The sequence below is a fragment of the Microtus pennsylvanicus genome, chromosome 13 (genome assembly GCF_037038515.1).
Source record: "Microtus pennsylvanicus isolate mMicPen1 chromosome 13, mMicPen1.hap1, whole genome shotgun sequence".
Lineage (NCBI taxonomy): Eukaryota > Metazoa > Chordata > Mammalia > Rodentia > Cricetidae > Microtus > Microtus pennsylvanicus.
Genome location: NC_134591.1, coordinates 64,072,865 through 64,308,004, shown reverse-complemented (window position 1 = coordinate 64,308,004; position 235,140 = coordinate 64,072,865). Strand labels below are relative to the sequence as shown.

General features: G+C 45.7%; 5 protein-coding genes across 8 annotated transcripts; 3 read left to right on the top strand and 2 right to left on the bottom strand.

Annotated features, from left to right (window-relative positions):
* Nucleotides 1-36,637: 36,637 nt before the first annotated feature.
* Themis2 (thymocyte selection associated family member 2) lies at nucleotides 36,638-52,353 on the top strand. Of its 2 annotated transcripts, XM_075946271.1 has the most exons (6): nucleotides 36,638-36,765; nucleotides 40,239-40,379; nucleotides 44,483-44,893; nucleotides 48,060-49,144; nucleotides 51,310-51,451; nucleotides 51,799-52,353. In XM_075946271.1, exons 1-6 carry the CDS (start codon nucleotides 36,666-36,668, stop codon nucleotides 51,903-51,905), a joined length of 1,986 nt encoding a protein of 661 aa, XP_075802386.1. In that variant the 5' UTR covers nucleotides 36,638-36,665; the 3' UTR covers nucleotides 51,906-52,353. The 2 variants fall into 2 exon arrangements, with proteins under 2 accessions (XP_075802386.1, XP_075802387.1); XM_075946272.1 differs by lacking the exon at nucleotides 51,310-51,451.
* Nucleotides 52,354-55,013: 2,660 nt separating this feature from the next.
* Nucleotides 55,014-69,363, bottom strand: Rpa2 (replication protein A2). 2 transcript variants are annotated; one of them, XM_075946277.1, is made up of 9 exons: nucleotides 69,204-69,363; nucleotides 68,919-69,028; nucleotides 66,593-66,694; nucleotides 63,716-63,829; nucleotides 62,200-62,274; nucleotides 60,061-60,177; nucleotides 57,386-57,493; nucleotides 56,970-57,064; nucleotides 55,014-55,426 (listed from the first exon to the last, which is right to left on the bottom strand). In XM_075946277.1, exons 1-9 carry the CDS (start codon nucleotides 69,211-69,213, stop codon nucleotides 55,342-55,344), a joined length of 816 nt encoding a protein of 271 aa, XP_075802392.1. In that variant the 5' UTR covers nucleotides 69,214-69,363; the 3' UTR covers nucleotides 55,014-55,341. The 2 variants fall into 2 exon arrangements, with proteins under 2 accessions (XP_075802392.1, XP_075802393.1); XM_075946278.1 differs by having other exon boundaries at nucleotides 68,919-69,025; nucleotides 69,204-69,362.
* An 8,342-nt stretch (nucleotides 69,364-77,705) lies between these two features.
* Smpdl3b (sphingomyelin phosphodiesterase acid like 3B) lies at nucleotides 77,706-98,170 on the top strand. Its single transcript, XM_075946142.1, has 8 exons — nucleotides 77,706-77,915; nucleotides 84,768-84,981; nucleotides 87,397-87,494; nucleotides 91,398-91,541; nucleotides 92,380-92,552; nucleotides 93,978-94,158; nucleotides 94,245-94,378; nucleotides 97,599-98,170. The coding sequence occupies exons 1-8, from the start codon at nucleotides 77,855-77,857 to the stop codon at nucleotides 97,962-97,964; spliced, it is 1,371 nt and encodes a 456-aa protein (XP_075802257.1). The 5' UTR covers nucleotides 77,706-77,854; the 3' UTR covers nucleotides 97,965-98,170.
* Nucleotides 98,171-98,527: 357 nt separating this feature from the next.
* Nucleotides 98,528-106,153, top strand: Xkr8 (XK related 8). Its single transcript, XM_075946703.1, has 3 exons — nucleotides 98,528-98,939; nucleotides 100,427-100,623; nucleotides 102,924-106,153. Exons 1-3 carry the CDS (start codon nucleotides 98,647-98,649, stop codon nucleotides 103,631-103,633), a joined length of 1,200 nt encoding a protein of 399 aa, XP_075802818.1. The 5' UTR covers nucleotides 98,528-98,646; the 3' UTR covers nucleotides 103,634-106,153.
* A 678-nt stretch (nucleotides 106,154-106,831) lies between these two features.
* On the bottom strand, nucleotides 106,832-193,560 carry Eya3 (EYA transcriptional coactivator and phosphatase 3). 2 transcript variants are annotated; one of them, XM_075946700.1, is made up of 18 exons: nucleotides 193,390-193,560; nucleotides 175,493-175,589; nucleotides 171,487-171,530; nucleotides 165,742-165,821; nucleotides 163,663-163,729; nucleotides 160,471-160,607; nucleotides 149,938-150,075; nucleotides 139,563-139,648; nucleotides 137,725-137,908; nucleotides 137,114-137,250; nucleotides 131,040-131,123; nucleotides 127,939-128,028; nucleotides 123,833-123,891; nucleotides 120,698-120,855; nucleotides 118,576-118,690; nucleotides 116,650-116,771; nucleotides 112,339-112,439; nucleotides 106,832-110,245 (listed from the first exon to the last, which is right to left on the bottom strand). In XM_075946700.1, exons 2-18 carry the CDS (start codon nucleotides 175,523-175,525, stop codon nucleotides 110,165-110,167), a joined length of 1,716 nt encoding a protein of 571 aa, XP_075802815.1. In that variant the 5' UTR covers nucleotides 175,526-175,589; nucleotides 193,390-193,560; the 3' UTR covers nucleotides 106,832-110,164. The 2 variants fall into 2 exon arrangements, with proteins under 2 accessions (XP_075802815.1, XP_075802816.1); XM_075946701.1 differs by lacking the exon at nucleotides 149,938-150,075 and having other exon boundaries at nucleotides 193,390-193,499.
* Nucleotides 193,561-235,140: the final 41,580 nt, after the last annotated feature.

Here is a 235,140-nt window from a genome sequence, read left to right as displayed (position 1 = left end):
CCTTCCTGCGTGCTGTGGGGCTTTCTCTCCTAAGGAGAGTTGGGCTCAGATATAAGCTGTCTGTGAAATTCCAAGCACAGGTTTACATGGCTACCTGGACAAGGGACATGAAGGGATGGATGAATCTAAGTTGTCTGTCGTCGCTCCTTTATGCCTGCTGGTGTCTCAGTTTCTCCTTTTTTGAAGTTTTAAAATGTCCAGTAGAGGCAAGTGGTAGCATACACCTTTAATCCTAGAACTCAGGAGGCAGAAGCTGCGGGGATTCTAGAGTTCGAGGCCTGGTCTATAGAGCAAGGACTACATGGAGAAACCCACTCTGTCTCAAAAGACAGAAGCAACAAAATAAGGGGTGTCTCGGTAAAGTGCATGGCACATAAGTACATGAGCCTGGGTTCAAGTCCCTAGCACCCCAAGAACCACACTTCATGGCATAGGTATATAATCCCTAACTTGGGGACAGGGATGTGGGGGCCAGAGACAGACAGATCCCCAGATTCATTAGCTAGCCAGTCTAGCCAAATCCAAAACTTCGAGGGTTAGTGAGAGACTGCCTCAGGGAACTGACTCAAGGTCAACACTATGGGCACACATCCCCAGGGAAACACACACAGGGGTGCACACACCCACAGGGAAACACACAGGGTGCACACATCCCCAGGGAAACACAAACGGGTGCACACACCCACAGGAAAACACACATAGGGGTGCACACGCCCACAGGGATACACACACGGGTGCACACACCCACAGGGATACACACACGGGTGCACACACCCACAGGGGTGCACACACGGGTGCACACACCCACAGGGATACACACACGGGTGCACACACCCACAGGGATACACACACGGGTGCACACACCCACAGGGATACACACAGGGTGCACACACCCACAGGGATACACACACACGGGTGCAGGGTGCACACACCCACAGGGATACACACACGGGTGCACACACCCACAGGGATACACACACGGGTGCACACACCCACAGGGAATCACACATAGGGTGCACACACCCACAGGGATACACACACGGGTGCACACACCCACAGGGATACACACACGGGTGCACACACCCACAGGGATACACACACAGGGGTGCACACACCCACAGGGATACACACACGGGTGCACACACCCACAGGGATACACACACGGGTGCACACACCCACAGGGATACACACAGGGGTGCACACACTCACAGGGATACACACACAGGGGTGCACACATCCACAGGGAATCACACAGGGGTGCACACATCCACAGGGATACACACACAGGGTGCACACATCCACAGGGAATCACACATAGGGTGCACACACACACAGGGATACACACACAGGGGTGCACACACCCACAGGGATACACACACAGGCGTGCACACACCCACAGGGATACACACACGGGTGCACCCATCCCACAGGGAAACACACACAGGGGTGCACACACCCACAGGGATACACACACAGGGGTGCACACACTCACAGGGATACACACACAGGGGTGCACACACCCACAGGGATACACACACAGGGGTGCACACACTCACAGGGATACACACACAGGGTGCACACACCCACAGGGATACACACACAGGGGTGCACACACCCACAGGGAAACACACAGGGTGCACACACCCACAGGGATACACACACAGGGGTGCACACACTCACAGGGATACACACACAGGGGTGCACACACCCACAGGGATACACACAGGGGTGCACACACTCACAGGGATACACACACAGGGGTGCACACACTCACAGGGATACACACACAGGGGTGCACACACTCACAGGGATACACACACAGGGGTGCACACACTCACAGGGATACACACACAGGGGTGCACACACTCACAGGGATACACACACGGGTGCACACACCCACAGGGATACACACAGGGGTGCACACACTCACAGGGATACACACACAGGGGTGCACACATCCACAGGGATACACACAGGGTGCACACACCCACAGGGATACACACACAGGGGTGCACACATCCACAGGGAATCACACATAGGGTGCACACACCCACAGGGATACACACACAGGGGTGCATACACCCACAGGGATACACACACAGGGGTGCACACATCCACAGGGAATCACACATAGGGTGCACACACTCACAGGGATACACACACAGGGGTGCACACATCCACAGGGAATCACACATAGGGTGCACACACCCACAGGGATACACACACAGGGGTGCACACACTCACAGGGATACACACACAGGGTGCACACATCCCACAGGGAAACACACAGGGTGCACACACCCACAGGGATACACACACAGGGTGCACACATCCCACAGGGAAACACACAGGGTGCACACACCCACAGGGATACACACACAGGGTGCACACATCCCACAGGGAAACACACAGGGTGCACACACCCACAGGGAAACACACAGGGTGCACACACCCACAGGGATACACACACACGGGTGCACACACCCACAGGGGTGCACACACCCACAGGGATACACACACGGGTGCACACACCCACAGGGAAACACACACAGGGGTGCACACACCCACAGGGAAACACACAGGGTGCACACACCCACAGGGAAACACACAGGGGTGCACACACCCACAGGGAATCACACAGGGGTGCACACATCCACAGGGATACACACAGGGGTGCACACACCCACAGGGATACACACACGGGTGCACACATCCCACAGGGAAACACACACAGGGTGCACACACCCACAGGGATACACACACGGGTGCACACACCCACAGGGATACACACACGGTGCACACACTCACAGGGATACACACAGGGGTGCACATATCCACAGGGATACACACAGGGGTGCACACACCCACAGGGATACACACACGGGTGCACACACCCACAGGGATACACACACGGGTGCACACACCCACAGGGATACACACACAGGGTGCACACACCCACAGGGATACACACACAGGGGTGCACACACCCACAGGGATACACACACAGGGGTGCACACACCCACAGGGATACACACACGGGTGCACACACCCACAGGGATACACACACAGGGGTGCACACACCCACAGGGATACACACACAGGGGTGCACACACCCACAGGGATACACACACGGGTGCACACACCCACAGGGATACACACACGGGTGCACACACCCACAGGGATACACACAGGGGTGCACACACTCACAGGGATACACACACAGGGGTGCACACATCCACAGGGAATCACACAGGGGTGCACACATCCACAGGGATACACACACAGGGTGCACACATCCACAGGGAATCACACATAGGGTGCACACACCCACAGGGATACACACACAGGTGCACACACCCACAGGGATACACACACGGGTGCACACACCCACAGGGATACACACACGGGTGCACACACCCACAGGGATACACACACGGGTGCACACACCCACAGGGATACACACACGGGTGCACACACCCACAGGGATACACACACGGGTGCACACACCCACAGGGATACACACACGGGTGCACACACCCACAGGGATACACACACGGGTGCACACACCCACAGGGATACACACACGGGTGCACACACCCACAGGGATACACACAGGGGTGCACACACCCACAGGGATACACACACGGGTGCACACACCCACAGGGATACACACAGGGTGCACACACCCACAGGGATACACACACACGGGTGCAGGGTGCACACACCCACAGGGATACACACACGGGTGCACACACCCACAGGGATACACACAGGGGTGCACACACCCACAGGGATACACACACGGGTGCACACACCCACAGGGATACACACACGGGTGCACACACCCACAGGGAAACACACGGGTGCAGGGTGCACACATCCACAGGAATACACACATAGGGTGTACACATCCACAAAAGGTACTGAAATGTACTGAACAAAGCAGTTGTGTGTAATGGTTCATGCCTGTGATTCCAGTACTTGAGAAGTGTAGGCAGGAGGATCATGAGTTCCAGGCTACTGTCAGCTTCATCCTGAGCCTAGCCTGGGATAGGTGAGACCTTGAAAGAAACGGCTACACTGCTGCACTGTATACATGGGAGGACATGAGGTCAGTGCGCCCTCATCAAGAAAGACCTAGGTGGTCAGAGTGCCTTGTGAGATGGGGTGGAGGTGACACCCAGAAGGGGTGGACCAAGGTTTTCCAGGTGGAGAAATCACTGAGAAAGCCATCAAACAAGAAACTTGTTGGGGGGGGGGGGGGCTGGAGAGATGGCTCAGCGGTTAAGAGCATTGCCTGCTCTTCCAAAGGTCTTGAGTTCAATTCCCAGCAACCACATGGGGGCTCACAACCATCTGTAATGAGGTCTGGTGCCCTCTTCTGGCCTGCAGGCATATACACAAACAGAATATTGTATGCATAATAAGTAAATAAATAAATTTAAAAAAAAAAAGAAACTTGTTGGGGAAAAGATTTCATACACACACACACACTTAAAAAATTCACCTGTAAATGGTTGTTCTGTATGATAGAGGAGGATTTCAAGTTTCAGGCCAACCTGGGCTACACAGCAAGACTTCCTTAAAAACAAAACAGACGGTGGTGCCACACACCTTTAATCCCAGCCCTTGGGAGACAGGCCGTGAATCTGAGTTTGAGTTCAAGGTGCAGCCTGATCTACAGAATGAATTCAAGAACAGCCAGGGCTGCCCAGAGAAACCCTGTCTAAGACAAAAGACCCTGGAGATGGCTCAGTGGGTAAAGGCACTTCCTTCCAAGCCTAGTGTGTGAGTTCATCCCAAAAGCCACTGCACACAGTTGTCCTCCGGCCTCCAGATGCATACTGAGCTAAAAGCATTCGGCACACATGGACACATGTGTGCACACACAAATACAAACACATTAAGGCCAGACCTGGGAGGCAGAACTCTTTAAAAACTCAAGGCCAGCCTGGTCTACAGATTATGCTCTAGGTCCCCCGAAGCTAGTGAGATCCAGTCTCAAATTTTTTAATTCATATTTTGGAAAATCCAGAAAAAGATGTACACGTATCTCCTCACCCAGGAGAGTATCCTTGGGGAGAGTTGAGGTGGGGCCTGACCAGAGCTAGAGTAGCACCCTGGGAACAGGTGAGACTGGCCCTGGCCTCTGCGAGTTTCCCAAGTAGGGGACAGGCAGATACATGTTCTAGATCTCCCCATGTCTGTCTGTCTAGAAAATGTAGGCAGAAATCCAAATTTTGAGATTATTTCAAATTCTATCTGGCAAAGGGGGAGGAGACAAAGTAGAGAGAATTGTGAAACCTTCCAAAGAGGGTGACATTTGCTGTCATCAAGAAGTGGAGGAAGGGCCACTTCACTCTGCAGAAACAGTGATAGGGTGCAGCGGATGTGGCCTGTATCACAGGACACATGCCTGGCCAGGGTCCTGAAGGAGCTCTGCCGGGAAGGGATGCAGTACCTGCTTTCACCACCAGGAGGGGCCCTATGTTCACCCTTGGAACTGTTCTGCGAGCAAAGAGGTTCCTCCATGGGGGGGTGGGCAGGGACGTAGGGACAAAGGGGACTCATTGTTGCACACCCTGCCGAGCACGTTCTTGGCTTAGGAGGAGGAGAAGGATGGCAACGGGTCCACTTTCCAGATGGAAACCACGAGGCTTAGTGCACACAGACCGAGGAGGTATCACAACACAGGGCAGTTCCTGGCTGCTACCACCCTCTCCCTGTTCCCAGGACAGGAGGCAGACTCAGAATTTTGTTCCCTTCCAAATTTCTAAAAAAGATTAGAGTTGAGCAGAAGGAGGGAGAACATGAGCATGGAAGTCAGGACCACGAGAGGTGCACCTACCACTGAGACAGTGGGGCTGATCTATTGGGAGCTCACCAAGGCCAGCTGGACTGTGACTGAAAAAGCATGGGATAAAACCGGACTCTCTGAACATGGCGGACAATGAGGGCTGATGAGAAGCCAAGGACAATGGCACGGGGTTTTGATCCTACTTCATGTTCTTGCTTTGTGGGAGCCTAGCCAGTTTGGATGTTCACCTTCCTAGACCTGGATGGAGGGGGGAGGACCTTGGACTTTCCACAGGGCAGGGAACCCTGACTGCTCTTCGGACTGGAGAGGGAGGGGGAGAGGAGAGGGGGGAGGGGGAGAGGAGCAGGAGGAGAGGGAAGGAAATGGGAGGCTGGGAGGAGGCAGAAAATTTTTTTTCAATTAAAAAAAATAAAAATAAAAAAAGATTAGAGTTTTAATTATGAGTATAGTGGAGGAATGAAGCACGATTAATAAAAACTCAGAGACAGAAACATTGGAGTTCAACCTGAAGGTCAGAAAAGCAAAACGGGGGGGGGGGGGGGGGGGGGTTGGAGAGATGGCTCAGCAGTTAAGAGCGCTGGCTGCTCTTTCAGAAGTCCTGAGTTCCCAGCAACCACATGGTGGCTCACAACCATCTATAATGAGATCTGGTGCCTTCTTCTGGCCTGCAGGGATACATATGGGCAGAACACTGTATATACAATAAATAAATCTAAAAATAAAATAAAATAATTAGCCGGGCGGTGGTGGCACACGCCTTTAATCCCAGCACTTGGGAGGCAGAGGCAGGCGGATCTCTGTGATTTTGAGACCAGCCTGGTCTACAAGAGCTAGTTCCAGGACAGGCTCCAAAACCACAGAGAAACCCTGTCTCGAAAAACCAAAAAAAAAAAAATAAATAAAAAAATAAAAATAAAAAAATTATTTAAAAAAAAGAAAAGCAAAACAGCCAGCCCCTGGCTCTTACCTCTACCCCAATTCGAAATGATGATTCTGCCTCCAGGAATCTCAGAATGAGGGATCTCAGATGACGCTATCTCCTCCCGTTTTATAATCCTCTTTAGTTCTGGGATTAAAGGGGCACACCACCGCCTGGTTTCTATGGCAAACTAGTGTGGCTACTGGGATTAAAGGTGTGTGTCATTGTTGCCTGGTTTTAAGACTGGCCAGTGTGGCTGTTTTACTTTTCTAATTTTCAGGCAAGCTTTATTAAAATACAAATGAAAAGGCGCTGCACCTGAGTGCAGTACCGGCAGAGTCCAGAAGAGGGCCATCGAGTCCTTGGAGCTGGAGTTGTGAGCTGACCTAAAGTGAACCTTGGGAACCACACACATCCTTCAGAAGAGCGGAAGTGCTCTTAATGGCTGAACCATCTCTCCAGCCCCTTTTCTGATTCTTTCCCTTATCCATTGCCTGTCCCTGTCTCCATCTCTGGGCCTTTTGGTGGTAGATGAAGCTTCAAGTACTGAATCCGCACTTAGGCCAGGCATGGGTTGGGGTTGTCTTTCTCTGGGGACAAGGCTACTGACAGGAGGGCCGGTGAGACCTGAGAAATGGCCTTCAGAAGAAGCTCTCGCCGTTTCCTCACCACACCCTCCCCTGCTGCAGCTCTGTGGAGCCTGTCCCCACCCCTGTCTCCGTTGACATCTGGTCATGTCCTGCACGCTGCCTCTCTTCTGGTCACACTCACGAGCGGCATTGCTGTCCTTGGGAGCCTGGAAATGTAGGTCAGTTGCCAGAGAGGTTGTCTAGTAGCTACGAAGCTCCATTTCCCGACATCACATAAAGTGGGAATGGCAGCATGCACCTTTAATGCTAGCCTTTGGGGGGTGAGGGTAGGAGTTCAAAGCCATCCTGGGCTATAAAACATGTTCAAGGCCAGCCTGGGCTACATGAAACCCTGTCTCAAAAAAAAAAATCAGGGGGGATGGGCAGTGGTGGCACATGCTTTAAATCCCTCAGGAGGCAGAGGCAGGAGGATCACTAAGTTTGAGGACAGCCTGGTCTACAGGGTGAGTTCTGGGACAGCCAGAGCTACACAGAGAAACCCTGTCTTGAGAAACAAACAAACCATCAAGGGACAGTATTATTCTGACAGGGTAGGAAAACAAAGCAGTGCTGCCTCAGTTCCTGCCCGCTCCTCTGCCCCACTGTGCCCTCCTGGGCTTTTCTCCATTCCCTAGGGCATCTGCTCTAGTCCCACTGTGACCTCAGTGGGTCACGGTCGGGTCTCTGCTGAGAGTGCTCTGAAGGTGACTTCTCCTGTCACCTCCCTGTCTCCTGCTTCTCCCTCCCATTCACCCTCCTGTGTTACCTGGATCCAGCTAACCCTCCAACACTCAAAGCCAAGCTCCTTCCCGTGCCCTGTGGCTATGTCAAGGTGGCCCTTGACTTCCTGACTCCAAGAGTCATAGAGAGAAGCAGCCCCCGTCTCCAGGGACCAGCATGAGATGTCTCCAACTGAAGAGAAACCATTTGGCAGTGTAACAGGCCCCAGACCTTAGTAGGCCCTGAGACCTTAGCACAACCGGCTCCATGATGGAAGTGCCATCCAAGCTGCAAACTCAACACGTAGACAGCACCACCTGCCGAAAGTGAAAACAAAGACCTAATCCACCAGACTCATAGTTCTGGGAACGTCTCTAAATGTACTAACCTTGGCTTTTGTAGCTCTGCTTCTGGCTAGCTGTTCTTGTTAACTGAAGGATGTCAATCCAGGACATGGTTTTTGTGCTCAGAGCCACACTGGAATCCTGACCACCCAGTGCAGTCGGCAGCCAGCTAATAAACACTTTCTTTCTTGTTTTGTTTTCTGAGACAGCTGTCCTGGGACTTGCTATGTAGATCAGGCTGGCATCCAACTCATGGAGATCCACCTGCCTCTGCCTCCCATGTGCTGGGGGTTAAAGGCATACGCCCACACTCTTTCTACTGATTTAAGCCCATGTTCAAGCATTCGTCTCTGGTGAATACCCCACAACTAGCCTGGTTGTGAAGATGGCTTCCTTGGAGAAAGACTGTCACTCATGACTGGGGTTTGTTATTTCTTTGGTAGTTTTATTGTATTGCCTAAACTGGCTTCAAACACCTGGTTTCAAATGACCTCTCCCCGGTCTCCTAAATAAGTGGGATTCCAGGCATGCTGCTGTCTCCAGCTGAGGCTGGGACGGAAAGGGCAGTTAGAGATTGTCTAGGCACAAGTGGGAAAAGTGCCCATGAGCTTATGGCCCAGGGAAGCAAGAAACTATCCCGGAATTCATAACATGTGCCTTGAGCTAGGAAGTGGCCTAGTGGGTAAAGTGCTTACGGTACAGGCACAAGGACCTGAGTTCAAATCCCCAGCGCCCATGCCAAAATCCAGGGGTGGTAACACACAGTTATGGTCCCAATACCTAGTGATGTAGACAGGTAGATCTTGGGGCTCAGCTCAAACAGCAAGGCCTAGTTCAGGGAGAAACTGTGTCAAAACCTCAGAAGAGGGCTGGAGAGATGATTCAGCAGTCAAGAGATCTGAATTTGATTTTCATCATTCATACCAGGCAGCTCACAACTGCCTATGACTACATCTCAGGGGATCTGACACTTCCGGCCTCTGCAGCCATAGACACACACACACACACACACACACACACACACACACACACACACACAATCTTAAAAGAAAAGAGGAAAGCATAGAAGCCCTTCAAAGAGGCTGAAGAGGACGTTCTGGAAGAAGGCAAGAAATGAGGCTGAAACGCTGCCGCGGGTCAGGCCCAGGTTCCATGAAACCTTATTTCAGGGGCCCAGAATTAAGCCCGGGGCCATCAGGAGCCATGAATAATTGAACAAATCCAGAGCTGTATTTTAAGAAGCCATGCTGGGTGGGAAACTGGAGATCAGATCAGCAGCCTGTTACCCTGTGGCAGGAACGTGGCATGTCAGTACAGGGCGGAGGAGAGTCCAGGGCATGCGGGCCAGACACTGTTCAGAGCTGACATGGGGTCACTGGTCCAGACACTGTGTTCAGAGGTGACATGGGGTCACTGGTCCAGACACTGTTCAGAGCTGACATGGGGTCACTGGTCCAGACACTGTTCAGAGGTGACATGGGGTCACTGATCCAGACACTGTTCAGAGGTGACATGGGGTCACTGGTCCAGACACTGTTCAGAGCTGACATGGGGTCACTGGTCCAGACACTGTGTTCAGAGGTGACATGGGGTCACTGGTCCAGACACTGTGTTCAGAGGTGACATGGGGTCACTGGTCCAGACACTGTTCAGAGCTGACATGGGGTCACTGGTCCAGACACTGTGTTCAGAGGTACCATTCACTTAGAGGAGAGTACCTAAGGAGCACCCTGTAGAGAGGGTGCTGAGATTGAGGTGCATAGACCTGGAGCCCAATGTCAGGCTGGAGACACAGGCTTGAAGATGGGCACAGAGAAGCTAAAACTAAGGGAGAGGTGGGTCCTGACTGGGATAAAGTGAAGTCACAGCCAGAGGCTCAGGGTTCAGGGACAAGGAGAGTCTTTGTCCCCCAGCCCACCCTCACCCCTCCATCACATGACCGACTCCCCACTATGCCCCAATTGCATCTCTGCTCTCTGGCTGTGTGGGTCCCAGGCTCAAGCCACTCCCTGTTCCCAGGCTCACTTGTCTCCTGGAATATCTCTGTCCCGGGCTTCTTAAGAGAGCCAAAAGTGGGTGGAGGCCCAGAGCAGATGGTGACCACTCCGGAAATCCAGGTCCTCTGGATGATTCAGACCCTGTTACTCTTTTTTTTTTTTAAATTTTTATATATTAAGTATATAATAGTGTTCTGTCTGCATATATACCTACTCGCCAGAAGGGGGCACTAGATCTCATTACAGATGGTTGTGAGCCACCATGTGGTTGCTGGGAATTGAACTCAGGACCTCAGGAAGAGCAGTCAGTGCTCTTAACCTCTAAGCCATCTCTCCAGCCCCAGACCCTGTTACTCTTTGATAGCACAGAAGTGGACCAGCAATGAATAGTCACCAATGGGAGTCCAAGACACTGGTCACCATCACATGCTCACATCAGGGTTGTAGAGAGAGGCACCGTGGATAGGCAAAGCAGGCAGAGGTGTCTGTCACAACAGCCCCAAGCGTCCCGCCCTCAGACCAAGGCAGCCTGGACAGGAGCTGAGCCCCTAACTCAGACCCAGGGCTTCCCCCGTCCCCAATGCCTCTCCCATCTGCCCCACCCCCAAGCTGACCACTTTCCCAGGCTCCATCCTGCCTCTCTCTGCCTGCCGAGCCACTGTCCTCACAGGACCAAAGTCTGTTTAAATTTTCATGTGCTTCCCACAGTCTCTCATTCAAGTCAAAATGGGGCTCACCCCCCAAACTTATTATTTTTAATATTTATTTATTATGTATACAATATTCTGCAGGCCAGAAGAGGGCACCAGACCTCGTTACAGATGGTTGTGAGCCACCATGTGGTTGCCGGGAATTGAACTCAGGACCTCTGAAAGAGCAGGCAATGCTCTTAACCTCTGAGCCATCTCTCCAGCCCCCACCAAACTTCTTAAGACAAAGACCACACTCTGCCTCCCACTGGCTGCCCCTGCACCCTCTGCTGCTGTCCTGCTGCTTCCTCTAACCAGCCTTCTCTGGTCCTCAGGCTGCAGCGGAAAAGCCCTGAGTGACCTTCCACACTGAAACTGTCTTGCCTCTTGTGACAACTGTTTCCCCGGGAACTACACTTTGGGTACTAAACAAGACCTGCCAGGGGTGGAGGGATTCTCTTTCTCCTTTCCCCTCTGTTGGTCCTTAGGTCCTACATCATCAACGGGCAGCTGTGAACTACCCTTCCTCCCAGCCAGAAAGAGCAGCCAGAGTCCAGCTTGATAGTGTATAACACACTGACAACATGACCGCTCTTTGGTAGGTTTAAGGGAAAGGATTTTATTATAGTTATGAGATAGAGAACAGACAGAGGCATCTGGAAGAGTCCAGAGCAGAGAGAGAAAGAAATAGACTGGCTGGGTGGTTGGTGGCACACACCTTTAATCCCCAGCACTTCTTGGGCAGAGGCAAGAGGATCTCTGTGAGTTTGAGGCCAGCCTGTTCTACAGAGTGAGTTCCAGGACAGCCAAGGTTACACAGAGAAACTCTGTCTCAAAAAAACAAAAAAAAAAAAAAAAAGAAAGAAAGAAAAGGAAAGAAAGAGGGAGGCAGGGAAAGAAGGAAGAAAGGGAGAAAAAAGAAAGGAGGAAAGGAAGAAAGAAAGAGACTGAACGTGGCCAACAGACTGCCCTGGCCAGGGCTCTGCGACGGCGGGGAGAATAGCATAGAGAATAGAGAAAATAGTGGGAGAAGCCAGAGCAGGCACAGAGTGGGTGCACACAGGAGAAGAGCAGGGCTATAATGAATAGCTGGGGAGAGAAGCCTGTGAGCTGCAAGGTGAGGGGAGAGTGTTAATGCCAATGATGGAAGAAGAAAAACCACTAGCCCAAACCATCATGGCCAAATTAATTACAGCAAGCAATTAAAGCAAATTTCTTTCATGTGCATGGGCTGCCTCCCCCTAAGGCGGGATTTGAGAGGTCAGCCTTCAACATGAGGAAGACAAGGTTTTTATAGCTCAGGGGTAGGGGGTTTCCAAATTGGTGATTTGGCAGATAAAACAGGAGGAGTTACAGGAGCAGAACATAAACATAACGTGTTAATCGTAACGATCTTCTTAAACAAAGGCATAATTGCAATGTGTTCAGAACAAGGTAGCCATAGCAACAAGTAGTCTTAGCAACCTTTTGAGATAATGAAAGACCCCCAAGGTGGGCTGCCTTTCAGTCTGGGGAGACCCTCCCAAGGAACAGCGAGGCCACTCATACGGCTGCAACAGCAAGAGGTTTATTGAGTTAACACAGGTACCTGCGGGCAACAAGTCTTTCGGAGGACTTGCGCGCCTTCAGGTTGGAACAGTGGGTTTTTTATAGGGTAGGGAAGCAGAAGCGTGGGAACAGAAGCGAGATGCATAGTTACAGGGTTCTGATTGGGCAATTCAAACAAGGCTCGGGTTCAAACTGAGTACAATTTCGTGGTTTCCAAGAAATCAGATATACATGCTATTCTGGCCTATCTAGGGTGTCATTCTTCCTTTGGACCCCAAGTCCCCTGCTGACAGTCCGGATGGTTGACCAGAGATATCTTGCCTTGCTCAGCGTCCCTGCCCCTAAGCTGACCACAGCCCTTATCTCTAAGTTAAACTCCCCTGTCCTAGCTTTTAATTATATTGCTCAAAAATTCAAGCCTTGTAAAATAGCGTTATTGCTGCTGTTAACTTAATGCTGCTAGGTAGGAGTCTTTCATCCCCCCATTTCTTTTTGTGAATTTGAATAAAATCATTTATTCAACTAGCGGGCATTCTTAACATGTTCTGGATCATATTGTTTAAGCTGATGATATTGCTGAGTGAGGACCAAGGTTTGGATAGCTGAAAGTCTGTCTTTTATAAATTGTACCAGGCGGTTTATAAACCATCCTTTAAACTATCCTTGTTGAGAAGATAGTAGAACACCTCTAGGGTGTGCAGAATAGCTCTTGGCAAAATTGTCTGAATGAGGCTTGAAAGTAACTATATGGTAGACATTGTGAACCACTGTAGACCCGAGAATAGCACCCAACACTGTGGCAATAATAGTCTATTGACTACAAAGAGCTTAACTCAGCCCTAAGAAACACATGCCTTTTCATAAGAGACAAGTTCAGTATTATGAAGACAAATCTCTTTTACTGTAGACACCGGGAGTGTTGATCCTCAACTCCAGAGAATGTGCCGGAGAGGTCAGTTTTGGTCCAGCTGGCACCACATGGCATTTACGGGTTTCCATTGCATCCTGTAGCATCAGCTTTATCCAAATGTACAGGGTTGTGTCCATTGTGAGAACTTTAACAAACAATGAGAGAAAATGCAATACAGGATGACAAATGTTTAAAACAAAACAAAAAGCCCTAAAGCCAGAGGACAGCCAATGAGGACATAAATACCCAGGCTTTAGAAAAACAAAACCTGTCAAGAGGTAAGGAGGCTTTAGGTGTGTTTGCTTATCTCTGCAGTTATCTGCACAAAACGGTCTGATCTGGAAAAGTCTTAAACAGTACAAAATAATTCCTGTCAATCTGTCCCAGACATACAGAGGAGGAAGAGAACAGAATTGCCTTTTGCTTCTGCTGTGTGATATTGTGCTTTAAAAGACATTAAAAAATGAGCAGAGCCCTGTGGGTTTCTGACTTTAGGAAAGAAGAGCCTTAAAGATGATGTAAGCCCATGTGCCTGCCCTGTGTAAGCCTTGAGCTCAGGATTCCATCATCAAGGTCAGCCATTCTCAGCAAATACATGAGCGGCAGCTAACTAGCCAGGCAGCAGAACTAGTAGCAACGATGCCGGGGTGTTTTGAACCCAGAACAGGACAGGAGGGAGGGAGGTCTGTCCAGTCATTTTGCTGGTCTCCAGGGCCAATTATGTCAATTTGTTTTTTTAGAATTTTATTTATCCTATCTATTTGACCTGAGCTTTGGGATTGGTAAGCTTAATTTCCAATTGATCCCCAATATCTTGGCCACACCATAACTTACCTGGGCAACAAAGGCAGGTTTATTATGGGACATGATTATCTTGGGCATCCCCAACCTTAGGATGATCTTTTTTTATGATCTTTTTAGCCATCATATTGGGTGTCTCAATCTTGGTCAATGTATGATGGCTATCTTCTTTGGCAAATGTGTGGCCTCCTGGAGGCTCAAAATTTCTGCAAATGTATATTGCTTTGTGTATACAGGTGAGGGTAAAAGCATACCTGCTGTTAGTATAGACGTTTCCTCTGCCATCTGTAGAGCTTGTATCAAAGCCATAAGTTCAGCGTTCTGGTCGGGCCGCCATCTCTGAAGGGAGGCTACTGGCCTAGATCATTTGCTTCCTGTCCACCAATGCTGCCCCCGCCTTCCGCTTACCTTCAGTCTTGTGTGCCTGCTCAGCTTGGACCGCCAGCCTTGTGCCCCAGGCAAGCTTCGCCCTCATTTTCGGCTCTGCCTGGCACAGCTTAGTCTGCCATTTTGCCATTCACCTGTCCTTTATGCAGATGCTGGCAGGATCCATAGTCCATCGACGTCAGCCCAGCACAGGAGCAGTAGTCTGTCACAGGAGGGCATCTGTGGTAGCATTGTGACTACTGTATCGCGGTCTGACATGGGTGAGGGGAGCAAGACTGTAGAGTGAGCAGTCAGGGCTCATGCAGGCTTTAGAGCAAGCACAGCATCAAGGCAGTTGCTAGGAGGTGAGGATTTCTTCAGCGGTGAAGGCAGGGAGAGGTGGTCATCCCGGTGAGGAGGGCGTGGTAGAGGCAGAGGCAGACAAGCAGCCTGTATCTCCTGCAGAACTGAAAACAGCATCGAAAGCAAAAGTCCCTCGTTTGGTCAACAAAAGGCGTTGGTCATACATTCAGAAGTGACCAGGGAGGAATGAGTCATTTATTTGTCTTTTTCCCAAATTTATAGTTCGTAAGGTGTCCAGTTCGTATTCTTTACTCAGTTCCAGTGTCCCTCTTCATTTGTCTTTGATCTTCTGTTGCCCAGGCTCGCTCCTTATCTGTCTGAGTCCTGTCTCTCTTTTTCTCTCTCTCTCTTTTTTTTTTTTGCTTCCCGCCTCTCTCTCTCTCTCGCTTTTTTTCTTTCTCTGTCCCTTGTTTAACATTTTTTTTTTTAAAAATCTTTACTAAGTATAATCTTTTAACCCATCTATTTGCTGTATCTTTTTTATATCTGATGTTGCCTGTCCTATGTAGGCCATGACTACTGCTGTCTGCTGACCTTCAGAGGTTGGGTAAAAATGTTTGTAAACTTCTATTAATCATTTAAAGAACACAGATTTTAACTGGCCCCTGGAGAACCTCTCTTATCTTGGCCGAATTAGTGGGGTGCCTTGCAGCCCCCCCCCTGAGATTTGCCATGAGCCCAACATTTTGACTGTCAGTTTCTCCCTTTAAGAATTAATTAGACATTATCATGTAGAAGAATGAAAATAGATCCATATTTATCTCTATGCACAAAACTGAAATCCAAACAAATTAAAGACCTTAACATAAGGGCAACAATATAAATAGAATTTTGAACATAGCCTCAGTAGCGTAGACATTAAAGGAAACAATCAGTAATTGAAATCTCCAGAACTGAGAAGCTTTTTGTATAACAAAGGATATAATTAACAGAACATAATATCAGCCTGTAGAATAGGAAAGGTGTCTTTATCAATTATGTTAAAACCATATAAGGAATTTAGAAGCTTAATCCTCATAAAAATAAATATTTCAGTACAATTACGTCATAGACCAAAACTGTAAATTCTCAAAAAATGAACTTGAAATGACTGAAAGATATTTAAAATTTGCTTAAATATAACATCCTTAATCATCAGGGAAATGCAAATTAAACAATTCTGAGATTTTATCTTATTCCTGTAAAACTGACCAGGATTAAAAATATCATTTGACAATTTATGCTTACAGCTACTTTGAACATTAGCATGGTGGATTTTCAGAATTAGATAACATATTACCTTAAAAACTTAGCGACATCCTTTTTATTATTATAGACAGAATCTGAAAACAACCTAAAATGTACCTTTTTATATTAATAATGAATGAGAATCGTTGCCATGTTTTTTTTTAAATATTTATAAACATTATAAAGAGTCAAAAGGGCCATTTTATCTCTACCTCATCATTCAGTAACACCCCCTTGCAATTGTGGTGGGGTGAGAGGCTTTAGCAGATCTTTGCCATGTGGCCATGTGGGCGGGGTCCCCTCCTTATCACAAGCATTGTGAGCAGACAAGTGTTAAATTTAGATCTAAACATGGGCTGGCTTAGAAGCTCAGCTGGGCTGTTCATATGACCCTGGCCCTGTGCCAGGCCTGAATTTATTTTCATCTGGACACACTGCATAGTAAGAAATATAAAAACCAACAATCTGTAGTTTTTTATAAGCATATTATTTTAAAGTGACTTAATTTAATTTTTTCAATTTTTAAACCAGAGGCTTTTACCTGGATGCAGCACATGATGACTGGTATAGAGTATCCCCAGAAGACAGATGTTATCAGAGCTGGTAGGCCCTTTTAATGTCAGCTTACTCCATTACCTGCCACTCCTAAATCCATATTCATCATTTACCAACAGCCACAGGGATATTTACTTGCAATCTCTTGCCCCACTGCCAAAACGGAAAGGTCCAGGTTCTTTAGGGGACCTTTTGCTTTTTAACAGGGTATCCAATCCCAGAGAAATAGCCTACTGCAGGTTCCCAGGCTTACTGGGTCCTGTGGGGAGGAATTAGCACCAGCTTGGACCCAACTGGCTGGCATGTGTCTCCACAGGAGGCCTTAGTTCCGTGACCCTGGCGTTAGCACCAGCTATTTCCCCTGGGCAAGGGCCATAGATCTTTGGCACAAGGTTTTATATGGCATTTGCAGATGGGGGCTGTCATTTAGTCTCTAGCACCTTATTTTCCAGGGAAAACAAGCCTTCTCCATAGGGAACCCCACTGGGGATCCTCCCAGGACCTGGCTTCAGCCTCAGCTCCGTCCACAGTGAGCTCCTAGTTATATAGCACAAGCTTCCCATACCCCACCTCAGTACTCACAGCAATCTAACAGCTTTTCTCTGAATGGGATTCCAGAGGCCCCAGGAGGCATTCCCTCCAGGGAACTCATCAGGTCAGGTTTGGTGGGCCACCTGGAAGCCTCAACTCAGTTCAAGCGTCTCTGCATTGGCGCCCTTGGTAACAGCTAAGGCGGCTGCTGCTGGGCCGGGGAGGGGACTCACCTGCAGATGTGGGGGCCACAGCTGCCCCCTTCCCTGACTCGGGCCAGGGTTGCTGCCATGCCCCGCCCTGCATCCTGCTGAGAAGTTTGCTCAGAGCTGGAGCTGGTTGCCCCTCCTAGGCCTGGCTCCAGGCTGTGCTGCAGGAGATAACAGCCCTGCTCCCTCCCCCCTCGCAACTGCAAGCAGGGCAGTTCAGCAGCACAGCCTAGGGAAGTGAAGGAGGGGCAGGCTGTCAGCGTTCCTTTTGGATTTTCATAGAGTTAGGGTCAAAGAGATGGTTACTTACTGCCCCATGGTACCAGATTTAGACTCGAGTACAAACAGATATACAAAACAAAGAACATATTAAGCACAAAAATACACAGACAATACAGGTGCGCTGGCGCGGTTTTGGCGTGATGCCAAAAGCAAAATTTCAGATGGAGACAGCGAGAGTCCGGATCTCTCGTCTCCCAGAAGAATCACATACCCTTCAGACAGCGGGGGTGCCCCGAACAGTCCTATTTTGGTAGGATTCACAGAATACGGACGGGCCACAAATTTGGCCCCAGACACTCTGGGACGTCTCCCAGAGCTGCAGCCGGGAGTACAAGCTCGTCAGCTTCTCCGCGAATCTGCCAGATACTGATTCTAGCTAGCTAACTAGTACAGATACAGATACAGATACGGTCGCATGCGCATACACAGAAACACAGAAGCACAGATATTCACAGAGAACGATCGCTGGCCAGCTTACCTCCCGATGTGGTGGGTCGATGATCCCTGGGCAGGGGTCTCCACTTCCCGGCCAATGCACCAAAATGAAAGACCCCCAAGGTGGGCTGCCTTTCAGTCTGGGGAGACCCTCCCAAGGAACAGCGAGGCCACTCATACGGCTGCAACAGCAAGAGGTTTATTGAGTTAACACAGGTACCTGCGGGCAACAAGTCTTTCGGAGGACTTGCGCGCCTTCAGGTTGGAACAGTGGGTTTTTTATAGGGTAGGGAAGCAGAAGCGTGGGAACAGAAGCGAGATGCATAGTTACAGGGTTCTGATTGGGCAATTCAAACAAGGCTCGGGTTCAAACTGAGTACAATTTCGTGGTTTCCAAGAAATCAGATATACATGCTATTCTGGCCTATCTAGGGTGTCATTCTTCCTTTGGACCCCAAGTCCCCTGCTGACAGTCCGGATGGTTGACCAGAGATATCTTGCCTTGCTCAGCGTCCCTGCCCCTAAGCTGACCACAGCCCTTATCTCTAAGTTAAACTCCCCTGTCCTAGCTTTTAATTATATTGCTCAAAAATTCAAGCCTTGTAAAATAGCGTTATTGCTGCTGTTAACTTAATGCTGCTAGGTAGGGGTCTTTCAATAAAAGTAGGATTGCGAGATGGGTATAACAACTTTTGAAATAGACATGGTTGCTGTTCTCTGAGCCAGACAGTACAGAGCCATTTGTAGTTCAGGTGGGACATAGTGCGATCCTTGAGAAGCAAAGGTTTAATCATAAACAGGAACGAGCCTGTTTTGTTTTTACTATTAGATGGCCTTTAAACCTAAACCGGAGGCGGGCTGTGTATCATTTTTCCCCTTGTCTTTTGTGTCCCTGTCAAATCTTTGATAGGGTCTTAGCATTCTTTATCTGAGGGGCAGAGGTGGACAAAGGTCACAGTTCATCAAAAGATGCATGGCCTGTTTATAAATTATGCCCATTTGATTAGCATGGAAAAATTTAAGGCCATATAATCTCATTACACCAATAGCTACTATAGGTAGCCAGCCATTTGTCCCCTTTACCAGGGCATTTCCTTCGGATCTAATAGCCCAGCTCTTCTTGCTGAGAACAAGGAAATGCCATATTCTCCTCTGTAACTGCTTCCTGCTAACTTAGGATGCTGTTGTCAGGACCCAGGGGGGGCTGGAATATTAGCCAAAGGCCAGGAGGAGATTAGGGCAATCAGAAGCATCCAGATTGCTGACCCAGCTGAAGAGACGGGGAGCAATTACACTGACTGGACTGATGGACATCAGCTTCCAGCAAGTCCAGGGCTTTCCCGCTCTGTGGGACTATCTGGGGGCTGGCATGGTATAAATGTCACGTTTGTAGTTCACAGCTGATTTCTGGGCAGTGACTACTGTTGTGCCCGTGTCACAGGACCCTAAAGCAAGACCACCGCAGAGCTGGCATCCGATGCAAACACTGGGGTTTATTGGTTACAAATTGGACTAAATCCAACACATCTCTGGAGCAGGTGGGGAAAATGGCCCCAAGGCTTCAGGGTGAGGGGATTTTAAAGGCAAAAACCACAAATCAGGATGGCACAAAGCCTTGGTATTTCGGGATTGGGTAAAAGTATACAACTTTTGAATTTGTTGGTTGGGGTATAGAGGAATTTCGAAACAGCCGTTAATCAGATACCTTACAAGGACATTTGAAGCAAGCAGCTATAAACAGATGTTGTATGGACACCCTGGTGACGTTGTTTTAACCAGGGCTGGCACAGTTTCTTGGGAATTTTATGACTTTGCTGGGCTTCATCCACCCCCTTAGTAGGTCCTGTCTAAAATGGAGTTCTTTATCAAACTGGAGTTTGTCCTGTTCCTTCATCTACCAGTCAAGCGGAACTCTGCCAAGAAAGGTATTGACCAGGGTCAGAAGTTAAAGGACTTAAAGGAAACTTATATCTGGAGCTTCCCCCTCAGGATTAGGCAATGGCAGGGAAGCTTAGGCTGTTGATTGGCAGGGGTTCTTATCTAGAGTTCCTTTGACCTGTGAGAGATGAATTCAAGTCTTACGATTTTTTCAGTTCCCTGAGGTTTATATTATCATTTTTTGTAATCTGCACTGAAATCTATACTGCAGAAAAAGCAGTGAACAGGTGTCTGTCAAACAGCTGGAGCGGGCTCATGCCTCTGAGTTGGAGCAAGAGCTGTTGTGGCTTTGGTTACAAACATGAACATTTCTTTCTGTCCAGAGGACCGGATATGGAGATTGGATGGGGATGTTCTGTCCAGAGGACTGGCCATGTAGATTGGATGGGGATGTTCTGTCCAGAGGACTGGATATGGAGATTGGATGGGGATGTTCTGTCCAGAGGACTGGACATGTAGATTGGATGGGGATGTTCTGTCCAGAGGACTGGATATGGAGATTGGATGGGGATGTTCTGTCCAGAGGACTGGACATGTAGATTGGATGGGGATGTTCTGTCTAGAGGACTGGATATGGAGATTGGATGGGGATGTTCTGTCCAGAGGACTGGATATGGAGATTGGATGGGGATGTTCTGTCCAGAGGACTGGATATGGAGATTGGATGGGGATGTTCTGTCCAGAGGACTGGATATGGAGATTGGATGGGGATGTTCTGTCCAGAGGACTGGATATGGAGATTGGATGGGGATGTTCTGTCCAGAGGACTGGACATGTAGATTGGATGGAGATGTTCTGTCCAGAGGACTGAATATGGAGATTGGATGGGGATGTTCTGTCCAGAGGACTGGATATGGAGATTGGATGGGGATGTTCTGTCCAGAGGACTGAATATGGAGATTGGATGGGGATGTTCTGTCCAGAGGACTGGATATGGAGATTGGATGGGGATGTTCTGTCCAGAGGACTGGATATGGAGATTGGATGGGGATGTTCTGTCCAGAGGACTGGATATGGAGATTGGATGGGGATGTTCTGTCCAGAGGACTGGATATGGAGATTGGATAGGGATGTTCTGTCCAGAGGACTAGACATGTAGATTGGATGGGGATGTTCTGTCCAGAGGACTGAATATGGAGATTGGATGGGGATGTTCTGTGCATGATGAGAAGCATCTTTAAGTCTATACTTAGAATAAAGACAAGCAAAGGAAATTGCAAAGCTTGAACTTGTGACTGGGACTAGTCAAGGCTTTACCAGCATGGCAGGACTTCATTGATTAATGCTAAAACTTTGGGCCGGGCAGTGGTGGTGCACGCTTTTTATCCCGGCACTCGGGAGGCAGAGGCAGGCCGATCTCTGTGAGTCTGAGGCCAACCTGGTCTACAGAGTGAGTTCTAGGACATCCAAGGCTACACAGAGAAACCCTGTCTCAAGAAACCAAAAACACAACAAAAATTTAAACTTTTGAAATCTTAGTATAGCAATAGCATAGAGAAAGTATTTATATATCTTAAACATTTTTCAGATTTCCATAACTTATTTAGACGTTTATGTCATCAGATGTTTGTAATTAAAATTATCTTTAGATGTTTGTAATTTATATGAACTTTACACTTTTTGTCCAGTTATTTATCATTAGACATTCATAGGGGACTGGAGAGATGACTCAGCCATTAAGGGCACTGACTGCTCTTCCCAAGTTCCTGAGTTCAATTCCCAGCAGCCACATGGTGGCTCACAACCATCTGTAATGAGGTCTGGTGCCCTCCTCTGGCCAGCAGGCATTCACACAGAGTATTGTATACATAATAAATAAATAAATAAATACATAAATAAATAAATAAATATTTTTAAAAAAAACAAAAGAAAAGTAGACATACATAAATGGTTGCTTACTGACAGCAGACTTTGGCTGTCACACTGGACAACATGAAATCTTCAGTTGCTGCACAGGACAGCACAGGCCTTTGCCTGCCAGACCGGAATGTCCTAGGAGATTTTCCTGCGGAGGAAGAACTTGGAAAAACGGACCCAGTGTGACTAGCAGAGCAGGGCAGTCATCCCCATAGTGTCCACCGTGTGGCAGGCCTGGCAGCAGGCGAGGCATGGGCAACTTTGGCCAGGGCTAGCATTGCCATCATTCAGGTGCCGTTGTCTGTGTCCCACCATCTTCGGAGACCTTATGGTGGCTGCTAGGAGCTGGCGTTAATTTCTATCATGGGGAGCTTTTCCCTTTATATACTTTATATAGCCATATTCATCAGATCTCTGAAAAGTTTTGAGGTCCATTTATTAAGTTTACCTGATTTTATTTTATTTTTTTAAAAGATTTATTTATTTATTATATGCACAGTGTTCTGTCCCTATGTATGGCTGCAGGCCAGAAGAGGGCACCAGACCTCATTACAGATGCTTGTGAGCCACCATGTGGCTGCTGGGAATTGAACTCAGGACCTTTGGAAGAGCAGTCAGTGCCCTTAACCGCTGAGCCATCTTTCTAGGCCAAGCTTACCTGATTTTAAATAAACTACTTGGGGTTTTTTGGTTTGTTTTTTTTTTTTTCAAGACAGGGTTTCTCTGTGACTTCACAGCCTGTCCTGGAACTAGCTCCTGTAAACCAGGCTGGTCTCGAACTCACAGAGATCCACCTGCCTCTGCCTCCTCCCGAGTGCTGCGATTAAAGGTGTGTGCCACCATTGCTCGGCATAGTCTAACTTTTTTTAGCTGCTCCGCCTTGCTCTTTTCCCCCTGACAAAGTCAGGTGGATCTCCTGACGGGACAGAAGCTTTCAAGCTCCAGAGCCAGTCTTTCAACACAGCAGAACATCACAAATATTTCCACATTACCCATACCCAACAGACATTTGAGTTTCTTCTAAACTGAATCCAGTGACCAGGAGGAAATTTGGACCCTTCACTATCAAACTAGCCATGGTGGGCAGCAGGGGCAGATTTGGGCCTGGAGGGTACAAAGCCTCCCAAGGTGGCATGCTGAGGAGGGGGCTGTCCACATCGCCCCAGCCTGGCGGAGTGGAAGTGGTGGCAGCTAGGGCTTGTCCAGCTCCTAAGTCCACCTGTAACTAGAGAAGATTAATTGGGGTGCAGGAACACATACAAGGAAAGAAGATAGCAAAAACGAACCCAAAAGTCAGAACGCAGCACAACATACCAGAGACTAAGACATTGAAAATGAAACCAAAGGAACATTTGGGGTCATTCAGAGGTTCACCAGTTTGACCAAAGAAGGTTTCTTTTTTTTTTTTTTTTTTTTTTTTTGCTTTTTTTTCCCTAACAAATAAGAGCAGGAGAGTGCCTTTAATCCCAGCACACTAGGAAGTGAGAGGGTTAGGATGCCAGCATGGACTTCACAATGTGTAACAGGTATTTTTGATACTGATACTGAGGGAACCTGGAGGCCAGCATAGGCTCTGATATGCTAATAGGTACCACCGGGTAGCCATATGTCCTTCTGCCAGAGGTAAGGGAAATGAGTCCTTTTGGTAGACGGGAATCACTTTCATAAGTTCCTGAGGAATGCTGGCTTTTATCTAACTGCCAGAAATTGTCCCACAGCCCAGGTTGAGCTCACTAGACTGCCTTTTGGAGTTTGGGGAATTGGAGCTTCCTTTGGCGATAACAGGAGGCCTTTCACCTGCGCCATCCACACGGTCTCATGATCCCAGTGACCCAGGACGTGCTGAAGGACAAACAGACAAACTAAGGTTGGTTTCGACAAAACTTAAGCCCTTGGAGGAAGTAAGAGTAGTCAGGAAATAGAGAAGAGTTGCGGGAAAGGGGAACTTGGCCAGGGGCTTTCGTACACCCAGGCGCATCTAGGACCTGCTGAATCCTGTGTGGCCTCTTCCAGGTTATCATATCCTGTCAAGCAGGATTTCTAAGGATTAAAATGAGCTGCTAAGGGAAGGTTCAAATGTGTGTGGTCCTCAGGCCTAAGCTGATTGGGACAGACCCTCCTGTGAGGAAGAGAGGACATCTGAGCTGGATTCTGGTACTGGGTGTTGTCTAAAGTGCTCTCCCCAAAACCTCAAAATGACACTCCCACTGGCATGACTGTCTGGATCAGCTCAGGGTAGACGATGGCTACTGTCAAAAGACAAATCTTACATCAGCCATTCTTCAACGTCTGTCTGTCCGAAAAAACCACCACTTCCTCTGTCTTCCCCTAACTCGGGCAAATGGGGAACACACCTACTAGTGCCTACCTGTAACATATCGAAGTTCCCACGCTAGCCTCCTGGCTCTTGTGGCCTGCAAATCTCCCCTATTCTATTCTAACTTCCAGGCGGTTCCTCTGCACACGCTCTCCCATCTCAGCCTGTCTCCTTTCAGCTGGCAAGGGTTTCCATACCTTTTTTCTTTTTTGCTCCTCTCTCTGCCCCTGGCAGCTCTGAATTTCCCACTCATGGAATGGCCTCCTTTGGGGGGTTTTGCTGCACCTTCGCAGATACTGGGAGTTCCTAAAGGACAGAAAGAAAGGGGCCCTTGATTTTCAGCTTCAGTCCTTTTTGTTTGCTGCTGGGGAAACTGAGGCTGAGAGGAAACAGCAGTCGTTCCTAACCCTAAGCATTACTTGGAACCCAGTTTGGTCCCCTGGGAAAGGGTTGGGTGTTGTGGGATGTCCTTCTGTATGCTATGAGTATGTGTTGCTTTTATTGGTTAATAAATAAAGCTGCTTGGGCCTATGGCAGGGCAGAATATAGCTAGGCAGGAAATCCAAGCAGAGATACAGGTGAAGAGGGGCAGGGCCTGGGGAGAAGCACCGGAGCAGCAAGATGAACTAGAGAACAGATAACGTCATGAAGTCACATGGTGATACACAGATGATTAGAAATGGGTTAATTAAATGTAAGAGCTAGCCAGCAATAAGCCTGAGACTGTTGTGCCCAGATTACGACCCCCAGAGAGAGAGAGAGAGAGAGACCACCAGTGAGGCCCAGACTGTAATAAGCAAGGTTTAATCAGCATAATACAAACATGTTTGGAACTCATCTCCATTCCCGTTGCTTTTTTAAGGCATAACTATAAAGAGAATCTTTGAGGCTGCTTTGGCGCGGGTGCAAGGACTTTTGCTCCCTCCCATTCTGTTAAGTTAGCTTTTTCCTTGTTCTTAGAGCAAAGGCCACTGTTCTTTTTTTAAAAAACATTTATTTATTTATTATGTATACAATATTCTGTCTGCGTGTATGCCTGCAGGCCAGAAGAGGGCACCAGCTCTCATTACAGATGGTTGTGAGCCACCATATGGTTGCTGGGAATTGAACTCAGGACCTTTGGAAGAACAGGCAATGCTCTTAACCACTGAGCCATCTCTCCAGCCCCAACACCACTGTTTTTTGAGTTAGGCCATCTTTATCAGCCTGTACCAGGTCAATGGCTGGGCTGAACTAAGTGACCTTGTGCTTGGGATCTCCTGGGTGGGAGAGGGGAAGGCCACTATCTTCCTGGGAAAACATTCTGCTAGGAAATTTCTTCTCGCCCCTTTGAGAATAAGGGATGAGAGTTCCACAGAGACACCGGCCAAACAATTATAATTATATAACAGTTATGCCTCTGTATGATTATTTGATAAGCAGCTGTGGGTACCAGTGGGACAGGACAGAGAAAAGTCTCCAACTATAGTTGGGTGGAGACAGGACAGGCACTCGGGCTCTAGATGCCCCAAGTAACATCACTTTGCCCTCAAGAGAGTCACACTCAAGCCTCAGGGGACAGAGTGGTGTAGGATGTAGGAGTGACAGATCTTACATTCCAGAATCTTCTCCCCAGTACTCAGAAAACACCTGGCTCTGCAGGTCTAAGAGTAAAGCAAAGAGTCCAGGCCTCAGGAGCTTGCAGAAGAGTGGGAAGCTAAGCTACAGCTGACTGAGGAGACCCTGGGAGAGGGGTCATACTGCACATGGCCGAGAAGGGGTGCGTGCTGGTGGAAGGCAGACTGCGATGCTTAAATCAGGACCGAAAGGATGGAAAAGGTGACCAGTTAGGGCTGGTGTAAATTCCCGCGAGCAAATGTCCCATGGGGGGGAAAACAGGACACCTAGACTGCCTGGAGATCTTCTTTCCAGAAGAGCTGGGAGGGCATTTCCTTTTCCTTTGCTTTTCCAAAATCCTCCCACCCCACCCCCGCCTCTGAGTGAGAGCAAGAAATAGGAACTTCATATTCTAATTAAGGAGACTTTTTTTTTTCAGATGTTATCTCACTCTGATGCACAGGCTGGCCTCAAGTTTCTAGACTTGGGACTGGAGCCATGAGTCAATGTTAAGACCCTATACTGTTCTTGCAGAGGATCTAAGTTTGGTTCCCAGCATCTAAATCAAGCAGCCTGCAATTACAGATGAAAAAAAAACAAAACCCTTTGGCTTCTGTGAGCCCCTGTACCTACATGCACATACCCAAATACACACACACACACACACACACACTAAACAATGTTGCTGATTTGGTTGGTTGGTTGTTTTGTTTTGAGTTGGGATCTCTCTACATAACTCTGACTGTCCTGGAACTTGTTATGTAGCCTAACCTGGCTTCAAATTGGTGAAGAGATCCACCTGCCTCTGCCTCCTGAGTGCTGGGACGAAAGGTTTTTGCCACAATGCCAAGCTGATAACATAAATCAAAGAAAAAAATTGAATTCAAGCAATCTTTGCAAGCACTCGGACCATAGGTACATACCCAGCAAGGAAGCTATTTCTATAAAAAGAGGGGCTTTTTGTTGTTGTTGTTCGTTTGTTTTTTTGAGACAGGGTTTCTCTGTATAGCTTTGGAGTCTGTCCTGGAACTCACTCTGTAGCCCAGGCAACAAAGTCAGAGATCCACCTGCCTCTGCCTCCCGAATGCTGAGATTAAAGGTATGTGCCACCACCGCCTGTCCTAAAAAAAATTTAAGGACTGGAGAGATGGTTCAGTGGGTAAGAGCATTGGTTACTCTTTCAGAGGTCCTGGGTTCGATTTAAAGCATCTACATCATGGCTTACAACCACCTGTAACTCGGGTCCCACGGGATTTTCTGGAGTCCTTGGGCACCGGGCACACACGAGGTACACACATTTATATACACAGAAACTTTCTGATATTTATTTTGTGCATGTGTGCACACGGGTAACACAACCATGCGTGCGGAAGAGAAATTGCAGGAATCTGCACCCTCCTTTTTCTGTGTAGGACCCAGGAATCAAACTCAGGTTGGCAAACCTTATCGACTAAGCTGTCTTGTCAGCCCAAGGAGAGTGCGCATGGAATATTTTGTTTGGGTATAGGGTGACGTTCAATAAGTAAGCCATTTATAGATGTAAGTATGGGGATAACAATGAGGAAAGAGCAATCCAGGGGATAGCCAGAGGGGAGGGAACCAGAAGCCCATACACAGGAGGAGGCTTGTGGTTGACTCTTTAGTGGTCCTGGTCTCCAGGCTCCATCTCCAACCAGCTGGGGTTTGTTGGTGGAGAGGCAGCCGTGTCTGTGGAGGACACCGATCCCGCACTGTAGCTGTCCGGGAGCTGACACTGATCCCAGCATCCTCTGAAGTTCTTTGGAGGGTTGTTGAGACACAGAAGTTAACTGATGCCTAGAAGGTCTCAGTGCCGCTGTTTCAGTTCTAAAACATTGTCTGGAGTGGCAAGAAGATTCATGAGTGGGGTGGCCCAGTGGCCCGTTAGTCCCCATTTAGAGGTCACCCGAACTGCTTTTAGGTGTTTAGTGGTGTTGATCACTCAGCAACTGTTTCAAGGCTGACAGAAGGGCAGAGGGGAGAGCGGACTACCTCAGAAGACATTCCAACCAAGGGACCAAGACCAAACTTAACAGTTGGCAAAGATCCAGGACATAAGTCAGAAGGGAACAACTGTACAACTTTGTGGGGGAACATTACCTGACAAAGTTACATGAAGATCTTTACATCAAGATTAACATTAGTCAATATAACATACAGTATCAAGTTAGCATGAGGTTAAATGTAGCTGTGAGTCACCATATGCTAGGAGCCAAACCTGGGGCCTCTGCAAAAAGCAAAAGCGCTCTTAACTGAAGGATCATCTCTTCAACAACTTCCGCCCATTAAAAACAAAACAAAACAAAAAAACCCTGAACATGATAATGCACACCTTTAATCCCGGCACTCGGGAGGCAGAGGCAGGCAGATCTGAGTTCGAGAACAGCCTGTTTTGCAGAGCAAGTTCCAGGACAGCCAGGGCTACACAGAGAAACTCTGTCTTGAAAAAAAACACCCCCCCCCCAAAACACAACCATATGTAACTCCTGTCCCAGGATCCAACACCCTCTTTTGGCCTCCAAAGGTACTGCAAGCACATGGTGCACAAACAACACACAGGCAAAAGACCCATATACATAAAATAAAGGTGAAAAGAGATTTTACAAAAGTGTGTGTATGTATGTACACATATCAGGTAGCTACAGAGACCAGAAGAAGGCATCAGAACCCCGGGGCTGGAATTTTGAGCAGTTGTGAACCACCCATCATGATTGCTGGGAACTGAACTCAAGTCCTCAGCAAAGCAGACAGTCAATCACTTTTCACCACTTAGTGCTCTTAACCACGAAGCCCCGCGGGTCACATCTTTTCTTCTTTCTTTTCTTTTCTTTTTTTTTGTTTTGTTTTGGTTTTTTTGTTTTTTGAGGCTCTGTTTCACTATGTAACCCTAGCTGGCTAGCCTGGAACCGGCCGTGTGTAGACGAGGTGGTGTAGACAGGGTTGCCTTCAGTTTCTGTCTCCTGAGTGCTGAGATTAAAGATATGACCACCATACCAGGCCTTCCCCAGACTTTTATATAGTTTTATTAAATACTTTTAGGTTGCAAAAATAAGTAAATAAATAAATAGCATGGTAAAATATGCAGAACAAAATTTACAAATTTTTTTTTTCAGAGCTGAAGAGTAAACTCAGGGCTTCAAAACATCCCAGCTAAGCTATTCCCTGCAACAGGGAAGAACAAAACTATTTATATTCATGCAATACATCTCTAGAACTTTCTGGTCTTGCGCAACTGAAATTCTTCCTCATTGAGCAGGGCTCCACCTCATTGCAGCCTCAGCCTCTGCCTATCTTAATCCTGCCATCTGTTTCCGTGCCTCAGACCACGGGAGGTTCCACATGAGTGGAATCCCACGCTAGTTATCTGTGGCTACAGCCCATGTCCCCCTTTTAACAGATTTGATTCCCCCCCCCACTTTATGTAAAGTTTATATTTTGTAATTGGCTCATCCACCATCACGTGACTCCTCCCTCTGGCTACTGTGAATGGGGTGTACAAAGCAACTCTTTCGGTTCTTTTGTTTTAGATTTATTTATTCGATTATTTTTGTGCACGTATGTTTTGTTTTTTATGGTTTTTTTTTGCCTGTATGTTTGTGTTGTACTCTATGTAACTGTACCATAATATGTGCCTGGTACCGGATGAGGACATCAGATCTAGAACAGGAGTTGGCTGGGAATCACCATTTGGGTGCTGGGATCTGAAACCAGGTTCTCTGAGGGATGTCTAAACTTCCTCCATTTTACAAGTGGGGTCTACGTTTCACTTTCACAAACAAAGGGCTATTAATCAACAACACCCCTGACAACCAGGTCAAGGGAGAGAGCAGAGGCAAGGCCTGAGTCAGCCCCATGCTCTCTCAAAGCAATGACTGAAAAAGGACAGTTCTCGTCACCCCCTGGAACAGGTCCGGACTTGCCCAAGTATGCCCAAATATGGAAAAACAAAAATTAAAAATGTGTTAATGTAACTGCTGCCTGTTTAACCAGCCATGCTAGAATTGGTACCACCGTTCCTCCAACTCCCTAGCTATGCTTAAAAGTGACCCCGCATGCTGGGATAAATGCTCTTTGTCTTTGCCTCCTATCTGAGTCTGGGGTCTTCCCACAGCAATTCTCAGACCCTTACACTCTGCAAGAGCAGCAGATGCTCCTCCATCACTGAGCCACCTCTACTGGTCCCTGTTCTCAATTCTTTTGGGCATCTACTCAGAGGGAATCGCTGAGTCAATTCTTCATTGTTATCTGTTTCTGTGGTTTTTCCCAGGCACGGTTTCTCTGTGTAGCCCTGGTTGTCCTGGAACTCACTTTGTAGACCAGGCTGGCCTCTAACTCACAGAGATCCGCCTGCCTCTGCCTCCTGAGTGCTAGGATTAAAGGCGTGCACCACCACTGCCCGGCCGTTGTTGTTTTAAATTGGGTTTTACTCTGCAGCCCAGACTGTCTTGAGCAAACCCACCTTCCCCAGCCTTCAGGAGGCTGAGATTAAAGGTGTGTGCTGCCACTGGCCCCCTCGGGAGGTATCTTTACAAACAAATAGCAATCTTTATTTACTATGACGGCATGTGGAGGTCAGAAGACAACTTCGTAGAGTTCATTCTCGCCTTCCGCCTTATGTGGGCTCCAGGTGCTGTACCCAGGTTTCCAGGCTTGCCTAATAACAAGAATTTTTCTCACGGAATCCTCTTTTCAACTTCAAAAGTTGTTATTTACTTGATTATTTATTTATTTATTTTGTTTTTTTGAGACAGGGTTTCTCTGTAGCTTTGGAGCCTGTCCTAGAACTCACTCTGTAGACCAGGCTGGCCTTAAACTCACAGAGATCCACCTGTTTCTGCCTCCCAAGTACTGGGGTTAAAGGTTTATACCACCACCACCGGACCTTATTTTTTTATTTAATCTCTGCTAAGGGGACAAGAGCCTGTTGTGCCCAGATTACGACCCCTAGAGAAAGACCACCAGAGAGGCCCAGACTGTAATAAGAAAGGATTAATCAGCATAATACAAACATGTTTGAAACCCATCTCTGACCCCGTTGTAGTGAGGTAGAGAGAGGAATTGTATCTCCTCTGTGGGGTAAGCTTTTAAAGGCATAATTATAAAGAGAATACTTGAAGCTGCTTTGGCACGGGTGCAAGGACTTCTGCTCCCTCTCATTTTGCTAAGTCAGCTTTTTTTCTTGTTCCTGAGTTAGGCCACCTTCAACAGCCTGCACCAAGCGGCTGGGTGGGCTGAGCTAAGTGACCTTGTGCTCGGAATCTCCGTGGTGGGAGAGGGGAAGGCCACTATCTTCCTGGGAAAACATTCTGCTAGGAAATTTCTTCTCGCCCCTTTGAGAATAAGGGGTAAGGGTTCCACAAGCCACAGCTGCCTCCCTGAACCTCAGAAATGACAGGAAGGTTTTGGGTTGGTAGAGAAATGAAATTTGACCCCTTTCCCTGAATGAGGCCCCTGTCGGGTACTGGCAGCCTGCGGGGGTGCAGTCTCTTCCTGACAGAAGCATCTGCCACAGCGAGCAGGGTTGTGGCTTCATCCTGTTCCAGTCAGGGGCTGACAGGTGCCAGGGGGCCTCTGGACGGGTGAGGGTACAGAGCTCTGGGCTCCATCTAGGTACCACCAAAACAGGGAAGGAAAAGAAAATCCCTCTGCACTCTCACCCACTTTCTCAGACCCAGAGGAGTCAGAGTTTCGCTTTGAGTTCCAGTTCTGTACCCCTTCCCCCTCCCCCGCCCCCAGTCCTGAGGAGTTCCTGCCTGGCCCTCTCAGCTCAAATACCCAACTGGTATTTACCATCATTACGGTGGCTGATTAACAAAAGGACATTTTGCAAAAGAGCAGAGTTTCTTCAGATAGCAGGGAAACGTGAAGACTGAGGAGAGTCAGGGATTGTCCTAGGGCGGCGATGGGAAAGGCGGTTGGTGGGCAGGGAGTGGTCCATCATGGCCACCGTTCACCCGCAATAGTGTTCTTTATGCTTCCAAAAGGATTCATTTCTAAATCACGCATATGTGTATGAGTCTGTGTGTGTGTGTGTGCGTGCATATGTGTACCTGCACACGAGTGTATTGGTCAGAAGAGAGTGTCAGGCATGGGTGCTGGGGACAGAAATCGCTTCCTCTGTCCAAGAGCGTATACACACACTTAACTGCTGAGCCGTCTCTCCAGCCCCTAATCATGGTGGGTTTTTTTTTTTTTTTTTTTTTTTGGTTTTTCGAGACAGGGTTTCTCTGTGGTTTTGGAGCCTGTCCTGGAACTAGCTCTTGTAGACCAGGCTGGTCTCGAACTCACAGAGATCCGCCTGCCTCTGCCTCCCAAGTGCTGGGATTAAAGGCGTGCGCCACCACCGCCCGGCCTCATGGTGTTTTTTTTTTAAAGGGACGAAAAGCAAGTAGACTGGATGGTGACTAACCTGCAGCTTTTGTTCTTTCTTTTTGGAGTCCTGGAGAGCAGACTCAAGATCTCATTCATGCTAAGCGAGCATTCCATCTCCGAACCACGTGTCCCAGCTTTGCTGCCACGTGTGAGACTCTGGGTTGGTTTGTTTGTTCTTGTTTTTTGTTTGTTTGTTTTTCATTTCCTTTTTCGAGACAGGATTTCTCTGGGTTGCTTTGGTGCTGTCCTGGAACTAGCTCTTGTAGACCAGGCTGGCCTCGAACTCACAGAGATCTGCCTGGCTCTGCCTCCCGAGTACTGGGTTTAAAGGTGTCCGCTACCACCACCGGGCCCAAACTCTGGGTTTATTTCCAAGAACCTCAGAAAGAACTTTGTGTTTGTTTTGAGAGACAGTGTCTTAGCCTGGCAGTGGTGGCATAAGACGTTATTTATTTTATTTATTTATTTTTATTTTATTTTTTCAAGACAGGGTTTCTCTGTGTAACAGCCCTAGCTGTCCTGGAACTAGCTCTTGTAGACCAGGCTGGTCTCGAACTCACAGAGATCCGCCTGCCTTTGCCTCCCGAGTGCTGGGATTAAAGGAGTGTGCCACCACTCCTGGTAGCACAAAACATTAATTCCAGCATTTGGAGATTAAAACATATTTCATGTGCATTGCTGTTTTGTCTGCAAAGTTGATGCCAGATCTCCTGGGACTGGAGTTACAGATAGTTGTGAGCTGCCAGGTAGGTACTGGGAATTGAGCCCGGTTCCTCTGGAAGGGCAGCCAGTGCTCTTAACCGCTGAGCCATCTCTCCAGCTCTCCAAGAATTCTTTTTTTTTTAATATTTATTTACTTATTATGTATACAATATTCCGTCTGCATGTATGCCTGCAGGCCAGAAGAGGGCACCAGACCTCATTACAGATGGTTGTGAGCCACCATGTGGATGCTGGGAATTGAACTCAGGACCTTTGGAAAAGCAGGCAGTGCTCTTACCACTGAGCCATCTCTCCAGCCCCCCAAGAAGAATTCTTTAAACCTAGAAATCTCTCATTCTTGGGGCTTTCTCTCACTTCTCTTTCTCGTTTTTCTGTGGTGATTACTAACAAAGCCTGCTTCTGCTTTTGTATAAACAGTGGGAGGGAGCGCTGGAGAGATGGCTCAGTGGTTAAGAGCACTTGCTGTTCTTACAGAGGACCCAGGTTGGGTTCTTAGCTCCTACATGGTGGCTCACAATTGCCTGTGACTCCAGTTCCAGGGGATCTGACACCCTCTTCTGACCTCTGTGGGCACCAGACATACACCTGGCACAAGTCACACATGATGGCAAAGCACATAAAATAAAATAAGTAAATCTAAATAGAATTTATTTTTATTTAATGTGCATAGGTGCATGTATGTCTGAACCCCTGGAACTAGAATTACTGACAGGTGTGAGCTGCCATGTGGGTGCTTGGACCTGAACCTGGGTCCTCTGGAAGAGAAGTTAGGGCTTTTAACCACTGGGCCATCATTCTAGCCCATGAATTTTTTTAAAAGTAAAGCTGAATGTGGTAGTTACATACCTGTAATACTATCACTTGGAAGACTGAGGCAGGAGATCGTGGCTCATCATGGTTCAGAACAGCCTGAGCTACAAACTCCATCTCAAAAATAATAAAACAAAATACAAAATGATAAAAAAAGAAATAAAAAATAAAAAGAATCTAAAAACAGAAGAGGCAGGAAAAGCCTCCAGGAGTCCCGTGGTTCTCAGTGTCGCCATCCTCTAAAGCCTCGCTCAACCTGCAGGAGCCTCCCTCCCTCTGCCTCTGTGACCTCCTCCCCTCCTCTCTCCTGTCCTCTTCTCCTCCTTCCCTCCCCTTCACTCTCTCCTCCCCCCTCTTCTTTTCTCTTTCCCCTCTCCTCCCCTGCTCTCCTCCTGTTCCCCTACCTTTTTTTCCTCCTCTCTTCTCCTCTCTTCCTCTCCTCTCCTCCTGTCCCCCTCCCTTCCCTCCTTCCTCTCTTCTCTTCCCTCATCCCCTCCCTTGTCTCCTCTCCCCACACTCCTCTCATCTTCCCATTCCTCCCACCTCTCCTCCTCGACCCTTCCTCCATCCTTTTCTGATGATTCCCCTCCCCCCGCCGTGTCCCATGATCCTTGTTGAGTGGCTGTTCACAGTATCTATCTGTTAATATGAAAAGATCCAAGCCATTATGGAAAACACTTAAGATTCAGTAGCTAGCCTCTCACCGCCAGGGTTCCCAGAAGCTGTACGAGCTCTTCTATTTCTCCATTTGCACATTTTCAACCACAGGGAAGTCTGTTCCCATCCCATCTTATTTCCTAAAACAGGAGGCGGGTGTTAGGAGAAATTGTGTCTTGTTTTGTTTTTGACATAGGGTCTCGTGTTGTCTGTCTATACCGGCTTTGAGCTTTGTAACCCAGGATGACCTGCGCTCCTGTCCTCCCAAGTGCTGAGGCTATGGGTGTCCTAGGGAGGTAGGTTTCAGCTCTGTATCACTAGAAGGGTCCAGGCAGAGGACTGCAGGGTATCCGGGGTGGGCAGGGCTATATATCTTCTTCCTCAGACCCAAGCGTAAGAGTGTATCCCTCCTGCGACACCACAAACTACACGAGGAGCTGCGGCACCCTGTTTGGACTTGGCGTACGGTGGGGGAGAGATCTGGGCACATCACAGCTGGGCACGTGGGACAGTTTTTATCCATTCAACATCTTCCTGGCTTGAAGCAGTGGTACATGCCTGTTATCCCAGAACCTGGGAGGAGGAGGCAGCAAGAGCGGCAGGTGCTCAGAGGAGCCATCCTTGGGTACACAGTGAGCTCAAGGTCAGCCTGGGCTACATGAAATCTGCCTAACAACCCAAAACAAGGTAGAGGATGCAGCTCACTTGGTAAACTCCTTGTCTCAAAGGCAAGCAGCCTGGGCTTCGAGCCTTAGTACCCAATAAAGTGAGCGTGGTGACCACACACACTGGGATATAGAGGCAGGAAGAGCCGAAGTTCAGGTCATCCTCAGTTACAGAGTAAGTTTGAGTACAGTTTGTGCTACGGGAGACACACCCACACATACATGCACATAGCACAGCACACACACACACCACGCCGCACCCACATATACTACACAGACACCACACCACACACAGACACACACACACATGCACATACACCACACACACACCCCATACACCCCCACACTCACACTATATCACACAAACATTACACAAACACACATCATACCACATACATGCACACACCATACATAGGCACATACCACACACACACGGACATACCACATACATACCACACACTACACCCACACACCATAGCACACACATATACCACACACACTCACACCACACCACACGCGCGCGCACACACACACATATACACACCTAAGTCTTCTGTGTATCAAATGATCAAGTCTTGAATTTAGACATGCACCATGAGACCAAAGTAGGGCTTGTCCTGGGTGATTTTTTTGTCAACTTGACCCAAGCTAGAGTTACCTAGACCCCTTACTTGAGGACACATCATCAGATTGCCTGTTTGTGGTGCATTGTTTGGACTTATGATTGATGTGGGTGGGTCCAGGCTTTAGGGTGGGGGTAGTGGGGACCCCGGGCATAAGAAAGCAAGTTGAGCTGGTGTTGGCGCTCACCTTTAATCTAGGCGCTCTGGAGACAGAGGCAGGTAAGTTCTGCTCTGTGAGTTCAGGGCCAGCCTGGTCTACAGAGTGAGTTCCAGGACAGCCAAAACCACACAGAGAAACCCTGTCTCAAAAAGAGAGGGGGACGGAGGGAGAGAGGAAAGAGAGAGCGAGCTGAGGAAGCCATTAGGAGCAAGCAGGCCAGTAAATTGTGTTCCTTTATGGTCTCTGTATCAATCTCAGCCTCTGGCCAGGAGTTGCAGCTCCTGATGGAGTGTGATCCCAGAACTGTAGGCTGAAATCATCCCTTTCCTCCCCAAGTTGCTTTTGGTCATGGTGTTTTATCACAACAGTAGAAACTTTAACTAAGAAAGGATTCAATTTTAGGCTTGAGGAGCAACGTCAAGGGGATTAAGCCCTTACCTAAGGCTTCCCAGGGCGTTAGTGAACACAGCTGGGCGACTACCAAGGCTTGCGGGGCGGGGCCTCAGGGGCGGGGCCTATGCTGGGCGTGGCTTCCTTGCTCTCCACTGCCGAGCTGCGGTCTCGTCGGAGCGCTAGCCCTACGACCATGGAGCCGGTGCCGGTGCCGCTGCAGGACTTCGCGAGTAGCCTGGACCCCGCCTCCCTTCCGCGCGTGCTGCGGGTCTGCTCCGGAGTCTACTTTGAGGGTAAACGGGCCCTGGGGGGAAGCAGCCAGGCATGGTGGATCATGTCTGTAATCCCAACACTGAGGAGCTGAGGCAGGAGGATTGGCACGAGTTCGAGACTACTGGCCTATCTAGTGAGTTCCAGGTCAATCTGATACAGAGTGAGACCCTGAGGAAGTTGGGGTTTGAATTCTGACGCTGCCTCTTGCCCAAGCTTTGTGAGTTCACACTAAAAAACAATCTCCCTGCACCTCGGTTTTTGTCCCATGGGTGAGGTAGCGCAGCAACTGGGTGGCAGCGAGACAAGGACAACCTGAACAACCTAGGAAATTCTGTCTCAAGAACAATTATAACAATAGATAGATAAATAAGTAAATAGAGATCACTGATCCACTATGCTAGACTGCTGAACTTGCTTTTTTAATTTTTAACTTTTTTTTTTTTTGAGAGAGGGAGGGAGAGGAGATTTTCTGTCATAGCCCAAGCTGGCCTCAAACTTGCAGTGATCCTTTTGCCTCTGAATGCAATTGCCATACCTGACTTGCTGTTGTCCTTTTTCTTCTCTCTCCTTATCCTCCTCCCCCCTTTTCTCATCTTTTTTCCCTTTCTGCAGGGATCAGCTCTGTGCTCTGAGCTCCAACCACTGAGATACATCCCAGTTCCTATAAGCACCAGATCAGCCCTCCCAGTGGGCTCTGTGCTCCTAGCCTTCTGTCTCCCTGGCCCTCTGCCCACTAGATGGTCAGATCATTTTATCTCTCATCTTGAATGGTCCTTCCTCCAGGAAGCCTTCCTGCTTTGCCTTGCTCACCTGCTTCTTGCCCACAACTTTCCTGGTTCACAGCAGAGAAGAGCCGGGCACGTCAGGGACACAGTCACCAGTTATGGCTCAAAACAGCAAGTGGCTGGGGACTGACCACTTGGGTAGTGGGAGGAGGAGAAGGGATGCCCTGGACAGAGACTTGCTTGGCTGTTCTGTGGGGGGAGGAACCGTAGCCCTCAGTGAAAAGAGGGAGACAGAGCAGAGAGTGGGGGGAGATGCCGGGATGCAGGTAGAACAAGCCTCTCCAGAGTGAGGGGACCTGGGTCTGCCACAGCAGCTTCCAGCAAAGTGTTCTGATGGCCAAGCGGATTCTAGACTTCACAGTGGGTCCCTCGGGTCCCCTGGAATCTGATGGGTCCTGGAGCAGTCGTCTGGGGTCTGTTTGTCCTTTCCCCAGCCCGGAACGTCCTCCCAGCCTCCCTTGCTCACCTCTGACACAATACTTGAGTTTCCTCATTTGGTCTGCCCTGGGAAGTGGTGGCAAGTGACACAAGTTGAGGGGATGTGACTGGGGACTTGTCACAGGTCATGGGTACATAAACAAGATTACGTGGACGGCAGATGGTCGCAGGGCAGGGCAGGGCAGGGCAGTGTGGTGGAGGAGCCGACCATGTGGTTAGGAATTCCAGATTTGGAGGGAAATACCTGGACTTAACACCCCAGGTTCTACCTCCTGCTGCCCTTCCCTCCCAATTCCATGTTCCCGAGATGTTGGACATGGAACCCAGTTGTATAGCCTAGACGGTATCTAGCACAGGCTAACGGTCTTCGTCCTTGTTCTGGTTTAAGACACGCTCTTCCTGTGTAACTCAGACTTCTCCTGCTTAAGTTTCCTGAATGGTGTGGTTACAGATGGATTTCGTCACAGCCGACCTTGGGAACTTGTTTTCACATTTATTTATGAATTTGTTGTGTGTAGGGAGCATGTGCATGCCATGGTTTCCGTGTAAAGGTCAGAGGACAACTTTCGGGAGTCAATTCTCTTCCACCATGTGGGACTTGGGGATGAAAGTCTTTTCCTGCCAATCTCTTGCTGGCCCCTTTTTGATATTTTTGAGCGAGGGTTTCCTGTACCCCATGCTGGCCTAGAACTCCCTATCTAGCCAAGTTCTTGGTCTTCCTCTTTACCGATCATTTGGAGGAGCTGACACCCCTTCTCTGAGCTGTCATTTTTAGGAAAGAGAAACTGCTCTCTCACTATTTATGTAGCTGAGGGAAATTGCTGGCCCCTGTTCCCCTAAAGGCAGTCATGCATCTCCAGGGCAGTGAAGCATTAGCAGCAGTTTGTGCAGCAGCAAGTATATATAACTCCGCAGCTAATGCAGGGCCAGGTATATATAGTGTCCTCTGCCGGAAGGTCCACGCCCTGACGTTGTGACAGCTGTGGGTGTTTTGCTGAGGGCGTTTTGGTGAGGTTCGCACCAGCTCCTCACGGCCACGTGAGCAGCCCTGCTAGGGCTATCCTGGGAGAAGGGCTGTCTTGTGGCCTCAAGGCCTTGGCTCCCGCAGTTTCCCATCGCCTGCCAGCCGGATGGGGACCTTGCACACGCTGCACTGTGAGCTCTTTTGGGTGTATCTTCCATCCTCCAGTGTTCTCCAGGGCGTTAACCCTTTGCATCAGGCAAGTGGGCTGCTGAACTTGGAGGTGGTGCTCAGAACCTTAGCCTCCTCATTTTCCTCTAAGAGGAACTCACTGGGCTGGTGAGCTGGCTAGTGTGTGTGGGTGGGTGGTCACTGCCAGCCCTTCCAGCCTGAATTCAATCTGCAGCTCTCGCATGGTGGAAAGAGAGAACTGGCTCCCAAGAGTGGCCCTGATGTCTACACCCATGCTGTGGAATGTACTCAAGATGAACGTGACTGAAACAAACCAAAAAGTTAAAAGCAGTTCATTTGGACTGGGGACATGGCTCAGTTGGTAGGGTGCTCACCTACCGTGCGTGAGCCCCTCGATTTGATTCCTAGTGCTGCGAAGAACTTGGCATGGTGGTACACCACCTGTCCTTCAAATACTCGGGAGGCAGAGGCAGGAGGGTCAGAAGTTCCACGTCGTCCTTGATATAGAGAGTTCCAGGCAAACGTAATAAGTGAATAAATAATTAAACCAAGCAAGCATGTAACTCACTCATCTGAAGTCGAAAGCGGGGTGCTGGAAGAATGAGGTACCCACCTGGCCCTCTGTATCTACCTAGGGCATCCCTACCCAGAGCCTGATTTTGTAACTGTCAAGGGGAGTTGGGGTTCACAGGGTTGTTTACTGCTTCATTGGTAGAACACACCCCCAGGGGCTGCAGTGATGTTGAAAACGGACCAGCGCTGATCACACTCACGTTAGGAGGCTTGAATTGGGAGAAAGGGCGGGCACCATGAGGGCTGCCTCCCATGGCCAGTGTAGACGGGGTAAGCTGTCTGAGGATGGCCGGCTGAGCCAGATGCCTTTTAGCAGGGAAAGACGAGGAAAAAAACTGAGACTGCAGCTGGGGGTTGAGTACTTACATATGCATGGAACCCCGGGTTCAGTCCCCAGAACTTTGAAAGAGAGAGAGAGAGAGAGAGAGAGAGAGAGAGAGAGAGAGAGAGAGAGAGAGACTCAAGGCAGCAGGGACAACCAAGCAGAGTTTAAGGAACAGGTCACACACCACCAGAAACATAAACCAAGTCTGTGTCTCCACAGGTTCCGTCTATGAGCTTTCTGGGAATGAGTGTTGTCTCTCCACAGGGGACCTGATCAAGGTCACCCATGTCCACCTCCAGAACGTGGTCTGTGAAAACTCAGAGACGGGTCAGGCCTTGGAGCTCAACCCCAACTTCTCAGGTAAGGCGTGCACCTCTACCTCCCCACCTGCCCTGGCATCCACTAGGCCTCTCTCTCTTCAGCCACTTGTGGGTGGGTTTGCCACACCCAGCATTTCCGCCCCTCTGGCTTTGCATAGCAGAGTGGCGTGTCTGTTGTTCCATAGCTGCAAGGCTAGGGGCGCGTTCAGGGGCATCCTTGAGGATGCCCTGCCCCTGGCACGGCCCTGCCCTCTTCTCATCCACGTTTGGTCTCTGTTTGCTCACATGTTTTCATCAGATATTGACCGACACCTATGTGTGCCAGGTCCTCTGGGGAGCTGGGTGTGTGGACTCAGGATGAGCTAGGCCCTTCTGGGGTGGCAGGGAGAGAGGGTAAGGGTCCATGAAGCAGGCACCAACATGGGTGGGGTGGGGGCTGGCCTCCAAGGTCTGCAGATCCAGGAGCAAGAGGTGGTCCCCAGATAAGGGAGTGTGGCATTCGGTGCCTAAGAAATCCCAAGGGAAACAGGTGTGGCGGCACAGGCCTGGATTCTAGCACAGGGGAGGCAGAGGCTGCCCAGCAGGAAATCGAGGCCAACCTTAGCTACGTATCGAGTCAGTGTAGGATGCATGAGACGCGGTACATGAAGTCCTGGGTCCTATCCCAGCACTATGTAAACCAGCTGTGGTGTGGTGGCACATGCCTGTAATCCCAGAATTTAGACAGCGGAAGCAGGAGGAGCAGAAGGAGGTCTCATGCCTGGGAGACGATCAGCAGCTGACGCTTGCTGCCAAACCTGGTGATTCGAGTTCAATTCCCAGAACCTGCCTGGTAGGAGGAGAGAGTGACTCCTACAAGGAGGCCTCATCGGACCTCCACGCTGTGCACGCACATGCATGCATACATATACTAGGTATATGTGATTTCTTTCTTTCTTTCTTTTTTTTTTTTGGTTTTTTCGAGACAGGGTTTCTCTGTGGTTTTGGAGCCTGTCCTGGAACTAGCTCTTGTAGACCAGGCTGGTCTTGAACTCACAGAGATCTGCCTGCCTCTGCCTCCCAAGTGCTGGGATTAAAGGTGTGCGCCACCACCGCCAGGCTAAAGATTTATTTATTATGTATACAGTGTTCAGCCTCCATGCCTGCAGGCCAGAAGAGGGCACAAGATGGTTGTGAGCCACCATGTGGTTGCTGGGAATTGAACTCAGGACCTTTGGAAGAGCAGTCAGTGCTCTTAACTTCTGAGCCATCTCTCCAGCTACGTGTGATTTCTTTATTTCATTTTTTTTTTTTGAGACAAAGTCTCACTGCATAACCTTGGTTGGCCTAGAACTCCCATGTAGATCAGACTGACCTCAAAGTCATAGTGATCTACCTCCCTTTGCCTCCTGAGTGTTGGGACTAAAGGCTTAAATATACCCTTTAAAAAAAAAAAGATTTATTTATTTATTTTGTATACAACATTCTGCCTCCATGTATGCCCACACGCCAGAGGAGGGCACCAGATCTCATTACAGATGGTTGTGAGCCACAGTGTAGTTGCTGGGAATTGAACTCAGAACCTCTGGAAAAGCAGCCAGTGCTCTTAACCTCTGAGTCGTCTCTCCAGCCCCAAATGTACCCTTTTTTGATTTTTATTTTTTAAAGTAAAGATCTCTTTGAATTTCAAGGCCAGCCTGAGATCCATGAGACCTTCCCTCAAAAGCAAGCAAGCCAGCCAAGCAAGTGGAAAAAGTAACTCCCAAGGGGTTCATTATTATGGAACAGGAGGTGTGCTGTCTGTGGCTGGGAGCAGCCTGGGTGGAAACCACGATGCCACCGGCCTCAGCTTCCTTCTCTTATTATGAGCCCTTGGACTTGATGTGGGGAGGTCACACGTGTATATATAGAGTAGAGGAGGGGCTGGCACTGAGCAGGTGCATCCTGAAGGCACACAGGCACCTACCCACACACACACACACACACACACACACACACACACACACACACGCTTACAGCGGTGGCAGGACGTGAGCAGAAGTGGATCCTCTGGGTTGGACTGACTGACACACTTTCTCTTGTGAAAGTGATGAGGAGCCTGGGGCTTCGCAGAGATTCAAATGATGACTAGCCTGTGGTTTGAGGGCTCTTTCTTTCTTTCTTTCTTTCTTTCTCTCTCTCTCTCTCTCTCTCTCTCTCTCTCTCTCTTTCTTTCTTTCTTCTTTCTCTCTTTCATTCTTTCTTCCTTTCCTTTCCCTTTCTTTCTATTTTATTTTATTTTACTTTACTTTTTGAGACAGGGTCTCTCTGTGTGGCCCTGACCGTCCTGGAACTCACTCTGTAGACCAGGCTGCCTCTGCCTCTCTCTCCTGAGTGCTGGGATTAAAGGGGTGTGCCACTCCTGGCAAGGACTCTGTTTTTCTACAGATTTCCTTGAACTCTCAAATACCTGCAACTAGATCTAAGAACTCTGCACACATACACACGCAGGTTCATCACCCACAGACAGATGCACATACAGGCCCATGCCTACACACACACACACACACACACACACACATTCATCCATGGGTGTGTAGACGTGTGTTTTGAGATGCTTTGGCAGTAGATTGTGGGAGTGGCACCCTTTTCCAGCTACCAATCCCCTAGAGAACTTTTGCTCACAGAACCACTTAGGGATCAGTGACCAAAGTCAGGGGCCTTAATTTCAGTACCATGCTGTGGTCTAACCCATGGCTTGCATCCAAAGTCCACCAGCCGCTCTGTGGATGCCACTGGCAGTAATCCCTCCATCCTGAGTGTAAACTCAGGTAACAGCCATGTTCTGCTTTCTTGTCCAGTTCATTTCAGCCTGGAATATGTCCTTAGGCTTTGTCTTCATATGAGTATTGTGTGTGTGTGTGTGTGTGTGTGTGTGTGTGTGTGTGAGAGAGAGAGAGAGAGAGAGAGAGAGAGAGAGAGAAAGAGAGAGAGCGAGCCTCTCTGTAGTCTTGGCTGTCCTGGAACTCACTCTGTAGACCAGGCTGGCCTTGAACTCACAGAGATCCACCTGCCTCTGCCTCCCAAGTGCTGGGATTAAAGGTGTGTGCCACCACACTAGGCCATATGGCAATTTTTTTTTTGAGACAGGGTCTCACTATGTCATCCTAGTTATTGGCTATGTAGACCAGGCTGGTCTTGAACTCATAGAGATCCACCGGCTTCTACCTCCTGAGAACAGGCATTAAAGGCATGCTTTAAGAATCCAGGCCAAGCCGGGCAGTGGTGGCGCACGCCTTTAATTCCAGCACTTGGGAGGCAGAGGCAGGCGGATCTCTGTGAGTTCGAGACCAGCCTGGTCTACAAGAGCTAGTTCCAGGACAGGCTCCAAAACCACAGAGAAACCCTGTCTCGAAAAACCAAAAAAAAAAAAAGAAAAAAGAAAAAAAAAGAATCCAGGCCAACACATATTTTTAGCAATGGGGTTTAGCTCAGGGCCTCTCACATGCTAAGCAAGCACTCGGTCATGGAACTACATCCGTGTCCAAGACCAGTATTTCTGTAGAATGTCATTCAGTCCAGACTCCGTGATATTTTCTTGATTAGATTTGAGTGGTGAGGTTGCGACAGAAAACAACTGTTCCCAGAAGTCGGGTGATGTACCAGCCTGGTAGCAGGATGTCTGGGGACCGCAGGAGTGGTAGGTGGTCCTGGCAGACTACCTGAGGGGTGGGTGTCAGAGAGCACCTGAACCAGTAGCTCTTGGGGCTCCAGTTTGGGAGAAAGACAATGGTGATGCCTCGGGATGGGGAGACAGACCACATGTGTGGGCTTGCAGCTACAGGGGAGGTGTCTGGAGGGAAAAGGGATAGGTTGGCCAAGTTGTAGACAGAGAGAGGTCAGAAAAGTGGGAGAGCAAGGGAGGTGTGTGTGTGTGTGTGTGTGTGTGTGTGTGTGTGTGTGTGTGTATGCCCTTACTCTCTTCTGTGTCTCTCGTGACATCGGTGCGTCATTCCTGTTCCTGATTATCTGTTCACACACTGTCCTCCAGCCTCCATCCGCAGACCTTTGGTCTAGATGTCCAGATGCAGCCCCAGGAGGGATGCTGGCTGGGTTGCCTGCAGAGCCTACCCCAGCCATGGCCTGCCCACCCCCCATTCTTCCCCTCTCTGCTGACTCCTGTAGGCCTCTTCAGTACACTCAGCAGCCTGCAGAGCTACAGGACCCTGGAGGAGCTCATCTCTGCCGTGCCCCAGAGCCCCATACAGTGGCCCATTCACTTCAAGTCAACTGAAAGAATTGTCACGGAGGCCGGGGTGATGCCTGTGGACCAACCCTTCAGGCTTGAGGCTGTGGAAGTGCACCATGGGACCCGCTATGCATGCTGTGTCCAGGACTCAACGACCCAGGAGGTCATCCTCTATCTGCCCCTTTCCCAGAAGGGACCCTTCTGCAGATGCAAGCCTGGTGCCCCACAAACCCTGCTCCAAATCCTGCAGGACCCAGCTATGAAGGACCTCATGTTTACCTGCCCCAGCCTACCCTGGCGATCTGTGATCCTGAGGCCCCAGTATATGTTGCAAGCCGTGATGCACAGTGAGTTCCCTGGGCAGTGGGGAGTGGAATGGCGGGGAGCTGCACAGTGCAAACTCCGTGCACAGTCTGGGGGCTCCAGCTGGCTCATCCAGTGTCTGCCATGTCACAGAACACAGATGCCCAACGAGACGGGAAATGTGGTAGAAGAAGAGACAGGGAAATAGGATAAGCACACCCAAGGTCCCACATGCTTTACAGGGTTGGCCAAGGTTAGCTTCCACACAAGCTAGGGCTGTGGAGATGCTGTCTCAAAACTGAAAAACGAAACAACTGATTAATTAAAAGGGGGCAGCAAGGTAGCTCAGTGTATAAAAGAATTTGCTGTGAAAATTTGTCCTCTGACCTCCATGTTTCCTTAAGCACACACACACGCACACACACGCACGCACACGCATGCACACACTCACACCCACGCACACACACACGCACGCACGCACACGCACGCACACACTCACACACACGCGCACACACACACGTGCACACACACGCACACGCACACACACTCACACACACGCACACACACGCACGCACACACACTCACACACGCACACACACGCACGCACACATGCACGCACACACACGCACACACACGCACGCACACGTGCACGCACACACACTCACACACACGCACGAACGCACACACTCACACACGCGCGCACACACTCACACACACGCACACATGCACGCACACGCACGCACACACTCACACACACGCGCGCGCACACGCGTGCACACACGCGCGCACACACATGCACGCGCACACACTCACACATGCACGCACACACACACGCACGCACGCACACACACGTGCACACACACGTACACATGCACACACATGCACGCACACACTCACACACACGCACACACACACGCACACACGCGCGCACACATGCACGCGCACACACACGCACACACGCGCGCACACATGCACGCGCACACTCGCACGCACACGCACGCACACACTCACACACACACACGCACGCGCACACACGCACGCACACACACTCACACACACGCACGCGCACACACGCATGCACACGCACACTCACACACGCACACACACACGCACACACACACACCAATAATAAAATGATCTGTTCTCTAGAGAGCACGAGTGGGGTAGGGAGATGTCTCGGCAATTAAAGATGCTCTGCCACCATCAAGTGCCAGTTCCATCCCTGGGACTGGCATGGTGGAAGGAGAGACCTGACTTCCGCAAGTTGTCCTTTGATCTCTACACTCACACCGTGGCATGAACGCATACATATGCAGGTGTACAGACAGACAGACACACACACATAAATAAGTGAATAAAAAACAAAATCAAAGAGTTTTTTTTAAAAATAGTAAAATCAATAAAGGAGAAAGGGGCCAGGCAGTGGCGGCGCGGGCTTTTAATCCTAGTAATCAGGAGGTGGAGGCAGGCAGAGCTCGTTTACAGACTGAGTTCCAGGACAGCCAGGGTTACACAGAGAAACCCTGTCTCAAATAAATAAAAAATAAGCAAACAAACAAACATAAAAGAGGCGGCCGGGGCCTGGTTCGCTGTGGAGTTCGCGAGCACTTGAGCTCCAGCGCTGCCAAACATGAGTGAAACGAAAGAATTGTTTTTAATGTTTTGATCACTTTTACTGATTGTTTTAGTGTTTTAATCACTTTTTGGTTTGTTTTGTTTTTTGTTTTTCGAGACAGGGTTTCTCTGTGTTGCTTTGGTGCCTGTCCTGGAACTAGCTCTTGTAGACTAGGCTGATCTGGAACTCACAGAGATCCACCTACCTCTGCCTCCCGAGTGCTGGGATTAAAGCCACCACTGCCTGACCCAAAAATAATTTTTTTCTGCCCAAAAAGATTTTTTTTTTTTTTTTTAGTTTTTTGAGACAGGGTTTCTCTGTAGCTTTGGAGCCTGTCCTGGCACTAGCTCTTGTAGACCAGGCTGGCCTACAAGAGCTAGTGCCAGGTTAACCAACTTTTTTTTTTTTTTTTTTGGTGAGAGAGTGTGATGTACCCCAGGCTAGTCTCCAACTCCTAATCCTCCTGCCTCTACCTCCCAGGTCAAGTGCTAGAGCATATGAATGTGATCATTCCTGTTTTCTTTTTGTTTTGTTTGTTGGTTTTTTAAAAATACTTTTGAAAATTAGTTATCCTCTTTTTAGAGACGCATACCCATGGCATGGCAAAGTAGATTTTGTTCTGCTTGTGGAGAAGAAACGGAAAAGGAAATGCCCTCCCAGCTCCCCTTGAAAAGGCAAACTCGAGGAGATCTGTGTGCCCTGTTTTCCTAGCACAGGGATTTTCTCTGCTGGAGTTACAGCACCCCTAGCCCGGTCACCTTCTTCATCCTCAGAGTTTCAGCTGAAGCATCGCACGCTGACTCCCCTGACAAACATAGCACACCCTATGCTACCCTTCTGCAATATTATGACCTCCTCAGTTAGCACGTCATGGCCTTGACCCCTGGCCATCCTGCTTCCGTCTCCCTGCTCTGGGGTTGTAGTGGGCACCATCACACCCGGTTAATGTGTTTTCTTTTGATTTTTATAAGGAGTTTTCCAGAATCATTGATTCTGTGTGTATGGGTGTTTTGGCTGCATGCATGTCTGTGCACCACGTGCGTGCAGTGCCCGTGGCGGTCAGAAAAGAGCATCAGCTCCACCTGGACCTGGAGTTATCCTGTCGGGCGGCTCACAACCTCCTGTAACTCCAGCCCCTGCAGGACCCAACTGCCCTGCTGGCTTCTGCCGTTGCCTGCACCCGCATGCATATGCCTACATACCGTCAAAAGTCATAAAAACAAATAAACAATTTAAAAATTAAAATTAAGAAATAAAAAGAAGGGCTGGAGAGATGGCTCAGTGGTTAAGAGCATTGCCTGCTCTTCCAAAGGTTCTGAGTTCAATTCCCAGCAACCACAACCATCTGTAATGAGGTCTGGTGCCCTCTTCCGGCCTGCAGACATACACACAGAATATTGTATACATAATAAATAAATAAATAAATAAATATTAAAAAAAAAGAAATAAAAAGAAGTTGAAAAGAGACTATCCCGAAAAAAAAAAACCTAGTATAGTAGGAAAATGATTGAGATGAAACAGGACTCAAAGCTGGGGTGGAAGCCAGCACGGGGTGCTATGCTGCACCCCTGAACCGCCTGCCCTTCTCCCCACAGTGCGCCGCACCATCGTCAAGATCCCATCCACCCTGGAGGTGGAGGTGGAGGATGTCACCGCCTCCTCCCAGAACATCCACTTCATCAAGCCGCTGCTGCTGAGCGAGGTCCTGGCCCAAGGAGGCCCCTATCCTATGTCCACAGAGATCCTGGAGGTTCCTGAGGGCCCACCCATCTTCCTCAGTCCGTGGGTGGGCTCCCTACGCAAAGGCCAGAGGCTCTGCATCTATGGGCCGGCCTCACCAGCCTGGCAGGTTGTGGCCTCAAGCAAGAGCCGAAAGATTCCCAGATACTTTATTCTCTCCGGGGCCTACCAGGGCAAGCTGAGGCGGAGGCCAAGGGAATTCCCCACGGCCTATGACATTTTGGGGGCTCTCCAGCCAGGCCGACCCCTCCGGGTGGTGGCCACAAAAGACTGTGATGGGAACGAAGAAGAGAATCCCGAATTTTCTTTCGTGGCTGTGGGCGATCGCCTGGAGGTGCTGAGGCAAGGCCAGGTCTGTGGGACCCAGGGCCAGGACATAGATGTCTTGATATGCCAGCGACTGAGTGAGGAAGTCGGGGAGGAAGAGGAGGACTTGGAGGAAGAGGAGGAGATCGAGGACAAAGAACAGATTCTGCTCCCCCTCTACCTCTCTGGTGGCTTCGTGGAGGAGGTGAATGATGGGCGGCGTTACAGCCTAGCCGATCTCACCGCCCAGTTCTCCTTGCCCTGTGAGGTCAAGGTGGTGGCCAAGGACTCTAGGCACCCCACTGACCCTCTGGTCTCCTTCCCGGGTCTGCGGCTGGAGGAGAAGCTCACAGAACCCTTTTTGGTGGTAGGCCTGGACTCCCAGCCAGAAATGTGCTTTGAAATCCCTCCCCGGTGGCTGGACCTGACCGTGGCGGAGGTTGAGGGGCAGCCAGGCCAGGTGGCTAGGCCACTCTCTGTCACTAGGGTGGAGGAACTATCAGAAGCCTTCTACTACAATCTCCGGAAGCTTCCAGCCTCGAAGAGCCAAGCTCCCCCGCCCAGGCCCCCAAAGAGCAAGTGTGTGAGTGAGCGGAAGCAGAGTGTACAGAGCTGCCAGGGGGACGACGTGACGGTATGCACAGATCCTAACGGGGGTGGGGGGGGCGTGGGAGGGGCCCCAGAGGGGCCCCCTGTGGTGCTCACCCTGGGTCCCTTCCTTGCTTTCTGCCTGCCATGATTCTCTTTCAACTGTACTGAACTTGCAGCTCATCAAGTTCTATTCTTTGTACCAATTATTCCCAGTCAGGCCTCATAATCCTGGAGTTGGTCTTATCATCAGTATTTTATCATTGCAAAAATGAGGATTGAGACTCTGACATGCCCCCAAGGTTGGACATTCTGGCCCTAAGTTCCTGGTCCTTTGCCTGTCACCTTGCGCCACTCCCAAGTGGAGGATCATCTTTTTTTTTTTTTCAGTAGCTCTTAGGATGGCTCCTGTCCTTGCTTGTTTTCTGTGGCTGTGATCAAACATCTGAACCAAAAGTAGCTTAGAGGGGTAAGGTTTTAGTTCACAATTCTAGGCGATAGCCTTTCACTGCAGGGACGTCACAGAGTCGGGCTTGAGACAGCTGGCCATACTGTGTCCAGTCAAGAGGGAAAGAATCCGATGCATGCGTACGGCCTGCTCGCTTTCTTGCTGACTTTCTTTACTTTCATACAGTTTAGAGTCCAGCATAGGGAATGGTGTCACCCACCGTGGGCTCTGTTGTCTAACCCTGGTGGGTAGTCAAGAAAATCCCCCATAGAGCATACCCACGGGCCAACGTGATCTAGATAATTCCTCATCAAGACTCTCTTCCCAGGTAATTCTAGGTTGTGTCAAATTAGCAACTAAAACTAACCAGCATAGATCCTAAATCTTTCTCTCATTGCCTGATGGTCACAGTGTTGAAACCTTCAGTGGTTTCACATGGCACCAGGGTCCTTCATGAATTGATTCCAGTCTGGAAATCAGTCTGGCTGGCCTTCCTGGGCCACTCTTCCACCATCACTTCGTACTCCCAACTCCAACCACAGAAGAAGGGCTCTGGGTTGACCATGGGTCTAGTTTGGGCCACAGAGTTGAGGTGACCCAAACTAGACCTATACTAGCCCCATGGCCATCATCATTGCTCCTCCTTCAGGCTTGGGGAGAGCTGGCTCCGTTCTCTTTGTCACCTTCCTGCTGTGTCCATAGCTTGGAGACATGTCATTTTCCAGCCCACTGTACTGTAGTCTCTCTGCCTAAAGAGAGCTGGGCAGGGTAAGGGGGCAGAGAGCAGAAGTTCCGTATCTCCAAGGCTGGTAGGCACTGCTGAATGAGCCTAGGGGAGTCAAAGATGGAAGAGTGGGGACGCAGGCTCACGCTACCCCTCTGAGCATCTTTCTTAGTGGTAAACCCAAGAAGACTTCCCCCACAAGCCCTTGTGGTAACCATTTCCTGTTTGCCTATAGCATATTTACTTGGTAGCTGACTCCACCTATTCTCACAGTACCCCTCCCCTGCACACCCCCTCAACACTCTCTTTACAGCTGAGATAACAGGCAAGCCACCCGAGCTCATAGAGCCAGGAGGATGACAGGGCTGGGTTTGAACCGGCCCTGACTGCTCTGCCTGAGTGACCTATCCAACGCATGCTTTGTGAACTCAACAAGCATACTGTTTTGAGACCTCGGGAGGCATGAATTTATTATCATGTAGTCACGTGGCGGTGGAAGTTAAAAAGATAAGTCCTGAGGATTCTCACGAGGGGATCCTGTCCATGAGAAGCCAGGCTCAGCAAAGCAGGGCCAGTGGCCAGAGCCCGTGGCACTGTCAGGAAACTCCATCTCATGGGCTTGACTGCTGATTCTTTTTTTTTTTTTTTTAGTTTTTCGAGACAGGGTTTCTCTGTAGCTTTGGAGCCTGTCCTGGCACTAGCTCTTGTAGACCAGACTGGCCTCGAACTCACAGACACCCGCCTGCCTCTGCCTCCTGAGTGCTGGGATTAAAGGCGTGCGCCACCACCGCCCAGCTAAAGTTTTTTTTTGTTTTGTTTTGTTTTTCAAGACAGGGTTTCTCTGTAGCTTTGCTGCCTGTCCTGGAACTAGCTCTTGTAGACCAGGCTGGCCTCGAACTCCCAGAGATCTGCCTGCCTCTGCCTCCCGAGTGCTGGGATTAAAGGCGTGCACCACCACTGCCCGGCCTTGACTGCTGATTCTTGGACCCTTTCTGATTTCTTGTTTTTTGGATTGTTTTTGTCTTGTTTTCCTGCTCAGTCTCAAGTTATAGGATCCTACCCACAGTCTGAACCCAAGGCAAAGACCTTGAAAGACCTTCCCAAGGACAAGTCAAATCTGTACAGCAAGATTCCTGTCCACAAGAAAGACCTTAAGTCCAAAACCCAAACAAAGAATTCAGGTGAGTCCTTTGGCCCATCAAGCCCCTCTCCCGCCTCTGCTGGCTCTGCCAGGGGACCCTATTGTGGTCCTAGTTTGAGAGTCAAGCTTGTATGGAGTGGCTCAGGTGGGAAGGCCTCTGGTCTTTCTTCCTAGACTCCAAACCCTAGCAATGAAATGAGTCCCGTCCCAGATAGTGTCCTCCTATGACAAACAGGGACGCAAAATGACTGCAGGGTTCAAGGAAAATGAACGGTGGTGTCTGGGCTGTAGAGTTAGGCCAAGCCCTTTCCTGAGGAAGCTGAAGAGGGGAAGGAACCTGCCTAAAGACAAAGATTCTGCATAACCCAGACTTTTTTTCTTCTTCAGCGCTGGGCATGAAACCCAAATCCCCGAGCACGCTTGGCAAATATCCTATCATGTCACCTCCCCTGCCTGACCCAGATATGGATGACCACGACTATGAAGAAATTTGAGCTCTTTCAGAAAGTCATCGAAGTGCTGGGGCAGCCACACTTCCCAGCTGCTGCTGCACAGGAAGTTGGGATACCAGCTAACTCTTGGGAGACCCGCGGCAGTCTTCAGGGACTCAGGGATTAGAAATGGGACAGACACTATTTCCACCTTGCTGTGGAATAATCCTTCTGTACACCCTAAATATGCATTGCTCTCATTGATTAATAAAACGCTGATTGGCCAGTAGCCAGGCAGAAAGTATAGGTGGGGCAACTAAACTAAGGATGATAGGAGAAGGGCAGAGTCAGGTGTCACCAGCCAGACACAGAGGGAGCAGATCAAAGTCCCATGCTAATGAAGGTACTGCCATATGGCAGAGTGTAAATAAGGAATATGGGTTAACTTAAAATGTAAGAGCTAGTTAGTAATAAGCCTGAGCTATTGGCCAAGCATTTATAATTCATATAAGCTTCTTTTTTTTAAAAAAAAAAAAGATTTATTTATTTATTTTGTATACAACATTTTGCTTCCAAGTATACCCACACACCAGAAAAGGGCACCAGATCTCATTACAGATGGTTGTGAGCCATCATATGGTTGCTGGGAATTGAACTCACGACCTCTGGAAGAGCAGTCAGTGCTCTTAACCACTGAGCCATCTCTCCAGCCCCCTTCATATAAGCTTCTGTGTGCTTCTTTGGGACTGGGCAGTTGGGACAGGAAACGTCCAATTACATGATCACCATTGAGTTCCAGATTCCTGCCTCTGCCTGGTCCCAGAGGTTGCAAGTTCTCAGTCTTAGAGTTTTGGTGTTCAGAGAAGCCATTTAAGTTCTGTTCACTCCTGTGCTCAACAGTTGTTCCACAACTAGGCTCAGAGAAGAACCAAAAGCCACCAGCTTCAGCACTGCCTGCCTTCTGGTAAAGGGAACTCAAGTCTTCATTGCCCCCCCCAGTGTTTGCCACCTCCTTTGTCTGCTGTGCCACATCTGCGTCCACTCTGTGCCTGGGGACAGACAATATTCTCATGTTTGTAGATTCCAGCTCATGATCAGCACATGGTAAAGGGGCTTGTTCAAATAAACGTGAGAATTTGCTTCCAAGAACAAAATCTTAGGTAGAACTTAAGTTATCAAAATCTGTTAGTGGAACTAAGTTACTTTTCAAAGATAGAGGGACCAGAGAGATGGCTCAGTGAAGTTTCTCCCAACTACATTGTTTTTTTTAATTTATTATATATACAATATTCTGCCTACATGTATCCCTGTGGGCCAGAAGAGGGCACCAGATCTCATTACAGATGGTAGCCACCATGTGAATGCTGGGAATTGAACTCAGGACCTCTGGAAGAGCAAGTACTCTTAACCTCTGAGCCATCTCACCAGCCCCATTAACTGCACTAAAATGAAACCATTAATCCACATAAAATACTAATTCTTACATTGGCCTTTCTCTAGTTAAGCTTAATAAAGTGTTATTTTTCATGACGCCCCATTTCCCACCTGCAGTTCTAAAATTTTTCCTGAGAGGTTGAACAACTAGGTAACACTGGTAGTTTCTAAGAGCATGGGCCATATTGGCGTTCCAATGTACTGAATACCTTGGACTCCCAGACACAAGCTCTTCTATCTATACAGCAAAGCACAACATTCTGGAGGCTGGAATTCCACAGCACTCTCCTGCCTGTGCTCTGCCTCAGACTCCCAGTGTTTAGCAATCATGTGATCACTGAGAGCCATCAAATGACCAGGAGTCAGGGCAGTCCACTGCAAGCCTCCTGATGCTCATCTCTCCTACTGCTGGCACCTAATCAAGTTTGGGATCTAATAAACACACTGACGTGTGTATGCACGCACACATGTGCACACAAGCAAATGCAGGTGCCAGAGGCATTGGATCCCGTAGAACTGGAATTAAGACAGTTGTGAGCTGCCTGACATAGGCACTTGGAACTGAACTCAGGCCCCCATGGAAAAACAGCAGGTGCTCTTTATCCCTGAGCCTTCTCTCTGTCTTCCTAACCCATCCTCTTTGAGGTCAGTTTTCACTATGTAGTCCTGGCTGCCTAGGACCTGGTATGTAGACCAAACTGGCCTCAGAACTCAAGAGACTCATCTGCCTCCTGAAACAAGCCATTCAATTGCTAAGTTGTCATTTGAATTCTATGGAAAGACCCACCCTGGTAAACAAAGAAATTGGAACTATGTGAAAGTATCCTAACATACACCCCACACTGGAACATTGTTTTGATTTTTCTTGTTCTGCTTAGCTGGCCCTTACCTCCAGGCGTGGCTCTCCAGAGGGAAGCACCATCTAACAAACAGCCAGAGTAAGAGCTATCAACAACCAGGGTAAGAGCTCATTTAGCAGTGCTCCACATTATGAACTCTATCCCCAGTTAGTTCCATCCATGATATCATTTACCTTTGACCTCTGTGAGCTCAGTCTCTCCTACAAGAAGAGCTTTCGTGAAGTCTTACAGCAGCTAACTCAGTACACGACCACACACTGTCAGCACCAACTTTAGGGGTCCCATTCTTCAGTGCTGCTATGGGCTGAGCCAGCCTTGTGGATAGCAGGCAAGTGTTCCACTACTGTCAGCTATAACTCTAGCCCAAGGCCTATTCACAGTCCTTCATGGCAAGGCCACATACTTTGCCCATCTACAAGAAACCCCTGAGAAAATAAGCCTGGCGATCTGTGTTGGATCCCTGATACACAGCGGAAGATGACTGACTCTGTACGCTGTAGGAAGAGAAAACAAACTCCAGCAAGTTGTCCTGACTCCCACAGTAAGTCAATGTGAAAAACCAGCAACATCTCAAAAGCTATTACAATCAAACTGTTTTATTAAACATATGGACATTTATATTACAAACAATGCAGTGACATCTCTTCCTCTCTGCCCTCTGGTGAGGCCGCCTCGCTAGAACCTCATGCTCACTTAAAACTACTTTCAGCTGTGGGCTCTTAAGACAAGGGGAAGGAAAGTGCAATTTTGAAAGTAACACGATAGACCCAAAGCGGGAAGCAAAAATAGGCAGAAGGTAGTGGGTTCTTTTTATAGCCTTTGGCCCTAGCATCATTCATCACCTCAACAGGAAGCCTTTCAAGAACAGAAGCTCCCAAGCATGACGTAGTTCTGCCCCGCTCTCTGGGTTGTCTTTCTCTTTCAATCCCGCCCATCCAGCCTGGAGTCCTGACTAGCTTACCTGGAATTTCTGTTAAGAAATCCCACCCTGGTTTACTTCCTTCTCAACTGTCTATCTCCTTTTGAACCTCTAAACATCAAACAACAAAACAGAACAGCAGTAAGTTTCATGAGGACATCAGATGAGACCTTCTCTATGAAACTTCTGTCCTAGAAGCCACTGGCCAAAACTGCAGAGCTGGAGACAACAGATGATAGAAAAACAGGTCCAGCTGGAAGTAGTTCAGGTACCCAAAGAGCTCCAGTTACTCTGCGTCTGTAGATTTAAAGTGATCATCATCCACAGTAGAATAAATGTGTCCCTCGTTGCATAGAAAATCCACTGCTTGCCTAGAAGGAAAAAAAAAGGGAGCCCCCACATTAAAACCAGCGCCTTTTGAATATAGCTCAACAAGCAAACTGTAGAGGCATTTCATTTGTATTTTAATAAATAAAGCTTGCCTGAGGATCAGAAAAGTAAAACAGCCACACTGGCCAGGCAATGACACACACCCTTAATCCCAGCAGTCACATTAGCTTGCTGTAAAAAACCAGCAGTAGTGGTACACGCTCTTAATCCTAGCTCTAGAGAATCTCAGTTTGAGATTCCTGGAGGCAAGATCGCCATCTTCCGACTGACATTGAGGTAAGAGACAGTGGCTGGTTGTTTTGCTTTTCTGGTCTTCATGTGTTCCCAATATCTGTCTCTTGAGTTTTTATTACTCCTGCTTCAGAAAACATCACTTGTTTTTGCATTTCTTATCTTAATTAAGAATTATTAATTTTGTTCAGGAAGTCTTTTACAGAGAAGTCAATTAAACCCCAGGACTGAGATTATCCATGCAGACAAGGGCTACCAGGACTGCCTCAGATCCTGGTCTCAAGTTTTTAGCCCACACAAGAACCAGAAGCCATATTCAGCCTGCACATGAAATCCCTATTGTACACAGGGTCTTAAGGCTCCCTTCCCTGGATTCAGACCCAGAATCCCATACTGAAATGCTTTTTGCTCTGCCTGTGGGCAGCAGCAGAGAAGCAGGAAAGGAAGAGTACTCAGAAGAGTGTGAGTCCTCCAAATCCTCAGGTCCTCACAGACAGTAACATTTACTCAGTGATCCTGGACCCCATCACCAGTGCTGAGACGGTCACTATCTATCACTTTACTACAGCTCAGGGATGGGAAACTGACCTGGGCATTTCTTTTCTATCCAGACCTACCACCACACCTCACCCCCAAGACAGGGTTTCTCTGTGTAATAAACATTTCTGGCTGTCCTGGAATTTGGTCTGTAGATCAGGTTAGCCTCAAACTCACAGAGATCCACTTTCCCATGCCTCCTGAGTGCTGAGATTAAAGGCACGTACTAGCAAAGCCTATAATTATTAAATGGGCTTTTGTTTTGTTTTGAGACAGGGCCTCTTTAAGCAATCATGGTTGTCCTGGAACTTGCTTATATAGACCAGGTTGGCCTTGAACTCAAGACACGTGAGTACCATCTACTTAGATAGTTCATCTCAGTTCACTGCAGTGGAATCAGGCGTCTGGTGCCTACATAGAAATCAGGTCAAAGGTGTAAGGACTGCCAAATGCCTTCCAATCAGAACAAATCAACAGGCAGTGAACAGCGCCACCTGCGAGTCCTTCTGAAACCTCTGCACAGCTGGTCAACTTCCCTCAACAGGCTGCAGTTGACAACTTTCCTTTTCTTTTCCTGTGTGTCTCACAGAGTCTAGGTTGGCTCTGAACTCCTGATCCTCCCGCTTCTACCCTTCAAGTGCAGAGACACAGGTGAGCACCACCAATCTTTTTTTACATTGACTTCTCATTATCAGGGAACTGTCAACAGAGACAGTTACAACTCTGGACCTCTAGGTCATGGACAATAATACTTACTTGATTGAGGCTACAGGCATGTGCTGGAGCTGATTTCTGAGATCCTGAAAATTCAATCCTTCTGGTCTTGGGCAAGCCTTGATTAAATTCAGTACCTAACAGTTCAAATAAAGACTTTAGCAACTGCTCTGGATCAGTTTATTCAAGTTAACCCGAGTCCCTAGATAAGCAAAAGGAGGGGCTAGAGGGATAGCGCAGGAGGAGCACTTGTAGAGAACCTGGGTTTGAAGCCTCCACTAGTATCAGGCCATGTGGAGACAGACAGACAGACACACACACACACACACACACACACACACACACACACACACACGCATTAAGAGGGGTTGGTATGAAATAGGCACCAGGATAATTTAGATCATTTAGGAAGTAACAAAATATAGGTCTATGTTTTACATGAGAAACAGGCATCTTACCTGGTTTTGGACCACAGTGAGGCCATTTGCTGGCATGAAGTTATTCCCACTGAAGTTTCCTGGCTCACCCATTCCTGAGTTGCTGATAGATGGTCTCCCAGCTGAGACCTGAATTAAGAACAAGTTTAGAACATTAGAAAAGGCACCAAGTAAAATCTACTTCAAATAACTTGCTAATAAACAGCAAGAAACAATTTAATCAGTTTTCCTAGCAACTGTTTATATGGGCTGTAACACGGAAAACGCAGAGATGAAAGTCTTGAAGCACATATCCCCTCTCTCCTGAAAAGGATACTTCCGGTTTTGTGATTTCTTTTTTTCTAAATATTTATTTATTTGTTATGTATACAAATGTTCTGTCTGTGTGTATTCCTGCTGACCAGAAGAGAGCACCAGACCTTATTACAGATGGTTGTGAGCCACCATATGGTTGCTGGGAATTAAACTCAGGACCTTTGGAAGAACAGGCAATGCTCTTAACCACTGAGCCATCTCTCCAGCCCCATGGCTTTGTGATTTCATGCTCAAGCTATAATGATTTCACTGGGAACCACTCAAGCAAGCATTTATTATGAAACACCATGGGGAGACAAAAGAACACAGGCTTGCCTGCAGGTGCAGATCCCTGCCAGAGGCCTTGCCTAATGTGAAGAAGGTTGTAGTTTCAATTTGCAACACCATGAAGAAAAAGGGCAGTTGCTCCATCCTCTTTTTAGTAACTCCTTTCTCTGCCTACCACTACCGGGATTATCTCAAATACTCCTCTGAATGGAATCCTACCAAAGTCAGCAATGACGTCTCAATCAGCGGCTCAAGTCCTTCAGTCTTCACCCTGACCTCTCAGTAGCAGCAGTGCTGACCACTCCCTTCAAACCAGGCTTCTCACTCCGACTGTGCCTTCCCATACCATTCACTTGTCCTGTCTCCACAGGCTAACAAGTTCCCCTCAGGATTCCACCCCAGACCCCTTTCTGGGCCACAAATCTTCACTACCGGTAGCCACCTAGGTTATCAGAGATTTATGGATTAAATTCTTTCCTTCCTCTCTAAGGCCGCTTGTCATTATAATTCACCTCAAGCAGCAGCCCATTAGCAGAACTAATCCATCTTTGAGTCTCCAGTCTTTCACTTTGCATAACTATTAATTTCTACCATCAGATAGACCCCTCACCTCAGCCTCACCCTTTGAACTCTAATCAATCCTCCCATCACTACAACCCACACACCCCTCTAATCATGTCCTTCTTACTTGGAAACTTGAAGTGGTTCTTTCTGCCTATAAAATGATATAAAACACTCAGACCAAGAATGCGGGACTTAACAGCTAGTAAGCAGTCAAAAGCTGTACTTTCCCAGCTGTTTCTCCCCCAGTCTACACAGCACGCACTCACCTCTCACTCATTTGAGATCCACCTGCATCAACTTCTCATGTGCTAGGATGACAGGCCCGTGTCTGTCACCATGCTGTGCTACACTGCACTGACCAAGCCACGTTAGTCATCTGCTTCCTTCTTGACGTTAGCGTGTGTATCTGGAGGCCATAGGACACCTTGACCGCCATTCCTCACTTTTGAGTAGGGTCTCTCACTGACTAGAACTTGACAAGTAGGCTAGGCTGGTTGGCCATTAAGCTCCCAGACACCCTCCTGTTTTTGCCCCTCAGCATTGGGATTACAAGCACATGCCACATGTCCTGCTTAAACAGTCAAACTTTAAAATAAAAAACTATGTGTGTATATGTGTGCATGTGGTGTATATACGCATGCATGCCACGACACGTATGTGGAACGCAGAGAACAGTTCTCTCCTTTGATCATGTGGGGTGCAGGGATCAAACTCAAGATTGTTAGGTTGGCCATTTGCCTTTACCCACCAAGCCATTTCATTAGTCCATGTTTTGCTCTTCCCCTACAGTTCTTGGGATCAAATTCATGTCCTTAAGCACCATAACCAAGAGACAACTAGCCAATCACTTGGCTTCAGCTTTCGACCCATCCCCAACTATAATAGCAACTGCTTTTCCCAATACTCGTCCCTTCATCTTCGCAGTGCCTGATGAACGGTACACTCTGTAAGTGTTCTATCTACTGTACTGAATGTCAGGGGCAAATCTATCCTGTAAGGTTTAAAGCATTAGCAGATTCCCCTGTCAACAAACGATCATTAAATGTCCACTGTTGAGGTGCTTTTATAATGTACAGCCTAGAAGCAAAATGCTGTCTGGCTTGGGAATTTTCACTCAGCCTTCTTGGTACTGGATGAGAAAGAACACGAAACTCTGAAGAACACTCATTAGTGTTTTAGACTTAAAAAATAAAATAGGCAAAGCTCAGGAAGAAAATGTCCTAAGGACCTAAGAAATGTTTTTTTGTTTCCTTTTTGGGGGTTGTGGTGGTGGTGATGGTTGTGGTATTTCAATATTCTAAATGTCAACAAAATAAAAGCCAGAACAGAATAGCCATCCATGGGACTGGAGAAAAGGCTTTTCCAGAGAACCTGATTGTCAGGTGGCACACAATTGCTTACAACTCTACTTCTAGGGGATCCCACGTTCTCTTCTGGCCTCTGAAGGTACCCTCACACAACACATACGTTTACATAAGCACATGTAAATAAATACAAATCTTAAAAGTTTGCTTTCCCAGAAAAGGGAAAAAGTTGATTGCAGCTCTTACCTGGTTGTTAGATTTGCTGAGCATCATATGTGCATTGACCACCTCCAGAATATGTGCAGTGAACTCATTCATGTCTTCCAGGGGTATGATCTTAAAGGCTACCAGGCTCTTTTTGTTCTATTAAAGAGGAAATGCAAACAAAAGACAAAAATAGTCAAGTAACTTTTTGGGCAAGCCACTGGCTTTTTCCTTGATTATATTTGAAAAACTGAAAGTTGTGGCAAAACGTCTGTTAATACTCTTTAAAAAAAAAAAACTGTGTAGGGGGCTGGAGAGATGGCTCAGTGGTTAAGAGCATTGCCTGCTCTTCCAAAGGTCATTAGTTCAATTCCCAACGACCACATGGTGGCTCACAACCATCTGTAATGAGAGCTGGCGCCCTCTTTTGGTGTGTCAGCATATGTGGAGGCAGAATGTTGTATACATAATAAATCTTTTTTTTTTGGGGGGGGGGGGTTTCGAGACAGGGTTTCTCTGTGGCTTTGGAGCCTGTCCTGGAACTAGCTCTGTAGACTAGGCTGGTCTCGAACTCACAGAGATCCGCCTGCCTCTGCCTCCCGAGTGCTGGGATTAAAGGCGTGAGCCACCATCGCCCGGCTTTTTTTTTTAAAAAAAACCTGTGTATGGGAATGTGAGTACATGGACCACTCACTCTCACTGTATGTGAAAGAGGTCAGAAGACAGACTTGAGTATTGGTCTTTATCTCCCACCTCAAGACAGAGGTTGTTTGGGCTGGAGAGATTGCTCAGTGGTTAAGAGCATTGCCTGCTCTTCCAAAGGTCCTGAGTTCAATTCCCAACAACCACATGGTGGCCCACAACCATCTGTAATGAGGTCTGATGCCCTCTTCTGGCCTGCAGGCATACACACAGATAGAATATTGTATACATAACAAATAAATAAATACTAAACAAACAAACAAACAAACAAAATCCTGACTATATCCACCTGACTAGGCAGCCCCACAGCTTCTAGGGATTCTCCCGCCTCCCAACTCCCATGGGTGCACTACAGAGGCTCCTGTTATACACCTGGCTTTTACACAGCTCCTGATGGTTTTAATCAAGAACTCAGGTCCCTCATACTTTTCCCTTTTCTTTTTGAGACAAGATTTTTTTTTTTTTTTACTATGTAGCCTTGGCTGGCCCAGAACTAATAGATTCCCAGATTCCCCCCACCCCTTTTCAACAGGGTCTCACTATGTAGTCCTGAGAGTTTGGAACTCACTATGTAGACCAGGGTGGCCTCAAACTCAGAAATTTATCTGCCCCTGCCCGGGTGTTGGGATAATGGTATGTGCCACCATGTGTGCCTTCAATGTCTGTTTTAAGGATAATTACTTATTCTCCTAATGAAGACATAAATTCACATATGCGTCATACAAATTTTTTTTTTCCGAGACAGAGTTTCTCTGTGTTTAACAGTCCTGGCTGTCCTGGAACTCACTCTGTAGAACATGCTGGCCTTGAACTCAGAGACCTGACTGACTGCCTCTGCCTCCTGAGTGCTGGGATTAAAGACTGTGTTACCACCACCTGGCAGTAAAGTTTTTTTTTGGTTTTTCGAGACAGGGTTTCTCTGTGGTTTTGGAGCCTGTCCTGGAACTAGCTTTTGTAGACCAGGCTGGCCTCGAACTCACAAAGATCCTCCTGCCTCTGCCTCCCGAGTGCTGGGATTAAAGGCGTGCGCCACCACCGCCCGGCTTAAAGTTTTTTTTTTTTGAGGTCTTACTATTAACACCGGAACTTACTATCTAGGACCAGGATGGCCTTGAATCTGCTTGCCTCTACTTTCCAAGTGCTGGGGTTTAAGGGTCTGTGCCACAGTGCCCTGCTTCATGAAAACATCTTAAACCCCATTTTTTAAAATCTAAAGATGGGTATATTCGTGTATATCACTACAGACATTTACATGTCACAGCTCACATGTGGAAATTAGAAGACAACCTTGAGTGTTGGTCTAGCCTTCTACCTTAGACAGGCTCTATTCTGTCAAGCCAGCCTGTCTGTGAGCTTTCCACGAACTGCCTCCCCCCCCCCCAAGTCTTGTGACTCTGGCTTTGCTTTGGTTATAAGGATGTAAACTCAGGTCTTCATCTAAGTCATACCCCAGCCTCCAAAGCTACCATTTGACTTTACCTGGAAAGACCTGAGGTGGCCAGCCACTTTCACGTATGTTTCTGGAGGAACCACAGTGTTTTCACCACTGGCATCCTAACAGATAAAAATATAAACATATGATTATTGTTTTAAAATTACTTTTAATTTTTTGTTTTGTTTTGCAACAGAGTTTCTCTATAGCTTTGGAGCCTGTCCTGGAACTTGCTCTGTAGACCAGACTGGCCTCAAACTCAGATATGAGCCTGTCTATGCCTCCCGAGTGCTAGGAAAAAGATGTGCACCTCTGTCGCATGGCTACTTTTAATTTTTTAATAGGGCCTCATGTAACACAGACTTGTCTTCAAACTTAATACATAACCAAGGATGACTTTCAACTTCTAATCTTGTCTCTATCTTTCAATGTTCTCAACTGCTGAGTCATTACACTTACCTGATCAATACACTTCAACTAGACCTTAGTACACATCTTTGTTCCCTTAATGTAAATCCCTGGAAGTGGATTTGTAGGTCAACCCTTCCCCCCACCTTTTTGGTTTTTCGAGACAAAGAGTTTCTTTGTGTAGCCACAGCTGTCCTAAACTTGCACTGTAGAATCAGCCTGGCCTTGAACTCAGAGTCCATGTCGCTGCCTCCCAAGTGTTGGAATTAGAGGCTTGTATCACCATTCCCAGCAAGTTTTTTTTTTAATTTATTTATTATGTATACAGTGCTCTACCCGCGTGCCCGAAGAGGGTACCATATCTCATTACAGGTAATTGCGAGCCACCATGTGGGTGCTGGGAATTGAACTCAGACCCTCTGGAAAAGCATCCACTGCTCTTAACCTCCGCGCCATCTTTCCAGACAACCTCCTCCCCCTTAACTGAAGATTTCAGTACAGGGTGAGCTTTGGTAAAGTACACCAGTTTATACTCCTATTATCACAATTATACCGTAGCCATTTCCTTGCTAGAAAAAATGGCCAGTCAACAAATGATTATTTTCTACATGTCACAGACACTAGGCCAGGGCTACCCTCACCCAGATTAGAAACTGCCACTCATTTCCAATCTTACTAAGTCTGACCTGGATCATTATCTGTTTTTATCTGGTCTTTTATTATATATGGCCTGTGTATCTTTCTTTGCTCATTTTCCCAAGGTGTAGCTACTTGTTTTAGTCTGCAGAGCTCTTTACTAAACTGTTTCAATAGTCCCAGCATGCTTCCCATTCATCTAAACAGTATTTATTGAGGGCCCACTGTGTGACAGGCACCGTTCTAGGTGTCGGGGACAGTGATAACCAAGAGAAATTTTTTTCTCAGAGAATTTACTTTCTACTGTCTTCTGTCACTTGCCTTTAAATCTTTCACAGTATTTTAGGTGGTTTTAAATTTTTATGGTTAAATCTATTAAGTTCTCATTTTTGGGATTTTTTTTTTACCTTCAGTGTCTTGCTAATGTATTCTCACACTAAGAAAATCCTTCAAAAGGTTAAACTGAAAGAGCTGTAAGACCCAAAGTCTCAGGACCACTCAGCCCGAGAGAAGACTCACATCCGTGTCCACCCACTGGCGGACATCCATGGGCGCGGCAGTCATGTCATCTATTTTGTAAACTATATTGGTGGGAGCCTTCTCTGCGTTTCTGATTATTCCCACAATCGTGACCTAGATTAGAAAAAGAAAACAAACAGGTTTGATTGTCCTGGAAGCCAAAGCAAGATGTACATATAAATACAATTAGGAAAAAAAAAATTTTTGGAGATAGTCTCACTATGCAGCCCTGAACTTGTTTGAAGGGCCTGGCTGGCCTCACATTTGTGGCAAATGTCCTGCCTGCTCTTGAGTGCTAAGTTTACAGATGTGAGGCACCATGCCCAGTACAAAAGTTTACTCATTTTTATTTATTTACCTAAGAGTGAGCAAGGCTTTTATAGAATATTATTCTATTTGCATATCCTGTAGAACATTTATTTAATTAAACAAAGATGTAGTGCATTATCTCACGTTGCATTTATTTAGCTCTTGTGAAATTGTGTTACACCTGATCGGCCTAATAGAGCTGAACAGTCAACAGCAAGGCAGGAGAAAGGATAGGCAGGGCTGGCAGGCAGAGAATAGATAGGAGGAGAAATTTGGGAAGAAAAGGTCAAGGGGTAGGAAAGAAGGCCAGCCACCCAGCTACACAGCCAGACATAGAATAAGAAGGAAAGAAAAGATATATAAAAATAATAAAAGGTAAAAACCCAAAGGCAAAAGATAGACAGGCTAATATAAAAAAAGCTGGCTGAGGACCACGCAGAGATAGCTCAGGGGTTAAGAGCTGCTTCTCTTCCAGAGGTCCTGAGTTCACAACCATCTGCAATAAGTTCTAGCACCCTCTTCTGATATACATGCAAAGAAAATAAATAAATACATCTTTAAAAAAATAAATGGGTGGGGGAGAGGCTGCATTAAGTGTGGTAATTCATGTCTTTAATCCCAGCACTAGGGAAGTTGGAGGCCAGCCTGGTCTACAAAGTTGAGTTCCAGGACAGCCAGGGCTGTTACACAGATGAAACCCTGTCTCAAAAAAGCAAAAAATACTTTTTAGAAAAAATATAGTTTTTACTATTGGGTTACGTGCGACATGATACAGATGTCAGAGGATGTTTTTCCAATGCAGGATCTGAAGACTGACTGAGGTCATCAGACCGCAAAGAACCCAAGCACTTTTAATCAGAGCATGTCACTGGCTATATACTTTTAAATTTAGCAAGTGTTGTTTCTTTTTCTTTCTGTTGCTGTTGTTGGTTTTTTGAGACAAGTTTCTCTGTGTAACAGCTCTTGCTGTCCTGGAACTCACCTTGTAGACCAGGCTGGCCTCCAACTCAGAGATCCCCCTGCCTCTGCATCCTGAGTTCTGCGACTAAAGGTGTGCACCACCCCCAACTCTTCTTTTTCCTTGTGTGAATGCACGGGAATGTGGTGCACGTACGAGTGAGTGGACAGCTGTGCAGTGATTGCGACTGCACGGGAATGTGGTGCATGTACAAGTGAGCAGACAGCTGTGCAGTGATTGCGACTGCACGGGAATGTGGTGCATGTACAAGTGAGCGGACAGCTGTGCAGTGATTGTGAATGCACGGGAATGTGGTGCATGTACAAGTGAGCGGACAGCTGTGCAGTGATTGTGAATGCACGGGAGTGTGGTGCACGTACAAGTGAGCGGACAGCTGTGCAGTGATTGCGACTGCACGGGAGTGTGGTGCATGTACAAGTGAGCGGACAGCTGTGCAGTGATTGCGACTGCACGGGAGTGTGGTGCATGTACAAGTGAGCGGACAGCTGTGCAGTGATTGCGACTGCACGGGAGTGTGGTGCATGTACAAGTGAGCGGACAGCTGTGCAGTGATTGCGACTGCACGGGAGTGTGGTGCATGTACAAGTGAGCGGACAGCTGTGCAGTGATTGCAACTGCACGGGAGTGTGGTGCATGTACAAGTGAGCGGACAGCTGTGCAGTGATTGTGAATGCACGGGAGTGTGGTGCATGTACAAGTGAGCGGACAGCTGTGCAGTGATTGTGAATGCACGGGAGTGTGGTGCACGTACAAGTGAGCAGACAGCTGTGCAGTGATTGTGAATGCACGGGAGTGTGGTGCATGTACAAGTGAGCGGACAGCTGTGCAGTGATTGTGAATGCACGGGAGTGTGGTGCATGTACAAGTGAGCGGACAGCTGTGCAGTGATTGTGAATGCACGGGAGTGTGGTGCATGTACAAGTGAGCGGACAGCTGTGCAGTGATTGTGAATGCACGGGAGTGTGGTGCATGTACAAGTGAGCGGACAGCTGTGCAGTGATTGTGAATGCACGGGAGTGTGGTGCATGTACAAGTGAGCGGACAGCTGTGCAGTGATTGTGAATGCACGGGAGTGTGGTGCATGTACAAGTGAGCGGACAGCTGTGCAGTGATTGTGAATGCACGGGAGTGTGGTGCACGTACAAGTGAGCGGACAGCTGTGCAGTGATTGTGAATGCACGGGAGTGTGGTGCACGTACAAGTGAGCGGACAGCTGTGCAGTGATTGTGAATGCACGGGAGTGTGGTGCATGTACAAGTGAGCGGACAGCTGTGCAGTGATTGTGAATGCACGGGAGTGTGGTGCACGTACAAGTGAGCGGACAGCTGTGCAGTGACTGCCAAGGCTGAGTGTTTAGGTCTAGCACTGCTGGTTCTCTTCCCCAGAGACAGGCCTCTTACTGAACCTGGAGCCAGCATGTCCCAGGGAGCCTCGTTTCTGACCCCACAGTTCTATAGCGAGAGGCACAAGAGTAATAGCATGGCTTTCTACACGGATACTGGGATGTGATCTCTGGTCCTCATGCTGGGACATCTTTCCAACCCCTTACTTCTCAACACTAAGTGTTTCTTCCACACAATGTAAAATACCTGTGAAATCTCCACATTCCCAATCTTGAACACTTCATCAGTCAGGGTAGCGGAAAGCAGCTGAGATATGGTACAGGGCACAATGTGCTGGACCCGGGCTCTCTGAAAAGGAGAAACGTACGTAAAGTCAGCCTTGGTGATAACAACGTTCAGTTAATATTTGCTAAGTGCCAAGCACTTTGAGTATACAACACTGAGTTTCCAAAACTAAAGTCTCCTTACCTCAGGGATCAAGATGAAAACATTAACAAATACTGCATTTGATTCCCCTGCCTCTGAAGTGCTAAGATTCAAAGTATGTGCCACTTTTAAATCAAACCCATTCTGATCTGACGCCAGAACTCCAGGTGTAGAGATGTTTGTATACTATGGGCTCACAAAGAAAAGGTCAGACTAGAGGCAGGCAAGGATAGCCTGCCTTCAGAACAAACTTTTAAGAGTTCAAGGCCAGTCTGGTCTACAGAGTGAGTTCCAGGCCACAGAGAGAAACCTTGTGGGGGTGGGGGTGGGGGCAGAAAAAGCACATCCCAGATATAGCAAGCTGTTCAGGGCATCACCGAGGTGACAGAGTTTTGTGAAAAGGCCCGAGAAATGACAAACAGAAATAGAACTTAGGAGATGCTCTAGGTTCCCTGATAAAACAGATGGCAGTCTCTGTAGAAACAGGGTGAGTTTATCCATGCTGGCCATCTTTCAAGGAAAGAGCACAGAGGGAGCAAAAGAGCATTTAATGAAGACACTCAAATCACCTCGTGGAGCAGGCTACCAGCGATGCAACATTTTTTGAGATAGGGTTTCTGTGTAGACCAGGCTGGCCTCAAACTCAAGAGCTCCACCTGCCTCTGCCTCCCAAGTTCTGAGATTAAAGAAAGGTGTACACGCAATGATGTAACTGTCATTCTGCCCACCACTGGTGTGAAGCGGCCTGAGTGGTATCACATGCCTACACTTCCAATCACTTGGACGGTGTTTGCCCACATGTGTCCATACACGTGCATGTCGAATGTCTTGAGGAGGCTAAAACAATGTCAAAATCAAACCCAGGTTCCCTGGAAGAGCAGCCAGTGCTCTTAATCGCTGAATTATCTTTCCAGCCCCTCCAAAATAATAAATAAGTAAAAACGCAAGCAAGTAAGTATAAATGTAAGATTCATCCCAGTGGTGTAGCATTTTTCTAATACGGCCAGAAGGAAGACAGAGACATGGAAGGAGGGAGAGGACCTGGAGATGCGGCTCAGGCAGTAGCGTGCTCTAGCATGCACGAAGCCCCGAGAATCCACAGAACTACAGCGGTGTATGTCTATAATCTCAATACTTGGGAAGAACAGGCAGGCTATCAGCTACCCAGAGAGTACAAAGCCAGTTTGGACTGCAGAAGAAATACGTAAGCAAATTTAAAAAATAATAATGAATGGTTGAGCATAATGGCATACACCTGTAATCCCAGCACTCAGGAAACAGAGGTCACAGGATCGCCACATATTCATGGTCCATACAGGACGTTCCAGGCCACCCACCGCTAGTTAGTGAAAACTTGTCTCAAAAAAAGCAATCACAAATGACGTGTTTTCAACCGAACATCACTTCTAACTTAGCAAAAGCATTAATGTAATAACAAACCTCATTCTGACACATTACAGAATGAAATGCCCTTTTGGGATCCCAAACAAACAAACAAACAAAAGTTTGCTGGCAATTTCAAGCAACAGAAACATAAAGACTGGATGTTTCCCAGGCACCTGGGAAGTTGAGGCAGAAGGGCAGGAAGATCACCCCAGCCCTGTAGGTTCAAAGCCAGTCCGGGCAGAAGTTACACCCCCACCTCAAAACTAAAATTAAAAAAAAGGAAAAGACCAGTCACTTCAGTTAAAGGGCAAATAGTTAGAACGAGCCTGGTGGCACCCGCCCTTGATCTCAGCACCAGAATCAGAGGCAGGGGGATCTGTGAGTTCCAGGACAGCCAGAGCATCACTGTGAGCCTGCCTCAAAACAACTCCCCAAACTCTCGGTCTCATACAAGGCATACGTACAAGGCAGGAAAGCACAACAGATTAAAGACCTCTTGTTCTTCCTGTTAGCGAGCAACAGGAAAGAACCCAAAAGCTGTCGTGAACATAGCGGACTCTTGCCAAACGGGGATTTGGTGGCCCCAACCGTGACCCCTGGGTGGACGACAGGGACATTTAGCTGCCAAAGCGTCCTCCCGAGTGGCAGGGCCGGGCAGACAAGTGCGAGCCCGCCAATCCGCCCCGACAGAAGCCCGTCCATCCCCGAGACCGGGAGGAAGCGAAGGACCACGGGGCGGCCTCTCCACCTCTCCACCTACCGACTTCTTCTCGGCCTGCGACGCCGTGGGCGAGCCGAAGCCGCCGGGGGACTGCGTGTAGCCGCCCGCTCCGCCATAGCTGGAGCCGCCGAAGCTGTCGAAGCCGCCTGCTAGCGAACGACAGTCATTAGCATCGGCGCGGCGAGCCGCCGCCTCCCTCCCGCCGCGTCCCCCGCCGAGGCCACGACAATCGCTTTCCCCGACCCCCGAGAGCCCCCACCCCCGGGTCTCTCGCCGCGGTCCTGCCCCCCCACCACGCGTGGCTCCCCGCACGCCCGCCATTACTATTCCACATCCTGGTGGCGGTTTTCCCGAGAAGGAGGACCAAGACACTCCGGTCGGGGGACTCGGCGACCACCGGACTGTCCGCCGCTCCGGCGTGGCGGCGTTGTGTCTACTCTACACTGGCGCCACAAACTCCTTCCCGCGAAGAGCGAGCCAATCAGCGCTCAAGACACAATCTCGTTTCAGCCAATCAGGACTCACGACTCTTCCGCCTTTTCCGGTATCAGGGCCATGCTTCAGGAAAAAACTCACTGCCCCGAAAAAGGACGGAAGCCTGAGCGGCCATCTTTCCTGAGGGCAATACCGATAGGACAGTATTTCAAGACGCCAACCAATCAAACACTACTTCCGGGGTGTATAAAAACTGTCTTGTCAAGTGCGCGCGGCTTACGTCACTTCCTATGTTCTCTAACCTCGTATTCCCGCCAAAGTGCCAGTTTCCAGGCGAAGCTGAGTTTTAGATGCCGCCGACCTCGGCGCTCCGTTGTGACACGCCATTTGCACACCTCCGAGACTCGCAGTACCAGCCTCCCAGGACCTCCTGGACTTGCTTATTTTCTATAAAATATGAAATTCGCCAGGTGCAGCGATTTCATCTCAGCACTCAGAAAGTTGGCGCGAGAGGATCGCTATGGGTTCGAGTCCAGCCTGTTCTGCGTAGTGAACTCCAGGATAGGCAGGGCTACATAGTGAAACCCTAGGCCGGGCAGTGGTGGCACACACCTTTAATCCCAGCACTCAGGAGGAAGAGGCAAGTGGATCTCAGTGAGTTTGGGGCCAGCCTGGTCTACAGAATGAGTTCCAGGACAGTCAGGACTGTCCTACAGCGAAACCCTTTTTTGAAAAAACAATCAATAAACAAATAAAATGAAACCTTTATTGTAGAACCACATGATCATCTCCATTGAGCCTGTAAGAAACTTCATGGAGGCCAGCAAGATTAAGCAAGTATTATTTTCTGTTATACAGGGCTATCTCCCTAAAGAGGAGTTTGAGGACGTAGCATTGAACGCAGGAGAAGGTGAGGTTTATATAGCCCCCAAAACTGCAAGAGTAGGGAGTTTTCAGAGGAATTTTGGTTATGTGGGAACTTGGCTGAACATTCCCAAATTATTTGGCAGAACAACTTATCAGGATATAGGGTATGGACCACATCAAATTCCAGAAAATGGGTCAAGACATGGTAAAATTTAAGTTTTACAGAAGCCAGGAATGTATTTATTTTGACTGTGTAATAAGATAGCTTCTAATGTTAAAATGGAGTCTGTCTGGTCCCTCACAACTTCCAAAAGTTATCCTCTGCGTGCTCACATGCACATACATAGCCATACAGAAGTGTGTTTTAAAAGCTGGGTGGCAGTGGTGCACTCGGGAGGCAGAGGCAGGCGGATCTCTGAGTGAGTTCCAGGACAGTCAGGGTTATACAGAGAAACCCTATCTTGAAAGAAAAAAAAAAACCCGAAAGAAATCTTGTGGCTGTTTAGATATGCCTGAGTTGGGATCTTGGTGGATCAGGTGAGAACCATGGTGGGTGACAGAATAGGCCATGCAAAGAGAGCTTGAGTGTGGTGTTTATTTGAAATAAAGGGGCCGGGCGATGGTGGCACACGCCTTTAATCCCAGCACTTGGGAGGCAGAGGCAGGCGGATCTCTGTGAGTTCGAGACCAGCCTGGTCTACAGAGTGAGTTCCAGGACAGGCTCCAAAGCCACAGAGAAACCCTGTCTCGAAAAACCAAAAAAAAAAAAAAAAAAAAAAGAAAGAAATAAAGGGAATGGGAAGGGAAGAGAAAATGGGAGGGACAGACAGAGAGGAGAGAGAGAGAGAGAAGCTGAGACCTGCTTGCTGTGATGGGAAGAGAGAGATCTGGATTGGGCAGAGTTTGTCTCTTAAAGTGACCTTTGCACCTTTGTACAAATTAGGATCTGCTTGCCATACACACAGGGTGACTATGCCCAAGTCCCCAAGGAGTGCCAGGATACTAACAGTGGCCACATATTTTTTAAAAAGATGTATTTATTTATTGTGCATACAGTGTTCTGCTTGCATGTATGCCTGCAGGCCAGAAGAGGGCACCAGATCTCATTACAGATGGTTGTGGGCCACCATGTGGTTACTGGGAATTGAACTCAGACCTTTGGAAGATCAGGCAATGCTCTTAACGGCTGAGCCATCTCTCTCCAGCCCCCCCCCAGCAGCTTCTTTATTAACCAATGGTAATAAAACATTCATAGCAGACAGAGGGGAATCCCACATCACCCTTTGTGGGTATATGCATGAGTTCAGGTGTCTTCAGAATCATATGAGGTCCTGGGATCGATCCCCCTATAGTGACAGTTTGTGTTTTAATAAATAAAGCTTGTCTGAAGATCAGAGTGCAGAGCTAAGCCACTGGAGGCCAGGGAGTGGTGGCACACACCTTTAATCCAAGGACTCAAGGCCACCCTGGGCTAAACAAGGTGAGATTGAATCTGACTAAAAAGAAAAATAGAACTCACACAAAGGTGCTCCTGAGAGACCCAGGCCCCAGAAAATCCCTGATCCGTAGCCCCCACACAGACACCAAATGGCTACACTCCAAGCCCCAACCCAGGAAAAGAAACACAACCTGAAAATGGGACCAAAGCCAGAGGAAGAGACCCTTTGTCCCCAAATCTAGAGTAGGAGAAAATCCCCCAAACCCTAAAACTGGAAGAACAGCCAACACTCTCAATTGTGGGGCCATTCCTGCCATCTCCCTAACAATCATTTTATGACCTTTTCACTTCTGTGCTCCAAGATCTTTTGTGTCTCTTCCCCGTGACCTAGAGGAAAAGTTCAAGATCCTGAGAGCAGCAGCCCAACCAGTTACAATTTTATATGCGGCCCTCTGAGTCTCCCTCCTTCTCGCCCTACACTAACAGCTGTTCCTTATTGGTAAATGAGCGAGTGGCTGTGGAGCTTCCTGCATGAGCGCAGAAGGGTGTTAGCTTGCCTGGGCCAGATATCAGCTCTTATAGATCCTCTCTCAGCGACTTCATTCCTCACCTTCTTGGACTAAGTTCTCGGTGGACTTGAACCCTAGATCTACCACAATTGCAGGCTGGACTCCCAGAGTGCCAAAGATCACTGGCACTAGAGGGCTGCCTTGTATCCACTCCCACAAGGACGTTGCCACCAAGTGTTCGCTGTCTACCTGTAAAGTTTCTGCGGCTGCAAAGAAGGGTGGGAAATGACCCTGGAGAGTGCTTGACCCTTAGCTGATGCTGATGCTTTCTTTCTTGGGACAGGCTCATGCCCTAGCAGAAGCCAGTCTGTCCCTTTGCCTTGGACTCCCCGATGCTGGGATCATAGGCACAAGCCGCTGTATCTGACTTCTTGTCAGTTTACCCAAAGCATGCTTTTTTTTCTCTGTAGAGTGACAGGGGTTGTGAAAATTACAATTGCTAAGAGTCACACACATACCTGGGGGTCATTTGAAGAGGGGTGGGTGCTAAAAAAAAAGGGGGGAAACGGCAGCAAGAGCTTGGTCCTCAAAGCAAAGCTGACACACAGCTCCCTCCAGAAGGACTTCATCAATGAAAGGGCCCAAGGCTGTGATGCTGGGACATGGGATGCAGAGCGCTAGACAGAAACAACACGATATCTGGAAATCTAAGCACGCTGCGACCTTAAGGAAGGGCAGGCTTCCTGAAGCGAAGAATGAGAATAAATCGGGCGGGTGGTGGTGCGTGACTTTAATCCCAGTACTCAAGAAGCAGAGGTAGGTGAAGCTCTGTGAGTTCAAGGCCAGCCTGGTCTACAGAGTGAGTTCCAGGGTAGCCAGAGCTACACAAAGAAACCCTGTCTCAGAAAAAACAAGGAAAAAACAAAGACTGAGGATGAAAGAGAGAGAGACTGGGGGCAGAGGAGGCTCTTCAGACCAAACCCCTAAAAGCTCTCAGACTGATCCCCAGAACAAAAGAAAGGTCTGATTTTTAAAAACCTCTTAGGGGTGCCGGGATGTTTCATATCAGTTAGTTCAGAATAGCTCATGTGACAGGGGGCATGGAGGAGAGCCGTGAAGTCACAGCATGGACTGTTTCCTAACTCTCTGTCTCAAAGAGGGCTGCCTGGAGGTGTGGCCTGGCTTGGCTATGGGACCAGGCCTAAAGGTACAGGCCAGTCTTCTAACCCAAGGCTGTTTCATACTTAAGAAAGCAATGTCCAAACCACTTGGATTTTTTTATCCACTTACCTTTCTGGTCAGCCCAGCATGGACAAAAACATAGCTGGTTCCAGTCCAGGAAAAACCATTACCACTGAGGTGGGGCAGAAACCCTGCGCCTACAGCCATTCTGAGCCCTTCCTGTGTCTGTCTGGGATGATGACACCCTTTCCTTATTCACATAAAACCTTAGGGAAGGGGGGCTGGAGTGATGGTCAATACTCCTTGGTCCCTGGTCCCATGGTCACCTTCTGCACTGGCCTCAGCATCCGTAGACACCTTCTATCACTTCCGATGCAAAGGGCAGTCACGTTGCTTGACTGTGGTCAGGTCAACAGCCCTCAGTCCGGGTCAGTCTCTGAGCTCTGCTCCTCCTTTCCTCCCCTGGCGGAAAATTCAGACTTGGTAGTTATTCTGATACCAGCTTCCTCTGGGTGACTCAGGGTTCTGAACGGGCACAGAACTTAACCCTGCTGGTACTCTGCTCACAGGACAGGTTTGTACCATCCCGAGGGACAAAGGTCGTTTTCCTCTGTCCTTTCTTTATTGCATGTGCAGTGCTAAGGATGGTACCCAGGGCCTTGTGCAAGTTAGGCAAGCAATCTGAGCTACATTCTGTGCCTTGCTTTGACCCGAGCTCCTATAGCCCAGGATGGCTTCAAACTCTCTATGTTGAAGAAACTAGCCTTGAATAGCCTTGAACTCCCCAGGGGGCTGTTAGTTTTTTCTATCTACCTATTGGTCTATCTAATATTATAAATATATATGATCAATAAATATAATAAATAAATATGGTTTTGTTGTGTTTGTGTGTGTGCGTGTGTGTGTGTGTGTGTGTGTGTGTGTGTGTTTGAGACAGAGTTTCTCTTCATAGCCCTGACTATTCTAGAACTCACTCTGTAAACCAGGCTGGCCTCGAACTCATAGAGATCCTTCTGCCTGTAGTGATATTTTGTTTGTGTTTTAACAAATAAAGCTTGCCTGAAGATCAGAGTGCAGAGCTAAGCCACTAAAGGCCAGGCAGTGGTGACTCACACCTTTAATCCTCGTACTTGGGAGTCCCATGCCCAGGGCCTGCTGAAGGTACCCCCCCCTCTAAGTTTCTCTCCTTTTAGTGTGCTAGCCACCATGTCAGGCTCATCATCCAGTATTTTCTGAACCCAGGTAACTGTCCAAGGGCTCACAGTTTAAAGAGTGTGCTACCACCTGGAGAAAACCTGGACTTTTCGGAAGAGGCCAAGTGAGAGCTTTGCCCTTATCCAGAGGTCGGATCAGCACCTTTGCTCTGTGAGGACCCAGCAAACAAAGCGCCATCTTGTACAGAAGACAACAGACACATGAGTATTAGAAGCACAGCCTAGAGTAAGCACTGGAGAAACCAGAATTGTTAAACACGTGGGGCTGCTTCCTTCAAAGGAGAAAAGAAGGATGCCTGGTCACCTGGGATGCTGGGGTGAGGGAGGTTGCTATTCTATTGGGAGTCAGCCTCCACCTGGATGTCCCCCAAACCCCAAGAATTGTTTAGGCTCTAATTCCAGGCTTTGTCTCTCAGTGAATAGAACTCATCCTTATGAATGAGACCCCGTGCACTTTGTCCTCTATCAGTAGACCCCGTCCGTCCTTATGAGCATCCTTATGCTCATTAGAAATCCTTCCTCTTGGGCTGGAGAGATGGCTCAGAGGTTAAGAGCACTGATTGCTCTTCCAGAGGTCCTGAGTTCAATTCCCAGCAACCACATGGTGGCTCACAGGCATCTATAATGAGATCTGGTGCCCTCTTCTGAAATGCAAGCATACACGGAAGGAATGTTGTATACATAATAAATAAATAAATCTTAAAAAAAAAAAAAAAAGAAATCCTTCCTCTCTAGGTCCTGGCCCTGAGCATTGCTCCCCAGTAAATAGAACTCATTCTTTTCCTTGTTTGTTTTTTAAGACAGGGTTTCTCTATGTAGTCCTGGGTGTCCTGGAACTCACTCTGTAGACCAGGCTGGCCTCGAACTCACAGAGATCCACCTGCCTCTGCCTCCCAGTGCTGGTATTAACAATGTGCGCGCATGCGCCACCACCGCCTGGTAAAACTCATTCTTATGATAAGGTCTCAGGTACTTTGCTATAGTGGTATTTTGCAAGGGAATTTTGATGTAGCCATCTCTGAAGCTTTATTATGAGAATTATCATATGGACACTTTCCCCACCTAAGTTTTGCTGTGTTGAAGTGTGTGAGAAAATTAATCCACGGGATCAGACTCTCTGGAAGTTTTGATCGAGTCTGACTGACTAAGTCTGTACTGAGTTTTCGTTCTTACTACTACCTCACCCTCCCCCTGGCGAGCAGTGGTTTGTGGTTTGTTTCCCTGCAGGCCGTGATACCTGCAGGGACCCCACAACTCGCGAGCACCTTGACTTTAGCCTTCCTAGCTTCTAGGACTGTGAGCCCATACATTTCTGTTCTTTACAAGCTGCCCAGTCTCAGGGCTTCTGGTTTAGCAACAGAAAGTGAATGAAGACAGCACTTCTGCCTCAGACTCTGCCTTTCTCACCGTATTCATTGTTCTGAGATGCAGACTGCACTGCCTTTTTTTTCCTTAAAGACTTATTTTTATTTATTAATGTGTATGAATGTTTTTCCTTCTTGTGTGGGTGTGCACTGTGTGTGTGTTTGGTACCTTCGGAGGCCAGAGAGGGCACTGGATGCCCTGGAGCTGGAGTTAGAGCCAGTTGTGAGCCTCCATGTGGTTGACAGGAACCAAACCCAAGTCCTCTGCAAAAGCAGCCAGTGGTCTTAACTGCCAAGCCTTGTCTCTAGCCCCAGTTTTGCCTGATTCTCTTCTCTCTCAGCTCAAACATCTGAGCACAGCCTGGCTCTGCCTGCTTTCCCAGCCTCAGGCCCCAAGTCTGTTAGATCCCCAGTCACCACAGCTCCCTTGCAATACCACCTCCTCGGCACACATTGCTCCTCCCCCTCACTAACACCCCTCCCCAATACCACCTCCTCGGCACACGTTGCTCCTCCCCCTCACTAACACCCCTCCCCAATACCACCTCCTCGGCACACGTTGCTCCTCCCCCTCACTAACACCCCTCCCCAATACCACCTCCTCGGCACACGTTGCTCCTCCCCCTCACTAACACCCCTCCCCAATACCACCTCCTCGGCACACGTTGCTCCTCCCCCTCACTAACACCCCTCCCCAATACCACCTCCTCGGCACACATTGCTCCTCCCCCTCACTAACACCCCTCCCCAATACCACCTCCTCGGCACACATTGCTCCTCCCCCTCACTAACACCCCTCCCCAATACCACCTCCTCGGCACACATTGCTCCTCCCCCTCACTAACACCCCTCCCCACGCATGCCCACAACCTGTTTTCTCCTTTGCTCACCGCGATCAAGCTGCTTGACTGTGGCGGTGTGACTGTGAGGCTGTGGGACCAAGAGTTTGAGTTGCTTGAGTGGGCGAGGGTCTTGGTTTCATCCTGGTGCAAAGAACACGAACAACAAAACAAAAGAGCAATAAATAAACCACAAAAAGGACAAAACCCAAACCACCACTAATGACAAGGAAAAATAATCAAAACAAAACAGAAAACCCAAAGAGGGTTAAGCTTCTGTTGTCACTTCCCAGAAGCCTCTCATCCTCTTCCCTGAGTCACATCCTTCCTCTCGCTTCTCAGGTCACCTCACTCCCGTGGTCCAGCCCTCAGCCTCCTAAGGGCAGGTGCAGGGGACAATACCATCCCCCCGTTGCCCAATTTCTGGTAGTTCCCAGCTCCTGGTATGACCAATGAAGAGCTCTAAGTGTTGTTGGCTATAAAGTCAGACTGGCCTCAGAGTCATCAGCAGCCGTGGTTGGCCTTGACCTGCTAACCCTCCAGCCATCAAGTGTGCTGGGACCATAGGCGAGCACTACCACATTCCGCTTAAGTTTAGGTTCTCGTATTCACGTTTCTCCAGCTAGCATTTAAAGTCCTCCGGCAGCGAAAGTCAGCCAATGAATTCATTCGTGTTGCTGTTCTTCAAGGAGAGGACAATGAGTCAGGGCAGACGGGACTTGCCATGTCTTTTCTGGAGATTAAGGAGGCTACCTGAATGGAAATGCTTCCAATTCTACCAGATAATTTTAAGAGCAAATCGAAAATATCGTATCATTTTGCCCCCAGTACTTCTGTATTTCTCTCCAAAAGCCGGGAGACTCAAACGGAGCATCTTGCAACATAGATGTGGTTTCCACAGAGACGTATCGGCCCTCCCTCCAGGCCTAACTGGTACATCTCTCCTCCAATCAAGCTCCCGCCCTGCTGGGCAAACGAGGAAAAGCAAGAGCAGTCAGCCGCCTGGGATAACTTGGAACACAGGTAACAGCCAGACGGGAAGTTGTGCTCAGACACGTGGCTGGCCGCGAGTTGTTGGGAGCCTGCGGCGCGGACGCACCTGGAGCTGTAGTGGACCGGTCTGGAGGATGGCGCTTCTCCCGTGGCTGATACTCCTGGCCTCCTGGGGAGTAGCAGGGGCTGAACTAGGTAGGCTACGGGGAAAACCTGCTCTTTGTTTCCTACTAGGAACTGGGGGTGGGGTGTGGGCTGCTGGGAATGGCTCAGAGAACAAGGCCAAAAAATGGTAAGGCAGCTTAGAGGTTAAAATGAAGAGACTTAGACAGCCGTCAAGGTTATCGTGTGCTGTTAGCTCAGCTGGTAGATAAGAGTTCAAGGGCAGTCTAGGTTACTTGAAACACTGTTTCCAAGAGAGGAGAAAAGAAAAGAAAAAAAAAAATGCTCCTTGAGCCGTCGGACTTTAACCGGAGCAGCAGCCTGTCAGGGGCAGGATAGTGACACCGACTTTGCCATTGGGGTGCTGACTTGGCTTAGGGTCTTTATGAGAGCCAGCCACTGAGAGGAAGCAGGTGGCTGGAAAGACTTAACTCCATCAGGACACTTCAGGTTAGAGGCTCCGGTGTAGCTCTGTGGTACAGTGATTGTCTGAATGACTAGGCGGTGCGGGCCATCCCTGGGATTCAGAGACACAAACGAAAACATTGGCTAAGGGCTGCTGAGATGGCTCAGCGGGCAGAGGTGCTTGCCAGCAAGACTGACAAACGGAGTTCAGTTCCCCAGACCCACATGGCTGGAGGAGAGGACCCTATTCCCAAAAGTTGTCTTCTGACCTCCGCACAAGTATAGCAGTGTGCGCCAGCCCAATAGATAAGCATAAATAAAACATAAAAAATGAAAACACTGGCGGAAAGTCGGTCTCTGAACCCTGGGTGAATGTAGGGACCAGGAAGAAGACAGAAAAGGAAATTCAGGTCTTCGAGGAATAAACAGTCCCTCAGCTGGGAAGAAGCAACAGCCAGGGAGAAAGCCCAGCGTGAGCGAGAACAATGCGTGCACACAGTATTCCAGGGTGACCCTGAAGGCTTCTGTTTTGTCTTGTTTTGAGGTGGGGTCTCACTGTGTCTCCCTAGCTGACCTGGAACTTGCCAGGTAGATCAGCCTGGCTTTGGACTTTATACTCCAAAGAGATTCACCTGCCTCTGTCTCGTGAGTGCTGGGATTAAAGCGTGTGCCGCCATGCCAGCTGAGAGTTCCGCTCGTTGCGTTACCGCTGGGAAACGGAGGCAGGCTGAGTGGAAAGCAGTGCCAGTCTGTGCTGAAGAGATGCAGTGGCTTTATGTGCATGGGTGTTGCTCGCATGCATGCCTGTGCACCACACGTGTGCCTCCCCGCTACCACCACCGTGTGGAGGCCAGAAGAGGGCATCAGATGAGCAACCCTGTCGGGGTTTGGAGTTACACCAGGGTCCTCTGTGAGAGCAACCAGGGTTCTTAACCACCGAGCCATCTCTCCAGTCCCTGGACACATGGTTTTTGTTTTGGTTGGCATAATACTTTCCCAACAACTTAGCTTGTGACGTGTTTTTATCCCCATTTTACACAGAAAAAAAACAACGTCAGAGAAGTGACTACCCCAAGGTCACATGGCTAGTGAGTTTGGACACAAACCCAGGCTGTCCAGCTGTGTTTGATCTGTCTGTCTGTCTATCTATCTATCTATCTATCTATCTATCTATCTATCTATCTATCATCTATCTATCTATCTAATTTGAGACAGGGTTTCTCTATAACTTTGTAGGCTGATCTGGAACTTGCTCTGTAGATCAGGCTGGCCTCCAACTCATAGAGATCTGCCTGCCTCTGCCTCCCAAGCGCTAGGATTAAAGGTGTGTGCCACCCCCACCTGGCCCTGTGTTCTATTTATAATGTGAAGCTCTGCAGAAATAGCCCACTAAGGGGAAAAGGGCTAAAGTTTTGGCATCTGTCTCCAGCAGGACTACATGGCTTCTCTCTGACTCTACCTCCTTTCTTCCAGCATTCTGTTTAGTTTTCTTCGCCTAACTCTGTTCCCCTATAGTTCTGCTATAGGCCCAAAACAGTTTCTTTATTAACCAATGGTATTCATGGCATACAGAGGGAAATCCAACATCACCTTCCTTTTTCTTTTCTTTTTTTTTTAAAAAATATTTATTTATTTATTAAGTATACAGTATTCTGTCTGCGTGTATTCCTGCAGGCCAGAAGAGGGCACCAGATCTCATTACAGATGGTTGTGAGCCACCATGTGGTTGCTGGGAATTGAACTCAGGACCTCTGGAAGAGCAGTCAGTGCTCTTAACCTCTGAGCCATCTCTCAGCCCCCCTCCCTTTTTCTTTTAAATAAAAAGGAAGGTTTCAACTTTAACATAATAAAATTACATATAACAGTTATCAAGCAAGAATTAGTTATATCTATTTATCTTTTATCGTAACTAAGGAAAATTATATTATTACTGTATATTCTTCAACTCCATCAAAGACTTATTACCTAAGTAAACAGGAATTGCATTGTAAGCAACTTCCAAAACTCTAGACTTGACAGAGACATCTCGCTGCCTGGACAATCTCCCAAAGTTCTTCTGTACCATTGGGGCATCCATCTTTAGCCTACAGGCCCATAGTATTCCAGCAGACTTTTCCATGAAGCAGGAAATTTCAAAGACAGTTCCGCCTATATTGGCAGTTTGTGAGTCACTTCCTTCTGTGTCCTGCATAATGTCTAGCCGACTCTTTCATGAACCAGGAACCCCGAAGGATTGTCTCACCTTTAGGCAAGTTTAGCAGTCATTTCTCTGCGGGTCCTGCATGTCCAGTTCACCCAATATACCATCAAACAGTCCAGGCAAGAGCAGTTTCTTGCCAAATGGCTAACCAACTCCATAAGGAGCCTCTTAGATGCCCATCTTCCTCTTAAAGTAATTGGTACTGCCAGGAGCAGATGTGTCTCACTGTCATGAAAAGTCCTAAATTCTTTTTTTTAAATATTTATTTATTTATTTATTATGTATTCAGTGTTCTGCCTGCAGGCCGGAAGAGGGCACCAGATCTCATCATGGATGGTTGTGAGCCACCATATGGTTACTGGGAATTGAACTCAGGACCTCTGGAAGAGCAGGCAGAGCTCTTAACCACTGAGCCATCTTTCCAGCCCAAGTCCTAAATTCTTAAACAATTAAATGCCTTATTCTGAAGGTCTCTGAAAGATTTGAGGAATAGTTATCTAATTAAATTACATATCTAGAAAACCTAACTAACATGCCTACAAGCTTGACTATTACAGATGATTATCTATTAACCTATATTTTTAATTATACATTACATTTTTAAGTGAGATGCACACACAATACCTTAACCAAGATCAGAAATACATATACATAGTATAACAAAATTGACCTTAAATTTGGAACAATAAGCCAAGATCCATACCAATGTAAATTATTCATATCTATAGCATATCCCTCTTTGTATGTGAGCAAACATTTATAAAGAATATTTGGAGCCGGGCGGGTGGTGGCGCACGCCTTTAATCCCAGCACTCGGGAGGCAGAGGCAGGCGGATCTCTGTGAGTTCGAGACCAGCCTGGTCTACAGAGCAAGTTCCAGGACTGGCTCCAAAACCAGAGAAACCCTGTCTCGAAAAACCAAAAAAAAAAAAAAAAAATTGCTTCACCCAATAAACAGCAGGAAGAAGTTTGGAGAAAACCACTCCCATATTCCCAAATATTCTTTTTTTTTTTTTTTTTTTACCTACTCCTGGCTGGGCTTTGCAGGAGAGAACTTTCCTCTGCACCCCTTCTCTCTGGGCATCCTCATTCTTGCTTTACGAGTAAGGAAACTGAGGCTCAGTTAAGGACGTTTCTAGTCCAAGTCACCACTGCCTGTATGGATGAGTCTGGCTTCATAAACAACCCCCCCCCCCCCAATTCCAAATGTCTCTAATCCCCTTTCAAAAACAACCTCCTGCTTCGAGCCGGAAAATCTGAGTCCTGAGTCTTGCCTTTGGAAACCTGTGTGACCACGAGCCTCTTTCATGACCTTAACGTGGGGTCATAGTAGAGGGGAGGTTAGGTGGCAAAGAGAAATGGCTCCGTGGTTAAGAGCACTTGCTGCTCTTGCAGAAGACCTGGGTTTCTTACCCAGCACCCATATAGCAGCTCACAACCACTTGTAACTCCAGTTCCAGGGGATTTGGCTCCCTCTTCTGGTCTCGATGGGTTCCTGCATGCATGTGGTAGACGAAATCATGCAAGCACATGCAAAGAAAAGACTAAAGTGTAAGCTTACAGTTCTTCAATGTGAGAGCCTTGCCTGAGCATGGTAAAGTGCTAGACAAGCTGACCGGGAGCCAGTGAGATGGCTCAGAGGGCAAATGCTGTCACTGTCAAGCCCGATGACCTGAGGGGAGTCTGGGCCTCACGCAGTAAAAAGGAGAGTCCTGATATCTGCAAGTTGTCCTGTGGCCTGTCCATACCCTCTGTCATGTACATGTGCACATGCACATAGACACGTAAATAAGGGCAGATGAGATGACTCAGTGGGTTAAAAGGCATTTGCCTCTGAGTCTGAGGGCCAGAGGTCGATCCCTGAGATCCACATACTGAAAGGAGACTCTTGAAAGTTGACCTTTGACCCCTACCCATGCACTGTGGCATGTGCACACATGCGCACACACGTAAACAAAATAAATAAGTAATTGAGATAATTTTATTAAAGAAATAGATATTAAGTTTGGCTGGTTATTGCACCTTGTATAATCCTAACCCTTGAGTGCTCAGGCAGGGGGATCAAGATGGTGATGACAGCTGGGTGTGGTGGTGCACACCTTTAGTCTCAGCACTCGGGAGGCAGAGGCAGGCAGGCGGATATCCATGAGTTTGAGGCCAGCCAGGTCTACAGAGTGAGTTTCAGGACAGCTAGGGCTACATATAGAAACGCTGTCTCGAGACATCCACCTCCCATCCCACCCCCACCAAAATAAAGCATCCTTCCTTGAAGCACTTCGTGGTGACACAGACCTGCTGTATCAGCTGCTTGGGAGGCTGAATGGGAGGCTCACCTGAACTCAAGGAGTCTGAGGTCATTCTGAGAACCATAGTAGAGTTTTCGCAAAACAAGGCAGCGGGGGAAGGCTAGGGGAATGGCTGAGCAGTAGAGCACTTGCCTGGCGTGCGCTAGGCCCTGAGTTTGATTCCCAGCCACACACACATATACCACACCCTACTCGGAAATGCTAGGAAGGCTGGGCACAGTTTCATTTTTACTAGAATCTGACAACTGGCCTCGCCTCGTCACCAGCCAGAACTTTGTGGTCTGAAGAAATACCCACTGTGGCCGATATCAGAGAGACCAGCTGGCCGGTGCCTGTGGTTGATTGAGAAAGCCCCTCCTTGAGCCAGGACAGTAGCTTCTGCTGGGATCTTTAGGGACATCAGACAGAAGTTCAGCTTGTTGCACAAGACTGGAGACCGGTGCCTGAAACATGGCCACAGGCGTGAGCCAGCAGATGCTTGGGAAGCTCGCTAGCTCGTCCACCTGCTGACTAGAATGGGGGGCGTAATTCCTTTACTCTGGCTTGGGGTTTTGTTTCTGCAGGAATAATCTCAAATCTATTAGGGGTTGAAATCTGTGTGGAAAGGTCAAATCCCTTCTCCCAGTACAAACGAAGACTCCATTTGGGTAAGGCAATTAAAATTCAGGCATATACTATCAATCAAGACACCCATCTCAAACAGACACCAGGTTCCCTAGACTCTAGAGAGTCTGAGACATAGGACTCCTTGCCAGTGGCCACATGGTCTCAGGCCTGTTGACCTCTGAACCTTTGCTTTCTTATCAAGAAAGTGGAGAAGAGGAATCCAAACTTCCCAGAGCTGTGGGCAGGGCAGCTCTACATGGGAGCAGTAGTGATTTGCTTTATCAGTCATTTATACCTTGGCATAAACAAATTTCAGGTCCTTTCCCCCAAATCAAGTATAGGTCAAGAGAGGGAGTCAAGCTCTCAAGAGTGCCGGGGAGGAAAAGTTTAGGAATGAGAGTCTGGGGCTGTTTTGGTGTCCTGTTCATGTCCTGGTCCCACCCTCGGCCGGGCTTCCTGTGGCTAATGTTGTTGACAGTTAGTTCTGAGTTTGAGGAAGCGGAGGAGGAAATAGCACGGTGGAGGGTGAGGCAATCCCTGGGGTTTCTCTTTTATCTCAGCCAGAAACACAGGATTGAGCGCTGGGGCTGGACCTACTTCCGATATGCTGTCGCCGAGAGCTGGGTGTGCAGCGCACACCTGTAGCCCTAGCCCCTGGGAGGCTGACACAGGCTGATTGTGGGTTCAAAGCCGGTCCTGCCTTAGAGAGAGAAACTGGTCATGGCAGCTCCGTGCTTCACCTCACCTGCTTCTTCTATTTCCTTTCTCTGATTACACCAACTTCCCTTGGTTTGGAGCAAAATCCAGGCAACCACTTCGACAAGCACGCTACGGGGCAGTGTGTGCTGATGCCCAAATCCGCACCATGGCGTGCCTGCCCATGTGAGGAGCTCCGGCCGACTTAACCCTCTCTGCCGCCGCTCCAATCCTCTCTCATGTCCACACTCCCCAGGGTTTGCTAGCTCTCCCAACTCATTTGCATGTCAGCCTTCTCCCCCGGGTCAGATGCCAGGGTCCAGATCTATGATTCAGCTTGCCCAAGGCCTCGCAGCTCCTAGGTGGGTCCGGAGCCTGAATGTTTATCCCACTGTCCTCCCCTCTGCTTGTCGGCTGCCACCCGCTCAGCACCGGAGGGTCACGTGGCCCCAGCCCTTGCGCAGCTGCTCTGGGTCCAGGGAACGGGAATGGTAGAACCTCACTAGAAGGTCACCGACGGGCCAGAGGATGAACCTGTTCTCTGCCCTGGGCAGAGTGGGGCTCTGGAACTCTCCCGAAATCTGGTGTCCCGAGGAGCCTATGTTTCACCTCGCGGCTTCTTTCTCATCCAGCCTGGGCAGGAGCACTGAGGGAGGTTCTCTTTTCCCACAGGGAGGTTCTGGCACATATCTGACTTGCATTTGGACCCCAACTACAATGCATCCAAAGACCCCCTCCAGGTGTGCCCCTCAGCTGGCTCCCAGCCTGTGCCAAACGCCGGCCCCTGGGGTGACTACCTCTGTGATTCTCCTTGGGTCCTTGTCAACTCTTCCATCTACGCCATGAAGGAGATAGAGCCAAAGCCAGACTTCATTTTCTGGACGGGGTAAGAGCAGTCGCATGTCACATGTAAGCCGGGCCCTCAGCCTCCTTTGTCCTTTCAACTCCTCATCTCGGCTGAACCTCCAGGACTCAGAGAGCTTGGTTGATCAGCCTGTCACGTGTTCAGTCCTGGGGGAGACACCAGGGAACTGAGACTGCAGAGCCAGGAACCAGAGAGAGGGCCACCTGCGGGGGTGTGGGAACTACACAAGGCACCTGACCCAACATGGCAGGATGGAGAAGGACTTCCTACAGGAAGTGGTGCTCCCTCTGCCAGTCTCAGTGGAGTGGACACTTCTTCTTTTTTAATTTTCGAGACAGGGTTTCTCCGTAGATGTTTTTGGTTCTGGTCCTGGAACTAGCTCTTGTATACGAGGCTGGCCTCGAACTCACAGAGATCCGCCTGCCTCTGCCTCCTGAGTGCTGGGATTAAAGGCATGCACCACCACCGCCTGCCTGTACACTTCTTGAAGTGGAATGAAATCCATAATATATATTTTTAAGATTTATTATGTATATAATGTTTCTCCTGCATTTGCACCTCCATGCCAGAAGAGGGCACCAGACTTCATTACAGATGGTTGTGAGCCACCGTGTGGTTGCTCAGAATTGAACTCGGGAGCTTTGGAAGAGCAACCAATGCTCTTAGCCTCTGAATCATCTCTCCAGCCCAAAATCCATAATATTCTTGACTGTCCCTCACTATGATGTGGGGGTGCCCACCCCATGGACCCTGTGCAGGGGCAGAGGAAGGACACTTAAGGAATGCGGCAGTGTCGCAGGAGGGCCTGGACAAGCCTCTGTTACTTGGGCCCCAGAATCGATAAACTCCTTCCAGGAGTCGTGCTGCGGGATGCAGGCTCTGATACTTGTGAGGAGAGGCCCTTAAAAACTGTCTGGGATTGAAGAGATGGCTCAGTGATTAAAGAGCACAGGCTGAGCCGGGCGATAGTGGCCCACGCCTTTAATCCCAGCACTCGGGAGGCAGAGGCAGGCGGATCTCTGTGAGTTCGAGACCAGCCTGGTCTACAGAGCTAGTTCCAGGACAAGCTCCAAAGCCACAGAGAAACCCTGTCTCGAAAAACCAAAAAATAAAAATAAAAAAATAATAAAGAGCACTGGCTGCTCTTCCAGAGGACCCAGGTTCAATTCCCAGCACCTGTTGTGCCCAGATTACGACCCCCAGAGAGAGACCACCAGAGAGGCCCAGACTGTAATAGGCAAGGTTTAATCAGCACAATACAAACATGTTTGGAACTCATCTCCATCCCCATTACAAGGTAGAGAGGAGTTGTATCTCCTCTGCGGGGTAAGCTTTTTTTTTTTCTTTTTTTTAATTTATTTATTTATTAAAGATTTCTGTCTCTTCCCCACCACCGCCTCCCATTTCCCTCCCCCTCCCCCAATTAAGTCTCCCCCCAGCCCGAAAAGCAATCAGGGTTCCCTGTCCTGTGGGAAGTCCAAGGAACCCCCACCTCCATCCAGGTCTAGTAAGTTGAGCATCCAACCTGCCTAGGCTCCCACAAAGCCAGTGCGTGCAGTAGGATCAGAAACCCATTGCCATTGTTCTTGAGTTCTCAGTAGTCCTCATTGTCTGCTATGTTCAGAGAGTCCGGTTTTATCCCAGGCTTTTCCAGGTGGGGTAAGCTTTTAAAGGCATAACTACAAAGAGAATCTTTGAAGATGCTTTAGCACAGGTACAAGGACTTTCGCTCCCTCCCATTCTGCTAAGTCAGCTCTTTCCTTGTTCTTAGAGCAAGGCCACTGTTCCTGAGTTAGGCCATCTTTATCAGCCTGTCCCAGGTGACTGGCTGGGCTGAGCTAAGTGACCTTGTGCTCGGAATCTCCTGGGTGGGAGAGGGGAAGGCCACTATCTTCCTGGGAAAACATTCTGCTAGGAAATTTCTTCTCGCCCCTTTGAGAATAAAGGGTGAGGTTCCCACACACCCACATGGGAGCTCACAACTGTCTGGTAACCCCAGTTCCAGGGGATCTGACTCCGTCACCAATGCACATACAGTAAAGTTAAATAAAATATTTAAAAAAAACCCTGCAACACTCTGAAACACAGTCCCTCTGGGAGAGACCCTGGGAAATCCATGATCCTTCCCCAGGTACAACATTTTCCTAGAAGCCTCTCGGAGCTTACAGAGCTGAATGGCATCGGATGGGATGACTTCCGGGGTTCTTTATGGCTCTTCAGTTAGAAACGCATCTCTGAGACAGCTGTAGTTTCTTGGAAGAGAACGTGTAGAAAGCAGACGTTTTTATTTTATGTGTGTGTGACTACGATTAGTTCCTGCTGTTATTGATTCTTCTGTCCTGTTCGACTGCGTTCCAGCTTGCCTCTCCTTGGTCATGTGGGGACAGGGCGCACGGCTCTTCCTTTCTGTCTCACTGTCTCACTGGTGTTTTACAGGGATGACACGCCGCACGTCCCCAATGAGCAGCTAGGGGAGGCAGCTGTGGTGGATATTGTGGAACGCCTGACCAACCTCATCAGGGAGGTCTTTCCAGGTAGGACTCACTGTTTGGTCGTCAGTGTCCCCTGATCCCCCAGTGGCTCTGGCATGGGACACAGCAGCAGGAGCTGGAATCCAGACCTTCAAAACAGAGGCCACATTCCAGGTTTCAGTTGCTCGACAGCAGCCATTTCTCACCTTCCACACAGCCTTCCCAGTCACTGGCCTGCGGAGACACAGGTGGCTACTAAAATAGTTGCCGGCCACTGCTCCATCTTGCACCCTTCTCTGTCTGATGCCAGACTCACAGCTGCCAGTGTCCACAGTTACATACAAGCCTCCCTGGGCAAGCTCACGCGGGCTCACACGTGGCCTTTGTATCCTGCCCTGATGCTAGCGTTGGCATCAGGTGTCTGGGGACCGTCTGACTCTCAGGCGTCTGGGAGATGCTGCTTGCTCAGTGCTTCCTAAACCCGTCAAGCCAGGCAGAGTAGACAGGGAGAGAGCAACCTGGAGGGACAGGAGAGGAAAAGGGCCTGAGTGTCTCACCTATTGGCCCTTGCAGATGGTTTTAAATGGTTCTGGGGGCTGAGTCAGGTCCACAGGCTGCCAACTGGGAGCCTGAGAAAGTGCCTACCAGTGTCTACCCCTGTCTCCTTCTGCTCCTTCTTTTTTTTTTAATATTTATTTATTTATTTATTACGTATACAATATTCTTTCTGCGTGTATGCCTAAAGGCCAGAAGAGGGCACCAGACCTCATCACAGATGGTTGTGAGCCACCATGTGGTTGCTGGGAATTGAACTCAGGACCTCTGGAAGAGCAGGCAATGCTCTTAACCGCTGAGCCATCTCTCCAGCCCTCCTTCTGCTCCTTCTAAAGGTCATATTCAGTCCCCCTATCCGCATACAGAATCATGATAAACTAAACAACAGCTGTATACATCAGCTGTATATACATCACGTGCTAAGTACTGGGACCCGCTCTAAGGTCTCGGCAGGCTTTAGCGCGTGCGCTGTCATGCCAAGCACAGACCGGAGCTGTTACCACTTAGTTCTCCTAATGAGCAATGCGAGTCTTGGCATCAAGTCAGCTGGTCAAGGTCACGAGGCAAGTGTGGGCCCCATCTGAGCACTGCTCTTCCTCCCCAGTCTCCTCCCTGGACATAAACCAAAGTTTGCAGGGACACCTGGCTCTGCCCAGCTTATCTAACCCAGCCCAGCATGTTCCATGACGATAGGCTTGTTCATCTTTCAGCAGAGGTCGCTACTTAGAGTCCAAATGGGCTATCTGCCCCACCCCCAGCTCTGGGTATTACTACCCCCAATGCAGTTAGGGATTGATACCTCGGAAGTCACTTTCTAGTGCGGGATTCAGGCTCACACCCAATCCTGAGCCTCTCTCCTCTGGTCCACACAGAATAAAAGGGAATAATGGGTAAGAAAGCAATTTACTGGGGCTGGGTGATAAAACACTCAGACATAAAGACTCCAGTCTGTTCGGATCCCTTACACAGACATTAAAGCTGGGGTCAGCCGCATACGCTGGGGTCAGCACTTGGGGGACAGAGAGACAGAGCCAGAGCGTGGGGGCTTGCCGGTTAGCCCCTATAGCCACGAGGGCCCTGAGAAAGTTAAAAAATAAGGCAGAGAAACGACTGGGAAGGAATTCCACTGTCCACCCTAGGCGTCCATCAACACCCACATGGGCGGGTGCACCCACACACACGCGTGTACACGCAAACACCACGTACACACAAAAACAAAACCAGGAAACTCTTCATTGACCATGATTTAACACACGTGTAAAAACTACAGATTTTGTAGTCTGTGTCCCATTTGTTACAGCCGCCAATGTTGAAGATACCGCTGGCTGTAAGGGGAATTGTTTAATATATGGCTATGAAAAAAAAGCCAAAGGTGCTGCCCGATAAAGATGGACATGGTGCTTTCTCACAGCCATGGGAGGAAGACACGCCTCATTTTGAGAGATGCTAAAATGAGACCATACGGGAAGATGTGAGAGAGAATTAAAATACGGGCCAAGCAGAACAGGCCTCATTCTGGAGGTGGGAGCTGCATCACAGAGAGTTCCAAAGAATTCACTGCAAAGGAGCCGGGGCCAGGAATGTATATGGTCAGTGGTGGAGTGGCTTCCTGCCAAGCATGGGCCCTGCAGAAGGAAGCAGAAGGGGTCAGGTGGGGGTGGAGAGAAGGAAGGGCTCACCTGGGGTGGTTTGCTTCTGTAGTTTGATTCCCCTTGAGTTTTCTACCTTCACGTTGCACATCAGGCTTGCCTCTCTCACGGAGAGAGGTTGAGAACGTAGGCATACAAGGCAAGACCAGGAAAACAGCAACAAAACAGGCCCCACATTTTCCTCTTCCGTAAGCCCCACGAACTCACCCAGCACCTGGTTTCTTCCTGTGAAAAGGGGAAGTCATGACGCCTGTCCCACGGGTTTGTTTGAGGATGAGATAAGATAGTCTGGTCATTCACGCTGTCGACAAACAGATAATTACGAGGAAAGTGGGAACGTTCAGTGAATAAACAATATTTATTCACGCACCTTCAGGCAGCCTTCACTTATAGGGGACCTAGCCCCCTGTAGCTGTGAGCAGCGTAAGCGATTCTTTCCTTTCCTGTCGGCACATGACAGGGGGTTATGTTTTCTCTCAGGTGGGTCTGCCTCCTTCTGAGGTACTGGGACCAAACCTAGGGTCCCTTGCTTGTTAGGTGAGACAGGTGCTCTACCAAGGACTATTGCCCTAGCCCGTTTTGAAGCCAGGCCTTGCTAAGTTCAGCAGGTTGGCCTTGAACTTGTCTGTAGTCAGGAGGACTTGAATTTGCAGTCCTCTCACCTCAGCCTCCTGAGTAGCTGCAATTATAAACTTCTGCCACCAAGTTCAGTTTAAATGGGGTCTTGTTTGAGACAGGGTCTCTCTGTAGCCCTGACTGTCCTGGAACTCACTCTTTAGACCAGGCTGGCCTCGAACTCATAGAGATTTGTCTGCCTCTGCCTCCCGAGTGCTGGGATTAAAGGTGTGTATCACCATGCCTGGCTTTTTCCAAGATTTTGTTGTTGTTCCCTGTTGAATGTGTATGAAGCGCCTACTGCATGCCTGACACGGAGACTAACTGAAAGCAGACTCGAATCGAGCTTGAGGATCTAAGCAGGTCTGTAATTCTAGCGCTCAGGTGGAGGCAGGAGGATCCAGAGTTGGAGGTCAGCCTGGATGTCACAGTGAGAATGTGTCTCAGGGAAAGAAAAACAAAGCAAAGCAAAACAAAACAAAACAAAAAAACCTCAAGGCACCACTACCACCTCTAACAACATAAAACTCAATCATGAGGCCGTTTATAAAGAGGCAGCCTGCTGGACTCCCCTAAACATCTTAGCCTCATCCACAGGCCCCCCGAAGGAGGGCTTTCCCCATACCCGCCCCTAGCCTTTCTTACCCCTCCCACAGCAGGCAGCCACAGCAGACCTAATTATTCCCTCTCTACTGTACTGCGCACTGCTTCTGGATCTGAGGACCTGGGTCCAGCTCCAGGCTGGCTTGTGGCAAGTGTGCCATGGAATATTTGTTGTGGATGAGTGAAAATTCTAAGGAAGGCCTCTTGAGGTGAGCCACACCTCCTGCCAGAATAAGATGATCTGTAGTTGACAAGAACACAGGAACTGGTCACCACGAGGAATTGCTTCTCCCCTCTACCCGCCGAGGGACCTCCTCTCTGAGCAGGGTATTCCCTGCTAGGAAACAGGACCAGGCGGCTCACAACTCTTCCTTCCGGTCCTCAGTGAAGCTCAGCCAGATGCTATCTCGCGTGGTTTTCTGCCTATCTTTGTTCCCCCTCATCTGTGTTATCTCTCTTCCCCTTTGGCTTTGAGGGCCGGTGGCTGCTGCGGAGGGCTGACCGCTCTTGCATCTTTTCTTAATGGTTCTTCTTTTTCTCTCAGATACCAAAGTCTATGCCGCTCTGGGAAATCATGACTTTCACCCTAAAAATCAGTTCCCAGCCGAGAGCAACAGCATCTACAATCAGGTGGCGGAACTGTGGAGACCTTGGTTTAACAATGAATCCTTCGCTGTCTTCAAGGAGGGTACAAATAGTACTTGTTACCATATGGGCACAAACTATGTCAGGCGGGGTCTGCTCCAATTTCCTTTTCACAACAAGCCCTGAAATAGGTGCAGATTTTTGTCCCCATTTTACAGAGGAAGAGACTGAGACAGAGGTCACACAGCTTGGTAAGGGAGTTGAGAACAGGATCCAGGGCAGATTCCAGGGCCCAGAGCTACTAATCAGAGCAGCAAAGAAGATCGTGAGCCAGCAAGTGCTAGGCACTATCCTCAGTACCCTGCTGGAGCCTCCTAGCAACGCTGGGACAGCTCTGGGAACTTTATTTAGCTTGGGCTTACTTGAACCTGGGACCTACAGGTCTGTGGGGGCCTGGCTCCTTCTCTGGCAAGGCTGTTCTGGTCTCACAATAGTGCCGTGTTGAGCAGTGACTCTGGACACTGTCTACTGGGTATCATCTCCAATGTGACCATCAAGTGTGTCTCTGAGCATTGACAGATGTTCCTCGGGGCCACACCACTCCATTGAGATTGTCAGCCCAAATGTCTGTGACCCTGCTTTCTTCTCTTACCTTGGTCTCCTTCCGCTGGGACTCCTCATTGGCCAAACCCTATCTGGATAGACTACGCCTCATGGTGGGCCCATTATCCAGACGAGGCATACTGAGAGTGCAGACAGGGGCGGAGTGGCTTTGCCAAGATGCACAGCTAATGAATGGTAGAGCCAGGATTAGAACTCAGCTCCAGAATCTTTCATCTCACCCCTAGATGCCTCTCCTATGGGAAGGGATGGTGCAAGGGAAAGAGGTCAGAAAGTGAGGTGCCCCCCGCCTCAGGCTCTCCCTGGCTGTGACATCCTAGGTGCCTTCTATTCTGAGAAGTTGCCGGGTCCCAGCAGGGCAGGGCGAGTTGTAGTCCTCAACACCAATCTGTACTACAGCAGCAACGAGCAGACAGCCGGCATGGCCGACCCCAGCCGGCAATTCCAGTGGCTGGGAGATGTGCTGAGCAATGCGTCCCGGGACGGGGAGATGGTAAGCGCTCCTGCTTCTTCCTGTGCCCTCCCACCGGGCCTCCCAGAGGGTCCTGTAATCAGCCTAGCCCAGAGGAGGCTTCTTCCAACCACAGCAGCCTTGTGAGTTGAGGACCTGAAACCCCACTGCACGTGAAGACACTTAGGGCCTCAAGGAGCCGTGACGGTCTCATCACACAACAAGCGATGGAGCCAAGCCTAGAACCTCAGGCTCCTTGCTCCGAGTTCAGATGCCTTTCCATCGCTGCCACGCACACAGTAGTGCACACCGTATACCCGAGGAGGTGCCCGGATGTTAGGTGCGTCCATCTCATCTGCTGAGCCAGCAGTTACTCAGGGGCTGGCGCAGCGGCTCGTGTCTGGGTCGAAGCATCGCCCAGCACACCCCAGGTGGACTTCGTGGCTGCTGTTGATGAGAGCTCATCATGCCAGCCGCAGGCAACAGCTTTGTGCTTTAGATGGACCCTTCCTTTAATCTCATAGCAACTCCATGTCTTAGTCAGGGTTTACTGTTGCTGCAACGGAACACCGTGACGGAAGAGCAAGTTTGGGAGGAAAGGGTTTATTTGGCTTAAACTTCCACATTGTAGTCCATCACTGAAGGAAGCCAGGACAGGAACTCACACAGGATAGGATCCTGGAGCTGATGCAGAGGCCATGGCTGGGAGCTGCTTACTGACTTGTTTCCCCTGGCTTGCTGAGCCTGAGTTCTCACAGAACCCAGGACCCCCATATCCAGGGATGACACCACCCCCATGGGCTGGGCCCTCCCCATTAATAACTAAATGAGAAAATGCCTGACAGCTGGATCTCGTGGGGGCTTTTCCTCAGCTGAGGCTCCTTCCTCTCTGATGACTATAGCTTGTATCAAGTTGACATAAAGCCAGCCAGTTCACTCCCCGAGGTGAGTACTCTTCTAAATGAGGAACTTGAAGCTCGGGGAGATGACATTTGGTTGGTGGCCAAGCTGCAGTTTGACGCCAAAGCTCATTCACACACATTACCTTTTTAAGACAGTTCAGGTTCTCACTCTGTAGACCAGGCTGGCCTTGAACTCCCAGAGATCCGCTGCCTCTGCTTCTGAGTGTAGGGGTTAGATTAAAGGCACATGCCACCACTCCTAACTAAAGACATGTTCTGAATTCTACTTCATTCTGCATTTCTGTACTGGTAATCAAGTGCCCAGGTGACTTGGGGAACATCAAACACAAATGCACGTGACCACATAGTGTTCTCACACAGCCAGGGAGGCTCACCCCCAGTTCTGAGATGACAAGAGCACCCATCGAAGGACCAGGAAGGGTTTGTGGAAGAGGTGCTTTGGGGTTCCATTCAGAGGGAGGTCCACCTACCCTCGAGGACATGGGTGGGTTCCCGAAGGTGGAACGGAGAGAGCATCTCTGATCCCAGTATCTCTTCCTTGCAGGTCTACATTATTGGCCATGTGCCCCCAGGGTTCTTCGAGAAGACCCAGGACAAGGCCTGGTTCCGAGAGATCTTCAACGAGGAGTACCTGAGGGTGGTCCAGAAGCACCACCGTGTCATAGCGGGGCAGTTCTTCGGACACCACCATACCGACAGCTTCCGAATGTTCTATGATGATGCAGGTACTCACCCCGTCTCGAGTGAAGTGGCCCCTTGCCACCTTCCTCTTCCCAGAGTCCCTTTCAGCCTGTTGTCTTTTTCCCCGAAGGTGCCCCCATAAGCGTCATGTTCCTCACGCCTGGGGTCACACCGTGGAAGACCACATTACCTGGAGTGGTCAACGGAGCCAACAATCCGGGCATCCGTGTTTTTGAGTATGATCGAGTCACACTGAAGCTGCAGGTTAGGAGCGTGGGTCTGCTGGGGCCAGGGGTGGGCACCTGAGTGTGTCACCGCCTTTCCTAACCCTTAGCTAACCCTTCTGCTACCTACTCACCGCTGAACCTTGGAAGGGAACGCTGGTTAAACTTTGGAGCCACCTACTCAGGTCAATTCTTCCCCCAAGTCTTTGTACCGCATCACTGTCCCCCCTACCTCCTGCCACACTCGGGAGGGATTCGTCTTCCTAAAGTACTGACTTCATATTGCCTCTCTGCTACTTACAGATCTTAAGTTAAAATAGCCTTTCTTTAGGCTGGTATGGAAGACTTTCCACAGTCTGGGCTCAAGCCCATTGCCCCTGACCTTACACCAACTAGGACCCAGCCCCTAACACCATGAGTACTTCTTTCCCTTCTAAGATGTGCTGGAATTGTTGAATTGACAAAGAAATACTACTTCATTTGTTTAGCAAAATGTTCTAAACACCTGCCGCATGCCAGGCCCTGTTCAAAGCTTGGGATACAAACACAACAACAGAGTAACTGCTCTCCTTCGCCAAAATCCCTACAGGAGGACCACAGTAAACAAATAAATACAATTAAACATGGGTGGCAGGAAAGGCAGGGCGGTAGCTGGGTCTGCTCGCACAGGACTGTAATCTCAGGCACTTGGGAGGCTGGGGCACAGGACTGAAATTTAAAGCCAGCCTGGACTACATAGTGAGTTCAAGACCAGACAATAACATAGCAAGAAGACCTTGTCTCCAAAGGGGGGTAGGGAAGGGGAGAATGGCCACAGCTCAGTGGCAAAGTGCTTGCTTAAGGTGGAGGAGACAGTAGGCTTGGCTTCCAACTCTGAAGAAAGAAAGAGGGCGGGAGGGATGGAGATGGGAGGGAGGGTAAAGGGGCTGATAATTTTGGAGCGAGTGGGCTGACTGTGTTACAGAGATGGGACAAGGGGAGTAAGAAGGCTTTTGAGTTCTGTGTAAACTGAGGAAGCTGGCTGGGTTTGTAAAGAAGGTGGAGGGAACAGCAAGGCAAACGCCCTGGGGTGGAAAGGGACTTGGTGTTTTAGGGGAAGACCATGGAGAGTGACCCTGAGAGTACAAGGGGAAAGTGGAAAGCACCGGGCCACATCCAGGTTATGGGGAGCACTCTGGATTTACAGAGCTGGGGACAGAAGTGTGAACTGCTCTGATTCACCATTTCCAGAATCACTCTGTCTGCTGGACAAAGAGCAGACTGCTGTGACCAAGACACAGGCACAGTAAGGAAGTAAAAACACCAGCTGCCAGAGGGCGGTGGTGGCGCACACCTTTAATGCCAGCATTTGGGAGGCAGAGGCCAACAAATCTCTGTGAGTTCGAGGCCAGCATGGTCTACAGAGTGAGTTCCCGGACTGCCAGAGATACATAGAGAAACCCCGGCTCTAAAAACCATAAAACAAAATAAAAACCAACCAACCAAACACCAGCTGCCTGAGGGTGGTGCCTAGCTCAGGGTGCTGAAAAGTATCTGATCCTGCAGGCATTTCAGAGGCTGAGGAGCCAGGATTTGCTGACAGATACTTGATGCAATCTTTCTTTCTTCTTTTTATTATAATCATTTATTTGATGTGCTTTGGTGTTTTTCCTGCATGTCTGTCTGTGCGAGGCTGTCAGATTCCCTGGAACTGGAATTACAAACAGTTGTGAGCTGCTGTGGGTACTGGGAATTGAACCCCAGTCCTCTGGAAGAGCAGTCCCTGCTCTTAACTCCTGAGCCACCTCTCCAGCCCTGATACAATCTTTCTGCCTCAGTCTTCTTCTGAGTGCAGGGATTATAGCTGTGAGCCTCCATACCCTGACCTGTTAAGTGAGTGTGTGCACACATGTGCACTAAGATATAAACTCAATTCCTCATAGTTGTGCAGAAAGTGGCCTTGGGAGTTGGAGGGATGGCTCAGTGGTTAACAGTATGTGCTCGAGTTTGGCTCCCGGCACCCACGTCAGCCAGCTCACAACTGCCTCTTGCTCCAGTCTCAGAGACTCTGATACCGTCCTCTGGCCTCTGTGGGTACCTGCATGCATGTGTGTATGCTCTACACCACTGCCCAGTGTTTACCTCTCAAAATTAAAACTAAAATAAAATTTAAAAAACACTTAAGCACTAAGCCATCTCCCCTGCTCTGTTCTAAGAACTGAAAAAAAATTTATGTGTGTGTGTGTGTGTGTGTGTGTGTGTGTGAGAGAGAGAGAGAGAGAGAGAGAGAGAGAGAGAGAGAGAGAGAGACTTATCAGAGTTAATTCTTGCTTTTCTCCATGTGGATTCTGGGGATCCATTTCGTTGGCCCTAGGCCCGAGGATTCCTGTTGTCCGCATGGCCACTCCATTGCTTTCTCTGTACAGTGGCAGTCACAGTTCAGAGAGGACTTAGTATAATAACGTCACGTACCTGGCACACTCAGTTCCTGCCCATTACCTGTCTGTAATAACCAGACATTTCACGGGGAAGTGTGTTCCGGTTCTGAAGGCACTGCCGAGTCCTAGAGAGTCTAGTTTGGATGTGAAATCCCTATCAGCCGCAGGTCTCTAACCTCTGTCAGCCAGGCACACCCCACCTGCTGCCGCCACCATGGCTGCTCCCCTTCATTCTGTAAAGATTTGCCGAGCATCAGAGCTTCTGTGAGTATCTGTGCCTGCCAGTTTGGCAGGACAGGAAACATAGGCATAGGGAGGTAAGCAATCTGGGTTCTAATCCCACCCCTGCCACTGAACACTTGTATGCGCTGAGAAAAAGTTGCTTTTGCAAGACTGTGCTCGCTATACAACGTCATGGTTTCAGAGTGCTTTACTCCATCCTGGGAGGGAAGGCCTGTGGCTTGAATCAGGGACTCCTCATTGCCACTGAGCAGGAAGCAGAGGTGGCTCCAGACCCAGATTCAAAGGCATGCTTCTGCCGTCTAGACTCTACTTCCTAAAATTCTACAGCTACCCACAATAGCACTTCCAGTTGGAGAACAAACATTCAAAATGAGCCTGTGGTGTATGCTTCTGGTTCAAACCATAACAACCTCTTCAGAATAGGGGTGTAGGTGTAATTACCTCACAGAACCAAGCACAGGTCTGCCGGGCACACCTGGCTGAGAGCTCAGTAACAAACAGCAGCTGGTATGATGGCTCTGAAGAGCCTGGGGACAGGCTGGGTTATGGGTAGGAGGGAACAACTAGTCATTACTGACATACCCTGTGTCTCTAATCCAGGACATGGTGACCTACTTCTTGAACCTGAGTCAGGCGAATACACAAGGGACCCCACGCTGGGAGCTGGAATACCGCCTGACAGAGGCCTACCAGGTGCAGGATGCAGGCACCGACTCCATGCATACGGCTCTGACCCGCATCGCCAGTGACCAGCACATGCTGCAACGTTATTACATCTATAACTCCGTCAGCTATGACCATTCGACCTGTGGGGACATCTGCCGCGCCGAGCATGTGTGTGCCATGCAGCAGGTGGCATTCCACACTTATGCTACCTGCTTGCATGGCCTTGGCTCGAAGCTGGTGCCCAGTTTCCTGCTCATGCTGACTCTGCTGCCAAGCCTGTCCATATTGATGGTGCCTTGACTGTAGGCACTGCCAACCTACCCTCTTACTGGGTTCACCTTTCTCCCGGTAAAATTGGGCAGCGTCACCCCACGGAGGGATGAACGTCTCTCCTGTCCGCGGAGAGTAAACTAGAATGGGACATTTGGATTCACCGGAGAGGTCCCAAAGAACCACGTTTCACTCAATTTTCACATTTTATCCACAAAACATGCTCGTGGTACATGTCTTTGTGCGTTACTTCCTTTAATACATATGTATCAACTTCCATGCATTTGATGGCTGCAGTAAAATGAGTCACCAGGAACCTGGAGATCCTGTGCTCTAGACATAGTCCCTGATCAAGGGCTGCCCTGGGTGCCCACGTGGTCTGCAGAACCCCTAGGTACTTTTTAAAAAGTTTTCTGGTTTGGTTTCGCAACAGTGCAACCGTGAGGGATAGCAGCTGTGGTCGGGGCTCTAGGCTCTAATCTTGCGGCCATTCCCGCCTCCTTGAACGGCAAACGCAAAATCTAAGTCAGCAGAAGCCGGGCTCAGGACAGGATGGGCTGGGGGCGGGGTCTGGGCGTCTCGCTCCTCCCCGGGCAGGGCGAGAGGGGGAAGTCCCGCCCCTCGGCACCGCCTCCCGACTGCCCCGCCCCCTTCCTGCCGGACGACAGGGGGCTGGAAGGCAGGCCAGCGGTTGCAGGCTAGCTTGAGGGCCATGTCTGTCTCGCTGCGCTCCCCTCTGTTCTTGGACGTGGTCGTGGGCGTGGTGGGCACCCTGTCTTTCCTGCTGGACGTGGCCGCCGACCTGTGGGCCGTCGTCCAGTACGTGCTCGGTGGCCGTTACCTGTGGGCCGCGCTGGTAGTGGTGCTGCTGTGCCTCGCCTCTGTGCTGCTGCAGCTCTTCAGCTGGGTCTGGCTGACCACCGACCCCACCGAGTTGCACAAGTCGCTGCCCTCGCGTCGTTTCCTGACTCTGCTGCATGTGCTGCAGCTCGGCTTTCTGTACAGGTGAGTGCCCTGGCCCGTCGAGGAGAGGAACGTGGGTTGACAGCCGTCAGAGCCAAGTCTAGTGAGAAAGTCTCTGCAATAATGTGGGGCCGAAGGGAAGAGTGTTTCTTAATTTTTATTAGTTTAATTTTAATTTAGTTTGTTTATTTATTTTCGAGGCAGGGTTGCTCTGCGTAGCTCTGGTTGTCCTGGAACTCGCGTTGTAGACCAGGCTGGCTTCAAACTCAGATCTACCTGCCTTTAAAGACGCGGACCACCTTGTGTGACTTTTTTATATTTTTATTGTGACTAGGCCCTTGAGTGATCACTGACCTCACTGGTCTCAGTTTACTCGGTGTCTAGCTGGGTTGGCAATAGTTGCTACTGGTGTTCTGAGCAGAATAAAGGCACATGTCCATAAATTGTCCTGGCACAATTCGTGCCTTTCCTGGGCAGCAGTTCCAACTTCCAGGACAGTGCCCCCTTTCCCTTCTTTCTTAATTTTGTCCTTTTCTGTGAACATTTGCCTCCCCATCAGGGAATGAAGAAGGCAGAGATGGGTCCTGCCTTACTCATTGTGTCCCTGGAGCAAGCCAGGGCTGGACACAGAAAATATGTGTGGACTGTGTGGTTTTTTCCCCAGGCTCAGCCAGAAGTGACAAGTGAGGACAGTTCCTGGCACAGTGCTGGCCTGGTGACTTTTTTTAAAAAAAATATTTATTTATTTATTCATTTATTATGTATACAATATTCTGTCTGTGTGTATGCCTGCAGGCCAGAAGAGGGCAGACCTCATTCCAGATGGTTGTGGGCCACCATGTGGTTGGTGGGAATTGAACTCAGGACCTTTGGAAGAGCAGGCAATGCTCTTAACCACTGAGCCATCTCTCCAGTCCGTGACTTTTTTTTGAAATCATGAATAAGCCCTTGGGTGAGACGGGAGAAAGTAAAGTCAAGGAGTCAGGGTCACGCCATGGAAGGCAGGGCTTCATGGTGTGGTGTGGGTTGGGTTGGGTGACTGGATGCAGAATCTGTGGTGGAATTAATTCCCCTCAGATCTTTGCAAAGCTGCATTCGGCTTCCAGCAGTGGGTGGGGGCTTTGAATGTTCGCGATTTGCCCGAGGGAGTACAAGTACAGCGCGGATGGGTGTGAAGGACAGGCCAGAGAGGGCATCCGATCCCCTGGAGCTGGAGTTAGAGGTGCACCACCTCGTGCAATGCCTTCTCAGGCCCCTTGCTTGCTTTTCAATCCCATTTCCCATCTCTAAGACAGGGCCTTGGTGAACTGGGTTAAACTCGGGACCACGCCTGACCAGCAAGCATGGCAGTTGTATGTCCCCAACTTAAAGGATGAGGAAACAGGTTAGGTGGCTCGCCTGAGGTTCCATAGCAGTTAAGTGACAAGCTAGGATTGAAGCCCACCTCCATGCACTCAGTGGTCGGAAATGGAGGGACTTCCAGAACACTGACCTGACCCGCTGGGCATCTATGTGTGTGTTCTGCCTAGGTGCCTGCACGGGCTGCAGCAGGGGCTGTCCTTGTTGCAGCAGGAGCTGCCAACCGAGAGTGACATAGCCTATACAGACTTCCTGACCCTGGATATCAGCATGCTGCGGCTCTTTGAGAGTTTCTTGGAGGCGACACCACAGCTCACATTGGTGCTGGCTATTGTGCTCAAGAGTGGCCAAGCTGAATACTACCAGTGTGAGTGCTGGGCCAGTGAGAACCCCTTTGGTGCCCCTCAGTGTTAGCAGTGTCCTCGCTCTTAGTGGACAGAAGGAAAGCAGGGAGACGGAGCCTTAGCTAGTAGATTCCGATCTAAAGTCATTCAAGCTGCATGGAGTTAGAAAAGTGACTCATACTCATATCAGTTTATCCTCATCTGAGCATCGGGCATAACAAATGAAACTACCTTGTGGAGTAATGAGCAGATTAAATGTGGGGGATGCATATGGAGCCCAGGGCCTCGCACATCAAATGTGTGCATAATGTTTGTGTGTGTTTGCAGGTGCATGTGTGTATATGCAGAAAGCAGAGGTCAGTGTCAGGTGTATTTTGCAATTGCTCTCCATCTTTTATTTTTGAGACAGGCTCTCACTATATAGACCAGGCTAGCCTCAAACTCACAGAATTCCCCTGCTTTTGCCTGCCCAGTGATGTACTTTTTATTACTTTGATGATAATAAATAAAATATATAGGTTACCTGACACATAATGATAGGTTTGTTAGGTAATGGACATTTTATTGAGCACTACTTCAACCTGCATGGGTTAGGGAGTGACCTAACTGGCAACCGGAATAAAGAAACAGGCACCTAAAAACGCTGAGCTCGGGTGGGCCTCGGGCTCTGAAGCAGCGGCACAGCGCACCTGAAGTTTCGGTGCACACTGATTCTAGCTAAAGGCCAGCTGCTTTTTAATGTGTGTTCTGAGACTGGGCTCTTTGCTGTTCCCATGGGCCTGAGGCATGGGGGTATGTGACATGGTCCACTCAGGACCTCACCTGCTCCCCACAGAGAACCTTCAGACACTTAAGTTGGTTTTTTGTCTGTCAATGAGGTGGGGACACAGCAGTGAACAAGATACACAGAGCCTCCACCCAGCCTGTAAAACAAATAGTTACACTAGGTGTACTGAGTGACCGCAAGAGTCAGGTGGCAGAGACTCACAGGGCCCCATAAACCCTCAGAGACATCTGGAAAGTGAGGAGCCTTGGGAGAGACTGCTTCAAGACCAAGCAATGCTCTATCTCACACCGGATTGAGAGCCCAGGGCTCCCCCTTCTGTTCCCCATCCATGCATACCTCAAGGTTCTCCGCAGCAGCTCCCCGAGGAAGCCGCCTCGTCATCACTCCCATGGCACCTGGGAGAACCCCTCGCTTAAGAGTGGTGCCTGCCGACAGGTGCTCCTTTTCAGCACTTGGTAGGTACTTGGCATTTCCTTGAGGTCAGAGCCAGGCGGAGATGGTCTACACTGTAGGTTGAGCATGAGGAGAGAGGCTTTTCTCAACTTTTGATTGAGCAAACATTTATTATGTGCCATGTACTGGGCCACCAGGGGAACCCAAGTGAACCAAATCAGCTTTCTACCTTCCAGGAGCTCAAAGATAGAAAACAGGCTGGGCGGTGGTGGCACACGCCTTTAATGCCAGCACTCAGGAGGCAGACGCAGGCGGATCTCTGAATCCCAGGCCAGCCTGGTCTACAGAGTGAGTTCTAGGATTACTAGTACTACCCAGAGAAACTCTTTGTCTCGAAAACAAAACAGGCCATTGCTATGTTAATGGGGTGGGTGGAATATTACAGGGACCTCTGGCTGCAAAATGGGGTCTAGAAGGGCAACCCCAGAAGTTATTCAAGCTGGGATTTGCAGGGTGAGTAGCCTGGGTAGGCAAGAGATGGGACTAGCTACAGATTTGATACCAGGTAACAGGTGAGTTCTGGACACACAGGAGGCTCTCAGTAAACTTCTGTTGAGTGAGGACGCACAGGGCATGCCTGTGCCACTCCCTCCTTGGAGGCCCTGCTGCTTCCAGTCCAGGGTAGGCATGTCAGAGGTGGGATAGGACCCCTATCCTAAACTAGATCTTGGAAAGTCAGGATAACAGGCCAAGCTGTACCTGGAGGAGAGTAAGGAATGGTGGGGAGGTAGGCCATTGCTCCCAGTCCTGAGGACAGCTGCAGAAGGCCTATTGAGATCTGTCTACTTCTGACACGGAGAAAGGGGTGTGTGTGTGGGGGGCTGGAACCTAGATGAGGCTTAGGGTGAAGGCACAGGAGTGCCAAATACCAAGTGGAGTCTACGTCACACATCTCCCATCCTTTATGCTACCAGGGTAGCATTTGAAAGCAGTCCTCACTCTTCGGTTGGAACGCCAACTGTCTCCTGAATAACTTGGGGCTTCTAGGACCAACTTCAGGGTTTCTGCCAGAGTTCCTGTGAGCCTTGGGGTTGCCAGGCAGGCTGCACTCAAGGCTGACTTGTTTCTTCTTGTTCTTGGTAGGGTTTGGCATCGGATCATCCTTCCTGGGCATCTCGTGGGCACTCGTGGACTACCACCGATCCCTGCGTACTTGCCTTCCCTCTAAGTCTCGCCTGGGCTGGAGCTCCTCTGCCTTCTACTTCCTGTGGAACCTGCTGCTGCTGTGTCCCCGAATCTTCGCTGTCGCCCTCTTCTCAGCTCTCTTCCCCCAATATCTGGCCCTGCATTTCTTCAGTTTGTGGCTGGTGCTGTTGTTCTGGGTCTGGCTTCAAGGCACACAATTTATGCCAAACCCCAAGTTTGAGTGGCTGTACCGGGTGACGGTGGCAATCATCCTTTATTTCTCCTGGTTCAATGTGGCTGGGGGCCGCACCCGAGGCCGGTCCGTCATCCACTTGTTATTCATCCTCAGTGACAGTATTCTGCTGGTCAGCACCTGGGTGACGCACAGCACCCTGCTGCCCAGCGGGACCTTCTTGCCAATGTGGTTGATTATAGGAGGAGCCTGCTTCCTTCTGGGACTGGCTTTGCGTCTGATCTACTACCTCTGGCTGCACCCTAGCTGCAACTGGAAGCCTGACCACGTGGATGGGGCCCTAAGTCTCCTTCCTAGGAAGCAGCCTAAGCTGCTTTATAACAGACGGGCCACTCAGTTAGCACAGAACTTTTTCACCAAGATCAAAGAGGAGATTTCTCTGGCAGAGGCTGGAGACGTGGAAGGAGCCCTTTGAGGTAGGGTCTGACTCAGCCAGTGAGGAAGATGTGGAGAGCTGGGCCTTGGAAGGGCCAAAGGCCAATCATATACAAGCTGTTTTCTCTTCCTTACCAACCATGAGCTGCTGTCACTAAAGCCTCACGTTGCCATTCTTACCTCTCAGGTGACTGGTGGAGGTATCCTGTCTCCTGGGTTCCCTGGCCTGCTCTAGGAGGTCCTGGGGTTCTGGGGATGTTCTCAAGAAGTCTTCCCTACCCCCACCCCATCCACTCACGTCAATCAACAAATGTTGAGAGCACTTTATTTTCCGGGAGCATCATTCTGACTTTTGAACTGGCTGCCTCCCTACCTTCTTTCCCTACCCACTTGAACAAATGTGATTTCAAAGACCAGAGGCCAGTGACGACCCTGCCAGCCCCTCCAGTGTTGTGATGCAGCAGTCTCTACTCTGGCTCTTGGGCCACCTTTAAAGCAAGTGCCTCATGGACCTGTGGTCTAGGCCATGCACAACCCGCTGAGTATTTTACCTCCTACCTCAGTCTGTGAAAGGAAGAGAAGATGTGCGCATGTGTTTAACAGTATTATTAAAACCGTGTAATATTTCCCAAACCAGTATGTACCATTAAATACAGTCTGTCAGCCTTTCTATTACGGACAGGTGGCAGGGGTCTGGAACCCTTTAAAACTGGTACAAACTCCTGGAATAGAGATATGGGCTGACTTAGTTATAACTTTGTAATGAATATCTAAATTGTTCCAGTATAATAAAAACTCGAGAAGCAGAAATTGAGATAAAGACCTGATAAACCCAAGGACAGTGGAGAGTCAACTGGCTGACCCTCTCTCCACGTTTTCCCCAAATTGCCTCCCTGGAAATCCTCTCTTCCTGTCCTCTCTAGCAGATCTCTTCAGTCCTTGAAGAACTCTATGGCAAATCCCAGTAGCCAATCACTGACTCCATCCTTTGATTTGAGGTGGCCTTATTGGCACAGTGGAAGGGTTATACCAACAATTCTCCTGCAACATTTCCCATTTCAGTTGGTAGAGCATGGGACTCTTAATCCTGGGGCTGTGGGTTCGAGCCCCATGCTGGATGGCAAATTGTAACTAGCCTTTCTCTGTCCCACCAGTTAGCTTCCAAATAATGACAGACTTATTATGAAAGCTTGGCTTTAGCTTGGGTTTGTCCCATTAGCTCTTATAACTTAACCTTGTGGCCTTTTACCTTTCATTCTATATGCCTGACTCTCTCCATGCCTTGTCGGCACGTCAGGTACCTAGATGCATCTCCTGTTTCCTCTCTCTCTGCCTGGAAGTCCCGCCTAGACCTCCTATCTAGCTATTGGCCATTCAGCTCTTTATTAAACCAGTCAAGCAGTGTATCTTCAGTGTACAAATACCCCACAATGTGACTGCATTTTGCTTCCTAAGATGCAGTAGCTGGTGAGCCTGGTGAGCTCATCTGGCAGGCAGCAGAACTCACATTTTGGCAGACAGTGCGTTCTCCTGGGAGCTCTGCTACTGGGCCTGAAGAGTAGCATCTTTAGACTAGGAGGTGAGTTTGAGGGGCTGGGTGCAAGGTGAAGTGACACATCTTAGGGTGTGGATGACGGTTCTGGGGAGATGGAGCGTTCTGTTCTGGTTCCAGGGCTGGGACCCAAGATCTAGTGTGATCGAAACTCACTCTGGGTAGTACACAACGGCCTGGAACTCTGGTTCCAGGAGATCCAACATCCTCCTTTGGCCTTTGCACATGCATATTCAGGCATACACTCAAAAAAATTTTAAAAATTGAAAAAAGGAAGTGCAAGTTATTACACTGGCCTTGTTTTTAGTCAGTCTATCCTACCGAGATGACCTTGAACACATCCTTCTGCTTCAGCTTCCCAACTGCTAGGATTACAGGTGTACACTACCACACACAAAGCTCTTTATTCTGAAAGAATTTAAAATTACATCAGCGGCATTACATGTAATTAGAAAGTATCCTTAAGCCAGGTGGTGGCGCATATCTTTAAGCCTAGCATTCGGGAGGCAGAGGCAGGAGGATCTCTGTGAGTCTGTGGCCAGACTGGTCTAGAGGGAGTTCTTGGTCATTTGAGACAAGGTTCCACGTGTAGATTAGGCTAGCCCAAAGCTTCTGGGAAGTCTGTGGTCTGGTGAGACGGGGACTAGGACAAAGGTGCCAGAGGTGGAAGAGAAGGTTCTGGTTCCAGTGCTGGGACTCAAGATAGAACACCATACCCGACCAATAACTTTTTTAAAAAAATAATTTGCTTTTATTTCATGTGCATGTATGTCTGTGTGAGGGTTTCAAATCCTCTGAAGCTGGAGTTACAGGCAATTAGGAGCTGCTATGTGGGTGCCAGAAACTGAACCTGGGTCCTCTGGAAGAGCTGATAGTGCACGTAACTGCTAAGCCATCTCTCCAGCCCCCGACCAAGAACTTTTAAACAAGAAACGTGTTTAAAAAAAAAACATCTTAAGATTTACATGTCCCAGGACAGCCAGGGCTACACAAAGAAACCCTGTCTTGAAAAACCAAAAAGAACAAAGAAAAATGAAAAAAGTTTACATGTCACGGAGGGTTTGTGCGAGAAGTGTTTTGTTAGGAGGAGATGGAGATGTTTGCTCTTGGGATTTGGGGGGCAGTCAACACTTGGACCTGTGTTTTTCACCGAGCAAGGCACAGACAACAGCTAACAGACCACTAGCCAGGGTATGAGATGTCGTCATGCTCCTGAGGAAATTCACCTCTGGTCTGACGCTTCTGATCCTCAAAATGATAAACGAATCCTATTCACGTCACTGTTATACAGTAACGGTCACTCTGACCAGTGTGAAGGACTGGAGAAAAACTGGCTGCTATGACATATGATCAGGCCAGTTAAAGGGTTCGTATGAGTTTGTTTTACTGGTTTGCAGCTTATGCTAGGCACAGACGGACTTCTCTTTAGTAAAGCTCAGCATACTTGACAGGTCATAAAATCTACTTCATTTCCACATCTTAAAAAGCAGTGCATTCTAGAAACAATTGAAATAAAAACAATTCCTTGTTTTCCAACGTATACCAAACGATCACTTTTTGTGTGTATGAAATTGATGACCCAGTTATTGAAAGGCTGACATCTTTCTTAATGAAGCCCTGGTTAGGACCCTGCATGGCTCAGCAACTGGACTAACCGTATTTAAAAAGACAAATGAGAAAACTGAATAGAAAATAAAAATTTTATTTTTTTCAAGTTTATAAGATAGTTCCCATTACATATAACATTATGATCAAGGACTCTATAGCCACAAATGCCCGCAGTCACATAAATATATCCAACCCAACCGATGCCTTTTCTTGCTAAAGAGGCATCTCAAGTCCAGAGGGAGAGTGGTGATCCAAGTAGAAACGGTCCTTAATGGGATGGCTCCGCTCAGTGTGCTAGGAGGACTCAGGGTAGAGGGAGGACAGGTGGCCTGTGGACAGGGCTGAGACACAAGCAGACTTTTGCCTCTTGTGGATAAGATATTTGACCTCAGAATTCCAACTTGGCATCTACAATAAGTCTGTCTGGATAGTTCTAGCTTCTTGAAGATGCCTCTGCTACACCCTGGAGAGGAATGAAGGAGGGCCCAAGCTTGCCACCTGGGAGATAGGCCCCCCGCCCATGCTTTGCCTGGTGCTCTTGTCAACTGTGACTCCTACTCAAAGTAGTGTCTGGAAGTGCCACATGCTTGCAACTGCAATGTCAATCAGACTCTAGTTGGAGCTGCAAAGGCTGAATTTGTGTGAATCGCAAACAAGCTGTGCCAAGTCTCTTGGGATGCTAGATCTGACACCCAACTTGTACAGAAGACAGAACACCCCCAAATTAAAAGCCCAAAATAGGCACCTAAATTCTGGAGCAGGGATCCACTCTCCCGGACATCACCAGCTGTCCCAGGGGCACTGGACAGGGTGATGCTAAGGCACAGTCAGTTTTACATTCGAAAGTCACCTCATATCCCAGGACACTCCTAGAATCAGCCCACACCATGAGATGTCTACACTAACCCTTCAGAACACTGAATCCAGCAGGGAAGGATGCACCAGCGATTGCTCAGGGCGCTCTGTCCAGTAAAGACGGCCTCTTTTTAATGAAACAACCCAGTTTCTTGCAGCTCCAAGTTCCAACAGCTTTTGATTTTTAAAAGAAACTTTATTTTCTGAGTGTTTTCTTGCATGTATATAAGTGCTTGGTGCCAGAAGAGGGCATTAGTCCTCTGGAACTACAGTTACAGATGTTGTGAGCAGCCCTGTGGGCGCTCACACCTTGACCTCTGTACCAGCAGCTAGTGTTATTAACTAGCAAGCCGTCTTTCTAGTACCAACAGTTCCTAATGCTGCCAGCTCATTTTCCTACCCAAGCCTTTGTGGGAGGGAGGGAAAGTCAATGCCAAGGGCAGCAATACACCAATACACCCCTGCTTCCTGTCTGCCCTGACAGAGTGGTCGCTGCCAGAGCAGAGGCTCCTCAGCTCAGTATCTCCTTGCTTCTCTTGGCCAAGTCCAAATTCTTTTTGTAAAGAGAGCTAAATTGGGCAGGCAGGGCAAGATGAAAAGGGATTCCATGTTACATTCTAAGAATGGAGAGTTTCCCTTTAAGTGTTCATGGTATGACCTGTGTGCAGAAGGCTGTGCGTCACCACTTGACAGTCTTAAAAGCCTGAAGTCAACAGGTGGCCTTTGTCCAGGACAAGAAACTACACTGGCAACGAGGGACGGGGTTGAGGCTTCAAAGTAAAACTTATCCTCGAGTTTTCTATGATGAACCATGAAAAAAGGCCGGGCAGTGTTGGGATGGTGGTGCTCAATGTAGCCTAGGAAAGTCAGGCTTAGATGCCACCTCTTTGCTCCCACCCCCATCTCAAAACAAAGCCAAATGAGTGACTAAAATGGAACACCAACCTCACTTCCTGTCTGAGCCCCTTCCTCAACTGCTGCTCTCAGAAGTACTGGCTAACAGTTCTGCAGATTGGTGTGCCAGCCTTTCTGCTGCTGTCTGGTAGCCTCTGTGCTGCAGCGTTTCTGGGGACAGTGACTGTAGCAGTGGTTGGTCAAGGACCTCCTGAGGACCAGAGTAGCACATTTCCTCACCTCTAGGGAAGTTTACCCCAATTAAGGACCTCATATTGGTCCTCAAGGGACAGTGCCTTCAAACAAAACAAAACAACAACAATAACAACAAAGCCAAAAAACAAAACCCAGCTGGACTTGAAGGCTGGGACTATGCCCAGGTTCTCCTCCAAAGCATCTGGGGCAGTCTGACAGGGCCCTTGCAACTAGTTCAGGGTTCCATTTTCAGGCATTTAAGTCAAGAAAGTATTTCTGGCCTGATTTCCCCCTTCATCATGGCATCTGAGAAACGGAGTGTTTCATGGGAAATTGGGTTTTGGTTCTAACAATCTGCTCTCTATTCCCAGACACAGATCTGGGCAAATATAAGTTTGGACAACTGCACGTAAGTGCAGGGCAAAGGAAGCAGGTGTAGCCTGCTCTCAAGACTTTTTGGCGGGGGCTGGCCAGAGCTGCATGGAGAGAAGTGGATTTGAGAGAGAGCAGGGAGTGTGAACCCAACATCTGATGACTGAGCTGGGAACAGGAGCTGCTCTGCAGAAGGAGCACTAGGAAGACTCCTACCTCAGGAGCCAAGGATGAAATTCCTAAGGACCCCGAGCCCCTTCTCTCCAATTTGGAGGGTGAGCCTCCTGGGACGCAGTCTAAATTATGAGCTAAAGGTGTAGATTTATTGTTTATGGGAAGGAGTTTCCAGGGTTGTGACTTTTGGTTACAGATGAAGGACTGGTAAGGAGACAGAGGCTTACAAGATGGGAGACGCCAAAGTCTAAAGTTAGTAAGTGACCAGGGCCCTAAGACAGTGAGGAGCCTCCTGGAAAGCAGAGTCCTGGGCCACTAAAGGGTGCTGCTGACACAGAGAGGTATTTCAGACATTTCCATTACCACTGTCACGGAAACTTTACACACCGCTTTCTTCATGGGGGGGAGGAGTGCTTCAGAGACCAGACCCTCAGCTACAAAAGTAACATACCCATTCACTGGGAGAGGACTTCTACATCTAAGATTATAGGAGATGTTCTCATGGGACACATTTTCCGTCAGCATGATGAGGAGGAGCTCCCAGTCTGTCCATGCACCAAAGGTGCAACTGTGCCCCAAGAATTGCCTTTTCTCGTTCTTCTTTCTTGAATGAAACAGAACTAAAGCATAGTAGCGGCATCAAGTCTGCTGTTCCAGCCAGCCACCTCCTGCTGGACTATGGACGGGGCCGCGGCTTGCTCTTAGCAAAAACTGCAGTTGGTTCTGATTGTGTTCTCGCCAGCATTCCATGGAGAGAGAGAAAGAGCACAAGAGAAGGGGAAGGGGCGCGGAGACACAGACAGACAGACAGACAGACAGACAGACTGACAGACAGGAGAGAAGGGTCTCAGAGGGCTCTGGCCTGACTCCTGTTGGAGGTAAAAGAAGCTCACAAGGAAGGAAGGCTCTACGTTCCAGTTCTCAGAGGAAGTCAAGCTCTAAAGCCTGGTGCAGGGACACCAGGTCTCCATGGTTTGTGATCCTCCAGAAGGGCATGTTGTGCTGGAAGAGAAGAAGGAAGGCTAATTAGCCCAACTTCTGGAACCCAACTTACACCCTCTCCTCCACAGATGTCTCCTTGAGGCTCTTGGAAACCATGTATCCTTTTGTCAGAACTTTGTACAGGACACAGAAATATGAGGAGTTTGTAAAAGATTTCAATGCTACCTATGCTTTTACAAGAAATACCTGTCCTAGCTTTTAAGGTTTTCAGGATCAAATAAAATGGTGAAAAGAAATTAGTATTTCTGAATGTAGTATCGAATGCCTGTGATCCTAGCACTTGGGAGGCCGAGGCAGGAGGATTACAAGATTGATGCCATGGACTGGAGGGATGGCTCAGCAGTTAAGAGCACTGGCTGCTCTTCCAGAGGACCCAGGTTCAATTTCCAGCACCAACATGGCAGCTCACAATTGTTTATAACTCCAGTTCCAGGGGATGACACCCTCACACCAATGCAAATAAAACGAAAGGAAAAAAAAAAGGTTGAGGCCAGTCTGAGCAACACAGCAGATCCTGTTACTACTAAAAAGCTGGGAAAGAAGCTGGTGGTCAGTTTCCTGTAAGCTTTTGCTCTAACAGACTCAAATTCTACCCATGTCCAAGATGCAGGATGTTATGGCACCAGAATTGTACTAAGAAGACCATATCCTTTTCTGGAAGGATTATTCCAGTGCAGAAAACCATGTTTGCTGAAGTGGAAGTGGTTCACTTCCTCTGACCATCCTTTTTGGCTGCTCAACTATCAGGTTGTTAGCAGACAGCAGAGGAAGAGAACAGCAGAACTAGATGGTGGCGTTTTGTCCAATGGAAAGAAGGACACTGACAGCTGGGATGGCCCCATGGGTAGCTGGCTTGGGAATCAGTTCCTTCTTCCTTTGGGTATGTTCATACAAGGACTAGTTTTCTTCCAGAAAGGCTGGCAGAAAGATTCCTGACAGAAAGCAAGATAAGCTGCATAAAGGACTCAGACTTTTTTGGTTTTTCAGGACAGAGTTTCTCTGTTTAACTCTGGCTATCCTGGAACATGTTCTGTAGACCAGGCTGGCCTTGAACTCACAGAGATCTGCCTGCCTCTGCCTCCTGAATGCTGGGATTAAAGGCGAACAACACCACTTGGCACACTTAGACATTTTTAATCAATATATTCTGTTTTTTTTTCTCAGTGCTGAGGACTGGCTAGTAGGACTTTTACACCCTGGACTCCTGGAGAATGTATTTCTTAGTAGATTGCAGACCTTAGCTTAGGGTGACCTCTGTGACTGCTCAAGCACTTCTCTTCCCTACTACTTCTCCAGACTGAGAAGCCACTCAGACTGAGAAGTTTTTCCCAAAGGGAGACTGAGCAGTACTGGAGAATCAAAGCTTCGATGGTTAACATGGAAAAGCTCTATCAAGCTCTATGACTTGCTCTATCATGATAACATGAAATAACGATGCCAACTGACTGTCAATCACATAGTTCACTAAAGTTGCTGTGATTTCTATGAACTGGGTGAAGAAAATCAAGGCAGTCCTAGTTGGTAAGCCATGGTTCTAAATCTAAAAAAGAAAAGAAAGGCCAAGGAGAGAACTTTCATAACCCTTAGAGACGGTTGAGTGGCAGGGAGGAAAGGACAGAGGAGGACTTAACAAATTATAGGAAAAACTCTACCTTGCAAAAAATGACCTTTTTCTTAAAGAAAAACGATGAAGGACAATATATACTACTAATACACAATAGTTGTAAAGATTTTTCAGTTTTACCATTTTTCTACCCTACCCCTTTTTTGACAGTCTCATGCATCCCGTGAACTATGTAGCCAAGGGTGCCCTTTCAACCTCCTGCTTACACCTCACACGTGCTGGGACTGCAGGCAAGCTCCATCCTGGCTATAGAGCGCTGAGGACTGAATCTGGGCTCCGTGCGGCTGGGCAGCAGCCTGCCAAGTTAGATACATCCTCAGCCTTTACCTAGAGTCCCACCGCAACACACGTGCTTCACACCTCTCACTTCCTCCAGATGTGGGGATTCCAGATGTGCGCCTCTGTACAGCTTTCCTGACTGCTTCATAACAACCACATGGCTCAGTTTTTATTTTCTTTCTACAGTTACCTGTTTGGCTGCGATTTCTTCATCTCGTCCATCTCCAATCACTACATATGTGACTTTCTTCCCAAACCTAGACACAATTCTCTCAAAGCAGCTCTCCTTACCTGTAGGAAAAACACATTTCCTATTAGAACAGTCTTCCCTAGCTTTCTCAATACCGAAGGTAAGGACTGCTGCTCCACTCACCTGCCATGCTAGCAGCCTGTGCAGACTATTCGGGTTAGGAGCAGAGCCAGAGCTTCAGGAGCCCCTCTGCCCAAACAAAGTGAAAGCGTGCCATTACCAAAACAACTCACTCTAACCTTCACAGCAACTATCTAGAAACAGGACAAGGAGCCTAGGATGAACAAGCTGTAACCACCTCCACCTCTCTTGTGTATTTCCCATACTTTCGAGCTTACAAAGCACCCACCTCTCACTGAACTGCCATTCCCAGCTTTACAGACCATCATAGGTTTAGCGTCTCACCAGATCACATGCCGGCAGCTAGACTTAGCTTGGTCTCGACTCCAAATTCAGGCTGTGGCCATGGTCTACGGCAACTGCTCTTTTTAGAACTCCATGATTTTTTCTCTCCCCTGAGACAGGGTTTCTCTGTGTAACAACTTTAGCTGTCCTGAAACTCACTCTGTAGATCAGGCTGGCCCTGAACTCAGAGACCTGCCTGCTTCTTCCTCCCAAGTCCTGGCATTGAAAGTGTGTGCCACTACTGCCCAGCTTCCATATTTTTTTATTGATTAAATTTGTTCTTAGAGAATTTCACATGTGTATAATAATGTGTTCTGATTACTCTCAGCCCTGCCTGTCATCTCCTTCCCACCTCTGTGAGGCCCCCTTTCAAAGTCCCTTTCCCACATTCATGTCTTTTTTTAAAAAAAAATTTATTTATTTATTATGTATGCAATATTCTGTCTGTGTGTATGCCTGCAGGCCAGAAGAGGGCACCAGACTCCATTACAGATGGTTGTGAGCCACCACATGGTTGCTAGGAATTGAACTCAGGACCTTTGGAAGAGCAGACAATGCTCTTAACCTCTGAGCCATCTCACCAGGGTTTGTGACCAAGAGCTGAGAGCTATCCACTGGTAGGCTTCTTTATTCTGCTCCATTAACCTCATTTTTAATTCTCGTCAGATCCAGTGACCTAAGACTCTTCCGAAAGACCCTGGAATGCCACCTGCAGGAAAGTAGTCATGACACCTGTAAATATGACACTCCTAGCCAAGCGGCAGCCCAGTGATGTCCTGGTGCAGACACTGGTCTGCTGTGGCTCCCAGTTTCTTCCTTAAGAGACAAGGCTTTTTGGGTATATGTGGTATTTGGTGCTTACTTCACTGTGGCAGTCCTGCCTGACTCTCCTCTGCAGATGCAGTTGTTGCTGAACGAATGCTTTTGACTGACATTAACTTACCATAAGACTCCGAGAGCCACTATACTGAGCCCAATTCGGATTAACTATTAGATAATCCAACTAATATTCAAATAATTAAACTAATCCTTTCTATTTTGGGTATGTATCTTTATGTGTCTGACAGACATGCACATGGAAATCTGAGGTAGACCTCAATTGTCATTCCTTAGGAGCTATAAACACCTTGTTCTATGAGACAGGGTCTCTCACTAGGACCTGAGGCTCACTGCTTAGATTCCTCTGGCTGACCAGTCAGCCCCAAGGATCCTCCTGTCTCTGCCTCCCCATTGCTTGGATCACAAGTGTCTGTCATCATATCCATTACATGTGGGCGGGACAAATTTGGGTTTTCAGGCTTATGTGGCAAGTACTTTACCAAATGAGCTCTCCTAGCCCAAAACTTTTATTTTTCTCTTTTCTTGTTTTATGATGCTGGCGACCAAACCTAGGGGTGAATGCTAGGCAATCATTCTGTCAATTAACTACAACCCCAGGCCTGAATTCTTTTTTAAGTTACCATACAAAGTGATGGGTTTCATTATGTCATTTTCATATATGTTATAAATAAATTAATATTTATTCACATGTGTACAGGTGATTGCAGAAATCAGAGGAGCTGAGCTGGAGTGACAGGCAGTTGTGAACCACTTGACACAGAAGCTGGGAACTGAATTCAGTGAAACAATATTAATTGCTGAGCCATCAAATCCCCACTTGCTGCTTCCTTTTGTCTCCCAAACAGTCTCTCTTCTGTTCTCAGCATCCCATTGAACCCCTGTCTCTGCCTCTCTTAGGATCTTTTCCTTCCTTTCATGGCCCCTTTCTGAACACTCTTCTCCCCTACCCTGCCTTAAACCTAAATTCCATTTAGGGGAGAAAGTAGATGATGCACCTTTTTTTTTTTCTTTTTTCACTTTGTAGACTGGGCTGGCCTTGAACTCACGGAGAACCACCTGCTTCTGCCTCCCGGGTATGTCTTTCTAAATCTGGCATATATAATTTCCAGTTACAAATATCATATTTCATTTTTCTATATGCCCAGTCAGAATTATTATGCTCAAAGTGTTAAAAAGTTAACTGTTTAATTCCATGATAGCCTTTCTAACAAGCCAGTATCTAAGAGTGATCTGCTTATGAAAAAAAAAAAAAAAACATTGGTTCAGATTTCAGACATTTTCCTAAGATCAAGCAAAAGGACCATGTCATGTTTAGGAAGAAGGATGAAGAAATTCCCAATGTCTTGACATGCTCTGATCAAGGAGGAAATAGCCTCTGGCATGCCTCTATCACAAGCTGGGAATAGGAGGGCTTATCAGCAGGTGAGGTGGAGGAGGATGCACAGCAAGAACCTACTCTAACGGATCACAGAGCATGGATGGGAGCTCTTCAGCTATAACAGATGGGAGATCTTCTGTTCTGGAGGATGTGGTCAACCAAGTCGTTGGAGAATATCAGTCAGTGTGGAGCACAGCTTGTAACCAAAAACTTCAATAGGTGAGGCAGAAGGATCGCTGTGAATTGGAAGCAACCTGAGCTAGAGAACCTAATTCCAAAACAACAAAACAAGGTCCCTAAGCTCACTTCTGGCATTTTCAGAAATGATCGTGAGAATTCAATATCCAAGGTTACTGAGTGACTACATAGAAAATCATAATTTTAGCTGGGCATGGTGGCACATATTCTAGTCCCAGCTCTGGGGAGGCTGAGGATAATCAGAACCTTCCGCATCATCCTTGATTACACAGTCTGTTTGAGGCCAGCCTGGGCTACATGGGAACCCTATCTTAAAAAATATACAAAAAGGAAAACCCTAATTTTGAAATCACTTTTTCCAGAGAAATTGGAAAAAAACCTTCCTATTCTTGTTCCCATTTCACAGTTCTGTCAAGAAAAGCCTTGGGCTCCTCGCTGTGTTTACCATGGCACCAGATCACACTACAGCTTCCAACATTAGCTTTGGAGAATTATGATTAAGGAAAATCACCAAATAAGCTCCCTAATGTCAGAGAGAATAAAGCCCTTCCCTTAGTTGGATTAGCCTGTGGGCAGTAGGCCTTAGTGCAATGATCACCACAGAAAATGCAGCTCTTGGGTGTGGAGGCTTCCAGGGAAGGTCTGCTGCATGGGAAAGCAGAAACAGAGGCAAAGGTGAAGGGAGCCATTGTCTGTTTCCTCAATGCCCAAAGCTCTTGTCAATGGAATACATAACTTACAGGAGAAAGGGTTGGTGAATAAAACCCAAATGACTACAGAACTCCACTGCCAAACTAAGTTTTCTCAATTCTTATTTAAAAACTTAAAAAAATTAGATTTTTTCATTTTATGCATGTTTTGCCTGTATGCATGTATATGTATCATGTGTGTACTTGCTGCCCTCAGAGGCCAGAAGAGGAGTTCTGGGTGGTTGTGAGCTGTCATGTGGGTGCTGGATAATGAATTCAGGTCCTCTGCAAGAACAAGTGCTCTTAAATGCTGAGCCATAGTTCCAGCTAAAACATTTTTATTCATCAGTTGTATGTGAGTGTACACCTATGTTCCATGGTATGAAGGTGGAGACCACCGAACAACTATGGAGTTCTCTCCTTCTACCACCTGGTCCTAAGGACTGAGCCCAGGCCATCAGACTTGGCAGCAGATTCTAACCTAGTCAGGTAGCGGGTCTCAATAACAGATTTTCAGCCAGAATAAAAAAAATAAATAAACAAACGAAGAAAGAAATGTTGTGGAAGAAAGGAGCTTACTAGTTCGGTTCTATTTTCCTGAGCGAACATGGTACCTGCTAAGCTTCAAGCCTCTTATGGAAGACTGCTGGATGGCAAACAACATTTGTACTGTGTAGCAGAACTGGCAGGAACAGCGGCCCCAGGGGAAGTTTCCGAGAGGCCAACGGGAGAATGACATACCGATTTTGGTAGCACTGTAGATGTTTTCAATAGGGAATATTTCTCCTAGTCCATACAGAAGAACTTTGGCCAGGGCTGGAACCAGCTGTGTGGTAGTGATCAGAACATTCACACAGTTCTTCCTAGGAGGAAGAAGGAGGAAAAGAAAATGGTGAAACTGAAGCAACCTAAGAACAAGAATTCAAATGGGTCAGCTCTTCAGGGCCTGACTGAAAAGGAACCTCAAAGAGCTGAACATTGCTGGTCAATGCATTGTCAATGTTATATTACTCTTCTTTTTTCCCCCCCCGAGAGAGGGTTTCTCTGTATAGCACTGGCTGTCCTGGAACTCACTCTGTAGATAAGGCTGGCCTCGAACTCAGAGATCGGCCTGCCTCTGCCTTCTGTGTGCTGTGTTACCACGCCCAACTCAATTATCACCCTTATTCAGATTTTATTTTCTAGACTAAAGAGCAGAGGGGCCAGTGAGATGGCGTGATGCTAGGAATTAAACCTGGGTCCTCTGCTAGAGCAGTAAATGCTCCTGCACTGAGCCTCTCCACCCTCATTCCCCAGCTCTGGCCACTGCTTTCACTGCATTTGTTAGCTATCAGCACCAAGTCGTCTTGTTCTGGATACCACACTCTAGAGACAAGTGCACGGAGGACAGCTTTCACTTGTGGTCTTTTCAGTGGAAATGAACTCATAAGACACTATTCACATTCTCTCTGCTTGTCACTCAGCAAGACACAAAGATTCCCTAGGTCTTTACCTCCCATGGATTTCTATCCTCAGTGTGGTTTTTTTTTTTTTTTGGTCCCCCAAATTATAGACATGAGGAAGAGAGGAGCAAAAGGATACTGGTACATGCTATGGCTGCATTTATTTTCCATCCTAGGCTTCAAAGTAAAATCTCCTTAATCACCTGCATGTCTGCATGTATATCTGCATGCCAGAAGAGGGAGCCAGATCTCATTGTAGATGGTTGTGAGCCACCATGCAGTTGCTGGGAATTGAACTCAGGAAGAGGTCTTAATCTCTTCAGTGCTTACCTTCATTTTTTTTTTTAAAGTTACATTTATTGTGTATGTAGAACTAACACCATTAGACTTGGTAGCAAGCACATGTTTACCCCTTAATAAATCCTTTTTTTTTCCAAGACAGGGTTTCTTTGTAGCTGTCCTGGAACTCGCTCTGCAGACCAGGCTGGCCTCTAACTCACAGAGATCCTCCTGCCTCTGCCTCCCAAGTGCTGGGATTAAAGGTGTGCACTGCTGCAACCACCACTCATTCCCTTAATCTTCTTATTGCATTATTTCTCCTCCTTTTTGTTCTCGAGACAGTCTCAAGAAGCCCAGACTGCCCTCAAACTATATAGCTAAGGATGGCCTTGAACTAAGTCCTGATCCTCCAGCCTACACCTCACAAGACCTGGAGTCACAGGCGTGCATCACTATGCCTGTACAGAGACCTTTTCATTGAAATTCTGCTGTCTTCTTTTGTTTTCCCCAAGACAAGGTTTTTGTATTTTTTTTTAATTTATTTACTTATTATGTATACAATATTCTGTCTGCGTGTATGCCTGCAGGCAAGAAGAGGGCACCAGACCTTATTATAGATGGCTGTGAGCCACCATGTGGTTGCTGGGAATTGAACTCAGGACCTTTGGAAGAGCAGGCAATACTCTTAAGCACTGAGCCATCTCTCCAGCCCAAGACAAGGTTTTTTTGTGTAGCCTTAGCTGTCCTGAACTCGCTGGCCCGAAACTCAAAGATCAGCCTCTGCCTTCTGCATGCTAGGATTAAAGGAGTGCATCACCATTGCCAGCTCATTTGAGCCTTCTAATCCATGATCCTAAATTCCATTTTAGGGGATGGCCTAGCTTGGACAAGTGATAGGAAGCAGTGTGTCCTTGAGAGGTGAAGATGAAAGGAAACATTTCTTTACCTAGACTGGATGAGAAGCAAGGACTTTAGCGCAGTCCCTAACCAGGAGTCCGTCAGAACTTCGATCTCTGCTCTCAGTCTCTGCAGTGCTTCCTTCCTCTGCGGGCTGAGGAGGCCTTCAGAGAAAAGCAGACACATTTGTTATCTGACAACATAAACTTGCTATGACAGTCAATTTGATAGTCAGCATGACGGGATTTGGAATTGCCATGGAAACAAATCTCTGGTCATATGTGTGAGGGATCATCAGAATTAGGCTACTGAGGTAGGAAGACCCACACCCTAAATGTAAATGGGCCGGGGTCCTGAACTGAACACAAAGGAGAAAGCAGCTGAGCACAAGTATTCTTCGCTCTGTTTCCTGACTGTGGACTTGATGGCCAGCTGCCCTCTCCTACTGCCACTGTGACACAAAATAAAGCCTTCTTTCTAAGCCGTGCTTATCCGCTGCTGTGCAACAGACCAGGAGCCAATATACTTGCTATACAAAGAAGCAACTCCCATGAGCCCCTGAGGTCATACAGTCCCCATGGTTTAGAAAACTTTGAGAATGGTACTACTCCAATGTGACTCCTCACCAAATTGTTTTCTTCCCTATGGGCACACCATAACAGGACATAAGCGTCATAGTGAGGTGTTGTACAAGCTTCCCTGCACAGGAACATGCCAGGGTGAAGAACCAATCCCCTGCAGGATATTTACAGCTGAAACAGCTACAGTTGACAGCAGACAACACATTGCTCTAGGACACTAGATTAACTGGGCATAAAACATAACAGATCTCATATAGGAACCCACTGTCAGACACTCTGGGTTACAAAATTTTTTTTAAAATATTTATTTATTTATTACATACACAATATTCTGTATGCCTGCAGGCCAGAAGAGAGCACCAGACCCCACTACAGATGGTTGTGAGCCACCATGTGGTTGCTGGGAATTGAACTCAGGACCTTTGGAAGAGCAGGCAATGCTCTTAACCACTGAGCCATCTCTCCAGCCCTGAGTTACAAAATTTAAAGAGCAAGTGTGACTCAGAACTATAAAAAGTCCTGCATTATAGGGAGATATTACTTTTTTTTTTTTTTAAGGCAGTCTCAGTATGTAACCCCGGCTAGCCTGGAACTTACTATGTAGACCAGACGGGCCTTGAACTCAGAGATCCACATGCCTCAGCCTCCCTAGTGCTGGCATTAAATGTATGTGACACATGTCTGGCTGGTACCACTTTTTAAATGTTCTCCCAAGCAGGTTCAGGTGTGCTGTATCATTTTCTCCAGGAACTGAGGTCTAGTCAGTAGGCAGGAAAGGATCAGACACTTAGGCTTGGGGGAGGGGAGGATCTGAAAAAAGAAATTAGGTTCCTGAGAGCTAGAAGCCCATGATTTTGTCTCTTTGCTATCAGAAGGCTGTCACAGGATGATCCAACTCAACTTCAAAGCCCCATCTCTGCTTTCAGCCACAGACTGTGACATGGCAGAATGTTCTCCTGTGGAATCCACACAAATCCTAAACTTCATGCAGCACTGTGTGCAGTCTTTTTTGAGGGTGAGGGCTCATAGTTTTAACTATTTTCTTATAAGAGCACATCGCTAGTAAATGAACGACAAAATTGGAAAGTGCATTGACCTCAAGTCAGAGAATGTGGCCAGCCTACTAATTTGCTCTATATGACTGTGTTATGCTATGCTTGCCCCTATGATGGATGCTAATTTGTCAAATGTCAATTGTCAAATGAGGTATTTAGAGTAGATTTCTATAGTGAAATTTCTGTGCCCCTGGAGTGCTAGGATTAAAGGCATGTGCCACCACTGCCTGGCTCCATTCTTTTTTTAAAAAATTTTAATATTTTTTTCTTGAAAGAAGATTTCTCTGTGTAATAGCCCTGGCTGTCCTTGTAGATCTGTATGGATCTACCTGCCTCTGCCTCTTGAGTGCTGGGATTAAAGGTGTGCACCACCATTGCCTGGCTTGTGTTTTTTGTTGTTGTTGCTTAAAATACAGAATTAACATGACATAAATTCCTAAGAATTAATTAAGTTGCAAGGTGGATTAAGGGCACTCTCAGAAAGGAATGCAGGAAACCATTAAGAAACAGATTCAGACTGGCTGTCCACACTTACCACCCACGTTGCTTTTATGTTTGTCATAGATCTCTCTCACTTTTCGATAGCGGAAGGCCAGCTTCCTCATCCAGTCTACACCTCCCTGAACGCCCACAGACGAACCGTGACCACTGCCTCCTGAACCACTGAATCCATCCGTTGAGAAACTATAGTTGCTGCAGAGAGAGGGGTGATATGAAAATTAAAATCCATACCTACGGGGCATGAGGTTAAATGTTACCTGAGATTCTGTGCCCTGTTCCTTGTGTCTAATAAGCAAAGCTAATACTTTAAAACTCTTCTCATGGATATTGGTTCTGTTGGTGTTGTTTTTATTTTTTGAGGAAAAGCTTCATGTAGCCTATACTAGTTTCAAGTTCTATAAGTAGCTAGGTAGCTGAGGCTGGACTCACACTCCTGATCCTCCTGTCTCTCCCTTCCAAGGGCTACAACACCAGTGTGCCCCACCATGCATGTCCAGTCTCTCCTGACCTTCTCAGGATAAAATGATGGTGACCACTGAGAGGAAAGTAACCTAAGCACCAGCGCCCCACAGAGGCTCACTGTTTTCATTAGTAACAGAATACTATACAGTGGGAAAAAAGCAGAATATACGGCTATGTAAATATAATTACAGCTCTGTGAAAAGGAGAAACAGAACCGGCCGTAGTGGCTCACATCTAATTCCAGCGTGTGGGAGACTGAATCTGGAGGAGCATAAATTAAGGTCAGACGGGCTGCATAACAAGTTCTGAGCAGCATAGGCTAGATTTTTTCAAAAAACCCAGCATGTCAACAGGACTCAATACATTAAATAAAGCTGCCAAGAAGCCAAGACATGGTGGCACGTTGTACCATACCAGGCTTTTTCTTTTTGGTCACCAACCAGCTCCTAAATCATGACACAGAGGCTTATTAGTTTTGAATCTCAGCCTAGCTCGGGCACGTTTCTGGTGGGTTTAAACTTGACCTGTTTCTCTTCATCTCCTTTCTTCCTCCCTCCTGCACATCTTACTCCCTCTGTTTCCCGTCTCTGGCTAGACCACCTAGGCGTCTCCCTCACTTCTCCTCCTCCTTCTCTTGTTCTTCCTCATCCTTTTTCTGAGCCTAGATTTCTCCTCTTATTTATTCTCTTTGCCTCCTAGCCCTGCCTATCCTTCACCCGCCTAGCTACTGGTCATCCAGTTTATTAGACGAATCAGGTGCTGTAGGCAAGGCGAAACAAAAATGCAACACATCTTTTCTTAATTAAACAAAGGTAACACACCTTTACACAGCTGAAGTAATATTCTGTAGCATAAACAAATGTAACATATCTTTTTAAAAATTTTTTTATATTTATTTATTATGTACACAATAGTCTGTCTGTGTGTATGCCTGAAGGCCAGAAGAGGGCGCCAGACCTCTTTACAGATGGTTGTGAGCTACCATGTGGTTGCCGGGAATTGAACTCAGGACATTTGGAAGAGCAGGCAATGCTCTTAACCTCTAAGCCATCTCTCCAGCCCACAAATGTAACATATCTTTACCTAGTTAAAATAACATTCTACAAGCCGGGCAGTGGTGGCGCACGCCTTTAATCCCAGCACTCGGGAGGCAGAGGCAGGCGAATCTCTGTGAGTTCAAGACCAGCCTGGTCTACAAGAGCTAGTTCCAGGACAGGCTCCAAAACCACAGAGAAACCCTGTCTCGAAAAACCAAAAAAAAAAAAAAACCAAAAGCCAACCAAACAAACAAACAAAAAAAAACAAAAATAACATTCTACAACAGCACATGCCTTTAATCCCAGCAAGAGGCAGTTGGATCTCAGTTCTAGGACAGCCTGGTTTATAGAGCAAGTTCCAGGACAACCAGGGCTATATAGAAAAATCGTCTCAAAAAATTACTAAAAAAACAAATAAAGCTGCTAAGACATAAAATAGGAAATTGGATCATTCACACATAAAAGAAAACAAACAATAATATATAAGCAAACAAGCTATAAACAGCTTGACAGGAGGCTTCCAAGAGACAAAATCTCAGCCATTAAGGCACGACACATGAGCAGCTGCTGTCTGCGAGAGAGGGGTTTCCTCTTTAGTACTACATGGACAGGTGTGTCTAGCTCTGTTGTGCCATTAGGAAATTATAGATGAGCCAGGTGTGGTAGTACACACTTTAAGTCCCAGCACTCAGCAGGTAAAGGCAGGCAGATCTCTGAGTTCGAGGCCAACCTGGTTTATAGAGTAAGTTCCAGGACAGTCAAGACTACACAAAGAAACCCTGTCTTGAAAAACTAACAAACACCAAACATAGATAAAATGCTTAATTTTAGGGAAGACACAGGAAAGAACATTTTACCTATGAAAAGGGATAAAACATTAAAACAAATTAACATGAAAAGATAGGATAGTCTTTTCTTCTCAAGTCTTTAAATGTTTGGGTGTCTTTTAGACAAGATCACCGGGTCAAGGCCACTGGAATGGCTCAGTGAGTAAATGTGCTTTCCACACAACCATGGCGACTGGATTCAGTAAAGGTAGGAGAAACTGAGTGCACAGTTATTTTCCGACCTCCACAAGCAAGTGTGTGTGCACGCATCTGTACATGCAATGACAAGAAATAATATGTATTTTTAAAAGGATCAGTGGGTCAGAAGAAAGAGTAACCAACAGAGGAATGAGGAGACTGAGTTGCCAATGGGACGGCCCTGGTTTAATTTTCACAAGAATACGACAGTTGACTATTATTCGTAGGGTTATTCCTGACACCATCAAAGCTCCACGATTACGGGGTAAAGTTCCTGATGCTTAAGTGCAACTACGACCGTCTAGTCTAGAAGCATGCTTTCTCTGACGGAGAATCTGTGTGAAGGGAGACCAGCATACTCTTCACTCTGAGATGCCGGCTCAGCATCCAGTGTCACTACCTGAGATTTCTTGGGGTCATCACTGAGGCCTCTCTAAAGGTGCCTGCACCCGCTCCCCTCACAGATCAGCACCACTCCACTTCCTGCCCTGCTCCCATCCCTTCTCTACCGCTGCCTCAGCACATGTCAGGGTCAGTTACATTGGCCTTGGACAGCAAGTGTTCTCATCTTTCTCTTCCTCTGCACTCAGTGTTGTGCACATACTGGGTGTACTGATGTTCAAGGCATCACCGTGTTTACCACACCTCAAATCCTGGCCATTGTCATCAGAAGCCACATCTTCCACATGCACCTGGTCACACTCCTGTTAAAAGACAAAACGCACTGTTTCACTCCAGGGAAGAGAAGTGCTATCACTACCATGTAAAGGACCACATTCAATGGCAGAAGGATGAAATACTTTGTAATCTCTCTGGCACATGGCCCTCTCCATTGTCCAAGTACTCTAATACCTGATAAACAGCAGACAGTCTTTATGAAACCTTCTTGACCAGTTCTGTCACTCAGTTCTGCTCTAAACAGTTCATTTCCTCACACTGCCCAGTGTCTCTGCCTCTATGATCTTGATTAGATTGTAAATTCTACAAGATACGCTGTATGACTCAGAACTTATATCTCCTTTACATCATTTAAGATTCACTTTGTTATTTTATTTTGAGACAGAGTTTCTCTGTGTAGCCATGGCTGTCCTGAAACTCATTCTGTAGACCTGGCTGGCCTTGAACTTACAGAGATCTGCCTGTCTCTGCCTCTCAAGTGCTAGGATTAAAAGTGTGTGCTACCACTGCCCGGTTGATTTACTTTATTTTTTTATTTTTGTGTATGTGTGTCTGTAGATGTGTATATGTGCAAACTAGAAAGAAAGGCAAGAAGGGGAATCAGATTTCCTAGGTCTAGAATTATAGGTAGTTGTGAGGCACTTGGCCTGTGTCCTGGAACTCGCTCTGTAGACCAAGCTGGCCTCAATCTCAGAGATCTGTCTGCCTCAACCACCCAAATGCTGAGATTAAAGATTTGCACATCACTGCCTGGATTGTATACAATTAATTTTTGTAGATGAAACAGATGTTGAAGTACGGCATCATAAGAGAACTGGCTGCTCTTCCAGAGGTCCTGAGTTCAATTTCCAGCAACCAGGTGGTGTCTTACATCCACCTGTAATGGGATCTGATGCCCTCTCCTGGTCTGCAAGTGTACATGCAGAAAGAGCATATTAAATACACAAATCTTAAAAACAAAAACAGAATAGTTGGAACAGAAATGCCTACCTAAATATATGCATAAGCACAGGCCATCTAAGTCAATGCTAGATCTGGAGCTTGTATTCTAAAGGAAGGGGAAATGATTTTCTCAGGATCAGACAACTGGTGAGTGGTAGAAAGAGACTAGAAGGAGTGGAATTTTCCGTCAAGCTCAAACGTACCAACTGCCTCAACTGGCAGCTGATGTGTTCCCTGACACTCCTAGGGCACCGGCATCAGACTCCTGGGGAAGACTTTTAAAAGTGCGTATTCTTGGGTGCATGGCAGACCTACTCCAACTTCTGGAATTGAAGTCCTAAAATCTCCAATTTTAAGACACTACTTATGGGACTCTTATGCCCCTAAAGCTGAGAACTACTGACCCAGGGGCAGAAACACATTCAGGTCAAATTCTTCCAGAACTTTCGGTCCTGAGTGCTCAATGTCTAGAAAATCAGTACAATTTGGGAATAATTATTTGCACACAGTAGGTTTCCAACTAATGCTCACTGATTAGAAAGTATGCTGTCTCAATTTGTCAACAAGTGAGTTGAGGGCAGGTTTAAAGGATTGTAGAGCTGAGGTAAAACCACTGCTGTTAGAGCCACGGGAATCTGATTTGCTGCAGAACTAGTCTGCATTTAAACCACTGCTGTTAGAGCCACAGGAATCTGATTTGCTGCAGAACTAGTCTGCATTTTTAAACCACTGCTGTTAGAGCCACGGGAACCTGATTTGCTGCAGAACTAGTCTGCATTTAAAGAGCAGGGCCTACTGTGTATTTATAACATGTTCTTTACTTCAAAACTACTACTTTTAGAAGTGAGGTGGTACATACACACTGCAGAGTGTGAAGACATGGAGTACAAACAGCTTTTCCCTCCCCACCTGTCCTGTGCCCCCACAACCCGCTCCTCTGGCCGGAACATACGTGACTAGTTTCTCGAACAAGATGACTGCGCACACCCAGGATGGGACCATGACTTTTCCAGCCCAAGACTCCCACACTGAATTTTTCACACTCCCAATCCTGGGATCTGCTGGACCATGTTTACTTCCAGAGGGAACACCAAAAGCAAAGCCAAGAGCTTCACCACACCCTCTCCGCATGCTCCATTCACCTATTCATAAAATGGTGAGAGAGTCCTCGGAGCTTCACTTACACACAGGTGAAAAACACAAGGAGAAATACAGTCAGAGCCATGTATGGTATTGTATGCCTGTAAAGCCAGCACTCAGGTGGCTGAGGCAGAAACATTTTAAGGTTAAAAGTCATCCTGGGTTATACAGACCTTGTCTCAAAAACAGTCTCCAAATGAAAAACAACAAACAAGGCCAAAACCAAGCAAAAACTATTAAAAGTTTCTATCTATAAGAAAACACAGAAGAATATCTTTGCCATTTGAGGGTAGGCAAATAAACTTTAAACAAGAGTTAGAAACATTTCAATACAGAAGAAAAAATGTAATAATAATTCTTTATTAAAACTAAAAATTATGGATTTCCAAAAGGCATGGAAAAGTTAGAATTATTTAAAGAAAATATTTATAGTGCATATATGTTACCAGGCTTTGATCTGTGTCATATAATGACCTTTGAAAAATTATACTGAAAAGAAAAAAGTCAATTAAAGTGGACAATAAAACAGCTAATAGCAACGAGTTATACTAATCATCTATCAATTAGAGACCAAAGGACCAAGAAGGTAAATTATTGTTTTTAAAAAGGTAAAATTAAAGAATAGTCAAGATATAATCAAGAAGCTGAGCATAGGGACTGGAGCTGATTCAGTGGCCAAGCATACGTCTGCTCTTCCAGATGGGTTGGTTCATTTCCCAGCACCCAAAGGGTGCTTTTAACCCCAGTCCCAGGGGATCTGGTGCCCCCTTGGGGCATCATGGACAAACATAAATGGAAAACACCCACACACACCTTCAAAAAAAAAAAAAAAAGAAAGAAAGAAGGAAAAGGAAGAAAATATTTTTTCTAAAAGCAGTAGAAGGCTATAGTGATGCACACCTTTAATCCCAGAACTCAGGCAGTAGAGGCAGGATGATCTCTGTGAGTTCGAAGCCAGCCTGGTCTACACAGTTTCAGGCCAGCTAGAGCTACATAGTGAGATCGACTCAAACAAAACAAAACAAACAAAAGTGATTATAAGGGCAAATAATGAAACCTTTTATAAATTATTTAATAACATATTAGATTACTGACTTTTATAGTAGTATTCCTGTATTTTACTCCCGAATAAAGTAACCAAAACAATAGTAAATTTTTATTTTTTTGGAGACAGGTCTTGAAACCATGATATTCCTACCTCAGCCTCCTAATTGTTGGTGTTACAGGTGTGTGTTATCAGACCTGTCTCAAAGGGGCAGTTCTGAGAAATCCACAAACTTTCTTTCTTAGTACTACTCTTTCTATTAACTCCTGTGCTTAAAATCTGTTAAAAACATCTAAACTCTTTCAACAAACTCCAGCTGGTAGAGTGCTAACACACAGAAACCCCTGTTTCTGCATAAACTCCTGCACCGTGGCACACCTGTGACTCTAGCACACAGAAGGTAGAGGCAAGATCACAAGTTCAAGGTCGTCTTCAGTTACATAGTGAGTTTGAGATGTAGTGAGTTTGAGGCCCCTCTGGTTTATAGCGGACCAGGTCTCAAAAAAAGAAAAAAAAAAACCAAAATATCACATATCCAACTCTTTAAAAAAAAAACAAAGCAGGGGCTGGAGAGATGGCTCAGTGGTTAAGAGCATTGCCTGCTCTTCCAAAGGTCCTGAGTTCAATTCCCAGCAACCACATGGTGGCTCACAACCGTCTGTAATGAGGTCTGGTGCCCTCTTCTGGCCTGCAGACATACATGCAAAACAGAATATTGCATAATAAATATAAATATATATATATATTAAAAAAAAAAACAAAGCAAAATCAACTAAGTCTAAACTAGCACACCCAGATCTGGTGCTGTGACACTGCTCTTCCCAGAGAAAGACGCTTGTGGTGTTCTCTTAGCATAACTGCTCCACCTCTGGTATATCTAATTTCCCACCTTCTAAATACAAGCATCGGCTCTAACAGAAGCAGAAAAACAATTTAAACCACTTACCTCTAAGTCATTGAAAAACAGATGTGTATCAGCCACTTCAAAAATCATTTCTTCCATTGTTAAACCTGAGCCAATTACTACTGTTGGGTCCTGGAACAAAAAAGGAGTGAGAACAGTGTTTGATGTCACAACTCTGGTCACAACACTGGTTCTAACTTTCAGATATTTTGAAACAACTTTGAGCCATGTCCAAAACAATACTGGTCACACACAATACTTCAAACCTTATACAATTTCACTATCATTTATAAGAACCTGGGATTACAGAATATAGAGGCTATGGACAGTTATTACTAAAAATGTCAAGATTTCAGTTTTAGAAACCAGTATTTTCATAAAGTTATAATTACAATTCAAATATTGCTACTGTAATATGCACGATCCCTTTCTGCTCCTATGAGACACGGAACACTGGGATCCTAATAATCCTATCATCCAGAAAATAAAGAAGGCCGGAGTCAAAGTATGTGCAGGACAACCATCGCAGGTTGCTTTAAAACTAAGCAAGGTCACTTAGAACATAACTATTTTCCTAAGGGATTTAGGGATGTAGTTCTGGAGCTTGTCAGTTGGTCAGACCGTGGAAAGTACTTGCAGAAGAGATTCCTGGCAATCCCAGATAATTGGGAATAGCAAGACAGTGAACAATTACTTTTATAACATTTCTAGAAATGAAGCAACACGATCCTGGAGATAATGTGTGGAGAAACACAGTTCTGCAGTCAGGAGGCTGAGGCAGGAGGACTGAGCTCAGGGACAGTCAAAGCAACAGTGAGACCCTGTCTCGACGAAGACAGACACAGAGCTAACCTACCTAAGCTCATGCTTCTGCTACAGTAATGTTCACATTGAAGATTACACATACAATTCAGTTTTTAAAAAGCACATCTACTTTAGATCTAGGGGTAGTGGCTCACACCTATAATCCTAACACTTGGGAGGCTTATAGGGAGAAGGATAATTGACATTTAGAGGCCAGCCTGTGCTACAGAATGAGACCCAGTCTCAAAACAAAATAAATTTAACAGGAATCATATGACAGTCTGTACTATCCATACTGCTACCCGTACTACGGTCCTGTAGCGCCTGGACTACGTATGTGTACTACGCCTGTAGTGTACTGCCTGCACTACTGGACCGTTTGCGAGCCAGGCAAGTGGCTGGAGATTGAAATACACAAAAACACAGAGACACTGGTCATCCTTGAATGTCCCAAGAATTTCCCCTATATTGTGTTTCAGGGCAGTTTATATAGGAATCCTTAACGGATAGCCACGCCCCAGTCAAACCCACCAAAAACCACTCCCCTGCCATCAGGAACTCCTGAGGGTCTCATGCTCAGAGCAGCTGCAAACACAGGAAAACAAGTTGTTTTGCTCAGAGCAGCTGCAAGCATAACAAATTGTTTACAGGAAATTCAGGGTCTGGAGGTCCACAGTCCCCAACAACAATCTATTTTAGAAATCTATTTTATCTATATGTTTAATTTGTTGCAGAATATTGGTGTAACTATAAAGATATGTTGCATTTAATTATTTAAAGATGTGTTACTAGCACTTGGGAGGCAGAGGCAGGCGGATCTCTGTGAGTTCGAGACCAGCCTGGTCTACAGAGCTAGTTCCAGGACAGGCTCCAAAACCACAGAGAAACCCTGTCTCGAAAAACCAAAAAAAAAAAAAAAAAAAAAAAAGATGTGTTACTATTTTACCTTGCCTGCCTGAGGCACCTGACTTACCTAATAAAAAGCTGAACAGCCAATAGCAAGGGAGGAGGTATAGGCAGGACTTCAGGCAGAGTGAGTAGGAGGAAGAATTTAGGCTTGGGGAAGGCAAAAAAGAAAAAGGAGATGCTAGGGGCCAGACATACAGACATGGAGGAAGCAGGAAAGTAGGACATACAGAATGAAAGAAAGGTTAAAAAAAAAAACCAAGGCACAACATGGATGACTAGAAACAGGTTAGACGAAGTTAAAAGAGCCAGTGGGACAAGCCTAGGCTAAGGCCAAGCGTTTATACTTGATAATAAGTCTCTGTTAAACAGAGAAACCCTGTCTCGAAGAAAGAGAGAGAGAGAGAGACAGAGACAGAGAGAGAGAGAGAGAGAGAAGGGATTTAAGGCTTAGTAGGTCAGTCTTATGAATATATAACCCTTAGATTTCATTAAATTCAAGTGAGTCTTATTCCTACACTTCAATGCTTATAAAATTAATTAAAAACACTCTTATTTATTTTGTTATGTGTGTGTTTAGGCATGAACATTGTTGGAGGACAACTTGTGGGGAATTAATTCATCACTTTTAAACCTGAGCCTGAACTCAGGTTTGGCGGCAAGCACTTTTTCCTGGTAAGCCATCTCATCAACCTGAAAATGCACTCCTGAACACCTTCAGCTTTTAGTACTTCTCCTAATCAAGTGTCTAGCTTGACCATCAAACCTAGTTATGGAGCCTGCACGGCAGCTATGTGGTCAGGTTTATAGATGGAGAGTTCAAAATCAACAAGGTAGTGCTAGCTGCCTAGCATTTGTGAGGCCCTGGGTTTGATCCCCAGTACTAGGGATTTTGTTTGTTTGTTTGTTTTTGATTTTTTTTTTCCGAGACAGGGTTTCTTTGTAGCTTTGGAGCCTGTCCTGGAACTAGCTCTTGTAGACCAGGCTGGCCTTGAACTCTCAGAGACCTGCCCGTCTCTGACTCCCAAGTACTGGGATTAAAGGCGTGCGCCACCACCACCACCAGGCTTTATTTTTAATTTTTATATGTATGGGTGTTTGATGTGAATGCATACAGTGTCAGCAGAGTGCAGAAGAGAGTGTTGGATCCTCTGGATTGGAGATACAGGTGGTGTAAACTGTCATGTGGGCGCTGGGAACCAAACCAAAAACCAAACTTGTTGCTCCTTTATAAGAGCAGCAAGTGCTCTTAATCACCAAGCCATCTCTTGAGCCCCAATCACTAATACTGATATATATATAAAAGCAAAAAGTCAATAGGGCAAGACAGGCAGCAGAGAAAATGGATTTTCTACCTTAATAGTTGGGAGGGTTAGGTCAGCTGCTCATAGTGCCAGAGGAGGGATAGTTACAAAAAAGACTGAATTAATTACCTTTCCATACTTCTGAGCATAGGATCCAGTGAGAAGGGAATGAAATATGATGATGGTTTCATCCAAGTCCCAGAGAAATACCCGCTGGGGGGGAGGGGAGACAAAAATGAGTTATCTGTCAATTACAGTGGAATCAAATGAGAAACCAAAACTAAAAAATAAAGTCCACAAATACGTGGGAGTTTAATAACACAATTTTAGACAATCAATGGTCCCAAAAAGAAATCTAAATAAAGTTAGAGATGAATGGTAGTAATTAATATAATGTAAATAAATATATTGAAATGAATGAAAATACAACATATTAAAATTCATGAGACACAGTGATGGCAATGCTGAAAGGGAAATTTTAGCTGTAAATGCATACATTAAAAAAGAAGGAAGCAGCTGGTATGAGAGTATTCCTTTGATTCCAGCACTTGGGAAGCAGAGGCCTGGGATCTCTTTGAGTTTGAGGACATCTGGATTTATACAGAGAATTCCAGGCTAGCCAGAGATTCCCAGTGAAACCCTGTACCAAAAAAGCAGCTGACATGAGTGCATGCCTGCAACCCCAAAACTGGAGAAAGAGGCCAATCTAGGCTACACAGCAAGAATTCATAACAAAGGGAAGAAGACAAAGGAATTGGAAAGTCTCAGAGAAGAGCTTATGTTTTATAAGCCTAAAGCTCTGGGTTCAATCCCCAGTCCAAGAAGAAGAAAAATCTCAAATTACAGCCACACCATACTATTTAGACAAGAACGGCAAACTAAAGCTAAAGCTACCAAAAGGGAGGAAATAATAAAGTAGAAAGAACCAAAAGAACAGGGTAGTAGAGAAAGCCAATGAAAGCTGTTGGGGAATACTATTTTCAGGTGTGTGACTTTTGTTTTTTGTTTTTAAATATTTATTTATTTATTTATTATGTATACAATATTCTGTCTGCAGGCCAGAAGAGGGCACCAGACCTCACTACAGATGGTTGTGAGCCACCATGTGGTTGCTGGGATTTGAACTCAGAACCTTTGGAAGAACAGGCAATGCTCTTAACCACTGAGCCAACTCTCCAGCACCCTGTGACTTTTGTTTATGCTGCATTTGTTTAACTCTGTGAAGCAGTTACTGTGCCTGTCTAAAACACCCGATGGTCCTAATAAAGAGCTGAACAGCCAATAGCGAGGCAGAAGCAAGGATAAGTGGGGCTGGCAGATAGAGTATAAACAGATGGAGAAATCTGGGAGGAGAGAAGAAGAGCAACAGAAAACAAGGAGAGGAGGGCTTCAGGGGTAGCTGCACAGCAAGTCAAGGAGAATGAAGAAAGGTATAAAGAAGTAAACAAAGATAAAAGCCCAGAGAAAAAAAGCAGATGGGTTAACATAATAAAAGTTGGCAAGAAACAAGTCAGCTTTTCTTATCTTAAATTATCCTGACTACCTTTTGCCAGATTTTCTCCTTCTATTTATACTCTGCCTGCCAGCCCTTCCTATCCTTGCTTCTGCCTCGCTATTGGCTGTTCAGCTCTTTATTAGGATCATCAGATGTTTCAGACCGGCACAGTAACAGATTCAGAGAGGTAAACAAGAGTCACACACCTTAAAATAATATTCCCCAACAGAAAGCAACAGTGGGTTCTTTGAAAATATCAACAGAATTGGCATTTGCCAATACAAAGACAGAAACTCAAATTACTAAGATCATAAATGCAAGTGCAGACGATGTTATAGACTTCATAGAAACAAATGGACCCTGACTATGAATTATGAACAGTTGTATGCCAACAAGTTGGATAACCAGGTGAAATAGCTTAATTTCTAAGAAACACACAATACAATGTAGCACAAGTTCTAATTGGTCTTAATAATAAAAACCCAAAGTCAGATATTGGGGTAAATGCTGAAAGATCAGAGAAGGAGCCAACCACTAGAGAGACTTTTTACCTCTACTGAATCCTCAGACTGAAGGTGGCAAGATCCTGTCTCCAGGAATCCTCCGGCTGAATGTAGTGAGCTCCTTCTCCGCCCAGTCATATCCCTTCCTGTCTCTACCTCCCCAGTGCTAGGATTAAAGATGTGAGCCACCACTGCCTGGCTCTTGTTTCTCTTTAAGACTGAATCTATCTCGTGTAGCCCAGGGTGGCCTTGAATTCTGAGAGATCCATCTGTCTCTGCCTCCCAAGTGCTGGAATTAAAGGTGTGTGCCACCACTGCCTGGCCTTTATGGCTAACTAGCGGCTAGCTCCGCACTCTGATCTTTGGGCCAGCTTTATTTGTTAGATCACAAATAAAAATATCACCCCAATAAAACCTGAATTGGCTTGAGAAAAAGCAGAAAATTTGGTAAAGCCTGCCAGTAGTAAGAAGATGAAGATGAAGTCAGTAATTTAAAAGATTTTCCAACAGGCGGGAGAGATGGCTCAGTGGTTAAGAGCATTGCCTGCTCTTCCAAAGGTCCTGAGTTCAATTCCCAGGAACCACATGGTGGCTCACAACCATCTGTAGTGAGATCTGGTGCCCTCTTCTGGCCTGCAGGCATACACACAGACAGAATATTGTATACATAATAAATTGAAAAAAAAAAAAGGCCTTGACCCAGTGACCTCACTGGTGAATTATAGCAGCTATTTAAGAAAGAATTAACAGCATTCTTCCAAAGTTTTTCCATAGACACACTGAAAAGAAAGGAACACTTTCTAATTCATGCAGTGAAGCCGATGTTACTCTAAGACCAGGCAAGACCACAGCATTGTGGAAAACGACGCCGGCATGAAAAACAGTAGCAAGCCAAATTCCCCAACATATAAAAATAACTGTGTATCATGATTGAGTGTGATCAGTTCTTGGAATGTAAGAATGGTTCAATCAATACATAAAATTAATTAGTGCAACACAATAAAAGAGGGAAACACATGATATTCTGAATTGATACAGAAAATGAATGTAACAAAAATCCAGTGCCTTTTCATTATATATATTTTTTTAAAAAATCAATAGGAGTATAAGATAATGTCTTCAATACATTAAAAAATAAAAACAAACCTAATGTTTTAATGTAATGTGTGATCTGAAAAAATATTAAAAATCAATCCCATGAAAAATAACATTTGGCTGATGGCTCAGTGGTTAAGACCCCTGGTTGCTCTTCCACAGGACCCAGGTTCAATTCCCAGCACCCACATGGCAGCTCACAACTGTCTGTAACTCCAGTTCCAGGGGATCTGATTTCCTCACACAGATACATGCAGGCAAAACACCAATGCCCATAAGATAAAAATTGGAAAAAAAAGTAAAAAAAAAAAACCACTCAGGAATAATTTAACTAATAAAACAGATTTGCACAATACACTGAGAATTCTAAAATACTGCCGAGAATGGAAAACTATAAATATTCCCGGAGTAGAAGACAACATTGCTAAAGTGGCAACAGCCATGCCAATCTACAGCCTGAATCACATTCAAATCTCCAGTATTTTCTTTTTCTTTATTTAAAATTCTCTCTTTAGGTTTCTTTTCATTTTATGTGTATGGCTGTTTTGCCCTTTTACATCTGAGCACCATATGCATGTCTGGTGTTCTTGGAGGTGCTGGGAGTGAGTGCTGGGAACCAAACTTTGGTTCTCTGTAAGAGCAACAAATACCCTGGACTCCTAGCCCACCTCTCCAGCCCCTCCAGTGTGAAAGTTAAACTTGGGTTAAAACAGTGTTTACATGTTATTGAACTTAATTACTAACAATTTAAAATAAACTGAGCTTAAAAAAAAGAAAAACTGTTCAAAAATTCACATGCAATCTGATGGGATCTCCAAACAGGCTTACCACCCCCGAGAAAGGACTAAGTTGGAGGAGTCCTGAATTTTAATTTCAAAACACAACAAAGCTCTGGGACTCAAGGTCATGGAAAGAGGTTCAATACCATTGGTCATTAGGGAAATGCAAAGGAGACCTACAGTGAGACATCACTTGACACCCAATAAAGTAGCTTTCATTTTAAAAAGGGGAGGGGCTACTGTATTACTGTGAATTAGGCTTGCTTAGTTTTCATACTAAGTTCCAGGTCAGCCAGAGCTATGAGGAGAGTCCTTATCTCACCACCACCTAAAACACAATTTAAAAGGGGAGGAGAGAAATAGCAAGCCCTGAGGAGAATGTGGCTAATGGTGGGAATGTAACGTGTAAAAGTCTGGTGTCTCCTAAGAGTTTGAACACAGAATAAGATCCAGAAATTCCACTGCTGGATAAGAAACTGAAGAAGTGTAGTACAAAGTACTCAAAGCCTCATTATTCACATTGACCTAAAAAAATGAAAGAGTCCTTCAACAGACACAAGATAAGATACAGTACACATGTGCATAAAAAATGGAGTATCATTCAGCCACTGAAAGAAAAGAAATTATGATCCCTGCTGCAGCACAGATAAATCCCCAAAGCACTGCACTAATGAATGAGCCTGGCAGAAGAACAGACACTGTATGTTCACATTTAGATACATCTAGACCAGGCAAACTCACAGTAGTAGAGAGAACAGTTGTTGCCATGGGCCAGGAAAGAGTATGGTGAGTTGCACAATAAAGAGGTGCCGAGTCTGTTTAGGATTAAGAAAGGTTCTGAACCTAGAGCAGAGTGGCTCACGCCTGTCATCTCAACACTTTAGGAGGGTGAGGCAGGGTTGCTCAGGAGTTCAAAGAAGAACAAGACTATCTCAAAGAAAAGCAAACACAAAAACAGGAAAATGTTCCAGAAATGGTGGCTAATATATTTAATAACACTGAATTATGCTCCTAAAATGGTAAAGCTGGGCTGAAGACATGGCTTAGTAGTTAAGAGCATTGGCTGCTCATGTAGAGGTTTGACTCCTAGCACCCATGTGTGCGACAACTGTCTCTAACTCCAGTCTCAGGGGATCAGACCTCTTCTGTCCTCTGTAGGTACCAGGCATGTTCGTGGTATACAGACTTACATGCAGGCAAAACACTCACACATAAGAAAACATTCATACACATAAAATTTTCACATCATAACAGAACAATAAGTCCTTTAAAAAACTTTCTTTAGGTGGAGTCACACGTGCAGCCAAAGATGACCTTGATCTCCTGATCCTGCCTTCTTAAGTCATGAAATTACAGGTGTATACTATGTCCTGCAAAAATGGTAAAGTTTTGCATAATGTACAGTTTTAAAAAGGGGAGTTATTAAAAAAAAAGGGGAGTTATTAATTTTTCTTAAGAATGATATCAGAACTTTAGTTTCCCTATTTCTTGCTGTGTTTGCTCTCCAAAAATGAAGAGAAAGACAGATACACCTTCAATGTACCTGCACCAAAGAGCACATTTAAATTTATCTCTTTGCTTTAAATAACCACATCAAAGAAAAATTAAAACTACAAAAAAGGTAATGTAAAAATTTTAACATTGACTCGGGAGGCAGAGACAGGCGGATCTCTGTGAGTTCGAGACCAGCCTGGTCTACAGAGCTAGTTCCAGGACAGGCTCCAAAACCACAGAGAAACCCTGTCTCGAAAAACAAAAAAAAACAAACAAACAAACAAAAAAATTTAACATTGGAATTTTATATGTTTTTCTATTTTTCCAACCATAGCTGCAATCTATGCCCACAGTAAGTCCCCACAGTGCTCTCAGCACGGCATGGTCCCTGGCATTCTCATGAAGCCATCACCAGATCTGCGTGTCTCACAGGTACTCACTCATTCTATCTTCCCACTTTTTTTTTTTTATTTCCAAATGGAAACAGTATGACATCATTCATAGCTTCCCTTGTTTTCTCCTAAGATGCAGTGTTATCCTTCCTTCCAGTCCTCCGAATGTGGGGAACAATTTGCTCTTTTGGTTAGAGCTACCCTGAATCAGAAAAGGCTTTTCAGTGCTTTGGTGGAACAGCAGGAAGGGATAATTAAGTCGTGCTGCACATGGAGGAATTTTCTTTTACTTTTTCCCCCTCTTGGCCAATTCACTGCTCCCCCAACCCCCACCAGGAGTTCAAGTGGACACAGCATACAATAACATTATCTCTGCAAATTCCAGACTTGTATTTGACAGAAAGTGAGAACAGAATAGGTAACTCCAGTGAGTTTCTTCACATACTTCTAATTCGCTGTCCTGGGAGGAACCGGCATCAGCTTTCCTCTTGCCCCGGTTCTTGACAGTCATATTCTTCCTGGACTGATCATCGGCATCTTTATTTGGTGTAGTCTGTGACAGAGATGGGCTTGCAGACGAGTCTGTTGAAAGGAAAAGCGAGATAGTAACTCACAAGCTGCTGGTGACGGTGCAGGCAGAGCCACACCTCCCAGAGCCATGCACAAGCAGTGTCTAGCTTTGTGAGTCAAATGTTAGAACTGTTGGGAAAGGACTGTGGCTGTTCTCCTGTTCTGAATTCATGGCTGGATTAAAGCTGGAGTCCTGCAAGTGTCCACAAGTACACTCAGTCTCCAGATCCCCATGGAGTGTATTACACTTACGGGAGGGCAGAGCATGCACTAGAAACACTACTTCGTACTACTGGCACTTTTCTGTTCTCAGAAACTACAGACATTCTGCCAGTTTCTCATTACAGTCTCTTTGCTATGTTTAAACTTGCAAAGGGAAACCAATGGCATGGTGAAACCAACTTATCCCAGAACAAAATCATTTTTTACCATCACTGGGAAACACCTGCTGGGTAAAGTGTCCTTAATTTAGCTTTCTGTACTCACCAGAGGGAAGTCTCTGTGTGGCTGGAGCAGGCACCATAGCACTGGGCTTCTCAATCTGGTACGTGGTAGCTGCTAATGCGGTATTCTCAGCATCACTGTTAGTCTGACCTGTGACTCCAAAACTGGAGCTGGGGTAGCAGGACTGGTACTGATTCTGTCCAAGAATAGTATAGGTGGGATAGTCCTGTGGACCAAAGGGAGGAAAGTAAGATTATTACTTAACAAAAGAGGCTTTCTCTTCCCTATTAGTCATAATTATTTTCCTAATATATTATCTTATTTATCTACCTACCTAGCAGTCCCAAGAAATCAATGATTTTCAAAATAAGAAACCTGAGTACAGATGCACATCTAAGCCGACAATGTAAGTTTGGTTAAACACTCTTCAGGAGTAAGTTACGATGTGAAAAACTAAAGACACTGGCCTTAGAAGACCAAAGAGAAAAGCTGTGAAAGAGCCTGCAGCCAGGCAGAGGCAGGCGGATCTCTGGGAGTTCAAGGCCAGCCTGGTCTACAAGAGCTAGTTCCTGGACAGGCTCCAAAGCCACAGAGAAACCCTGTCTCAAAAAACAAACAAACAGGGGGCTGGAGAGATGGCTCAGTGGTTAAGAGCATTGCCTGCTCTTCCATATTCCATAGGTCCTGAGTTCAATTCCCGGCAACCACATGGTGGCTCACAACCATCTGTAATGAGGTCTGGTGCTCTCTTCTGGCCTGCAGACATACACACAGACAGAATATTGTATGCATAATAAATAAATAAATATTTAAAAATACAAACGAAGGAAGGAAGGAAGGAAGGAAGGAAGGAAGGAAGGAAGGAAGGAAGGAAGGAGCAAGCCTGTACAGGGCTGCTCATCTGCATAGGGAGGACAGATGGACAGTTAGGAATTCAATAGAAACACTGTACCACTGTGGTGGCACGTGAACTCAGCTCAGGAGACAGGCAGGAGGATCGATGCAAGTTTGAGGCCAGCCTGGACTATGAAGCATCCCAGGACAGTCAAGCGTACACAGTGAGGCCTTACTTCAAAAAAAGCAACCCATCCATCCAAAACAAAACAGCACCCTCTCAACCCCAAGGTAACTGTGCACTTCAGAAGTGCAAATGCAGCAGGACGGGACAGTGAGACACGGAGTAGGTAAACTGACATCAGTGGTCATAGCAGTTGCTACAGAGAAAGTTTGCACATGTTAAAAACAAACAAACTCAACACATACACAATATAACAGTGATCAAGACCAAATCACAGCTGGGCATGGTGGTGCACGCCTTTAATCTCAGCACTCAGGAGGCAGAGGTAGGTGAGTCTTTTTGAGTTCGAGGCCAGCCTGGTCTACAAAGTGGATTCTAGGACAGCCAGGGCTACACAGAAAAACCCTGTCTTGAAAAACCAAACCCCCCCCCCCAAAACCAAAAAAGACCAAAATTACAAATAGTCAAGAAATGGGTAGAGGTAGTATTTATTCACCCACAATGCTTATGAGTGTCTTTTAAGTGAGTGCCTGAGGTTTGTCTAGGCTGTGGGAAGATAAAGTGAACAAAAATAGAAAAATCCCTGCCTTCATGGAGGGCACAATCTAGTGGGGGCAGGGTTGAGGCTTGGGGTAAGCACAGTAGTAGGTAATGCTGTAGACAGAACCATATTCCTGGGAGGATTAGCAAGAAAAAAGAGAAACAAGACAGTAGCCAGAGAGTTCCATCTAGAAACAGGACTCAACAGACTACACTATATTCCTGGTTGTTTCTTAGATGGGCAAGTTAACCATGGAAAGAAGAGAGCAAGTGAAAGACAGGTGAATCACATCTAGAAAGATGAACAAATGGGGCACGGTACCTGGTTTGAGATGCTGGCCACGGCTGCTGCTGGAACATTGGCAATTGCAGATGATGTGGATATCAGGCTGGCATTTGTGCTCGAAGCTACAAGATTGAGAGTATTCGGAGATATTAAAGATCACATGTAAATGGCCTAAAGATAGGGAAAATAATCAGTTTTAAATGAATGTATCTGCGAGAAGACAAAGAATATTGGCTAAATAGGCAAATGCTGGAAGCTGGAGAGAAGGCTCAGTGCTTAAGAGTATGGCTGCACGCTGGGCGGTGGTGGCGCACGCCTTAAATCCCAGCACTTGGGAGGCAGAGGCAGGCGGATCTCTGTGAGTTTGAGACCAGCCTGGTCTACAGAGCTAGTTCCAGGACAGGCTCCAAAGCTACAGAGAAACCCTGTCTCGAAAAACAAACAAATAAAAAAGAGTATGGCTGCTCTTCCAAAAGACCTGGGTTCAAGCCCCAGCACCTATATGATGGCTCACACCCATATGCAACTACAAGCCTTCCTTCTAGCCTCTGTGGCACCAGGAACACATACGCCACACAGACAATAATAATAAAATCATACATATACAATTCAACAATTTTTAAAAATCAAACACTTGTTTTGTTTTTGCATGCTATATCTCAGACATGTCTAGAATCAAAACACTTGGAATGTTTGCTTCAACTTGTCCTCCATTCTTTCTACGAAAGTCCTAGAATGATGTATACACAAATCACAGCTCCCACTGACACACCAGTGAAGTCAGAACTAAGCCAAATCACCCCAGTCTTTTCTAGAAACTGAAGAATAATTCCCTGCAAGTAACCTGACAGTCAGCAGAACTCTGGTAAATCCTACGCTATGGTATTGTTTATGCCATTTTCCCTAAATTATGTATACGTAAATATGTGACATATTTACTCTAAGAAATAGTTCTCCAAATTCTAAAATGCTAAGAACTGTTATATGCAAATAATGGGTTATTAATGTCAATCAAAAAACCTAGCAAGATGGCTTAGCAGGTAATGCTGCCTGCTGCCAAGACTGATAACCTGAGTTAGATTCCTGGGACCCACATGGTAGAAGGAGAGATCTGCTTTCCACAAGTTGTCCTCCGACCCTCACATGTGCACTGGGGCATTCATACATGTATACATACACGCATACACACATACATACATGTACACACACGCGTACACACATACATACATGCGCACACACATACACACATACATGTATGCAAACACATGCACACTACATACATGTATACATACAAATATATACACATACATACATGTATACGTACAAATACACACACACACATACATGTATACATACACATATACACACACCAAAAAATTTTAAGCCAGGCAGTGGTGGTGTACGCCTTTAATCCCAGCACTCGGGAGGCAGAGGCAGGCGGATCTCTGTGAGTTTGAGGCCAGTCTGGTCTACAAGAGCTAGCTAGTTCCAGGATAGGCTCTACAGCTACACAGAGAAACCCTGTCAAAAAACAAAAACCAAACAAAACAAAAAAACCAAACAAAAAAAAAGAAATTTTAAATACCACTATGATTTGCTATTTAGAAACTTTATCAATAAACCTGAACTCAAAAATATTAAAATTAAATCTCATCTTGTCAGATAAAAATGTATCCTATCAGAGTTACCAGGAATGTCTGTCTTAAGGAATGTGACTTAAGTTTTACATCTTTTTATAACAGAACCCATCAGGTTTATTTTGTGGGTTTTTTTTTTGTTTGTTTGTTTTTTTGAGACAGGGTTTCTCTGTGTTGCTTTGGAGCCTATCCTGGAACTTGCTCTGTAGACCAGGCTGGCCTTGAAGTCATAAACTCATAGAGACCCACCTGCCTCTGCCTCCTGAGTGCTGGGATTAAAAATGTGCACCACTACTGCCTGGCACCCATCAGGTTCTAACCCAGACTTCAGTGGCTGGCAGATACCACAGAGTAGCCAGGTAGACAGGGTAGTCAGTATTATGAAGCACCAGTTCTGAACTCTTCCCATCATAAGCAGAGACATGGTTCCTACTGCAGTCATCCACACCCAAAGTGCTCACCACCAGAACCAAACTGATCAGTGACAAAGTCCTCTGGTGAATCCAGTACGAAAACCTCCACTAGGGACAGAATGGGAGAAAACACAGCAGGAAAAACGCAGGCCAGACTAAACCAGGTTCCTCTCCTGAAGGACAATGTGCTGAAAGCTCTGTCTAGACAAGAACAGTCACGGCTCCTGCCGAAAGCTCAGCTAGCTGAAGAGCTTGGTCAGAGAAGAGCTTAGACAATGTGTGCAAAGGTGCTGTGTCGGGGTCCGATGCCAGCCCCATCATAAACTAGCTTACTGGAGCGGCGCGTGGAGGCATGGGAATAAAGACATAACTCATATGGCTTTATCAGGAGGGAGATTTTTTAGTGATCCTCATAAAATCCTGAGTTTACATCTTGAAAATTCCTCTCATTTATTTTACAGCCTTTATACCAAAATGTATATTCATTAGCATTCTGTTTCCTAGGTAACCAGGTGAATGGCTTTAGTCATGTCCACACCTTTGACCACACCTTTCTATGCCCATTTTGTCACTTCTCCCTATCTTCCTGCTCTGTGAGCCTGCTCTGTCATGTAGGCCTGAATTATCATCTCTATCCCAGGCGTCCTCCAAATTACAAAGAAGCAGAACAACATCCCGACCCTTTGTTAGGGTAGCAACAGCCTGTCTGGAAGGCTATGTGACCACCTCAGGTGCAACTATGGCTTGAGAGCCTGGCTGCCACACCATGTAGAAATATGGGCCTACAGTGCTGACAAACCCAGCGGCTGGTAGTCCCCTGGACTTCCCGTGCCTCAGCTGGTGCTTGCTGCTCAGAGTCACTGGCAGTCTGCAGTACTCTGCCCCAGGACAGCTAAAGGGCTTTTAAAGGACTCCTTCCCTAAACACAACTAAATGAAAGGCATTTAATAACATACATGGTATTTGTTTCTCATCAACAGTCACTTTCTTCTCTGTTATGGCTTAATCCATTTTCCTAAGAGGCAGCATCAAACAACAGTATACAGGATAGATGACTCCTAAGCAATTTTAATCATTTTGTGGGAAAAAACATTCTGAAAGTTTCCAGGTTCTGTAAGCAACATATTGTTGTGGAACATTAACTATGTAAAGAAGCATTACATTTGTTTATGCTGCAGAATATTACTTTAACTGAGTAAAGGTGTGTTACATTTGTTTCTCTTTGCCTGCCTAAAGCATCTGATTGGTCTAATAAATAGCTGAAAAGCCAAGAGCTAGGCAGAGAAAGGGATAGGCAGGGTTGGCAGGCAGAGAGAATAAATAAGAAGAGGAATCTAGAGGAGAAATCTAGAGAGAAGAACAAGGAAGAGAGGGACATGCCTGGGGCCAGAAGCCAGACATCTGCCAGACAAACAGGAAAAGCAGTGAACGTAAGATGTACAGAAGAAAGGTAAAAAGTCCCAAGCAAAAGGTAGATAAAGAGAAACTGGTTAAGTAAAGAAATTAAAGCTAGCCAGAAAACAAGCCTTAGTCAGGCTGAGCATTCATAACTACTAAATCTCAATGTCATGATTTGGGAGCTGGTTAGTAGCCCAAAAAGAAAAAGCCTGGTATAACATATTATCCTAGGCAGGCCTGAACAAAAGTGACTTCCAGTAGGAGAGAAGAGTGCTTCCTTATCTCTCCCAGCAGGCACTTCCCTTTCCTCAGGATGTGGCCCATTCTTCTTTTTTCCCCTTGCCCAGCTTCACTAACACTTGGAGACCAGACTCAATTATACCTGGCCATTATACACATGGGAGAAACGTATTCTGGCAAAGTAGTTTCAGAAATAAATTAATCAATCAAACACGTGACATTTGGGAAGTGGAGGAAGGAGGATCAATTCAAGGCCAGCCTCATATCCACAGTGAATTCAATTCATATTCACCAGTGTGGGACACATGAGAGCCAACTGATGGAGGAAGGTCATTGGTTAAAAAAATAAAGAAACTGCTTGGCTGGCCCTCATAGGTTAGAACATAGGTGGGTGGAGTAAGCAGAACAGAATGCTGGGAGGAAGAGGAAGTGAGCTCAGACTCGACAGCTCTCTTCTGGGGGAGGGGGGCAGACACCTGAGAGAGACGCCATGCCCTGCTCCCAGGCAGACACATGCGATGAAGCTCCGACCCAGGATGGACGTAGGCTAGAATCTTCCCGGTAAGACCGGTGCTCACAGATTATTAGAGATGGGTTGATCGGGATATCAGAATTAGCCAGTAAGGGCTAGAGCTAAAGGGCCAAGCAGTGTTTAAATGAATACAATTTGTGTGTTGTTATTTCGGGACATAAGCTAGCGGGTGGCCGGGGTGCTGGGGACGCAGCCCCGCCGCTCCTATTACTACAGCCAAGCCCCCAAAAGCAACAATAAAAGAAATTTAATACACATCAATCTAAAAATATAAGCAGCACATTTTAGGTTCTTATAACTATCACTGAACCCAAGTTAATTTACCTAAAAATGTACATAATCACTACATGCTTTGCCCTATATATAACTATGACTAAAAGTTAGGAATAAAAAAAGAGTACTAAACATCCTACACACACACACACACACACACACACACACACACACACACGGTCTCAATAAACAATATAAAAGTAATAAAGAACAACAATGAAATATGAAACAAAGTACAAACTTAGCGAACCAAATAAAACTCAAATATCAGCTCCTGTTTTTATGCATGGGAAAGCTGTCCGATCCCTACAATGGCCTGCTGCTTTCATTAGGTCCTCACCTATTTCGACAATGCTGTTGATAATTATTCAGAGACAAAGCATCTAAGAACCAAGTTCTATTAAGACAGCTCAACAAAGCCAGCATGCAGAGCTGTGATGAGACCACGGTCATAATGAAGTGATAGATACTGCCTCAAGGGCTAATGGCACACAGAAGTGTGCGCAGGGTCAATGATCTATATAAGCCTGGTGACCTCAATTTAATCCCTGGAACCCATAATGGATGGAGAAACCAACTCCTGAACGTTGTTCTCTTTCCTCCATATGCATATTCTTATTTCTCCCTCTCTCTCATTTAAAAAAAAAGCTTGTGCAAGGTCAGGCATGGTGGTTCACTTCTGTAGTTTTACCCTACATCCCAGCAGGCTAGAAAATTTTAGATGCAAGTTTAAGGTCAACCTAAACTATACAGAAAGACCCTATCTTAAAAAGGATCTGGTTTTTACTCACTCTTCTATTTTAAAGCATGTCACCTGTTTGCACACAGCAGCTCTATATATGGTACTCAAAACAAGACAAATTCTTGAAGGGCTAAGGTCAATTAAGGTAAACCCTCTCTAATCTTACTGTTTTTGTCTTTTATTCCCTCCAATAGACTGTAGGCGCCATGAAGATATATCTTATCATCTCCAGATCTAGCCAAGTACCCAACATCTAAAAGATCAGCCAGGGGGAGAGGCGCACGCCTTTAATCCCAGCACTCAGGAGACAGAGGCAGGTGGATCTCTGAGTCGGAGGCCAGCCTGGGCTACACAGAGAAATCCTGTCACAAAAAACAAAGAAACAAAGAAACAAACAAACAAACAAAAGGATGATATCCATTAACTGTGAGATTCAATTTTGCTCGCATTAGGCATGAAAGACAAAATCTTTTTATCCGTTAGAGGCTGACAGTCTAGCGACACACTCTTGAGGGAGTCATAAACTCTCAGCACCTAACAAAATACCTAATAAACACTCAAACCAATTCCTAGCCTTTGGGAACTAGCAGAAACTGCATATTTGGTTAAAACTGACTGCCTAAGTGGGTCATTCATTCATTCGTCAAACACTTACTATTTTCTAAATGTAAGAGCTATTTCATGTGCTTGGACTGTAACAAGGTATTAAAAAAAGAGAGAGAAAAGAAACCTGCACTCAAGAAGCTTAGTTAATAAATCAAAGTACCATCTGCTAAACAAGGACTGATGAGATGGTCTGCTACCAAACCTAAGGACCTGATTTCAGACCCAGAACCTCCACGGTGAAGGAGAGAACTGATACCCAAATATACACTGGGGCGCATGCTCATTCCTGCTTGCATGCACAGACACACACAGTAAATGTTGAAGTACAGATTTATATCAACGATGAATAGTCAGAAATGATCTATGTCATAACAGATTAGAGGTAGAGAAACCAGTAAGGACTCATATTTAACTTTCAAAGACTTACATATGTGTACTTCCACAGGTCAGAACACACACATATTTCTTGCTCTGTTAACAGAATACCTAAAAAGTTATCACCTGACACTATAGTAGCAATGTGTCAACATCTTGGGTTTCTTTAAAAAAAATGTTTTATTATTATTTATTATTATAAATAATTTATTGCATTGTAATGTGCAGTAGTCTGAATGAGAATGGACCCACAGGCTCCTGTGTGTCATGATGCGAATATGGAGGTGTGTAAGAGGAGGACTTATGGGAGGGAGCTGGCTCTTTCCTTCCACTGTGGGTTCTGGGGATTGAACTCAGGTTGTATGGCTTCCACAACACATGATTTTACCCACTGAGCCATGCTGAGAGCTCCACTTCTTTCTTTAAAAATTACATCTATATTTGGGCAGTGGTGGTGCATACACCCAGCACTTGGGAGGTAGAGGCAGGTGGATCTGCAGCTTGGTCTACAGAGCGAGATCCGGGATAGCCATGTCTACAAGAGAAACCCTGTCTCAAAAAACAAATTACACATTTGAATGTTTCCATACACATACTTTTGTTTTTTTTTAAATTATATTAACAAATTACATTCATTCATTTATGTATGTGTTCATATGAGGGTCAGAGGACAACTCAGCTCTCTTCTTCCACCACGTGTATCCTGGGGAATCAAGCCTCTTTACCAGCTGATCACCTTGATAACCCCAGATCTTGGTTTCTAATACCATTCTTTCCATAAGAGGAACTAATAAGCCTCTTTGGAGAAATGGCTCATCAGGGCTCAGGCAGATAAAAGTGTCAGAGTCAATTAGATGTGTTCCCCATGACGACATGGGATAACAAATAAGACTGAATTAAAACTCAAAATATAAAAGAAATGCATGAGACCAGAAACAAATGATCAGTAAATAAAAGGTGATGGGGAAAAAATGAATGGCCATAAAGGAGGGGCAGTAAACCTTTAAGCGTGGATATAACTTCTAGTCCAGGTAGAGTGGCTCATACCTATAATCTTGAGAGTCAGGAATTCAAGGTCAGCCAGGGCTATATGGAAAGACCCTGTCTCAAAGACAGACACACACACACATACAGCAAAAACAATTTAAAAGGTAACTTTATACTGGGACATTCCTTCAGCCAGGTGATGAGGATAATAAAGAATATGGACAGAATGCACATGTGACATGTGACATTTTACCTGTGACCCTTTGAAAAACCAGTAACTCCAGTTAAGCTTTTACTAAAACGCAAATAACTTCTAATAGAGGGGTATCCCCACAGCCACCCGGGTCATCAAAACCCAGAGAAGCCTGAGAGATCATAAAGTCTACAGGAACAAAGGAGACATGTATACAATATTCTGTCTGCATGTATGCCTGCAGGCCAGAAGAGGGCACCAGACCGCATTACAGATGGTTGTGAGCCACCAAGTGGTTGCTGGGAATCAAACTCAGGACCTTTGGAAGAGCAGGTAATGCTCTTAACCGCTGAGCCATCTCTCCAGCCCCAAGCACTTGCTATTCTTGCAGAGGATCAGGGGTCTATTCCCAACACCCACATCATGACTCACAACCATCCGTACCACCAGTTCGAGGGGACCCAATACCTTCTTCTGACCTTTGCTGGCATTAGGTATGCACTGATACATACACAGACATGTAGACAAAACATTCATGTATGTAAACAAATAAATCTTTTTTTTAAAAAAAAGTCTGCTAAAGAAAGGAAAACTCCTGGTCAAAGACTAATGGGTATTATCAACAAAATGAGAGTCTAAAGACATCAGATGTGTGTGTACTGAGGAAAGAGAAAGCAGGGGAGAGGTGCTAATTATGAAGACACCACACTTCCACCCACAGATAATGCCCATACATCATTTTAGCCAAATGTTTTCCTAAAACTCTTTCTTCAGATTAAATAGTAAAAATGAAAAACTTGATGCCTTAAAATTTCTACTTTATGTCAGTGTGTTAACAAATAATAAATGGAAGAAAAATAAAGTTTTAGATATTTGTTAATGCAGTTCCTCAAATATGGGAGAGTTGATACTGACAACATGATTTCAACCCTGAATGACATATTACACTCACACTTTAGAAGTAGAACATTCTACCTCTATTCTGACTTAATTAGTTACTTGGTGATTACAAATAGTTACTTAGATTCTCTGTGCTTCAGGTTTCCTATCTGAAAAGCGGGGTTACTAGTACTTACAGGGTTGTGGAGATGACATGAGTAACACCTAGCCTACTAAACACTAGCAGTTACTACTAACAGAAAACTGAAGGAAACCAGTTAGCAGAGTCAAAGGCACATGACAAGTTAGAACAGCAGTTAATGAAATTCAACAGATACTTTCATGACCTGTGACAGTAATGACTTCCAGCTTCACTCCCTAGTTGATGCCACTTATTTTCCAGGGAAGAAAAGTGAGTGTTAAATTCAAGACACAACTACAGAAGAGTGGAGATTTGTACCCCAGCAGGAAGAGAACCCTTATTCCTCCTTCTATTCCTTCATGACCTATGTATACCCTAAGAGGGACCTGATTACCTCACTGTTGATTCCAAAAGCCTATTAACTTAGAAAACAGTAAAGAGAAAATCAAAGTCAGAAATGGTGGTGTATGCTGCTCCCAGATGGCCACAAAAGGCTGGCCTAGGAGGCTCTTTTACTACGCCCTGGTTCAAGGCGAGCCCGGTCATGTCCTTAAGCTTTGCTCCTCTTGGTTGGCTCCTGTTAGAAAGAAAGAAAACAGGGAGGCGGGGACGAAGAAAGGATGAAATGTAAGAGTGGGGATTCTTGAAAACTGGAGGCAAAGGTAACTTAGACCTAGGTCTTCAGAACAAAGTAGGGGCAGAAGTGATGGCTCAGTGGTCAGGAGCACTCACTGCTTGTCCACTGCAACTGAGTTCTGCTCCTAGCACCCATGACGGGCAGCTCACAACCGCATATAACTCCAGCTCCAGGTTATCTTCTGGTCTCTGTAAGCTCCACATGGGCACCTTCATACACATGCATAAATACACACAAAAATTACATCTTCAAAAAACAACAAACCAGAACAAAGAATAAAGTGGCCTAGAGCTCTTCCTATAGATTCAAACAATACCAAAATCAATGAACAGAAAACAGTTAAAATTACAAGTCTTTCCCATCAGCAAGGTTCCTATCTACAGCTTTTTGGTGTCTGCACTCATCCCTGGAGAGTCTATTTTTTATTCTTTTTTCTTTTTGTTTTGTTTCTTGAGACAGAGTTTTTCTGTAGCTTTTTGGAGCCCGTCCTGGAACTCATTCTGTAGACCAGGCTGGCCTCGAACTCAGAGAGCCACCTGCCTCTGCCTCCCAAATGCTGAGATTAAAGGCGTGTGCCACCACCACCCAGCATAGAGTCTATTTTATACAGAATGAAATGTAAAAAGCTATAAAAAAGCAAACAACAATAATAAAAGCATGGAGACAGATGAGAAGTCAGATACATGAACAACGCTTTCCACTCTAGATCAATGGATTCGGGAGAATAGGCAATTAGACACTGCCCTTTTGCCTACTTATCTTGATTATAAAATTCTAACCTTTTCAAAGAACCCAGGAAAGTAAAGTTGCTTAAGATTTAAGTTTCACCCTGATTAAAAATGAAAATCAACTTTTCTTTTTTCTTCAGTGCCTCACACATGCCAGGCAAGCACTCCACCACAACTTGCACCCTCAGCCTGCTAATCATCTTTTTGCAAGAAGGAGTAGGGGGTGGGTGTCACAAAGCTACCAGCAGAAAAGCAGTCCACATGGCACATTCCACTGACAAGTCACATAGAAGTCAGCCAAATCCCGACTCAAGGAGTCGCCAACTTACATGTGAAGATGCCACTGAGACCAGACTAGAACAAAGTCAAGAGGAGCTTTCTGGATACCAGCATGCAAAAGAGAAGGCTTCACTTCTATTAAGCAGCTCACATTCAAAGTCTAAGCTACTGATAAACCACACTCTGGCTCAGGCTTGCCTAACACAAAAAGCATGCACGAACGCATGCCGTTCCTTTACTTTAGAAGACAGTGCTCCTGTATCATCCAGTTTGTTTGGATATACAGGCATATTAAAAATAAAAAACAATGATAAAAATGAAATAACACACACACAACCATGCCTGTTTACCTTGAATGGGAAAAGAATAGTGAGCTGGGCTTGGCTGGCTTGTGGTTAACCCTGTAGTGCAGGTAAGAACACTGTGTTGACTTGGAGATGGAGTCTGAATTAAACCACTTTCAGGTTTCATACCTGGCCACAGTGCACCTGAATCAGATAAAGTGGACCAATTACAAACAACACACGGGGCCGAAGAGCATGGCTATGCTTTAAATACCAGCTGATAGGTTTAAAGTCAAAATCTTTTTTTTTTTTAATTTTTTTAATTTTTACTTTTTTTCTTTTTCTTGGTGTCTAAAGTCGAAATCTTAAACAATCTCGCCTGTAGGAGGAAATTACTGATTCTCCCACTTATACCACAAGCAAATATATTCTCAAAGAATTAGAGGATGGGGTCACGGGAACAAAACCTTTGCTAAAACCCCAACAGTAGTATCTCAACAGCTAGAGCAATTGAGCAGAAGACGGTTGTCAGTGTATGAGGAGAAATTCATTTTCTTAAAACTGATTGTTCTATAAACTTTGTTTTCCAGATTAGGAAGACATGCCTGCTTTTAAGAAGAGATTAACAATACTACATTGGCCCCAGAGGTGGTCTTGTTTAGTATATGTAAAAGCTTTAGTTTCAATTCCACCACATAAAGTGGGCATGATGGTGCAAGTCCATAACCCCAGCACACAAGAAGCAAAGGCAGGAGGATCAAAGTCATTCCTTGCTATATAGCAACTTTAAGGCTATCCTCAGCTATATGAGACCATCTCAAAAAAAAAAAAAACCCGAAAAATATAACTTAGCTGGTTATTTTTGGTGCAACATATATATGGTACATGCCTATAATTTTAGTGCTCAGCAGGTTGATACAGGTGGATTGTGAGTTCAAGGCCAGCCTATTCTTCATGGCAACACAGTATCTCAAAAAACAAAAACAAAAACATCTTGAAATGGAACTTGTAAAAAAAGTCACATAAAATTCTATCATCCAAACTTCTGGGTTGCAGAAGAATTACATCTCTCAGGGTGTCCTATCTCTCTGCCTTTCTCTTTGAGACAGGGTCTCTCATTAAACACAGAGCTAGTTGATGGGTAGCAGGCCCTAGTGATCCTCCTGTCTCTGCCACCCACTAGTGCTTGGGTTATAGGCACACACGCTGCCATACTTGGCTTTTTACATGGGAGCTTGGGATCTGAGCTCAGATCCCCATGCATGAGAAGCAAGTAATCTTTCCCACTGAACCACCCACCCTCCGAGCCACTATTTTATTTTTATTGTTTTTTTTTGTTTTTGTTTTTGTTTTTTTGAGACAGGGTTTCTCTGTAGCTTTGGAGCCTGTCCTGGAACTAGCTCTTGTAGACCAGGCTGGCCTCAAACTCCCAGAGATCCGCCTGCCCCTGCCTCCCGGAGTGCTGGGATTAAAGGCGTGCGCCACCATTGCCCGGCCTTACTTTTAAAATTTTATATGTAAAAGTTAGGTAAGACTCAGTGCTATGATTCTTGGTAGTCTGACATGTATTTTTGTTAAGCTAATTATCATTTACATGTTAGAATAACTTCCATATTTATTTTATTTATTTATTTATTTATTTATTTATTTATCTATTAATTTATTTTTTGGGGGGGCGTTCGAGACAGGGTTTCTCTGTGGTTTTGGAGCCTGTCCTGGAACTAGCTCTTGTAGACCAGGCTGGCCTCGAACTCACAGAGATCCGCCTGCCTCTGCCTCCCGAGTGCTGGAATTAAAGGCGTGTGCCACCACCACCCAGCTCATAATTTTTTTTATAAGGAAAGGAGGAATGAAAGACAATACAAAAACTGCCTCTAGAATCACTGTACCTCCTGTCCTTTAGACATGAAAATATATTCCTTTAAAAGCATCCTGTCCAGAACGCCTTATATTAAGTAGTATGACCAAATAGCTCAATTCTATAGGACTATTGACAGAGCCAATGAGGAAAGCAAACCATAGTTTGTTTCTTTATTTAGAGTGTGCTCATGAGAGGACAGTCTCTCTTCTTCTGCGGTGTGGGATCCAGGACACAAACTCGGGCCATCCCCTTGTCAGCAGGCTGCTGCTCCACCACCTCACCAGCATTCCCTCATTCCTTCACTAACTTGTGATTTTGAGCCAGGGTCTCACTTTTTTAGAGCCAAGCTGATCTTGAACTTACGTCCTCCTGCCTCTGCCTCCCAAGGGATGGGATTACACCTGTGCACTATCATACTTAAAACCTCAAGTTTTTGTGTGTGCGCATGTGTAGGTTTTCAAAGTTACCTTTTCAGTTAGCATATAAAATCACGGGTTCCGTTATGGCGCTGTCATGTATGTGTCATGTCTGGTGCTGACTCACCGCCCCCCCCCCCCCCCCCCCGTCTGCCTCCCGCCCCACAGCCTACACTCCTGGCCTTGCTCAGCAGACCCCGCCTGCTGCTTTCTCACCGCATCTACTCCATTCACCTTCTCTTTCCCCCTCCCTTCAAGACTTTCTGCTTACAAGATCCCTCCCTGCTTATACACAATTTAAAGTGAGGTTCCACACACCAAGACAACACTGGTGTAGATCTGAGTTTGGCTTGTTTTGCTTAACATAATGACTTCCAACTTCAGACATTTTTCTGTACATGCCATGACTTTATTTTTCTGGGCTTTCAGTTTGTTAACCTTCCTGCCTGTATTTCTGTGTGCCACCACACCTGGCTGCAGTCCTACTGATGGACATTACGGCTGATTCAATTTCCTGAGTACTGTGAACAGTGAAGTAATAAAAACGGATATTCAGGTAGCCCTGTGGGAGCTGAGATAGTGTTCTTCAGACAGAAACCAAAGTGGTACAGCTGGGCCATATGTGGGTTCTTTTTTGAAAAAGTTCCACAATGGCTATACAAATTTACATTCCCAATAGCCATAGATGTTTTAAGAATATAAATTATGGGGGCTGGAGAGACAGTTCAGTGGTAAAGAAAATGTGTTACTCTTGCAGAGAACCTGAGTTTACTTTTGAGCATCCAGGTTGGGCAGCTCACAGCTGCCTATATATTTTAGTTTCAGGGCATCTAACACCTCTGGCCTCTATAGGCAGTATACTTAGGTATATACACATACTTCTACCCCCTATCAAATTGTGGCTGGAGAGGTGGCCTCACAGTTAAGAGCACTTGTTGCTCTTGCAGATGACCCAGGTTTAGTTCCCAGCATCCACGTGATGGCTCACAACCATCTGTGACTCCACCAGGGATCTGATATTCTCTTCTGACCGCCACAGGTACCAAGCATGTGGCACACACACACACACACACACACACACACACACGCAGACAAAATATTTACTCATAAAAATAAAACAAATCGACTTAAAAAACAATTTAAAAGACCATAAATTATAATGGCTACTGAGTTTTCCATTATATGGATAACTGCAATTTAACATATGCTTTTCTCTTTTTGGCTTTTTGAGACAGGGCTTTTCTGTATAGCTTCGGAGCCTGTCCCAGCACTCACTTTGTAGATCAGGCTGACCTCGAACTCATAGGGATTGCCTCTGAGTGCTGCGATTAAAGGCGTGCACCACCCCCACCCGACTGACAGATGCTTTTCTAACGCACTTGTACAGGTTTCTAAATTCTTTAAGTTTGTTTGGGTTTTTGTTGTTGTTGCTTGAGACAGGGTTTCTCTGTGTAGCTCTGGCTATCCTGGAACTCACTTTGCAGACCAGGCTGGTCTTGAACACACAAAGATTCACCCGCCTCTGCCTTACAAGTGCTCAGATTAAAGGCATGCTCCACCACCGCCTGGCCTTTTTCTAAGTTCTTACTACTATAAGTAATGCTGCAATGGGTATCTCTGTTAACAATTTTTTGTAACTCTAATTAGTTCCACTCAATAAATTTCTAGAACTGAATCTGATTCTGGAACTGGAATGAACTCTTAATACGCATCACTAAGTTTTCTACCTCACATCAAAGTTCTTTCAAAATAAGCAGATTAGTGCTGGCTCTGACCACACTGTGTGAGCCTCATTCACTTCTCAGTCCACCAGACACAGGGCTCCAAACCCCTTTCCTATCACAACACCCAACTTTCTATAGCTCAAGAAAGATATGAGTACAGACTACCCCTAGCAATTTTTCTAGATTTCTTTTACTTTTTTCCCATATTTTTAAAAGAGGACACTTTGATTTCAAGCTGAACTCTGAGACCATCTTTTTAATAAAGATCAAAATTTAGAAAAATTTATCAGACCAAGGCTTAAATCTAAACCTATACATTTACTAATTTTATGACTTTAGCTGCTGAAAGGGGACAGTATTACTACTTACCATAAGATCTACTTTAGCATTGAATGAGACAACAATGTGAAGTCCTATTCTAACATATTTTGCATGATACAGTGACTATTTTTGTTTTGTTTGTTTGTTCTTCAGTGTAGTCCTGGCTGTCCTGGAACTCACTCTACAGATCAGGCTGGCATGAGTGCTGGGATTAAAGGCATGTGGCATCACTGCCCAGCTACAACAAACATTTAAAAATATAATTATAATGAAAATTTATTCATTAGTTTAGGGTTTTGTGTGTGTTTATTTGTTTATTTGTTGAGTTATGGTTTCAACAAACAAAATTTGTTTTGGCTCAGGATGACCAAAGTCATGGCAAACTTCCTGCCTCTGTTTCCCAATTAAAGAAGCGAGTAACTATAGTTGGCTACAATTATGAGGATATTTTCAAATGTCTACTTATACTTGAAATATATTAACAAACTAGTTAACAGCACTAAGGTAACAAACCCACTAAAACCCTAACTTCAAAAGAAGCACTTTCTGCTGGGCAGTGGTGGCACATGGGAAGCAGAGGCTGGCAGATGTCCGTGAGTTTGAGTAAGGCCAGTCTGATCTGCCGAGCGAGTCCAGGACTACACAGTGAAAAACCTTGCCTTGAAAATAAAAATAATAAAAAAAATTATATCTAAATACATAATATAATACCAAAGAGAGTCATGTATTAAATTCCAAGGAAAAAGTATTTATTTAAATCAGTATTGCACTCATGTGTAAATACCCTCATGCACACACATTTATGAGTACCACAGTGCAACTTAGTGGAAGTGGTTTTCTTCTTCACCTATGTGTGAGTTCTAGGGATCAAATTCAGGTTGTCAGATTTGCACTTCAAGAGCCTCTATCTGCTGAGTGATCCTGATGGGTTCTAAAAAAAAATTAATCTTATTAAAGGCAGGTCCCAAGAAAATGATTTGTAACTAGGCCAGGCATGGTTGCACATGCCTGCTATATCCCAGCATCTGGGAGGTGGAGGCAGAAGGACTGGGAGTCAAAGGTCAGATTCAAATACATACAGAATTCAAAGCCAGCCTGAACCAAGTGAGAACCTGTTTAAAAAAGACAAACAGAAGGCCTGTGAGATAGTGCAGCAGGAGGCCCTTAGATTCTGGACATGTGTTTGATTTCCCCCGATCCCACAAGGGGGCAGTAGAGAACTGGCTCTCACTTGTGCATTCACTCAGTTACACGTACACAAAATTCATAAAATTGAAACAGAAAAGATAGAGTAACGTTAAGAGATATAATAAATAGGGGCCAGGTTCTCTGATTTCTTTCTCAGCCCAGAGAAACATCACCCTTCACAATAGCCACAAGTAACATAAAATATCCTGGAGTAACTCCAACCAAACAAATGAAAGACCTGTATCACAAGAGCTTTAAATCTTTGAAGAAGAAATTGAAGACATCAGAAAATGGAAAGATCTCCCATGCTCTTTGGAAGACAGAAGTAACATAGTAAAAATGGCAATCTTACCCAAAGCAATCTACAGAGTCAATGCAAATTCCAGCAAAATTCTTTATAAACTTCAAAAGAACATATGAAAAAACAACAACAAAAATCCTCTACAATAAAGGAACTTCTGGAATCATCATAATTCTTAACTTCAAACTCTACTACAGAGCTACAGTACTGGAAAAAGCCTGGTACTGGCATAAAAACAAACAGGAGGACCAATGGAACTGAATCGAAGACCCGGATATCAATCCACACACCTACAAACCTGATTTTTCACAAAGAAGCTAAAAATATAAAATGGGAAAAAAAAGCAAATTCAATAAATGGTGCTGGCATAACTGAATACCAACATGTAGAATAATGCAAATATATCCATATCTATGGCCATGCACAAATCTCAAATCCAAATGGATCAAAGACCTCAACATATAACTAAACACACTGAACCTCATAGAAGAGAAAGTAACCCAGACCCAGAAAGACGATTATCATATGTACTCACTCATAAATGGTTTTTAAACATAAAGCAAAGAAAACCAACCTACAAATCACAATCCCAGAGAACCTAAACGAGATCTCTAAGAGAGACATACACAGATCTAATCTACATAGAAAGTAGAAAAAGACAAGATATCTTGAGTAAATTGGGACATTGGGGACCTTGGGAGAGGGTTGAAGGGGAGGGGAGAAATAAGGAGGGGAACAGAGAAAAATGCAGAGCTCAATAAAAATATAAAAAAAAGAAGAGAAAGTGGTAAGGAAACCACTTCCTAAATATAACCCCAGCAGCACAGACACTGAGAGCAACAATTAATAAACAGGACCTCCTGAAACTGAAAAGCTTCTGTAAAGTGAAGGACAAGGTCAACAAGACAAAACGACAGCCTACAGAATGGGAAAAGATCTTCATCAACCACACATTGAACAAAGGACTAATCTCCAAAATATACAAAGAACTCAAGAAACCTGACATTAAAAGAACAAATAATCTAATAAAAATAATGGAGTACAGACCTAAACAGAGAACTCTCAACAGATGAAAATCAAATGGCTGAAAGACACTTTAGGAAATAAATCAAGAGAAATGCAAATCAAAATAACTCTGAGATTCCACCTGTCAGAACGGCCAAGATCAAAAACATTGACGACAACTTATGCTGGAGAGGATGTGGGGTAAGGGGTACACCCCTGCATTGCTGATGGGAATGCAAACTTGTACTGCCGCTTTGGAAATCAGTACAGCAACTTCTCAGAAAATTAGGAAACAATCTCCCTCAAGACCCAGCAATACCACTTTTGGATATATACCCAAAGGAAGCTCAATCATACCACAAGGACATGTGCTCAACTATGTTCATAGCAGCATTATTTGTCATAGTCAGAACCTGGAAACAACATAGATTCCCCTCAAGAATGGATAAAGAAAATGTGGTACATTTACACAATGGAATACTACAACGCAGTAAAAAAATAATGACATCTTGAAATTTACAGGCAAATGGATGGATCGAGAAAAAAAAACATATTGAGTGAGGTAACTCAGACACAGAAAGACAAATATAATATGCACTCACTTATACGTGGCTTTTAGATTTGGACATAAAAAAAAAAAGAAAAGAAAAAGAAAAACCAGCCTACAGCCCACAACCCCAGAACCTAGGCAACAAAAAGAATCCTACCTAAGAGAGATATACATGGATCTACACAGGAGTAAATTGGGAGAGTTGGAGTCATGGGAGAGGATAGAGAAGGAAAGGGGAGGAAGGGAGTGGAGCAGAGAGGAATGTGTATAGCTCAGTAAAAACAATAAAAACAGATAGATAGATAGATAGATAGATAGATAGATAGATAGATAGATAGACAGACAGACAGACAGATAGAAGCAAAGAGAGATGGCTCAGTGGTTAAGAGCTCTGTGCTAATCAATCATGAGGACCCAAGTTTGCATTCCAGAGCCCATGTAACAATCTAGGTATGGTTTCAGTATGTGCCTGATCTCAGGGCTATGGTAAACAGGGATAGGGTTTCTCTGTGTAGCTCTAGCTGTCCTAGAACTCATTCTGTTAACCAGGCGGGCCTCGAACACACAGAGATCCACCTGCCTCTGCCTCCCAAATAAAGAGTGCACCATGACTGCCTGGCAGTGAGGTGTTTTATCAAACTGAATTTGGGGTAAAAGAATCTTTATTATTCAACAACAGATGGGATCAACAATTCAGTGTGTTAATAGAGCTTGGGCTTACTAACCATAAATTTCGAAGAGAATGAAGGGGAAGAAGTATAAAAATAGTTACTGTACAACTGATAGCCTATTATGAGCCATCAGAGAAAACTTTAGCTTAGCCGGGCGGTGGTGGCGCACGCCTTTAATCCCAGCACTTGGGAGGCAGAGGCAGACGGATCTCTGTGAGTTCGAGGCCAGCCTGGTCTACAAGAGCTAGTTCCAGGACAGGCACCAAAGCTACAGAGAAACCCTGTCTCGAAAAACCAAAAAAAAAAAAAAAAAAAGAAAAAGAAAAAGAAAACTTTAGCTTAATATATGCAGTAACAAATAACCACAGGCCTGGAGAGGTAGCTTGGCAGTTAAGAGCACTGACTGCTCTTCCAGAGGTCCTGAGTTCACTTCCCAGCACCCGCAGGTAGGCTCACAACCATCTGTGCCATGAAGTCTTCCGCCCTCTTCTGGTACGCAGATGTACATGATGACAAAACACCCACAGACGTAAATACATAAATAAATAGGGCTTTTCAAATCATTGTTTTTATAAAGGAAAGAAATAACCACACACATCTGGTGGTATATACCAGGGAAATCTGCAGCAAGAGGATCACTGAGCTTAAGGAGACATAGAGAGACCTTGTTATGGATTATTACCATCTAGGAGCCATATATAATATAGTGGTGCATCCTATATTTTCAAGCACTCTCAAGAAACCAAAAAAAAAAAAAAAAAGAAAAAAGCAAAGAATAAAGAATTAGAGGCTATAAAACACTGTCTCGGACACCAAGAGAAAATAAAACAGGCTGTGGACTGAGGTAGAGTGCATGTGCAGTGTGAAAAAGGTTACTGACAGATCTCCAGCACGCAAAACAAAAAGCACACAAGTACCAGCAATTCTATTTAGCATTTACCAAGGAGCCAGAGAATGCTCAGAAGCTGTCAGTAACACAAGACACTGGCCAAGTGAGCCAGCAGAATTAGGAGCAGAGAAACTAAAAGCAAAAGCAACTAAAACGCCCAGCATCTATGGAATAACTTCTCTAGACAACTTAAAAAGAATAAAAACAAGAACAAAAAAACCTCAGCTTGTTTAAATGAAGTCTCAAAAACATTGTCTTTTTTTTTTTTTACTAAAAATTCTTTTTAGATTTATTTATGTATATGAATATTTTGGCTGCATATATGTCCGTCTAGACGCATGCCTGGTACCTAAGGAGGTTAGAAGAGGGTAACTGAATTGTCTAAAACTGGAGTCACAGAAAGCTGGGAACAGTTACTACTGGAAGGGCGGGGTGGTGGTGGTGCACGCCTTTAATCCCAGCACTTGGGAGGCAGAGGCAGACGGATCTCTGTGAGTTCGAGGCCAGCCTGGTCTACAAGAGCTAGTTCCAGGACAGGCTCCAAAGCCACAGAGAAACCCTGTCTCAAAAAACCAAAAAAAATAAAAAACCCAAAAAAACCCAGTTACAACTGGAAACTGAACCTGGGTCTTTGGCGAGAGCAATAAGTACTCTTAACCACTGGGCCATCTGTCTAGCCTCTCAAAACGTAACTTTTAACATATTAGGTTAAATTAATACTAAATTTTAAAACCAGGGCCAGAACAGAGGAACAATAATGCATACTGTAAATCTATCAATTTATACATACATGTGTAGAAAATTTGCCACAGATATTATTAAATGCTCAACCTCAAATTAACTTCCAGTAAATAATTTTGATTTACAGTTTATATCCAAGATAAATAAAACTAATAAAAACAATTCCCTAGGCACATGGCTTCAAATGCCATCCATTCTAAAAGCACTTTTGGTTCATCAGAACATTTGATCAATTTGGGGAAGGAAAAGTAGGGGAAGGGAAGAGAGAAACTAGCCAAAACAAAAAACAGAAAATAACAATGATAAAACAAAAACATGAGACATATTCTAACTGAATATTTAGACTACACGGTTTTAGCAGAAATCAGTCACCTCAAAATATATTTACCACTTTTACCTTAGCATAGTACTATGTCCTATGTAAGTAAGGCAAATCAGTGATGATCCCTCAGTTTCCCAATGATTCCAAACTTCTAGCTGGACGTGATGGCACACACCTGTAATCCCAGCAGTCACGAAGCTGAAGCTGGAGTACTGAAATTTCCAAGCTAGCATTTGCTACACAGCAACTTCAAGGCCAGCCTGAACAATGTAGCAAGACTCTGTTTCAATAAGCTAAAGTTTGGGGAGCATAGCTTAGTCTCAGAGGTCTTAGCATAACAAGAATGTGAGCACAAACCTCAGCATTTGGGTGGAAGGGAGTAGAGGGGGCCAAGTTTCAGAGACCTTGGAAATAGGCAAGTTTTGGTGAGTAACCAAATAATTGTGGAAAGCTGTAAGCACAACTTCTACCACACACTTAATGAGCAAGCACCTATAAAGGACAATGTTTCTTCCTCTTTCCTGGTCAGCCTTGCTTGCTTTCTGAGGAGGGACAAGTTTCTGAATGATGAGACACTCTTCAAAGAACAGCTCACAACAGGCCATCTTACCAAAAGGAGGTAGTCCGTATGTTTGGGTTGCCTGAGGGTAGACAGCGTAGGGTTGAGATTGCTGCAGTGTCTGGTACTGCGTCTGCCCAGGGTAAGCGGTTTCCGAAGCAGGAACTGAGAGGATATGTGCATAAGGTCTAGGTAAATAGAGAAAATGAAAAGTTCTATTTGTGGCTCATTTCAGCTAATGAAAATGGACAAAACAGTTAATATCACTAAGACAGAGAATCTAGGAATGAGGAGATTAACTTTCCATGGCAAAATAACTCTTATGATCAGAAAACACAAGTTTGTCCATTACTCTTTCCAAGGAATAATTTAATGAAAAATTAAATAGTTCAAACATCTTCCCAAGTTATAGCTATTACTCTACAGACAACTGTGTTACATGCAAGGCCCTAAATGAGATACTTATTTAACCTCCTAAATGAGGATTACTTATTTACACCCTGTGTTTGAATAATGACTAAAATCTGGGCTGGTGACATAGTTGGTGGAGCATTTGATTCTTTTTTCCTTTTTTTTTTTTTTTTGTTTTTTTGTTTTTTTTCGAGACAGGGTTTCTCTGTAGTTTTGAAGCCTATCCTGGAACTAGCTCTTGTAGACCAGGCTGGCCTTGAACTCACAGAGATCTGCCTGCCCGTCTCCTGAGTGCTGGGAATAAAGGCATGTGTACACTACCGCACCACACAAACTGGGTATTGTGGAGAAAGTCTATAATTCCAGGACTTGCGAGGTGGAGGCAGGAGGATCAGGAGATTAAAGTCATCCTTTACTACAGAAAGAATTTAGTCATCCTTGACTATGTAGTGAGTTTGAGGACAGCCTGGGTCTCTTAAGATCCTTTCTCAGAGCTTTTAATCCCAGCACTCAGGAGGCAGAGGGCAGGCAGATCTCTGTGAATTTGAGGCCAGCCTGGTCTACAAGAGCTAGTAGTCCCAAAGCCGGGCAGTGGTGGATAGGCTCGGCTCCAAAGCTACAGAGAAACCTTGTCTTGGGGAAAAAAGAAAAAAGAAAAAAAGAAAAAAAAAAAGAGATCCTTTCTCAGAACTAAACAAAAGCAACACTTTAGAACAATGCAAGAATGAACAGAACAGAACAGAACTAGCATCTGGCTTTCTCTTCATCCAAGCGCTGGGCCAACTGCAGTTCTCAGACAAGGAAGGTGAGGCTGATGGAGCAAGGAAAAGCAACCACATCCAAAAACAGGGAGTGGAGGTGTGTTCCAGTACCGTGTTTGCTCATTTGTGAACAGGAGCCAGCTCCGTTAACAGATCCCAGAAGTCACTTTAAGCTTCAGCACACTGTCCCTAGTTGGTGCCAGTCACACCAGGGACAGCTAGGGAATCAAATTCACCAGTAAAACCCCTGAGACTTTAGCCTGGCTTTCAGACTTGGCAGTTTATCCATTCTATTATACTCTATATAAACTCTACTTACCTTATTTGGTATATGTTGTAAGAAAAAGTGCTATCACATACCATAAAAGTTTTAATAAATATGGGGTAGGAGGGTTATGCCTTAACAAGGGAAAAGACAACCTCTCCTCCCAAAAAAATCACCTTTGGGAGAAGCAGATCATAAAAAAAGACTAGAAAGAAGCAGCATGTGAGTCAAGCAGGTCCGCTGTACACAAACGAGAGACACACAGAAAGGAGAGCAAGGACTTCCTATCTAAGCGGGAGCCTTATCCTAATCCTAAGGGAGGTGCATTCAGAGAGAAAAGGAGCACGGCCCCAGTTACCAGTCTAGAGTTCAGACAAATACAAAACAGGAAGGCCCGTGCTCGCCGAATGAAGAATGGCAAGAGCAGAGCTATTTTTCTGCTTTGTTCTCTTTTGTTTTTTAAATAAAGATTAATGTCACATTGCTTTCTAAAATGGATTAAAAGGGCATAAAACTGGAATGAAGGTCAAGTTAAACGAGGACTTGAATGCAATAGTCCCATACGTGGTGAGGAGGTGAGAATGAAGGGAAAGGCAGACCCAAATAAAGAACCTGACTGTAGCAGCTTTGCACACATCAGGGCTGCCTGTGGTCTGTGCATTGCACTCATGTTTCAACAGAGTCTCAGAGACTTGCATCAGCCTGGGAAGCAGATTAGACAAGAGTTGCCACTCAAGTCACATGAGAATGCTTTGAAATAACAGTGTCTGAAAACGGTCGATTTCCAGGTATTGTAAAGCCCATAGTCTCTTCTCCCATATCTTTAAGGATAACACCACCAGGACAGTCAGGATAGCTCAGAAACGACACATGATCTCACTTGTTAGACTTCTAGACTATAATACGGCACAACTTGGATACCAGAAAGCTTGCTGAGTTGACCTGTTTCACAGTTAGTATCTAATCTAGGTGTGCGCACTCTGTGGCCTGCAGGCTGAACTCATCCCAGGCTAGCTATGCACGAGGCCTAGTCCATTTGTAGAATGCACAGCAGAAGAGTGGACACGCCTATGGCATGTTAAAGTCTCCCTATGATGCTTCAAGACAGTGTCAGCCACGCCACAGAAAAAAACCACATGAGAACAACTGGCCCGAAAAGACATTAATATTAACATCAGAATATGGAAAATTTTAATAAGCTCATTTTTTTTAACTAAAGGTTTAAGTAAATGGTACAATAAGGAAAAATGACAGTTTCCTTCTTGTAACGGCCTCACCTTTGTTACCAATTTCTTCATGAATTGTGCAGTTGCTCACAAAACCAACAAGAACATGCTGGCTTAGCAGCTGTCTGAGTCTTTGTATGGGTAGGTTCATTCTTCATTAATACACAACTACAACTTGATACATACTGTTCTGCACCCTACCCACCTTAAAGATGACTAACCTGGTTAGTCTTAAACACTGACCGTATGCTGTGAAGGCCTAAACTGTACCTCTCTGTAACTTTAACCCATCACATTTGTCTCATTTCAAGCTCAACTGTCTGTAGTTGCCAATCCGGAGCCACCTTAAGCTGCTTTTCCTGCTCCGTATGTCAATGTACGGAAAGGAAATGGTCAGCTCGCTAACATGCTTTCTGATCAGTCTATTCCAGCAACCATCTGGTTTTTAAAAGGATGACAGATTTTATTTAGATGTGATAAAAACTGGAGTAAGGACATAAAACAAGGGAGATGAAAATAGTTAAATATTAAATTTTGCAATGAACTTAGAGAAAAGTTTGGAAATAATTATTCAACTTACTTTGCAGAATACATTTGTGAGGTATAATCATTGGATGAGCGAGGGATGTAATCGGTGCATGTCATAACTGAAAGAAAGATATTATCAGGTAAAAACAAGTAAGAACATTTTTTTTTTTAGATAAGTTAGAACATTTTAAAAATCAAGTGGAAAACATCTTACTGTATAGTCCTTCCAGAGTAACATAGAGACTGGATGCCAAAAAGGTCCAAAGACTATGTAGCAGAAAATACCTCATTTCTGTTTACAGACCTGTCTACAGAGTTTAAGAGGCAGTAAAAGAAGCAAGATAGGACGGAGGTGGATAGATAGACACAGAAAAGATCTGAAGATATCCCATCTAATCCCCACTTTCTCATCACGAAACTGTCTATGAAGCAAATTTCCCTAGGCTCTCAGCCATGCTCATTGACAGACTTTGAAAGCCATACCCATATCTAAGAAATCAAATGATGCTTCTTCCTTGTCGTCTTTACACTCTTGATGCTTACTCCAGGGCATAATCTGTTACTATACAATAGGGGATTTAAAAGGTAGCCTATTGTCGCAGAGGACAGTAACAACAGTGAGGGTGAAACAGAGGGAAGGTGTAACTAACACATCACTTGAATCAGCTCGACGTATGGAATAAGGAAGACAGGGAAGCGCAAGGTGACTTCCAGGTTTGTCATTTGAACAGATGGTGGGACAGTACAACTTCCTAAAACGGGGGTGTTTGGGAGAGGAGAAATTAGTCTGGGAAAAAAAAATGTGGGATTTGGCTGGGCATGATGGTCCATGCTTTTAATCCCAGAACTCAGGAGGCAGAGGCAAGTGCATCTCTGTGAATTCAAGGACAGCCTGGTCTACTTCTAATGAGTTCCAGGCCAGCCAGGACTAGTTAATTGGGAGTTTGTTAACAATGTATGACATTTAAAGTAATGTGATGGATGGGAGGATCCCCAAAGAGGATGGTAGCCTAGAACCCAAACCTGAGGCCTCCTAACATTAAACAGCTAGAAAAGAAGGGTTAATTGGGGACGAAGCATTGCTGAGAGGGAGACTGTGAGGAGAGAAATGTCCACTAGAACTGGCAACATGACAGCAACTGAGGGACTCGCCAAGCAGTTTCAGGGGAAGAGAGACAACAGAAGCTAAGTCAACCGGCTGAAGAGTGAATGGGTGGGGGAAAGCAAGCAAAGGCAGTTTCTTTCAGAGGTTCTGATATGTCAGGAAACACACAAAAATCTGTAACTCACAAAAGATGCAAAGAGTTTGTGTTGCCTTCTAAAGACGGCAGACACCAGAAGAGTTAGGAGAAAGAATGTGGCGGTGCAGGAGTGGAGGGGAGAGGAGCATCACACAGAGCCCTGGGGAAGCTGGAGGGGAGAGGATGCAAAGACAGGGACTTAGATTTGACGAGAGCAAGAACACTCTTCTGAAACAAGACAGCATCACAAACAGAGATAGGGTAGTGACTAAGGAACTCCTCGTGTGGGGCTTTTATTTGAGAAGAGCTAAGCCATGAGGGAAGTGAGAGTGAAGCTTGATGTTCTGAGAGAAGAGGTGGTGAAATTAAAATGAAAGGCTCAGCAGAGAAATGAAGGCTGAGTACTCACCCGAGGCCTGTGGTTATGACGAGAGTAATTCCAGCCAACAATGCTTAGTTATTTGTACACACTTATACAGAAGAGGGAGAGTTGAGTTGCATTAGAGTGAGGGTTTAGGAGGAACATTTGATTGATAGGTAGGATTACTTGGCTTTATGTTGTTTTTGCTTAAATCCTCTTTTAGGATCAGTTAGGCATTAGCTCACAAGTATTTTAAATTTCAATAAAATGCTACTACTTTCATAAATTCAACCTCCAAGCGAAAATAAAAAAGTCACTGAGTATGACTCCTTGGATGAGCAGATTCCTGGAGATTTGTCCTCAGCTGGTATGTCAATGATGCTTATAGGAGTACATGTATGAACATGGGGAGAAGAGCCTTCTAAACATTCTGGACAAGCCAGACACTCAGTAAAACCCCATTTGACAAGAAGAACACCCCTCGGTTACAGGAATACCACATCCACTGTGCATATCACATGGTACTTACTTTCCTCTGACATGTTAAGATTTGACGCAAGGCTGGATGTCTCAGGCTTCTGATCACTGACATCCGGGTTGTTTACTTGACTAGGAGAACCAAAACAAACATATTAGCCCCTGAATGAGGTGTTGCAAGGCTGAAAAGGATAAGCTCAAACCCATCTCCTCCTAGGCTATTCCAGTAAGAAGTAAATCTAGATGATCTCCCTAGTCTTGATTTTTAGCAACTAAGCTAAAAGCAAGAGGGTCAGGGCCAGTACCTTCCATATCTGACTGTTCTTTTTCATATCCCTAGACCCCTTGAAATTTACATCACTTTGAAGCCCCAGTTAAGTCACAAACAAGTCAAATATTTTTCTCTAAGATCATTTGTTAAAATAACCCTGAATATCTAACACAGTGCTGTTACTTTAAAAACATTATATACATTGTATCTAGGTGGACTGTAATGTAATATGTTGGTGTGTTTATACTATGAAATAGCAAACAAAGCTAGTTAACAAACACCACCTCACATGCTTATTCTTTGTGATGAAAACATTCGAAATGTATACTTTCTTCCCACACAATTCTGTGTATGTTACTCTGGTTAGAAATACAACAAAGTAGGGAGATTCTAATTAGAGAGAGTGGTCACCATCAGCAACAAATCTTAATTTGAAGAAGTTTTTAAAGATTAAATATGTTTGTTCCCAAGGAGGAGTTCTGAGCCTTAAAACTTGTTATCTTTTATTAAGAAAAAGTAAGTGTGTTGTAGTACACCTATAATCCCAGCACTAGGGACACATACAGCAGAAAGATCAGGAGTTCAAGGCCATCTTCTAATACGTGAGCCACAAGAGTCCCCAAGACAAAGAGACAAAGTCAATACCCAGGACACTAGCTCAATCTGTCTATCTGTTTGTCTGTCTGTCTACTATCTGTAGCATCAGTGACTAAACCCAGGTCCTCAAATGTGTTAAGCAAGCACTATAGCTTTTTATTAATTAACCTTAAGAAAGCTAAGAGAAATTCTAATAGGTAAGTCATATAAATGAGGAAGATTAAAGTAATTACATTAGAAACTACAATGTTAAAAAATGTCACTAAAATTCTGGAACGGAGATGACTCCATGTTGAGTCCTTGATAACATTTTCCTCCTCTACTTTCCCTGTAAGTTCAAGTTTCCATCACTTCCTACCACAGCAGCACAGTGGTTAGAGTACAGCTTCTAACTTCATGTGCTGACTCACTCCTAACTCTAGCACTTGGGTTGCTGAGCCAAGAGGGTTTGTGGTAAGTGAGGCCAGCATGGGTTACAAAGCCAGTTTAAAGCAAGTCCGCACAACAGAGTGAGACCCTGTCTCAGAAACTAGCTAACTTCATTACCATGTGCAAGCTCCAGAGCTTGAATGCCGAGCTCATGATCTACTTTTCCAATAACAACTAGCTGTGTAGTTTGGACAAGTCACCAAATTCTCTAGACTTTGGTTTACTTGTCAGTAAGGATACAAACAGAACCCACCTCTCTGGGTTATAAGGACAATGCAGTACAAAAAAGTAGCTAAGTCCAGACATAATATGCACACTAACCGTGCCGTTCTATTTCTTGGTTGCAGTTCATGCACCCTTCCCACATTTATGCCTGAGAGAAGCCTGCTTTACTCTTTCTCCCCTGGGGACAGGTAAAGGCTACAGTGCCAGAGGCTCGATATCTGAGGATATGCCTGAGCGGAGGTAAAAGTAGTTCCTACACGGCAACATTAAAAGCTCTCTCATATGACCTCTGAAGCTAACCATATCCAAGTATCAATAATAAGGAAATTTTCTTCTGGTATATTTTGAATGTTAAATTAACTTTTCTCAGATTTATTCATTCATTCACTAATTCATTCATTCATTCATTCAGAGGCAGGATCTCATTATGTATCCCTGGCTGGCCTGAAACTCGATAGAATGACTAGACTAGACTCAAACTCAGATACCAACCTGCCTTTGCCTCCTAAGTGCTGGGTTTAGAGGTGTACACCACCATGCCTACATTTAGTTGGGAAAAAACAAAAACCTTTTTTTTAATGTATATGAAAGTTTTGCCAGTATGCATGTATGTGGACTATGTGTGTGCCTGGTACCTATGGAGCCATAAGAGGGCATCGGAGCCCTTGGAACTGGAGTTATAAAGTCACCATACAGGTGCTGAGGACAAAATCCTGTTCCCCTGCAAGAGCGGCAGATGGCTTAGCTGTCTTCTCAACCTGGAAATTTAATTTTTAAAACTAAATCTCAAGCAAAGTTCAATTTTATCTCTGCTCAAATGATTACACTTTTGGAACAGTAATGCACTCCCCAAGTTATAACTATGGAAATTAAGTGGAAAAGGAAATAAATGGCATGAACTAGTTATATTGGTACAAACCAACATGCTAAATCATAATGCCCTGAATTTTACATAAAAGCTAAGGACTTCTGAGTCTCACCTCAAAACCTTAAATAGAATTCATACAGGAAGAACATGAAGGGGACCAGAATTTCACATTTCCACTGCAATGATAGTTTTTCTGTTTACTTGAATAACTCTGAGTTACAAAGTTATATTTACTGCTGAATATTATTTTTAAGACCTGAATCTTAAAAGTGATATGTCCTCATATACACTGGGCACACCAGTTTTAAAAGGTCTCTGATTCTAGTATGATTCTATAGAATTTTATTATAGCAAAATCCCCTACATATTCAAGTGAACATGCACAGATTAGAAACACACTATAAAGATAGTGAATTAACTCTAGCACTTTGTTAAATGTTTAAAATTGTCCCTAGAGAAACTGCATACTGCATGACAACATTACTTTTAGAACATATGAATGTAAAATTTTGCTTAACAAAAAAGCTGCTTAAAAAATAAAAATGAGGCCGGGCGGTGGTGGCGCACGCCTTTAATCCCAGCACTCGGGAGGCAGAGGCAGGCGGATCTCTGTGAGTTCGAGACCAGCCTGGTCTAAAAGAGCTAGTTCCAGGACAGGCTCCAAAACCACAGAGAAACCCTGTCTCAAAAAACCAAAAAAAATAAAAAAAATAAAAAAATAAAAATAAAAATAAAAATGATTGTCAGGTGTGATGGCACACACCTTTAATTCCAGCTCTCGGAAGGCAGAGGCAGGCAGATCTCTGTGAGTTTGAGGCCAGCCTATCTATAGTGCAAGTTCCAGGACAACCACGGCTACAATGAGAAACCTGTCTTGAAAAACCAAATAAATAAATAAAATAAAATGAAAAGAAAAAAGTCAAACATCATAAACTAAACAGCTCAAATACCTTCTCATTCAACAAAACTCTTGTAAATTATCAATAACTGACAGGAAAAAAAAGGAAAAAATAGAAGTATTACTCATTTTTAAAAGGAAGAAAATTAAGTAGGGAGTGGTAGCCCACATCTTTAATCCCAGCACTCAGGAGGCAGAAGCAGAGTTCAAGGCCAGGCTGGTCTACAGAGTGAGTTCCAGGACAGCCAAATATACACATGCTATGGAGAGGCACCTTGAAGACATTATTACAAAGCTACAAACAGACTATATGCATTATCTTATAGTCCTTTATATGAAGTTTTTAGACTAGTCAATCCCACAGACTAATCTCATAATAACAGAGAGTGGAATGGAAGATGCTAGGGACAGCAGACTGGGGCAAAGGGAAGCTCTGTTTAACAGGTGTGAAGTCTAAATGTGGGAACAAAAGTTACAGAGATGGATGGTGTCAGTGGTCAAGACAAGTTCATGTACACAGCGATACTAACTCATACTTTTAAAAATGCTTTTAGGGCTGTGGGATGTAGCTCAGTGACAGAGCTTTTCCTAGCACACACAAGGCCCTGGATTCAATCCCTAGTGTGACGAATGGAGGGGAATGTTTACAGCTGAGCATGGTGGCTTAAGTCTTTAAATCTCAGTACTCAGGAAGCTAAGGGTCACAAGTTAAAGGCCTACACAATATGACTTTGTCAAAGGAAGAGGGGGTAAATGTAAATTTTATGCTAAGGATATTTAGGCATAGATTTAAAACTTTCCAAAGGAAAAAGAACTACATGAAAAAAACAGAGTTGGCAGTAGCACAGCAGGAGATCTGACTTCCCTGGCAAAGGAAGAAGAAAGTATCCACAATAGATCTGCTGAGAAGCAAGATGCTATTTTTTTAATGTCTCTAATTTGTCCTTCAATTAGGTAACAAGTTCCCGAGCTGAGTGAATGAAAATTGTGGGAAGGAAAGAGAAAGGGAGAAGACAGGAGGCAGAGATGAAAGGGAGAACTCCTAAGATGATTTTAGACACTAGGAAATCAGCTACATGGAGAAGACTGTGTGTCTATTTGAGACATAACCATGAACGGAAACTAATTTGAGTCAGTATAGTTTGGGGCTGTTCTATTACAGCGTTACAGTGACAGGGAATAGATGAGTGGTCTGGGTTTAAGCAAAGTTCTGGTATTACTGGTGTGCAGATCAGGAATATGCACGGAATAGGTGGACAGTTGGGTTCAAGCAAGGATGTAATTTTGCTTGGTAAGTATAACATAGGAAGAGAGGAGAAAGCTAACATTTTCAAGGGACAGGCAACAGTAGTAGATTGTTTTTAACAGAATTTTTTAAAAATTAAACTTTATTTTATGTACATTGGTGTGAAGGTGTCAGATCTCCTGAAACTGGAGTTACAAACAGTTGTGAGCTGCCATGTGGATGCTGGGAATTGAACCCACGTCCTCTGGAAGTGCACCCAGTGCTCCTAACCCCTGAGTCATTTCTCTGGCAACGCTCCCCCCCCCTTTTTTTCCTTTGGCTTTTTTCTAGACAGGGTTTCTCTGTGTAGCCTTAGCTGTCCTGGAACTTGCTCTGTAGACTAGGCTGGCCTCAAACTTAGATGTCTGCCTGTTTCTGCCTCCCAAGTGCTGGGATCAAAGGCATGAGCCACCACACCCTACAGAAGTAGATATCAGAACTTAACTAGCATAAGAAAGAAACTGAAGCCTGTTTTGAGAGAAAGGCAAGTGAGTAATAAAGAAAATAAAGAAAATTTAGAAATGTAAAGTGTAAGAATGAGATCCATGGCAGTTGTAGGGTAAAGATCTGGGTGACCTATGTGGTGGTAAAAACAGCATTCTTGAAATCCATGTGCTGGAAATGCTGCAGATACTGGCTCAGATGATGAGTGGACAACCAACAAGAGATAAAGCTCTGGAAAAATGACAACCGTGACGGCACTGTAGGCAGAACATGAGATGCTAAGAAGATACCTCCTTTCTATAGAAGTGAAACCAATGTCTAGGGTATTACATACTCAATTGATAATTAATGCCAAATTCTTTGTATTTCCTTTATTTTGGTCTTTCCTTTCTTTATACTGTACATTTGACTGAAGAATATATCATTTTTCATTTATGAGTTTCTCCACAAAAGCTTGATATATATAAAATGAACTCAGTACACACTGTTTAATAAGTAACGAAGGCCTAACTACAAAAATTTAGATAAGTACTAAATTTCCTAAACAGGATAGCTGTTTAGGAAAAGTAATTTTTTTCCGAGACCGGGTCTTGCTATGCTGTCCAAACGAGTCTCTAGTTTAAGTGTTTTATGAATCCTATTTTGGAGAGAATATTTAATTGAAAGCAAATAATTTCACAATGAAAGGTGACAATGAAAACACAAACCAGGCCCTATGCTAATTGGCACAGGGTAAAAAGTAAGACAGGTTATTTCAAAGAAGCCCAATTTTATAAATACCTTAAAGTTTGTTCTCCTGGCTCCTGCATCTTGGCTTTCTTCACCTGTAAACATCAGCATACGCAGAAATCAGTGCAGTAATTTGATCTGAAACCCTAGCTGTTCAAACACACAATTGTCTCTCAGCATCACAGGAGCTGGCTCCAGGAACCCTCACTGATACCAAAATCTGTAGATGTCCATGGCAGTTATATTACAAGCGTAGTTCTCATGTACTTTACACTATACTTATGCTATCTAATACAGCGTAAATACTGTGTGAATAGCTGTACTGTATTACTTAGGAAATGAGAATGTTTATATAATAAGTGTACTAAAAAAATAGTTTCGCACATTATATTTACCCTTGCTTTAGTTCACAAATACTGACAACTGGTAGGGAAAGTTGACTATATATCAACCAATATTTGCTTCATTTTGTTTTGATTAGACCTAGAATAAATGTTATTATGCAAATATGTGAAGCTCTTACACAATAGTAATTACCTACAATAAGCCAACCAAGAGGCTAAAGAATCCCAGGATGAAATGCAGACTCTGACAAAACACATACAAAAAAGTATTCTATCATTTTTAATTCAATTGAGAACCCCAGTGTGGTGGCTCATACCTTTAGTCTTAGCACTGTGGGGGGACAGAGGCAAGTAGATGTGAGTTCAAAGTCAACTTGGTCTACAGAGTGAGTTTCAGGCCAGTCAGGGCTATAAACAGCCTGTCTTTAAAAAATAAATAAATAACAATAGAAGCTGAAACCTGAAAAATTGAATTCAGTAGGTACAGAGGAACATGTATCTGGGAGTTGGGAAGGGGGGACTGATATGAACAAAAAGTCATAAAAAGGGTTCAATGATAATAAAGAACATGAAATTCAAACACCCAAAATTCACTGCACCTAGGAGTAGCCCAGGAGGAGACAAGAACATAGTGAAGCGTCAGTGAACAGTAGTCTGCTCACACAGGTCCATCCTTAGATATCAGACCAGGGAGTTCCGAGCCTACCCTGAGAATAACGAGCCTTCGAGCACCTGCAGGATAATAGAATCTGCACTGAATCTTAGAGACCGCCTGAGAAAACAGAGAAAATGGAAAGGAAGGAAACAACATCAAATGTAGAAAACAGAGGAGACTACACAAATGGAAAGGAGTGTCCTAAAAATAAATTTCAGAGTAAACTAAAGGCCACAGCTGGACTGTGCCAGTTTAGGACAACTCCCTATACTGTCCACTCCATTATAACATGTATACACAATATACACTTACTTATTCCTATGTTTTTTTACCTACTGAAAATCTGGTAACAAATGAAGGAGACTGATTCCATCTATTTATAGTGTTTTTGTCCCTTAAACACATGGGGACATATAGCCAGCATTCTTTTTTTTTTCTCTGGTTTTTCGAGACAGGGTTTCTCTGTTTAACAGTACTGACTGTCCTGAAACTCACTTTGTAGACCAGGCTGACCTCAAACTCAGAGATCTGCCTGTTTCTGCCTCCTGAGTGCTGGGATTAAAGGCGTGCGCCACCACTGCTTTTTTTTTTTTTTTTGGTGGGGGAGAGCAAACCAACATTCTTTAGTCACAGTGTGACATGGTAAAAGGAGAAAATAAAATGGTAGAGCCTCTTATTTTTTGGAAAAAAGGCACATCTAGAAAATACTACTACCAGGCCACACTTAGCTAACAGTGAGGAGAAATCATCAGATTACAAACGGCTTTGGGTGCTATCATGTGCAGCCTTACAGGATGCAGCAGTCCTGTCTTCAGATGAAGGACCCTCTCGCTGATAGTGTCAGCCTCTACTTGAAGAGGAGAAAACAGAGTAATGAAACAACAGGAAATACCCAAAGGCTAGTGGGGAGATAAAGCGCTCGCTTCGCGCCAACAGGACTCTCAATCAACATTTAGTACTGCAGACAAGAGAAATAAGAGCAAAACAATAGACAACCACCACGACTCCCACAAAAAGAAAAAGAAGGGGGGCGCTCACTGCAATTTACAGAGTGCTGAAGAAATAATGTCATTATTCTGGGATACTTAGAAGAGTTTTTCTCAGTTTTTTAGTATCATAAAGTCACTTGAGCCATTCATATCCCAAAACTTGGAACTGTCAATATTACTACCCAAATGTCAATTCTTTTCTAAGGTCCGTTCAGTTTTAGGATGCTGTTACTGAATCGACATTAATCAGCACAGTATGTAGTTTCTGGCCCCTTTTCCTTCATTCCTCCCTCCCATCACTCTCAAGAAAACAGTAACAAGGCTTTGGCAGCAGGCTTCTTTGCAGCTGTTTCAAACATGTCACTCATTCACTGGTTTTTGTTTTGTTTTTCCCAGAGATGATAAACATTGGTCTGACAGTTGTATTTCTAAGTCTGGGGTCCACTGAACAGCTGCTTATGGTACCACATGACTGCACTCCCAGCACTCAGACTTGCCTGCAGTTCAAGGGCAGCCTAGACCACAAACAGATTTTGTCTCAAAGAAACAAAGTGAGCTTCTGAGGAAAAACTTCAGAGTCAGGAAGATCAGAATTCATCTAAAATATCGTAAGATGGATATGGTGGTGCATTCCCTAAGATCTCAGCAGCCCAGAGGCTTGAGGCAGTGGGCTCATGAGTTATAGGCCAGTTTGGGCTATACAGAGAAGTCAAGACCAGTCTGGGCTTCTTAGAGAGACACTGCCTTCAAAACCAAAAGAACAACCAATTCAGGGAGGCTGTCCTTTACAGTCTATAGACTACTCCCCCTCACGGAAAAGAAGAGTGGAATACGGGATTGAGTCAGCCGTGCCATCTTAGTGGTCTGTGGCAGAGCCCCTTGTTCTATCAAAGGGATCTCTACTACAACCTGCCCCACAGCTCTTCTCCTGAAAATCACGCACTCTTCCTCTGTTTTTTGTTTGTTTGAGACAGGGTTTCTCTGTAGCTTTGGAGCCTGTCCTGGAACTAGCTCTTGTAGACCAGGCTGACCTCGAACTCACAGAGATCAGCCTGCCTCTGCCTCCTGAGTGCTGGGATTAAAGGTGTGCAGGACAGCCAGGGCTACACAGAGAAACCCTGTCTCAACCAAGAAAAGAAAGAAAGGAAGAAAGGAAGGGAGGGAGGGGAAAAAGGGAGAGAGGGAGAGAGACTTTCCATAACAATAACCACAGGATAGGAATTCTGGCTTTAAAGTGCTTCAGTTTCTTCCCTTCCACTAACAATTTGCTTTGCATACGAGTTCTAGAAACTGAACAGAACGACAAGGGAGGGAAGCGGAGTAGAAGCCCTGTCAGTCTCACAGTTCTTGTTACGTTAATTAGGTAGGGAGTAACTAAGGGTTCTCTTTCAACAGTCTGTCAACATTTATGTAAGTCTTTCTGAATTTATGAGTAGACTCTTTCTACATTAACACTCAATGATACAATTTTCCTTGGTACATTTAATGTCTATAACTCAGTTGTTTGTGTCAACAGTGCACATCCTATATATACTGCTCACGATGATTTTAACCCTATTATACCCCCTGGTTAGTAATAACTCACCAAGGGCAGGGATCACATTTAAAAATTTCAGTATTTCTATTAATTACTTATGTCTCCCTAACTTTTACAGTTATTTTAACTGAGAGGGCTAAAACAATGGCAGAGTAACCATAAGTGTGCAACTCTCAGTACATAAAGAAAGCGCAACACTCACTACTGAGTGTGCAGCACAGATTTCCCAGCAGTAAGTTAGCCAAGTTTAATTTTAAAAACATGCAACATGCCAGGTAAGGCGGTGCACATCTGTGATCCTGATCTGGGAAGTTGAGGTAAGAGGATCACATGTTTGAGGCTGCCAGAGACTGCATACAGCAAGTCCATCTCAAAAGCAAAACAAAAGAACATACAACATTGCTTTCTCCGAGGGAAATCACTAAGGATCCTGTTCTTCATTGTTATTTCTAATTTAGATTCTGTAAGTATAACTGAATACTACTCAAAATCTCTTCAGCTTAGCTTTTCTACAATCAACTGGAACACTCACCGGTTGCTCTGGTAGGTCTTGCTCTTCTTCCATGAGGACCACTATCTCTTTACACACTTAATGTGACTGGATTGCAGGTCTCCGCAGTCTTCACAAACTGTAAAAAGAGAGGAATGCAAAGCTTTATATATTCATAAAGTATTATCATCAAGGCCATCAGAGAATAACTTTTTAATACTTTGCTACTCAAGCTTTCTACGTTAGTTCCAATCTCAAAATCTCAAACTTGCACGTGGCTTCTCAAAACTGACATGCTGTTCCAAGTCACGAGAGCTGTGCGCAATAACTTCTGTAAAGCTCTGCAAAGGCCGACACGTGGAGCCACTTCCACGGTTACTATAGTGCCTAATGCCTTAAACACTTTACAATGACAGCCATGTGCAGATAATAAAACAATTTTTTTAAGGATTAGGGTTACGTTTAAAATGATAGAGACTGGCCTAGAAGGTCAGTAAGTTAAGATAACATCTAACCTGCTTTAATGTGGAACATTTACATAACTGTTAACACAGACACACAGAATCGCTTTAAATAGGACAAACTGGAAAATCAATTAAATACATCACAATCAACTATCTGTCTATATGTAATCAATTTAAATGAAAACGTAATTCTTCTGGATCTCGATAAGGCAAATAAACAGGTAAAGTGAAACCTTAAATATGAGAATTAAGGAAAAATAATTATGTAAAGCTAAGATTCAGTTTAATCTGAAATAATGAGCATCCACCAAATATACAAGGTAATTATTTAAATAAATATTTTTCAAACCCTGTTCCTCTGGTCCTAATTTCAATTTTTAAACCTTTCTTTGACCTGCTAACAGGAGATACATTATAAAAACGAAATACTCCATTCCTACTTAACTGAGGATGGCTCTTTTCTGATAAACGCTCCTGTGTGACTTCTACCAACCATCAAACCCACCTTAACACAAAGTTTAAAGTTCAGACTCTTGCTGCAGAGATAATGAAATGAACAACAGAAACAGGAACACCAAAGCCTTCGTTTCTGCTGCCCAGTCAACCTGTGTGGCTCTCTTTTGGTACAATATAGTACACCTTTTAGAGCGATACTTAAGAAAGGAAAACGAGCGCAAGCAATGCAAGCAGCTGGAAAACCTTAACCATTAGGTGACAACAGCTTTGCTCCTTCCTCTGCTCTTCAAATATCAAAAGGGAAACAAAGTTAGGTGCTCAATGCACACGTGCCTCTTACAGTCTCTCAAGACTCTGTTCCGACTATATGACACAGACAACTAGCCCTGCAGAATTACAGGATGCAGAAATGAAAGCTCATGGCTACAACCCTCCCCAGGCTCATTTTGCTCAACACAGAAGAGCATGAACTATGTGACCATAAAACTGATTTGTGGCTGTAAAAGATAAACACTTTTTTTCTTTTACCAATTTATGACTACCTTAAATTAGAATCTCTTTATGTGATTACTGCACTATGCAAACGTACATTTGTAAATATATGATTTCAACCCACAAGAGCAAACAAAATAGGATCTAACTCTTAGAGAAACAGAATGCCTTCACTCTTCATTTTTTTGAAATTGTGTTTTACCTACAAAGAAAGTTATTAACACTCCACGCTATGTCAACCAAGGCCTATGGGTGTAAAAACTGTACTCTGAGTGTGCTTTTAGCTGAGAGGGAGGGGAATCACTTCCCTGGGGCAGGGTTAAAATCTACACTGAGATAGAGGAAGATAAAGACAATAATTAAAGATGATAGTCAATAACATGTTCTCTAATTTTGTTTTTAAATACAAAATCTGAACATTAAAAGAGAACACAATTTTTTTTTACAGATCAAAATGGGGTAATAAGTTTCAAAAGAAAGAAATACATAACCAAATGTTCAAAATATTCAAAACTATATTAAAATCCTGAGCTACTCAATATGAATTCTGTAGTATGTTACAAGGTGACTTCCTTATGAAAAACAATGAGAAAATAATTCTACTTGTTTCTTCTTAGAAAATAAACATTCTTGCTAACATCTTTAAAACTACCAATATCCTTCCTCTCAGCTCTTCAACTGAAAGGAACAAAAAGATGTAGTTTCCATAGTTCAGAGAAAAGAACTTAGGAAACACGGGCTTGATTTTTTAAAAAAGATTTATTAATAATGTACACCTGCGCACATGCCTGCATACAAGAAGAGGGCACCAGCTCTCATTACAGATGGTTGTGAGCCACCATGTGGGTGCTGGGAAAGGAACTGAGGACCTCTGGAAGAGCAGCTAGTGCTCTTAACCGCTGAGTCATCTTTCCAGCCCCATACTTGATATTTTTAACTAACTGGTCAATTATCACTAGTCATTTCCATAACTTTAAAACAAAAGCTGGATGGTGGCACACACACATAATTTCAGCACTCAAGAGGCCAAGGCAGAGAGATTATTGCAATTCTGATGCCATGCTGACTACACAGGGAAACACAATCTCAAAAAAAGAAAAAAGAAAAGAAAGGGGAAAAAAAGAGAAATAAAACAGCAATTCCACCAAAACCAAATCAAATCCAAGTAGCCTGAGGATCTGCTTGGATCCTGGCAACTGCAGTATGAGACACTTCCAAAAACACATTCTAGTACATGTGCAAATAAAATATGTATTAATAACTATAAATTACATAATTCCATTACATTCTTCACATTTCTAGCATTTATCGATGTGCTAAAACTTGTACTATTTTCCTTTTTCTGTCTCTATTCTTGTTTTTTTTTTGTGATTCTATAGAGTAAACCCAGAGCCTCATACATGCTAAGTATATTACTGTCTACCTTTTTTTCCTTTCTTTCTTTTTCTGTTTTGTTTTGTTTTTTGTTAGTTTGTTTGTTTGAGATAGAGTTTCTCTGTGTAGCTCTGGCTGTCCTAAAACTTGTTCTATAGACCAGACTGGCCTCGAACTCACAATGATCTGCCTGCCCCCCCCCCCGCCCCTTTCCCAGTGCCAGGATTAAAGGCGTGCACCACTACCACAGGCTAATTCAACTACTGTTTACGCCACCACAACTTTTCCTAATTGACATAAACTATATAATAGAAAGTCCGCTCACTATAAAACATAAGCACAATTCTTGGTTCCAGTTTGGATAATAAAAGCAATGTAGAGTTATTGCAAAAAAATCTTAAAAATTCTCATTTCCATGGATTAGTTCTAGTTTATACATATTTTCACCATTAGTGAAACCTGACATTATTCTGTGGTAAATGAAGACTTAAAAACACCAAATAGTAATAGCTATGTCAGATGTGGGGTGAAGATGTGAATGCTATAAAAATGAACTTAATAAAAACTCAGTCAAATGCTGATGAAGTTATGAACCCAGCAAGCTAATTTCTTAGTTTAAGTACCTTGTAAGCATTTGGACAGGAAAGTCAACAACTTTCAAGTCTTGCTTTATCATCCTTTCTGAAGATGTCAACTCGCTAGTGTTCATATGTCTTCATGGAAACACACACACACGACACATGGGCTCAACAGGTTATATTTAAGATATATATGCATACACACACATATGCATGTAATAGCAATAATGAAAAAAGAGGCCAAGAATTTGAAGGAGAGCAGGAGCTGGTATATGGGAAGGTTTGGAGCAGAGCAGGGGCTGGTATATGGGAAGGTTTGGAGCAGAGCAGGGGCTGGGATATGGGAAGGTTTGGAGCAGAGCAGGGGCTGGTATATGGGAAGGTTTGGAGCAGAGCAGGGGCTGGGATATGGGAAGGTTTGGAGCAGAGCAGGAGCTGGTATATGGGAAGGTTTGGAGCAGAGCAGGGGCTGGGATATGGGAAGGTTTGGAGCAGAGCAGGAGCTGGTATATGGGAAGGTTTGGAGCAGAGCAGGGGCTGGGATATGGGAAGGTTTGGAGCAGAGCAGGAGCTGGTATATGGGAAGGTTTGGAGCAGAGCAGGGGCTGGGATATGGGAAGGTTTGGAGCAGAGCAGGAGCTGGTATATGGGAAGGTTTGGAGCAGAGCAGGGGCTGGGATATGGGAAGGTTTGGAGCAGAGCAGGAGCTGGTATATGGGAAGGTTTGGAGCAGAGCAGGGGCTGGGATATGGGAAGGTTTGGAGCAGAGCAGGAGCTGGTATATGGGAAGGTTTGGAGCAGAGCAGGGGCTGGGATATGGGAAGGTTTGGAGCAGAGCAGGAGCTGGTATATGGGAAGGTTTGGAGCAGAGCAGGGACTGGGATATGGGAAGGTTTGGATGGAGGAAAGGAAAGGGGAAAATGTTGCCATTAAATTGCAATCTCAAAAAAAATCAAGGAAAATATAAAATCGAGAATAAAAACAGTATTTCCTATGACTTCATATTTCTCTAAGTGTCAATGAAAAAGTTAAAAACTGGTTTGATTCAAAGGAGCTGACACAGTCTGTTCTTTTGTGTTTTTTTTGCGGGGAGTTCCTCACAATGTCATGCTGGCCTAGAAATCAAACACCCTGACACCCCCGCCCGAGTTAGCTTTACGTTTCATCTGAGTCACCACTCCATGCCAACGTATTTTTCTCCATTTGTTTATTTTGTGGGGATAAGGGGCATGTGCTGTGCACATGTGAAGCTCAGAGGACAACCTGCAGGAGACTCTTCTCTCCTTCCACCATGTGGGTTCTGGGGACTTGACTCAGATCACCAGGCTGAGTCAGCTCACTGAGCCCCAAACACCCAATTTTTAAAATACTACTGCAGATAGTTTATGAACAAACATATTCAAAAACAAAGCCAAATCTTTTTATAATATGAAAACTTAACTTTTATTTTCATGGCTAAGAAATCAGAAAGTAAATAATTAGTAGTGAATACTTTACTTCAAAATTCTGTATTCCTGTCTCATAATCTTTCTTGTGTAGCTGTATCTACAGTACTTGTCTTGTGATCATAATGGACATAGTGTAACTCAGTCTATTTCAATGTGCTACTACAGCTCTTAGGCAAGGGAAAGTAAGCATATATTTTTTTTCTTTGTTTGTTTGTTTGGTTTGTTTTGTTTTTCGAGATAGGGTTTCTCTGTGGTTTTGGAGCCTGTCTTGGAACTAGCTCTTGTAGACCAGGCTGGTCTCGAACTCACAGAGATCTGCCTGCCTCTGCTTCCCGAGTGCTGGGACTAAAGGCTTGCGCCACCACCGCCCACCTAGTAAGTATATATTTATGATGTGGAATAACCTTTTTGTACACTGTGAAGATGTGTCACTCTGACTGGTTTAATAAAAAGCTAAATGGGGCTGGAGAGATGGCTCAGTGCTTAAGAGCATTGCCTGCTCTTCGTAAAGGTCATGAGTTCAATTCCCAGCAACCACATGATGGCTCACAACCATCTGTAATGAGGTCTGGTGCCTTCTTCTGGCCAGCAGACGTACAAACAGAATATTGTATGCATAATAAATAAATATTAAAAAAATAAAATAAAATAAAAAGGTAAATGGCCAATAACTAGGCACAGCTAGAGATCTCTACTTGATGTTGGGGGCATCCGATCTGATCATGTTTTGCTATCTGCTCTTTAATATTTGGTCTTTTACTTTTGTTTGCTATGTAAATAAACTCACTCATCTGAAACTGAAGCATGGTTATTATGAACCATTCTTTGGACATACAGAACAGCAGTCCAGGCTATATAAGATCTTATTTAAAGAAACAAAAACGGCTGGGAGGTAGTGACGCAAGCCTTTAATCCAAGCATTCGGGTGGCAGAGGCAAGTGGATCTCTGTGAGTTTGAGGCCAGCCTGGTCTACAAGAGCGAGTTCCAAGACAGGCCCCACAGCTACAGAGAAACCCTGTCTCAATAAACAAAGAGAGAAAGAGAGAGAGAGAGACAGAGACAGAGACAGAGAGACAGAGAAAGAAAACAAAAACAGTAACAAAAGAAGGAGGGAAACAGATCCATGAAACACTCAAAAACATTTCGAATAATTGGAAATGTTGTCTAACAAATCTGGCGTATAACTCCAAAGTTAGCATCCCATATTTATGCTGAGTCCAATTCCAAATTTAAATACAAGAAATAAATACTCAATCAGTATCACTGACAATTTCACATACTCTGTTGTCTTGATGAATCTTAGGGACTTTTCTGATGCCTTAAGAACAAACTCAAGTCAGGTGGAGGCTCAAGCCTTTAATCCCAGCACTCAAGAGGCAGAGACAGGCTGACCTCTGTGAGTTCAAGGTCAGAATGGTTTACAGAGCAAGTTCCAGGACAGGCTCCAAAGTTACAAAGAAAGAAAACCTGTCTCAAACTACTCCCCAAATTTTTGTTTTAACCAGATAAGTAACCAAGGGTGGCCTTGAACTCCTGGTCCTCCTGCCTCAGCATCCCAAATGCAGAAATTACAGGCATAAACCATCATACCTGGCCTGTTTTATTTTAAAACACTGGAATTAAGGGTTATAAACTTCAAAGGCCACTTCTCATTAGGCTCCACTCCTAAAGTTCGCCAATCTCCCAAAACAGTGCTGCCAGCTAGGGAACAAGTCATGGCTACCTCTTTCATAATATTAATTTCCAAAGATGACCAATAAATCTGGGTTATAAGTCTAACCAGTTTTCCTTAGAGGAGGTAGATGAGCATCTCTATTCATCTGTTTCTATATACAGGTTCTAATCATTTACATCCACCTCTCCTGACCACAAGATGAACGACACATGCCCTAGTGTCAGCATCAAGGTAGCAAAAACAGGAGGACTGCAAATTCAAGTTGGATGAGGACTATGTAGTAAGACCCTAACATCAGGGAAAGGAGGAAAGAACAGGAAGAAAGCAGGAGGGAGAAGTGAGTAGCGAGACAATGTTTGAAGGCAAGTTTGCTTTCTGGATACGAATTTATTTCTTCTAAACATCAGAAAAAAAAAATTACATGGGAGCCGGGCGGTGGTGGCGCACGCCTTTAATCCCAGCACTTGGGAGGCAGAGACAGGTGGATCTCTGTGAGTTCGAGACCAGCCTGGTCTACAGAGCTAGTTCCAGGACAGGCTCCAAAACCACAGAGAAACCCTGTCTCGAAAAACCAAAAAAAAAAAAAAAAAGTTACATGGGATTTAGCTGCTCTCCTATGCCAGGGTGAGTGTCAGCAAGTACTGGTAGGGGAAGCGACAAGGGTCAAGCAAGAAAATGGCATGGTTTCATCTTCACTCACTAAATGCTATGGTGAACAGATGGTACAGAAATAGATGCTTGCCTGCCATGGGCAGAGCCTTCGACGTCTTTTAAGAATGTTCCCAGGTTACAGGGCTCAAAACTGAGAGCAATGGCCAAGAGACTTGAGGAATGCCCTAGGCGCCTTCCACTCTGGTTAGTGCCTTGGTGTCTGCTAAGTCTACATATGCTTCAATTTCTCATCTAGTTTCTCCATCTAGTTCTTATTCAGTCTCCTTTGGGTCTTATTTTTTCAAACTCCATTAAATTCGCATCAGTTGAAGGCAATGTTTCTACCTTAAAAAAAAACCCTAAAATACATACCAGAATATCCTTTCAGAATCCTTTATTCGCAGCCCTACAGAAGGAGGCAGAAATATCCCGTGGATCTATACTCAGCCCTTAATACTTCCTTAGAGTGGTTCTAAGAGAGGCTTCAAGCTGCCATAACCTGGGCAACAGCACAAATCCCATGGGGCGGAGGGAAGAGTTGGGGTGGGGGTACAACACACACCTGCAACCACCACTTTTTGCAGGCAGACAAAAGCCATCACATGCAAGGCAACGCCTATAAATATCAGCCCAGTCAACTGACTGATAGAGCTGGTGAGACATTCTGGCTCCTTTATTTGGAGGCATGAAGAACAGACATGCTTTAGTATTGTCAGCTGTAGGAATATTTATACTAACTTTACACTGAGAAGAATATATCGTATTTACTGAGAAAGTTACAGACTTAAGCTATATTAAATTCTTGTAAGAATATTTTAGGAATATAGTAAGAACAAGAATTACTTTTACAATTTCTAATTTTACTTCTTGGAAAAATCATCCTTAAAGTTGTCTATAAACCATCTCTAAGGTTGTCGGTCGGTGGTAGCACACACTTTTAATCCCAGCACTCAGGAGGCTTGAGACAGGCAGATCTTTGAGTTTGCCTGTCTGGTCTACAGAGCGAGTTCCAGAACAACATGGGCTACATAGAGAAACCCTTTTTCAAAAAATCAAAACAAAGAAAACTGTCTCTAGGGGCTGAAGAGATGGCTCAGTGGTTAAAACCACTGGCTGTTCGTCCAGGGGACCTGGTCTACTCCCAGCACCCACTTGGCAACTAACAATGTCTACAACTCCAGTTCCAGGGGACCTGATATCTTCACACAGACAAAACACCAATGCACATAAAAGAAAAATAAATCTGCCTTAAGACCTCTTGAGTTTTCAGTTTGTCAGTTTTAGAATTTCTCTGATTTTCAAGACTTCAGAACCCCAAACTTCAAAACATTTCCTTTATATTTTAATCCACAACCTTAACAGTTCTCAGAGAATTACATTTTTTCAGTAGGAGCTGCAACTGGACACATAATATTACACTTTGGCATGAATATTCCAAAAATACATTGCTTCTAATTATATAAAAAAAATATACTCCATTTCACGTATTATCTGATCTACATGTCAGCTAGGGCTCTGGTATTTGAACAGCATTAACCTCAAAACTAAGGTTTTCAAAAGTCTGTATTCTAACTGCTGAAAGAAACCAACATCAGTTTGTCTTATTAATTTTTATTTCTCCAAATGCATTTACTACTTTCAAGGTCTATAAACAAAACCCATCCCTCTCACTCCTCGTGCTGTCCCTGCAGCTCACAAAGAGAAGAGCAGCGAAGGGAGATTTAATAGTGTACCTTTTCAACAAAGCTAATCTCTAAGAGCAGCAGGGCTGACAAGCGTAAGATACTGGGGACACACACTTTGGGACCAGACTACCAGCTCTGACAGTAACCATGAAACCTCAGATAAGGCCTGTTGGATCTCAGTCACTTCATGTGTGAAACAGGAATAACTACCTTTCTTTTCTTTCCTTTCTCTCTCTCTCTCTCACTCTTTTTTTGTTTTTGTTTTTGTTTTTTGTTTTTCAAGACAGGGTTTCTCTGGAGTTTCGGAGTCTATCCTGGAACTAGCTCTTGTAGACCAGCCTGGCCTTGAACTACTCACAGAGATCCACCTGCCTCCGCTTCCCAGTGCTGGGATTAAAGGTATGCGCCACCACCACCCGGCTATAACTACCTTTCTTATAAGGACTAAATGTGTTAATATCTGTAAAACATAAGCGCAGGTTAGCACATAATACTCATGATGTATTTGTTTAGAAACAACTTTGAAGGGCTGGAGAGATGACTCAGTAATCTAGAGCTCATACTGCTCTTTCAGAGGACCTGAGTTCAATTCCCAGCACCCATGAGATGGCTCACAGCTGCATGTTAACCAAGTCCAAGGGACCAAGGCCCTCTTCTGGTGTCTTCAGGCAACAGCACTCACAATCATATACCTACACACATAATCACAAAATTTAGATTAAAAATAAAATCTTTGAACTAAGAATATTAAAATCATTAAGAGCAAGGTCTAAATAGTAAGAAACTACAATGAAAGATTAGGTAAGATGGACCTGCAGATCTGCTTATCTTTGTCACACGGCTTTGATTCTAAAACTCCACACAAGACCTTTCTATACACATCTTCAAGAAAAGATGCTTCCAGACTTCAGGACAATTTAACATGCCAATCACAATGTTTTTATTCAGCATTTATATAAAACACCACAGTCAAATATTCCCAGGAGATCCAAACTATGAGCTCATAGTACCAATAGCTAACATTTATAGAATGCTTTTTATGGATCACGCACTGTTCTAAGTACCTTTATACACTACTGTTTTAATTTTTCCATTATGCTTGTAACACAAGAACCATTTACAATCATCACTGGTCTACAGATGGGAAAACTAAAGGCACAGCAGGTAACCTGCTCAAGGATATATACCTAAGAAGTCAGCAATTGGAAGTCAAGGTCAGGCAAGTTTATTTTCCAAGTCAGAGCTCTCAATCCATAGTCTGTACCTCACAGACAAAACGAATGAGTGATGTAAAAATGTATGCTATGCATGCCACAGTCACCAGCAGCCAGCGCTGACAAGAGAGATAATGACAGAACGCTGGGGAGAAGGCGAGTTTTCTTCTTCCCTTCTGGCTCTCATTCCCCAGTTATCCACTACTCGTGTGTGTGGACCCCACTGAAGTGCACTGACAGCACCGACTCACAGCAATTGCTCATCAGAGTTAACTGCAGCCTTCGGCAAGTCTGCTGTGAATTTGAGGCCAGCTTGTGTATAACAGTTAACACTCAAAAAAGACTAAATAAATACGAGGTAGTAATCAATTAAACGCAAAAAGTTGACTATGTCTGCTGACCTCACACCTCTAACGGCTCGGACAGGACAGAAATGTTAGAATCCACACCTTCCTTTCTGCTCTAAGATTTCAAAAGCTGAACGGGGACATGGACGTGATCCACCACTGCAGACCCTACCCGTGACCTCGCACAGATGAGCAACTGCTTCGTGCCCTCAGTCCTCTTTTCTTGGTTTTAAAGCCTAGAGTGGGGATAAAAAAAGGGGGAGAAATAAAGCAGCTTTGTCCCCTACTGACTAAATGCCAGAACAAAAACGACGCCTTTAAAAAGCACCGAACAGGCCTAAACTTTGGCTGTTATGTGGAAACTAAGAAAGGATTCTTCTGATGGGTGCACTGTAAACCAGCCGCTTCACAACCTCAGGACTCAGGACTTCTGCGGGTGTGGGGGCCATTTTTTATGTGTTTTATTGGCATATATTAATTATACACAGAGGCTAGAGAGATGCTTAGCAGTCAAGACTGTATTCTGGGCTGGGCGGTGGTGGCGCACGCCTTTAATCCCAGCACTCGGGAGGCAGAGGTAGGCGGATCTCTGTGAGTTCGAGACCAGCCTGGTCTACAAGAGCTAGTTCCAGGACAGACTCCAAAACCACAGAGAAACCCTGTCTCGAACCCCCCTCCCCCCCAAAAAAGATTGTATTCTGCTCTTGCAGGACTTGGGCTCTGTTGCCAGCACCCATATAAGCAGCTCATAACTGCCTATAACTCCAGTTCCAGTGGGTCTGAGTCTTTGTCCTCTGAGGGCACTCGCACACACGTGCTATACAAAATCTCCTGCAGCTAAGACACAAACACATGAAAGTAATACACATAAATTATACACAGGACTGCGTTTAACTATGACAGCTTTATGCACGCATGTAAAGCATTTTAATCATGTTCATACCTCATGGTTTGTTTTTTGAGACAGGGTCTCATGTAGCCCAGACTGGCCTTGAACGCTATTTGTAGTTGAGGATGGCTCTTTTAACTCCTGATTTTCCTGCCACTATCTCCCAAGCTGGGACTGTATGCACAGATGGTTTACTGAAGTTAAAATCATGGTCCAGTAGGGTCCCCTCTCAATTGTTTTTACACATTTATTTGACTAAAATCCTTACATAATCAAGGTAACTTTTCAGAGGTCAAAACCTAATAAAGGCAGGAGCTATAGAGATGACTCAACCGTTAAGAGCGTGCACTGACAGAAGATCCGAAGTTCCCAGCACCCTAGTCCAACAGCTCACAACTGCCTGTAACTCCAGCTCCAGCAGAAATCAATTGACTCTAGCCCTGAGGGCACCTGCAATAGTGAACATCTACCCACTTGAAGACATGCAACTCACATAATTTAAAATAAATCTTCTGGCTGGGTGGTGGTAGTGCACACCTCTAATCTCAGCACTCGGGAGGCAGAGGCAGGTGGATCTCTGTGAGTTTGAGGTCAACCTGATCTACAGAGCTAGTTCCAGGACAGGCTCCAAAGCCACAGAGAAACCCTGTCTCGAAAAACCAAATAAATAAATATTTAATTAAAGCAGTGATACTGGCCAGGTTCACACCTTCAATCTCAGTACTGCAGAGACACAGACAGGCAGATTTTTGTGAGTTGAGGATAGCAGAGTGAGCTCTAGGTCAGACAAAGCAACACAGAAACACTTTGTCTCAAAAAAAAAAAAAGGTAATCATTTGTTTCAAATTGCTTTTTAAACCTTAAACTTTTACAGTTCCTTTATGATGCAGAAGACTAAAAATAGTAGTCTCTTGAACAACAACAAAGAAATAAAAGGTTGGCAGTTGAAACTAGGAAGACCAAATTCAAATCTGCCTAAGTAGCCTTGTTACTTTGGGCAAGTTATATACTCTGTACTCTGTTTCTTCATATGGAAAATTAGAATATACTCATAATTCTGTAAGAGGTGGAGTTAATAATGTATGAACCATTTAGAATAGAATAATATCTGACAGAATTGTCATGTAGTGTTTTGTTTTGTCTGTTTAAAGACGAGGTCTTGCTGTGTTGCCCAGGCTCAGCAGGAACTCACAATCACCATGTCCAGCCATATCCTGGTACTGCAGACACAAGGCACCATGCCCACCTGAACTCACTTCTTTCTTTATTTCTCCTCTTTTATCTTTTTATGTATTTTGTTTGTTTACTATTTTACTACAGATTTTTTTTTTTTTGGTTATTCGAGACAGGGTTTCTCTGTGGCTTTGGAGCCTGCCCTGGAACTAGCTCTGTAGACCAGGCTGGTCTCTAACTCCCAGAGATCCACCTGCCTCTGCCTCCCGAGTGCTGGGATTAAAGGCGTGTGCCACCATCGCCCGGCTTTACTACAGATTTTAATAGGTCAATTGCAAAAAAATCCCCAAATGAAGATTACTTGTATTTACAAAGAATAAAATCTTTCTATTAAGCTGTCATAGAGACTCAAACAATAATCTTAAAACTCTAAAATGATTTCAAAACAGGAGGAAATCATACATCTAGTTTTAAAAATCATAAGCCATTTTCACTGGTGAATGACACATTTTTAGGTCTAAAAGTTCATTTTCTGGGAGCTTAGTTTCTATTTTTAGATTGGTTTGATTTTTCTGAGACAGAATCTCACTCAAACTCACCAAAATTTCTACTTCCTCCCAAGTGCCAGGCTTACAAATATGCACAATGTTCCTCTTAAAGTAGTTTAATTCTAATTATGTTAAGTCTTTATTTAACTCAGAAATTTATAAACAAGATGAGATTTGGAGTTTAATATAATTGCTGGTCCTATACAAGAGCATCTGATTCATGTAAGCAGTCCAAATACGTAATATTATAATGGACACAGTAGACATCCAATTTCTATTTACTGAAAGAACTGTACTACAAAGATTACTGCTCACTATTTTACTGGAGGAAAAAAATCTAGCTGGTACAAATATTAACCAAAGTAATAAGTTAAAGTGCATCCACCACAATCTGTAGGATCTATAAGATATTAAATACTATCTACACTGGACTGGTCTGTTAACTTGTTTAAAATAAACCACTATTAGGGTACACATGGTGGCACATGCCTGTAATCCCAACATTTGGGAGAGGGAGGCAGGAGGTTAAGAGGTCAAGGTCATCCTAATCTATACAGGGAGTTGGAGGCCAGATTGGGCTATGTGAACTCCATCTCAAAAGAAAAAGAAAGTCAGGTTTAAACTATAGATTTCTTGTGATTTAAAATAATTCTGCATGCTCAAAAGGGGGAAACATTAAAGATAAATATTATGAGTTCTTTGCTTTAAATTTCTGGTTTATTATGATTTTGGGGGAAGAATGAATTTTTCAAGACAGGGTTTCCCTGTGCAGCCCTGGCAGTCCAAGAACTAGCTCTGTAGACAATGTTGGCCTCAAACTCACAGAGATCTGCCTGCCTCTGCCTCCCAAGTGCTGGGATTAAAGGCATGTACTTTCATCACCTTGCTTAAATGTCTAACTTTTAAATTTACTATAAATAAAATACTTCAGGGAGGTGACAAAAAAACACCCCAAAACTTCCACATTTACTAACTAGATACCTTATGACTTGGGTCAATTCAATGGCTCCAAGATAGAATGTTCCATCGTGTGCTATGTTCTCTAATGTAAAACATAAAATCCAGCTCTTTCTTAGTACTTTACTGTAAATTCAACACTTCGCTATAAACTATTTACGAGCATTTATGGAACAATAACCCAGTCCTAACTCTGTACATTTCTATTTGAACTAGCCTTCTTCCATTTATTTTTCTTTAAATAATCTATTTACTCTTACTTTATGCACATTGGTGTTCTGCCCACAAGCATGTCTGCGTGAAGGTATCAAATCTTAGAATTACAGACAGTTGTTAGCTGTCAAGTGGGCACTGGGAAGTGAACCCAAGTCCTCTGGAAGGGCAGTCAGTGCTCTTAACCGCTGAGCTATCTTTCCAGCCCTCCATTTAAATGATGCACAAACTACATAATATATAATCACCTGCAATACACAAAAATCTTTTAGACAAATAACTACTAAAAAGAAAACTTTATGAGAGCCTTTTTATTTGTGGTAAGAAAGAAGATGAAGTCATGAAGTAGTGCAGGCAATCACAAATCCAAAAAACAGTGGTAAGGACAGGTTGGAGGTATATTTTGCTTCTAAAATATTTAAAATTGCATCATCATTTAAATATCATAGAACACAAGGGAAAAAATTAAAACAATTGTGACAAAGTACAGTAACAAGTAAGTTAACAAAAATAACCACCAGAATGATCAAGCCAAAGCAAGAAAGCGTGGTAGGTATAAAACATGCAGGAATGCTTTCTAAATTGAGCTCTCAGACTTTAAAACAAACATAAGGTAGAAATTGCTATAGAAAATCAACAGTGAAGCTATGTGGTGGTGGCACACGTCCTTAATTCCAGCACTCGGGAGGCAGAGGCAAGCAGATCTCAGTGAGTTCGAGGCCAGCCTGGTCTACAGAGCGAGTTCCAGTCTCTCATGACTAGGGAGCTGGCATCTGTGGTGGTTTGAATGAGCTCATGTTTAGATACTTGGTCCTCAGTGAAACAGTTTGGGACGGATTGGGAGATGTCTTGCTAGAGTAGGGATGGCCTTCTTGAAGGAGGCACTGAGATTTCTAAAGGCAAGGAAGGACCAGGCTCAGTCTCAAGTTCTTGCACATTCTCTCCTGACTGCTTCCTGCCAAGTTCATGGATTAACCCTTTAAAACTGTAAGCAAGCCCCCAATTTAATGCTTTTCTTTGTAAGAGTGGCCTTGGTCATGATGTCTCCTCACAGCAATAGAACAGTAACTAAGACAGCAGCCAAGTAAGAAAGGCACGTTCTTCTGTCTGGTCTATCAGTGTTCTGTCCGTGAGCACGGCTGCTCCAGTGGCAGTAGAGAAGCTTCATTTCATTTAGGAGTGTCTGTGCAGAATTTAGACCACAACACGACATTATCACTTTTAAAAAGCTAACTTCTACTTCTGTATTGTTAGTTTCTCTAGTCCCTTTTAATGGCAAATCAACATTACAGGTTTTGTTTTTTTATTTTGGAGACACAGTCTGGCCTGAAACAAACCAACAGCTACCTGCCTCTGCCTCCCAAGTGCAAAGATTAAAAAGAAATGCGCCACCATTGCCTAGGTCATGGCATAGATCTTTGATCCTAAGAGTTTCAATCCTATATCCTAAGTCCATCAATATGGCCCACCAAATACTATATTGTGCTCACTAGTCCACAGCTTGCAAAGAACTAAAACTCATCACTCCGAATGCAAGTGCAGGACTTCTTTTAAAAAACCCAATCTTGGCCAGGCGGTGGTGGTGCACGCCTTTAATCCCAGCACTCAGGAGGCAGAGGCAGGCAGATCTCTGTGAGTTCGAGGCCAGCCTGGTCTACAAGAGCTAGTTCCAGGACAGGTTCCAAAGCTACAGAGAAATCCTGTTTCAAAAACCAAACAAACAAACAAAAAGAAAACCCAATGTTGGTGGGCTGGAGAATGGTTCAGTGGTTAAAGGAACAAGCTGCTCTTCCAGAGGACCCAGGCTTGAGTCCTAGCACCCACATGACAGCTCACAACCATCTTTAACTCCAGTTCAAGGGAATGTGAAGCCTTCTTCTGGTCTCCTCTGGCACCAGGCAGTTATACACAGTTAAATAAAAAAAAAAGGAAAAATAAATAAAAGACTTTGGAAAAATCATCATTAATTCTTAAAGCTAGGTATCATGAAGGAGTACGTTTGAACAATGAATTCCCTTTGGCTATAGATCATAAAAATCTCACTGGGTTTGGCCTGAAAATAAGCTTAAGAAACATTCAAGCATGATGGCACGGGCCTGTAATCCAGAATTTAGAAGGTGGAGGTGGAAGGATCAAGAAGGAGTTTAGGGCCATCCTCAGCTACACAGCAAGCCTGGCCAGCCTGGGTCAAAACACATCACAAAAAAGGGGAGAAAGGAGGGGGGGAAAGGTAAAGAAGAGGAGAAAAGAAATATAAAGTTCGGAAGTAAAAAGAGTTGAAAGTTGTGTGCCAATTATATTTTAGAAAGAAATATTCTTCAAACCTAGGGGCAAAGAAGTCACTGGAGCCAGCCACGGTTACTGGGGTTGTTTTCAAAGATGGGAAACGAGGCAGTCAGGCTAATCTTCCAGGGTAGATACAAGGTGGACAGATAAATTTCATAGGGGCTTCCCTCACCAGTTAAACCCTGAAAGCCAATGACAAGGGTCTTTCTCGGGGGCATCCAAGACTAACATGGACAAGCTCCAAAGTTCTTTGCTAAAAATAGGTGAAGAGAGCGCCCAGTTTCGGACTAAGCCAGGCTATGCTACACTCTCACGTGTGTATATGAGGAGAACTCAGCCAAGAGAAACCAATGAGAAACGCTGGATTCGTTCTGTTCGTGTCAAATTATTAATACTGAATTTTAGACACACAAAAGAAAATGACGGCTGCAATAAAATGCTACAAACATCCAAAACCTGAGAGGGCAGCGAATTATCCAAACTTGTACCTCTACATCACAAAATTTGAGAACCAGGATACAAACCATTACTAAATCTAATCTCTTCACATTACAGATCACTAAAAATCTCCAGAGAATGTAAGGTAGACTTTCATCTCAAAACAAGAAAATCATGGTTCCTAAACTATGCTGGCAACACTAAAAAGTTAAGATAACATTCTAAGAGGTAATGTCTGGCTTGTAATGAAAGTTACTTTTGGGTTTCAGTAGCGAATTCTAGCAGAAAACAGTACGGCCACACTAAGACGTTCTGAGAGTGAAGTTTATAAAGCCAGGGCTGGTAATCGCCCAGCAAACGCGGTCCTCCGTCCTGACACCTGTCCTCTAACTTAAAATCCGTGACGAGCGCAGAGCATCCGCATTCTGGCCTCAGCTGTGCACATCCATTCTCGCGGGGCAGAGGACAAAAAACGGACAGGACGTACTCGAGACCTGTCAATTAACAAGACCACACAAGCCCAAAGGCGAGCCCGCCACCTGTTCGCTGTTCTTCCGAGAGCCCGGAAAACTAAGGCAGAGCGAGGAGCCGGGAACGCCTTTGTTATTCGCAAGCTTGGGAAGCGAGCAGGGTTCGGTCCAACCCCTGCCTCGGGGCAAAACTTGCCCCGGGCAGGAGAAGTCGGCCCTGACCGTGGCACGGAGGGAGCCCTCGTCCCGCTGCTCCGCCAAAGCAGGCGAAACTCTCTTGTCATCTACCAGTCCCTGGAGGGGGCAAGGGTCACAGGTGAGGAGAGCTGAGGGACGGAGCTGAACCCCAACGCTCCCGGCTCTCAACACACCGGTGCAGAGGCAGAGGCCGGGCGGAGGAAGGGGCGAGGCCAGCGTGAAGGGAAAGGCTCGAGGGGAGACCGGCAGGGACAAGGGGCCGGCGGAGGGACCCCCCACCCAGCAGGACCGGGAAAGAACTCTTCAGCAGTCGCCCTGCAGGCTGCACCCGAGCCGCCGCGCTCACACCCTGGCGGCGGCGACGGAGGCGGCGAAGACTCACCCGAAGGCTGCAGACGCCCCACGGCACAACATGGGACCGCTACGGACCCACTCTGGAACCAACAGAGTGGCGGAAACCGCGGCGTTAGCGTGACCCGGATGAGCATCCCTAGGAACCGGAAGTAACCGTACGGGGCCGCCTCATAATCCACACTTCGTTCCGCCCGAACCCTGAGTACGCGTCAGGCTTCTCGGGGCGGGGAAAGGTCCAGGCCCCGCCCACGTCGCCTACTTAGGTCGCTGATTGAGTCTCGGGATCTTACGTTCTTCACGTCTTTTTCTGAGCACTTTGCCAGATCCTGGTGCTGCTCTGCAGCCTCCCGCTTTTCTGTGCCCCCCCCCCATCAAAATAAAGGTCTCATTACGTAGCACAGGTTGGTCTCGAAATCACGATCCTCTTCCTTAAGCCAAGGATTGGTATTACAGGCTTGTGCCTCCACGTTAACAGCTCTCATTTTTTAAAAAGTTCTTTAAAAAGCGTGTGATTCCTACGGTAAAGGTGCAGTAAGGCTGGAATACCGACTGCGATTCGTAGATTTAGAAAAGCTGGGAGAGGAAAAGGAATGGGAAGTTTTGAAGACACTCGGAAGACTAACTCAGAGTGAACGTTTTTATCCGAAATTTTAGTTTGTGCCTAGTAGCATGTTACACTTGCAGTCACCTTCATTGTGTGCATTGTTTCCAGAAAGTTTTTGTTTGGTTGTTTGGTTGGGCTTTTTGTTTGTTAGTTTTGGTTTTTCTAGACAGGGTTTCTCTGTGTAGCCCTGGCTGTCCTGGAACTCACTCTGTAGACCAGGCTAGCCTCCTCGAACTCAAAATTCTGCCTGCCCCTGCCTACCAATTGTTGGGATTAAAGGCATATGGCATAGACCACCACCACGCGCAGAGGAACATTTTTTTTAATGCATCATTAACTTTAAAATACAACTCAATTGTGAGCAAGGAATGGACGTGGAAACAACTTTTCTAGAGTCTTCAGTGTATTCAGTCTCAGAGACCCTCAAGAAAAAAAACCCAAATTACAAATACAGTATTAGATTAATCACAAAGTTTGTTTTAAAAGCTATCTTTTATATACAAATAAAAAGGGAAAAACCTTTTATTAACTGTTTCTATTTCAATAATTTCCTAAGCAACTACTTTGGTAAAAATCTTAATCCTTCTTTCTCAAACACCACATCTAATTAGCTCAGTCAGCAGACGCTGCCTTCAAAGTCTTGGCAGAACTTGACCCTTCGCCGCCTGCGTGAGTACAAGTCACAGTCCATCTGTGACTCTGAGTGTCCTCTTTATACACTTGCTATCCTTCGCTCCTCTTCCAGAACAGGGGTCTCTTGTTAAAGCCTTAGTCAGATCACGGGCTTCTTCCAATGACTTTCTATCGCAGGGCGGAAACCATAATCTTTACATTGCCTCGGGGACCCACAAGACTTAATTCTGTCAAGGAGAATGCTTGCCTCTTTGTGAACTTCCTTTTGTCACCCCTTCACTTAAGATGCCCTGGCCTTAAGTTGTGGTGGCGCACACCTTTAATCCCAGTTCCAGAAGGCAGAGGCAGGTGGCTCTCCAGCCAGCCAGAATGAGTTCCAGGACAGCAGGTCTCCGCAGTGAAGCCATCTTGGGAAAAAACAGACTCTGGTCTCCTTCGCTGCTCTTCAAGCCTGCAGGTAGGCTGGGGCGCTATCTGCTATCTACTACCTCTGCCTGGAATGCTTTTCCCTCATACACCTGCATCGTCCACCCTGCCATCTCCTTTACATCTTCATTCAAATGTGCCTTCTCAGGGAGACCGTCGCTGACACTGTGCTTTAAATGGTATAATGGTTTGAATAGGTATGGCCCCCCATAGACTTCTGTGTTTGACCCCTTGGCCCATAGGGAATGGCACTATTAGGCACTATTGGGCCTTGTTGATGGAAGCGTGTCCCTGTGGGGGCAGGCTTTAAGGTCTCATATATGCTCAAGCCATGTCCAGTGTGGCACACAGTCTCCTGTTCCCTGTGGATCAAGATTAGAACTCCCAACTCCTTCTCCAGCCCCGTGCCTGCCTGCACGCTGCCATGCTTCTTGCTATGATGACAATGGACTAAACCTCTGAAACTGTACACCAGCCCCAATGAAATGTTTTCTTTTATAAGATTTGCTTGGTGCCAGGCAGTGTTGGCGCATGCCTTTAATCCCATCACTCAGGAGGCAGAGGCAGGCAGATCTCTGTGAGTCTGAGATCGTGGTCTACAGAGTAAGTGCCAGGACAGACTCCAAAGCTACAGAGAAAGAGTTGCCATGGTCATGGTGTCTCTTCACAGCAATAAAAACCCCAAAGCAAACAGGAACACTATTATCTTCCTTGGACTTTTTTACCCCCCAGTGATTTTTCTTGTGACATTTGTCCAAGTTGCTTGTGGATTTGGCTTACTGTCTCCCTGCCTACGAGAATACAAGCTCCATGAGGGCTTGGATTTTGGTTTGAAGGGGGGGTATTTGGGGAGGGCTGTTGTTTTTGTTTTTATCTGAAATAAGGTCTTTTTTGTTTTTCTGAAATAAGGTCTCCTATGGCCCAGGCTAACCTCCACCTAGAATTGTGATTGAGGGTAGAACTGAACTTGTGATTCTCCTCCTCCCTTTCTAGAACCTCTGATGTGTACCACGATGTCCAACTTGGATGTTTATTTTTTGTGGGTGTTTTAGCTCTAGAACACAATATGTCATGTAGTAAACACCCGATAAATGCATGTTGAATGAAAGGATAAATTAATTGCTTGTTGTATTTTGCTTTTACGAACTTGAAACCATACAGGATGAACCACCAGCTCCACCAGAGGGAGCCCACAAACCGTGAGATGTCCCCAGGCAGTAGTCCCAAAATATATACTGTACATGCACATCAGTCCTGTGCCTTATTAGCAATTAAAAAACAATGCTCTAGGACCAACAAGATGGCTCAGCAGGTAGAGATGCTTGCCCCGAAGATTGATGACCTGAGTTCAATCCCTAAGACCCACATGGTAGAAGGAAAGAGCCAATTTCCGAAAGTTGTTCTCTGACCTCCACATACAAGCTGTGACACCCATACACATATACGCAGATAAACAAATAAATGTAAAAAATTAAAACAAACTTGCCAGTGTCTTTTCAGTGTACACACACACACACACACACACACACACACACACAAATGCATACACACACACTGAGTTTCACTATGTCGCCCTGGCTGCCCTAGAACCTAGAACTTTATGTAGACTAGGCTGGCCTCAAACTCACAGAGATCTGCCTGACTCTGTAATGCTAAAATTAAAGACGTTCTGCCACTACACCAAGTCTTTGGCGTCTTTTGAAAATAAAATCCTTTCTTCTTGCTGCAATCTATAAGGTCCTGGTTGGCCAGCCCTTCCCAGCTCTCAGATTACAGACTGCATGCCTAGCCTCCACTCGTGTTTTGACCTCTAGCCAGAGTGGTCCGTTCATATTTGCTTGTTCATTTTGAGGTCACGGTGACACAAGCCTGTAATTCGAGTACTGGGGAGACAGAGACAAGAGGACTGTTCCAAGTTGGAGGCCAGCCCAGTCTCAATACCGAGACCTTGTCTCAAAAACAACAAAAAAGAACAGAACAAAACCTAACTCTAGGCCTTGACTTTGGATCTTACAAGTGCACCCAGAAATCACAATTGGGTTCACTCTAGAGATGAGGTCGTTGTGCTAGGGAAAAGTTAAGCAACTTGCTTGAGGTCACATGACTAGCAAGAAACAAACAAAGCTCAGCATAGTGATGCATACCTGTACTCCCAACATGCAGGAGGCTGGGGCAGCAGGGTGGTGAGTTCAAAGACAACCTGGGCTACATAGCCAGGCCCAAATTCAAAACACCAAAGAACAGCAGTCGCTTGTGGAGCTGCTCAGCCTGTCCAACGTGTAACTTTCCCCTGTTCCTTCTTTTTCTTTCTTTCAGGTACTTGCCAAAGTCTGGACATGTTTTCCTTAGTATTCTGAGCTCTCTCACTTTCCCTCCAAGCCATCCTCCTGGGTCCAGCTTCTGCCATTGGTGATCTCTGCACCTAACTCAAAAGGTCTCTCTCTCTCTCCCCTCCCTGCTGCCAATACTTACAGCTAGCCTGCTCTGTTGTTTTTCTCTTAAGCGATGAAGGAGGTCTGTATTTACTTAGAGGCTTCTCCATGATATCATATGCCTCTCTCCTCTTCATCCTCCCTCTCCTCCTCCCCAACCACCTACCATTTTGTTGTTGTTGTTTTGATTTTGGTAGTTGTTGTTGTGGCTTTTTTTTTTTGAGACAGGTTTTCTCTGTGGATTTGGACTCTTCTACTCAAAACTTAACAGAAAAGAAAGGCTATTGCCGGCCGGTGGTGGCGCACACCTTTAATCCCAGCACTCGGGAGGCAGAGGCAGGCCGATCTCTGTGAGTTCAAGACCAGCCTGGTCTACAAGAGCTAGTTCCAGAACAGGCTCCAAAACCACAGAGAAACCCTGTCTCAAAAAACCAAAAAAAAAAAAGAGCAAAACAATACCAAGGAAGTTGGACATGGCACCACATACCTATGATCCCAACATGTGGGCGACAGAGGCAGGAGGATTAGGAATCCAAGAACACATTTTGTTTTTAAATCTAAAGACAATTCTGTCTATTAGAGGAGCCAATACCTGTGCTTTGGGGTATATCTTATTTCTGAGTGGCTCTTATAACACTTATCCATAACCTATATAAAAGTAAAGTCCCCATTCATTGTTGTTGTTCTCTTTTAAACATGTAGAGAAGCCAGACAGTGGTGGCACACTTCTTTAATCCCAGCACTCAGGAGGCAGAGGCAGGTGGATCTCTGAATTGGAAGCCAGTTTGGTCTACAGAGTGAGTTACAGTACAGCCAGGGCCACATTAAAAAAAAAAGTCTCAAAAAACAAACTAAAAAATCAAATGAGGGGCTGGAGAGATGATTCAGAGGTTAAGAGCACTGCCTGCTCTTCCAAAGGTCCTGAGTTCAATTCCCAGCAATCACATGGTGGCTCACAACCATCTGTAATGAGGTCTGGTGCCCTCTTTTGGCCTGCAGGCATACACGCAGACAGAATATTGTATATATAATAAATATTTAAAAAAATCAAACGAGTGAACATAAACATGTAGAGGGCCAGAGATGTAGCTCAGTGGGGAGAGTGGTACCTAACATGCTCAAAGACCAGGCATGGTGAGGCACACCTGTAAACCTGGAGAGGTAGAAGGAGGAGGAACAGTTCATTCTCGATGCATAGTAAGTTCAAAATCAACCTAAGCTATGTGAGACCCTATCTTTTTGGGGGGCACAGCACAGACCTGGAGAGATGCATGTAATTCCCAGCACCATGTGGAATGGCTCACTACCACCTGTAACGCCAACGTCAGGGTGACCTAACACCTGCACTCATGAGCACACACACATACCCATAATTTTAAAACATAGACATTTTATAAAGAAAAAAACTGTCTCTGTGTAGCCCTGGCTGTCCTGGAATTCACTCTGTAGACCAGGCTGGCCTCCAACTCAGAGATCTGCCTGCCTCTGCCCCCAGAGTGCTGGAATTAAAGGCGTGTGTCACCGCCTACTACCCAGCTTAGTAAGGGTTTTCATGGCTGGGGTGAAGCACCATGGCTGCAGCAAGCTGAGGAGGAAAGGCTTACAGCCTTCCCCAGTCACTAATTAAGAAAATGCTCTGCATGTTTACCTACAGCCTGATCCTATGGAGGCATTTCTCAGTTGAGGTTCCCTCTTCTCAGATGATGCTAGCCTGTATCAAGTTGACATAAAATTAGCCAGCACACACATATACACACAATTAAAATTAATTTTTAATTTTAAAAAATTATTTTTTTAATAACCAGACAGTGGTGATGCACGCCTTTAATCCCAGCACTTAGGAAGCAGAGGCAGACGAATCTCTGAGTTTGAGGCCAAGCTGGTCTACAGAGCGAGTTCCAGGACAGCCAGGACTACACAGAGAAACCCTGCCTTTAAAAAGTAAATAAATAAAAAATTATTTTTAAATTTTATATGTATGTGTTTGAACTCTATGTATATGCAGCATGTGTGTGTAGTGTGAGCAGAGTAAAAGTCAAAGGCGATTAATCTTTTGGACCCGGGGTAACAGACAATTGTGGGTCCTCTGCAAGAGCAGTGTGCACCCTTTCACTGAATGTACCTCCAGGCACCCAGCCGCTTCACCGCACTTTAACTAGAACGTGAGTGTAAAGTGAACCATCCAAGGATGGAGGGCTAACGTGCAGTTAGAACCTGGCTCTTCTTTCATCTGAGCCTGACTTAATCTTCATGGGCAGCAAGGCATGGACACAGCACTTCCCATTTCATGGCTTGGACACAGTGCTTCCCACTTCAAGGCATGGATGCAACGCTTGCCACTTCTGGACCTTAGTTTCCTCGGCTACACAATGGAGCATCTCCCTCTTAACTTTCGGGGAGTGTGATGAGGATCCAGAGAGTCATGGAAAATTCACATACCTGGCACAGAGTAGATACGGATGACGTCAGTATCCTTCCCACCAGTCCCATCATTGTCTCAAAAACCCCCAGAAAACACCCTAAGAGAGCCATCCAGCCGAGGAGGAAACGGCAGGGCTCTCACGCTTTCCTGCTGCTCCCTCCGCTTTCCCACAATCACGCCCTCCCGCGTTTCTCTGAACTTCAGCCACTCTGTAGTTAGGGGTGGAAAATGGGAAGACACGAGGCAGAAAGGCTTGTCCCCAGGGACTCCGCTCAACCCAAAGTGGCCATGCTCAGATGCTATTTGGTCATGAGCCAGAGTCGCTCTTTAGAAAAACACATCCGTTCTGGGCTACCTCAGGGAAACTCAGGAAAGCTTCAAAGTGACAGTAAAATGACTCACGAACTAGACTTCTGAGGAAAATTACGGGAGTCACACTAGGTAGGTTCAGCAAGGAAATGCCAGAGGGAACTATGGGACTGCCAAGAATCCATGCTCAACTGTAGGGCTGGATGCATACCTGGGGCCCAGCACTCATCTGGCTGAGGCAGGAGAATTGCTGCTAGTCCAAGGTGATATTGGCATACATAGCAAAACCCTGTTTCAGGGGGAAAAAAATGTCTTGGACTGGAGAGATGACTCAGCAGTTACGAGCACTGGCTGCTCTTCCAGAGGTCCTGAGTTCAATTCCCAGCAACCACACGGTTGCTCACAACCATCTATAATGAGGTCTGGTGCCTTTTCTGGCCTGCAGGCACACATGCTGCAGGCCACACACTGTATACATAATAAATAAATAAATCTTAAAAAATAAAACCAAACAAAAATCTCATAGCATTTGCCTACTATGCACCAAGCCCTGGTTCTTTCTGTTTGCAGCACAGTACATTCGCACGCGCACTACACACACACACTACACACACTACACACACACACACACACACACACTGAGGTGCTGCAGAGGACATGCTAGGTCTATGCTGCAGATTGAGAGGAATGAATGGCAGGAGATCAGAAGGATCTGAGCACATTCCTTGAGGCAGGGTCTGAAATAGGAGGTCCTTCTCTGCAAGGATATGTGAGCACCTCCTGCTGTGCTCATGGAGGCTAGGAAGGAGTCAGATCCCCTGGAACTGGACTTACAGAACAAGGAAGGTAAGAGGAATCTCAACAGCCAAAACAGAGACAAGGGCAAGATCCAGGTAGGCAACTCAATCACAGAAACTCCTACCCGTTTCCCCGGGGCAGTTTTTAGTGGATAAGAGAATCATGCGGAGGGGTTGTTCAAATGGACTTCTGGGGCCCAGTCCCATAATTCTCAAGCCTATACAAAGGGATAGGACCAAGTGTAGCGTATTTCTAGCAAGTACCCTGATGGTGGTGGTGTTGGCCCTAGGGGAGAGCCATCAAATGACTCAGTTCCTAATGCCTCCCACCTGCAAGTGTCTCTACTCATGGCTCTAACGTTCAGAGAAAGCCTAGCTGACCCAGGATTGAGTAAGTCCTAGCACCAGAGAGATGAAATCCTGTGACTGGCAGCCTCGTGGGTATCAAATGGGGCGGGGTAGGGAAGTTCTCCAAAGGAAGGAGTGCTGGGTACACAAAACTAGATGTCCTCAAAGCAGGAACTGAACATCTGGGGCAAGATATTCTCCAGCAATTTCTCTCAGGGTCAAAAGTTCTAAAAGAAAATATGGGGGGGGGGGGGGGGAGAAGGGAGATACAGATTCCTAGAAACCAGCATCGCTAGTCGAACCTCATTCGGTTTCCGGGTTAAGAGAGAGGACTCTACCTACTGTGGCTGCTATGGTGAATGCAGAAGCCTAGAGGATGCTGGAGATTGCACTGGGTTCCCTGCTGACCAGCGAGGCCTCTAAGCAGGACAGTGTGTCCTGAATCCCGACCTAAGATAGTCAGATGGTCCGGGTTGCCGATAGTCCAGGGTTGCCAATAGTCCAGGATTGCGGATGGTCCAGGGTTGCTGATGGTCCAGAGTTGCCGATGGTCCAGGGTATTCTTTTGGCATCACTTGACAAATACCCGACAGGAACAACCTGAGGAGGGAAACCTTATTGTGGCTCATGGTTCGGGAGGGTTAGGTCCGTAGTTGCTTGTCTTCCTGGGCTTGGTGGCAGGAAGCAAACATTTCACTCTTGCACCAGATTGTGCAGGCTCCTGTAGGAGAGGAAAAACTTCCTTCTCCCTTCCTAGGTCCTGTGCTAGCCCAAGAATTAGCCTAAATTAAACAACAGGAATTAAATTAAATTAATTTCAATGAAAGAAACAGGAGAACTGGGCATGGAGGCACAGAGCTGTAATAAGGCAGGGGATCAGGAGTTCAAGGCTAGCCTGACTTACATGACTTACAAGCAAAAGGAAAAAAAATTCAAGTTTATTTACACATACATGAGAGAGTCATAAGACCCAAAAACTAATATACTTGGTTGATTGATTGATCTATTTTATGAGACAGGATCTCATGTATCCCAGACTAGCCTCAAACTCACTAAATGTAGCAAGGAATGACTTTGAACTTCAAATCCTTCCAGCTCTGCCTCCTGAGGGCTAGGATTACAGTGTGCACCATCATCCCAGATTTTATTTGGGGCTGGAGATCAAATCCAGGACTTTTTGTGTGCTAGACAAGCGCTCAGCAAACTGAACTACATTCTCAGCCCTCATTTTTGTATTCTTTTTTTGAGACAAGGTCTCTGTAAGTAGTCCAGGCTGGCCTCCAATTCACAACCTTCCTGCCTCAGTACCCCAAGTACTGAGATGCTATGGAAATACCTCCAGCCCACTTTATTATTATTTTTTTTAGTACAACTCATAAGCTCCAGGACTGTGACAAGACAGAGGGGCTGCAGTAGGAACATCACATTGTGGGATAATGATTAGGACACGATTATCTCAGTGGGAAGAGACTAATGGAACACTAGGTTGATCTGCTCAGATCTCTTTTGGTGTCAGCTATCCACGACTAGAAATAAGCCTGTTCTCTTCCTGGTACAAGGACGGACTCCTAAGAGAGACTTTCTTGAGATGCTTTTGGGCAAAAGGGGGAACCAGGCTTTTCCTGAGTTTACTGTATCTCAAGTGCCTTCAGCTCCAAATAATCTGCTAAAACGACATGTTTTGGGGCTGGAGAGACAGCTTCTGCTGTCCTTGACAAGGACCTGGACTCCGTTCCCAGCACCCACATTAAGTGGTTCACAACCGCCTGTAGCGCCCTCTTCTGGCCTCCACATGCATCCACACACATGTGGCATACCTTCACACAAACACACACATGTACAAATAACTTTAAAAATAAAAGAAGTTTTGGGGGCTGGAGAGATGGCTCAGTGGTTAAGAGCATTGCCTGCTCTTTGTCTGGTGCTCTCTTCTGGCCTGCAGACACACACAGACAGAATATTGTATACACAATAAATAAATAAATAAATAAGAAGTTTTGAAGTAGCTGGGTGTGGTGGTGCACGCCTTTAATTCTAGCACTTGGGAGGCAGAGGCAGGTGGATCTCTGAGTTCAAAATCAACCTGGTCTACAGAGTGAGTGCCAGGATAGCCAGGGATATACAGAAAACCCAAGTCAAATATGTATGTATGTGCATCTGAATGCAGATGCCAGGAAAGACCAGAAGAGGGCACCATATCCCCTAGAACTGGAGTTACAAAGTGTGAGCCACCAGGTAGGTTCTGGGAACTGAACAGTCAGTGTTCTTTGTTCTTTTTGTTTGTTTGAGTTTGTTGCTTGTTTGTTTTGTTTTGTTTTTAAGACAGGGTTTCTCTTTGTAGCCCTGGCTGTCCTGAAACTAGTTCTGTTAGACCAGGCTGGCCTTGAACTCACAGAGATCCTCCTGTCTCTGCCTCCTGAGTGCTGTGATTAAAAGCGTGCACCACCACTGTCTGGCTTTGTTTCTTAACTTTGTAACAGATACCTCGGTGGGCCTCCCAGACTCATCCTTAGACCAATCCCTGGGGTCTGTGAATGCTGATCTGGGTTGACCTGTCCCAGACCCTCTGCCCACTGTTGGAATTTGGGGTCAAAAGCACAGAGCCTGAAAGTGGATGAAGCCTTCCTGTAAAGAACACGTGCATAAGAACTGCAGGTGGTGGCCAGGCAGTGGTGGCACACGCCTTTAATCCCAGCGCTCGGGAGGCAGAGACAGGTGGATCTCTGTGAGTTCGAGGCCAGCCTGGTCTACAAGAGCTAGTTCCAGGACAGGCTCCAAAGTTACAGAGAAACCCTGTCTTGAACTCCCCCTCCCCCCAAAAAAGAACTGCAGCAGGGCAAGGGTCCACAGTCCTAGTTTCACGTCGTCCTCTGAGAGGACAGGAGGGAAGTGTGAGAGGAAAGGCTGCTCTGTGCCTCCCAAAGTGGGACAGAGCCTAGGGCAGAGAGGCCATGGGAGAGAGACCCTGTCCAGATCTGACCATGAAGGATGTCTGGAGACACACTGGAGGGGCACTTGGCTCAGTCTGGGAGGATAAATCAAAAGCACCCCGGAGGTTGCCAAGGCAATAAAAGAGATGGTTACATAAGCAGGGAAAGCCGGACTTTCAGCTTTGATGTCACTGTTTCCATCCTGGGGACTTTCTCAGCTCCCGAACCTCCTTCCCGTTATCAGCTCTGCCATGCCATAGACCTCAGTTTTATTCACTGTGGGAGTTTCCAGAAGCATTGTCACACTGGTTGAGATAATGGGCCACAGCAACACTTTCTCTATGACTTCCCCTCTCGGGAGGAAGAGTTATCTTTTTTTTCCATGTTCGGTATGTGGGTTCGGGTATGTGTCATACATGTGGAGGCTCGGGGCTGATGTCCTAATCTTCGCTCTTCCATTTTATTCACTGAGGCAGGGTCTCTCCATCAATCCCAGAATTCCCTGATGTGGTTAGTCTTGCTAGCCAGCTTGCTCTGAGGATCTTATCTCTGCCTTCTAAGGCTAAAAGGACGGCCTCACATTACATGGCGAACACTGTAATGACTGAGCCTTCTCCCAGCACTGAGTTATCTTATTTATAAAAATGAAGCGAGTACATTGAGGACAGGGATGGTTACATCTCTGTGGCTGTTCTGGGATGCATTGAACTGTATGCTTTAATGTGTCAGTTTTATTTTTTACAAACTGTGTATCAATAAAACTACTTTTAAAAAAAGATAGTAGGGCCGGAGAGATGGCTCAGAGGTTAAAAGCACTGGCTGCTCTTCCAGAGGTCCTGAGTTCAATTCCCAGCTCACGACCAATCTATAACGCCATCTGGTGTCCTCTTCTGGCCTGCAGGCATACATGGAGGCAGAACAGTGTGTACATAATAAATAAAGAAAGAAATTATTTTTTAAAAAAAGATAGTAGATATGCTGGGGGGTGCAGAGCACTTGCTTAACATGTAGGAGATCCTGTGCGTGAGGTGAAGAAGGAAGTGTAGTCTAGGGTCATAGGGCTGTCGCAATCAAGGCTCTCCTATTTTTACACTTACAGAACACATTGCTTTATTTTACTAAACTTAGTTATTACTCATTGGAAGAGGAGAATTAAATTTCTTATCACATTTATTTCTTTAGTGTGCTTCTGTGTGCCCACCTATGTTAGCATATGTGGAAGTCAGAGAGCAGCTTGCTGGAGTTGACTCTCTTTCCTCCATGGGTATTCTTTCATGATGAACTTCAGATCCTCCTGCCTCTACCTCCTGAGTGCTGGACCCACATCTGGTCTATGATGTTTTAGGGATCAACCCAAGGCTTTGTGTGTGGTAGGCAAGCACTCAACTAACTAAAGCTACTCTTGCTATCCCCTGAGACTGCGATTCCTGTTCTCATCCTACCTCTATCATTGGCTCTCACTCCATTTTCCCATCTGTCAAATGGGGCCAAAGAGACGTGCATCACTGGATAGTTGAGACTTTAAGATTGCATTGGAACTTAGAAAATTTTAAGAATTATTCCTGACACATACTGCAATAAATAGTAGTTTATTTTTATTTCTTTTATACCCTGGATACTGTTTGAGCTCTCCTGCTCAAGATGTAACTGCCCACTGAAACCTAGTACTGAACCCCATTGCCCAAACCCAAGCCCTGCCCTCAAGGTGGTACAAAATTGGGGGCATCCTAACAACCCACGCTCTTTTTCCCACAAAGGTGGGCCCTAGAAGTCTCCATCCATTGCTAAATATACCAGAGTAGATTCTCAAGCAAGTCAGACCAGTTAATTTTTCCTCCCCAGAAACCGAGAATTCACTTTCCAGGATTGTCAACAGGTCGAGGGGAGCTGGCAGATGACACACCTGAGGCAGCCTTTTGTGCCACATGGCTGTGCAGGTCTCAAGAGATTTTTACCTTGGATCTTGGTCTTCATCCGTTTTCTCTTGTCATCACAAAATATCTGAGCAGGGGCTGGAGAGGTGGCTTTGGGGTTAAGAGCACTAGCTGCTCTTGCAGAGGACCCAAATTCAGTTCCCCGTGCCCAGCTCAAGTGACTAACAACAGCCTATAACTCCAGATCTACAGAACCCAGTGTCCTCTTTTAGCCTCCGTGGGCATCTGCACACATGTTCACATGCTCATACACACACATGTGTAAAAATAAGATCAATCTTTCAGAAGGAAATTCTGAGTGTAAGTATTTATAAAGACAGATTATTTAGCCCACAGGTTGGAAGGTCAGAAGTCTACATCAGTTGGCCCATCAGCCTCCGGCAAAAGCTCCCCTTGACTTAGCCAGTTCAGGATGAGAGGAAGAGGGAGAAATCACATGATGAGATTTATATGATTCCCCTTTCCCCTACTTTTTCATGTTTTTAATCTTAGAGACAGGATCACTGTAGCTCAGACTGGCCTCAAATTCATTGTATAACCTTGAATTTGTGTTCTCCCGAGTCTTTACCACCATAGTGCTGGGATTGCAGGCATTCACCACCATATCTGGTACATGGAAGACTGGGAATCACATCCAGGGCTCCACGCGTGTTAGGCACACACTCTGCCAACTGAGCCACATCCCCAGACCTGGTTGATAAACATCAAAGATGATCATTATTCAATAATGTATGGAACTAATTTTACTAGTTCTCAAGTTTTTTTTTATTATTATACATACAGTGTTCTATCTGCATGTATGCCTACATGCCAGAAGAGGGCACAAGATCTCATTACAAATGATTGTGAGCCATCATGTGGTTGCTGGGAATTGAACTCAGGACCTCTGGAAGAACAGCCAGTGCTCGTAACCTCTGAGCCATTGCTCCAGCTCATTTTTACTAATTCTTATACCTATTTATTTATCATTGTTATTTTTTGAGACAGAGTTTCTCTGTGTAGCCCTAGCTACCCTCAAACTTACTAGACCAGGATGGCCTCAGATCCACAGAGATCTACTTGACTTTGCCTCCTGAGTCTGGGACTAAAGGTGCATGCCACCGCTGCTCAGCTAGAGACTGGGCTTGCTCGTTGATAGCAATTTATTCTCTCAAGAATCAACAAGAGGGGCTTGAGAGATGGCTCAAGGGTTAGGAGTACTTGTTGCGTTAGCAGAACATCTGGGTTCAATTTCCAGCACCCACATGGCTCTCAACCATCTCTAACTCCAGTTCCAGGAGATCCACTGCCCTCTTCTGCCCTCCACAGGTACCAAGCATTCACATGGTACACATCAATATGGGCAGACAAAGCACTACACATAAAATAAAATGAATAAATCTGATTTAAAAAATCAGCCAGGAGCCGGGCGGTGGTGGCACATGCCTTTAATCCCAGCACTCTGGAGGCAGAGGCAGGCGGATCTCTGTGAGTTCAAGACCAGCCTGGTCTACAAGAGCTAGTTCCAGGACAGGCTCCAAAACCACAGAGAAACCCTGTCGCGAAAAATCAAAAAAAAAAAATCAGCCAGGTAGTAGTGCTACATGCCTTTAATCCTAGTACCTAGGAGTCAGAGGCAGGCAGGTCTGTGAGTTCCAGGCTTGCCTGGTCTATAAGAGCTAATTTCAGGACAATCACCAAAGCTGCACAAAAAAACTCTGTCTTGGAAAAAAAAAACCAACTAAATAAATAAATCAAATCTTTTAAAAAAGACAACAAACAGAATCCCATAAAAACTATATCAATCTTTTCCTGTGGGATAATGCTCTTGTGCATTGTAATGATTTATCATTCACATTGGTTTAATAAAATGCTAATTGGAAGTAACCAGGCAGGAAGTGCAGGCAGGGTGACCAGACTAGGAGAATTCTGGGAAGAGGAAAGGAAAGACTCAGTCATCATCCAGAAGCAGAGGGAGCAAGATGAGAATGCCTTACTGAGAAAAGGTACCAAGCCACGTGGCTAAAAATAGATAAGAATTGTGGGTTAATTTAAGTTGTAAGAGCTAGTCAATAATAAGCCTGAGCTAATAGATCAAATAGTTTATAATTAATATAAGACTCTGTGTGTTTCTTTGGAACTAAATGGCTGTGGGATGGGGCAGGACAGAAACTTCTCTGTACAAATGGCACCCAATGTTTAGCAACTACATTCACATGAAACATGAGAAAACTTAGGAAGGAATTCTAGACACAAAAGAATAAGTTAAGCATGGCTTCTTGGTAGCAGTATTTTCTTGAGTAGACTCTGCTAGAGGCAAGCAAAGGTGAGCCTCCTTTAAGAGAGGCTTCTTGACTCAGTGTTAGTGGCAAAAACCTCTCAGCTCTTTTAAGAGGCTCTGCCACCAAACACTTAAATGAGAAGCTGGCATCAGGTTTCTTGGTGATGGCATGGACCTAGAAACTCCATAGAATTGTGGCAATAAATGCAGCTCCCACCAATACCTCCACTATGAAGCTAGACTCTTAGGAAGCTAAGGAATGGGTGGAGCCAGCTGCCAAAACTGCTTTAATCCCTAGCCACGCTGCTTAGCAGATTAAAAACTTGTGGTCACAAAAAGATGGAGATTATATAATAAAGACAAATTCAACCAAAAAAATCCCCTCTAAACGGTTTACAGCGTGTTTAAAACTATACATTGGCTTGGGACAGAAAATAAGGATAGAGAAAGTTTTTAGAAAAGAAATAGAGTAAGAAAAATAAGCCATGTAAACATGGAAAATACACAGAGAGTCTAGGTACTGTATGTTATTGTGTTGTCTTTGAATTGTTTGACTGCTGAGGAAGGAGCAACAGCTGCTAAAAGACATTTGATTATAAATGCTGCTGGATTAATCCAACCTATATATTTTGAAAATGCCTTGACTTCAAAACTTAAGTCAAAAGATAGGTTACTTTGGATAAGAGGTTTTACTTTTGTTTTCATAGGAAATGAAAGACTGTGGATTCGTTCTGGGTTAAGAAAAATAAGGTTTGATCAAGGAAGACCTAAAAATTCTCCAATGGGAACCGATGGTCCAGACAACCCAAAGTTTCAGAGCACCTCTGTTGCTTCAAGACTGCTGGCTGAGATGATCCAGCCTCACAGAATACTTCAGTCGGGACTTGACCATAATCCTAAATTTTTGGGGGGTTCCCATAAGATTATCAGTGCCCCAAATCAGCAGGAACTAGCCTAGAAAACTATGCCCACATTCCCAAGGATTATGGATGTTTGTCTTTGTTTAGAGTGTTGGTTACAAGTTGTTATGAATAATGGTCAGAAAAAAACTAAACAAAGGAGATTAGATTTAGAGCTCTTGTTTTGAAAAGAAATAAAGCAGAAATGCTAAGGAATAATGCTCTTGTACACTGTAAAGATTTGTCACTCGTATTGGTTTAATAAAATGCTGATTGGCCAGTAGCCAGGCAGGAAGTATAGGCAGGGCAACCAGACTAGGAGAATTCTGGGAAGAGGAAAGGAAAGACTCAGTCATCATCCAGAAGCAGAGGGAGCAAGATGAGAATGCCTTACTGAGAAAAGGTACCAAGCCACGTGGCTAAACATCGATAAGAATTATGGGTTAATTTAAGTTGTAAGAGCTAGTTAATAATAAGCCTAAACTAAACTGGGTGGTAGTGGTGCATTCCTTTAATCCCAGCACTCGGGAGGCAGAGGCAGGTAGATCTCTGTGAGTTTGAGGTCAACCTGGTCTACAAAAGCTAGTTCTAGGACAGGGTCCAGAGCTACAGAGAAACCCTGTCTCAAAAAGCAAACAAACAAAAAGCCCGAGCTAGTAGATCAAATAGTTTATAATTAATATAAGTCTCTATGTGTTTCTTTGGGACTGAATGGCTGCAGGACTGGGTGGCACAGAAACTTCCCTCTACACAGGGCCGTGTCCCCAGTGACCCAAACAGCTCTCATTAGACCCTTCCTCTAAAACATTCCCAGCTCTTACACTCAGCACACTGGAGACCAGGCCTCCAGGTCACAAGCTTTTAGGAGACAAACAGAGCAGATCCTAAAGCACGTCCCATTCATTCAACAAATGTATTGCATATCTTCTCCTGTGCAAGATCAAGACAGAGCAGTGCATAAAAGATATGAACCCCTGTTCTCATGAAACCTACAGTCTAGCAGGGAAAAGGGCACTAAAGAGGAAAAGAGAAGTCACAATTGCAAGACAGGTGTGGTGGTGTGTGTCTGTAATCCCAGGATTTGGGGGGCAAAGCAGGAGAATTATCAGAAGTTTTTTGAGACAGGGTTTCTCTGTAGCTTTGGATACTGTCCTAGAACTAGCTCTTGTAGACCAGGATGGACTCAAACTCACAGAGATCTGCCTGCCTCTGCCTCCCAAGTGCTGGAATTAAAGCCAAGCACCACCACCACCCAAGAAAATTTAATTTAATTTATTTTTATTTTATGTATAGGTGCTCTGCATGTACACCTGCAGGCCAGAAGAGAGTATCAGATCTCATTACAGATGGTTGTGAGCCACCATGTGGTTGCTGGGAATTGAACTCAGGACCTCAGGAAGAGCAGCCAGTGCTCTTAACCCCTGAACCATCTCTCCAGCCCTAGGCAAATTATTACTATAATTATTTCAGGAAATAAGAACTGCCATAAATGTTTTAAAAGACAGAGTGAGGGGCTGGAGAGATGGCTCAGAGGGTAAGAGCACTGGCTGCTCCTCCAGAGGTCCCGAGTTCAATTCCCAGCAACCACATGGTGGCTCACAACCATCTGTAATGAGACCTGGTGCCTTCCTTGCCAGTAGTACATTGTATGCTTAATAAATAAATAAATAAATCTTTAAAAAATTAAAAATTAAAAAAATAAAAGACAGAGTGAGGAGACAGGTGGTTGAAAGGTCAGTACTTTCTTTGTTAGAAGGAAGCATTTGTTTATCTTATTCAATACACCATGATGAGGTGAGCTGGCTTGGCATTAGGAAGAATGCCCAGTCTGCCTTTTGTTTTCCAGTAGCAGAGGGGTTTTCAGCTGTGTGTTGAGGTGTGGCTTTCCTGAGTAATTAAGAGCATTCCTGGGGCAGAGAGGATGATAACATCCCTGAGATGGAATGAGGTTCTATATTCACAAACTGCAAGAAAGGAGCCTCAACCTTTGAGTGGAAAAGGGAGGGAGGGACTGATGGATAGAGGAAGGGAGGGAGGAAATGAGGGAGGGAGGAAACTCGGCAGCAAGCAGATCTCCGTGAGGTTTGGTGAGGAATCTGGAAAGATTCGGGGGTCCCCTGAGAAATCCCCGAGGGGTTTTGTACAGGAACATAGCAGAGGATCACAGCATTTTTAGATCACTGTGAGCAGGGCGCGCGCGCGGGCTCAGACCTGTAATTCTCGTACTCGGGAAGCTGGGTCAGGAAGATAGAAAGTTGAGGGTTTGAGCCCAGCCTGGGCTATGACAAGGCAACAAAGATAAGAGCCTGTCTGAAGAACCAAAAAGAATCAATTCAAACAAAAGATCACTCTGTCACTGTGTTAATGTGGGTGCCAGGGCTGGGGAAGGGGAGAAGCCAAGAGGATGTCCCACAGGTCAGACCAGCTGCAGCAGCAGCAGCCAGGCTGCCAGGGCCCGGCTGTTGATGAAGGGGACAATGAGAAAGAGTGGGAGTCTGGATCTATTTTCACAGTTCCAGTTCCTGGTTCTGGTTCCTCATAAAATCAATCTGCTTGGTCTTGCCCCTGCGTTCACCCATATTCCCCCCTTTATCTTCTTCCTCCTCTCACTGCACTCCGTTTCCTTTCTGCTTAGGTAAGCGAATGTGTAAGAAGGGGTCGGCAATTTGCACCTATCCCACTCTGACAATGAGACGCGGCAGCTCGCTAGCCCGCTCTAATGCGTCACGCCCCCTTTCATCTGCCCCAGAAGGAGTAAGGAACGAGTTTTATCTTGCCAGTAAGACACACAGGAATGATAATCTGAGGGAAACCTTCTTTCAGGGAACTTCTGAAGGGAATTTACTTTATGGTGTGGGAAGGATGTTAAGGATGTGCCCAGAGATGGCTGCACCCCAGATAAGAAGCGCAGGTAACACAAGCACTGGCACGTGTGGCTTATGCGCCAGGCTTTGTCTTAAAGGGCTAGCACGTATTAGCTCATTTAAGCCTCGGGGAGGCAGTAAGATGTAGGCTGCCGTTGTCCCTATTTTTACAGATAAGAATCACAAAACTAAGGCTGGGGCTTAGCTCAGGATTGATGATAGTCTAGAACGGATGAAACCCTGGGTTGGACCCCCGCCAACAACAACACACACAAGAATAAAACTCACAAAATGAGTGGGACATGTGCAGGGGAGCCCAGGCATTCTGACTTCACTCTCTCAGCCGGTGTTGTTTTCTGAGACCCTGATGAAATCAGGCTAGGCTGGACTCTAAGCTACTCCGTGTTGTATAAAACAGTGGTTATGCCTTGCCCTAGGAGTCTCCTTTTTTTTTTTTCAAGCAGCTTTTGACTCTGCTTCAAGGGAAAAGGATGATATGGCTGGGTGGACCCAGAATCATCTGTCAGGCACCACCCCTCCAGTCCAGACTAGTAAACTACTTTTTCCTAAGAATAGATAGGGCGAACTGACGCCATGGGGACAAACGATTGGATTAAAACCATATTAGGAGGGAGCTGGAGCAGTGGCCCAGCAGTTAAGAATTTGTCCTTTTCTTGGAGTTCAGTTCCCAACACCATGTCAGGAAGCTCACAGCCAGTTATCCCAGCAGCAGGGGGGCTCGATGCCTTTGTCCTTTGCAGACGCCTGTGCCCACGTTCGCCTATCCTCATACAGACACGCACACGTGCAATTAAAAATAAAATAACATGCTAGGCGGTGGTGGCTCATGATTTTAATTCCAGCACTCGGGAGGCAGAGGCAGGCACATCTCTGTGAGTTCAAGGCCAGCCTCGTCTACAGAGTCAGTTCCAGGACAGCCAAGGCTACACACAGAGAAACCCTGTCTTGAAAAAACCATAGGTAGATAGATAGATAAAATAATTCTTTTTTAAAATATTTATTTATTTATTATATATACAATATTCTATCTGTGTGTGTGCCTGCAGGCCAGAAGAGGGCACCAGACCACATTACAGATGGTTGTGAGCCACCATGTGGTTGCTGGGAATTGAACTCAGGACCTTTGGAAGAGCAGGCAATGCTCTTAACCTCTGAGCCATCTCTTCAGGCCCTGATAAAATAATTCTTAAAAATATAAGGGAATCAAGCCCAAGAATGTAGTGGATACATCAGTACAAGGCAAGGGTGTGCCTCCTTCCTTTGGACTTTATAGTGGGACTGATGGACCTGATAAGCAATGGTATGGTCCCACACCAGCTCATCATCTGATACTTGACATGTGCACCAAGAATCAGGCAGAGGCTGGAGAGATGGCTCAAGTAGTTAAGAGCACTTGGCTGTTCTTCCAAAGGTCCTGGGTTCGATTTCTAGCACCCACAGGGCAACTCACAACTGTCTGTAACTCCAGTTCCAGGGTATTCAACACCCTCGTACAAACATACATGCAGGTAAAACCCCAATGTACATTAAATAAATAAATCTGAAGAAGAAAAAGAAGAAGAAGAAGAAGAGGAGGAGGAGGAGGAGGAGGAAGAGAAGAAGAAGAAGAAGAAGAAGAAGAAGAAGAAGAAGAAGAAGAAGAAGAAGAAGAAGAAGAAGAAGAAGAAGAAAAGAAGCAGCAACAGGATTCCAACTGTCTCTGGAGCTTCAGCTCTGCCTTTGATGCACCCCCACTCAACTGCCTGCCTATCCATTTCCCTATCTGGACCTAGACCTGAACCCACTCTTTCTGCTCGCAGACCCCCACTTCAGTCTTTCTCCTTTCAACTCAACTCTGCAGCTTTGCTCTCCCATTCTGACACCAGTGGCTCCAGAAGCGGCTTCCTCCAGGCGCTGGTCTGGTTCGTAACTATCATTACAGACTCCTAGGTCCACCTTGGAGCCTCTTGAGCTCTGCTGCAGCCTCTTGAATTTGTTCTCATCCTGTGACCCACTGGAATGCAGAGAGGTCTAGAGCTGTATTTAATTCTTGCTGTGCAGGGTGTGCTATGAAAGTTAATATTAGAAATTAAGACGGGTATAAAAGAACCTGCATTCTTCTTGTTCAGATTACCATTGCAAGCAATGATAACTGGACTCAATAGGTAATAGGAGAGAAGAAGGAGGAGAAGGTGGAGAAGAACCTTATGTCGTGGCATTTCATTTGTATTTTAATAAATAAAGCTTGCTTGAGGATCAGAAAAGTAAAACCACCACCCTGGCAAGCCTTACAGACCAGGTAGCAGTGACACACACCTTTTATCCCAGTAGTCACACTAGTGTGCCATAGAAACCAGGCTGTAGTGGTGCACGCCCTTAATCCCTGAACGAGAGGATTATAAAACGGGAGGAGACAGCTCTCAGTCACAGTCTCATTCTGAGATTCCTGGAGGCAGGATCGCCATTTCAGACTGAGGTTGAGGTAAGAGCCAGTGGCTCACTGCTTTGCTTTTCTGATCTTCAGAGTGAAACCCAATTTCTGTCTCTGAGTTTTTATTAATCGTGCTTTATGCTTATATCAGGAAGACCAGGAAGGGGGAGTTTGGGTGAATATAATCAAGATACATTGTATGTGTGTATGAAATTTCCAAAGAATAAAATAAAATATTAATAACAATTTTCACAAAGCCAGCGATGAAAGAAATGTCCAGAATGTTGGGCTTCTGGTCATTGTCTTAACTTCCTTTTTACCTCTTTAGCTTTTTTCTGCCTCTCCTCCCATAGCTGTTCCTGCCTAAAGACATAAATCTTGAAATGTTCCAGAGTCCTTTGCCTGTGACTGTGCTGTTGAACTGCTATCTATGCTAACATGACTCATGGACCGGAGCTAATTAGCGCTATTTGGGGTAGAATCACTAGTAACTGATGCCAAGAATCAAATCCACTGGACAATGTGGTACAAGTCTGGAATCCTAACCTTTGGGGGGCAGAAGCAGGAAAAACAGGAATATTCACAGAGCATGAGAGAAGCCAGCCTGGACATGCGAGACCTAGTCTCGGGGGGAAAAAAGCATTTAAAAATGTAAAACTTTTAGGGGCTGGAGTAAAAAACATATACTGCTAACTTTAGTTCCCAGCAGCCACTTCAGCTAGCTCATCACTACCTGTACCTCTGCTCCAGGGGCCCTGACGTCCTCTTCTGGACTTGAAAGTCACTAGCATTCACTCATGCATATACCCACACACATGCACATAATTTAAAAATTGAAATTTAAGCCAGGTGTTGGTGGCCCACGCCTTTCATCCCAGCACTCAGGAGGCAGAGGCAGACAGATCTCTGTGAGTTCCAGGAAAGCCTGGTCTACAAAGTGAGCCCCAAGACAGACAGCCAGGGCTACACAGAGGAAACTGTCTTGAAAAACAAACCAACGAATGAACAAGTAAATAAATAAAACTTTTAAGGCGAATAAACAAAAACTTTCTTTTCATTTTTTTAAATTTATTTATTATGTATATAGTATTCTATCCGTGTGTATGCCTGCAGGCCAGAAAAAAAAAACTTAAAAAGAATCAAATTGTCTAATGCAACCCATGCTTAAAGTCATGCATTTAATAGCAAATGCCAGAGGAGCGGAAATGATCATGACTGCACTCCCCGACAATGTCCCCTTCAGCCAACCAAACACCACAGACTACTGAGTCAAAACAAAGCAAAAAACAAACAACAAAAAGGAGAAAGAAAGAAGGGCCATGCCTAAAATATCACCTCGCTTAGCTCAGCCTCCCTCCTTCAATGACACTTTAGCGGTGAGGAGCCTCAGCCCTGACTCCTAACTATGCTATTTTCGGCTCCATTTGGGGTCTTTGAACTTGTGGAAGAATTTTGACTCAGATTGTCACCCATCGGTCATGGTTCCTCTTTCTCCTGCTTACTTCAGCAGGAACGCCCTGTACAAGTTCGGGTCACTATATGCCTTGGTCAGCAATGACTTGTTTGTGAGCGCAATTGGTTCAGACTAGCAGAAACAAAGCCTCAAAGACCAAGAGCGACCCAGAACCCAAGGTAATAATGGCAGCCATGTGACCAGATGTGGACAGGAGACCTTTACCAGCCTCTGTCTCTGGGCAGAACCAACATGTGCACACTGTTCTCAGAATGAATGTGGACCTCCCCGGGGGTAGACAGGACAAAGGGAAATGAACGCCCAGTCTTCACTTTGGGACCTCGCACCTGGATCAAGGGTGTTAAGAGGGAGGTGGGATGTGGGAAGGAGAGAGAATACCATGTAGGAAGAGACAGCTCTGTGGAGAGCGGCTGTCTGTCTTTCCATCTGCTGGATTGGCCAGGGCGAGGCAAAGGAGGGAAGCGAGTGAATGAGATCAGAATGCGACATTTTAACCCAAGGATCATTCTGAAAGGAAGGTGACTGATACATGGAAGTTGCAGGAGGGGATTTCTTCCTGCCTGTTTTCTACCCAAAGTCAAGGCATGGGAAACAGAAGAGGGGAACACTCTTCCTGCTGGAAATGGGGAGTTGCTGCCAAGATAATTCTGCTCCAACCAACCCCGGGAAAGAAACCCTTATCTTCCGCCAACCTTTCGTCCTCACTTTCCCACTGTTAACTTCCTGTTGTCCAGACTTCTTTTCCTAGTAAAATGGCATAACTTCCACCCCATCGACTCCTGAGGCAGGTGGGAGAGCTGGCCCTGAGGCCATAAGAGCAGAGCTGTAGCAGCCCACCACAACATTCGCAACATTCAGGAGAGCAGGCCCTGCCCCTTGCACGGGCAATACAGCAGAGCTGGTGCTGAAGATGTAGGCCTGGGAGATCCGATCCTGAGGACAGGAAAGCAGAACGGGCCCTGGCCCCATCCCTGTAAGGGGTGAACTCACCAGGGCAATGCAGGAGACTCACCCTGGTGGTGAGGATAAGGGAGAGTTGGCAGACTGACCAACCAGGCAACTATACAGACCCAAAACTAGGGTTTTAGGTTGGTCTACCCCAACACCCACCCCATCTGTGGTCTCCTGGAGCACATAAAAGAACAGATCTGCAGACTCAAAGCTGCAGAATCTCCACGACACAGGCCAACAACAAGAAAACCAGGAGGAGTTCCAGTGAGGGCCCAGCATTGGCAGTGCAGCAGAAACCAGAGGCTTCGAACCAGACTCTGCAATGAACACTTGCAAGTAAAGATATGGATAAAAAGGTTTACTGCGTGACTCACTGTGTCACACTGCAGCTTCCATGGTGAGACTGATGTTTTCCTTCTTTTTCTTCTTCTTTTTTTTTCCTCTTTTATTTTATTTTGGGAGGGAGGCTGCAAGGGCAGAGGGCAGATATGAAGGAATGGGGAAATGAATGAATGGAGGTGCATGATGTGAAAGACAAAAAGAATAAATAAAGAGAAAGTTAAAGAAATAAAACGGCATAAACCAGACACAGTAGCACATGCATCTAATGCAGCCCTTGGGAGTCTCAGGCAGGAAGATTGCAAGTTCAAGACCAGCCTGGGCTACATAGCATGATCCAACCTCGAGGCAGCGAAAGAAGATCCAGGGGCTGGAGCTGGCACGTGCTTATCATCCTAGACCTCAGGAGGCAGAGGCAGGAAGATCAGGAGTTCAAGGTCATCCTTGCTTTCGTAGCAAATTCAAGACCTGCTCAGGCTGCAATGGGATCCATCATAAAAACAAAAACCAAGCCAGCGAGATGGTTCAGCAGTTAAGGGTGCTTACCATCCAGCCCGGTGACCTGACTTCCTCGAGTCATCCTCTGACCACCACGTGCATATCGTAGCAGGTGAATAGTCCTTCTCTCCCCAGAATAAGTAAATATTAAAAAGTAAAAGTAAAGAAATAATCCCATCCTCTGTGACTCCCTGGCTTCACCCCCTAAGGCGGAAATAAATAAATTAATGAATAAATAATAAGACAAAAGAGTTTGTGTGGGGCTGGAGAGACAGCTGAGCTGTCAAGAGAACTTGTTGCTCTTGCAGAGGACCACAGTTTGGTTCGCAGTACCCACATCAGCTACCTCACAACCACTTGTAACTCCAGCTCCAGGGGATCCAGTGCCCTCTTCTGGACCACAAGGGCACCTGCACTTACACACACACACACACACACAAACGATTAAGTAAAATAACTCTTTTTTTCATTGTTTGTTTTTTTTGGAGACAGGGTATTTCTATGTATCCCTGCTGTTCTGGAACTTGCTCTGTAGACCAGGCTGGTCTCTGACTCACAAAATTCTTCCTGCCTCTGCCTCCTGAATGTGGATAACTCTTTCTAAATAAATAAATGTTATGGGATGCCCTTCTGTATGCTGTGAATATGTCTTATTACCATTGGTTAATAAAGAAGCTGATTTGGCCAATAGCCAGGCAGAATATAGCTAGGCAGGAAACTGAATACAGGGGAAAAGAAGGCAGAGTCAGGGAGATGCCAGCAGCCACCAGGGAAGCAAGATGTGAAATAACAAGCCATGAGCCTTGTGGTAAAACATAGAATAACAGAAATGGTCTAATTTGAATTGTTAAGAGCTAGTTAATAATAAGCCTAAGCTAATAGGTCAAACAGTTTGTAATTAATATACACCTGTATAGAAACTGTAAGGAAATAAACTGTAAAGAAATCTGCTTTCCTTTTGTAATTCCTGTTTGCTAACTTTACCTATGATATGGAAAAATGTTGTGGGAGCTGCGGGTTGCATTCTGCCACCCAGCTCCTGCCACCAGCTAGCTCTACCCGAAATAACAACACACAAATTGTATTCACTTAAACACTGCTTGGCCCATTATATCTAGCCTCTTCTCGGCTAACTCTCGCACCTGGACTAGCCCATTTCTAATAATGTGTGTAGCACCCCAAGGTGCGCTTACCGGGAAGATTCTAGCCTATGTCCATCCTGGGTTGGAGCTTCATCGATCGCGTCTGCCCTGGAGAGAGCATGGTGTCTCTGAGCTCACTTCCTCTTCCTCCCAGTGTTCTGTTCTGTTTACTCCAACCACCTATGTTCTAACCTATCAGGGCAAGCAGTTTCTTTATTTAATTAACCAATGACCTTCCTCCATCAGAAAAACTAAGTGAAAGGTTTGTGGATCTATGTGCTCCCATGACAATATCACATATAACTGGAGAGGAGAGACCTAGAACAAAGGCAGGCTGACGTCAGAGCTGCCTGAATGGTTATTTGGGAACTGGCGAGTGGGAGAGAAACTTCCAGTTACAAATAAATACATACATACTTTTTTTTAAAAAAAAAATTGGGGCCAGTGAGATGACTCAGCAGGCGAAGATGCCTTCTGCCATGACCTAGTATTAGTGTAAGACTTTAAGACAATTCTGAAGTCATTTCTGACAACTCTGAATCCTCTCAGCCTCTGTGCCATAGTGCTTCCCCTCCTCCCCTGGGAACCAAGGACCTAACAGCTACACATGCACATACTCAGTTCCTGAACAATTACCCATATACGTATGTTTTGATTCGGTCCCCTGGGAAACAGGGTCAAAATGACCTCTTACCTCATCTGATCTGGCAACAGCTCTCCAGCCAATTATTGATAATAGCCCTTTTGAATAAGCCAATCACAACCCCCTTTGCTTTAGTGGCCTTCTCCTTTAAAAGTAGCCTGTGCCATCTATTTGGGGTCTCTTGGCTTCTCGAATGCTGGGGGACCCTGTCATGACAGAATTATAAAATCTTCATGCTTTTGCATCAGCTGTGGTGTGTGAGGTGGTCTCTGGGGGCGACTCCTCCTCATGTTTGGACGCTAGAGTCCAACACTAGAACGTGCCTGTACTCATGACCTAGTTCAGTCCCTGGCACTGCATGGCAGGAGGAGAGAACTGACTCCTGCAAGTTGTCCTCTGACCTCCTCGCTTGCACTGTAGTGCCTGTTTGCTCCATTCCCGCCACAGGCACACGAAAATAAAGAAAATGTAATTTAAAATGAAGAAAAACACCCTTCTGTTCATGGGTTTAGCGGCTGTGCAGTCTTCCTTTGTAGGACCACACAGTCTGGTGCTGATGGGCTCTGGAGTCAGCCTGCCTTTGTCAGTTTCTCCTCTCCAATCATATGTGATCTTGTCACGGGAGCACGTAGGTCCATAAACCTTTTGCTTAGTTTTTCCATATCATAGGTGAAGTTAGCAAACAGAAATTGGAAAAGGAAAGTAGATTTCTTTACAGTTTGAACAAACTTTTGTGTGGTACTGTTCCAATTTTACAGAAAAGATGAAAGCCCTGGGCATGCGGTCAGATGTAATCCCAGCACTGTGAAGGTAGAGGCGGGAGGACCAGACTTCCAAGGTCATACTCTGTACAGAGAGTGTTCAAGGCCAGCCATATATATATAGAAATAGAAATAAAGACAGAGGAGAGAGGGAAGAGAGCAAGAAAGATACCAGGAAGGCCTCATAACCCATCAAAGTTATGAAAATCAGAGGCTGTTGAATACTCAGCCATAAATGAGACTTCATGTCACCCCATCTAAGACTTAGGGAACATCTGGAAAAGGGGGTGAAAGAATGTAAGAGGCAGAGGAAAGAGTGGAGTGCTGTGGAATGCCATCTGCCAGGTGTGGCATGGTCATTGCCCTCATGAACTCTCGGCAGGCACAGGCCTGGCACACTCAAGGCCCAGCAGCACCCTACCGTGCTGTGAGGAGGGGCTCCCAAGGCTCAGGCAGCCACGTGGACATAGAGGCAGTAAATAATTGAAAGAGGAGGGAGGGCCAGTGTTTACAGGGCTGTTGTCAGCAGTCCAGTGCTCTGAAAGCAATCATAGTTAAACCCACTGAGCTCACACACACACAAAAAAGAAAAAAGAAAAAAAGAAAGGAAGGGAGGAAGGAAGGAAGGAAGGAAGGAAGGAAGGAAGGAAGGAAGGAAGGAAGGGAGGGAGGGAGGAAGGGAAGGAGGGAGGAAGGAAGGAAGGAAGGAAGGAAGGAAGGGAGGGAGGGAGGGAGGAAGGAAGAGAGGGCGGGAGGGAGGGAGGAAGGAAGGAAGGAAGGAAGGAAGGAAGGAAGGAAGGAAGGAAGGAAGGAAGGAAGGAAGGAAGGGGAACAAATGGGGATGGCTAAGGAAACCAGCAGGAGTGAGAGGGGGAAAAGGAGAAGTGATGGGGGGAGCGGCAAATGCAATCAAACACATTATGTATGTGTGGGAAGGTGGCATAATGAGACTTATTACATAAACTAATATATGCTAATAAAAAGCCAGCTCACCAGTCCTGTGTTTAACTGTCGGAACTGTGTCAAATGCCTTTCTGTCAGAGAGAGAAGCTCCACCCCCATGGCGCCTAGACAGTACTCAGCATGGAGCTCCCGGGGGACTTTTAATTCCTTGGAGTCTTTTGTTTCAATAGCCTAATAGCCAAAGAGAGAAAGAGACACATGGACCTCCTTCTCCCTCTCCTCACCCACCAAAGCCATGCTTCAGAATCCACTTTGAGAGAGGAATGTGTGTATTCAAAGAGTTTGGCAGCCTAGATGTCCCCCAAATCTCCAACCAAGTGAGGTCATTCTTTACTCATTGATATATATATATATATATATATATATATATATATATATTTTATTTTTCCATGTAGGCCAGTGCTTAGAAGGCAGAGGCAGGTTGATCTCTGTGAGTTAGAGGCCAGCCTGGCCTTCATAGCGAGTTCCAGAACAGCTAGGGCCACGTAAAGAGACTGTCTCAAAAACAAACAGACAAGAAGGACAACAACAACTCACTATGTATGCAACTAACTTTTGTAAAAGCTTAAGCTTTTAGCTGTTATTATAATAATATTGTGTGTGTGTGCATGCGTGCGTGTGCATGTGTGTGTGTTGTTCATATGCTGGAGCACAGAGAGGCAGGTCACAGGACAACTTTATGAAGTCTATTCTCCCTTTTCTCCACTTTGGGGGGGGGGGGGGTGAGACAGGGTTTCTCTGTAGCTTTGGAGCCTGTCCTGGAACTAGCTCTATAGACAAGGCTGGCCTCAAACTCACAGAGATCCACCTGCCTCTGCCTCCCGAGTGCTGGGATTAAAGATGTGCTGGGCCCTCCCACATCAGTCATGAATGAAGAAAATGCCTCCACAGGCTTGCCTGCAGCTCGGTCAGATAGGGGCATTTTCTGTTGAGGTTTCCTCTTCCCAGATGACCCGAGTTTGTGTCCAGTCGACAAAACGGAACCAGCGCAGCCCGTAATAGGTAATAGGCAAACGCTAAGTCACAGAAAGGAAGCAGGAGGAGGTGTGGATGCCTGTAAACCCAACATTTCAGAGGTGGGAACCGATGGGTCAAAAGTTCAAGACCAGGGGCTAGAGAGATGTTTCAGGGGTTAAGCACACTGCTCTTGCAGAGGACCAGTTAGGTTCCCAGCACCCACATCAGGTGTTCACAACTGCCTGTAACTCTAGCTCCCAGGGATCCCACTCCCTCTTCTGGTCTCCACAGACACTACACTTACTTGTACAAACCCACACACAGACAGACACACGTACACACACATACACACACACACACAATTAAAATAATAATACGGCAATAATAATAGCCTGGACTACATGAGATTCTGTTTTTAAAAGAGTCAATGCAGGGTGGATACGCATCTCTAGTCCAGCACTCCAGAGGCAGAGGCGGGTGGACCTCTGAGTTTGAGGCCAGCCTGGACTACAGAATGAGTTCCAGAACAGCCAGGGCTACACAAAAAAACCATCTTGAAAGAAAAAAAAAAGTCAGCCAAAAGAAAATAAAAGCGTCAGTAATTCTTGGGAAGTTAAAGTTGGCTCGGACTCCGTGTGCTAGAAAGTTGGAAACCTGGAGTTCCTCCCAGCATCTAAGGGAGAGGCTGGGGTGGAGGGTAGTGACCTCCGACTCCCGTTCTATTCTGGCTTACTTGCCTTCTCTTGAATTCCTGGTCATCCACCAAATCCCAGATAAACAATCAGGTCATGCACCAAACTGGCCCACAGACAGCCGTGCTTTTCTCCTAGGTCTCCCCACACACCCCCTTCCCTCAGTCCCTCCTGGGGCTGATGTGAATTCTCTCTCAGCTGCTCGCAATCTCTGGTCTGGAGCTGTCATGAGAGGTAGGGCAAAATATGAAGAGGGCTCAGAATCCAGGCTCTTCCGCTTCCTGGCTATGTAACCTGGGGCAGACAGCTTTCTTTTCTTTCTTTCTTTTTTGGTTTTTGGTTTTTGTTTTGTTTGCTTTGCTTTGCTTTTGTTTTCGTTTTTTCGAGGAAAGGTTTCTCTGTAGCCTTGGAGCCTGTCCTGGAACTAGCTCTTGTAGACCAGGCTGGCCTCGAACTCACAGAGATCTGCCTGCCTCTGGCTCCCGAGTGCTGGGATTAAAGTCATGCACCACCACCGCCCGGCTGCTAGACAGCTTTCTTTATAGGTCCGAATTGTCTGTGTTTTGGGCTGTTAACAGTCAGAGGCCTTAGAAAGTTTGAAGAAATACTGAAAACAGGGCCTGGCCCATCATTAAATGCCAGCACACGTTACTAAGCACACTTCCCTGCAACCACTGTGGTAGACGTTCCTGCGCTATAGCTCCATCCTCAGAAGACCTCGCAAGGTGACAGAAATGGTATATTAATCCCATTGCAAATGGGGATGCCGAGGCTGAGGGGTTCAGTCCCCTCTTGCTCATGTCCCCACCAAGAAGTGTTAAGTCTTAAACCCTGGGACAAATGGTTGAGGTGCCTATTTAACAAATCGAACCTGGCCTCTAGATTCTCCCAGCAGCCCCCAGTCCCTACCTGTTACAGGGTATGGTTGGCATACCCCACCACCACCCTGTGGACTCTCTCAGATGGTCCAGCCTCTGGCTATGCTCTCCCTTCATCTACAAATAACTTTCTCCACCGTACCGAGGACCATCATGTCCTTCCTTCTGATTTGTTTGTTTTTCATTCAGGAAGCAGCTGAGCTGGGAGTTAAACCTTAGAAGATGAAGCTGCACACCCTCCTTTCTCACTTCCACAGTCCACTGCCTCCGTCCACAGCAATTTCTGTACTACTTCTCCCAGCTTTCCCCAGCCTCGGCTTTTCCCAAGACAAGGAAATTTGACAGGAGAATCCTGCCAGGTTTTCACAGGCTCAAATGCAGGGCTGTTAGAGGACTGCCTTGTCTGATTGCCCTTCTCCCCATTTTACAGAGAGAGACACTGAGTCTTACCCACCTTCGACGGTCTCCCTCACTCCCTCCCTTCTTTTTTTTTCCTCCCTGTGACACTGGGGATGTTGTCCAGGGCATTTTCCGTGCTTATTTCTGGATAAGCACTCTACAACTGAGCTATATCCCCAGCCCCTTGGGAGTTTTATTTTGTTTTTGTTTTTAAGATTTAGTTACTAACTTGTGTGTGACAGAGAGTTTATGCAGGTGTGAATTCATGTGTAGCAGGAGCCCTCAGAAGCCAGCAGCGGGTGTCAGGCTCCCTGGCATTAGAGTTATGGATGCTGGAGGAGCACCATGTGGGTGCTGGCAACTGAACCGGGGCCCTCCACGAGAGCAGCCAGTGCTCTTAACCGCTGAGCCATCTGCCAGCCCCTTGATTTGGTTTTTGAGACAGGGTGTCTGTCACATTATAGCTCAGACTAATGTTGAACACACAGCAATCCTCCTGCCTCGGTCTTCAATTTTCTTGTTTTGCTTTTTTTCAAGATCCTCTTGCCTCTCCTTCACAGCTCGGGGATTACAGGCATGCGCCGTCCACCTGGTCTCAGCAACGCCTCTAGAACGATGCAGTCTTCTCTGACTTAAGCAGTGATAATACAACTATGTTCAAAGAGACTTCGAAATTGATCAGAGGTTTCATCTGAGGTGACAAATTGCTATCGCTTGGGGACACTTCCACATTCCAGATTTGCAAATGGCAGGCCTTGGGGAACTGAATGAGCCATATAGAAATGGCTGTCTCAGAAAGGAGAAGCCCCAGCGCTGACAGGAAGAGCAACATCCTCAATTTTCAAAGTGTTCACAAAGTGTGAGTTTTGTTTTGTTCTTTCAAGTGTTTTGTTCTTTCTAAGTTCCCTCTTCAAAGAAATTACACCTTCCTGGCTCTAAGAATCTAGTGCCACACCCTGTCCACCTTTGCTGTTAAAGGGACAAAAATTAGATCATAGGAAGCATTTTATTTGATTTTTTTTTCATTTTTATATTTAATTTCTTTACTGACTCTTTGAGAGTCTCACATCATGCACCCCAATTCTACTCACCTCCCAGAGGGAGGCATTTTAAACATTAGTAAAGACAAAAGAGATAATTATACAGGGTATGGGGATGCAAGCCTGCAACCCCAGCACTCCCTAGTAGGGGCAGAAGAATCAAGAGTACAAGGCCAGTTGCAGGCCAGCCTGGGCTACATAATAAGGCCCTGCATCAAAAATAATTTAATTTTTTTTTTTTTTGGTTTTTCGAGACAGGGTTTCTCTGTGGTTTTGGAGCCTGTCCTGGAACTAGCTCTTGTAGACCAGGCTGACCTCGAACTCACAGAGATCCGCCCGCCTCTGCCTCCCGAGTACTGGGATTAAAGGCACGCGCCACCACCGCCCGGCAATAATTTAATTTTTTTTAATTATGAAAAAAGAAATTAGAAAGCCAAGCACAGTGGTACCTGCCTATAATCCTCGTTCTCAGGAGGCAGAGGCATAGGATATCTGCTTGATTAAGGTCAGTATCATCCATACACCAAATTTCAGGCCAGCCAGGGTTACATAGCAAGAACCTAACAAAAATAAAAGCAAAGAAACAAAATAAATACTATAACTGTAAGTACTGACAAAAGATACAATATGTTCAGTACTTACACAATTTACTGATAAAGTAACTGGCTCAACCCTTCTAATGTAACAGACCCTCAGACCTTAGCACAACTGACTCCATGGTGGAAGTTCCAGTCAGGCTATAAAAGCACCAGTCAGGTCCATTATACAGCACCACCCGCCAAAATGAAAACAAAGACCTACTCCATCAAAGTCCTTGGTTTTGGGAAAGTATCTAAATGTACTAACTACTAGCCTTGCTTTTTGCCTTCTGTGGTTCTGCTTCTGGCTAGCTATCCTTGTCAATTGATTGAAGTTCATCAACCCAGGACACAGTCTTCATGCTTAAAAGCTCACCCTGAGAAAGGCTCGGGGCTACACTGGGACCCAAACACCCAGTGTGGTCGCCAGCTGGTCAGCTGGTAAAGAGTTTCTGTTGGCTTGTGCCTGTGTCTGAGTAGTCTTCCCTGGTGGATACTCCACAACACTGAAAAGCAATTTGGAATTCAGAGTGGTTGACTGACATGTAATCTCATAATTCAGGAGGCTGAGGCAGGAGGATTTCAGTGAGTTGAGGGCCAACTTGCACTACATAATGAGTTCCAAGTCAGCCAGGGCTGCAGAGAGAGTGAGATCTTGCCTCAAATAAAATAAAAATAAATTTTGAAAAATTTAGTTTGGTTGTGGTATGTATAGATAAAAGAGCTTACCTAGTATGTGTGAGGTCCTGGGTTCAATTCCCAGCACCACAAAGTCAATTAATTAGTTAATTAATTAAAGGAAATGTGTTAATATACTTTAGAAGGCAGTAAGTAATTTCTGGTTTTGGAGCTTTATCCTAATTATAAGAATGAAGAGCGGGCAGTGGTGGCACATGTCTTTAAACCCAGCACTCAGGAGGCAGAGGCAGGCAGATCTCTGTGGGTTCGAGGCCAGCCTGGTCTACAAGAGCTAGTTCCAGGACAGGCTCCAAAGCTACAGAGAAACCCTGTCTTGAAGAACCAAAAAAAGAAAAAAGAAAGAAAGAAAAAAAGAAAGAGAGAAAGATGGGTAGGCATTTGACTCAGCTTACCTAGTGTGCAGGATGCCCTAACTTCAATTCCTGGCACCATAAAAGAGAAAAGAAGTAAGGTAATAAAAAGCTGGATGTCAGGACTGAGGCTGTAGCTCAGTGAGTTGAGGGTTTGTTGTTGTTGTTGTTTGGTTGGTTGTTTTACCTAGCATGTACAAGGCCCTGGGTTCCATCCCCAGCACTGCATAAACTGGGATTGGTTGACATGCCTGTAACCCCAGCTTTTGGAAAACTCAGAAACTCAAGTTCATCTTCAGCTAAGTAGTAGTTTGAAGGCCAGCCTGGGCTACGTAAGACCCTGAGTCAAAAAAAAAAGAAAGAAAGAAAGAAAGAAAGAAAGAAAGAAAGAAAGAAAGAAAGAAAGAAAGAAAGAAATGATTCATGTATCTGAGGTGAGTTTTTGGTTTGTCTCTATCTTTTTCTTAAGTGTATAGGCATGGTGCCTGCAAGTGTGTCTGTGCGCTACAGTAGACAATTGCTACCAATGGTGGGGGTGCTGGGGAGCTTCCTCTGGAAGACAAGCAAGTGTGCTTAGCCCTCGAGACATTCCCCCTTCTCCAGGGTTAAGTGCTTATCTGTCTCAAAACCCTTATCTCAACTCAGTACAATTCAGTCCCACTCTGCTTCCCTCTTCACATACAAAAGTGGGAGTCGGAGGGCCAGACAATAGTGTACTTGGCCAGTAGTTTGACAGATGTTCAAACCTGACCCCAAGCAGTCAACTCTTGAGCCACAGGCTCCGTGGATGAGCTGCCCCCTGATTGACATTGGACAGTTGCCCTTGGCAGATACCCTGCTCCCTTTCTCTACAATGGTATATGGAGAAGTCATTTCTCGAGTCAGTGGCAGGCTCAGCACCACAGAGTGGTCATTTGTTATGACACTCTGAAAGGGGAAGTGGTCGGCGCAAAGTCACACAAACAATCAGTCTCAGAAGGCAAGCCCAGAAGCTCTGGTTCTAGGCCACACTCCCTCCGACAGAAGCAGAACCCAGCCGCTGAAGCCCACTCAGATGTGGAGACTGTTGGGCTGGTGGAGGTAGAGAGGTGGCGACATTAACCCAGCTGCAGACGCCTCCCTGGACAAGATGTCAGGTGGTCACAGGCTAGAATCCAGGGACAAATGGATCCGGAAAACAAGTCTGGTTCTGAGGGTCGGGAGTATGACTTGACTACCACATACAAGGGTCGGTAGAGTGCTTGACTACCACGTACAGGGCCCCGAGTTCAATCATGCAAAGCAAAACTATTTCTTTTGCCGCCCGACCCCCACTTAACTGTGCTACCTGCCCTCACTAGGCAAGGTGAGTTTAAACAGTATGTGACAAGTTAGCAATGGAACACACACTCTGCTCTCAGACAGCTTGCATCTCATTGGCCACAGCATCATCCCTGGGTTACAACCAGTTTCCTAAAACAGGAGTTCTTTGATTTAGGAAGAGGAGAATAGATATATATGAAGCAACCAGTCTTGCTAGAGTTAATCAGTTATGTGGGGTGTTAAGGGAGTATAATGCCAATGAGGTGGGAAAGTTGTCAACAGTTACCAGAAGAGAAACTCACTTTCAGTCGAGAATGACTGACTAGAGTTGAGACTATAGAACACACCCAACACCCTAGCTTCGGTCTTCAGCAGTACAGCAACACACACACACGTGCACACACACACACACACACACACACACCTGTTTTGGAATATTAATTGAAGATATGTTACATTTGCTTATGTTGTGGAACACTTGTTTAGTGACACAAAAGATGTATTGCATTCTTTTATCTTGCATTTATTTAATTCGGTAAAGCTGTGTTACTTTGCCTGTCTAAAACACCTGTTGGTCTAATAAAGAGCTGACTGGTCAATACGTAGGCAGGAGAGAGAAACAGGCAGGGCTGGCAGACAGAGAGAATAAATAGAAGAACAAAAAAAGAAGATCGGGAAGCAAGAGAAGAAGAAGGAAGACATCAGGGGCCACCCACCCAGCTACACAGCAAGCCATGGAGTAAGAAGTAAAAAAAAAGTATATAGACTAGAGAAAGATAAAAGCCCAGAGGCAAAAGATAGATGATAGATGGTATAATTTAAGAAAAGCTGGCTAGAAACAAGCCAAGCTAAGAACGGGCATTCATAAGAAAGAATGAACCTCCATGTGTTTATTTGGGAGCTGGGAGGCAGGTCCCCCAAAGAGTAAAGAGCCAAAAGGGTAGGGGGTAAAAGGACTAGACACATCAATAACCAATGAGTCAGGCATGGTGATGCATGCTTGTAACAACAACGCTTTTAAGGTCAAGGCAGGAGAGCCAGAAGTTCAAGGCCAGCCCAGTCAACTCAGCACATTGAAGACCAGCTTGTACTTACATGGGACCCTGCCTCAAAGCATAAGTGAACAATAATTAATAAACTAACTGACACTGCATCCCAAGTATAAAATTATGCTTCTCCCAAGAGAGGAATGAGAAAGGAATTGGCTCTTTTTTTTTTGTTGTTGTTTCTTTTGGTTTTTGGTTTTTCGAGACAGGGTTTCTCTGTGTAGCTTGGAGCCTGTCCTGGAACTCACTCTGTAGACCAGGCTGGTCTCAAACTCACAGAGATCCACCACCTGCCTCTGCCTCCCAAGTTCTGGGATTAAAGGTGTATGCCACCACTGCCCACTAGGAATTGACTCTTATTATGCCTATCCTACCAAAAAAAAAAGACGTTTTGGATGTGATTTCTGGGGCAGATGAGATTCAGACTCTAACGTCCCTCATCTGTAGCACCTGCTCATTCTGCCGTGTCAATACTTCCAACATGGTGGATTTCAAACTGCTACCTGACCTCCCTGCGCACGCAGCTAGGGAAAGATGCTCCCAATGGACTCCCACAAGACCCGTGAGCACCGAGTATGGAACACAACACTCTGTTGTGCTGGGTTTTGTTTTTGAACAATTCTGTCATTGTCACTTGATGATAGCGAACTTCTCTCCCTTTTAACGTGGCCCTACCGTACGTGGCCAGACCGTTGAGCACTTGTGGGATTAAAAGATAAATCATTTACTTTTCTCTGAGTCACTGTCCGTCAGACAATCACACGCCCAATACCGCACATGGCTGGGACTTACTGACCACTCTTTCACACACGATGACTCAGACTTTGTAGCCATGGTGACAAGAAACACCACCTTGAACACGAGAGCCTGCTGTGAGGAAGTCCTCCATGGGAGCCTGAAGTTGCCGGCTCCTCTCCCAACACAGCTTCCTTTTATAATTGTGCCGTCCTGCTTACTTTTCCCGTGTCTAAGATGAGAGAACCCTGGCACAAGTGACTTCAGGGAGAAAGGGCTCTTCATGGTTCACAGGTCAAGGGTGCAGTCCACCATGGTGGGGAAGACAGGGCAGATAGAGCGTGAGGCACAGTCAGGGAGAAAATGAAAGCAAGCTGTTCCCTTCATCTTGTTACAACAGTAGTTCTCAACCTGTGGGTCGCGATCCCTTCCGGGGTCAAATAACCCTTTCACAGGGTCGCTGAAGACCATCAGAAAACACAGCTATTTATATTATTATTCATAAAAGTCACAAAATTATAATTATGAAGTAGCAACAAAAATAATTTTTAAACTTTTTTATTGATTCTTTGGGAATTTCACATCATGCACCCCAATCTCACTCATTCCCCAGTCCCTCCATATCTGCGCCTCACTCCCAGGGTCCCCTTCAAAAGAAAATTTTAAAAATATTAATTAAAAACAAAATACAGCAAACAAAATCCACTTCACTCCTCCATCATTCCTGCCTCTCCCACACCTCTCCAAAAATCTCAGTGGCCTTGGGAGCTGTCAGCGCCACACAGAGGACCCTTTGGTCCACTCTGCTTTGCTTGCAAATGTTCATTGTACAGAATTATTGGTCAGGTTCAGGCCTCTGGATTCTGGTACCCCATCAAAACTGGACCCTCAATGAAACTCCTCCTGGATATTCTGCCATTGCCCCAATATCATAGAGCTCTCAAGGCCATGGTTCTGAAGGACCCATTCTGTCTTGTACTCTGGCCGGCCATGGATGGTAGAGTGGTTTGAAAGAAAATGGTCCCCAAGGGTACTGGCACTATCAGGAGGTGTTGCTTTGTTGGAGGAAGTGTGTCACTATGGAAGTTTGAGGTCTCATACGCTCAAGCCATGCCCAGTGTGACAGACCACTTCCTGTTGCTTGTGAGTCAGCCATGATGATAATGGACTAAACCTCGGAAACTTGAATCCACCACCACAATTAAATGTTTTCATTTATAAGAGTTGCTATGATCAGGCAGATCTCTGTGAGTTTTGAGGCCAGCCTGGTGAACAAAGCAATTTCAGGATAGCCAGGGCTACACAGAAAAATCCTGTCTCACCGGGTGGTAGTGGCGCACGCCTTTAATCCCAGCACTCGGGAGGCAGAGGTAGGCGGATCTCTGTGAGTTCGAGGCCAGCCTGCTCTACAAGAGCTAGTTCCAGGACAGGAACCAAAAGCTATGGAGAAACCCTGTCTCGAAAAATCCAAAAAAAAAAAAAAAAAAAAAAAAGAAAGAAAAGAAAAGAAAAGAAAAAAAAGAAAAAGAAAGAAAGAAAATATATTACTTTAGGGGTGGAAGGGTGGTAGTGGCACACGCCTTTAATCCCAGCACTCAGGAGTCAGAGGCAGGCGGATCTCTGTGAGTTTGAGGCCACCCTGGTCTAAAGACAGTTCAAGGACAGCTAGGAACAACAACAACAAAACAACAATACCAAAATTGTTGGGCAGTGGGGACACATGCCCTTAATCTCAACTCTCAGGAGGCAGAGGCAGGCAGATCTCTGTGAGTTCAAAGCTAGCCTGGTCTACAGAGTTCCAAGACAGCTTCCAAAGCTACACAGAGAAACCCTGTTTCAGAAAGCAAACAAAAACAACAACAACAACAACAACAAAAGAGTTGCTATGGTCACGGTGTCTCTTCACAGCAATAAAACCCTAACAAGACAAATGGGTTAGATGCTGGGGTGGGCCAATTCAAAGCCCTGGAAATGGGTCTGGGTGGTAACTGAACTGGTCAGTCCTGACCGCTGGGGCCTCAGGCAAGGAGTGAAACCAGCTCTCCCACACCCACGATGAAGGGTGGGACCATCTCTCACAGACTCCAGGGGCAGCAGGACCATGGACCCAGACATGGCTCTCAGCAGCAACTCATGTCCAGATGTCACCATGGCCCCACTGGCAGCACAAGCCACCCAGATCAGTATGGCTCAGCAGCAGCATGGCCCAAGGACACCAACAGGCTCTCAGGTGGAGGGCCAGACCCTGGGCTTCCACACACTGAACAAAAATGACTTTATGGCTGGGGGTCACCTCAACGTGAGGAGTTGTATTAAAAAGTCACAGCATTAGGAAGGTTGAGAACCACTATGTTTGACAAATCATGATCTCAGCCAGGGAATGGTGACACCCACCATGGGCAGTTCTTCCGCCTCAGTTAACCCAATCAGAATAATCTCTCACAGGCATACCGGAAGTCCATCTTCAGGTGATTCTAGATTTTATCAAGCTAACAATTGACACCATCACATTATGGTGGCATAAAATTCATCGTTTTATGGGGTAAGAGGGATGATGGGTGCGGTGGACCCAGATTCAGTTCTAGAACCCAAACAGGGGCTCACAACCATTTGTAACTGGAGTTACCGAGGACCCAGTGCCCTCTCTGGCCCCTACAGGCACTGGGTGCATAGTAGGATCACACATTTGACCTTCAATACCTGGCTTTAATCATTTAACACAACCTCGTCAAGATTCATCCGTGCTTTCCATTGCTTGATTTTTGTTATTTATTTATTTAGTTATTTATTGAGACAGGGTTTCTCTATGTGTAGTCCTGGCTGTCCTAGCAGTCCCTTTGTAGACCAGGCTGGCCTCTTCTGCCTGCCTCTGCCTCTCGAGTACTGGGATTAAAGGCATGTGCCCCCAAGAACCAGCTCGTCTGTTGTGGACTATTATGTTAATTAGGCAAAGATGTGTTTGTTACATTTGTTTCTGCTGTGGGAGATTAACTGTGTAAAGATGTGTTACAGTTGTGGCACTTTGCCTGCCTAAAGCCCCTGGTTGGTCTAATAAAAAGCTGAACAGTCAATAGCTAGACAGGAGAGGGATGGATGGTGGGGTTGGTGGACAGAATAAATAGGAGGAGAAATCTAGGCTAAAGAAGAGAATGCGGAAGAAGGAGAGGGACATGTCCAGGGCCAGAAATCAGGCAGCCACCGGACAGACAGACACAAGAAGCAGTGAAAGTAAGCTATACAGAAGGAAGGCAGAGACAAGTGGATCTCAGTGAGTTCGAGGCCAGCCTGGTCTACCGAATGAGTTCCAAGAAAGCAAGGGCTACACAGAAAAACCCTAACTCCGGGAAAAAAGGAACTTACTCCTTCCTCATGACCATCCAAAGACTGAAATCCCCTGACTCATGTGTGTAATGGCTCTGGCTTCTTAAAAACCCTCTCTGGTGAATTGTAGAATCTCCTAGAAGTAAAAGCAAAGAAAAGCCTGACTGGTAACACCCAGTTCCTCTCTGCATTTTCCCATTTGTATGGAAAATACCACGTTACACAATGAGAACCTGGTCATAAGGGGAAGAGGGCCATGGCAGGCAGTCTTGATAATAGGGGGCTCTGTGGAGCAGAGGCGATCTATAGGGGCAACAATTAAGGACATTTATTCTGTGCCAGGGACTGTCCTAAGCAACTCTAAACTCACAAAATGGTTTCTTACATTGGCAATATATGTATTCTTTAAAATAATTATTTTTATAGCCAGGTGGTGATGGCACATGCCCTTAATCCCGGCACTCAGGAGGCGGAGGCATGCGGGTCTCTGTGAGTTTGAGGCCAGCCTGGTCTACAGAACTAGTTCCAGGACAGCCAGGCATAGAGAGACTCTGTCTCAAAATACTGAAATAAATTTTAAAAAAATAGACAAAATTTTTGTATGCAACCTTAGTTGACCTGATACTTACCCATATAGCCCAGAGTGGTCTTGAAATTGTAGCAAGTTCCTGCCTCAGCCTCTCAAGTGCTAGAATTACAGGTGTGAGCCACCACACCTGGCCAGTATTCCCACTTAACAGAAACAGGCCCAGAGAGGTTCCATAGTGTGTCCAAAATCACAGGCTAGAATCTGGTGCAGAAAGGAGCACTGGCCACACGTCTCAGTGGCCTCTTTATTGGTGGACTCTTTATTATTCTGTGACATGGAACAGTAAGCTTTGGCATTTGAATGATTTGAATCTGAACACAAATTAGTAATAAGTACCTGAAAACACTCCCTTAGTAATCTGAGAGACTCAAACTAAAACCACGATTTGACTGGACATTCAGTGGCATGAAAGGTGGGCCATACCGGTACAGGATGGTTGTGACTCCAGGAAACAGAACCCATGGGTGGGTCCCTCCTGGGACCTCAGTCCTCCCCGAGGATTTGCATACAATTAACTGTGGATGGAGAGGAACAGACATCTTCAATGGTGAAGGGGTCCATACTCCAGTAAACAGCACTAGAGAAACTCCGCGTCACACAGCAGAAAGAGAGGCGGAAGTGGAAGTGAAGCCAGTTCAGAAGAGGAAGGGGACTAGGAAGGGATCAGCAGGAGCTGGGGGAGGGCGAGAGGAAGCACAGGGGGGAGGGCGGAATATGTTCTAAGTACATTTTATATGTGTATGAAAATGCCAATATGTTATTGTGTATAATTAATATAGGCTAATGAGAAAATAATAGGCAGGAGTGTAGTGGTGCACACCTTTAATCAAAGCACTTGGGAAGCAGGGGCAGGTGGATCTATGTGAGTTCAAGGCCAGCCTGGTCTACATAGTGAGTTCCAGGACAGCCAGGACTACATGGTGAAACCCTGCATCCAAACAAAACACACAACAGAAGCTTCATAAAGCAACGGATGGGAGTGTGGACTGCTGCAGTCACTTCAGGACCAGATTGGCAGCACTTCATCAAGCTAGGTGTAAGTGTGGTTCCAAATGACCAGACAGCATTGCTTATGGGTGTACAGACCAGAGACTCTTATTTCTAGAAGGTTCTAGAAGGTTCACTTGTCTGCA

Excerpts from the sequence above, each read along its gene's own strand:
- Themis2 (XM_075946271.1), top strand. The coding sequence starts at position 36,666 with ATGGAGCCGGTGCCGGTGCCGCTGCAGGACTTCGCGAGTAGCCTGGAC. Across the intron at positions 40,380-44,482 it reads GCTCAACCCCAACTTCTCAG|GCCTCTTCAGTACACTCAGC; the intron begins GTAAGGCGTGCA and ends TGACTCCTGTAG. Across the intron at positions 51,452-51,798 it reads AACCCAAACAAAGAATTCAG|CGCTGGGCATGAAACCCAAA; the intron begins GTGAGTCCTTTG and ends TTTCTTCTTCAG.
- Xkr8 (XM_075946703.1), top strand. The coding sequence starts at position 98,647 with ATGTCTGTCTCGCTGCGCTCCCCTCTGTTCTTGGACGTGGTCGTGGGC. Across the intron at positions 98,940-100,426 it reads CAGCTCGGCTTTCTGTACAG|GTGCCTGCACGGGCTGCAGC; the intron begins GTGAGTGCCCTG and ends TGTTCTGCCTAG. Across the intron at positions 100,624-102,923 it reads CCAAGCTGAATACTACCAGT|GGTTTGGCATCGGATCATCC; the intron begins GTGAGTGCTGGG and ends TGTTCTTGGTAG.
- Smpdl3b (XM_075946142.1), top strand. The coding sequence starts at position 77,855 with ATGGCGCTTCTCCCGTGGCTGATACTCCTGGCCTCCTGGGGAGTAGCA. Across the intron at positions 92,553-93,977 it reads CGTCCCGGGACGGGGAGATG|GTCTACATTATTGGCCATGT; the intron begins GTAAGCGCTCCT and ends TCTTCCTTGCAG. Across the intron at positions 94,159-94,244 it reads AATGTTCTATGATGATGCAG|GTGCCCCCATAAGCGTCATG; the intron begins GTACTCACCCCG and ends TTTTCCCCGAAG.
- Rpa2 (XM_075946277.1), bottom strand. Across the intron at positions 66,695-68,918 it reads CGCAGGCCGAGAAGAAGTCG|AGAGCCCGGGTCCAGCACAT; the intron begins GTAGGTGGAGAG and ends TCTCCTTTTCAG. Across the intron at positions 63,830-66,592 it reads GGAATGTGGAGATTTCACAG|GTCACGATTGTGGGAATAAT; the intron begins GTATTTTACATT and ends TTTCTAATCTAG.
- Eya3 (XM_075946700.1), bottom strand. The coding sequence starts at position 175,525 with ATGGAAGAAGAGCAAGACCTACCAGAGCAACCG. Across the intron at positions 160,608-163,662 it reads TCACAAATGTATTCTGCAAA|ACCTTATGCACATATCCTCT; the intron begins GTAAGTTGAATA and ends CTATTTACCTAG. Across the intron at positions 123,892-127,938 it reads TGTTTTTCAATGACTTAGAG|GAGTGTGACCAGGTGCATGT; the intron begins GTAAGTGGTTTA and ends GTCTTTTAACAG.